This window comes from Schistocerca cancellata, chromosome 12, assembly GCF_023864275.1.
Source record: "Schistocerca cancellata isolate TAMUIC-IGC-003103 chromosome 12, iqSchCanc2.1, whole genome shotgun sequence".
NCBI lineage: Eukaryota > Metazoa > Arthropoda > Insecta > Orthoptera > Acrididae > Schistocerca > Schistocerca cancellata.
In genome coordinates, this window is record NC_064637.1 from 8,621,848 (window position 1) to 8,908,492 (window position 286,645).

At 43.5% G+C, this 286,645-nt stretch overlaps 2 protein-coding genes and 2 non-coding genes across 9 annotated transcripts in view; 1 reads left to right on the forward strand and 3 right to left on the reverse strand.

Annotated features, from left to right (window-relative positions):
• The window catches only part of LOC126109734 (ubiquitin thioesterase OTU1), a 49,612-nt gene extending 7,239 nt beyond the window's left edge, over positions 1-42,373 (reverse strand). Inside the window, exons 1-3 of one of the 3 annotated variants that reach the window (XM_049914786.1) lie at positions 41,525-42,368; positions 19,039-19,355; positions 3,427-3,715 (exon numbers count right to left, since the gene is read on the reverse strand). In XM_049914786.1, the coding sequence (XP_049770743.1) occupies positions 3,485-3,715; positions 19,039-19,355; positions 41,525-41,945 (969 nt within the window). In that variant the 5' untranslated portion in view covers positions 41,946-42,368 and the 3' untranslated portion in view covers positions 3,427-3,484. Of the gene's footprint in view, positions 1-3,426; positions 3,716-5,082; positions 5,214-19,038; positions 19,356-41,524 lie in introns of those variants that run through there. The other 2 variants (XM_049914788.1, XM_049914787.1) reach the window with 2 other exon arrangements.
• Positions 42,374-81,827: 39,454 nt separating this feature from the next.
• On the reverse strand, positions 81,828-228,998 carry LOC126109885 (uncharacterized). Of its 4 annotated transcripts, none has more exons than XM_049914971.1 (8): positions 228,515-228,994; positions 212,497-212,809; positions 190,849-191,050; positions 179,009-179,331; positions 137,304-137,489; positions 120,258-120,437; positions 106,348-106,572; positions 81,829-82,713 (listed from the first exon to the last, which is right to left on the reverse strand). In XM_049914971.1, the coding sequence occupies exons 2-8, from the start codon at positions 212,715-212,717 to the stop codon at positions 82,461-82,463; spliced, it is 1,590 nt and encodes a 529-aa protein (XP_049770928.1). In that variant the 5' UTR covers positions 212,718-212,809; positions 228,515-228,994; the 3' UTR covers positions 81,829-82,460. The 4 variants fall into 4 exon arrangements, with proteins under 4 accessions (XP_049770931.1, XP_049770928.1, XP_049770929.1 ...); XM_049914972.1 differs by lacking the exon at positions 228,515-228,994 and adding an exon at positions 228,192-228,497; XM_049914973.1 differs by lacking the exon at positions 228,515-228,994 and adding an exon at positions 226,560-226,679.
• Positions 218,526-218,600, forward strand: Trnas-aga (transfer RNA serine (anticodon AGA)). Its single transcript has one exon. It is a non-coding gene; the product is annotated as a tRNA-Ser (tRNA).
• On the reverse strand, positions 222,705-222,779 carry Trnal-caa (transfer RNA leucine (anticodon CAA)). The gene has a single exon. It is a non-coding gene; the product is annotated as a tRNA-Leu (tRNA).
• Positions 228,999-286,645: the final 57,647 nt, after the last annotated feature.

Here is a 286,645-nt window from a genome sequence, read left to right on the forward strand (position 1 = left end):
GATTTACAAAAGGTATAGGGTCGAAATATTAGATGAAGAAGAAGAAGAAGATGATGATGATGATGATGGAGAATATACAGCTGTACTCGAAAAAATTTATGGATCATTTACCCTACACCAATCTCCAGCTCAAACTACTTAGAGTGAGAGAAGGAATTAGTCTAGTGGTAACACCAACAGCCTGTGTGTACTGCATGTATACGGATGGAACAACAGAATAACTATTTGCAGTAAAATTTAAGAATGTGGATAGTTATCAGTTATGAGCATTTATGTTAGCAAGTTAAAAGTATATTATATGTACACTGACATCTAGATCTGTGCAAGCAGTGTTTTGAGATGAGTGTAGGCCTACCTGCAAGCCCTTCCACCAATTGTCATCCCATAAAAAAAGTGTGCGCGCACCCACCCACTTACTTCCCCCCTCCACACACACACACACACACACACACACAGACAGACAGACAGACAGACAGACAGAGAGAGAGAGAGCCCAAGTTGTTATCAAATGAGCAAATGCAGAGTGTAACTATGTAGAGTTTTTTTAGAATCTAAAAGTATGTTTCCAAGGAAACCTTTCACCAAATTGCTCTCTTCTGTGTAGCACACCTTATCTATAACCAGATTACTGAGTTATCTCTTAATTTATTAATTTAGGGTACGATTAATAAAAATGTGTTTGCCAAATGTTGCAGAATGGGGGTGTGGGGGGGGGGGGGGGGTGGAGTGAATCATGCAAGGTGAAAAGAAAGAAAAAAACAATCAGTGTCTTCATAATATTGTGAAACTAATTGCTGTTTTATGCACTTACTTATGCAAATACCATGAATGTGGTCTATGTGCTTCTGATGTACTTAAAGTGCCCAAAGGTGCCTTTTCAAGGGGGAGGGGAGTAAAAATCTAGTAATGGTGCCTCAGTGTAAAAGAAACAATGAGAGGTCCCCTGTCATTGGTTTTACACAACCAGGGCCAGTTTAAGGCCTAAGTGACACAAGTACTGCTTGGAGTGCAAGGGGGACTCATAGTCTAGATCTATTTTTGAAAGTTTTACCAAAAACCCAGGATGGGCAGGTGAAGTATGTGAGAGAGTGGGAAAAGGTGGGGAGGCGGAAGAATGGGTGAGTTTATGGTGCTGGTGCCAAACAATATGTTGTTTCTGTGGAAACATGTTCTCAAAGTGACTGTGTTCATAACACAAAGAGTCTGCCAATACATTTTCAGGATGAGTAGAAGTTACACCATATTATGAAAACACAGTTACTGTAAAAGTTAAGCTGCATCGTATAGATCCACCAATCACTCCTGAAAAATGCTTTTACCCGACTGTAGATGATTCAAACAAGAAATTGCAGTTGCCTTTGCACAGTTACCAAAAATGAAAAATGAAGGTTTTAAGAGAGAGTGGGGGGGGGGGGGGGGGGGGGCACAAAGGACTGAAAATCCCTCAAATTTTTGCTTGAACACCTGTCCATCTTGCACCTTCTGCTTGTTATTTTCCCCCTCTTCCTTTTGGTAAAGGAACTATTCAAGAGTTCTACACAGTAGGCGAGCAACAACTCCCTATTGAAAATTACTTGTGACTTCTATTAATCAGTTTATGCTTATGTAGAATTTCAGCAATGCACAACTATGCGATTGTAAGGAACAACGTGTTTTTGCTTAGTCTGTTCTACGAATCTTTCTAAAAGTCATGATTTGAGGAAGGTGCTCCAAATGAAATATATATTCAACAAAACTTATGCACCCAACTCTGATATTTTTTATATTTCGCTAAATGCAACGATAGACTTACGCTAAAGGAATAATGACAGCGTATTAGACACTCACTTTCATAATGGAATAGGAAACTGCAGCAGTCATAAATATCATGTTAGATTTGTGACTAGTAAGGCTAGGCTGCTCTCTCTCTCTCTCTCTCTCTCTCTCTCTCTCTCTTATATATATGTCTCATCCAGTCAGGTATCTCATATCAGCTCACACACTGCCACAGAGTGAAAATTCATTCTGGAAAAAAAGCCTGAAAATTTTGGATTTTGGTCCCAGTATGTCCTGTCAATTAACATACAACAATAGAGGCGATTCAAGAGCTCTGCCAGTCCTGTGATGAGTTTTAACATTCCACTGTCTATTAGGTCGCCCTTACCTACTGGATGTAGATTTGTATGCCACAAAGAGAATGTACTGCACGCACACATCTATTAGTGCAGACATTATGAATGTTATACCTCAGAAACAAAATAAAAGGACATGCAACAACTCACGGTGGTTAGCATGTCTTTATCTTGCCTCCTCCAGCACAAAATCTGAGAAAAGGGCACATTCAGACCACATTTTAGATTTTCCAAACAAGAATACTCACACCAGTGACTGCACAGAATAAATATATGGAGAAATCCTGCAAATCTATCAATGCGAAGGCTAATGACATGAATACTGAACATTATCTGGGAATGCACAACTTATATTACTTAACGGTGTATTCTAAACATTTAGTTTTTTGTAAAAATCACCTACGTCAAATCTTTTTACCCCAACATGCTGGCTATAAATGAAACTATTTTGACTCTTGAAATCTAGGTACATGTTTAATGTTAACAACATGCACACCAACAAATGAATGGAGTATTAATATTAATATGGAAACGAATGTCACAAATTTAAAAGTCACATTCGTTTCTTGATGCAGAGAACAACAAAAAGGATTTCACACGAGCAGATCACAAAAACTTATATAAATTAAATGTTATTATGGTGGGTAAAACATTCACTATTCTGAAAATGTACCTAGAAGTCAAAAGTAATAATGTGGAAAACAATTAATAATCCTATATGTTCAGCAAAGCCTGGTACATAAGGCACTATGTCTGTATCTGAGAACACCTTTCAGATAAAAAATTGATATCACATTACTGGCACCACAAATGCTTGCAAATATTGGATTCTTTTTATACAAATTATCAGATTAGTTTCAAAACACTGAATTTCTAGTTTCAGGTGTACTTTTTTTGAAATGTGCTTATTGATTCTGCAATGAAAGGAAAGTATTATATGGGGGGGAAAAAAAAGACAAAACCCTATCACGCGAAGATTGATATTTTCAACACACTGTTAATTTCCTTTCAGTAGTAGATGTTTAAATTGTTAAAACTCCACAATTATTTATGATTTCAAAGCTAATAAGTCCTATTTTTCTTTCTGTACAAAGTTTGGAAGCTCTGTGCCATTACATACACGATTGTGATTAAAATGTGAGGTACAGTTGTAAATTACAAAGAGCACAATTTCATCAAAGGCAAAGTTGCTTTTCTTCAGGGCTCAATAAGCAACCAGTTGTATCAGGCATACGGAAACATAAAATTCACATTAAAAAAATGGTGTTATGACGACTGCAGATCAAAAGGGATGAAAAACAGAGAAATGCCAGAATGACAATCCGTGTTGTAAATTTTGCTAGTATACTGACAAAGTACAAGAGCGTCTCCTCCTACTCCACATGGGCACCCGGGACCTCCCCGAAGCTGGTGTGACCGGTCTCCCGGGCGTGTGCCTGTGCCTCGGCTTGCCCGCGCAGCGACACCCGGCACTCGAGGCAGCACAGCGTGAAGCGCTCCACGTCTGTGAACTGCCGGCTACTCTTGGCCTCGCGTGCCAACTGTTCCGCTTCCAGCAGCACGCGGTCGTCCGATGTCGGGAAAATTGTCTGGATGCTGTCGCCCTGCACAGAGAAATCCTTTGCCTGTAACATGTTACCTATTCTATTAGATATTTTACTAATAAAATGAAACTGCATCATTTCCTTACTGTTCTATCTATGTTGTTCCCTGGGTACAGTAAGAATCTGGGTTGCTTTCTCGGGCTTGTTTTTGTGCTAAGTTCTTGGTAACGGTCTTTTTGGGCCACTGGTATGGAAACGAGACTGTGAATCGTGTTGTGTAGTGCTGCATGTTTGTAAGATTTTGGGTGTAAAGAGGAAGCTGAGAATCTTTCTTGTAAATTTTAATTTTACGGTTTGTATTTTGTATCAGTAACTTCGACCCAGGAAATTAATGGCAAAACCCCCTAATTTCATACTGATCTTTATTGTGATAAGTCACTAATTCATATTTTCCAAGAATATCTTGAGTTGCCTTGTGGAATTCTCCACACACAAAGAACATCATCAACATATCTGCATCGATACACTACACATTTTTACAATTTGCCAGTTGTAAGATGTACAACAGCTGTACATTTTTTTTGCAACCAATTTTGGTACATTTTGGGCCATCTTCAGGGTGCACAGAAACATGATCGGGCTATCGATTCACAATAATTTGCATTCTGTTTTCAATATGGTTATAGAGATCCTAAATTAGAAGTAAAATAATTGCGTATCACTCTGAAGTATGAGGGTGAGTCAAACGAAAACCTTAAATATTTTTTTTAATGTTATTTATTGTGCAGAAGTGGTACAAAGATGCATCACTTTTCAACATAATCTCCCCCAGACTCAATGCAAGTCCTCCAGCGCTTACAAAGTGCATAAATTCTTTTGGTAGTCTGCGCAATCACTCGTGCACCACGTGGAGTACCTCTTCATCAGAACGGAACTTCTTTCCTCCCATTGTGTCTTTGAGTGGTCCAAACATATGGAAATCACTTTGGGCAAGGTCTGGTGAATATGGTGGATGAGGAAGACACTCAAAATGCAGGTCTTTGATTGTTGCAACTGTTGTACGGGCAGTGTGAGGCCTTGCATTGTCACGTTGCAAAAGGACACCTGCTGACACCAATCCACGTCGCTTTGATTTGATTGCAGGCCGCAGATGATTTTTTAGGAGATCTGTGTATGATGCACTGGTGACAGTGGTCCCTCTAGGCATGTAATGCTCCAAAATGACGCCTTTTTCATCCCAAAAGAGAGTCAGCATAATCTTCCCTGCTGACGGTTCTGTTCGAAACTTCTCTGGTTTTCGTGATGAGGAATGGCGCCATTCCTTGCTCGTTCTCTTCGTTTCCGATTGGTGGAAGTGAACTCAGGTTTCGTCCCCAGTATCACCTTCTCGTTCAAGGAAGGTATCACCTTCTCATTCAAAGTGCCGAAGAAGTTATTCACAAGCATCAACATGTCATTCTCTCATTCCAGGAGTCAGCTGCCGTGGCACCCATCTTGCAGACACTTTGTGAAATTGGAGTACATCACGCAGAATGCGGTGTGCTGACCCACGACTAATCTGTAAACATGCTGCAATGTCATTCAGTGCCACTTGGCAGTTTTCCTTCACTATGGCTTTAACTGCTGCAATGTTCTGTGGAGTCACAACTCGTTGTGCCTGACCTGGACGAGGAGCATCTTCCACTGATGTCACACCATTTGCAAACTTCCTACTCCATTTGTAGACTTGCTGCTGTGACAGACATGCATCACCGTACTGAACCTTCATTTGTCGATGAATTTCAATAGGTTTCACACCTTCACTACGCAAAAACCAAATAACAGAACACTGTTCTTTCCTGGTGCAAGTCGCAAGTGGGGCGGCCATCTTTGTACTGATGCTGCGATGGTATGTGTGCAGCTGCACTATGCTGCCACCTACAGGCCATTCTGCACGCTGTTTGTAGCACGTGTACCAACTTACAGGATAACAGGCTGCTGTGCTGTATACTATTTTTAGGTCATTTCCCACATCCACTTAGATAAATACCAGGCAATCCCCAAACCCTTTCAAAAACAATGCCACATCTGACAAGGAAATTACATTAGATGCAGGCAAAAAAATGGTTCAAATGGCTCTGAGCACTATGGGACTTAACTTCTGAGATGATCAGTCCCCTAGGACTTAGAACTACTTAAACCTAACTAACCTAAGGACATCACACACATCCATGCCTGAGGCAGGATTCGAACCTGCGACCGCAGTTCCGGACTGCGCGTCTAGAACCACTAGACCACCGCGGCCGGCAGATGCAGGCAGAAGGGGTACATAAGGGAAGGAGGGAGGGCGGCACACTTGTTTTAAAATGTTCTTGGAGTGATGACTCCATCGGAATAATAGTCTATATATGAGTAAGCTGGGTCCTCTACAAAAATTGAAGAAGTACCATACTAACATTGGCTGAATAAAGAGCACCATAAAGGAAGGATGTTTCTAATACATTCACCAACCTGTCCAACCCCTACTTCTGCCTGTAAAAGTCCTCACCATTAACTGATAAGCTTTTAATTTTACCAGTGGTGTTTCTAATCAGAGGGTTAAACCTCTCACAGTAAATGAGTCCATCGAACATCCTTTCTTCATTTTATAGTACAGTTGGTAATGTTAAGAAAGCAGTACAGGCAGTAGTTAATTCCTAGCTGATCCTGTCTTGCTCAAATGTTTCAACTGTGGGGCTTCCATACATCCACCACTGCATTATCTTCATTTGAAGTAACATTCCTACAAGCCACTGGAACAAGTAATTATTTACTGTGACAAACAGCCCTTATAGCGGATGGAGCATTAGGATACTGCACAATTTTGGTTTTGTTTTTCATGTTATTCTGAATATTTTTGTGAGATAAAGTTAAAGATCTGTTGCATGGTCCATTGGTTCTGTCAGACTCGAGTAAAAAATAAAGAATGGGTTACATGATCCTCTTAACCAGGCCATCAGTGGTAAAACCAGTGGCAGCTCGTGCAAAATTTTACCGATGTGCTACAATCTTACAAAAATAAATGTGTTTCATTATTTCATCGTGATAGGCAATACTTAATATTATTGTGAATCACCTAAGATCAAGTATGTTGTTTATATGTTTGTTTTACTAATGCTTTAATGTGTCACAGATGTTTCACTCCCCATGTAACCCACACACCACTGTTCCTGAATAACGAACATCAGACTTACAGATTCAACACTTTTGACCTACTTCCAAACTAAATGTCCTATTAAACTCACTTTTTTCCACCATCACCTTACAAAGATAGTAATCGTAAATAAATTCAATATATTATTTTTATGTATATAAATTGAATTGTTTCAATATATTTAAAGTTTACAATCAACAGTTTAACACTGTGAGGGGGGAAATAATAATGAACCTCAGCTGACAAACTGCATCAGTGCGCTTGACCACTGTGCCACAGCACCTTGATGTTAATTATTGCTCAAAAATATTTAGAGTGTGTTTTATGTTTTCCTAGAGCCCACTCAGAAGAAATATTCTAGGAACTTTTAAAGGACCTCTACCTGCTTCTACTCACATAGATTGCGCTTAATTGGTGACATTTAACTCTCATTTTTTTCTCCTCCTTTTTGAAAAGGACCCCTTTTGCAAATCATCTACAGAATTCGCCATGTTGCTTTTACAATACTTTACACACACTTTCAAAGGAAAATACAGGCAGTGCTGACAGGGATGACGTCTACATCTACATATATACTCTGCAAGACACCATACAGTGCGTGGCGCAGGGCACCCTGGACCACTACTTGTCATTTCCCCGCCTCTCTACTCGCAAATAGAGCGAGGGAAAAATGACTGCCTGTACGACTCTGTACGAGCCATAATTACTCGTATCTTATTTTTGTTGTCCTTACGCGTGATGTATGTTGGCAGCAGTAGAATCTTTTGGCAGTCAGCTTCAAATGCCGCTTCTCTAAATATACTCAATAGTGTTTCTCAAAAGGAATATCGCTTTCCCTCCAGAGATTCCCATTCGAGCACTCGGTAACACTCGTGCACTGTTCGAACCTACCGGTAACAATTCTAGCCGCCCGCTTCTGAATTGCTTCGATGTCCTGCTTCAATCCGACCTGGTACTGATCCCAAACACACTAGCAGTACTCGAGAACAGGTTGCACCAGCTCGCTATATGCGCTCTCCTTTACAAGCGAACCACTCTTTCCTAAAATGCTCCCAATAAACTGAATTCGACCATTTGTCTTCTCTACCACAATTTTCGCACACTCGTTTCTCCTCGTATCGCTTCGCAACATTATGCCCGTATATTTAAATGACTTGACTGTGTCAGGCAGGACACTAGTAATACTGTATCCGAACATTACAAGTTTGTTCTTCCTACTCATCTGCATTAACGTACATTTTTCCACATTTAGGCTAAGCTGCCATTCATCACACCAACTAGAAATTCTGTCCAAGATGTCTCGTGTCTTCCTACAGTCACTCAACTTTGATACCCTACTGTGCACCACGCGTCATCATCATCAAACAACCACTGATTGCTGCCCACCGTGTCTGCCAAATCATTTATGTATATAGAGAACAACAGCCACCCTATCACACTTCCCCGGGGGCACTCCTGACGACACCCTCGTCTCTGACGAACACTTGCTGTCGAGGACAACGTACTGGCTTCTATCATTTAAGAAGTCTTTGAGCCACTCACATATCTTAACTTATTCCTGCAATGGGGCACTGTGTCAAATGCTTTCCGGAAATCTAGACATATGGAACCTGCCTGTTGCCCTTCGCCTATAATTCGCAGCATATCGTGTGAGAAAAGGGCAAGCTTCGCACGAGCAATATATTCTTAAACTGTGCTGATTCACGGACAAGCTTCTTAGTCTCGAGAAAGTTTATTACATTCGAACTGAGAATATTTATGAGGATTTTGCAGCAAACAGAAGTTAAAGATATTGGTCTGTAATTTTGCAGGTCTGTTCTTTTAGCTGTCTTATATACTGCAGTCGCCTGCACTTTTTTCCGGTCACTTGGGACTTTGTGCTGAGCAAGACATTCAGGATAAATGCAAGCTAGGTAATTGGCCAATGCCATAAAGTACTATTTGTGAAATTGAACTGGGATTCCATCCGGACCTGGTGATTTATTTGTTTTCCAATCTTTCAGTTGTTTCTATACACTCACACCAGGGCACGTGCATTCGAAAACCCTTCACTGATATGATCGTAGTGTGGCTGACCATCATTGCAGCATTTGACACTGGCTTCTAGTTGACATGGAGAGAGCACTACAAAACACGGTTTTGTCCATTTCATTTGTACACCAACATGCATTTGAAGAGAAATGGGATAATTTTAGTGGAATTTCTGGCTCACTTTGGAAGAGAAATGATCCCAATTTTAGTATGATATTTACTGTGTGCTGTAGCACATTAACACACGATCAACTGTCACCCCTGAGTGGAACACATGTGAAACTGTAAAGGCATAGTGGCTATTTCTTCTTCTGGTTGACAGCCTTTTATCCAAAATGAGATTCACAATACTTTTTTACAAGAGGATTAAGTTTTTGTTTAAGAGGTAACTCTCCACAGTTATAAAAAAAGAAGTTGAGCAGTTTGCAGAGGCGTGAGGTATATCGTCATGACTAATCAGGAATTTTGCTAAGCACCTATCATCTCTGGAGACAGATTTCTGAACTTATTAAACTGAGGGTTAAGTATAAGAATTACTAGAACGTAATGCAATTTTTTTCCAACAATTACATCTGCAAAATTACACAGGTGCTGTCATTTCAAGGATTTTGACAGTTAGAGGGTAATGTGTCATGTGGAAACTAGGCTCGATAAACGGGAACTGATTTCATTTTTGAATTCTGGGCCCACAACTGCACAAAAGTCATTCACAATATTTATGTCAATCACTGTAAAGGAAGGGTCTGACGATGTGCACAATTATGACTGACTTTAGGAGATATTTTCCAGTGGCATGCAAACTTCTAAGCTCTGTTGCCGCCAGCCAGATTTCACTGCTGTGTAAGGCAGATGATAAAACTGCACTGCTGTCACTGTGGTGCTTCCATGGCTAATTTTTCATGCCCAGAAACCACATCAGTTTGAGAAATATCTAAATCTCATCTTGCTATCGAGCAACCCATGTCTTAAAGTAAGCTTAAGGACTGCAAAGATTTATCTCCCATCTGTATGTAGCCCAATGACAGACTGCAAAAGGTCTTCCAATCGCATGTACTTCCACTCATAACGAAGATATCAGTTGTCAAATTCTGCCAGACTAACGGTCAGCCACACAGCTTAACATGACCAAATTTGCCCCACCCATTCTATCATACACTCAGCATGTCTCGGAGCAAAAGCACATTGTGCAACAGAGGCTGACATGTGGAACATGGCATTGGGATGCACCAATGAACAATAAGTAACTGTACACAAAGACCCTTCAGCATGTTAAAGGTATTAGAGAGCCATTTTTACTTATAGATGAATAGTCGCAACACGTTCATGAAAATGATCAATGTGTTTCCAGAACATTTTCAACCATTGAGATAAAAACATTAACTTGAACTTGGGAAATATCCTAGGTTGGTTTCTGGCTCTAGAATAGCCATCCCCAATGAGATAAATTTAGGTTACAGCTGTTTTGAAAGTTAGATTAAATGCTGGAAAGAGGGGGGGGGGGGGGGGGGGGGGGGAATGCATATTTAAAATTGATATTTCTGCTGTTCTTGTGGGATGTTGATTGGTACACTTTTACCTTAATGAAAGCTTACCTTTCCAAAATAAGGAATATTTCAACAACTGTGTGTTGCCTTGCAGAGGATCTAAATGATATACATGTGAACCACTGTTTCTGTTGATAAAATTTTAATTCGCAAAACAATCAATGTGCACCTAAAATTATTTATATAAATTTTAGCATGCAAAACAACAAGCCTGGTCTATATAAACAGTTAACTAATTTTAAATCTTCTGATGAGCAATATCAATCAAATGATATCATTTCCAAATAGGATCGACTTTCAGGTTAAGCATAATTTAACAACAAAAAAACATGCAGTTCCAATTTTAGATTAATTCTGCCCCACTCTGTCACACTTACAAAGGGATTTTTTCGTTTTTTGGAAAGAATTTTATTTATTCAGATGCATCAATGTTGTTGTTGTCGTCTTCAGTCCAGAGACTGGTTTGATGCAGCTCTCCATGCTACTCTATCCTGTGCAAGCTGCTTCATCTCCCAGTACCTACTGCAACCTACATCCTTCTGAATCTGTTTAGTGTATTCATCTCTTGGTCTCCCTCTACGATTTTTACCCTCCATGTTGCCCTCCAATACTAAATTGGTGATCCCTTGATGCCTCAGCATATGGCCTACCAACCGATCCCTTCTTCTAGTCAAGCTCTGCCACAAATTTCTCTTTTCTCCTATTCTATTCAATACCTCTTCATTAGATATGTGATCTACCCATCTAATCTTCAGCATTCTTCTGTAGCACTACATTTCGAAAGCTTCAATTCTCTTCTTGTCTAAACTATTTATCATCCACATTTCACTTCCATACATGGCTACACTCCATACAAATACTTTCAGAAGCGACTTCCTGACACTTAAATCTATACTCGATGTTAACAAATTTCCCTTCTTCAGAAACGCTTTCCTTGCCATTGCCAGTCAACATTTTATATCCTCTCTACTTCGACCATCATCAGCTATTTTGCTCCCCAAATAGCAAAACTCATTTACTACTCATTTCCTAATCTAATACCCTCAGCATCGCCGATTTAATTTGACTACATTCCATTATCCTCGTCTCGTTCATCTTATATCCTCCTTTCACGACACTGTCCATTCCGTTCAATTGCTCATCCATGTCCCTTGCTGTCTCTGACAGAATTACAAAGTCGTCCGCAAACATCAAGGTTTTTATTTCTTCTCCATGCATTTTAACTCTTACTCCAAATGTGTCTTTTGTTTCCTTTACTGCTTGCTCAATATACAGATTGAATAACATCGGGGATAGGCTACAACCATGTCTCACTCCCTTCCCAACCACTGCTTCCCTTTCATGCCCCTTGAGTTGTGTAACTGCCATCTGGTTTCTGTACAAATTGTAAATAGCCTTTCGCTCCCTGTATTTTACCCCTGCCACCTTCAGAATTTGAAACAGAGTATTCCAGTCAACATTGTCAAAAGCTTTCTCTAAGTCTACAAATGCTAGAAACATAGGTTTGCCTTTCCTTAATCTATCTTCTAAGATAAGTCGTAGGGTCAGTATTGCCTCATGTATTCCAACATTTCTATGGAATCCAACCTGATCTTCCCCAAGGTTGGCTTCTACCAGTTTTTCCATTTGGCTGTACAGAATTCGTGTTAGTATTTTGCAGCCATGGCTTGTTAAACTGATACTTCGGTAATTTTCACATTGTCAACACCTGCTTTCTTTGGGATTGGAATTCTTCTTAAACTCTGACGGTATTTCACCTGTCTCGTACATCTTGGTCACCAGATGGTAGAGTTCTGTTAGGCCTGGCTCTCCCAAGGCTGTCAGTAGTTCTGCTGGAATGTTGTCTACTTCCGGGGCCTTGTTTCGACCCAGGTCTTTCAGTGCTCTGTCAAACTCTTCACGCAGTATCATATCTCCTATTTCATCTTCATCTACATTCTCTTCCATTTCTATAATATTGTCCTCAAGAACGTCGGCCTTTTGTAGACCCTCTATATACGCCTTCCACCTTTCTGCTTTCCCTTCTTTGCTTAGAACTGGGTTTCCATCTGAGCTCTTGATATTCATGCAAGTGGTTCTCTTTTCTCTAAAACTCTCTTTAATTTTCCTGTAGGCAGTATCTATCTTACCCCTAGTGAGATAAGCCTCAACATCCTTACATTTGTCCTCTAGCCATCCCTGCTTAGCCATTTTGCACTTCCTGTCAGTCTCATTTTTGAGATGTTTGTATTCCTTTCTGCCTGCTTCATTTACTGCATTTTTATATTTTCACTTTTCTTCAATTAGATTCAGTATCTCTTCTGTTACCCAAGGATTTCTATTAGCCCTCTTCTTTTTACCTACTTGGTTCTCTGCTACCTTCACTATTTCATCTCTCAAAGCTATCCGTTCTTCTTCTACTGTATTTCTTTCCCCATTCTTGTCAATCGTTCCCTAATGCTCTCCCTGAAGCTCTCTACAACATCTGGTTCTTTCAGTTTATCCAGGTCCCATCTCCTTAAATTCCCACCTTTTTTCTGTTTTGATCTACAGTTCATAACCAACAGATTGTGGTCACAATCCACATCTGCCCCTGGAAATGTCTTACAATTTAAAACCTCGTTCCTGAATCTCTGTTTTGCCATTATATAATCTATCTGAGACCTTCCAGTATCTCCAGGCTTCTTCCATGTATACAACCTTCTTTTATGAGTCTTGAACCAAGTGTTAACTATGATTAAGTTATGCTCTGTGCGGGTCCCTAGCCACTCAGGGACCTGTGGTAATGAACAAGCCGATAGATTGGATAGGATGAGGGCAACAACTCCATTTATTGGATCGGAACCTGTCTTGACAATCACCAAGGCTATGATCAAATTAGAACTAGGAACTGGCTTAGGAAACAGCACGTAAGATATTGGACCGAGGTCCATAAACAAAAACATGGTAAGGTGATGATGCCTAAGCCATGTTTTAAAATAAGCTCTGTAATCCTGGGATTGAACAGAAAAGAGATCGAACTCATGACTGGACTGATGACTGGCCATGGGAACTTCAAAAAACACCTACCGTATTTACTTGAATCTAAGCCGCACTTTTTTTCCGGTTTTTGTAATCCAAAAAACCGCCTGCGACTTAGAATCGAGTGCAAAGTAAGCGGAAGTTCTGAAAAATGTTGGTAGGTGCCGCCACAACTAACTTCTGCCATTGAATATATGTAGCGCTACACATGCATGCTTTGCAGGCACAAAGATAAATACTGGCGCCAAAACCTCTGCGTCAGTAAATAAATTTAAAAAAAAAAAAAAGGTGGAAGACGAGCTTTTTTTCTCCGCCCCGAGTTTCAACCACTGCATTTTCATACGTTATCCAACAAAGTAAATACAAATTCCGTATTGTTCATCTTCGAATGTAGCAGCATTTCAATGTACTACGAAAATCCGACTGGCAAGACTGTTTGGGATGTTTGTCAATATGGCCAACTCTACGTTCTGAATTTTTTCCTATCTGTGAGAAGAGATGGTTGCTAATAGGAACTTTTATGAATTGTGAATCACATGCACTATTCTCTTCATCATAAGAATAATATGAATATAAACATTTTGCCATGTATTCTTTCGTGTTTGCCGATATCTCATTTAAATCCTGTCTGCCTAATAAACTACGAAACTAGAGTGAGACAACAGTAAACACGGAAGAATATACATATCATGTCATTTTTATATTTGTACTATTCTTATGCCTAATAGTGATACAGTCAGAAATGAAGCACGGCAATTGACTAGATTTTTAAATCTAATATGACTCTAATTTCTGTGCAGAATGTAATGTACTAAAGAGGCGTCTGCAATGATTTTCAAACGGAGAAAAATTTTCACTAAACTCTCGTTCAGAACATCATCTATCATACGCAGTGTATTATTTGGTTCTTGTAGATCATTAGCAAAGAAAGCAGCAGTGTAAGTAACAACTAATAGCAGTCTCTTGCCATTGTTTTGCTAATGAGTCGATTCCTCTCTTTTTTTTAATTGTTAGCTGCGGCTGTGTGCACAAAAGCAAGTCATGCCGCGAGCGGCAACAGGTCGTAAACACTCATTATCAGAATGCGACAAACCATGCATGACACAGTACAATAATGCACTTTCCGCTTACAGTGACGTAAACACCTATAACAAAGAGAACGGTACATATCAGATCAAAGAAAAATAAGCAATCAATTCAAACCAGACGAAGCACGTGAAAAAGCAAGGGTACCCATATAAATACAGACGGAGCGCCTGACGCATAGCAATGGCTACCTGGTAAAGCTTAACTACTTAGCTTACGACTCGAACCAGACTAATGTAGCTGTGTCGTCATTCATTCCACCTAAATTGTGTCTTATATTACAATGGACCAACTTTGTGTCGATTTGGAGGTGCGGCCTAAAACCTTTCTTTCCCTTGAATTTCGAGTCTCAAATTTCAGGTGCGGCTTAGATTCGAGAAAAATTTTTTTCCTTGATTTCGAATCTCATTTTTCAGGTGCGGCTTAGATTCAAGTAAATATGGTACACACAATGAGTATAATGGAAGAGGACCCTAAATACAGGATCTGTGATGAGGGTGAAGAAACTGCATCACACCTAATATTTGAATGCATGGCATTGGAGAGTAAAAGATACAGAATCTTCGGGACGACTAGACCTGAAGAAATTGTGTCTAACAAAAAACTGGTAGAAGGACTCCTTGCACTATTTAAGGGCACTGGTTGGCTTTACTAGATACACAGGGAGCGGTACCACGCAATAAACCTAGTTTCGGTGTGGGCAGTGGCTGGTTAGACCTAAGCTGTTTTAGCTCTCCTGTTAAAATCAATCAACCAAATGCTCTGTGCAAAATTCTACCAGGCAGCTTCCACTTTCATTCCTTACGCCCATTCCATATTCACCTACTAAGTTTCCTTCTCTTCCTTTTCCTACTATCGAGTTCCAATCACACCTGACTATTAGATTTTCGTCTCCCTTCACTATCTGAATAATTTCTTTTATCTCATCATACATTTCATCAATCTCCACAGTAGTACAAGTTTATATGCCAACTAGCTCCGAAATCAATGTTATCCTCTTCAAAATATGCCCCTTTACAAACTATATGCATATGCTAGTGTTTTTTCCAATCTCCAGAACACTTCTGTAACTTTTATATTTGAGAGATCTTCTAGCTCTCTGAGCAATGCATTTTTAATCTTATATATACTTCAGTTTTTTAAGATTTTATTTATCTGAGAAAACAAAAATGTCTAGTGTGGGTCATGTCTGGAGAATTTGGAGTTGTGTTGCCACAAATCCAGGAATTTTTTGCATATTGCTCCATGCAGAAGACACTGAAATAGTAGCTAGTACTCCTTGTAAGTGATTTGATCTTGTAGCAAGAACTCGAGGTGTACTAAAAAAATATATAAATAAAATAAAAAATAATGAGCATTTACTTCAGATTAGGCAGCACTTGTCCAGATTTTTTCAGCTCTAGAATGGTTCCACTGTAATGACGGAGCCTTAATTTAGACATCATATCCGCTGACTTGCTTGTTATAACATGTTTCAGTAGTGCTACATCATTACCGATTTCAGCTAGCTACGCGTAAGCAACCTGAATTTGCTATTGGTTTTATTCAAAAAACGACAATTTTGGAACATATTTTTCTGTTACACATTTCATAGCCAAGACATTTGAAAAAAATTCATGGAATGAGCCAACTTATACACTAACACCATCAGTAACTTCTCCGGTTGTGATTTAGTGAATTCTGAAAATTGTTTATTTCACTTTTTTCACGATTTCATTGGTCATTGGAATGCTGGAGTGTCCAGGGCATTTGTTATCTTCAAAGGCTTCTTCAAAATGTTAATATCACTTGTAAATACTCGTTTTACTCGAAGCAGACCCACCAACAGCAACATTTGTAAAATTTTGCTGCACTTTATTCTGTTCCATATCAAAATTTAATACAAATTCTTATATGAAATAAATAATCGCTGATACTACCAACACACATGTAACATTTTTGACGGCTGACAACAGACTAAATAAATGATCTTGCTAACACTGTACCGACACTTTTCAAACATGTTTTCCAACACAACAACAATAAAAATCATGCAAATTGTATTAATACAACAGGTAAAATTGCAAAATTGTACTTTTTGAACACACTTGATGTTATCTAATTTGTTTCATTGCTCACCATTTTAATGACATATTATTATCGAATTTCTTCATCAAAGAGTTGAAAACATCAGGCTGGGATATCAACAGTATGCTGCTACTTAACTGTAAATATGAAATATTACGTTTCAGACAAGCACAAGTAAGAGGCACTTACACATCAGCTTTCGGCCACAGCCTTTGTCAGCAAAGGAAACACGCACGGACACACACAGTTATTCACACAAGCAAGCACACCACACACACACACACACACACACACACACACACACACACACATATATACTGCCGCCATCTCCAGCACGTCGGACTGGGCCGAGCTGCTGGAGGTTGTTGTCATGTGCGAGCTGGCTTGTGTGAATGAACATTTGTGTGTGTTTCCTTTTTAATGAAGGCTGTGGCTGAAAGCTGATGCTGCTGAGTAAATTTCTTTGCCAGTGTGTTTGATCCTCCCCCCCCCCCCCCCCCTTTTCCTAAATTCTCCACACCACTACTCTTACTGTCTTCCACTTCTTTCAGTCTTCTTATTCATCCTCGACAAATTTGTGTGTGTGTGTGTGTGTGTGTGTGTGTGTGTGTGTGAAGGCATTGTAGTGTGACTTATCACTTTGGTGAAGTAATGTGCTGCACAAGCATCTACTGAACCAATAAACGATGATTGCCACTATAAAATGTTTATTTTTGTAATGAATTAATGTAACCTACTGTTTGGATGGATGCAGAGCATCTGCAAGCTGTGACAATGATAGACGTCTTACCACATTTGCAGTACCTGCCAGATGGACAGTTTTTTCTGTACCGTTGAGTTCTGCCTCTGAGATCCAGGGGAATAACAGCCGTGACAATGCCTACGACATCACGGACACAAAAGAAAAGCTGTTACCTCGATATGCAATTGAAATCTGCTATCTTACTGTTTCTGGACGCAGTCTGTATCGGTGTATTTGTGATGTTCGGAATAATGAACCAACTTTGTTATGCACGATACTTGTAAATGAGAGTGTAATATACGATTCTTTGTTTATGAGAAGCAATGTATTTATTTCAAGAAGTAGATGTTGGAATGTACTTGTTAACTTTCAGCAGTAACTGAAGCAGTTTGAGAAACAAGCGTGACCTGAAGATATTGACGAGTCAGAAGAAATAATAAAATGGGCAATATTGAATAACAGGAAGTCGTAGCTCCCGAGCAAATTTTACATCGGCGCACAATATCACAATACATAAGCAGCAGATCATCAGAGCGTGAAAATGAGATGTTCTTGCGAGGTCACCAGACCTACTCGTTGTTCTCAATTTTGTCAAAAATTATGGGATGTGTTGGGCTTTGCCAGAAATGAAAGTGACAAAAGTGGAAGCTCCAGATGGTCAGGCTTCCAGAAAAAAACAGAAGTTTAGGCCGATGTCGGGCGAGGCACGAGCCGATTATGTTAGCATAGTTCCGGGAGAGTTTTTGGGGCTACAGAAAGAATACAGAATGGTAATTTGAGGGCCACAATTTTGAGACCCTATACAGAAACTATTTTTTGTTCTTATTTTCAATTTTTATGCAAATAAACTGGAAAACATGTTCAATACATTGTATTTACCAAAATTTTCATAAACAAAACGAAAAGAAAAGGCAAAGGAATATTTGTGATTGCAAATAAATCTCCAGCATGGGATTGTAAAGCACGCACGAGAATGCCGTATACAAAATTACGTACTTTTACTATTTTACAGCTGACGATTTACGAGTGCCGGGTCGATATATGTCGTAGAAAACTGGAAGTAGCTGCTGACGGCTGCTCGAATGTCAAAATGAAAATAATTAAATACAAAGTCCTCTGTGCTTTAATTACAATACCTTCTCGGCTAGTCGTTTGCCGAGTCCTTGTAGATTCTGTAAGTACAAATCTTTCTTAGAAATTTATTTGCAATCACAAATTTTCCATTGCCTTTCTATTTCGTACCTTTTATGTAAAGTATTAATAAATACAACATATTGAGCATCATATCAGTTTATTTGCAGTGTAAGTCATCCAAATATTGACGATAAAAAAGAAAAAAGTTCCCGCATATGGACTCGACCTAATAACTATTGGTTTACTGTTCTGTACTTTTTATGCTGCACGAACTGCCACCAGTGAATTGTGCTAATATACATAGCTCGTGTCTCACCTGCTCTTTACAAAAAATGCTATTTTCTCTGAGATTCAGTCTCTCCGGTGGTCACGCTTCTGCCACTTTCATTTCTGGCCGAGCACCGCATACAACATAAATTTGGCCAAAATCAGTGGTGACAAGCAGGCACAGTCTCTCTGTCAGATACACACAATTGCACTCTCAGTGGTGGCAGCAGCGGCGGCGGTGGTATTACCACTCGTTAGCCTATCGAAGACTTCGTATATGTGACTAAAAAAAGGCACCACAAAATGAACACATAGGCTAATTGACCTAATATTTACTCACATCCCCCTGCTCCATGTAGAGTGGATCGTAGTGGATCCCATCAAAGACTAGGAAAACGCGTTGAGGATAGTGGCGATCTTCACCAAAACGGTTGACGATGGCATTCAGTGTGTCGACGACAGCGATCTCGATGCCGTAGAAGTGAGAGAGCACGGAGAGCTCGATGGCACCGCCCCAGGAGTCGGGCCGCAATATCCAGTCACAATAGGCTCGCGGAGGTTTCCCCAGGATGGCTTCGGAGTACGAATCCCCGTCATTAATGACCTCTTCTGCAATTATCTGCCGCATGTATGAAGCACAGGTGGGATCCACTTTGCCTGGAATACAGTAAATTTCAGTTTTTGTCGAGATATGGCAGTAGGGGATGCCGTCGAGGCATACTCTCCACAGACACCCGTCCCCAAATGTTAGCGTTTTAGCACTTCTAAAACTTATCCGTGATTAACAAATTAATTGAAAAGTCTTGTATTGAGGTCGGATACAAAACAGAGTGCCTGAAACCGACTGAGTGTACTTCTTTGCAAGAAAGATGGATGACAGGAGTGATGGCAATAATTGCCAAAGTATTTCACACATGACCTCATTTTCTAAAATTTTTGAGAAAATGGTGTACTATAGAAAAGTGCTCCATCTTTGTATTAATAACATAATAGCTCAACTGATAATATTGTCTATACATTCGCCTATCAGATTCTACAAGTATAAAATAACAAAGAGAAACACCAGTCAGTATTTTCCACGATCTATCTGAGGTGTTTGTTTGTGCAAATCACATTTTATTACAAAAACTGAGTTTTTTTGGAATCAACAGTACAGCTGTTGACATTCACTCGTGACATAATTAATAAAACTATTGCTGGAAGTTGGACTACATAATTAATGAGGAGTAGATAAGAATTTTTTTTTCTAACTAGTGGAAAATGAATGGTGTTACACAGTGTTAAATATTCAGTACTCTGTTCTTACTGTACGTTCAAAATCTACTATTTAATATAGACTGGCAGAATTTGTTCTACGTTGCTCGAGGCTTTCCCAATGGACTAGATGTAGATATGATTCTCGGACAGGATTTCAGATGTCACGAAATTTCCACAGTGACATCATACATTTTGCCCCAGGACGACATCTACAACCACTCTGCCAGGAAAACCTTAGGAGCAGATCATGAAACAAGTGAATAAGTTTGATAAACTTCAGAATGAGAAGATTGTTGGTTGGTCGGTTTAAAAGAGGGGGAAAGGGACTAAACTACAAGGTCATCAGTCGCTTGTTCCGAAGGAAACAATGCCACAAGGGTGAGAATAAGCCAATGAGATTTACAACACAAAACAGAATGAAAGGAAAAACCACAAACGACGACTCAAGGGCAACACACACTTAAACGGACAAAAGGGGGCAAGAAAACCACAAAGACGCAAAAAACAGGTAGAAGAGGTTAAAACAAGAAAGCAGGTTACCATGGCTGGCTGACCATGAGGATAAAAAGGAAAAGCCAGCCACTCTGCAACAAATTAAAACCTCCACTCTGAAACTAGGGTGGAGGACACACAGGGACAAAGGACATGTGCTAAAACTTAGAACAAATATAAAACTCACCCTCACAAATGAAACATAAAACTAAAGCTGCTGTTGAGGCACTGTCGCCCAACACCAAAGGTAGGGTGCTGGGGAAGTTACAAGTCCGCCGCAGAACGGCTAAAAGTGGGCAATCTAGCGAGAGATGGATGACCGTCATTCGTGAGCCACAGCAACACTGAGGTGGGTCCTCGTGGCAGAGGAAGTGATCACGTGTCAGCCACATACGGCCGACGCGGAGCCGACAGACAACCACAGTGTCCCTACAAGAGGTGCGCACAGAGGTCTTCCATACATTCGTAGTTTCCTTAATGGCACACAGGTTGTTGTGTGTACTGAAGTTATGCCATTCCGACTCCCAAAGCCAGAAAACCTTGCGGCGTAATACTGAACGCAGGTCAGTTCCAGAGAAGCCGAGCTCCATAAGCGGTTTCCGCGTGGCCCATTTGGCCAGCCTGTCGGCAAGTTCGTTGCCTGGGATTCCGACGTGACCTGCGATCCAGACTAACACCACCGAATGACTGGACTGTTCCAGGGCATACACAGACTCCTGGATGGACGCTACCAAAGGATTGTGAGGGCAGCACTGGTCAATAGCTTGTAGGCTGCTCAAGGAACGAGTACACAGGAGAAATGACTCGCCGGGGTACGAGTGGAAGTGGTCGAGAGCACGAGATATGGCCGCCAGCTCTGCAGTGAAAGCACTGCAGCCGTCTAGTAAGGAGTGCAGTCCTATATGTCCTCCACGAACATAGGCAAAGCCAACGTGACCGTGAGCCATCGCTGTAAACCACTTCGTAGCCCTGGTACGTGTCGAGAATCGAGAGGAAGTGACAGCGGAGAGTCCCAGGGTTAACAGAGTCCTCAGGGCCGTACGAAAGGTCCGGGCGAAGCCACAGCCTAGGTGTACACAATGGAGGTGTTCGTGAATGAACCTCGAGTATAGGTGGTAAAGGCAAGGACTCCAATTTGGAGAGAAGGGATAGCACACGAACTGACCTGGGCCGCCGATGAGGGAGATGAACTGCCGTGGGCATGAAAAGGAGACGGTAATTCGGATGCGCAGGAGACCTACAAATGTATGCAATGTAATTGGAAAGCAATTGCGCATGCCTAACCTGCAATGGAGGGACTCCGGCCTCCACCAGGACGCTGGTCGCCAGACTCACCCTAACATCTCCTGTCGCTAGGCGAATGCCACAGTGGTGCACTGTGTCAGGTAAACACAACGGTGAGGGTGCCGCTGAACCGTAAACCACACTACCGTAGTCAAGGCGGGATTGAACAAGGGCTCTGTAGAGCTGCACCAGCGTAGAGCAATCTGCACCCCAGTTGGTGTAACTCAGGCAGCGGAGGGCACTGAGGTGCTGAAAGCACTTCCACTTAAGCTGACGAAGGTGAGGAAGCCGAGTCAATCGGACGTCGAAAACGAGTCCTAAGAATTGATATGTCTCCACTATAGTGAGTGGATTGTCATTAAGGTAAAGTTATGGTTCCGGATGAACGGTATGACACTGACAGAAGTGCGTAACGTATGACTTTGCGGTCAAAAATTGGCAAACTGTGGGCTAGAGCCCACGACTGCACTTGTGGATTGCTCCCTGTAGGTGCCGCTCAGCAACACCAGTAACGGAGGAGCAGTACGAAATGCAAAAGTCGTCTGCGTACAGAGAAGGTGAGACAGCTGCTGCTAGACCGTTAATGGCCACTAAAAATAGAGATACACTCGATACGGAGCCCTGTGGGCTCCCATTCTCCTGGATATGGGAGGAACTATGGGAGGCACCAACTCTGACACGGAAAGTACGGAAAGACACGAAATTTTGAATAAAAATCAGGAGCAGGCCTCGGAGACCTGACTCGTGTAATGTGGCAAGGATATGATGCCACCAGGTCATTTCATACACTTTTCGTAAATCAAAAACGATGGCACCAACTGGTTGTCATCTGGAAAAGGCTGTTCAGATGGCAGACTCGAGACACACAAGGTTATCAGTGGTAAGGCGACCCTGGCAGAAGCCGCCCTGACATGGAGCCAGTAGGCCACGTGACTCCAGGATCCAATCCAAGCACCGACACACCATACGTTCCAGCAGCTTATAAAGAATGTTGGTGAGGCTGATGGGCCAATAGCTATCCACATCAAGCGGGTTTTTACCAGGTTTAAGCACCGGAATGCTGGTGCTCTCCCACCATTGCGATGGAAAGATGCCATCGCACCAGATCCGGTTGAAGATGACGAGATGATGCTTGTAGTCATATGAGAGATGATTAATCATCTGACGGTGGATCTGGCTCAGGAGCTGTGTCGGGTCAATGTGCACGGACACTGAGGAGCTCCCATTCTGTAAATGGGGCATTAAAGGGTTCACTGTGGCGTGTAACGAACGAGAGGACATTCCTTTCCATCCGCCATTTGAGGGTGCGAAAGGCTGGGGGGGTAGTTCGATGCAGAGACTCAAGCACAGCGCTCAGCAAAGTGTTTGCTTCAGTAGATAACACACCTTTATGTTAATGCCAGGGACACCTGTTGGGGTCTGGTACCCAAAAAGATGTCTGATCTTCATTCAGACTTGGGAAGGTGACATATGGCACCCAATGGTCGAGACGTACGGGATGTAATGAATGTCAATAATCTCAACATGTGATGCTGTGAAGTACAGCGGGAAGGCATACGGCCGAACTTCCAGCACTTAAAGCACCGCAGGGGAGGCATATACGGATTGACATCAAAGCGGTAGACCGTCACCTCGACCTTCCCGGGTAAGGTGTCACTCTCAAAGGCCAAAATGAAGGCACCGGTGGCAACCTGATTATCTCTCGGACCCCGACGGATACGCCGCACGAAATGAACACCTCGCCGCTCTAAATTGGTGAGCAGCTCGTCGTCAGACTGCAAAAGAAGATCCCTGTGGAAGATATGAGATGGAATCCAAAATTTTCGGGACTGGTGCTGCCATCTGGAAAGTAGGAGTAGCAGATCTTTGCACCACTAGGTGACGAGAGCTGCGTATCTGATAAGTCAGTGTACGGAGTGGCATTCAGCTGGGAGGACGTGTCGCGTGTCCGCAGTGATTTCCGTAATACTCTGTGTTTGGTGTGTGGCGATTTTACGACGGATCCGTGAACAGAACAGCACGTGTGTATCAAATTCTGTGCGAATCTCGAGAAAAGCGCTACGGAGAACTGGTTTTACGGTTATGACCCAGAGACATAGCAACAGTCATCCCAGTGGAAGAGCCCAGGCTCTCCAAGACCCAAAATGCGAGACAGGTGAAGACCAAAGTGAAGAGCATTATCATCGTTTTCGTCGATACCAAGAGAATTGTGCACCAAGACATTTTGTGACGTGTGGCGACGACAGCCCGAACTTTGGCGTAAAGAGAACTGGTTGTACCCCACCCACCGTAGTCGCCAAATCTGGCACTTTGCGACTACGCGCTATTCCCAAAACAAACTCGGATCGAAAGGCCGTCGGGTTTACACTCTAGAGAGGATTCGAGAAGCATCGCGGATGGGAACTACTTCGAGGGTGACGGTGACCATTAGTCCAAAGGTAAGGTTTTCAACAGATGGCAGCATGACTCGTGAAAATTTTGGATAGCACCTCGTAATACCCAGGACCAAATTTAAGCTCTTATGTGGCACGATGGTAACAGAAACATCCCTCAACTTGTTACAAGCGAGTAAAGTCCGAGACTGGACAGAGGATGCCGTTTTTATCAAGGCTGACCCAGATCGCATTTTGGACAAGCCCTCCACCTCCTCAAACTTGTCATCTAAATGCTCTACAAAAAACTGTCGCTTCATCAAAACAAAGCAGTCTCCGTCAGTTCTCGTACGTACGGGGTACTGGGGTGAATAAGGTTCACTGCCATCCTTAGCCTGGCGTTCCTCCCACGGTGCGGGCAGGGAGGGGAATGATTTTGGGTCGTACTTTCCTGCACTGTACTCAGACTCGGAATGCTCAGAGACTGCTGGTGTTTGATCACCAGCAAGTGATGACGTGGTACGCTTCGTCGCGCGTCATCCACCCTGATGCCACCCACTCCGACCAGGGGCCCTCCCCACGAGCGTGGTGCCACCCAGCTGCAGCAAAGTCTCGGTGCCCCAGGATGGCGGGCAATTACTCCACGGCATACGTGGGAAGTTAACGGCACAGGCACCGGCAGAGCGATCCCCGTGTTGTCAGGACGCTACAGCCGACAGGGTACGTGGCAGCCCCACCACAAAGGACTGGCTACCGTGCCAGATACGAGGTGCAAAGAAGACCACGGTCACCGTCGGTGCAAAAAGCGACACTGCACAGTGCACGGTGGAAAATGCACCCAGGAAGGCATCCTCGCCCGAGAGGTGGAGAATGAGCTGGACTGCAGTGCGACGACGAGAAAGTGGGCTAAAGATCTCTAGGCACGGTGGACAAAATGCACCGTGTAAGGCACCCTTCCCCAATGGGCTCGCTCTTTGGGAAAATTTTGGAAAATGGAGGTCAAACCCAACAGGGGACCACCACATAAAGTACGAAACGTGTGAGACTCCTTTTAGTCGCCTCTTACGATAGGCAGGAATACCTCGGGCCATTCTAATCCCCAGACCTGCAAGGGGGAGAATAAGAAGAGTGTACTGCCGTGTATACTTATCTTCGCAAAGGTTACACACTTTATAAAATCTGCAACCTCCGACAGTATTAAAATTGTGCTGACCGTGCACTGGTGAGAGAGATAATTCACCGCACTCGGTGGTAATAGGACTTTACATCCTGGGATCTACTGGTGCTTCGTCTGGAGATTTCATCACGACTATCAGGAGATTCCCGGCTGTGTGTTATAGCGCTACTTGGGCATTTTGAGACAAAGTGACAACATGGCACGAGAAATCACTATTGAGACTTTTTTCCACAAGAAGATAAATTAGAAGGCAAACCTCTGCCCGGTGTGGCAGTTTCGGTCTCGGAGAAGGGACTCAACTTCGCACCCGTCCTGAGGACACCACCCATTCTGGTTATTACTACCTCTCACGAACACGGAATCCTGTGATGCTGTCGAGGAAATCGGGCAGCAGACTCGCTACGCTCCGACACGGGGACCGGCGCCCACAAATAATACCTAGGCGACAGAGAGGTTTGCCCTTCAATCTCTATGTCGGGATCAAAATATTGTAATGTTACTGGCAGATAAAGGTATCACAATCTTCCTCTCCGGACCAATGTCCTTAAGCGAGATGAAGCAGTTATCGGACGACTCTGCATATTGCCTTAAATGAGCGCCCCACAACCAAAATTTAACGAAGAACTTCGGAGCTTCTCGAGAACAGCACAACTTCTAAAGCTGTGGCCAAGAGGCTACGTACAAAGGTACCAAACTATACAAATTGTCTAGGATTCATAAGGATATTGTGTCTCAACCAATAGTAATATTGGGGTGTCAACATACAACTCTGCTAAATGCCTAGAAGCATAACTGAGTCCTTTAGTAGGAAAATGCGAGTACCAAATTTGCAACTCAGAAGATTTCGTCAACCGGCTCAAGAACTTGCAATTTGCACAATCGTATATTCTCGTTAATTTTGACACAGTTATAATTTTCACTGGAGTGCCTTTTTGAGAATTACTGTCACTGGCAGAAGCTGGAAGTGGAGCTTGTCAATTTGTTTAAGGACCGGCTCATCTCAACTTACTTTTTATTCGACGAGAAATGCTTTAAACCGACTGATGGTGTCGCAATGGATAGTCCATTGTCACCCATTGCAGCCACTCTTTTTATGGAAGATTGTGAGGAGAGAGCACTCCAGTCGGTGGAGTTGAAACATTCACACTTTCGTAATCTGGCCCCGTGGCACTGCAACACTGGATTCATTTTTGCAACACCTGAATTCTGTTCAGTTGAAAATCAAGTTTATGATGGAGAGATTTAAAAAAAAAAATGTGAACTACCATTCCTGGTCACGATAGTGTGGAGAAAAAGAGGACGGTACTTTGGGTCATGATGTGTACCATACCTCCACATAAGGACTTATATTCACAGACCACCAGCTGGCACCATCCTGCACAATGAAGTGGCACACTTACCACGTTGGTCAACAGAGTACAAGCCATATCGTATTCAGACAACTTATCTAATGAGCTATGCCACAAATATTCCAAACAAGAGATTCACTGTGGCTTACAAATGGCATATGTTAGACAAAGAGGAGCTGGAAGAAAGCGAAGAATAAAAGAATGGTTGTCTCGCCATACATTGGTGCTGTTTCTCCTAAAATAGGAAGATTACAAAAGAAACAAATGTTAAACATCTCTCCCATCCACCAACAAAACTTAGGGCTCTTTTAGTTTCAGTGAAAGAATTTTAGGTTAAATCGTGTGACCACCTTCTCTACGGCGTGAAACCACACTGGTGCTACGCAACATCAAACGGTGCGCACGTGTCAGTCTCTCTACCAATAGATGCACCACCGCACCCGCAGTTATGTGGTGCCACTTTATGTGTAAGGCAAAGGTAGACACACTGACCAAATTTCACGTGAATGAGCCTCACAATACAATCCTTTAAGTGTTGCTCCCACTGGGATAAGGAGGACATGATTACATTAATAACAGCAAGAACAGAGCCGTTTGTTCATTTTAGCAGCACTCCATATTTATAAATGGAACAGGAAGAAGCCCTAATAACTGGAACAATGGAAAGTACTTTCCACCATGCACTTTACAGTGGTTTTCAGAGTGCGGATGTAGATATTTACTGGTATAACAACCAACCTACTGTCTATCAGAATGAACAGCCACTGCCAAACTGTGGCCGACAACAGGGTTGATCACTCAGTGGCACAACATGCAGCCGAGAACAATCGCAGCTGAGCACAATGCGCAAGAATTCAATGTCTGCTTCACAATCCCAGCCCTCTCGACCCATCCCTCCACCACCACCACCACCACCACCACCACCACCACCACCTTCTCTGAACTATCCAGATGGAAGTTAACCTTACAACACATCCTTTATACCCATAACCCTCCTAGCATCAATCTTCATGAACCGACTGTCCCCACACTCTCTACCCAACAGTTTCCCTTGCTCTGTCCTGTCACCTCCTCCCAATCCATGTCATATCCATTGTGCATCACACCACACTAGCTCATATATCCATACATCACATGTCCGGCCCAGACACATACCACCCATCCGTCCCGCTTCCCTAGCCAGCAAACCTGCTGCCTCCTTTGGAGCCACTACCACCCCACCTGACACAAACCAGTCTACCTGCTGAAATGCATACCTGGCATTTTGTTTCCAGCTAACACAATGTATGGGCACAGATTGTGTGTGTGTGTGTGTGTGTGTGTGTGTGTGTGTGTGTGTGTGGTTTTAGGGTGCACAACTTCAATGGTCATTAGCGCCCAGTCTACGTTAGGAATGGACCGTGAGGCAAAAGATTAAAACAGCAACTAAAAGGGAAAACACGATAAAAGACAGATTGACAGGCATAGGATTAAAAAACAGCATAATCAAATGTCCTTAGATAGGTTTGTCAAGTTGATAAAACAAAGAACGCGAGCAGCTGCTCCTGGGTCATCCGCTAAAATGGCATCTAGAGTACATGGCAGGCCAAGATCAAGACGCAGTGTATTAAAATCCGGACAGGACGTTAAAATGTGGCGGACCGTCAGCAATTTCCCACATGGGCAGAACGGTGCCGGCGCAGCCGCCAGCAGATGGCGATGGCTGAACCGGCAGTGTCCAATTCGTAACCGGGCCAAAACGATCTCCTCCCGCCGAGAAGGGCGTGAGGAGGACGTCCAAGCCGCGGGAAGAGGTTTCAAGGCCCAAAGCTTGTTGTCCGTAAGTGCAGCCCAATCGGCATGCCACAGTGATAAAATGCGCTGACAAATGACCCTGCTACAATCTGATGAAGGGACACAACAAGAAGCTGTCCGAGGCTGGAGGACCGCATCCTTGGCCACGGCATCTGCAGCTTCGTTCCCAGGGATACCGACATGGCCAGTAACCCACATAAAGGTAACTGGAGAACCGTCGTCCACCAGCTGCCGAAGAGAGCGTTGGATCCGGTGCACGAAAGGGTGAACTGGATACGGATCACTGAGGCTCTGGATGGTGCTCAGGAAAGCTGAGCAGATGACATAAGCAGAATGGCGGTGGCAGCAGCTGTAAAGAACAGCCTGGTAGAAGGCAAAGAGCTCAGCTGTGAAGACCGAACAATGGCCATGGAGCCGGTATTTGAAACTTTGTGCCCCGCCAATAAAAGAACACCCGACCCCGTCACTGGTCTTAGACCCATCTGTATAAATGAAGGTCATATTAATTAACTTCGAACGAAGTTTGACAAAATGGGAGTGGTATACCGAACCGGGGGTAACTGCATTTGGGAGCGAGCTGAGGTCAAGGTGAACCCGAATCTGAGCCTGTAGCCAAGGTGGCGTGTGGCTCTCGCCCTCTCGAAAGGCTACAGGGAGTGAAAAATCAAGGTGTTGAAGGAGGCGACGAAAGCAAACTCCAGGGGGTAGCAGGGCAGAGACACACAACCCGTATTGACTGTCGAGAGAGTCGTCAAAAAAGGAACGATAAGACGGGTGGTCGGGCTTTGACAGTAGATGACAGGCATACCAACAAAGCAGTATATCGCGCCAGTAGGTGAGTGGCAATTCACCGGCTTCAGCATGAAGACTCTAGATGGGACTAGTATAAAACGCTCCGATCGCAAGACATAAACCCCGATGTTGTATGGAGTTGAGGCAGCGGAAGATGGACGGCCGTGCAGAGGAGTAGACGAAGCTCCCATAATCCAGCTTGGAGCGGACGATCGACCGATATAGGCGAAGTAGGACGGTTCGATCCGCTCCCCACGACATACCACTGAGAACACGGAGGACACTTAGAGAACGGGTACAACGGGCGGCCAAATATGACATGTGGAGACCAACTAAGTTTCCTGTCAAATGTAAGACCTAAAAATTTTGTTGTCTCCACGAATGGGAGAGCAACGGGACCGAGTCTTAAGGACAGTGGGAGAAACTCTTTGTAGTGCCAGAAGTTAATACAGACCGTCTTCTCGGCAGAAAAACGGAAGCCAATGGCGACAATCCAGGAGTACAGACAGTCAAGAGAACGCTGAAGACAGCGCTCCAGGAAACATGTACGCTGCGCGCTGCAATAGATGGTAAAATCGTCCACGAAAAGGGAGCCTGATACATCAGCTGGGAGGCAATCCATTATTGGATTGGTCGCTATGGCGAAGAGAGCGACGCTCAAAACTGAGCTCTGTGGCACCCCATTCTCCTGGCGAAAGGTGTCTGACAGGACAGAACCCACACGTACCCTGAACTGTCGATCCATTAAAAAGGAACCAATAAAAAGAGGGAGGCGACTGCGAAGGCCCCATGTATGCATGGTGCGGAGAATGCCCGCCTTCCAACAGGTGTCGTAAGCCTTCTCCAAATCAAAGAACACAGCCGCAGTCGGGCGCTTCCGCAAGAAGTTATTCATAATGAAGGTAATCAGATGGTCAACAGCAGAGCAGCGCCTACGAAATCCACATTGTACATTGGTAAGTAGGCATCGAGATTCGAGCAGCCAAACCAAACGAGAGCTAACCATTCGCTCCATCACCCTACAGACACAGCTGGTAAGCGAGATGGGTCGATAACTGGAAGGCAAGTGCTTGTCCTTCCCCGGCTTAGGAATCGGTACAACAAAAGACTCGCGCCAGCATGCGGGAACATGCCACTCAATCCAGATGCGATTGTAAGTACGAAGAAGGAAACCTTTACCCGCAGGAGAAAGGTTCTTCAGCATCTGAATATGAATAGAATCAGGCCCTGGAGTGGAGAACCGTGACCGGGCAAGTGCATTTTCGAGTTCCCGCATGGTGAATGGGGCATTATAACTTTCACAATTCGAGGAGCGGAAGTTAGGTGGCCTAGCCTCCTCTGCCTGTTTTCGGGGGAGGAAGGCAGGGTGGTAATGAGCGGAGCTCGAAACCTCTGCGAAAAAGCGGCCGAAGGCACTGGAGACATCCTCAGGGGCCACAAGGACGTCATTCGCGACCGTCAAGCGAGAAACTGGTGAGTGGACCTTAGTGCCAGATAGCCGGCGCAGGCTACCCCAGACAACAGAAGAAGGAGTAAAACTGTTGCAGGTGCTTGTGAAAGCAGCCCAACTGGCTTTCTTGCTTTCTTTAATAATACAACGACACTGCGCACGTAATCGTTTATAATTGATACAATTCGCCACTGTAGGGTGGCGTTTAAAGGTGCGTAAAGCACGTCGGCGAGCACACAAAGCGCCTCTACATGCTGCGGTACACCAGGGGACCGGTACGCGACGTGGAGAAGAAGTAGAGTGAGGGATGGAATATTCAGCAGCAGTGAGAATGACTTCCGTGAGGTGTGCGACCTGACTGTCGCAGCTTGTGAAGGTTTGATCCTGAAAGGTCGCCCTGGAAGAGAAGAGCCCCCAGTCTGCTTTGGAGATGTTCCAACTAGTTGAGCACGAAGAGGGGGTATGATGCAGGAGATGGATAACACACGGGAAGTGTTCGCTCGAATATGTATCAGAAAGTGCATACCACTCAAACCAGCGTGCAAGTTGGGTAGTACATATAGAGAGGTCTAAATGGGAATAGGTGTGAGATGTGTCCGAAAGAAAAGTAGGGGCGCCAGTGTTGAGGCAGACAAGATTGAGCTGGTTGAAAAGGTCTGCTAACAGGGAGCCCCTCGGGCAGGATGCTGGAGAGCCCCAAAGGGGATGGTGGGCATTGAAGTCTCCAGTTAACAAAAATGGTGCAGGGAGCTGAGCAATAATTTGCACCATGTCTGCCCTGGTAACGGCAGATGACGATGGAGTGTAAACGGTACAAATGGAAAATGTAAAAGTGGGGAGAGTAATTCAAACGGCAACTGCCTGCAGGCCGGTGTGCAATGTGATGGGATCGTAGTAAATATCATACTGGACCAGCAACATAACCCCTCCATGAGCCGGAATACCTGCCACAGGGGCAAGGTCAAAACGCACAGAGGTGTAGTGTGCCAAGGCAATTTGATCGCATGGGCGTAGCTTCGTTTCCTGAAGGGCTACGACGAGCGGACAGTGCAAGCAGAGCAGCGACTTCAAGTCCTCTCGGTTGGGGCGAATGCTGCGAATATTCCAGCGAATAAGTGCCATCATGAGAAGAAAAAGAAAAAGAAGATGCAAGAAGGGGTCACCTCGAAGGCCGCTGAGGGCCTGGCTTCGAGCGAGCACTGCCGCCGCTATCAGTAGGCAGACAGTCATCGTCCATTGGTTCTATAGGTTCATCGGCCATCTTGTTAAGATGGCCGGGAGGGGGAGCTTCCTCCGCCAGTGAATGGCCAGATGTTCGGCTACCAGCGGTGCGGCCAGGCGAAACGGATGACGGCTTGGAGCGGCAACCGCTAGTTGGCGCAGGATAAGAAATGCACCGTGGCGGAGAAGGAGGACTGTGCTTCCTATGAGCCTTCTTGGAAGATCGTTTAGTAGAAGTACTGGTCGATGGCTGGGAGTTCGAGGTACGTAGAAAGTCTGCACGGGACGGTTCCTTCTTGAAGGCCTGTGCATCTGACTTCTGGGCCTTCATCTTGGCAGAAGCTGATGAAGGTGCTTGTGTCTGAGGGGTGACAAGAGGAAGAGGAGACGTCGACCGGGCGATCTTAGCACTGGCCAAACAGACGACCGTAGTGCTGAAGGTCAGATCACATGTCTGCGTCGCCACCTCCCTGGTAGTCCGAGGAGAGGCGAGGACAGTACTGTATTTCCCCGCTGGGAGCAGCGTGGGCTTCCTACTAGCAAATAGCTTGCAAGCAGCTGAGGTGGACACTTTCTCTTTGTCCCGAATTTTCTGTATACAGCGTTCTTCCTTGTAGATGGAGCAGTCGCGGGAGGACGCTGCATGGTGAGCCTCCACCCGGACAGGGAACGTGTACAGGAGGGTGGCCCGAAGCAGTTTTTGCACCTGAAAGGCGCTCTCAGTTTCTAGTAACAAGGTACCGTTACGCAACCTGGTACAGGACTTGACAGATCCGGCGATGGCATCTACGCCCTTCTGAATAACGAAAGGGTTGACAGAAGAAAAATCCTTTCCGTCCTCAGATCGAGAAACGACGAGGAACTGTGGGGCAGGCGGTAGTACTTTTGTCACTGGTGGCTGGTCACGTTTCCGTTTTTGGGCAGAAGTCGAGAGAGATGGAGTAGAATCCATTGCGGAGGAATCCCCCACGATTGCCAGCGTCTCCGATGGCGCACTACTTCCTTGTGGGGACCCTCTCAGAGGGCACTCCCGCCTTAGGTGAATGTTTACACCTCAGGTCACACCTCCCGAGAAACGGATGGAGGGACCAATCGGCATGGTCGGAAGGTATCAGCTCAGCCAATTACCCCTCCCTGGGCCTGGCCTTTACCAGGGGGTACGTGCGTGCCTTACTTGTCTACCCAGGGCGGGGAATTACGCGTTACCCCGTCACCGGCTACGCGTGCGAACGCGTGGGTCGGCCTTCAGGCACCCACAGGGAGGAAGGAAGAAGAGGAAAAAGAAGGGAGAGAGTGAGAGAAAGGACAGACTGTCTCAAACATCGAGGCGGAGACCAGAGAAGGCAAGGAGAAGGAGGCAAGGAGAAGAAGGCAAGGGAAAGAGTAAGTAAGACAGTGAGATGGAGAAGAACAAAGAAAGGAACCAACCAAAGGAAGGAAGAAACCAGAAGTGAAAAACCAAAATGACCGCAAATATAGGTCGTGGAACCGTCCGTCTCTGGACGCAGGTGCTAACTACCCCCTTGAGGGCGAGGGACTCCTTTTAGTCGCCTCTTACGACAGGCAGGAATACCTCAGGCCTATTCTAACCTCCGGACCCGCAGTGTGTGTGTGTGTGTGTGTGTGTGTGTGTGTGTGTGTGTGTGTATGTGTGTGTGTGTGTGGTTGGTTTGGGGAAGGAGACCAGACAGCGTGGTCATCGGTCTGTGTGTGTGTGTGTGTGTGTGTGTGTGTGTGTGTGTGTGTGTGAAGAGGAGAGGGACGCACTCTAGCTTGACAAAGGATTTATCCCAAAATCTAACAAGTTTTCGTTTTCTTTTGTGTTTGTATGTCGACAATACAATGCATCTGCTGTTCTGTGAGAGACTCCTAAATCATTTAAATCCTAAGGGAGTTTGACGACAGCAAATTGTATATGAAAGCTTTTATAAAATTTTAAAATCTTGGTGTGCTAGCCATTTGCATCTACAAATATATTGGCTTCCTGGTGTACCTTCAATATTGAATAGTAATGATATGGATATATATGGAAATAGCACTACAACAATTCAAACTTTTACGTAGTGCTTTGCATAAAAAACCAACTGAAAATGGCAAATGTACTTTAAAACAAGCAACTACAGCACTGATAGACTTATGACTCACTAGCAATAAATTAAATATAATTGGGATTAGTTGTCGTAGATTCATGGCATTGTGTTAACAATGTTCACCATGTTAATGGTGAAGATACAAGCCTTAAAACTCATGGTAACGTCACTAACAACACAAAAACATTGGCAAAATGAAATCCAATGAACTAGTGACACCTCCACAGGGATAGGTGCAATTTGGACTGGGAATTTTCTTTTTATTAAAATCTTCAAATACATTGAAAACCTGATTTAGGTCAGGGATGTAAATTTAACTACAGAACACACAATGTATACAACAAAAATATTGCTGTTATATGTTCTTTGGTATCACATTCCAACTAATACATTTAAATGAGAAATAAGAGATTTATTAACAATCCACAGTGTAACTTCCTGGCAGATTAAAACTGTGTGCTGGACCAAGACTCGAACTCGGGACCTTTGCCTTTCGCAGGCAAGTGCTCCACCAACTCAGCTACCCAAGCACGACTCACACCCTGTCAGGCTGTGAGAACGGGGCGTGAGTCGTGCTCGGGTAGCTCAGTTGGTAGAACACTTGACAGCGAAAGGCAAAGGTCCCGAGTTCGAGTCTCGGTCCGGGGCACACAGTTTTAATCTGCCAGGAAGTTTCATATCAGCGCACACTCTGCTGTAGAGTGAAAATTTCATTCTAGAATCCACAGTGTGTATGGAATTAATGAATATTTAGAATATTGCTCAAATCTGTAGGTTCTGCCTCAATCGTTCTTCTCAGCAATTTAGTTTTATCTAGGAATGCTTTGATGATTGTAGAGATCTTTTACTAATTTACTCATGTTAATTAATGAGTGTAGTTGCATAACTTGTGGCCATATAAGTAGACATGAAATTCTATTTTCTTACACACATGAAACTAGATTACTGCTCATTTTAGTAGAATCAATCAAGGTGTGTCTTTAGTGTCTATATTTGTGTACATAAAATTCTGTTTTCCTTGCACCTAATTTAAGTACAATATTGTTTATTACATTGTAATCTTCTGAACAATTTGCAGCAGGACCCTCAAACTACACGGTTGGCATGATGGGAATCAGTATCCGCATGCTTGGTTTGGTTTAGCAACAAGCCCACTTTCATTTGGATGGGTTTATCAGTAAGCAAAATTGGCACATTTGGGGGACTGAGAATCTGCATTTCACAGTCGAGAAGTCTCTTCACCCTCAGCGGCTGACTGGTGTGCAATGTCCAGTCACAGAATAATTGGTGCGATATTCCTTGATGGCACGGTGATTATCAAGCAGTATGTGAGGGTTTTGGAATATGATTTCATCCCCATTATCCAAAGTGACATTTATTTCACCAAGATGTGGTTCATGCAAGACACAGCTCGACCCCATCAGAGCAGGAGAGTATTTGATGTTCTGGAGGAGCACTTTGTGGACCGTATTCTGGCTCTCGGGTACCCACAGGCCACTGGCATCGGCATTGATTAGCCGCGATGTTCTCTGGATCTGAACACTTTCGACTCCTTTGTGTGGGGCTATATTAAAGACAAGGTATACAGCAATAACGCCAAACCATTCCTGAACTGAAAACAGCCATTCGGAAGGTTATCGGCAGCATCAATGTTCCGACACTTCAGCGGGTCGTGCAGAATTTCGGTATTCGTCTGCGCCACTCGTGGCCAATGAGTCATAACCTAAATCTGAATATTTGTAGTGACATTTACATGTTGAATAAAGTGTGTGTGCGCACTATAGCTTGTAACTAATTTATGTTTTATTCTTTTCTTTTCAAATAGTTCAATAACTGTCACCCTGTATCAATCTAGATGTTGTATGCAACTTATATTTACTATATCTTGACACATTTATATGTCAGGTTCTATACTGTCTTGCATTTTGACAAGTCCTTTATCAGGAACATGTTAAAAAGGGTGCTGCATAAATAAATAAAAATATATAAACATAACCTTGTCCTGGAAATACACTGCAGTTCAAAATCTTGTGGAAGATTAGGTTTTAGCATTCCATATATGTCAATGTCATTCCGCATAAGTCTGGATTGGGAAAAGATGGCACAGGAAATCAGGAATGTCTTCTCAAAGGAATCATCCTGGCTTTCACCTTTAGCAATCTAGCAAACTGACGGTAAACTTAAATTTTGATGAATGGTTGAGGATTTGAACTGCTGCCATTACTGAATACTAGTTGAGTGCCCCACCACTACACCATCTTGGGGTCATTTCCTACAGTTCATTCTATCACTAAGCTAAAAAAATGGATCGCCATTCCCACTATCTTTATGTAGGTTTAGTACCCAACGCTATCTAAGCCACCACTCACAAGAAATACATGACATATTATAAACGTACAACTGAAAAAACACAAACAAAAACACCCCAAGACACTTTCTACACAGTATATCACCACATTTCAAAGAATACACCATATTTTTTCCATTGTTTACTAGACCCATATAATCTTATCTGTACACTTGATAAACTATATTAATACTTCTCCTTTTTCTGAGCTCAACATTCCGTTAATGATTACCGAATGCACGCTCATTGCGGACTTGAAAAATGAAGCCACCGTTCAACACCTTCACTGAACATTGCAACGGACATATGATATCCTAATGGTGTCAATATGACTAGTAATTATATTGCGAATAAATTAGAATATATACTAAACAATAGACAAATATTATTTATTTGGCCAGTCTACAGATATGTTGCTGAATGTCTGTGTAGTTGTGTCAGTGCTAGTGTAGTTCTGTGTTTGACTAGCATCACTTTTGTAATTGTATTAGGGCGAAGGCTCTAGTTTTGGCCACTACCCCACTTATGGCCACGTTGATGTCACAGGTTAATTTTTAAGCTTCTCTGGAATACCAGCCAGTTCTACTATAGATTATTATAAACTTTGTGAAAGGCTCTATTCATTTGTCTACATAATCATTCTTTTGTCTGTTTTGGTTTGGAGACACCATTTTGTGAAATGATCAGTGTTGCAGAAGCTGGGTTTTGCAGAAGTTTTCTTTAAGCAACACATGATCTGTTTTTTTTTTAATAAAACATCAGAAGAAACTTAATCTGTTCAGAGATAAGATAAGACATTATATTTTCATTTCTTTTAAGTTTTATATCGCTCAGCCTAAAAACATGTTATCAAAAGTATGTGGCTATTAACAGTTCCATATTTAGCCCTGGTTCCGTGTGATGGCCATGCATGTGGCCGTAAGTGGAGACATATATGTATCCTGTTTTGGCCACTTCTAAAAACTGATACAAAAACATCAATATTAGTATTCTGTCCTACATTACACTAGGCTAATTTTATTTAAATAGGCTTATTAAAATATTTTTGGTATTTTTATGTCAATATATACCTCATTGTTGGTATTGTCTGGGCATATCGTACTAATTTACCTATGCTTGTAAGATACAAAATATGCAATAGGCACTATTCAAATATGCAACATTCTTTAACTCCGTCTTTGTGCATTATTTATAGGAAAAATGAGTCAACCAAAGAATAATAAGTTTCATTATTCTCCCAGCAAATTTAAAGATGCTCTAAAGGCTATTGATGAGGGAATGAAGGTTGCTACTTCAAGCAAGTTGTACAAAGTTCCAAGGACAACATTAAGAAACAAAATTTCTGGTGTATCTCCAAAAGAATCTAAGGGGCACTGTGGTCCACGTTCTGTCTTAGGAGAACAAATTGAAAAAAAATTGGTGGACTGGGTTTTGGACTGTTCTAGCATGGGATTTCCAGTTACTAAAGAAAATCTCTGTGCATCAGTGCAAAAACTTATTGAGAGTGCAGATATGGAAAGTTGTAAGGCTACATTTACTAACAATCGACCTGGAAAGAAGTGGTATTATGGATTTCTTAAGAGACACAAGGTTCTGTTACAAAAACATGCAGAATAATTCAATAGGGCTAGAGGTTCTGTTACAGAAGAGAAAATAAGAAACTGGTTTCACGAAGTATCCATCACTTTAAATGATATGGATGTGTTAAATGACACAAATATAATTTTTAATATGGATGAAACTTCTTTTTTTTCTGGCTCCTAAAGGGGAATTAATCATAGGTCCTCGTGGCCACCATGTTTATGATGAGTCATGTAACTCTGACAAAGATAACGTTACTACATTGTTTGCTGTTAATGCTGCTGGAAAATTTGCTCCTCCCTTAACACTGTTCAAATATGCAAGGATTCCAGCATCATTGGTGAAAGCAGCTCCGCCAAACTGGGGCATTGGAAAAACAGAAAATGGGTGGATGACAGGTGAAAGTTTTTTTGTGTATATAACAAATGTATTTGATCCGTTCTTGAAAGAAGCTGAAATTCCCCGGCCTGTAGTAATATTTTTAGATGGGCACTGCTCTCATTTGACACTTCATTTGAGCAGATATTGTAGGGAAAATCAGATCATTCTAGTTGCTCTCCATACCAATTCTACACACATCTTGCAACCATTAGATGTAGCTGTCTTTGGACCTATGAAAAAAATGTGGAAGAAGATTGTTCAGAAACGGCGTTTTGAAAATAATGGCACTGAAATTTCAAAATCTGATATACCTTCTGTTCTGTCACAAATTATTGCAGAACCTAAAATGGTGGCAAATATTCGTGCTGGTTTCAGGGCAACTGGTCTGTTTCCATTTAATGTGAACAATGTAGATTACAGCAAGATAGTTGTTCGTAGTGTACCAGCCTCAACCACAGTTCAGACAAATGAGGAACTTCAGAGAAATTTCTCATATATAGAAAAGCAAATTGATCCTGTCCTTCTAGATGAGTTCAGAGCAACCAAGAGAAGGAATCATGAGTGGGAAGGAAATCAAGAAGCATTATTACTTTTCAAGTTCTGGAGAAAAATAGCTGATGAGGTTGTAATGCATGGTGCTAGTGGTAACACTGATGACATTCTGACAGATAGCATAGCGCCTCCCTCTGAAGATAATCAAACAGAGGATCTTTCACAAAACACAGACAGACTTTATCCTTCATCCATTCAAAATGTTGATAATACTGACATATCTTCAACACGCAGCAGCATTTTACAGAATTCAGGTATTCCTTCAACACCCATCAACATTCTTATTCCTGTAGATATATCAACAACCCCCAATAGTATTTCACATAATTCAAGTACTCCAACATCCAACCATAGTGCATCTTCAGTGCGTATCCAAGTGATACCACCAAAATCATTAACAACAGTTTTTGAAAGTGTCATCACTTGGCCAGAATCCAAACAACGAGGCACAAAGAGAAAGAAAGAACATACACCCACTGTTGTGGCTAGTGACAAGTGGTTGGAATATCATGAACTGAAGGAGAAAGAGTAGAAGGAGAAGAAGCAGGAAAAAAGGAAGAGAAAAGCTATGAAGGAGTTAAAGTCCAAAGAGCAGCACTTGGCATTATCTCATGTAAAAAAGGGGAAAACAAGAAACAGACAAGAGTTAAGTGATAGGCCAACAAGTTCTTCCAAGGAAGAAGAATGGACGGACAGTGGAAGCAGTTTAGATGACTACGTAGAAGGAGATGAAGATGAAATACCAGAAAATGTCAAACTATCTTCGAGTGAGAATTTGAAAGTAGGGGACTTTATTTGGGTAAAATTTAGTTTAACAGGAAATAGAAGAACAAGACCTGCAATTTTTAAGTATGTATCAGTAATTTTGAAAGTGATTTCTGACTCTGAATATGAAATTCAGTGCTTAAAAAGTTCTAATGTTCAGAAAACTTGTTTCGAATACATTGAAAATGATGTTTCGACTATAATGGGTGAAGATATTATAGGGAAACTGCCAGATCCAGTCTTGATGCAAGAAGGACGTTCATTAAAAACAATGTTCCCTGGTTCTATTGATACCTGTGAGAAATAAACTTGTCTGGAAGTTGATTTAAGTAATTACTGGGACCATACTTTGCCTAATGATTTTTTTTCTGTTCATTCAGTTTCTGTACCTTTTACCTATTTGATGTATGTTGTCTGTTGTCTTATATAGTTGTATAAAGTACAAATTACTTTCTGGCACATGGATTGACAATTATTCTAGCCATAGTTTTATTATAATATGAAGTGGCCATAAGTAGGGAAACAACTGGCCATAGGTAGGGTTAACATGGCCAAAACTGGGGAAATGCGCCATTTATTTTTCAATATTATTTCTGCTTTTGTTATACAACTTAGAATATTTGTTTTTACATGGTTGTAATGTGTAGAATTTGAAGCAATAGACACGATTTTTTGAAGTAATTTGTATACTTTCTTCCTATACTAAAAATGTGATGTATCTCGAATTGCCCTTAATGTGGCCATAACTGGAGGCTTGACCCTATCTGTGTTCAATATATCTTCTATACTTTACACTTGTAAATATTACTGATTGCTCAGTGCAAGTGAATGTGCATGTGTGTGATCGCAATAACTTGATATACTCATTTGTTGAACTCTTAAAAATAACAGTGGCAGAAGATTTGTTAATTTAACTTCTTTAGTTGGTTGGTTGATTTGGGGGAGGGGACCAAAGCAAGGTCATCAGTCCCATTGGAATAGGGAAGCACGGGGAAGGAAGTTGGCCATGCCCTTTCAAAGGAACCATCCCAGCATTTTCCTGAAGCAATTTAGGGAAATCATGGAAGAACTAAATCAAGATTGTCAGATGTGGGTTTGAACAGTCATCGTCCTGAGCGCCACGTCGCTTGGTAATTTTTTTAAGTAGTTCATATTCAGTTACATATAGGTTCCTGATGAGGCACATAATGACTAGCTATAGCAAATCTTGTATGCTTTGTAAATTCTCTTGGTCACACAGATCTCAATGAATACAAAGCAATGGACCACATAGATATCCAATGCACTAAGTGAGTTTTCTGGAATACAGTATCCACTTTACAATTGTCAATAAATTCACATATTAAGCAAACAATTCAGGAACCTATGTTAACAGTTACAGTAGGTTTTAAAATAATAGCATGTACCACCTGCTAAAATTTGTTCACTCTGATATTTGTACAGCCTAGTGCGACATAAATTCAGAGAGTAATGAAACCGGCATATTAATAGCTCTTTCAGGTATCTGCATCACACAGAAATAGTCCTTAGAATTCATATATTAGTAGTTATTTTTTATCTGTAGCACAAATACTATATACTGCACATCTTGCAAATTATTGCATTGAGCATGTAGAATACACTAATAGCAAGAAAACAAAAAATTTCGGGTGGAAGCATGAATCTATAAAATACATGCCAAGGCCATGCTATTTAATAAAATTAATCTAATGAGTTTCTCCCTGAGAGGGAGAGGGGGGTGGGGGCTGGTGGACTCCACACACAGTAAGTAAAATGAAGTTCATATGACCACACCATTATACAGACAGAATCCTTGCACATGAAAGTTTACTAGGATTACTACAAGCACTGAAATGCTAATTGTGGGTTATAACAAATGACAAATATGAAACAAAAAGAGTCATCATTTACTTAATTCTCACCTCCAAGGACAAAGCCAATGCTCGTAAACAAGCAAGAGTTGTCGGCAGGAACTATTTTCCGCATAAGAACCCCTGGAAAGTCACTGATTGCATCCGTTACGTGAGGTCTCACTCTATCGTTATCCAGTCTAGTTGCAGGAATTACATCGTTTCTTGAAATCACTTTCGGTTTTGCACCAGGTTTATTTTCAACTATTAAAACATCACCAGACGATATTCCGACGTTTCTTAAGTTCGCTTCGTTGTCTGATAAGTCTAGTGCTTTCGGGGGATAGCCACTCAGCACATGAAGGTTCATTTCTCCTATATTCGTCAACGAACAGAGCTTTGTCTTCAGATCACGTACAGTACTTGCTGCTGTTAATCCTTCAACTACATTCTGACCCGACTTCGTTTTTAATTTCAAGACAAGTGAAGACATATTAAAGGCAGTTCTGGACTACAACTTAAAAATAGGCCTGGTATCTACACGTATGTGATTATAGTGCACCACATTCAAAGTTCTGCAATGAGAAGACTTGCACTTTAAAAATTTAACACATAATCAACAAAAGTATGTCAGCCAGGACATATATATTCATTTGTAAACAATCACAGCCGTATCATCTGCTAGTTATACTGCGCCATAAAAGACTTTCAAGAGTGCCAATAACAGATCTGAAATAAACAGAATATTTTGATACGAGTGTTTGTGTGCCTGCCTAGAAATACGAGATGAAGAAAACGATGTATCATAAACTTCTTCTTTTTCAATTATTCGTTGTAACAAATTGCTGACAGTAACTTTTAATTTTAAGATGTTGGCACCAAATACGAGTAAAAGTTCAATGACATTTAAAAAAAAATTAAATGGCAGTTTTGAAAGTTATCATTCTGGTATTTAAGAGCTTGATATTTTTAAAAGGTTAATTTATAGATATTGCCAGATGAACAAGTACCTAGTGCACTTTTTGAAGTTTTATGTTCACAAAAAATTAAATTTATCACTACTCACATAGAATCTCTTTGCCTCGGATATTCTCTCGCCTCACAGAAGCGCGATGTTTAAAAGAAACTTTCGAACGTTCAAAGCGAAACAGCGACGCAACAAATTCAGTGAATATCAGTTAGCTGTTCTGTTTTACAAACAGCTGTAAACAAATATCTTATTATGCTGTTCTGACTGATAGTCTCTCTTAACATCATCGCTGGCGGCAAAGTGACTGAATCGATGACGGGATGATTTAACAAAATTGACTTTCAATGCGAATATTTCAATTTAGGCTTTACGGCGACTGTTATTGATATCGATTGAAATTAGAAGTTTACGGTCACCCGTGAAAATTTATTTTATTTGCTCTTTGCGTTTCAAATGTTTCAACCGCTGTGATACGGTGACTTTTTATGAATTAATGACATGTATATATTGTGTGTACAGTTTCGAATACTCTGCACTAAATGTACAATATGTTACAACATGAGTCTAGGATTTGATTTTTAAACTGTTTACTGCACGATTGTGCTTTTCGCTGCATATGTAGCCTACTAAATGCAAGTGATTCATTTACGAAAACACAAAGAACATGCCAAACCATGATTCGTAACAAATTTAATATCCGCTTGTCCTCAGAATATTCAAATGTCAGGAGACATTTAATGTGTTCTGGTGTAGCTTCTTTTGCTTTCTGAGGTCATGATTCAGTTTGGTATAAATATGAAGGCCTAATATGAAGTCTTAAAGAGCTCAGGCAGCTTAAAGTGGCACCACAAGACCAATAACACACTTGAGAATTATGATAACAAAGATTTGTTTAACAATAGTAGCCTTTGTTATGCTAACATATTCATTGGTGGATTTTTTCATGCTTTTGTAAATATTTTTTAGACCAAATTTCCACAGTATGAATGTAAAATAAATCCCAAAACATGTGACACAGATAAGCATAGGCATAAGAATGCATGGTATACTTTTCAACAGGTTGTCAACGTTTTTAGTTTTGTAGCCAGTATGAAAAACAGATTGTTAATGTATTTAGTTTTTTATAGATTATGCAAAACATATATGGCTGAGCTAAGACAAGAGCTCGAGATGATTATTAATGTAAGTTCAATGAGACTAGTAAATAACATATCTTGTTTATTAAATAAAATAAATGCAAGAAAGCATGGAGTGTCATAAACTCAATGGCCAAAATCAAACAAAAAGAGGTTGCAGCTATATGACCAATTGAATATAATAACTTTTGTATAAAATTTGTGAAAGCACTGTTAGGCATCATGAAACTGTATCTGATATCATAAAATGGCATATTGTATTGTACTGTATATTTATTGGACCTGTGAATCATTTATTGTATGGGGCACATAGTGGTATAAGACAAGTCAAATAATTACAATACATTTTGAACGCAAACTGTTGTATGGTTTGCATTATATAGCAATATAAGCCTAACATATGGGAAAAGCATTTTGCATACAGACAGTTCTCACTTTTGGGAGAGAGAGACAGAGAGAGAGAGAGAAAGAGAGAGACATTTCTTATTTTGCCCATAATTGTACAAACTGTTTAAATTTTTTCACGTATTTACATAGCAGATGAAAATTCATCAACATTATAGTAGCAATTCTGCAGCAAGTAGTCACTCACTGCAGTTCTGAATTTATGAAATCCAGTTATTGCCAATTTTTTAGGTAGTTTGTTGTACAGTTTTTTTCTGCTTGCAGGGGTCCTTTTCGTTTTAGTGTTGTATGTGCAAATTGCTCATGTAAGTGGAGCAATCTTGCTGTTGTCAACTATGATTTTCCTTACAGGCTTTATTGTTTCTATGATATATAGGTATGGTAATGGAAAAATATTAAGCTTTTTAAATGAAGGTTTGCAAGAAGATCAATATGCTATGCCTTCTATGGCTCTTATAATTCTTTTTAGTGCAATGAAACAGTTTTTGCTGGGTGGTGAATTTCCCCAGCAAATTAACCTGTATCTTATTAGTGATTCCACTTGGACTTAGTACACATTTTTTATGACTTGCATTGATGTGCATCCAGCGAGAATTTCGATACTACAACAAATGATATTTAATTTACTACATAGGTGTTGTGTGTGGATCTGCCATCTTAAGTCATCTTGGATCCAACCTCCTAGAGATATGGTGCCATTTACAGTTTGAAACCTTTGGGCTAACATGTCTGTGGTTGCAGCTAGAGGCTGTTCATTTTGCACTATGTGTAGATGCATAGTGTTTGCAATGAACATATACATGGAAAACAAACTACTGTGATATATGTGAAGTGCTCTTTATTATTTCATTTTGGAGCTCTTCTGGGGGTCTTTCATTTGATAAAAGTATCTGTATCATCAGCTGATTTAATGCATTTATAATTAGGACTAGATGGTTCAAAGTAATTTACAAACAGCAAGAACAAGATTGGACCCAGTATGGAATCCTGCAGTACACCTTATTTTATAGTGGTTTTTTTTTTTGTGAATGATTGGAAATTAAATTTTGTACAAAGAAGGCAAAAATTTAAACTATTTGTTGTCTGTTTTTTAGGTATGACTTTCCCCACTCACAGGCTAGGCCTATGACACCAACATTTTATAGCTCCCTAAGGAATAGATCATGGTTAATGATGTTAAATGCATTTGAAAGGTCTAGGAATATTGCTGTTTGTGTTCTTGTTTGTCTGCTGTGTTCAAAGCTTCGTTTAGGAAATCGATAATAGCTGTTTTGGTGGATTTATATTTCAGATATCATGCTGTGTGGTCAAGAAAAATTTATTTTTTCAGTGAAATTTATTAGTCTTTTGTAAAAGATTTTTTCAATTAGTCTAGAAAAAACTGATAGTACAGACACTGGCCTCTAATTTGTTACATTGCTTTTTTTCAATTTTTTTTACAGTGGCTTCACTTCAGATATTTTTAGTTATTTTGGGAAGATTCCCCTCCGGAAATGAGCTGTTGCATATGTCAACCACGGGCCTAGCTACTAAGGATTCACATTTTTTAAAGACTGGGTCTGGTATGTTGCCAGTACCAAAGATGATTTTGATTTTAGCTCCTCTCTCTCTCTCTCTCATTTTTTTTAGCCCCCCCCCCCTGCTGTGTTGGGTATAGCAAGAGAGACTTGTTACTAGGGATAGTTTTTAGCTGAATTACAATTGCAGCATATTGAAAGTTATATTTCACTGAGGCAGTTGAGATTCTGGTGAAGTAAGAGTTAAAATTATTTGCTATCTGTTGGGGGATCAGATATTACATGAGTTTCTTTCAGTTTCATGTTATGGTATTTTCTGTTTTACTCCAGTTTCTTGTCTTACAATGGGCCGTGTGGCTTCATTTAATTTGGTGTGTTTGCTATGAAGGAAATATCTGCCATTCCTTTTGCTTCTTTTATGACTTTAGTTAAAACATTTTTGTAACTCTTAAATTAGGAATCAAATTCTGGAAATGTAGTGTGCTGTCTAGATATTTCATGAAGTAATCTCTCTTCCTTCACAGAAGTTTGGATCCCTGTTGCAATTCGTCTTATTTCCAAATCCCTTTTTGTGATTGTACTTTTATGGAGTGGAAAGCAAAGTTCAAAATAATAGCTAAAATTATTTAAAAAATTGTAGAACTTATCATTTGTATTTTTACATTCATAGATCTCTTTTCAAGTTTCTTTACTCAGACAGTGAAGGAAAGGTATGTTCTAGTCATTATACTTCCTAGATGTTGTTGTTAGAGATGGGGTTGAACCAAGCTGTTTTGCAAATATTATATTAATTTCTTGGGCTGTGTGGTTTCTAAAACCTATATTGAAGGTTTATGTTGAACATTTCAAGGGCACATTCATAAATAACAATATTAGAGAAGGAAAGTTGGTGCTCACAATACAGCGGAGATGCTGAGCCGCGATAGGCACAACAAAAAGATTCACACAATTATAGCCTTCGGCCATTAAGGCCTTTGTCAACAACAGACGCGCGCGCACACACACACACACACACACACACACACACACACACACACACACACACACACACACACACAGTGGTTTCAGTTGACTGAGACTGCAGTCGTGTGTACAAGTTGTGTGTGTGTGTGTGTGTGTGTATTGCTGACAAAGACCTTAATGGCCGATAGCTATTGTGTGAATCTTTTTGTTGTGCCTATCATGACTCCGCATCTCTGCTATATGGTGAGTAGCAACTTTCCTTCTCTAAGACTGTAGCACTCCATCCTGGATTTTCTATTGCATATTCATAAATATTTGATCAAGGATTGTGGCTGAGATTTCTGTGATGTGTGTTGGTGTTTCTACAGCAGCCTTTAAACTGGAAGCTGCTAAGAGGTTCAGTAAAACAGTTTTTTGCTTGGACTCACTTGCAGTAAAGTCAATATTGAAATCTCATCATAAAATAACTTTTCTGTTTTTATGTGTAGTCTTGTGTACAATATTTTCAAGGTACTGTAACACGATGTTAATATGGCCACTTGGAGCCCTGTATAGACAAATTATAGTTGCTTTTTCATCGGTGATTTCAATTCCATTTACCTCAATATCTCTCTCTGTGGATAGTTTCTCTAAGTAAAGTATACATTTAGAATTAATGCCATTTTAACATAAATGCAGCTACCTTGATGTTTATACAATTTCTTACAAAAATAACTGCCCAGTACAAAATTTGAGATGGATACCCATTGAAGTTTCTCTTTGTCAATCTAATATTCAGTAAAACATAATACATAAGTATTTTTCATGTTATTTTCTAACAAAATATGAAATCCATTTTGTTTGTTCAATAGTGATCATAAATTTTGATGAAATACCATCATGTTGGGAGTTAAATTTGAGCTCTGAAACCTACTGTCTTTAGTACTTATCAGAATTTCTGTCTGAGAGATATTTTTTTTTATTTTCAGTTGCCACTTTTTAAATTTCATCCCCTCCACATGGTAACAGTTTCTCTTGTTCTTAATGATTTTACAGATGTTTGTAGTCACTTTACTATAATTCATTGAGCCTAGTCAGTTTAAATGCGCGCCATCCTTTCCCAGGCATCTGTCACTTAAAAATTTGTAGAACGAAAAACCAGTCCAGTCCAAAGTTGCAAATTTTTACTTTTTATGTACTCAATGACTAGTTTCGGGCTGATACCCATTTTAAAATCATCATAACATAGTTGAAAATGGCATTTCTGAAGATGTCAAAAATGTTCAATGAATATGCATTGTAACTGTTCATTGCATATTTTTTACATCTTCAGAAATGCCATGGCACAATGATACGAAAATGAGTCTTAGCCTGAAGCTAGTCATCAAGCAAATAAAAAGTAAAAATTTGCAACTATGGACTGGACTGGTTTTTCGTTCTACTGAGTAACACAAGTTGCTGACCCAAGCTAATCCTGCATGCTGGAAATTCATAAATACTTAAAAATTTGTTAGGATCAATGAATACTGTGTAGAGTTTGCTGCACTATTCCCTGACACCACTGTTTATTTTGTTTTTGAAAGAACTGCTTACTGACATTCTGTGCAGAATTCACCCTATAGCCAATCTTGAGTTTGTGAACAATACTTTGACTTGGCGAATGATGTTTTTTGTCTCACAATTCCTTCCTCACTGCAGCTTCATGTTGAGTTCGTCCCAGAATCAATGAAAACATATTTGAAATTGATCTTCGGATCATATCCTTTTTTAGTTATGGAGTGGTTTGCACTTAGACTATTTTTAAAATGTTTTTAAGCTAATGAGGCCAGATACCAGAGAGAAACCTGACTTCACAGTTTGGTGAAACTACATTTATTAATGTAGAATTGCCAATAACAAAGAATTCATTTTCATTAACATGCTTTTGTGAAGCAATTTCACATTTCATCCTTTTATTAAAAAGTCCAGAAGCATGTGCATCATGTCTGAGATTAATACCTCTGGTAATAAAATCAAAACAATTTGGAATATTATTACAAGGGAGACAGGGCAACCAAGAGTACAGGATGATGGCATTACCATCAAAGCAAATGGAAACTTCACAAACAACAAGCCAGAAGTCGAAAACATTTTGAATAATTATTTTTTAAATGTTGTAGAGAAAATAGGACGTAAATTTTCATTAGAAGAAGCAAAGCAGTTAATGGAAGAGGCCTTACCCACACCATTTGGTACAACTGAAATGCCACCCACCTCTCCATCTGAAATTAGGAAGATAATAAACTCTCTGAAGAATAAAAGCTCACATGGAATTGATGGCATTCCCAGCAGGATAATAAAAGCTTGTTCCCAATAGATAAGTGGGATTCTTAGCCACATATGTAATAGCTCTCTGAAGCAGAGTATTTTCCCAGATAGACTGAAGTAATCCATTGTTAAACCACTGCATAAAAAAGGGGATACGTCTGATGTCAACAACTACCGTCCAATCTCTCTTCTGACTGCCTTATCCAAAATTCTTGAAAAAGTAATGTATTGTAGAGTAGCTTCACATCTTTGTAAAAATAAAGTTTTAACACAATGTCAGTTTGGTTTCCAGAAAAGTTTTTCAACAGAAAATGCTACATATACTTTCACTAATGAAATATTAAATGCTCTGAGTAACCGGAAGTCACCCGTTGGGATTTTTTGTGACCTCTCAAAGGCTTTTGATTGTGTAAAACATGGAATACTTCTAGATAAGCTCAAGTACTGTGGTATGAATGGGACAGCACTCAAATGGTTTAAATCATACCTAACTGGAAGAGTGCAGAAAGTTGAAATAAGCAGTTCGTATAATATACAAAAAACTGGTGATTTCTCAAACTGGGGAACAATCAAGAATGGGGTGCTGCAAGGTTCAGTCTTGGGTCCTCTGCTGTTCTTAATATATATTAATGACTTGCCATTCTATATGCACAATGATGCAAAGCTGGTACTTTTGGCCGATGATACAAGTATAGCTATCACACCCAACAGACAAGAATTACCTGGTGAAATTGTAAACGTTGTTTTTCAGAAATTCATCAAGTGGTTGTCTGCAAATGGGCTCTCATTATACTTTGACAAAACACAGTACATACAGTTCCACACAGTAAATGGAATGACAGCATTAATAAATATACACCTCGATAAGAAAATGGTAGCTAAGGTAGAATATTAAAAATTTCTAGGTGTATGCATTGATGAGGGGTTGAACTGGAAAAAACACACTGAAGATCTGCTGAAACGTTTGGGTTCAGCTACTTATGCTATTAGGGTCATTGCAAATTTTGGTGATATACATCTCAGTAAATTAGCTTACCATACCTATTTTCATTCTCTGCTTTCGTATGGCATCATATTCTGGGGTAACTCGTCATTGAGTAAAAGAGTGTTCATTGCACGAAAGCGTGTAATCAGAATAATTGCTGGAGCTCATCCAAGATCATCCTGCAGACACTTACTTAAAGAGCTAGAGATCTTCACTGTAGCCTCACGATATATAAATATTCACTTATGAAATATGTTATTAACAATCCAAATGAATTCAAAAGTAATAGCAGTGTACATGGCTACACCACTAGGAGAAAGGATGATCGTCACTACTCAAGGTTAAATCTAACTTTGGCTCAGAAAGGGATAAATTTATGCTGCCACAAAAGTCTTCGGTCACTTACCTAATAGCATCAAAAGTCTGACAGATAGCCATATAGCATTTAAAAGGAAATTATAAGAATTTGTTAATGGCAACTCCTTCTACTCATTAGATGAATTTTTGGATATAGTAAGTGGGTAATTTCCCCAACACCCCCCCCCCCCCCCCCAAAAAAAAAAAAAAAAAAAAAAAATCAAATGAGAAAGCGCTGGTAGATAGACACAATTAAAAAACACACACACAAATTTCAAGCTTTCGCAACCCACAGTTGCTTTATCAGGAAAGAGGGAAGGAGAGGGAAAGACGAAAGGATGTGGGTTTTAAGGGAGAGTGTAAGGAGTCATTCCAATCCCGGGAGCAGAAAGAGTATAGGTAACATATTTTTCCCATGTGGAATGTTTCTTTCTATTATACACTCCTGGAAATGGAAAAAAGAACACATTGACACCGGTGTGTCAGACCCACCATACTTGCTCCGGACACTGCGAGAGGGCTGTACAAGCAATGATCACACGCACGGCACAGCGGACACACCAGGAACCGCGGTGTTGGCCGTCGAATGGCGCTAGCTGCGCAGCATTTGTGCACCGCCGCCGTCAGTGTCAGCCACTTTGCCGTGGCATACGGAGCTCCATCGCAGTCTTTAACACTGGTAGCATGCTGCGACAGCGTGGACGTGAACCGTATGTGCAGTTGACGGACATTGAGCGAGGGCGTATAGTGGGCATGCGGGAGGCCGGGTGGACGTACCGCCGAATTGCTCAACACGTGGGGCGTGAGGTCTCCACAGTACATCGATGTTGTCGCCAGTGGTCGGCGGAAGGTGCACGTGCCCGTCGACCTGGGACCGGACCGCAGCGACGCACGGATGCACGCCAAGACCGTAGGATCCTACGCAGTGCCGTAGGGGACCGCACCGCCACTTCCCAGCAAATTAGGGACACTGTTGCTCCTGGGGTATCGGCGAGGACCATTCGCAACCATCTCCATGAAGCTGGGCTACGGTCCCGCACACCGTTAGGCCGTCTTCCGCTCACGCCCCAACATCGTGCAGCCCGCCTCCAGTGGTGTCGCGACAGGCGTGAATGGAGGGACGAATGGAGACGTGTCGTCTTCAGCGATGAGAGTCGCTTCTGCCTTGGTGCCAATGATGGTCGTATGCGTGTTTGGCACCGTGCAGGTGAGCGCCACAATCAGGACTGCATACGACCGAGGCACACAGGGCCAACACCCGGCATCATGGTGTGGGGAGCGATCTCCTACACTGGCCGTACACCACTGGTGATCGTCGAGGGGACACTGAATAGTACACGGTACATCCAAACCGTCATCGAACCCATCGTTCTACCATTCCTAGACCGGCAAGGGAACTTGCTGTTCCAACAGGACAATGCACGTCCGCATGTATCCCGTGCCACCCAACGTGCTCTAGAAGGTGTAAGTCAACTACCCTGGCCAGCAAGATCTCCGGATCTGTCCCCCATTGAGCATGTTTGGGACTGGATGAAGCGTCGTCTCACGCGGTCTGCACGTCCAGCACGAACGCTGGTCCAACTGAGGTGCCAGGTGGAAATGGCATGGCAAGCCGTTCCACAGGACTACATCCAGCGTCTCTACGATCGTCTCCATGGGAGAATAGCAGCCTGCATTGCTGCGAAAGGTGGATATACACTGTACTAGTGCCGACATTGTGCATGCTCTGTTGCCTGTGTCTATGTGCCTGTGGTTCTGTCAGTGTGATCATGTGATGTATCTGACCCCAGGAATGTGTCAATAAAGTTTCCCCTTCCTGGGACAATGAATTCACGGTGTTCTTATTTCAATTTCCAGGAGTGTATATACACTCCTGGAAATTGAAATAAGAACACCGTGAATTCATTGTCCCAGGAAGGGGAAACTTTATTGACACATTCCTGGGGTCAGATACATCACATGATCACACTGACAGAACCACAGGCACATAGACAGGCAACAGAGCATGCACAATGTCGGCACTAGTACAGTGTATATCCACCTTTCGCAGCAATGCAGGCTGCTATTCTCCCATGGAGACGATCGTAGAGATGCTGGATGTAGTCCTGTGGAATGGCTTGCCATGCCATTTCCACCTGGCGCCTCAGTTGGACCAGCGTTCGTGCTGGACGTGCAGACCGCGTGAGACGACGCTTCATCCAGTCCCAAACATGCTCAATGGGGGACAGATCCGGAGATCTTGCTGGCCAGGGTAGTTGACTTACACCTTCTAGAGCACGTTGGGTGGCACGAGATACATGCGGACGTGCATTGTCCTGTTGGAACAGCAAGTTCCCTTGCCGGTCTAGGAATGGTAGAACGATGGGTTCGATGACGGTTTGGATGTACCGTGCACTATTCAGTGTCCCCTCGACGATCACCAGTGGTGTACGGCCAGTGTAGGAGATCGCTCCCCACACCATGATGCCGGGTGTTGGCCCTGTGTGCCTCGGTCGTATGCAGTCCTGATTGTGGCGCTCACCTGCACGGCGCCAAACACGCATACGACCATCATTGGCACCAAGGCAGAAGCAACTCTCATCGCTGAAGACGACACGTCTCCATTCGTCCCTCCATTCACGCCTGTCGCGACACCACTGGAGGCGGGCTGCACGATGTTGGGGCGTGAGCGGAAGACGGCCTAACGGTGTGCGGGACCGTAGCCCAGCTTCATGGAGACGGTTGCGAATGGTCCTCGCCGATACCCCAGGAGCAACAGTGTCCCTAATATGCTGGGAAGTGGCGGTGCGGTCCCCTACGGCACTGCGTAGGATCCTACGGTCTTGGCGTGCATCCGTGCGTTGCTGCGGTCCGGTCCCAGGTCGACGGCCACGTGCACCTTCCGCCGACCACTGGCGACAACATCGCTGTACTGTGGAGACCTCACGCCCCACGTGTTGAGCAATTCGGCGGTACGTCCACCTGGCCTCCCGCATGCCCACTATACGCCCTCGCTCAAAGTCCGTCAACTGCACATACGGTTCACGTCCACGCTGTCGCGGCATGCTACCAGTGTTAAAGAGTGCGATGGAGCTCCGTATGCCACGGCAAACTGGCTGACACTGACGGCGGCGGTGCACAAATGCTGCGCAGCTAGCGCCATTTGATGGCCAACACTGCGGTTCCTGGTGTGTCCGCTGTGCCGTGCGTGTGATCATTGCTTGTACAGCCCTCTCGCAGTGTCCGGAGCAAGTATGGTGGGTCTGACACACCGGTGTCAATGTGTTCTTTTTTCCATTTCCAGGAGTGTATATATATTTCCACAATTTAAAGACTTCGGTTTTTTTTTTTTTTTTTTTTTTTTTTTTTTTTTTTTTTTTTTTTTTTTTTTCCCCATGAGAATTTTCACTGTTGTGTAATGTTTAAATGAAAGTGTATTTCAGTTGTGTTCAAGTTATCTAGAGTTATGCCCATTTATGAGAGGGTAGTGAGGGCACCTCTAGTTAACTGCCAGTATCTCTGGCACCAATTTTATGTAAAGTTTTAGAATGCAGCATCTGTTACCAGTTTTGTGATTATTTGGAACGTAATAGCATTCACTGTGCTGCACAATTTAGCTTTAGGAAGAGCAAATCTACTGTTCGTGCTATACTCTTTGATTAAAAAAGATGCTTAGTGCTTAGGAAGAGACAAATTTTACTCAGGCTACATTTTGCAACTTAGTAAGCCTTATGCTGTGTACAGCATGATTCACTCCTTAACATATTAGTTTATTATGGAATCATTAATGTCAAAGTAGCTAACATTTTTGAATCATTTCATAATAACTGTAAATAAATTGTGTGTATTGAGTTGGAGGGATTGCAGATAACTGAAATTAAGTTGATATGGTGGGACCTTCGTTATTTAGTCTAATGATACATGATTTACCATTTTATATAAATACTCACTCCATTCTCTATGCTGACGGTACAGTTTTTTCAGCCCCATTTCAGACTTTGATACCCTACAGACTATGAGTAAAGACACCCTATCGCAAGTGAGAGTAAAACTCAACAAACGTTATTTAATTTAAGAGATCTGCCAGTAGAAGACTGGTTTGGGGAGTGTTCAGTTCTTCAAATAACCATTGATAGTAAATTGTTTTGGGAACTACACAATAAATAACTAAGGGCAAGATTGTGTAGATGGTGCACGGCTATTGTTTGGTCCTTTTTCTTGGGCAGAGACTCTTCAAATCTAATAACTTGAGCATCTATATTCATTACAGTAATTTCTAATGTAATACCTTGAGCATTAAATTCTTCTACTAGGTTAGCTTTATTGCCGTCTGTAAGAGGCAGTTTCCATTTGAGGGCTTTGCTGCAGTGTAGCATGGCTATGAAGTGGGTATATAAACACTGACATGTAGCAAGTGACCAGTGTGGCATTTGTATCTTTCTGATGTGCGTGTGATACATGTGGAAATGTGAGTTATGGCAAATCACAAATGTGTTGCGGCAACTCGTGGGAGACACTCGAGTACCTAACCTTTAGTCCTCATCTCTCCCCACGTGGTTACCTGGGATGATTGCCTCAACGCTCACAGAAATTCTACTTGATTGGTGTACCGATTCTGTACAGCCTCCAAACAGAAACTTTTTGATAGCCTCTGATAATTTGGTTCTCAATTCATCACCCTGAGCTTTTACACACAAGTTATTAGATTTTAATTGCTGTAAAAATCAGTATTCCATTAAATCCTGGTGATTAATTCAGGTGTGGCTTTACACATCTCCATCTTAAAAGTCAGTACAGCCATGCTGTTTAAACAAGATGCAGTTTAACTCCAAACTACTCATAGTTCTAGAATGAGATTTTCACTCTGCAGTGGAGTTTGCGCTGATATGAAACTTCCTGGCAGATTAAAACTGTGTGCCCGACCGAGACTCGAACTCGGGACCTTTGCCTTTCGCGGGCAAGTGCTCTACCATCTGAGCTACCGAAGCACGACTCACGCCCGGTACTCACAGCTTTACTTCTGCCAGTATCTCGTCTCCTACCTTCCAAACTTTACAGAAGCTCTCCTGCGAACCTTGCAGAACTAGCACTCCTGAAAGAAAGGATATAGCGGAGACATGGCCAAGCCACAGCCTGGGGGATGTTTCCAGAATGAGATTTTCACTCTGCAGCGGAGTGCTTATACTTTTACTCATATTTCTGTTTGTCACACCATTAAGAATAAATCTGTTAATTTGTAAATACACTTTAACACTTTCGCTGCAGCTGACACTTATAAGGCCCCTTACACACTGGTGATTTGGTCGTGCGACTTGGCTGCTAGGTGGAGTCGCGTCCGTCCTATATACGCTGTTTTCATAAGACCTTTCACACTGGCAATTTGGCTGCGCGCCCGCCTGCTCCCGCGACTGGTCACGGCGATTCAGCCACGTTTGAGCCTTTCATACGCGGCAATCTCTCAGTGCAGCTGTGCACATTTGGAGGGGATAAACAGCTGACGCCTTGTCAGTGTGATTGTTGACTTGCGTGCTATTGTGCTACTTATGCTACTGAAATGACTTTCGGTGTGGAACTTTTCATCATTGAAGCAGAACATCGCTGTGTAATTTGGGATTCAAGAAACAAGGATTACAGTAATAAGTTCGAAAAACGTAACGCTTGGGAGGAGATGTGTAAGAAATTTGTTCCTGGCTTCGTAAATGAAACAGTATTGGAGAAACACGAAAGTGGTATGTATTATTCTGTTTATTACTCATTAGAATACATCTTATATTTTTGGGAATATTTTGGGTAAACAGTGCTCTTTTCCTCTTACAATTTTTATAAGGAACAGTCTAGAGCACAAACTTCGTTTCAATTTCCATAAGCAGTTAATAGCACCTGGACACATCTGCAGCACCTGCTCCGCTCCCCGCCAGCTGTGGTATTGTCTGAAGATGGTCCACCTATGAAAAGAAACTAGTTGCTAATAAATTCAAAAGTTTGCGCTCTAGACAGTTTTTTTTTATAAAAATTAGTATACGTCTTATATCTTGCTCATTTGCCAAGTAGGAGCACATTCACTGCTGACAAAATAATCAGCAAATTTGTCTTGTACACTTGTGGCATAGCAGCTTCTTACAGGCATGGTGCTCTGTACATCGTCCAACCCAATTATTTCCCCCCAGGGGGTCTACAACTGTTTTGTGGATATGTGCATAGCGAGTACGGGACCCCGAGCTAGTGTGGCCCTCTTTCCTTTCTGGGCTGCATACCTTCCTTTTCCACATCCCACATCTCCCCCCCCCCCCCCCCCCCCCAACCACGGCCTCTTTCCTTCCTTTTCTCACCTCTGGGAGTATGTTTAGTGCCTACTCCAGAGACGGACACTTGAAACTGTAAAACAGTCTCTCTTCTTCTCTTTCTCTGTCCTTCTATTTTCCTTACCTCTTCTCTTTACCCTCTTCTTTGCTGCGGTGTTTGAGTCCTCTCTTCTTTCATTTCCCTTTTTGTTCCTCCCTTTCTCTTTTTGCCTCCGTGTGCGTGTCTGAAGGCTGACCCACACATTCTGCGCGTAGCCGGTGATGGGGTAACGTGTAATTCCCCGCCCCGGGTAGACAGATAGGACACATACGTACCTCCTGGTAACGGCCAGGCCCAGGGAGGGGTGATTACCCGAGCTGGTATCTTCCGAAAGTGCCAATTCGTCCCTCCGTCCATTTCTTGGGAGGTGTGACCTGAGGTGTGAACAATCACCTAATGCGGGAGTGCCCTCAGAGAGGGCCCCCGCAAGGAAGAAGCGCAGCATCGGAGACGCCGATAATCATGGAGGATACTTTCGCAATGGTTTCCTCATCATCTACTATGTCTGCTCACAAGCGAAAGTTAAATGAGTCTCAGCCACGGACAATTCTTCCATCAGTGCCACAGTTCCTTGTTGTTTCTCGTTGGACGAAGGCCAAGACTTCACCACGGTCAACCCTTTCATTATTCAGAAAGGTGTCGACGCATTTGCAGGCCCTGTCAAGTCTTGTTCCCAATTACGAAATGGCACCTTGTCGTTACAAACAGTCAGTGCCCTCCAGCACAAAAATTGCTGCGTACTTCACTGCTACACACCTTCCCTGTCCGAATAGAAGTGCACCGCACTTTAAATTCATCACATGGGGTGGTTTATACACGCTCCCTAGATGGATTGTCCGATGAGGAAATTCAAAACTACCTGTCTGACCAGGGCATAACGGCTGTTCATCAAGTCATGAAAAGGGTTGACAAGGACTTGGTTCCAACCTGTACTGCCTCCTTACATTTGACAGAGTTCAACTTCCATCGAATATAAAAGCGGGCTATGAGATAATTTCCGTTCGCCCTTACATCCCAAACCCTACGCGTTGCTATCGGTGTCAGCGGTTCAATCATACCAGCCAGTCCTGTTCCAATCCAGCCAAATGCATTACGTGTGGCAGGGATGCCCATGAGGGTGCTTGTCCACCTCCATCGCCTCGTTGCATCAACTGCATGGGTGACCACGCTGCTTCCTCTAGAGATTGCCCCATTTTCAAAGACGAATGGCTCATTCAGGAAAACAGAGTGAAGGAAAAGGTGTCAAACTTTGCTGCTCGAAAGTTATTCACCAGTTGAAAGCCCACTGTGCCTCATGCAGGTAAATACAGTACTGTCCTTGCCTCTTTCGGCCTACAAAAGAGGCAGCCATGCAGATCGGCCAGTGCAAAGATCGCCCGTTCAACCTCCCCACTATCACCTGCTCACTCTATGGCTCACCCTTCATCGGGTTCTGCTAAATCACAAGCCTCAAAATCAGACACCTGGACTTCCAGAAAAGAGCCTACTCATGAAGATTTTTTACATACTCCACAACCATCGATTCCTACCTCATCTCAACGTCCTGTTTCCAAGAAGGCTAATAAGAAACCTAGTTCCTCACCTTCTCCGCCACGATGTGTCTCATCTACAGCACCACCTGACGGTAACCGCACTCAGCCATCTTCTGTGTCACCAAGGCACACTGCTGGCGGCCAATCAACCGGCCGATCGCTGGTGGCAGGAGCTGCTCCCAAACAACCTATGGATCAGGATCTTTTGCCTTCGGCTGAATGCCGTTCCACGCTGTCGCCTGTCGGCCGCCGGCTCTGAGCAGTCGTTGAGTCGAGGGCAACCTTGGTCACATTCTTCCCTTTTCTGTCCACCCTATGTCCATTATCCATTGGTATATCCATGGCATCGAGCCAATCGGGATGAACTGTCGATCCTCTTACGATCCTACTCGCCGGTCATCTTCTGTGTTCAGGAAACAATGCTATGTCCCACAATCGCTTTGTTTTCCCTCATTTTCAGTCAGTCCGATTTGATCTCCCCTCTGTTGATGGCACTCCAGCACATGGAGGACTCACTATTCTTCTCCATGATACTCTCCATTATCACCCAATTCCCTTAAACAGTTCCTTCCAAGCTGTCGCCGTCCGTCTTTCCCTTTCCGGATACACGTTCTCTCTTTGTACTGTATACATTCCATCGTCCACATCAATGGCAAGAGCTGATCTCCTTCATCTCCTTAGTCAGCTTCCCTGCCCCCCCCCTCCCCCCATTTGCTGGTTGGGGACTTCAATGCCAACCACCCGCTTTGGGAATCTCTGCGTCCTTGTCCGGGCGGCTCACTATTGCTAGACATCTTCCACCAAATGGATCTTGTTTGCCTCAACTCTGGGGACCCTACATTTTTGTCTGCCTCCACGACACATTTCTCTCATTTGGACCTTTCGGTCGGTACTGTTCCACTAGCTCGGCACTTTGAATGGTTCGTTCTTGCTGATACACACTCAAGTGACCACTTGCCATGTTCACTTAGACTGCATCCACAACTGCCATATATGCGCCCAGACACTTTTTTCATCTCTAGCGACATTCGATGATCGTCACTTTTCTAGCGTCGACGATGAGGTCACTCATATTACAGAAGTTATTCTTAATGCTGCGGAATGTTCAATACCTCGCACCTCTGATTTGCCCCGGCACCCCCCAGTTCCTTGGTGGAACGAGGCATGCCGTGACGCAATACGTGAGTGGCAACATGCTCTTCGTATTTTTCGCCACCATCCTACTTTGGCCAACCGTATCCGCTATAAGCAGTTCCGTGTGTGATGCCGTTGCGTCATCTGCGATGCCAAGAAGGCAAGCTGGGACTTCTTTACTAGCTCATTTAACACCTTCTCTCCCTCCTTGGAAGTTTGTAGTTGGATTCGACGGTTATCTGGTGCGCCTAGTTTCTCCCCGGTCTCTGGGCTCACTGTCGCGCATGATACCTTAGTGGACCCCATCGCAATTTCTAACTCCTTGGGTCAACACTTTGCTGAGATTTCGAGCTCTTCAAATTACCCGACAGCTTTTCTCCCAAAGAAACATGCGCGGAAGTGCGACCTCTTGCTTTCTCCTCTCAAAATCGCGAAAGCTATAATACTGTTTTCTCCATGCGGGAACTCCAACACGCACTTCCTCCTTCTTGCTCTTCCGCCCCAGGACCGGATGGTATCCACATCCAAATGATGCTGCATTTATCATACCATAGTCTACGCTACCTCCTTCGCCTTTATAATCGAATTTGGACCGACAGTACTTTTCCCAGAAGGTGGAGGGAAGCTATCGTCGTTTATCCTTTCCAGGTTTCGGAACAGGAACATCTCTCCTCCAGCTATCGCCCCATTTCTCTCGTGAGTAGTGTATGTAAGGTTTTGGAGCGTATGGTGAATTGCCATTTAGCCTGGTGGCTGGAGTCCCGAAGTCTTTTAACACCTACCCAATGCGGTTTCCGAAAGCATCGTTCTGCCATTGACCATCTTGTTGCTCTCTCCACTTATATCGTGAAAATTTTTTGATCTGGAGAGAGCGTATGATACCTGTTGGAGGACAGGCATCCTCTGCACACTGTTTTCTTGGGGCTGTCAAGGTCGGCTGCCCCTTTTTATTTGTAAATTTATGGCAGAGCGCACATTTAAAGTGCGGGTGAACACTACTCTGTCCCATACTTTCTCCCAAGAAAACGGGGTACCCCAGGGCTCCGTGCTAAGTGTTGTACTGTTTGCCATTGCCATAAATCCAATTATGGATGGTCTCCTTCCCGATGTCTCAGGCTCCCTCTTCGTGGACGATTTTGCGATCTACTACAGCTCTCAGCGGACCAGCCTTCTTGAATGGCATCTTCAAGGATGTCTCGATCGCCTCCACTCTTGGGAGCATCAAACTGGCTTCCGCTTTTCTTCCAGTTAAGACTGTTTGTGCCAATTTTTGGCGTCGTACGGAGTTTCTTCTGCCTTCCTTACATCTACGCCATGTCAACCTTCCGTTCGTGGACTTCGCTAAATTCTTGGGTCTTATGTTTGACAGAAAATTGTGCTGGTCCTCCCACATTTCGTATCTTTCGGCTCGCTGTCTGCGATCCCTCAGCACCCTCCGTGTCCTGAATGGTACCTCCTGCGGAGCAGACCGAGTGGTCCTTCTCCGCCTCTATCGCACCTTAGTGCGCTCGAAATTGGACTATGGAAGCATAGTTTACTCCTCTGCTCGGCCATCTATTCTTCTGTGTCTCGACTCTGTCCACCACCGTGGATTACGTTTAGCGTCTGGAGCTTTTTACACCAGCCCTGTGGAAAGCCTTTATGCTGAGACTGCTGAACCTCTGCTGTACAGTTGGCAAGCTGTCCTTCTAAGTCGTTATGCTTGCCATCTGTCTTCCATGCCTGCTAATCCGGCCCCATGACATTTTTTTCGATGCCTCCTTGGATTAAGGGATGGAGGTCGCCCTTCCTCTCTACTACCACCAGGAGTCCGCTTCCGTCAGCTGCTACGTTCTCTTTCCTCCCGCTTTCCTAAAACTTTCTTGACAACTTGGGGTACAGCACCGCATTGGCTCCGGTCCCGGACCTGCCTGCTCCGTGGCCTTTGTCAGTTTCCCAAGGGTAGTATCCCTTCTCTTGTTTATCGTCGGGCATTTGCCTTTGTCAGTTTCCCAAGGATAGTTCCCCTTCTCTTGTTTATCGTTGGGCATTTGCTGCTCTATGCGCACACTGATGGCTCAAAAACATCATTTGGTGTTGGGAGTGCATATATTGTTGGCGACACCCCTAATCAATTTCGGCTTCCCGACCAGTGTTCGGTTTTTACTGCGGAGCTTTACGTTGTTCTCCAGGCTGTCCATATATATCCGTCACCATCAGCGGCTACAGTATATTATATGCTCAGATTCCCTCAGCTCTCCCCTCAGTCTCCAAGCTCTGTACGCTGTCCACCCTCTGGTCCCACGGATTCAGGACTGCCTCCACTTGCTCGGTGTGTCTGTGGCATTCTTCTGGATCCCAGGACATTTTGGTATCTGTGGTAACGAGGCGGCCGATATGGCGGCCAAGGCTGCAGTCTCTCTTCTTCAGCCTGCTGTTTGCATGGTTCCCTTCACCGATCTACGGAGTGTTTTATGCCGTCGTGTTGCTCTTTTATGGCATACACATTGGTCGACACTTCCCAATAATAAATTGCAGGACGTGAAAGCCCTTCCCTGTGCTTGGACCTCTTCGTCCCTAACTTGTCATCGGGAGGAGGTAATTTTAACTAGAGTCCGCATGGGGCACTGTCTTTTTAGCCATCGACATCTTATAAGTGGCAATCCTCCCCCGCTTTGTCCCCACTGCTCTCAACTGTGGATGGTGACACACCTTTTACTTGAGTGCCCCTATTTTATTCTGTTACGCACCCGTCTACAGCTGTCGCCTGATATGTCTTCCATTTTAGCAGATGACACGCGCTCAGCCGATCGCGTTCTGGAGTTTATTAGTGTCAGTGAGATGATGTCAGTCATTTGAAGCTCTTTTTGGGGACAAACAACTCCCCATCTATAGTGGGTTTTTAAGCTTTCCTTCTGTTTTTAGTCTCCCCACTTTTTTTAGTTTTGCTCCCATTGCTGCTGGTTTCTAGTTTGGTTTTTTACCATTTCCTAAGTCACAGACTGGGCGCCAATGACTGTAGCAGTTTTGCACCCTAAAAAACTAAAAACAATTATTTCTAAAGTTTCATCCGGTTTGAACCCATCTCTTTTGTTAACGAAGTTGTGTAGAACAGAACATGCTTTAATTATTACTGCACAGAGATCCTCATTCACAGTTAAATGGTGATGAAAAATTCGCCATTTGTTGGATAGGATTTCAAAAGTTCACTCAATGTAACGTCACACCATCGATAAACTGTAATGATAAACCTTTCTTTTATCTGTCAAATTTTTTCCACTGTACGGACGTTGCCTGTTTTCTTCAAGTGCAAATGCTTCATATCCAACAAAGCAGAATGGAAGAGGCTCACCTGAGTCAGTCAAAGGTCAAGGCTCTGGCAAATTTAAATTATTGTCTTTCATTCTTTTGTAAAGCTCACTGTTTTTGTAAATTTGTGAGTCCCCACTTTTGCCATATGAACCTACGTCTATGAATGTAAAGTAATAATCAGCATCACAAACTGCTAATAACACTATTGAGAAAAAGAGTTTGGTGGTTTAGTGGCAGTTACAGGCGATACCATAACTACAGAGTTAGAAGAAGCTGATGTTCTGTAAAAAAAAAAAAGACAAAAGATGACAGATGAGGAGAAATTATTTCAGGTACTTGCAGCAAACATCAAGAGAGGGGCAAAAAAAAAAAAAAAAAAACACGTGTCAATGGCCAAAGTAGATGACCCTGACAAACTTTTCTATTATCATTATTAGATGATTTGAAATCTGTGCCACAACATTTGAAAATAGACGCTAAATTTGAAATGATGTCAGTTTTGAGGAAGTAGAGCAGGTCTTACAGTTCACTAGACAACTATAATTTTCATTTCACTTCTCAAATATCAATGCGTGTACACTCAAATTCACCAGAACTGTACCTGCATCTAACCCAAGCCCATGTACATCAAATCTTGATGCCACACTTTCACCTGTATCACCTGATTGATCAGTGGTCACTGATTTATTCTCTGGGTAGCAAAATATCACAGTTTTGGCTTACTGTATTTTAATATTACACATTGGAGCAAATAACTGTTACACCTAGTTTAAAAATAAAGGTATATGTAAAATAATGATTTTATTTACCTTAAAGTAATCTTTAGTCTTTCCCCTGGTGAAATACTGTTCCTCATTTGCGTATTTTGCTTTGTGAGATTTGGCCGCAGCTTAGCAGATAATTCATGAAATAGTTCATGAATTTTGCAGGGTTTTCTCTTCATTTGTAAGAAATTGTCAAAAAATGTCCGTGTTTCTCTCGAGCATTCAGTAGAGGATGAATCCAGTATTTTCTTTGACGTCGGCGGTGTCTGTATTTCCTTTTCAACAACAGAGCGAAAAGCACCACTTCCTCGTCAGAATCCATTTCGGAACTGGCTGGCACAAGCACACACACAGCTCCCGCCACAGAGCTGCTGCCGCGCGGTTGAGTCGTGTGGCTGAATCGCGGCAACGAAATCACCAGTGTGAAAACAGCTTAAGCGTCACAACAAGCCATGAGCCAGTGCGGCTGACACTCATAATTGTACGCACTCACCGTCGGATTACTCAGTCTAGTTGCAGCGTCTAAGCTAGCATCAAAGCGTATAAACTTTTGTTTTGTGTGGTCAGTTATCGAACGTTAATTTTTCGTAATGGTGGCCAATGAACTGACGTCTGGACCTTCCAGTGTGAAAAGGAGCAGGAAAAGTGTTAAATTGACAGATGAGCAGTTACTTAGTGTACTAGACGACAGTGATTTTCTGTGTAGTGAGGATGAGGTGGAGATTGTCATTTAGAGGCTGCAGAAGAACTGCAGTGTGATGATAGCGTGAAAGCACAGCTTTTGAATCTGTTTCATGACAGTTCTGAATCTGACGATACAGATCACGACGATTGTGTGGAAATCGACGACGAAAAAGAGCCCAATCTGTCACACGGAGATAATCCAGGTGAGTCCTGGCATAAAGAACCACATAATATGCAGTATCACCCATTTACGAAGGAAGAAGTTTGCAAATTCATCCTGCTTGCAATTCTCCTATGGGTTTCTTCAGATTATTGGTAACAGATGAATTGTTGCAACTTGTAGTTGACGAAATGAACGATAATGCAGTCAACATATTGCTGAGCGAAAATACAAAAGAGGGATCTAGGATCTATAAATGGAAACCTCTAAGTATAGGCAAATTACTAGTTGTCCTGGGTGTTCCATTACATGTGGGTAACGTTAAATATCTGCGATTACAAGACTACTGGAAGAAAGAACCGCTGTTTGAGAATAGAGGAATGGCGATGAGTATAAGCAGATACCGGTATTTGATCGTATTACGCTCTCTGCATTTTGCAAAAAATCCTCTTCCAGGAAACCCGAAAGCAGACTATCGTTTATATAAGATACGACATATATTGGATTATTTTAACACGAGAATGTCTCAAGTATATTACCTGGGAAGAGATTTATCAATAGACAAATCAACGATTGTTTGGAGGGGAAGACTGTCATTTAGACAATTCATAAAAAGCAAACTTAATAAATATGGCATTAAGATGTACATGCTCAACAATCCAGATGGTTTCATAAATAATTGCATTTGATGGCAGAAAAGCTGCATGTTGGTCATCACATTTATTGGGCAATTATTATAACAGTTTTCATTTAGCTACAACTCTGTTGAATCTAAAAACACTTTCCACAGGTACTCCGAAATTAATGTACAGGATGGCGGGTATGGGCAGGCGGTGGGCGTTGTGGAATAATAGGGTAATTTTTAGAGAAATGCCATTTATTGGCTAAAGCATGATGAAAGGGGGCTACATAGGCCTAGGGAGGTGAGGGTGAGCCAGAGCTTACAATTTAGAGAACATTGTTCGCGAAGCTACCGAAAGTGGTTGTCTGCCAAAACTAAGTCCACAGTGCCGCAGCACCGGGAGAAGCGAGAGATGTACAATGCTACAGGGCGCGCATCCGACTCGCGGGTGAGCAAGAATACAAGAGCGCGAGCCCGGCGACTGGCGGCCGGGTATATTCGACGCACCACGCGGCTTCCTCCACCCTGATTGGTCAGGACCGAGCAAACCGTGCGGGCGGCATGGAACTTTCCAGAGCGTTGCCTGCTAAGCGACGCCTGGGGCGGCGTTACCTCGTCAGCACACGAGAGAGGCGCGTGAACAAGGTGCCCTTCATCGGTGCTGACTTCCTGTTACTAAACCGTGAGACGAAAGAATTTACAGGCAGCTAACACTGCCGGCCGTGGCTTGGCCGTAATGGGAAAACGAAGTTACCGGTTTGAGGCTCATGTAATAAAGTAAAATCCCTTATTGTCTGGCTCATCCTTTACATTAAATAGGAAATATACCCCCCAAAGATGTTGTATCGGCAAAACTTGGGAGAGGAGAGACAATAGCGCGGTATTCTAATGGAGTTATGATTGGAAAATGGAAGGATCGACGAGAGGTTTCCTACATTTCCACAGAACATCTAAATGTTATGGAGCAAGTGACGAATGCATGCCAGCAAATAGTCATGAAGCCTTTGCCTATTATTAGGTACAATGCGAGTATGTCTGGGACTGATAAACAATATCAGATGTTATCGTATTATGTATGTGAACGAAAGACTATCCCCTAGCTTTTAGTATTCTCTCATGTAATTGACATGCTAGTTTTCAATTCTCTATATCTGTACAACAAATAATCAGGAAATAAAATGATGTACGATTACAGAATGAACATTATAAAGGGCTTCCTTCCACCAATGGACATTCCATGAAATGTGAGCAAGAAACATCACAAACAAACACACGTTGTGAAAAAGCAGGAAGCTACTGCAGGGAAGAAGCAGGTTATGAAACGGTGTAAGAAGTGCGCGGAACAATGCAAGCGCACTGATGCACCATACGAGTGTACAACCTGCCCAGACAAACCTGGATACTGCTTGAACTGCTGTATAATGTCCCATAAGTAACAAAAATGCGATAATATCGGGAAATTCTGATTATCAAAGACAACTTCTTTTATTTCTTTTGACATTGCACGGTTTCTTCTTATGACGTGAAAGGTTTCACGAGTACTCAGAAAATGAGGTTTTCTTTTGTGTTAAGCCGACTTATTTCTTATTGCGTTGTAAAGTGTTCACTTTAGTTTTTTGCAAAAGAATTTGTTGTGCTAAATTTGTTTTAATAGCACCGCAATTGAAGTGATTGGGGGACACGAGAGAAGCCTCCACGTATTACTAATTTCTACACATCCGGGCGTCCCCTGGGCGTCTATGATAAATGTAGACGGCTAATTCCCTCAGAGCAGGAGCAAACATGTTATTAAATTGATGTCCTCTATCAGAGTCAATCTTAAAAATGCGCATTTGAAGTAAATATAATTTCAAATGAATCCAGTTTCCTTTCTTCTTTTCTTCCTTCTTAAGAATTTGCATTTTGGAATCCAAATTTTTCCTGAATGCAGTGGATTTGTTGCTTGTTTGCATTGTATTTTTTGTTACATTATCTACAAATCACGAACATTTGAATGATGCCTGTGACCCCTATAGGTGTCAGACAGCAAACAGACTTTAAAACATGACCACAATATAGTCAAAGCTTATTTGAAGTAATGCATCTACGGTGTCATCATTAAGTCGGTATAGAACATGATCCTACAGATCTTACAAGGTCTCGACATCAGCCTGTAGCTTAGGAGCGTCGGCTCCGAGTGGCACCTGCCGTTTCAGAGTATTACCGGCTCGTACTCGCACGTTGCCGGACTGCACTGGAGAGTTGCGTGCCTACACCAATGCCGCAGCGAAAGTGTTAATTATCCATGACACACAGCAGCACCACCACCACAATTTAAAAAAAATTAGTCACCACAGCTTACAAATTTAGTTGAGCAGCTCAAAGTGTCGTGGTGATGCAAGACTGTGCTGCCACGGATCAATGAGCAGCTGCAGTGATTCAGCTGGTAAGCAGATGAAACAGTGGTAACTCTTAGAAGTTGATGATCTTCTGACGCATGGACTTATTACATTATTCTGTGATGTAACTGTTAATGACCTATTTTATTATTATTTATTGACTAATTATTACTTCTTTTTCTACACGGCTTCATTATAATGTTTTGCTAAGAACTCCTTTGTGAATGACAACAGTGATAAATGTCCGATAAACATCTGATTTAAAAATCACAAATCTCCTTTAATAACGTAATTTTCTGGTTATTGTTATTTTTATTCGTGAAGATCTATCATTCCAGCTATATTTGTCCTTGGTTCTTGTCCCGAGAGCGCCAGAATGCAATACTTGTAGATAACTAGCTTGTTAGTGAGCATTAGCTTCAATATATAAGTCAAGAGTGCAAGCAAAATATCCGATTTCCAAAATAAATACAACTTCTCTAATTAATGTGATATATATATTCATGCTCTCAAATATAATGACTGTTCATATTAACATGTCTTTGTAGGTTAAGCAAAATAATCTAAATGTGAAACATCAAATTGACAAATCAAGATATAACTACAGAATGAATATGTATTTAAATGATAGAGATTCTTCTCTTGTCTTTGCTGATATCATCAATATTGTCATACACTGCACGGCCAAAGAAACTGGTATAGGCATGCGTATTCAAATACACAGAGATATGTAATCAGGCAGAATATGGTGCTGCAGTTGGCAACGTGTATGTAAGACGACAAGTGTCTGGCACAGATGTTAGATCGGTTACTGCTGTTACAAGGGCAGGTTATCAAGATTTAAATGAGTTTGAACACGGTGTCGTAGTTGGCGCACAAGCGATGTGACACAGCATTTTCGAGGTAATGACGAAGTGGGAATTTTCCCATATGATCCTTTCGTGCATGTATCACGAATATCAGGAATCCAGTAAAACATCAAATCTCCGAGATGGCTGCAGCTGGACAAAGATCCTGTGAGAACGGGACCAATGACAATTAAAGAGAATCGTTCCAATGTGACAGAAGTTAAATCTTTCAGCTAATTGTTGCAGATTTCAATGCTGAGCCATCAACAAGTGTCAGCGTGCAAAGCATTCAACGAAACATAATCGATTTGGACTTTCAGAGCCGAACGCTCACTCGTGTCTGCTTGATGACTGCACGACACAGCTTTACGCCTCACCTAGACCTGTCAACACTGACATTGTAGTGTTGATGATGGGAAACATGTTGCCTGGTCAAACGAGTTGCGTTTCAAATTGTATCGAGCAGATGGGTGTGTACGGGCACAGACACAATCCGACGAGTCCGTGGACCCTGCATGTCAGCAGGGAACTGTTCAAGCTGGTGGAGGCTCTGTAATTGTGTGGGGCATGTGCATCTGGAGTGATAAGGGACACCTGGTATGTCTAGATACGACTCTGAGAGGTGACACATGTGTAAGCATCCTGTCTGACCACCTGCATCCATTCATGTCCTTTGTGCATTCTGACAGACTTGGGCAATTCCAGCAGGACAATGAGACACCCCACATGTCCAGAATTGGTACAGAGAGGCCGCAGGCACACTCTTCTGAGTTTAAACACTTCCGCTGACCACCTAACTCCCCACCCTGAACATTATGGAGCATATCTGGGATGTCTGGCAACATGCTATTCAGGAGAGATCCACCTCCTCGTACTCTTATGGATTTATGGACAGCCCTGCAGGATTTATGAGGTCCACTCCCTATTTCAGACATTATTATAGTAGAATCCAGGCCACGTCATTTTGCGGCACTTCTGCATGCTTGCAGGGGTCCTACACAATATTAGGCAGGTGTACCAGTTTCTTTGGTTCTTCAGTATAGAATGTTCTTTCCAATGGCACACCTCGCATCCCCAAGGTGGGACATCACAGCATAGCACGCTCAGTATGTATCGCAAGATGTGATAAAGCTGCAGCCACTGGTGACCACCCAGCCTGGCCTTGTAATGCTAGTGTAACTATTACTGCTGTGCTAATAGATGTCTCGCATTTCTGGACAGCCAGGCATTGCCTGCCATCACTGAGAATACGGCAGACTACACGTCGCCCGAGTGGCCGAGGAAGGAGTCTTCAGTTTGAACATCGGCAGATGTCGCGACATTTGGCTCCTGGCATCATCGACCTGTGAAGGTGGCAGAACGTAGGCCAAAGCATACGGATGGTCAGGCGAGAGTTGGAGATTTGAGGCTCGGTGACGGCGGCAGGGTGGTGGTGGCAGCACGATCGGTACAGCACTGTCAGGCACGAGCTGGATGTCATAATAGTGTCAAGCTGTTCGACAATGACAGGCTGGCCTTGAGGGGTTTAATTGCAGCTGTATGGGCTGACCATGTAGAAACTGTCACTTTTTATGTTGCGTGGAAACATCTTAACAGGTGCCAAGTTTCCTGTAACCAGGTATGTGGTGGATGGCTGCTAATGTAGTAGTTATGATACTGGGCTGTGGCCCACGGCTTTAAAGTAGTGATGCACATCCCGACATATCGTTACCGATGAATGATACTTACAACAAAAATTGTTTGTATGGCAAATAATAAACATAAAATAAAAGGTCTAGTATAAATGTTAAAATTTTGTGTTTGGTTTTACTTTTATTGTGAACTTCGTGAGCCATATTTAAGGAGGACTACATGGCTCTTCAGCATGGGTAAGCAGTCAGTAAGAGGAAATACCTTATCTGATGTGGAAAGAGGTATTCCGTGGATCACTATTCTTGCCCTGGAGGTGCACAGACTTCCTAGTACTCCTCTATCAACGATTTAAAAATGCGAGAGAGTGAGTGAGAGAGAAACACATTGTAATGGATGTGAGATGAACTTTTGGGTTAAATGTTGATTGTGTATGTGGAAGCATTAAGATATCAGATTCATATGAGTTATCAGTGTTCTAAAGTACATGACAATAAATCTCATATTAAGTTGCAAATAATATGGTGAGCTTACACCTAAAATACGAAATAAATGAGAATTTATTTATTTTTAAGTGAAGCAGTCAGGAATGCCAACATGGGAAATACACGATAAAACTATTAGTTGATCACAATGTTATTGCACCTGGGAGTGACGGAACTTCGTTGGGCTTACGTGAGTTTTTATCACGATATTCAAACATGCTGAAACACTTGTTATTACATGCACAGCTGTTCTGAAAGCATTTATGGTGTGATGCATTTTCCTTAGTCACCACTATATTTTTTTACTGTAATGTCACCACGTGTTTCCAATAATGACCACACGGGGCCAAGTGCAATATATTGTGGTCGGGAAACTGTTATATAAATTAAACCCACATTCAAAAACATCACACTTGTTGTGGGACTCCTGAAGCAACTGTTCCATTTTAGTGTCGGAGAGAAAGCCTTTAGTGCAACTTCAGACAATGTTTTTTGCCTACCACCAATTTCAAAAATGTATTTTTGCAACCACTTCGAGGGTAGGTTCAAGTTGCCACCTACTTCACTGGTATGTAAAAAATAAGGAAGAAAGCAACAGTTGCAGGATGTATTAATGCTACAGTACAGAAGATAAATGAAAAAATATGCAATGAGATGAACAAAAATGACATTTTTTTCAGAGACAATAATTACACTGAAGTCACCACAATTTTGCAGCGGTGCCCTGGACTTTATACAGAATGTGCAGAGCATGCACGGCTATCTGTTCTAATCAAAGTACTCCCATACACATGCTCTGCAACTTGCTCCCACTTTTATGGTAGAGCAGTCCATTCCTCCACCAGCACGGTTGACAACTGCTGAACGGTTGTTGATGCATGTTGATATCCTGCAATACATCTCGCCAGTGTTCTTTCCAAGAGCTGCTCCACCTGTGCAGTCTGATGCAGTCATGCATTGTCATCCATAAAAATGAATTTAGGGCTGAATGCATCCCTGAAAAGATGCACACGGGGAAGGAGTAGTCTCACGACGACGTCAACCAGTGAGCGTGCCACATTCAAAGATTTGGAGAGCAGTATGCCTGTGCAACATTGGTCCGTGCAACATTATACGATAACAGTTGAACCACAAAAACGATCGTATTCAGTAATATGCCCGGGTGCACTACATTTCTCTCCTTTCCCCATATAATGCGGAGACCATTATCGAACATGATTGGTGGTCCTGATATTATAGTGTGGGGAGGCATAATCTTGCGCGGGTGCACTGACATCCAAATCTTTGGATGCAATAATGCAGTACTCTCGCCGATCCATGTCACTGTGACTCTGTACTTCTTCCCCGTGTGCCTCTTTTTCTAGGGTGCATTTGGCCCCGACTCCCTTTTTATGGATAACAGTGTGTGACCGCATCAAACTGTACAGTTGATGCTCTCGGAAAGAGAGGATATCTGGCAACGGGTTCACCTACTCATTCTCCCAACTTGAACTCCATTGAGCATATGTGAGATGAAAGGTGTCAACACGTACCGGTGACCATCGAATCGTCGTCAACCACGTCGATGGAGGAATGGAATGCCCTACTACGAGAACTCCTTAGCGACCTTGTGGCCTGGATTGCAAAGCACGCATTGCTGTCTGCAGTGATCACACAGCCTATTAAGAACTGTGTCCTGCCTTTTGTAATGGTCACAGACCTTCACAAATTGCAATGACTTCAGTGTAATTATTAACTTTGAATAAAAGTATTAGTTCTACTTGGTTCATTGATATTTCTTTTAATTACCTTCTGCACTACAATGAAGCAGTTCTCTCTCTGTACGGTCCCAGTTTCGACGAGTTATGTTACTTGACAGTGACCTGACATCGTGGAGTTACTTTTGTCCACGTTTTGGACAACAGTGAATAATTGTATGTAAGAACCTATTTGAAATGAGACTCTAATTTTCATTCAGCCTCTCTGCAGCTATATAACTGCATTTGAGGAGAGGAACCAATTATCAATTTAGTTCAGTTGTCGAGTCTATCTATCCGACTCAACTGGGTGGTGATTCTTCTGGAACACCTGGAATTCTCAGAGTGTTACATTTTACGTGGAAAAATCTGTGAATTCTGCATTTTTAACCTAACGGTGAAATTGAATTTTATGTAGTTTTATAAGTCACAAATTTTAAAATACTTTATATCACTCCAAGTGTGTCGATTATATGACTTTTTGTCGTGCCTATCGCGACTCGGCATCTCCGCTATATGGTGAGTAGCAACTTTCCTTCTCTGGTATTGTTACATTCCAGCCTGGATTTTCCAATCGTTTGATTATATGACTATTATTCCTTGTAAATTATGATTGTTTAAAAACTGTGGTTAAACTATGGCTCACAGATGGATAAAAGTGATTACTGTGGTATGCTGACCAACACGAATCCTATCGAACATAATAGAGAGGTCACTTCATGCACAAAGTCCTGCACCAGCAATATTTCCGCAATTGTGGATAGCTACAGAGGCAGCGTCGGTCAATATTTCTGCAGGGGAGTTCCAACACAAATAGAGACTTTGGAAAGGTCACAGAGCAGTTATCTTTCTTATTTCCATCACGATTGAGGTTATGTGATCAATTATTGGTTTATTTGTACAGAAAACTGTACAGAAGCTGCACTAGTTGTTATGAAAAGGCTATTATCAAAAAGGTGGCATAATACTCTTACATAAGATCCTCCTCTATAATTTCATAGGACACAAGAAGGGAGAGATGGATTCGTAGTTGAAGATTACTTGTGTATCTCCACTTTTACAGGACAGTTAGTGCTAATGGATTAAGTACTTACTGGCTTCAGATGGGGGCTGAAAGCATATGTCAAAAGAGGGAGGAAGAGATTGAAGTGGGCTGCTATAGGCACCAGAGAGGGGGTTGGGGGAGGAGGAGCAGGATGAAGGGGGTGGGGGGGAGGAGAAGAATCGTAAAGAGGGCAGATAATAAATTCATCTTTTTAAGATAACATATTATGAAAAGTGTGTATACAACAATAATAAAATTGAGTAATATGAAAATATTCTTCAAAAACGAAATACATATTCAGTTTAGTAACATTACAGTGTTGTATATTGAATAAACAGATATGTTAAGTACGATTTAAATCTTAACTGTAGCATACGCAACTTGCAATGAAGGCACAACAAATGGTTCACAAGACTGAGCACTATGGGACTTAACATCTGAGGTCATCAGTTCCCTAAACTTAGAACTACTTCAACCTAACTAACCTCAGGACATCACACACCTCCATGCCCGAGCCAGGATTTGAACCTACGACCGCAGCAGCAGCGCCTAGAACCGCTCGGCCACAGTGGCCGGCAAGGCACGACAGTTTCACTCCCTAAACAAGTCTCCCTTCACCAATTCACTGCTGGAGTCCAGTAATATTACCTTATCTTTGTAATGTTGGTTCTTCAGATGAAGCTTTGTACTGCATATCAGTTACCAAATTTTTATGAGAGGGTTTTAATATCACCACAGCTTTGTGAAAATTAACATGTATTTATCTCTGGGAAGCACAATGCTAGTTCTGCCAACACGAATACACGAGAAACACCATTCAGTGGGAAGAATGTGTTCACTGTTGCGAGAAGAAAGAGGAGTCATTTAGGGGAGAGTGAAAAGTGTGACAGTCACTGAACTCTAGCCTAAATGGAACCCTATTTGTTATTTGGAGGAAGTGAGGTGAAGATGTCACAGGGAGCATGAGGTTGAATGTAACAAATCAGTATTACACCAGATACAATTAAAATGTGATAGTCAGGACATATTGAGAACTACAGGATTACAAGAAGGTAAGAAAACAGGAAGAGGAAGGAATAACACAGTTATAAAACACAAAGAACGGCAGGAAATGGGGGTTTGTTCATACTGCAAGTGTTCAGGGATGGGGGTATGGGGGAGATAAATTAGGATACAAAATAAAATTTCTAACACACCATTTATGGAAGAGGATCTAGATGTTAGGTTAACAGAAGGGGGCAGGACGAAAGGTTATATTGGGAGAAATGTTAAAGTCTCTAGAGTAAAGTGCTGGGTGGGAGGATCCGAATGTCCCTTGTTGTGTAGCAGACACTCAAGTATATAGTTATGTTGTTGAGCCTGGCCAGTGACTGGATACTTGATGACCCCGAACTAGTTGTTTCTCTATGGCTGTTTGAATATTTGGCTACATTTGTGGTGATCATCTGCTAAAAAGCAGCACAGTGAACATATCAGATAGTAAGCAACCCAAGTAGTTTCACACGTTGCTCTGTCTTTTAATATAGTGGAGTACAAGGCAAGGGGTGGTTTTACAGTGGTGTTGTACAGTGGCCTGCAATATTTTCCATTCTAAGTGGGATATTGCAGTGGTTACAATTGCAAAAATGTGTTGTGGAGAAGGCCGTGGGAAGTCTGTATCATTTTATGGCTGGACTTGAATTTGCATCCCTGGTAAGAGTAATCTGTTAAGGCAAGTAATCTGTTAAGGCAAGAAATGCTAATGTGATTGAGTGTGGTTCTTCTAATGTTTTAGATGCTATGACGTTTGGATGGATGGGACAGGAGACGGTCAAAGGCATTAGCTTGTGGATAAAGCCAGTGGATAACTGTTTTCAATATAATTGAGTTTAAGACGTGTATGTTTCATTACTGGGAAAATGCTTCCATTGATTGGGTCTACAAAAACACATTGTCGCTTTATAACAATAATCACAGCCAATATAGAGCTTCAGTCATAGCACTGAGATAAAAATTACACGGTACAATCAACAGAGTGCTACCATATTTTAAGGATTATAAGGAAACTTTTTTCTTCGAAAAATTGCCTCCAAAATTCAGGTGCATTATATTTGAAATTAATATAAAAATGTCTAGTGATTGATTTAAAATTCCCATCAGTCTTAAAACTGGCCACATATTTGATGCCACAGGAATCTATGCCTATGTGGCTACACTGGATTCAACTGGCAGCAGCAGTGCACCAGCATCACAAACTCGAGTTGTGGGGAATTTGCACGCTTGCTGACATTGTCTCCCTCCCATCCCACCACCGTAAATCCACCAGAACACTGTTGAGCCTATGATGCGTCAAATGGTTGGCTCTGAGCACTATGGGACTTAACATCTGTGGTCATCAGTCCCCTAGGACTTAGAACTACTTAAACCTAACTAACCTAAGGACATCACACACACCCATACCCGAGGCAGGATTCGAACCTGCGACCGTAGCAGTCGCGCGGTTCCGGACCGAGCGCCTTAACCGCGAGACCACCGCGGCCGGCCTATGATGCGTCATTGCAGTCAACAGTGATAGTGAACTTGAATTGAAAGTGATTTGTATTATCAATAACAGTGTACTATTTTTGTTAGTAGCTAGTTTTGTAATGGAAGAAAATAGAAGTTATTTGTATGACGCGGGCTATAAATTGAAAGTAATAGCATAAGCAGAACAACATGGAAACAGAGCAGCTAAGCGGCTTTTCAGCCCTCCGCCAACAGAGAAAACCATTTGTGGTTGATGGCCTAGTAAAAAAAAAGAGGGAGACTAAAATAGTGCAAATAGAGTACTGAATGCAAAATGGCCAAAACTAAAAGATGGAGATTTTCAGGGATTTTAAAGGTCAGTTTGGTTTTATAAACTAAGGATTTTTTTAGTATGGCTTTGCAATCTAATAATAAAAAAACTTATTTAAAAAATTGCTTAAAAATTAATGTGTGTCCAATAGTCTGTAGCATCTTATAGCCCGTAAAATACGGTATTACAAGAAACAGCATAATAATTTGTAACTTCCACAAACAGTTTAAAACTTATGCAGTAGGAACATATAACAAGTGATGGGAGCATAAATAAGTAAATAAATGAAATATAAATAATTGTCTAAACACTTGTGCATACTACAGATACTGTCAGCTGGATCTATTTAGTACAACTGTGTAACTAAAAACCTTTTTATTTAAGTTATTTTCTTGTTCTTAATAATCACATATTACTGTCAAGGAACTATGACACTGCAATCTAACGATTAAATTTAATTTTACTGACAGTTTCAGCTTTTGCTACTTGGACTTAGATGATCACAGAGAAAGTCGGATTTTCTCTGGCAAACTTCCACACAAAACATACACATTTCTTGTGTACTTCAACATAAACACAATGATACAACCAGGGAGACTGCACAACCTAACATTAGAGCTCAACAAACAGAAGATAATTATACTTGCCCTGCAGGAAGTAAGCACAATGAATTACGGAGACTACTGTATCTTCAACAGCAAGACAGACAAATGAGTCGCCAACAGTGCTCCAGTTCTTGGCATGGCCTTCATGGTATATAAGAAGATAATCAATTAGAGAAGCCAATCCAATGAACAACAGGTTAATGACAATGCGTTTACAGTGTGCAAACAAGAAATACACCACGATCAATGTACATGCTCACACAAATGGGGATAACAAAAAAAAAAACCAATATCAACAGAGAAATTTTGGGCAATACTAGAGACATTGATGGCCAAGATCCACAAAGACAATATAAAAATTTTGTTAAGCCATTTCAATGCACAAATAGGCAGAGAAAAACGTCATCAAAGAACTGTAGGAAAGTTTCCGGTGCACAAATATACAAAGAGAAATGGCATGAGACTCATCGAAGTATGCCAGCAAAACAACCTAAAGGTTATGTCAAGATCCCTTAGGAAATCTCCACGAAAACAGAAAACATGGATGTCACCAATACAAGAGATGGGGGAGTAGGCCATTAGCAATTTCCTACCCGGCCCTGAAGGAGATCCATGATGTTCAACTACGCAGAGGTGCCAATATTGATTCAGACCACTATCTGTCTCAAATTGAGATAAAATATTAGACTGAAGGAAATCCATCAGAAAACAATGTGCTTAGAAAAGTTTGACCCAAGAAATATCAGAATCCAGTGTAAAACAGGAATTGGAAAAACAACCTGGAAAGACATGGGAAGAATTCCATAGAAAGATCGCACAAGCAGCAAAAGAACTAATACCTCAGAAAATGAAAACTAAAGACCCTTAGTGGGACTCAGTGTGAAAAGACACTAGAAATACACAAACAGGACTACAATAGTAAAAAATCCCCAGAAAGATGTTGTTTCCAAGGATCAAGAAAACAGGCTGCAAAACTTATTAGGCAAACAAAGCGAAAGTACATGAAGGAGCAAGGAGTAAACTTCCACAATCACAACAAGAGAGAATTCTACAGGACCTTCTCAATGAAGATCTGCTGGTACACACCTCAAAATTTGTGCTTCAGGAGACCACATGGAGAACTAGCTCTAACTAACCAAGAGAACTGTCACGTTATTTCTCTGATCTCCTTAACTGCCTCGAACCCGTAACAAGATTTCCAGTACAGAACTGTACCTCCATCCAACCAGAATAACTCCCACCATGTGAAGAGATCACCAAAAACACATGCAAAAACTAAAATGCAACAGGACATCTGGTGAGGACAGTATCATTCCAGAATCACTAAAGAACCTTGGACCAAAGTTGGTACAGGAGCTTACGTAAATATTCTCTTGAGAAGTAATAATTACATTACACTGAAAAAAATAGCAACCAAAAACCACAAAAGTCATAAGCAATGGTTTTAAGAGTTTGGGTATCAAGGAATGTTCAGAGTAACTGTATAGCACCATCTTCAGTTTACAATCTTAGTGCGGTTCACCTCTTAACAGTAAACCAAATCAAGAAACAAATACTGATGACAAGAATGAAAGCAGGTCATGTGTGCTGCAGCGTGACATGCTCTACAGCAGAACAGAATGCACCACAATAAAAACATTTTCACGTATTCAGATACACCACCATCAGAACTGTGAATGAACTGTTGAGATGTGAGTGTGAGATGTATACTGAGGCGGCAAAAGTCACGGGATACTTCAGAATATCATGTCAGACCTCCCTGTGGCTGGTGTACTGCAGAAACTCTATACGGCACAGACTCAAATCGTTAAGTGTCTCTTGCAGAAATATTAAGCCATGCTGCCTCTACAACCATCCATAATTGTGAAAGTGTTGCTGGTGCAGGATCTTGTGCACAAACTGACATCTCAAGTACGTTCCACAAATGTTCGACGGGATTAATGTCGGGCGAGCTGGGTGGCAGCATCATTCACTCAAGTTGTCCACAATGTGTTCTTCAAACCAATCACGAACAGTGCCTTGGCACACTGTCATCCATAAAAATTCCATTGCTGTTTGGGAAGATGAAGATCACGAATGGCTGCAAATGGTCTGCAAGTAACCTAACATACTCATTTCCAGTTAATGATCAGTTCAGTTGGACCGGAGAACCCAGTCCATCTGTTATAAACACAGCCCACACCACTGTGGAGCCACCACCAACTTGCACATTACCTTGTTGACAAGCTGGGTCCGGCTCTGTCGGATCAGTGCCACAGACCGACCCTACCGTCAGCTCTTACCCACCTCAAATTGGAACTCAAATGACCAGGCCACAGTTTTTCACTCATCTAGGGTACAACCAATATGGTCAACAGCCCAGGAGAGGCGCTGCAGGCAATGCCGTGCTGTTAGCAAAGACACTAATGTCGGTCATCTGCTGCTAACATCCGTTAACATCAAATTTCACTGCACTGTCCTGTTGGATATGTTTCTCGTATTTCCCACAATGATTTCTGCTGTTATTTCATGCACTGATGCTTATCTGTTAGCCCCGACAATTTACATTGCTCTCGGTCATTAACTGAAGGCTGTCAGCTATCGCGTTGTCCACGGCGAGAAATAATGCCTGAACTTTGGTATTCTCAGCACACTTTTGAAATTGTCAATCTCTGAATACTGAATTACCAAATGATTTATGGAATGGAATGCCCCATATATTTAACACCAACTACAGTTCTACGTTCAAACTCTGTTGAGTCCCATAGTGTGGTCACAATTGTGTCAGAAATACTTTCAAGTGAATCACCCGAGTACAAGTGACAGCTCCAATGCACTGCCATTTTATATCTCGTGTACACGATACTGCAGCCATCTTTATATGAGCATATTGCTACGTATTTTGTGTTACAGGTTTTCTCTCTTGAACAGGAGTAGCTGTTAAGTAATTCCTTAAGAAAGCCTCATATTTATTTCAGTTTAAGCCCGAAGAAAATTAGAAAATTTGCTTTTCAATATTCCACCAAAAATGAAGTTAATGTACCACTTTCTTGGGAGTAAAAAAAAAAAATGGCAGGACCTGACCAGTACATGTATTTTATGAAGAGGCATAAGAGTTTATCCATCTGAACACCTGAAGCCACATGCCTAGCCAGGGCCACCAGTTTTAATGAAGTAAATGTGAACAATTTCTTCAGTTTGCTTAAAAAGATTTTGGATAGACTGAAGTTGCAAGCTCAAGTTATATGGAATGTAGATGAAATAGTGATCACAACTGTACAGAAACCAGACAGAGTGGTAATGCGGAGAGGTTTGAAACAAATTGGAAGGATAATCTCAGCTGAAGGTAATGCTGTCCCTCCATTCTTCATATTTCCTAGAGCAAAATACAAACTACATATTGTCCGAGACACTCCAGCTGACTCTGATGCCCATGCCAAAAGGTCAGGTTGGATGGTAGAAACAAATTTTATTAAGTTCTCGAAGCACTTCATTTGGTGTTCTACAAGTTCGAAGGATTGCCCAACACCACTGCTGCTTGGCAAACGTGACTGATTTGTCTATTGAAGCACTTGATTTATTGAAAAAAAGTGGGGTGGTTGTCCTATCATTTCGCCTACACTGCAGTCATAAATTGCAGCCTCTGGACCGAAGTCTGTTTGGACCACTTAAAAAATATGTCAGTACTGCCGGTGATGCTTGGATCAGTAATCATCCTAGCCAAATAATTTCAATTTACGACACACCTAGCATCATGAACACAGCTTTTCCACTTGCAACAACCCCATCCAATATCAAACAGGGTTTAGAGTAGGTGGGATTTGCCCTTTCAATCCCAACATCTTTCATGAATTCGACTTTCTGCCATCATCTGTCACTGATCGCCTCCCTCCTGATGGTGTCCAAACAGAATGCCAACATTGTAACTGATCCACATCCTCAATATAGTCTTCCATTTCGTTTTCCACTAATGCACCTATTCCAAGCACACCATCATTGTCCCAAATCGTAACACCAGAAGAAATTCGCTCTTTTCCAAAAGCAGGCCCACAAAAACTGTCTGTGGCAGGAAAAGGAGAGAAACTACTATCTTGAAAGACTCTTGTACCAAAAGTGTACTGGCAAAATTAAACAAGTGTCAATTACTAGGCCTATTTTAGAGGAGACAGGCAAAAGGGCTGCAACTCAAAAAATAAGGAAGGTAGCTGCGGAACGAGAGGTCTTGGGTTCAAGTCTTCCCTCGAGTGAAAATTTTTATTTTCAGACAATTATCAGAGTTCAGGGACTCACACATAATCAACTTCGCTCTCCAAAATTCCAGGACATGTTCAGATTTGCTTGGACATATACAGGATTTGACGGTCTACACACGGAAAATTTTGAAAACGTTAAAAACATATGTTTTGACAGAGCACAGAGGAAACTGTGCGACTGTGAAACTGTTGCATTCATTTGTTGCAGTTTATGTGACACACTCTTATGTTTTCATCCCTTTTTTGGGAGTCATTATCACATCCACAAGAAAAACTAAATCGGGCAAGGTAGAAGAATCTTTTTACCCATTCGCCAAGTGTGCAAGTTAGGTGGGTTGACAACATATTCCTATCATGTGACACACATGCCGTCACCAGTGTCGTATAGAATATATAAGACGTGTTTTACTGGATCAAATGTTTTCGGTTCCCATTGGAGAGGCACGTCCATTCGTCTACTAATCGCACGGTTTTGCGATGCGGTCGCAAAACACAGACACTAAACTTATTACAGTGAACAGCCTATGTTGCCGATGGACTACTCAGTTTGTATATTTTGCTTATTTTTTTCATAGTTCCACACAACTTCTTCCTGTTTTCTCGATTGATCTGTGTTCAGTTTTTCAAGGCCTATCCACCGTGCCAAATTGTAACTAAATCTGAGGGGGGTGCGATGGGGAGGTTCCCTTGTAAGTACAGACACTGAAGAGGAATATTAGCCCAAGTCTCCACCATCTTGAGAATGCCCACCTACACAGACTACTAAAGAGAACACCACAAATGTAGTTCAAGAAGACAATTTGGAGCAATATAATGTGAAAGACTTTGTGATGGTGAAGTATAGTGTATGTCTGTCTCCTGGAAAGATATTGGAAATTGATGGTGACAAAACATTTGTTTCCACAATGGTAAAGGAAAAGAAATTTTGGAGTTGACCTTGTTCATGACTCAATTTGGTATAACATAAGCAAAATTATGTGGAAACTAAAACCATGGGTTCAAGTGAGCAATCGAACTACTTTCTTAGTGGACTTGAAGTTGTGATTCTGTAATTTTATTGCTTTTTTTTATTTTATCATGTAACTTTACTATGTTCATTTACTGACTTAATAATATTATAATACTGTCACCATTTTGACATACACTAATACAAAATGTACCAGCAACTGAAAGATCTAAAAGTAAGAAAATGTCAACACCATTTGTCCTACATATTGTATTGAAATGAAAGTGTCTTAGTTCCCAACTTGTGTTTACTCCTCAGAACCTCTTAATCATGCCAATTTACCCCAGCACATACGGGGTAAATTGGCATGTAACGTCTTAGTAAAGATTTTTACAAATTCAGCACACATTAATTAAGAGCCATGGAATACCACTACCTGCAGCATCAATCATGTAAGTGGAAAGTATTATAGGCAAAAATAGAAAAATCGTAAAGCAAAAACTATGCCAACTGACACCAGTCTCCACTACTGAAAAAAGAACTTTTATTTTGACACAATTTGCATGTAATACAAATAAAAAGTGAAAAGATATGCCAGAATAAAACCTATGGGACAAACAGGTAAAACAAACATTTAATAATAATTTTAAATTAATTGTTTTTCACAATCAGACATGCTAATCCTGCCACTGCTATTTAAGAATTGCTACCTCACCAGTGCTGACATTATATCACTTAAAGATAAGTGTCGCTGCAAATCCATTGTTGTTACAACAAGAATTGAAACATTATTGCACATCATTACAGCAGGAATTCAAACAATGTTATTGTACACAATTTAAGTTTTTTCCACACATTTCCAAAATTATTTGTAATTATCTTCCTTCAAAACTGTTTTTGCTTGATATGACATTACAGCAAAACTAGTTTAGCTATATTATACCAAAAATAACTAATTATTTGTAGCCTGACAGCATTTAGCAGTCCACGACGACACACAATCTAGTAATGACAGAGTATTAAATTTTGGCCCATTTACAATGTTCCAGATGAGATATAACAAGTATTTACACTTATAATTCCCTATAGATACACCGTATCACTTTTATATGTCATCTAGAATGAAAACTGATATACTGCTTTCATCTTAAACACTACTACCTCACATCCTATCACTGCTATTGCTAATATCACCATCACTGCCTCTATCACTTTCCGAACGGTCATCCATTGTGTCATATGCATTTTCAGGCACTGCATTCTCCTCTGCAAATTCCACATCACTCTCGTCACTTGTAACGTACAAAGCCGATTCCACAGCCTGAACGACACCGTACACTTTGAGATTGGGAATCTGCTCAGTCAGGCCATCTACGGCTTTAGGGTCACCTCGACACCCTTCGACTCCCAGTTCCCTGTGATAAGAATGAAAACACTGCTTTTACTAGTGACAATTTGACCGTCCAATTGAGGTACATCTATATTGTGTATGTTTGTACAACAGAAACTTTAATTACATACGTGCAGACTCATATTTCCTCAGACAAAAAATTATGAGAAAAGAATCTAAAGGGAAGGGACAAAAGACAGCAAAATAAAATGAAAAGGGGAGGGGGGAGTTAACATGGGGAAAACGGGTAAATGGCTGCAGGAAATACAAGTTCATACTACATATAAATTTTGAGAGACTCCAGTACTGTGCAGTGTGCAATACAAATGTTACTCGTGGTACAGACTGAGGTCAGGATGACTTTAAAAATGCAATGTAAGGTCAGTTCTTAGGTGCACCACTCAGAATCTGATATTTGGGGAGATGATCCTTCTGGCATAGCGTGTATGTAATCATTTAAGTCCAGCATGTTGTGCTGCTCGGCAGTAAGGTGAGCCTATAGTCGGTCAACTTGGCTCTAGACAACAGTTGATGGTGGCCATTTAGTCAGGTAGAGAGCTTATTGTTGGTCACATCCCTGTAAAAGGCTATGAAGAAATTTACAGCAGACAGCCCAGAATTCAGGCAATGTTACACCCATGAACCTGATAACTTTTCACCCCTGCAGCAGCAAACTTAGGGAATTCTGAAAAAGATTTAGCTGCAAAATTGTGAACAGGTTATTTAAAACAGTTCTATATTAATGTAAGAAGAGCTCTTTGAAAAGAGAAAATAATGAGTTCAGAATAGAAAGATAGGTCACAGCGTGTCCAAATTTCAGGATGGAGATGCCAAATGCATACTACTACTGACTACACAAAGCGTAACTCAGCAGAAACAAAAAAATCTGTTAGTATATCGACAAAGAACGCTGATATGGCAACAAGAAAGCCCTTGAACTACTAAAAAACATTTATCACATTCCCAGTTACACAGTCACATCATTTTGTATTACACTGAAACCTTCCAAAATATCTTTAGATCTAAGCTACAGCAGTATCTCTGTTGCTTCTGATGTGATCACGACTTTCTCATTTTACAGCTTTATAGACCCCATTCCAATTAGCATTTATGCTTTTGCAGGCGTATTCCTGAGCTGACCATCTGATGCATCCTTCCCTACACAAACAAAAATATCACAGAGACAGTGCTGCCAGTTGAATGATGTGCACACTGCCATTTCTTTCTTTATTTCTCCTCCTCCTCTCTCTCTCTCTCTCTCTCTCTCTCTCTCTCTCTCTCTCTCTCAAAAATTTGCTGCCCATAAGAATTTTCCACCTAGGCCCAGGATTATGTGGCCCAGGTGTAAATATGGGGCTGACAGCAGGCCTAGTACATGATCCAAATGGTTTCACACATTACCTTTGCTGTGATAGGGTACGATATGTTTCACACAGAACTGGAATGAGACGGGTTGTTGGAACATAGCAAGGTGGAATACCTATGCTCACTATAAAGCCACTCCCAACATTTTATTTTCTTTTCTTTTCTGTGCTCTTTTCCATATGCTATCCATATATCAAAGGGTGTGCCCCTAGGGAGTTTTGTAGGGCCCTTACTTTTCTCAATATATATAAATAATCAAGTGGATGATGTCACAAGTTTCCCGAGACTTTTTGCAGATGATGCTGTTGTATACCGAGACATTACAGGGGTAGGAATCTGTAGTGAAATGCAGGAAGATCTGTAGAGATTCTACACTTGGTGCAGGAAGTAACAATTGACACCGAACATGAAGACAGAAAGACCTTTACTGTATAATTACACGATTACGGATCAATCAATGGAAGACGTTACTTCCATAAAATGTGTATGGAGTGGTTGGAAGTGGAATGGCTACATAAAATTAATTGAGGATAAGGCTGATGCCAGACATTCATTAGAAGAATCACCGGGAAACTTAGCTGATCGACAGAGGAATTAGCTTACAGAACACTAGTTGAACCAATATTTTAATACTGCTCGTCAGCCTGGGATCTGCACCAGATTGATAAGAGGGAATAGAGAAGATCCAAAGGGAAGCAGAACATTTTGTTAAAGGTTCATGTAGTAAGTGTGAAAGCCTCGTGTAGATGCCAAGTCAACGCCAGTGCTGCAAGAGAGATGTTCTATATCATGCACGGTACGGTCTACTGTTAAAATTTCGAGAGTGTCATCCAATATATTGCTTCCCTCTATGTATACCCAACAAAAAAACTGAAGATAAAATGAAAGAAATTCGAGCCCACATGGAGGCTTGCCAGCAACTGTTCTTCCTGCAGACCATAGTGACTGGAATCGGAAAGAGGAACTGACCGGGGTACAGAAATTGCCTTCCACCACTCACCGTAAGATGGCTTGTGCAGTGTAGATGTAGATGTAGGCAGTGTTACTAGAAGAGAGGTTACAGCTGGAGGAAAGGTGACTGCTTAGGCTTAAGGAGATAGGAAAACCATCCAGGAGAAGTTGACAGAGACTCTTTGGAAAGCATATACATCACATTAGTAGAGGACATATATCAATGAACTAGAATGAATTTTCACTTTGCTGCAGAGAACGTGCCAGTCTGAAACTCCTCGGCATATCAAAACTGTGTGCCGGGCTAGGACTCCGACCCAGAACCTATGCTTCCACAGGCAAATGCTCTACCGATTGAGCTATCCGGGCAACTCTCAACTAACCCTCACAGCTTCCCTTCTGCCAAATTTGGACAGTACGAGAGGGATATTAATGGAAGTAAAGCTGCTAGGGCAGAGCATCGTCTGTGCCTGGGTAACTCAGTTAGTACAGCATTTGCCTGTGGAAAGTAAGGCTCTGGACTGGATTCCCAGTCCAGCACACAGTTTTGATATGCCAGGCAGTTTTAAGCAATTAATCAACTACGTGATCAGACCGTGCTGGCCACACACCATCTCATTCAGTGGCAATGGCATGACATGGACGAATTATGACACTACATTAATAAATATGTACAGATCTCACATTTTCAGTGTATTGTTCAGCCTCTAAACACTCCTAAATAAACATAATGCACAAAACAAAATATTGCAGTGATGTGGAGATTTCAATATCAACTTTCTTAAAGGCAGGAAATGCGAGTATGAGCTGTCACGTCACTAATACAAACTACTTGGCTCCACCTTTAAAAGATCTAATTAAGAAATCTGCTTTCCGTCACATTTTTTTGAGTATAGAAAATCAATAATATTCAATCTAAGGCTTAGACACTACAAAGGTCAAGAAGCCCACTTAATAACAGAAAATCCTAACTCCAAATGGCAATGCCTAGTTAAAAAATAATTTAATAACGAAAATGACACTTTGAAATGTTTGACTCCTTTCACGAAACATTACTTCAATATTAAAATTCCATTGAAACCGAGGAAATTTGGAGGGGGAAAAAAAAAAATAAAAAATAAAAATAAAAATGCACAAGCTGCCGGATAATGAAAGGTAAGTTGCTCGAGGGATCTAGTAACACAATGAAATACATTTGGACAGTTGGAAAAATGAAGAAAAGAGCAGCATACTAAAAACGAAAGTAAATTACAGGGTGTACACGGATCCTCTCCTTAAAGCGACCTCCTCACGCACTTCGGAGGGATCCCCACCGTTCACCATACTTTTCATGTGAACTGATTACTATTATGTAGTAATAGGCACTGGTAGGTTCACAAACAGATTTATTATCCCAGTTACGAATCGGTTTAACTTTCGACCGTCAATAACTTCTTACAACCAATAACGAGAACAGACTCTCATTATGGTTCCGAGTCAAATTTAGTTCCATGTTACACACAGATCTCGGTTAGCGAGTCCCACCGTCACAGAACTTCGCCACGGATGGAGCTCCGTGGCACACCACACTGCTCTGCAGACTCTGAGCTCTCACCTGCTCTAATGTCATGAGCAGCCATCTTGTGTCCCCAGAATATCTCCGATATAAATCACTGCACCAATCCGAAAAGAACCTAACTTTCTTTTATCTATAACTATAATTACTTAAACCTAGCCTTTTGCAGCTCAATTCGCAGCCTTATACTTAATTCTATAAACACAAACACACACAATCGCAAATCGGCAGTAATCACCATCTCCCGTTGACTACCCTGCACATTTGCATCGTTACAGGTGACATCAAATCTTAAGAAAATAGCATAAACTACTGTTTCGGTGAAGTACCTGAAAACCTCGTAACAATGAACTGCCATAGAACCACTACATTTCGAGCTTCATATACAGCCATTGTGCACCAATATTTCTCCATACAACATCAGACACAGGGATGGAGACAGTGGTGAAAACACTGAAAAATAAACTCGTGTGGAACTGATAACGTATCAAATCTAAATGAAGTTCGAGCAGGCAAAATACATTACAGAACCCATCATAATTTGATCCTATCCATCACAGCTACTGAAGCTTCGAATCTGAATAAAATAGATGCTTGGTACTGATTCTGAGGCCTGTTGTTACATGCCTAAGTTAGTTACATGTTCCATAGCTCATGTGAATGATTCTTTTATCAAAATGATGTGGTACTAGTCACTTTCAGGATATGTATACATGATCAGTGTTAACATTAAGGAACAAATAATTTTATTCCTACTCGAGAAACTATATTTAATACCAAGGCTCTCTCTCTCTCTCTCTCTCTCTCTCTCTCTCTCTCTCTCTCTCTCTCTCTCTCTCTCTCTCCCCTCCCCTCCCCCCCCTCCATCCGTCTGTCGCCCCCCCCCCCCCTAAATCAGTTTTCATGTTGAAATTCTTCAATGGAATAAGGAGAGTTGTCCAGGAGACATAATTTTAGATTTAAAACTTGCTTTGCTACCAGTTAGGCATTTTATGTTATTGGGCAAATGATCAAAAATGTTTACTGCTGCATACTGAACTCCTCACTGAGCTGCTGAGAGCTTTCCCTCACGAATTGGGACAAGCACGTAATGGCATTTGTGGGGAAGGCGGATAGTCATCTTCGGTTCAGTGGTAGAATTTTGGGAAGATGTGGTTCATCTGTAAAGGAGACCACTTATAAAACACTAATACGACCTATTCTCGAGTACTGCTCAAGCGTTTGGGATCCCTATCAGGTCGGATTGAGGGAGGACATAGAAGCAATTCAGAGGCGGGTTGCTAGATTTGTTACTGGTAGGTTTGATCATCACACGAGTGTTACGGAAATGCTTCAGGAACTCGGGTGGGAGTCTCTAGAGGAAAGGAGGCGTTCTTTTCGTGAATCGCTACTGAGGAAATTTAGAGAACCAGCATTTGAGGCTGCTTGCAGTACAATTTTACTGCCGCCAACTTATATTTCGCGGAAAGACCACAAAGATAAGATGAGAGAGATTAGGGCTCGTACAGAGGCAGTCATTTTTTCCCTCATTCTGTTTGGGAGTGGAACAGGGAGAGAAGGTGCTAGGTGTGGTACAAGGTACCCTCTGCCACGCACCATACGGTGGATCACAGATTACATATGTAGATGTAGATGTAGATGTAGTGTTGTAGGTATGTACATCACTGTTTTTCTCGAACTGTGATGGATTATTTATGATGAATTTCATTAGCAAATAAATGTATTGTGACAATACCTAGCTCCTTGAAGAGGTGTCCTTATGATGTGTGCACTACACATTATTCTTGATGGTAGCTTTTATGTAATCAATAGTTTCTTTCTAAGTTACGAGTTATACTAGAAAATTGTGCTGTATGACATTATTGACTAGAAATATGCAAAATATGTCACGATTAGCAGATTCAGAAGGATTTAGGTTGCAGTAAGTACTGGGAGATGAAGAGGCTTGCACAGGATAGAGTAGCACGGAGAGCCGCATCAAACCAGTCTCAGGACTGAAGACAACATGTCACGAGGCTGACACATTTGTTTCCAAGATTAGCAGTTATACAAAGAGAAAAGCAGCTGAACTGGACTGGTTGAGAAGCTCAGTAGTATGCTCCTTCCAGTTCAAGTTTTCATCACTTTGGGGGGTTCTACCCTACTGACTGTCTTCTGCTCATTTGCTACATCAATTGTCAGTATGACCATTTGTAGTACATAACTGAATATAGTGTGTGTTTTTCTCCAAAATTTAGGGACAGTCCATTTTCAGAGAACCACTTAGTAATTCTTCAGAGAATCTCATTTACAGACTCTTCTGTCGCTTTCTCTCTAACGGAATTTATTACGACACTAATATCGTCTGCAAAAATACCAATTTTGCTTGTCGAATGTTAAGTGGAAGGTCATTCACATATACGAGGAATAGGAGTGGACTCAAAAACCTTGTGAGGCTCTCTCTGTAATTTTACCCCAATCACTAAAATTTGCTACCTTTCTGACATTGTCTGAATTATTCAGCACAACCTTTTGCATTCTGTTTATCAAACCAGATGCACATAAATTCACCAATTCCGTAAATCGTGAGTTTAAGAGAGTATCGTGACCTACACAATGTAAGGCCTTTGAGAGATCACAAAAATAACAACAGATGACATATTAATAAAAATTCCGGGAACACTTTCAATTTTTTATCACACAAGAACTAAACATTGTACAGATGTCATACACATTGCATGACTCTAACAAGTCACACGGAGTGAGATCTGGTGATCGAGGGGAGGCCATTTTGTAAACTCCCACACACAGAAAGCTCGGTCCGCACCTCAACTCACCACGTTTGCGTCTAGCACCGACTGTCGACAAATTACCAAACTGAGCTGTGGCAGTATACGTGAAAAAAAACTTCGAGGGTTTCTCTCCGAAATGACATATTTGTGATATCTGTACAATGTTTGGTTCTTGTGCAATACATAATTGAAATTGTTCCCGGATTTTATGTACACCCTGTATTTATGGCTCGTGCTATTTGACGAGTGAATGTATAAATATCTTTCTTTGTCCAGCAGTCTTTCTGGAATCCAAACTGTGATATGCTAAGTACCTTGTTTCCACTTAAGTATGCAACTACTTTTGAGTAAATTACTTTTTCAAATATTTTGGAAAAAGATGTCAGTAAGGAACTGGAAGACAATTGTTTAAGTCTGTCGTGTCACCTTTCTTACGAAGTGGTTTAATAATTGCATATTTTAACCTGTCTGGAAAAATTCATTGTGCCAGTGACGCACTGCGTATATCACCGAGGATATTACTTATTTAGCCGGAACAACTTTTCAGAATTCTGTTTGAAATACCGTCGACACCACGAGAGCTTTTGTTTTTCAGAATTTTCGTAACTTCGGTAAAGGATGTTGGTGCTACTTCTAGTTGCTTAAAGTTTTATGGAATGACATTTTCAATATATCCTCTCGCTTCTTCAACTGAACCTTTTAATCCTATATTTGATGCTACGTTTAGAAAGTCGTTGCTAATAGTACTTGCAACTTACGAATTATCAATCACGACATTTACACTGAGTTTAATTGTTACGGAATCTTGTACACACACTGGCTGCCCCGTCTCCTGTTTAACAACGCCTCATATAATTTCATTAGTTTCAGTATTTATTTTCGTCAGGACACAGACACTTCTGGACATTTTAATGACTTTCCAATCTATAGTATTTTTGTAGTATTCAAACTGAATCTTGGCATATTCTGGCCTTTACTTAAATTTTCCTCTTCTTTGTAGATGACATTTTAATCCCCTTAGCTATCCACTGCTTACTTGTTTTTTTGAAAAGTAACTTTCAAACACTGAGACAAATTACTGTGGAATAAACTCAATTTGACATTAGCATCTCTTTCTGAATTTACCTCATCCCATGCATCCTGTTTTCATTTATGCCTCACTGCTTTGTATGAATCTGCCTCCAGGTAGTAAGGTGCCTTACTGTTTATTTTCATTATGTCTTACTATTTTGCTGCACGAGTTGGAAAATTCACTACTGAAACACTCTACTAATAATTCTAGTTCATTTTTTCTGTACATATCTTTTAAGAAATTACTTCAAAATCTCCACAAACTACAAACTGTTCCTTCTTGTTTGACAGGTAGCTCAATAATGCATCTAGATTTCTTATAGATAGCAGAACGTTTCCTAGAAGGGAACTGTACTGTTACAATTATCAGAAGTATTTTGCAGCAACAACTCCCAAGCACATGCTTCTAGGTTCTGTTCAACACAAAAGCTATTTGTTTCAATATTTTCAACTGTGTCAGACTTTTACATATGTTGCAACTCCTCCTCCTCTTTCCGTGTTAACTCTACAAAAAAATGATGCAAGCCCATAATCCTGATATGTAAGTTCTCTATCCCTGTAGTTACGTGGTGTTCAGGGAGGCACATACTGTCTATTCCTTCTGAATTTTCCACATCATCTAGGCAGACAATAAGCTTATCTATTTTGTTTTTCAATCCTCTAATGTTCTGATGAAACAAATTTTATTTTTCTGGAATGTGTTAAACGTTTTATGGTCTTGTACTACTATAATTTCTTTCCATACTCTCTGTCTGTAACCAAAACTAAAAAATGTGCCCCTTTAATTACAGTAATCACAGGGATTTTGTTTTGTGCGGTTGTCGTCCCCCTTACACTTTCTGGAAGGTGCTCAGCGGCTGGTCACATCACTGCAAAATTTTGACAAAAATCATGTGTGTGTGCGCGCTGTTGCTGCTCGTATTTTCTCTAGGCCACCTTTAATGCTACATTCTAAATTGTTGGCCAGACTGTTTCCTGCTCCTCTTACAGTAAGTACCTCGTCCTCGCCGTAAAAATCTCTACACGAGACCGTTATGTTCTCTGTCACCTGGCTAAGCTCGGCACTCGGCTTCCTGACGCTTACGACTCGGTATTCTACGCCTAGAATTTCTTGTCGCAATTGGCCTACACTTCTCTCGTGACTGTTCCCTAGCAGCAAGACTCTCTCCTTTCTACAAGAATTTTTTACTGATCTAGCTACGAAGTCATTCCTACAAGTCTGCTGCACACTATTAATTCAAATAGCGGTTGAGGCTCTTCTCCTGTTTTAGGTAACACATCAAACTGATTGCTATCCAGAAGCTGAAATGCAATTTCTGAGGTTTTCTCCTTTTGCCTATTACTCGTCATCTTCTCCCAGCTCCCTCTGTCTCCTTCCCCCTTCAACCTGTCTAATTCAAAATATGCCATCTGTAATTCTGCCTGGAGGGCAAAAAATCTTTTTCCCCTGTTCCACAATTTTCTTGTCTTGACTACAAAATCTATAGCTCCATGGAAGAACCTTATCTTCCCCACTGTATTCTCCTCATTGGAACAACAACCCACAGTCCTGGCACATTTCTCCCACAACAAATATTCTTCCATTAGCTATCTTTTAAGTGACTGGAGAATTCCAGATGGGAAAATTAATATCATAATTTGGATACCTGGGGAATTAACAGATGATACTGCTGGTTACAGAGGAAAATCCCGCACAAATGGAAGAATGCCGTTGTTATATCTCTCTTCAGAAAGAGAGAGATCAAAATTAATGCAGCAATAGCATAAGTATATGTTTGGTAGAGAGTTCATGTAAGATATACACCAGAATGGTCTCCTTGAAGTCTTCAGTGTTGTGTTTGAACCTGTTAACAATTCAAAGCCTCTACTATTAGGTGAGTTATATGTAATTCTAAATTATTTACATTCCACTACAACTTTCCATTACCATTTTACATGATGGGCATATAGCATTACAGACCAACTTGGAGGATTGAGGATACCCCCGTAATCTCATTCTCGTGATGAAAGACACACAAAAATACAAAAATAATGATCAAAACTAATATAATGATCACAACTGGCTCCAAAATAGCCAAGTAAATCAGGGTGTTGGACAAGGTTGAGAAACTGAAAATTTTTAATTCGCCCTGGTTTACAGATAACATACAAAACACAAATAATCACTTGGTTATGCTGTGCAGGATCACACTGATTCCTGGCTAAGATTGTCAAAGATGCGGGGATCTTAAGGGAGTTGTGCGAGTGAGAGAGTTAACTGAAGTAAATTCGTACATTCTTTGGCGTGTTCAGGTCAATCTGTGAGGCCGTCAGCCAGACGAGGTGGTTGTCACAGTATGTTAGGTTTAGTGCTGGAACAAAGTCTGAGAAATATGGAGTGAGAGGATATGGTTCATATCACAGCTATCTGAAAGCTGGTACTAGTGAGAGTGTCCAGTCTGGATCCGACACTCTAGCAATGACCAATGTACAAGTTCTCTCTCGTGTTCCCTATTGGCTAATCACAGCAGTGCATAGTTGTTAGTCTGTCAGCACACTGCATAGGAACAACCAACCTTTGCTGAAGCAATGAACGATGCAGACGAAAATTTGGAACGAAAATAAAAATTTGTAATATCCATAGACTTGTCGAGGCAGCCTGCTCAATTCAGTGACAAGTTAATTGTACATCATCAGGACGAAAAATTGCAAACTGCTGTCTACAAGCTGAGCTTACCGAATCATAAATACGACTATCTCTATTGATACGGTAAAAGTAATGGCATTTAGAGGAGTCTACCATGTAAGATCAAAAAACTGTCATTTACAGATAATAGAACAAGCAAAAAGTTTTAATAAGTTTGAGAATTAAATAAATTATCTAGAAGATAGAGGTGTAAATAAAAATATTGTAAAATTCCAGTATATTTTTTTTTACTGTCAATAAAACTTTAAATTTCACAATCATATGGCAGTTCCTGCACTTTTCTATGGCAGTAAGACCTGGACACCTATCAAAGAGAGAAATTAGATTCAAGTGTCTGAAATGAGATACCTATGAGCTGTGAAAGGCTATACAAAATTAGACAAAAATAAAAATGTCCATTACAAAAAGAGTTAACAGTTGATTCTAATAACGGAAGGACTATGTGGAAAGAATGCCAGAGTGGTGAAGACCACTAAAAGCCATGAAGTATGAACCACATAGAAAAAAAAGTCTTGGAAAACAGGAGAAGAGATGACTCGAAGAAGGCCAACCCATGAGCATGGAAGAGAGATCGTGCCTAAACCTTTAAAGTGATGATGATGATGATGATGATGATGATGGTTATTATTATTACCTCTTTCCTTTCTCAGACGTTATGTCTGGTTAAAAATGGAAAGTGACGCGGACCTTGATCAAGTGTGACTTCCTTTTAACTGTACGGTATATGTTACATTGCATTTAGGAACTTTCGGGTAATTGAACATGTATCAATAATTACAGATTTCTGTAGTTCTATATATAAGTTTGGATGCAGCTGTATTGCGTTGATGTACTGGTGGATATTGTGAGGTATGACTCCTGTAGTTGATAGTATAATTGGTGTAATGTCAACTTTATCCTGATGCCACATGTCCTTGACTTCCTCAGCCAGTTGGATGTATTTTTCAATTTTTTTCTCCTGTTTTCTTTTGTATATTTGTTGTATTGGGTGTGGATATTTCGATTAGTTGTGTTAATTTCTTCTTTTTATTGGTGTGTATGATGTCAGGTTTGTTATGTGGTGTTGTTTTATCTGTTATAATGGTTCTGCTCCAGTATAATTTGTGTTCATCATTCTCCAGTACATTTTGTGGTGCATACTTTTATGTGGGAACGTGTTGTTTTATTAGTTTATGTTGTATGGCAAGTTGTTGATGTACTATTTTTGCTACATTGTCATGTCTTCTGGTGTATTCTGTATTTGCTAGTATTGTACATCCGCTTGTGATGTGATGTACTGTTTCTATTTGTTGTTTGCAAAGTCTGCATTTATCTGTTGTGGTATTGGGATCTTTAATAATATGCTTGCTGTAATATCTTGTGTTTATCGTTTGATCCTGTATTGCAATCATGAATCCTTCCGTCTCACTGTATATATTGCCTTTTCTTAGCCATGTGTTGGATGCGTTTTGATCTATGTGTGGCTGTGTTAGATGATATGGGTGCTTGCCATGTAGTGTTTTCTTTTTCCAATTTACTTTCTTCGTATGTGTTGACGTTATGCCATCTAAAGGGTTGTAGAGGTGGTTATGAAATTGCAAAGTTGTAGCCAACGTATTTATATGAGTGATTGCTTTGTGTATTTTGCTAGTTTCTGCTCGTTCTATAAAGAATTTTCTTAAATTGTCTACCTGTCCATAATGTAGGTTTTTTATGTCTATAAATCCCCTTCCTCCTTCCTTTCTGCTTAATGTGAATCTTTCTGTTGCTGAATGTATGTGATGTAGTCTATATTTGTGGCATTGTGATCGTATAAGTGTATTGAGTGCTTCTAGGTCTGCATTACTCCATTTCAATACTCCAAATGAGTAGGTCAATATTGGTATAGCATACGTATTTATAGCTTTTGTCTTGTTTCTTGCTGTCAATTCTGTTTTCAGTATTTTTGTTAGTCTTTGTCTATATTTTGCTTTTACTTCTTCTTTAATATTTGTATTATCTATTCCTATTTCTTGCCTGTATCCCAGATATTTATAGGCATCTGTTTTTTCCATCGCTTCTATGCAGTCGCTCTGGTTATCTAATATGTAATCTTCTTGTTTAGTGTGTTTTCCCTTGACTATGCTATTTTTCTTACGTTTGTCTGTTCCAAAACCCATATTTATATCATTGTTGAATACTTCTGTTATCTTTAGTAAATGGTTGAGGTGTTGATTTGTTGCTGCCAGTAGTTTTAAATCATCCATGTATAGCAAATGTGTGATTTTGTGTTGGTATGTTCCAGTAATATTATATCCATAATTTGTATTATTTAGCATGTTGGATAGTGGGTTCAGAGCACGGCAGAACCAGAAAGGACTTAATGAGTATCCTTGGTATATTCCACGCTTAATCTGTATTGGCTGTGATGTGATATTATTTGATTTTGTTTGGATATTAAGTGTGGTTTTCCAATTTTTTATTACTATGTTTAGGAACTGTATCAATTTAGGATCTACTTTGTATATTTCCATTATTTGTAGTAACCATGAGTGGGGTACACTATCAAAAGCTTTTTGGTAATCAATGTATGCGTAGTGTAGCGACCTTTGTTTAGTTTTAGCTTGATATGTCACCTCTGCATCTATTATCAGTTGCTCTTTACATCCTCGTGCTCCTTTGCAGCAGACTTTTTGTTCTTCATTTATAATTTTGTTCTGTGTTGTATGTGTCATTAATTTCTGTGTAATGACTGAAGTTAATATTTTGTATATTGTTGGTAGGCATGTTATGGGGCGATATTTTGCCGGGTTTGCTGTGTCTGCTTGATCTTTAGGTTTCAGTTAAGTTATTCTTTGTTTAAGTGTATCAGGGACTGTGTATGGGTCTGCAATGTAACTGTTAAATAATTTAGTTAGATGTGAATGTGTTGAGGTGAACTTCTTTAGACAGAAATTTGCTATTTTATCCTTTCCAGGGGCTTTCCAATTTTGCGTAGAATTAATTGCTCGGGTGACTTCATGTTGCAAAATTATCACTTCAAGCATTTGTGGTATCATCTTGTATGTGTCTGTTTCTGCTTGTATCCACCGTGCATGTCTGTTATATTGTACCGGGTTTGACCATATGTTGCTCCAGAAGTGTTCCATGTCTGTTATGTTCGATGGATTGTCTATTTTAATGTGTGTGTGTTATCTATTGTCTGGTAAAATTTCTTTTGGTTTGTGTTGAATGTTTGGTTTTGTTCCCTTCTATTTTCACTTTTTTTTTGTATCTTCTAAATCGTTTGGCCAATGCTTGTAATTTCTGCTTCTTTTCATCTATTTTCATCTATCGCTTCCTGTTGTGAGATTTTACATAACCTTTTTCGTTTTTTTTCTGACATTTCATTTCTTATAAATTGTGTTAGCTGTCCGATGTCTTTTCTCAGTTTTTCTATTCTGATCTGTAGCCTGTGTTGTCATGTTGGTTTTGTGGGTTTCTTCTGTGCGTTGGTTGGTTCTGATCTCTGCCTAGTGTGTATATTTAGTGTAGTGAGTGCTCCTATATAAACCAGTAGTTTTAACTCTTCCATAGTTTTGTTTTCATTTATTTTGTTGTGTATGATTGTGTTGATAGTTGTTATTGTTGTTTCGACTTGTGGGTTATTTGGTGGTCTATGCAAGAATGGTCTAATGTCTGTATTTGTGTCTTTGTATTCTATATATGTCAGCTTAAATTTTTCTTCCATGTCTAACATGTGTGTCACTTCGTGTTCTATTTGTGCTGTGCTTGTTCTGGTGGCTGTCTTAAGATTTCGCTTTCCTCTGATTGTTTAATTGATGCGTGTTGTTCTTTGTTTGTTTGCTGTGGGATGTTTGAGTCCATTACTGTATTTTCTTCTTCTTCTGATTGCACATTATTTGGTTCCAGTATTTGTTAAACTTGTTGTTTGATGTTTTCTAATTCTGACTGGGGTATCCTGTTATTTTTGATTATTACACGGATATGATCAGCTAGTCGTTGTTCCGTTAATTATTATTATTTCTTTCCTTTCTCAGACGTTATGTCTGGTTAAAAATGGAAAGTGACACGGACCTTGATCAAGCGTGACTTCCTTTTAACTGTATGGTATATGTTACATTGCATTTAGGAACTTTCGGGTAACTGAACATGTATCAATAGTTACAGATTTCTGTAGTTGTATATATACGTTTGGATGTAGCTGTATTGTGTTGATGTACTGGTGGATATTGTGTGGTGACTCCTGTAGTTGATGGTATAATTGGTATAATGTCAACTTTATCCTGATGCCACATGTCCTTGACTTCCTCAGCCAGTTGGATGTATTTTTCAATTTCTTCTCATGTTTTATTCTGTACATTTACTGTATTGGGTATGGATATTTCGATTAGTTGTGTTAATTTCTTCTTTTTATTGGTGAGTATGATGTCAGGTTTGTTATGTGCTGTTGTTTTATCTGTTATATTATTATATTATTATTGTAATATAATATATTATTATTATTATTATTATTATTATTATTATTACATTATAATATAATATTATATTATTATTATTATTATTATTGTTATTAAGTTGTGTTACTGAGTAACAGTCGGTAGTCGCAAAACTGCAGAGCTACGATTCTAGTTTTCGCCAGAAGACTGTCGAAGGGGTTTACGTGGTGGGCACCCTGCCTTACAAAGACAGACTGGACCTGTTACAAAATCAAAGGCACTGCTGAACACAATATATGACATCCATGTTCTTCTCCAGTGCCCTATAAAAGCATAGGTGGATGGCACAATTTGTATCTCGAGAGATACGACTAAGAAAGTGGAGAGCACTGAGCTTCTGCATGCAACTTGTTTTAAGCTGACAGGTTGCGTCAGAGCACAGAGGCAGTCTACTTTGTGGCGATAGTTTTCTAAATAGATCTTCCGGTCTGCATGGACCGTGCTGTGGCAACAAAAATGCACAATCTGGGGAAACATTAAAACTACGGTACAGCGCCCAAGAATGGGCCCTCTGCACAGCTCCTCAGTGTTGACTCTCAGCTGAGGCCCCGGACTCACTGCTGTACCACATGTGGCAGTCATCAGTATAAAGAGTGGGAGTAACCACTGGACATACAGATTCCCCAATTCGTAAGAAAAAATGTAATGTTGACACCGAGCCCAAAGTGATCCTGTTCTCCTGCTTCTGAATGGAACAAACCCTATAAATTCGAGAATATAGATCAGCTGTAGAGTGTGGTCCAGATACAGTGACACCGCATGTTGTTACAAATTTAATGCAAGTGGGGGGGGATTGATAAAATGCAGGTAGTAGTAGCTGAGAAGGGAGAGAAGCACGGTCATACGCTATTCCCGACATTATTCAATGTGTATAATGGGCAGGTTGTGATGGAAACCGAAGAAAAATTTGGAAAGGGATCAAGTTCAGGGAGAAGAAATAAAAAGTACCAGGTTTGCTGGTGACATTGTAATACTTACGGTAAAAACTTCAGCATATAACATGCCGAACAAGCATCGTACAAAACTATTATACGAATTTGTACTACACGCATTATCGCACTAAAGAAAAAGTTTAAACGTACCGTGTCTGTACGAGACTCAGGTTGAACAAAAACAAAAATGTACCAGTAATTACCATATCGTGAAACAACAGTACAACAAAAATGAGACTGGTGTTACACATGGAGGAATAAACAACCAAATACATAGTAAACAGTAAAACATAAAATCTAACGTTAGAACATACTGCAAGTAATAAAACCACAGCCAAACTTGAAAAGATCATCATTACATCGTGTTACTTGTTGACAGTAAAATAAAATATTTGTGAGTTCAGTAGGACGGACTGCACTACTACCCATCTGTAGCCACACTGCACGCACTCGCACAGACCGAAGCAAAGTTGACAGAAGACCTGGCAGATTGTGTGTGAGTGTGTTACAAAAATTGACAAATAAAGAAACAAAGGGTAACAGTTAAAATTGAGTTGAAAGAACAATGTCAATTAAAAATACTTAAAGAAGTCTAATTACATGAAAAAAGAGGTAAAATAATCTTGTCAGTGTTAGTTACAAGAAGAATGTGAAACAGAAATATGCCATGTTGGCACAATATAAAAAAATGATTTAAAAATCATTATATTGCTAACAGTCATACTAGAAAATTAAATTACCAGCTACAGCAAGAAGACATCCGATACAGACGAGGCACCACCTCACGTGAACCGAAGGCGATCCGGATTGCAGGTGTACGCGCAGATGCAGCCAGAATGGTGGAAGGCAGCAATTGAAGCACACAGTTCTCGAGACTAAATATTGTAGTCTGTCACAAATATAGCTTCCCCAGAAAGTTCTACAGTTCATCAAAAATATTATAAAAAAACACTGTTTAGTCACATTAAAGTGAGCACCTGTCAAAAGCCCGAATAACCACCTCTCGGAGCACGGACCACTGCGAGATGTTCAGGGAGAGAGAGTCGGTCAGGTTCTGGGAGGTACCGAGAGGGATACGGAGCCGTGCCGACTCGAGTGCTGAGGCCAGTTACATTAGGTTTCTCAGTCGGGGATCCACAGTACGAACAGCTCAATCGAGATGGTCCCACAGATTTCCAATTGGGTTTCAATCCAGAAGTTCGAGGCCAGGGTAGTACGATCGACACACCCCGATGCTCTTTAAACTACACACGTACACTGACAGCTGCGACATGCCACAGTGCCGAGGAAAAACGAATTGCGTGTACGGGTGGACACGGTCCCCCGAGGATAGATGCATACTCGTGATGATCCACTGTGCCTTCCAGATCACCCAGCAAATGCCACAAAAACATTTCACCAGGCCATAACACTCCCTCCTCTAGCCTGGACTCTTCCATTGTTCCGAAGGCCACCTGTCTGATGGAGCATAACATATGATTCACTTGAAAAGCCCACTTGCCACCACTCAGTGGACATCAAGTTGCAGTACTGGCACGTGAATTCCAGACTCCGTCACCGACGAACGACACGGCGCGGGTGCACGAACTAGACACCTCGGTTCATTTGGGTGGTCACCTGCTGAACAGTCGCATGTCTATTCGATCGTAAACATCTCCGCAGCTGTCTTACTCGAAATCTGTGGGACCACCTCGATCGAGCTGTTCGTACCGTGGATCCCCGACTGAGAAACCTAATGTAACTGGCCACAGCACTGGAGTCGGCACGGCCCCGTCATCTTTGACCGGTGGTGCACCACAGGTGCTTTTGGAAAGCATCAGTGCACCACAGTGGCATGCGAACAGCCTTACAAACTTAGCCATTCTGGAAATGCTTCTACTCTTAGCCTGAAAAACCACAATCGTGCTCCTTTGGACATCAGATAAAGTGCCACGTCAGACGAGTTTGCACTTGCGCAAAATGACTGCCGTCGGCTGCAGAACGGAATGACGACAGTGAAAATCTGTCCGGACTGTGACTCGAACGTGGATTTCCCACTTATCGCAAGTGGTCGCCCTAACGTGTGGCTACCTGTGCACAACTCACGGCCAGACCCAAATCTCCGTATGTGGTCTGCTCGATGAAAATGGAAAAAAAGCTAAATTTACTTGAAGAACTAGAGATCAGCTTTTGTACGAAGAGTATTAAATGAGCAGAAGGAGTTCAATCAGATTATTTCTTCAGTATTTTTGAGTAACTGTTATAGAATGTTTCTATAAGTTACACCGATGACAGGTCACAACATTTCAACCCAAGAATTGTACGCTTCTACTCCTGCCTTCTGCCATTTGGCTACGCCTGCGCATACAACTGCGAGCCAGATCCCCTTCACGATACTCGAGGTGGCGCCCTGTCTGCGTCAGCTGTCTTCTCGCCATACCTGTTAACCCTTTTGCTGCTTTGGACATATATACACATCCTGCCACACCATTCTTAAGGTACAGTCGACTTGTATATGTGTGCTCTTTGGGTATTCTTACAGTGCAATGGATATCTGTGAGCATCCTGAGCTGCTGACCTCTCATTGTTGCAGAGAAGTTACTTCCCTACCTCAGTGAATAAAAAAGATTTGAGTATATTTCATACAACATATGTGCCTTGTTGTGTGCTATCATTCGCACAAAAAACTCTTTTTAATATCTCGAATAGTTTATGAGATATGACAATTGTTATGACCAGACAATACATGATGTTTGAGGACACGAATGGGCACATCGAGCGTGTCTGTCCATTGGGTATAAAACCCAAGAACTCGAGAATGAAATGAGGTAATGTTCTGCTCCTAATTAATTTGCTGCAATACAATAACACATGGCATATAATGAAAAGAAATTCAGTCCTTTATCAAGTGAAGATATCAGACTGTAAGATGTGCAAAAATCAAATCTTTTCACCTAATAGTTTTCAAAAAATCTGATAAGTATTTTATATCGGCCAGAACGCCATCTGTCAGCACAGACACCAGCGTTTGACAAGCACTACAGCCACCTTCAGCACAGAATGCCGAGAGCATGTCTGTAGCAGCAGATGGGTTAATTTCATTCTGTTATGCAATATGTTGACCATATAATTTGTAAATCTTTTGTTACATTGTGGAACAGGCTACTGTGCCATTTCCCATTCTGCTTTTACCTTTCTTCTATTTAATAATGACTAGATTTACTAGTCTTTATTTTTTTTATGAAATTCAATTTCTCTGTCAAGTATTTTTTAATTATTACACTGTTCTTTCTACATACAACTATGTTACCTTTTATTCTTTCTCTATGTCTGTCTGTGTAACTTTATACACTCGTGCACCACTTACCAGCTCTCCTGTCAACTTTTACTTCTGCCTGTGCGAGTTCATGCAGCATTCAGTTATGTTATGGCTATGAACTGGTGGTGGTCATATTAATCCAACTGGACACACAAACATTTTACTTGCTATCAATGAACTTTTTGACTACAATTTTATTACTCCCACGAAGCGTGGACTGCACAGTTGGTGAATTCACTTGCAGGCATCAGCGGTACAAGCAGGCCTGCCACAGATGCAACCACAAGGGAAGGGTATTTGTCGAGAGGCCAGACAATCGTGGTTTTGAACATTTTTGGAAGGTGACTGCTAATAGCTGCCAAGTAATGTACGAAATGCATGTCTGACCATCAGCTGTGTTTTAATTAGTATGTTTGCCTTTAAAAGTCCTGTGCATTATACTGGAATTTATGGCATGCTCTACATATGAGATGTGGCCATTATTTAAGTAATGACAGATGTGATGATGTGGCTACAACTGTTCCAATCCTGATCTGTAAGACAGTCTGTGACTGAAACCAGTAGATATTTGGGTTTTAATTAAAAATCAGTTGTGTTCATACATGCATTTCATACAAACATGTGGTTCCTGAAGAGGGGAAACAGGAATGGCTAGAGGACAAATGTAAGGCTTTAGAAGCATATTTCCAGAGGGGAAAGACAGATACCACCTACAGGCAAGTAAAAGAGATCTTTGGAGAAAAGAGAAGCGGCTGTAGAAATATCAAGAGCTAAGATTCCAAAACCAGTACTAAGCAAAGAAGTGAAAGGAAAAATAAGTATACAGATTGTCTATATAAAGGAGACGAACTTGAAGGCAATATTACAGAAGTGGAAGAGGACACACATGAAGATGAGAGGGGAGATGTGATACTGCAAGAAGAATTTCATAGAGCAGTGAAAAAGCTAAGTCAAAACAAGGCTGCAGATGTAGATGACATTACATCAGAACTACTGATACTCTCGGAAAAACTCTTCCATCTGGTGCGATAGATGTATGAAACAGGTGAAATATCCTCAGACTTCAAGAAGAATATATTAGTTCCGGTCCCAAAGAAAACAGGTGCTGACAGATCTGAATATTACTGAACTATCAGTTTAATAAGTAACGGATGCAAAATGCTAACACGAATTGTTTACGGAAGAATGGATAAAGTGGTAGAAGCTAACCTTGGGGAAGAAGATCAGTTTGGATTCTGGAGAAATGTACAAACACACGAGCCAGTACTGACCCTATGAAATATTAGAAGATGAGTTTAGGAAAGGTAAGCGTACATTTAAAACATTTCTATACTTAGAGAAAGCTTTTGACAAGGTCCACTGGAATACTCTTTTTCAAATTCTGAAGGTGGCAGGGGTCAAATACAGGAAGCTAAAGGCTATTTACAATTTGTAAAGCAACCAGATGGCAATTAGAAGAGTCGAGAGGCGTGAAAGGGAAGCAGTGGTAGAGTAGGGAGTGAGACACGGTTGTAGCCTATACCTAATGTTATTCAATCTGTGCACCGAACATGCAATAAAGGAAACCAAAGAAAAATTTGGAGTAGGAATTAAAGTTCACGGAGAACAAATAAAAACTCTGACGTGACTCTCAAAATTTTCCCGTCGATTTCTTTAATTTCAACCAAAAGAAAACTTTTTACGGCTTCTGACATGTCGAGCGACAAGTAATTTTAATTCTAACTTTAACCTCGAAATTTTGCATTTTATTGTTTTGGACATGTCTGCGTGCACGTTTTACTTTTTTTCACGCATTCGTTTGCACTCCACAGATGCAGTAATATTGTAGAGAGCCTCGGAATCGACAGGTGGCGCGCATGCTACGGTAACTTGCGCATGCGCACCTGCGGCGCTTTTACGTATAAATAGAGCGACTTGCACTAGCGATCTCCAGTGTCAAACACTCGCCTGAAGATGGCTGTAAGGTTGTCAGCCGAAATATCGTGGAAAGAAGTCGATGAGATCCGGCTGCAATCCCGAAATCTTGTGGAAAAACTTTGACATTTGCTGATGACATTTTAATCTGAGAAAGAGCAATGAACTTGGAAGAGCAGTTGAACGGAATGGACAGTGTCTTGAAAGAGAAATATAAGAGGGAGATATAAGATCAACATCAATGAAAGCACAACAAGGATAACTGAATGTAATCAAATTAAATCAGGTGACCTTTAGGTGATCAGATTAGGAAATGGGACACTAAAAGTAGTAATTAATTTTGCTATTTGGGAAGCAAAATAATGACTGAATCAGAGAGGAAATAAAATGTAGACTGGCAATGGCAACAAAAATGTTTCTCCAGAAGAGAAATTTGTTAACACGGAATATAGATTTAAGTGTTAGGAAGTCTTTTTCTGAAGGTATTTGTCTGGAGTGTAGCCATGTATGGAAGTGAAACATGGACAATAAACAGTTTAGACAAGAAGAGAAAAGAAGGTTTTGAAATGTATGCTATAGAAGAATTCTGAATATTCAATGGGTAGATCACATAACTAATGAGGATACTGGGAAATGAAAAGAAAAGAAATTTGTGGCACAACCTGACTAAAAGAAGGGATCAGTTGATAGGACTCAGTCTGACACAGAAAGATCACCAATCTGTAATGGGGGGGGGGGGGGGGGGGAGACTTAAGACTTAGTTCGAGTGTACGTCTGTGGGGGGACACGGGGATAGAGGGGAATTAATATCTAAGAGGGGGCCCAACAGATGAATACAATAAGCAGATTCAGAAGGATGGAGGTTGCAGTAGTTATTCAGAGATGAAGAGGCTTCAACAAGATAGAGTAACGTGAACAGCTGCATCAGACCAGTCTTGGAACTGAAGACCACAACACCACCATCTTATATTCTTCCTTTTGAATATTCTCACAGTTTTTAATTTTTTCCCACTGTGTGCGACATACTGTTTGATACATTTATTCCCACAGGTGTAGAACCAGTCCAATTTTTGTTGTGCTGTTACACCCAAAATTTTTCACTGAATTTGTCTCTACTGAAAGTGCTAGTTATTGCGTGATATGGTTATGATCCGTACATCCACTTTTTGCTAAATCAGTGTCTCATATGAGTACACAGTATGTGCTGTGTCTCTCCTAAAACATAGTAACCTGCAAACCTACAACACAGTCATGTCCTGCAATTGGCCACACTCGTGATGCCCTCTGCATTCGCTCTGTTTCTACAGTATTTGGTCAGTATTGAAGATTAGTTATTATCTGAAATGGCTACTAGGTTATGGTTTTCTGTTACAATGCTGTAATTAAGCTGCAGTACAATATTTATGCACTTACACTCAGATCTTCATTTGGTAGAAGTGAACCGTAAGAAATACAAAAAGTATGTATTGGAATTCAAGAAAGTAGCCAATGTTTTATGCTATTTTGAAAAATAGTGATTATTTGATTAAAGTATATATTTCTTAATTAAAATGCAAGACATCGGCAGTAGCGGTACTAGTAGTAGTAATTGTAGTACAGAAATTCCACCAAGTCATAACAAGCAGTGTTGCAAAAAGAACTGATGGAAATATTACTAACGGTGTTCTTTTATGTCAGTGTCCTCATTTGATCTTGAACAAATGAATCAAAATTCAAACTTTCATTATATGACAAATGAATCAAAATTCAAACTTTCATTATATGACAGTGACAGTGAACTGCGGTAGAATTTCTGTTGAATAAGCATCTACTAATATTTCAACATGACCTTTACTATCCACAGTGAGGACAGGAAGTGATTAACAGTTTCTCATGAATCAGCACAGATATGTTGTGGATCACACACGTAATGCAGTTATGTACAGTTATTCCATACTATAACTGCTGAGCATTGATGAAACACAGACACTGAACGTTACTCACTACGTGATGCAAAGCATTACTAGGGTCTGCCACCAATATTTGAATCCCAAGGAGCAGCACGTAACTCCACAGACAACTGACTGCCGCAGAGCTGTGATACCATTTGGGATACCAAATTGGAGAACAGCAACTGCTGCAAATTCAGAGAAGCAGCAGTAATTCCCGCTGGAATTCCATTGAATGATCACTCTGTGGGTTTACAGGGACTGGGGCTACATTGTGAAACAGAATTGCCACTTGCCAAATTTGGGATGGTACCGTACCTATGAACCCTCTACAGCAATGTACTTGGTTGTATTGTCGGCTCATATGCAACTTCCTTTTCACATGCAATGCTCTTTCCCAGCAATCTTTCAACAAATCTTTTACTTGCATTTCCATTTCAGACCAGTTTTTAGTATTACCCCTAAGAACATATATGATGTGACACACTCAACATGTTCGCTATTAATCTTGTAGTTAGACACTATACTGTTCTCTATTTATGTCAGTCATTATCTTACATTTATCCAGATTTCACATGGGAATAGAACCATGAGAGGAGTTATTCATTTTCCGCACATGCTCTTTGAGAGGGAATGGTATGGAAAGTCAAAATGGTTCTGTATTTATGTACGATCTGCCAAACCCAAGTGTTAACTACAGAGTAATTGTGTAGAAGTAGATTCTTCCTTACCTGAGATTGACAAGCTTTCCAGGAAACTTATCAAACGGCACTCCAGTAACATGGCAATAATCAAATATCAGGCAGTGCAAACCCGATAATTCAAGGATACTGCTAAGACCTGGTTGCAACTTCACAAAACCCATGTTTTCGAATCGCAACTTGTTAAGTCGAGGTAGCCCAACTAGGGAGGGGAACAGGGCTTCGCCAAGCCCTCTGCAACACGATAAATCCAGTCTGGAATAAACCATAAGTGTGTTATTGTTTATCTGGTAACAAGTTGGCAGAGAAAATGTTAACGAATTTTTACTTTTGGTGGCCATCTGTGAAACAGAGCATTTTTCATGTAAATGAAAAATTATGAATGCCTTCGAGAAAAAAACTCCAGTATAATGCAGATGGGGAAAATGATGGACATACCTGAAGTGACATGGCATGGCAGTGACGAACAGGAAAATCTTAAAGAAAATTCTAAAGCAAGGAAGGTAACTGTCTCAATCTGAAGCATGAAAGCAATTAACAAACTCCTATAAAGTGCCTAAATATCAGGTTTCTTGATTCGGAAGCCCTTGTTGACAGTGATAAACACCAAACTGTAAATAAGCCGTTGCCTTACTATGAAAAAATTCAGCTGTACTCATTGACAGTTTTTATACAGCCATAATAGCAGAAAAAGATCAATTTTTGCAGGGTTTTTATTTTCTTCTGTTTTCTGCGGACATTATAGATAACTCGAGAACATTCAAAAAATTGTAGAAATGTTAGTATACTATGCTAAAATTTACTCTCAATTGCTCAAAAATACTCTCCAGCACTCTGAAATTCACTGAAGTACTTGATAGAGCTTTAACTTGAAATAAAGTACTTAGCTCATAACTTCTTTATAGAACACCGAGAACGTTCCAAAACATTCAATAACATTCAAGAACGTTAAAACAAATTCAGGTACTTTCTACAACATTCGAAAACATCCATTCACATTCGAAAATATTCATAAAAGTGTGACAACATAGATAAATTTTTTCCATTACAATATACTCTGGTACGAAAGAGATGGAAGAAGTTCTGGTGACCACCATAATGCAATAGTAACCACTTCAAGTACTCATATATCCAGGAACAACAACTTGCTTATGAACTATATTTGTCATCTTGTTATGTGGTGAGTAGATAAATAAAATTTTGGACGTCTCAGCCCCAGTAAAACCTACATGTAGCTGACTGTGATAAAAGCATGACTCTTCCAAATTAATACAACATCTAATGACACGCCCCCCCCCCCCCCCCCCCCCCGCCAAATCTGCACAGCTGTAACAAAGAAGAAATGTAAAGAGAAGCAAGAAGAAGATGATAAGGAGGTGGTCAGGTCCAGGGCTTTCCTTCCGTATGAGGGTAACCTCTCCTCTAAAATAGGAAGGATTTTAAAGAAGCATTGTGTTAAAGTTATCTTCCGACCACCTACAAAAATATCGGCTTTGCTTGGCTCTGTGAAGGACGATCTGGGCCTGAGGAAGGCGGGTATTTATAAGATCCCTTGCCAATGTGGCAAATCCTACATTGGCCAAACTACTCGCACAGTATGGGAAAGATGTGTGGAGCATGAGCGCCACACACGTCTACTACAGCCCAACAAATCAGCCGTAGCACAACACTGTATTTCGACAGGACACTCCGTGGATTATTGTGGAACAAAAATTTTAGCGACAACTAGATCTTTTTGGGAATCCATTATCAAGGAGTCCGTGGAGATACGATTGGCAGAAGTTCTTATCAATCGAGACGGCGGCTTTCAGATGGATAAAGCACGGGATCCTGTAATTTCTTTAATCGCTTCACAGAGACATTGGTCTGCATCTAGTGCGACGAAAATTGATTTTATACTTTCGACTACCGCGCCTCAGCTGCGCGAAGGCGCTTTACAACAGATAGCACAAATGTAGGTTCACCACTACGCATGCACAGCCCACTTGTCCTGCAGAGCGCGCCAAATTAGATAGGGGGCGCGGTATTAGCCTTCTCCACTGCGCAGGCGCCGCCGCGCCAATTTTCTGTATATATAGAACGACGCGCACCAGTAATCTTCAGTCTCGTACTCACCTGAAGATGGCTGCATGTTTGTTAGCCAAAATATTGTGCCAAGATGTCAACGTGATCCGGCTGCAAGCCCGAAATATGATGGACCAATCAATACGCCGGGAAAACTTCAAGATGTGTAGGTAATGCTCCTCCCACTTATTTCAAAATACCTCAGAGATCTAGAACATTCTCAAATCTCCTGAAGGACTCTGTTACCTTTGGGAACTACCTTGGAAATTTCTAGAAGAAACATTCTGGCCCAACTGCCAATTTGGCACTTGGTTGCTTCATCATCTTCCCATAATAAGTGCATTGGTGAGATGCCCTCTTTTGACACCCATATCTTTGAAATCAACCCCTGAATTTCGAAACCAAACCACGTCCATGGCTGTGGGATGGAGAACTACCATATGTCCCCACGGGGCTGTAGGGGTGTGGTGGGGATATAACAGCACCCACGGACAAATGACGCTTACATTTACCATGTTGTTGTGAACAAATGCCTGCTTTAGACACCCATATCTTCATAATGAACCCTTCAGTTACAAATCAAAATCTCCTTCATGGATTGGAGATGGAAGATCACCACATCATATGACTGTCACAGAGTAACGAATTTCGCTTGCAAAGTTTTTTCAACATTATATTGTATGCCGGAGGGAGGGGGGCACAGAGAGAGAGAGAGAGAGAGAGAGAGAGAGAGAGAGAGAATGTGTGTGTGTGTGTGTGTGTGTGTGTGTGGAGAGAGAGAGAGAGAGAGAGAGAATGTGTGTGTGTTTGTGTGTGTGTGTGTGTGTGTGTGTGTGTGTGTGTGTACATACTTCCTCTGCAGAGACAACCACTCTTCACTGATATACTTCCATTTTGTTTCAGTTTTTAACTGATGTAAAGATGAAGCAATACCTCAATTGCATCCCACATCGCCTGCCACTCCACTCTTCCACAAAGTAAATGATGCAGCTAAGACCAAATTAAATATTTAAATATCTGTTACTTAAGCAACATATTTTAAGAATGGATTTTTGTGCTGCAGAACAACATTTGAAACTTTTTGTCAGATTAAAACCATGCTGTTGTCCACGGAATATCTCTCTCCCAGAGTAGTCATTCCCGCTACGTTACAGTGCGAGGTTTTACAACTTCTCCACAGGGCCATTGCGGAGTTTCACGCGCTAAACTGTTAGCTAGGAGATGTGTTTTTTGGCCAGTGACTGACAGCAAAATTTTACATTTTGTCGTAGTTTCTGAGCAGTGTGCCTGACAGTGGGCATGTCCCAGGGTGTCCTGCCCCCTGGCCCACTCTATGCCAGTCATTGGACATATTCGTGTTGACTTTGCAGGGCTCTTCCCGAATTCCTACTGTCTCTCAGTTGTAGATGCATTTTCTCAGTTTCCTTACATTCTCCGATGAGCGTGGACATCTCTGGCGGGGGTCATAATTTGTATGCATTTTCTCTATTATCCATTCCTGATAATGGGCCACAGTTCATTTCTCACGCCTTTCAATTGGTTTTTCCCATCACGGCATTCGTCACATTACGGCTCCACTATTCCGCCACCAATCGAATGGCGAGGCAGAGCCACCAGTGGGTATGTTCGAGTCCTAAGTGCAAAAGTTTGCTGCGGATTCTTTCCGAGCATCTATCGCTCTGTGCCTATTAAGTCGCTTTACGGCCAGCAGGCCGTGCGCTTCTCCACCTTCCATGGCCTGCGCCACACCTGCCGCGGTCAGGTTCGTCCGGCCCCTTCACGTCGGGTTCACCGTGTCGGTGCGAGGGTTCGGCAACTTCCCCCTGCCACCGGTGACACTGTCTCTGTGACGTCCGTAAGGCTGATGGGCAGACCACTTCGATCAGTTGCACTTCGGCTCACTGCCGGAAGCTACCGTTCACGGGTGCGTACCCCGTTGCCGCAGCCAAAGCTGACACGTGCTGTGGAGGCACCCCCGTCCCGTGGGCTGCCTCCTCTACGTGCGGCACTCCGGGGTTACAGCTTCCCGGCACCGATGCCGTTCTGCTCCACCGGCCTCGTTCGCCACCGTCGCGTCGGCCACTGTCGCCAGTGGCACCGGCCTCATCTCCTCTGCACTGGGACCTGCCCGCTAGTGACGATGCAGAGAAGGCGACGGCACTCTCCCGTCCGGTGTCGTCGGGCACGACGGTGGTCCACTGCCCTCGGGCACGCCCGTGTGTCTGTACGTTCCAGCTCTACGGTCCGGTGCTCGTACGGCACATCGCGCACGTCGCCTCACCCTCACTGTCGGCACCGGTTGCTGCCACTCCAGATCCGACGGATGTGTCGCTCGTCGGGATGCCGGCATCTCCTCCGTCGCCTGGATGCCCTCTTTGCACGAGGAAGAGGTGTGCCGTATCCCGCTACTAGTGCGAGCGTGAGAGCACCGAGTGTAGTGTTGCCACTCGTGTGTATTTATATTGACCGCCAACTGTATCAGTACGCCGTATTTTACGAGCTGCAAACAAAAATCATTACGAACTGCCCGAGTCAAACAGGCAGAATTCAGCACTATTGATCATATCCAAGTAGTATGCACACTGACAGAGAAATGTACAGAGTATAATGTTCCTCGTTACATTGTCTTCGTAGACTACTAAAAGGCATTTGACACAATCTAAACGTAGACAATACTGAGGATGACGAAAACAGCCCACATTGACTACAGGTAAACCAAATTGACATACTGCATTAGCGAGACTACCACTCTACGTGTGAAAATAAAGGAAGACTGGATCACTGTCGAGGTTGCCAAAAGTGTTACATTAGGAGAGAGAATTGATCTCGGCTCTGGAGGATGTATTAAGGTGACTATCCCGAGGGCAGGAAGGTATAAACTCGGAAAACGCCTCAATCCCTGTCCGTTGAAGATGGTATCCTCTTTAGCAGTGTGACAAATTAACTGTAAACACTGATCTGAGTCTTCAAAAATGATTCCCAAGCTGTAGGGCTCAAAATCAACCTACAAAACACCAAAGACTTTTGAACCCTGTCAACACCGTCATCTCCATCGAAAACCCTGTACTGGAAATAATAAATGAACGGATTTATCTGGGACATAAAATCCGACTTGAAAATGATAACCAGACAGCAGAGATCATCTGGTGAATTGGCCTCACTCGGATAGTTATTATTTCCATCCATCAGCTGCTTTTCCCTACAACTTTAAAAAGGAGTGCTTATGTCACATGAATACTGCCAGTAGCAGCATACAGACTCTAAACTATTGCACTTATAAGATGCATAAATTGTTTCTATGTCTGTCAAAGAACAAAATGATTATTTTATTGAACACACATATAGGCATCATAACTCATCACCAATAATAATATTGCATAGAAAAACTCAATGAGCGATCTGATGACATTTGAGCCAAAATGGAGTAATAGTCACCCCCTCCAATTTTTGTTTTTGTTTTTGTGCTTTCCATTGGTGTCTGGAGTAATCTTACACCTCAGTTCTGAACCTTATCCCTTTTCCCAAATCATTAGTCTTCTGACTGGTTTTATGCAATCCACCACGAATTTCTCTTCTGTGCCAACTTCTCCATCTCAAAGTAGTCCTTGAAGCTCACATCCTCAGTTATTTGCTGGATGTATTCCGATCTCTGCCTTCCTCTATAGTTTTTACCCTCTATAGCTCCCTCTAGTACCATGCAAGTTATTCCCTGATGTCTTAATAGATGTCCTATCATCCTGTCCTTTCTTCTTGTCGGTGTCTTCCATATATTCCTTCTCTCTCCAGTTCTGCGCAAAATCACCTCATTACTTACCTTACCAGTCCACCTAATTTTCAACATTGTTCTGAAACACCACATCTCAAATACTCTGATTCTCTGGTTTTCCCACAGTCTATGTTTCACAACCATACATTGCTGTGCTCCAAATATGCATTCTCAGAAATTTCTTCCCCAAATTAAAGCCTATGTTTGATACTAGTAGACTTTTCTTGGCCAGAAATCCCCTTTTTGCTAGTGCTAGTCTGCTTTTGATGTCCTCCGTGCTCCCTCTGTCCTTGGTTTTCTGCTGCCTAGGTAGCAGAATTCCTAAACGTCATCCACTTCCTGATCATCAACCCTAATGATAAGTTTTTTGCTTTTCTTATTTCTGCTACTTCTCATTACTTTCATCTTTTTTCAATTTACCCTCAGTCCATATTCTGTACTCATTACAGTGTTCATGCCATTCAACAAATCCTGTAATTCTTCACTTTCACTGAAGACAGCAATGTCATCAGCAAATCTTATTACTGATGTCCTTTCACCTTGAATTTTAATTCCACTCTTGGACCTTTCTTTTATTCCCGCCACTGCTTCTTTGATGTATAGATTGAACAGTAAGGGGGAAAAACTACATCCCTGTCCCACTCCCTTTTTAATCCAAGCACTTGGTTCTTTGCTTTCCACTGCTATTATTCCCTCTTGGCTCTTGTACACGTTGTATATTACCCGTCTCTCTCTACAGCTTATCCCTATTTTCCACAGAATTTCAAACACCTTGCATCATTTTACATTGCCTAATGCTTTTTGCCGGTCAACAAATCCTATGACTGTGTCTTGATTTTTCTTTAGTCTTGCTTCCATTATCAAGTGCAATGTCAGAACTGCCTCCCTGGTGTATTTACCTTTCCTAAAGCCAAACTGATCACCATCTAACACATTCTCAACTTTTGTTTCCATTCTTCCGTATATTATTTTTGTGTGATACTTGGATGCATGAGCTGTTCAGCAGATTGTGTGATAATGTTTGCAATTTTTGGCTCTTGCAATCTACGGAATTGTGTGGATGATGATTTTCCGAAAGTCTGGTGGTATATTGCCAGACTTCTGCATACTACATACCAAGGTGAATAGCCTTTTTGTTGCCATGTCTCTCCATGACTTTAGAAATTCTGATGGAGTGTTGTCTATCCCATCTGCCTTATTCAATCTCAAGTCTTCCAAAGCTCTTTCAAAATCTCACTCTAATACTGGATCCCCTACCTCTTCTATATTGACTCCTGTTTCTTCTATCACATCAGACAAATCTTCCCGCTCACAGAGGCCTTCAATGTACTCTTTCCACCTGCCCATTCTCTCCTCTGCATGTAACAGTGGAATTCCCACTGCATTCTTAATATGAGTGTTGTTGCTTTTAATTTCACAAAAAAGTTGTTTTGACTTTTCTATATGCGGATTCAGTCCTTCCAATAATCATTTCATTTTCAATTTCTTCACGTTTCATGCAGCCATTTTGTCTTAGTTTCCCTACACTTCCTATTTATTCCCATTCCTCAGTGGCTTGTATTTCTGTATTCCTGAATTTCCTTGAACATTTTTGTTCTTCCTTTTTTCATCGATCAACTGAAGTATTTCTTCTATTACCCATAGTTTCTTCACACTTACCTTCTTTGTACCTATGCCTTTCTTTTCAACTCCTGTGATTGTCCTTTTTAGAGCTGTCCATTCCACTTCAAGTGTACTGCGTACTGTGTTATTCTGACCTGCTGCATCTACAGCCTTAGATAACTTCAAGCATATCTCATCATTCGTTAGCACTCCTGTATCCCACTTCTTTGCGTATTGATTCTTCCTGACTAATGTCTTTAAACTCCAGCCTACTCTTCATCACTACTACATTGTGATCTGAGTCATTATGTGCTCCTGGGTACGCCTTAGAGTCCGGTTTATGATTTTGGAATCTCTCTCTGCCAATCATGTAATCTAACTGAAATCTTCCTGTATCAACCGGTCTTTTCCAAGTATACCTCCTCTTCTTGTGATTCTTGAAGACAGTATTCGCTATTACGAACTGAAATTTATTACAGAATTCGATTAGTCTTTCTCCGCTCTCATTCCTTGTCCCAAGCCCAAATTGTCCTGTAACCTTTTCTTATACTCCTTCCCCTACTACTGCATCCCAGTCCCCCAAGACTCCCTTTACATACTGTATTATCATTTCAATATCTTCATATACTTTGTCTGTCTCTTCATCTTCTGCTTGCGATGTCGGCATATATACCTGAACTATCGTTGTCGGTGTTGGTTTGCTGTCAATTCTGACAAGAACAACCTGATCAGTGAACTGTTCACTGTACACACTCTTTGTCCTACCTTCCTATTCATAACGAATCTACACCTGTTATACCATTTTCTACTGCTGTTGATGTTATCCTATACTCATCTGACCAGAAATCCTCATCTTTTTTCCATTTAATTTCACTTTATTTATTATTTAGCGTATGGCTAATACAGATATATCATGGAATTAAATTACATATACATATGTACATATTGACACACAAGAAACTTAAGTTTGTCTTTACAACTGAATATCCAGTCCTTCAATCCAGCGCACTGCATCTGGAGTTGCTAGCAGGAAGTCCTCTTGGCGTCGCCGTGATAGGCTCGAATCCTGCATTCACTGACAATGTGGTGAACAGTCTGGTATGGAGCCCCGGAGTCACAGGCTGGATCAGGCAGCTTCTTCCACTTAAAGAGAGCATCCCAGCATCGGCCGTGGCCAGTACGGATTCTGTTGAGAGTAGTCCAGGTCTTGGGTGGTAGGTCGAGTCCACTCAGAAGTTTAGCACCTGAGAAGATGTTATGCAGGTGCACATCTGTCACTGCTTCCCACCGACATTTCCATTCTTCAAGAGGGTTAACAGTGGAAGCCAATAAACTGGAGTAGATCTGATTGCGCCAGATATTATGCACATTGTCGCATTCAGCTGGGTATCAACAAGCCTTGTATGATGACTGTTCGTCCAAACAGGTGCACAATACTCGGTACTTGAGTACACCGAGCCAAGAGCTGAAGATCGCAGGGTGGTTGCTGAAGATCCCCAGGTAGTTCCGCACAGCTCATGGTGGATGTTGTTTCGAGTCCTCAACTTTTGAGCTAAGTTAAGGTGTTGTTTGAAGCATAGTGTACGATCCAGGATGACACCAAGATATTTTGGGTTCCAATTATGATGAAGAATTCTGCCTCTGAAACTTACTTCCAGTTTTACGTTCACCAACCTGTTATTCAGATGGAAGCAACACACTTCTGTTTTACTCACACTGGGTTGGAGTCTCCAGATTTTGAAGTAATTATCTAATGCAGAATCTCTTCTGTTGTCTTCATTTCCTGACGTTTTACGGCTAGAGCCAGGTCATCGGCATAGCAGTATTTTCTGGAAGAAGTGTCAGGTAGATCAGATAGATATAGGTTGAACAGTAAGGGTGACAGAACTGATCCTTGAGGCAATCCATTGTTCAGCTTCCTCTCCCTACTTATGTTGCTTCCAGTGATTACCTGGAACTTCCGATCACTTAGCACGCTGTTAATCAGTCGAGCCATTGTTCTGCAGGGTATGATGCAGAGAAATGTGTAGATAAGGCCTTCCCTCAACACAGTGTCGAAGGCGGCAGTTAGATCAACAAATGCCACAGATGTTTTCTGCTTCATTTGGTATCCTGACTCTATGAAGGATGTGAGAACAATACTTGGTCACAGCAGCTACGCCCTGGTCTGAAGCCTGCCTGATCAACTGAAACGTTCTCTAGGATAGCGCAACTTATTCTGTTATACATTAGCCTTTCAAAAAGCTTGTAGCAGCAGCTAAGTAGGGCAATGGGGCAATAGCTTTCTACCTTGTTGCTGGGTTTGCCAGGTTTCAGAACAGATATTATCTTCGCCTTTTTAAACTCCAGTGGAAGTTGACCAGTCAGCAGGATGTCAGTGAAGAATTCTGCCAGCCATTTCTTGGCTTTTCCTCCCATATGGATCAGGAATTCTGGATGGATACCATCGAATCCAGGCGCCTTAAGAGGTTTGAGGTCCTTCAGACCAGAGTCAATGTCTTAAACTGTGAAGGGATGGGTATAGTCAGATGAGGGAGATGCCTTCTTTTTCAGGTCACGAATCTGTCGTCTGATATGTCTTGTATGTTTCTTGTCAGGAGGTACTCTTGAGGTAGTAATGATGTGGGAAGCAATTTGGTCTGGTGTTACTTCGGAATTTTTTCTGCATGCTGGCGCACTTCCTCCCAGTTTTCTCAGAAGACTCCATGCTTTCCTGCTCGAGTGGGTAAAGTTCATATTTTTGACTGTTCCTGCCCATTTCTGCCTCCGAGACATGTCCAAGGTGGACGTGACTCCTGCTATATGTAGATTGGCCCTTTGCATTTCCCATTGCAAATTTTCTAGCTTCCCTACCACATTGAAATTTCTAGCAATCAATGCCCCGAGTCGTAGGAGGTTATCCTTTCGTTGATTACTCAATCTTTTTCTCATGGTGACTTCCCCCTTGGCAGTCCCTTCCTGGAGATCCGAATGGAGGATTTTTCCAGAATCTTTTGCCAATGGAGAGATCATTGTGACACTTTATGAGTTACACACCACATGTCCTGCAGATACATGTTACATGTCTTTAATGCAGTGGTTTCCATTGTCTTCTGCATCCTCACACCTTTGATCATTGCGGATTTTTGTGTGTTTAGGGGCAGTTTCCCACCCCGAGGACAAGAGTGCCCTGAACCTCCATCTAAACCTCCACCTCTTTGACAAGGACGCTGGCAGAATGAGGGTGACTTCTTATGCCACAAGTCATAGCCTGCCATTGCTGATCATTTTTATTCAAAATCTAAGCGACAGCGGGGTTCAAACCTAATTCTCATTTCAGAATGTTCTTTCTTCAAACAAGAAAGTGTGTCTTTCGCAACAGCACTCATCCCACACACAATACAAATACTTTGAGCTTCCTCCATTGCCTTCAACTCTCCATTAAACCCAAAACAGACAATATGAAAAATGTTGGACCTATTTCCTCTTTCAACTATTTTACAACACTTAAACAATGTTCATAAGTTTCAAGTATGCAAACTCCAATATGTAACATCAAAATAAATACAAGAACTTCAAATAAGAAAGTGACAGTGGATCAGTACAGTCACAGCACCGGGCTGCTACCACACGGTCAGACGGCGCTAGATGACAGGTGGCCAGCAGCTGGTAGCCACTGTAAGGGCCAGCAAACTTGCAAGTGTGAACTGTTCTGATATTGACACAGTGACAAGCTGTTCTGCAGAATTGTTTCCTGAAGTTTTTGCTGATGTGTTAGAATGTGAAGTGAATTATCTTTGAAGTTCCATCAGATGGGTAACTTTAACAGAAAGCTGAAATACAGTGTAAAAACTAGAGAAAGTACTGGACACAACTTTGTGTCTACATTGTGTGTCTCCCACTGATACAGCACAACTCGAGAAGAAGTCCTCCAGACGCTTCCGTATCCTACATCGTGCATACGGATGGGGTTAGAATTCTGAGGGGTGGACAATTTCATTGCCCCCTAAAGTGAATGACTTAGACTATTTTTAAGTCTCTGCGGTGGCCAAGTTTTGCACCTAAGACTGTACACCATTCCAGCGTCAATCCTACAGCGGAATCCACCACTCGTAGTGGTGGCACGTCAGTCTTTCAGCAATCCGTGACCTGCAATTTAATTGGGTGAGAGGTACGGGGGACGTGCTGCCTAGGCGTACTGCCGACGATCCTCCATGTCGAGCTGGGTCAATTTGTACATCATCCTGTCAAGAGATGTCACAGAGGCCCCAAATGTCATGTCACAGCCTGTGGACTTGACACGTCACAAATGTAAGAAACTACCAGTAGTACCAATAAGCGGTAATCTCATTCTGTATTCGATGCCATCTCGTACATGTCACACGTCTGGCCTGTACAACAATGAAAGAGGCTATCTTGAAAACGTTTTTTCTCCTCTCAGCCTCCATACACTGACAAGTGCACCTTCAAGTAATCACAGAACCAGACGATGTGGTGCTGCTCCTGTGTGCAGTGTTGTTGTTGGGCACACTGCTGTCAGCACACCTCTCTTTGCTGCAGCACTGTGGGAAACTGCAACAAAGGTCGCCATGCTACAGTCAGTATCTTGCTGCAAAAGAACCCTTTTTCCCGTCTCAATGAACGAGATACGGCCGTGTGACCCTACGTGACCGAAAGAACGACGTATCTGTCGCCTCGGGCCTCAGTCGCTGAGGACCGTCGACATCCCGGATCGAACTGAGCACAGGTCTCCAAAACCTATCAATTCCACATTTGCATTATATTGGGTCGGTGCATAAGTTTGTAGAGTTTTTCCGTAAGTTTAATAAACACGACAGATGTACATTACAGAGCCTTTTGTCATCAATATTCTCCTTTAATATTTACAACAGTTTGCCAATGCTGGGGTAACTTTACCAATATGCGTCAATAGAAATCGGACGGTTTCGAGGTGAAGAACTCGTCGAGCCGTGTTCAGAGTGTATTTTCATCGGGAAACGAAGTTTCTTTAAGATTGTTTAACAGAGTGGAAAAGATGAAAATATGAGGTGCGGAATGACTTCCCCAACTCTGTACAGTGTTTACTGTCAGTCTATCAGAATGCAGGTGGGTGTTATCGTGTAGTAGCATCACTTCGTGCAGTCTTCCTGGCTGTCATTATCACATTGCATCTGCTGGACATCTCGGTTGTTGACAATAAAAGTCGGCAGTGACGGTTAAACCTCAGGGAAGCAGTTCGTAGTACAACAGACCGTCGGCTGTTCCACCACACGCGTAACATTATCTTTTGTGAAGGCACACAAGTTTTTATATGAGGAGATGTTGCTTTGTTTGGTCTCAGCCATTCCATTATTTTCCTTATCTTAGCATAAAGACACCATTTCTTCTCACCAGCAACGATACAGCATAGGAATGCTGGGTGATATTTGCAGCCGACTGACGATGAGCAAGCAGGTACGCACATATGGCCAGCCACTGATTTTTGTGATTTTGGCTTAGATGGTACGATATCTATATATCTGATTTTTCAACCTTCCTCACTGCATGTAAATGTCGCACAACGGTGGAATTGTCACCGTTCATTACATTTGCCAGTTCTGGACAACAATGACATGGACCATTGTGCATTATTGTGTTTAAACAATCAGAACCTGAAGATCTTGCCGAATGCCGAGAGTCACTAGTGTCACAACGACCTAACTTAAAACGAGAAAACCATATCCTCGCTGTACTCTGACCGACTGCATTATCCCTACATGTGGTGCAAATGTTTCTCGTTGCCTCCGCTGCTGTCACCCCTCTACTGGACTCGATCAGAAGAATAAGTCAAAAATGTTGAGATTTCTCCACTTGGCACTCCATTTTCTAGTGTCCATAGCTCCACTCTGTCTCAAAATGACAATATGTAAACTCAAATGGCAACAGTGAACTACAAATAAAAAATGACAATTGACAAATAAACCTGTAGAAACTAGAATACAAACATGTAAAACAAAAACTGTACGAGTTATGCACCAACTTAATAGCTGTGGGATCCCAAGCGATGCAAGCAGTGCTATTGTCAAATGATAAACTACCGTGACTGCAGGCCACAACCCTGCAGCTGGCGCTTTCTGATACTTGCTGGCAGACATTTCTCCATCTTAGATGAGGCAGTAACGTGACCTTTGGGCAAACAACATTCACATGTGATTTCTGAATGAGAAACTCGCTACGTAATCTTCCTTTACATACATAAGATACGTGGTGTTACTTCTACCCAGTCTGTGTGCCTGCACTGAAATGCTAATCGCCTGCATGTCCAAACGTTCAGTACACTACTTGCCAACTTGATATTTGCTGCCTACTGCCGCTACGTATTGCAGTTCTAATTGCCAATAGTTTATTTTCTTTTAGGGTCATGACTTAAAGATTCTTAATGCAATTTCAAACACCACATTTATGAGTCATTTCTGTAACTGTCAACTGCTTCAGCAATTATAGTTTCATTGCTCAGTTAAAGTACATTCCAGTGAGCAACACTACTTACATTTCAAGATGTTCCAGACGGTAGATCTGAGAGAAGGCAGTATCAGACAGTTTCTCAGCATATTTGATAGACAGTTCTCGCAAAGCAGAGCACCCGTGGCTGATGGCAATCACTGCGTCATCATCCAGTTTGCACCCATTATGTAGATGTAGCGCTCTCAGCTTTGGCAGCCCTCCGTTCCTTAAAATAAAATGGAGTACATAGTTTATGTTGAGCCACATAATTTTGTCTTGATAATGGTTGGTGGGGGAGGGGGAATAGAGAGAGAGAGAGAGAGAGAGAGAGAGAGAGAGAGAGAGAGAGAGTGCAATCTTGACACTATCTGTTTGCAAGAAGGTGACACAACCTGCTTGCCAATTTTGACAACCTTGCCATGCTAATTGAATCCAGCTGGAAAGAAACTCTCATGAAAAGATTTAAATCATAACACTACATTGTCCAGAAATGTCCAAGTCATATATCACAACATCCTACATGACTTGGTTAAGGTAGTATTGTTAGAACACTGAAAAGTAATGTATTTGTAGTTGTTAAGTGTTGTATTTTCCGAGAGAACAAATATTTGATTGTGACTGGTTCAAGGTATACTTGATCCATCAAAATTGTGATCATTCTGATATGGAGGTGGTTGTTATACGGGGGAGGGGGGGGGGGGGACCCCGACAATAAGGTAATATTAGTGTAGGCAATGTCAATTTCAGCAAAATTTTCCAAATAACCGGAGTCAGAAAAGCAATGTTCGGGAGCTATGGCTGAAAAATGGTAATAAACACACATAAGTTTCTGTGTGTGTGTGTGTGTGTGTGTGTGTGTGTGTGTGTGTGTGTGTGTGTGATTTTGTCAGAATAAGGTGTACTTGTCAGACACACTCTACATTAGCAATAATTAAAATATGTGGCCTTTAGATTTCATCATAGCACCTTACAGTACCACACGTCCATCATAGTGTAGTGCTGTTTCTCCAGTACAAATTATTATTTTAAAATGTTAATGACATTACGGTACAATTAGCATAGTTGATTTGTTAGTCAAGCATTAGCCAGTCAACATGAAAAAACTTCACATAAAATGTAACTGGCCACAGACAAGAAGGTAAAGTTGACCTGGATTTGATTGATCAGCAGACATCATCATCTGTTAATTTAAAAGCACACACATTTCCGTGTGCTTGCCACCTACTGGCTACCCCTCCACAATAGTGCAGTTACGACCTATGGTTATTCAGAAAATTCTGCTCAATTTGACATCCTCTACCATCATCCAAAGTGACCCAACATGCTTTTTTTCTCTCTCTTACATTACATTGTCTCATAAGTTTATTCGCTTTTCATTACAGTACAATCACAAAGAACATCTGGGAACACAACTCCGTGCAGCATGGCTACGACAAAGTGTCTGCTGACCTGTCTGCTTACACACTTCACACATGAGGTTGTGCACAATATAACTAAATAAGGTGGATTGGTTTTGTAAATAAACTATTTATTTCTTGCAGTATACATCATAATTGTTGACAATGTACTGCCATTCTCTAGGAGCTTATAAATGCCTTTCTTTCAAAATATGTGAGTTTTCAGGTTGACAAACTCTTCGAGATTCATTCTGTTGTCTTCCAAGGAGGTGATGCATTTGCCACTCAGAAAATTCTGCAGGAAATAAAACACATGTAAGTCGGAGGGGGCGAAGTCTAGTGAATACGGCAGTTGGGATAACACATCCCACTCAAAAGAACACACCTTTTGATGGGTCACCATAGAGGTATGTGGTCTGGCATTACGGTGAAAGATGAAATTGTGTCCCACATACAGTCATTTCTCATCGATTGCTGCCTCGAGACGAGCAAACTGTGAAGAGTATTTCTCGGAAGTGGTAGTGTCATTTGGAAGAAGTTCGTAATACGGGATGCCTTTACAATCCCACCAGGTGCATAGCAGAGTCCGTCTTATATGCAGCCCCAGTTTAGAAACTGACAGTGGTGGCTATTCTGTCTCGTGCCACAATTTACTCTTCCAGGCATTGCTGTACATGATCCACTTCTCACCTCCAGTCGATAGCCCTTCCAGAAAAGGATCATTCTGATTGTGTCTCAATAAGGAGTCACAGATGGACATGCACTGACTCAAATTCAGCTTCACTCAGTTGACAAGGAACCCATACATCACTAATATTTCTGTAACCCTTCTTCTTCAAGCTCCTGGCTACAGTAGCATAAATGACATTGAGCTCCAATGCCAACAACAGCGTTGTCATTCGTGGATTGTTGACTATCGTATCATTAAGCCTTTCCACTTCTGTAGCCATTGGCTGTCCGGATTAAGGTTTGTCTGTTAGGGCAAAATTCCCAGTTTCAAACTGACTAAACCACTTTTGACATGCTTGAGCCGTTACTGCATTGTCTCCATATACAGCACAACTCTTCTTCCATCACTGTGACGCAATTTTGCAGCTTACGATAGCGTAACAGAAAAAGATGTGGGAAATGTTCCTTCTTGCTTTCCATAGCTTGCAAACACACATTCACACTGTTCCATCCAATGCCAAGCACAAACACACACTGTCATATCGAACAACATGTCATGTTGACCTCTACGTCATAGGAGCAGTTAGGCAACTGTGCTACCCTGGGGGGCAAGGTGGGTGCAGAGGCACTATAGATGGAGCATGAGTAATACGATAAACAAATATTTGATCAACACTAGCCATCAATCTTTCTTTCTTTTTTTTTCTTTTTTTTTTTTCTTCGTACGATCGAGATTGTGAAAATAAGCATTTCTGGAAATGTATACAACAGTGGTACATGGTACGATGAAATTTCATCTGTCATCACAGATGCATAAAGGCTGATCCAGTTGTAAGGTTCCCCAACAGCTCCAGGTAGGCGAAATCCATCGACACCAGTGTGCGTGGCTGTTCCCCCACTGTCAATTCTGCCCAGCTGTACTTAACTGTGCCGCTCAGTACTGGCTCAGCAGCTGCACGCAATGGAGGTGCTCTCAGTTGAACCCGCCAAATGCAAGATTCGTTCCGTAATTCTGTTTCTGCACACGAGAGGGACTCCCCCAGTGGATATTTATAGTCAGTTAACACAAGTGTATGACAAGTGTATGTCCGTTCAACACGTCTGAAAATGATGCCGAGTGCCGGTCGGAAGGAGGTCCACGATGAAGTACAGAGTGGAAGACCTCCAGTTTTGGAGGCAATTATCGAGATGGTTCAAAACGAAGTGCTTCAAGAGAGAACAATCACTGTCCGAGAACTTGTTGCTCGGGTTCCTGGGAGTTCTTATCGTTCAATTGGCAGTTAAAAGAGCTTTGACAGAAAAATTGGGGTATCACAAGTGTTGCACTCAATGGGTACCACGTATGCCGACAGCAGAACACAAGGAGAAATGCCTTCATTGTGCTCGCCAGTTTTTTCCAAAGTGTCAAGAAGATAAGGAAAGGCTATCGGATTCCAGCGTTACGGGAGACGAAATGTGGGTGTTTCATTTCACTCCTGAAAGGAAAGAAAAATCCAAACAATGGCGTCACTCAGGATCACCAGTCACAAAGAAGTTCAAACAAACTCCTTCTACTGGCAAAGTCACGGCCACCGTGTTTTGGGATCATAAGCATATACTGGTGGCTGATTTCATGGAACCTGGGACAACAATCAGCTCAGACAGTTCCTGTGAAACACTATGGAAATTCAGGCGAACTATCCAGAACTGCCGGAGAGGACAAGTGACAGAAGGTGCAATGCTGCTTCAGGATAACGCCTGACCTCATGTCTCCTGCCAAACCCAGGGATATCTGACAAAGTTTGGTCGGACTGTCATGCCCCACTCACCATACAGTCTGGAATTTGCACCTAGTGATTATAATTTGTTCCCTAAGTTAAAGGAACACTCTAGAGTGACAATGAAGTCAAAGAAGAGGTGAAATGTTTCCTCAATGGCTTGGTGACAGTTCTATGACAAAGGGATACAGAAATTGGAGCAGCATCTACAAAAATGCATAGAAAAAGATGGCAATTATGTAGGAAAATAGAGCTAAGTTTCTTCTTTTCAACAATGACAATTTCTAAGAGGTTAATTATTGTCTTTTTGTAAAAAAACCTTACTTCCAGATCAGCCATCATACTTCACGACTTGTAAAACTCATGTTTGATCCTTGGTCCAAACACTATTTTTTTGTGCTCCTCCCCATGCACAAGTGTGTGCGTGTGGAGAGGGGGGAGGAATATTATAGTCTTTTAGGAGTTTTAGAGGGAATTTTGTAGCTTAAGTTTTGATAAGGAGCCTATGTGTGGAAATTTACTCTTTTGATGTAAATTAAGTTTGAAGAACAGACTACTTTCAAGCCTCCCACTTCATTGTATGCGTAGCAACCGAGTAGAGGTCAGCATTTTCAATCCATGTTGTAGCTATGGGACCATGTACACTTTCCTCAGACTATAACAGTGGCTGTGAGAAACTACTACTTTCACACCTAGGAGGCATCGACTGCTGTGCTCCACAGACCCGCTGATTTTTTCAACTTTGAAGAGGACATCCTTCATCGAGCAGGAGAGAACCCGATGACGTGCACCTGAACCACTGCCTTGTTGTGCCACGGGGTCCTGTAGAGCATGCAGGCCGGGTCATTGTCTCTGTTGTGTGTGTAGTGTGAAGCGAGTGATTTCAAAGTCATCCAGTATTCAAACTTATTTTACATCCAAACAGTAAATTTCAGAACACGAGTTCCTTTTCAGAACTTTACCTACCAAAACCCTTTACAACTTTCAGAAGCCTGTGCTCTGAATTGTGAAACACCTTGTATAAGCATTTTTTAAGGACATATGAATAAGAAAATATACAGGGCTATTACAAATGATTGAAGCGAATTCGTAAATTCACTGTAGCTCCATTCATTGATATATGATCACGACACACTACAGATACGTAGAAAAACTCATAAAGTTTTGCTCAGCTGAAGCCGCACTTCAGGTTTCTGCCGCCAGAGCGCTCAAGAGCGCAGTGAGACAAAATGGCGACAGGAGCCGAGAAAGCGTATGTAGTGCTTGAAATGCACTCACATCAGTCTGTCATAACAGTGCAACGACACTTCAGGACGAAGTTCAACAAAGATCCACCAACTGCTAACTCCATTCGGCAATGGTATGCGCAGTTTAAAGCTTCTGGATGCCACTGTAAGGGGAAATCAACGGGTCTGCCTGCAGTGAGTGAAGAAACGGTTGAACGCGTGCGGGCAAGTTACACGCGTAGCCCGCGGAAGTCGACGAATAAAGCAAGCAGGGAGCTAAACTTACCACAGCCGACGGTTTGGAAAATCTTACGGAAAAGGCTAAAGCAGAAGCCTTACCGTTTACAATTGCTACAAGCTCTGACACCCGATGACAAAGTCAAACGCTTTGAATTTTCGGCGCGGTTGCAACAGCTCATGGAAGAGGATGCGTTCAGTGCGAAACTTGTTTTCAGTGATGAAGCAACATTTTTTCTTAATGGCGAAGTGAACAGACACAATGTGCGAATCTGGGCGGTAGAGAATCCTCACGCTTTTGTGCAGCAAATTCGCAATTCACCAAAAGTTAACGTGTTTTGTGCAATCTTACGGTTTAAAGATTACAGCCCCTTTTTCTTCTGCGAAAAAAAATGTTACAGGACACGTGTATCTGGACATGCTGGAAAATTGGCTCATGCCAGAACTGGAGACCGACAGCGCCGACTTCATCTTTCAACAGGATGGTGCTCCACCGCACTTCCATCATGATGTTCGGCATTTCTTAAACAGGAGATTGGAAAACCGATGGATCGGTCGTGGTGGAGATCATGATCAGCAATTCGTGTCATGGCCTCCACGCTCTCCCGACTTAACCCCATGCAATTTCTTTCTGTGGGGTTATGTGAAAGATTCAGTGTTTAAACCTCCTCTACCAAGAAACGTGCCAGAACTGTGAGCTCGCATCAACGATGCTTTTGAACTCATTGATGGGGACATGCTGCGCCGAGTGTGGGAGGAACTTGATTATCGGCTTGATGTCTGCCGAATCACTAAAGGGGCACATATCGAACATTTGTGAATGCCTAAAAAAACTTTTTGAGTTTTTGTATGTGTGTGCAAAGCATTGTGAAAATATCTCAAATAATAAAGTTATTGTAGAGCTGTGAAATTGCTTCAATCATTTGTAATAACCCTGTATATATTTCAGTGACTCACTGATTTTCTTGCTGCCATGCAAATCTTCACTTTATGTTAGAAGGAATTGACGGCATGGGAGTAGAAAAAGCTGAGAAATTCACTGCATCGAGCACACTGCATGAATACTGCTAACTTGTCTTTTGTTTATGAAGATAGCACTCTCGGTGGTTAATCTTGCCATGTACCCTACATACAATAATATAGTGAGAAATACTGGTGCTGCAACTGATTATGTCAAAATACTACAAATCAGTCTGTAAAACCTACTGCAAGAAGTGTGAGTCGAACCCAAGTTAACTGATTGTGTTGTGTTACTCAATTCCTGTAAATAAAATGCACTAGTTTCTGATAAAAAACTTGAAGTTTTTGAAAGAAATCATTCAATGAGCTTGACACACACACACACACACACACACACACACACACAAAACTGTGCCAGCTGGATACACAATTTTTGCGTGTGCATGCATGGTTTTTTTATTTTATTTTATTAAGGACGACTTTCTGCCTGAAAGCTTTACATGTTTAGCAGTCTTATTTTGCCTGTTTGTGCCTCCTCCATGCGATGAGTAGGGATCTATCCTTTCCATAATATTGCTGTTATTCCAACCTGGACTTTCCTTTATTGAATATTACCTAGACATTGTGAAAGAAGTTAGCATCTACAATATGATTTAGCTGTAACTACTACTGTTTCAGAAACCTGTACATTGCCACTTATTTTCACAAATGTGCTATACTTGTTATATGACGTTGGAGTAATTACTTCACTTTCATGTATTACTACTACTACTACTACTATTCCCCACACCTTCCGTATCTATTACCTACACCTATATGTGATTCGTCATTATCTTACTTTTCATTACTTTTCACACGATTACACTAATGGTTCCTATATGTTACGATTTTTGATATTCTGTTGTACTCTGGCTTTCCCTTTTATAGTAATAAATTTTTTCTGTTTTTATGTCTGGATTCAAAGTTTTATCTGACATGTTGTAGCAACTTTCAACACTGAAAGCATGAAGCAGTATTAGCTGTATCTTTGCCTTGGTCTTTCTGTCTGTCTATGATCAGATACTCTGACCTGATTTGCTTACAATTAGTTATAGCTGGACACAACCTCTTTTGTGCAAAGATACTGGTTTGATTCTGTAGATGTTCAGTAGTTCAGACAGCACAATCTTTACACAGATTGCCATATAGATATGATATGTGAATAATATTGATTTTTGTATCTGTATTAGTTTATACCAGATCCTGTATAATTGAATGGACTTCATGTATTTTTGTTTGTTTCATGCTTTGTTTTGACATGTACAACGGTTTGAAACAAACCAGTACTAATAACTATAAAAGATGTCTAAACACCTGCACGTCCTGCACTTCACAAAATTTAAACTCACAGCAGCTCACATCCGTTGTCCAATGCCACAGTTTACAAGGGCCTTCTTCTCCAAGTACATCTACAACAGATCAAAATCAGTAATTCTTTACTCTCTTAGCAACCATCAGGTTCCATACCTGAAATGTGTGAATAAGAAAATGTTTCAAATGGCTCTGAGCACTATGGGACTTAACATCTGAGGTCACCAGTCCCCTAGAACTACTTAAACCTAACTAACCTAAGGACATCACAAACATCCACGCCCGTGGCAGGTCTGCAACCTGCGACCGTAGCGGTTCGAGACTGAAGCGCCTAGAACCACTCAGCCACAGCGGCCGGCAACGTGTGAATAAAACAGGTTCAAATGTTAACATTTTCACAATTCCACCCGCTTAAAAAAATGATCTCGCATCGCGACCTCACACCCAAATTACTTCTGAAAAATGAGGGACAGTGACTCTCGTCCTTTAACGGGCACTACTTCAGAGCGGCTGTAAACACTCTGACTGAAGTTTGTCAAAATTGGTAGATCAGTGTCTGTTCTCTGCTTACCAGAATTCTAAGAAGAAACAACAAATTACACGTGTCGAAGTGTGACATTTGATTCGGATACATTAAAGACAGTGGCAGACACGCTCCGAAGCTGCAACCGAATGAGTTTCATTCCTTTCGAGTGAAGATGCGACGACACCAAAATCGTTTACGTTAAAACTAAAATGTCTGTTTCCAAATTTAAAGAAAATGAACTGTAACTGACAGATGCAAGTGATAAGGTACAATCAGTATTCCTAGATTTCCAAGCGGTATTTGAGACTAAACCACACTGTTCATTGATAACCTGGAATGGACGGGGCAGGTGAGGCTCTACTAATTTACGGGAAGTTATATAAAATAGTACAGTACCCGTGTGAAAATGAACATTGAACTGCACTGAATAACCTCTTGTTAGAGGACTAAGCAGCTACTGCAATCCTGTACAATAGGAACTACACAATTGAACAGCAATACAAAACAGACAATGTGTGAGGTAGGTAGGGAGAGGGACAATAGAGGGGAAGATCCCTCGGTGTCGCCCGAGGGAGTGAGCGGGGATGTGGCGGGGACAGGAAGGTGGGCCGTCAAGTGCAGACCGCGAGACTGTCGGAAGGAGAGGAGGGGGGAAGGGGACGAGCGGAGAAGGGGAAAGAAGTGTGCTGGTGCACTAGTGGAATACAAAGTGAGGAGGGCTGGAGAGGCAGTGGAGAAGGAGAGAAAGGCAAGTGGAGGGCAGGGACTAGCAGAGACTCACAAGGCCAGGGGGTCGTGTTGCGAGATACTTCCCACCCGGACAGCCGAGAAAACCCGATTACGGCGAGAAGAATCCGTACGGCACAGACAGTGAAGTATTCACTGAAGTCTAGAGTACCACGTCAGACGGCACGCTCGGCATCTGGACAGTCTAGCCGTGTCGGTCACAGTCGAGCGGTGGGTATTCGTGTGGAGAGAGCGCTCTTCAGTGCCCACGTACTGTGCAGTACGGTGGTCGTAGCTAAGTGGGTAGACGACACGGCTCCTTTCACAGGTAATTCTACCTTTGACGGGGTGGAAGATGTCCGCAGTAAGTGGTAGTAGGGGGAAGTATGGGAGAGGTCTCGCAGCCTCGCATCTAGATCTATTACAGAGGTATACAGGGTGTCCGTAAAGTCCCTTTACAACTTCAAAATGTTATTACAATGGCAGTTGTTGAAACATTTTAACAAAATTTCTTTTATTGTAATCACTGTCTACTAAAGTTTATATATATACTAAAATTTTGGGTTTCAGATACCCTGTTGAGGGAAGGGTCTGAAGCTCTATACAATGGCAGCTGCTCAAGAGAAGGCACAATGTGTGTCCCAGTTTATCGAGACAAAATCGGACGTTCAGACTCGACGAAATTTTAGAACGGAGTACGGAAGAGATCCACCGTCGCGGCCTTCGATCCGTGCGTGGCACATAAAATTTACGGCGACAGAGACAGTGTCGGATAAAACGAGGAGCTGGTGACCGAGAACACCGATCGCGTTTTAAATGTATTCGCTTGTTCACCTACGAAGTCCATCCGCACTGCTGCCAGACAGTTGCAACTACCACATTCGACTGTGCATAAGGTCCTCCAAAAGAACTTACAGTTGTACACTTACAAAGTGCAATTGTTACAGACACTCGAGCCACAACGGACAGAGTCTGCACTCAACATGCTGGAATGCCTTTCGGAGGACGAAGCATTCCTCGAGCGAGTTTCTTTCGGTGACGAGGCAACTTTTCTTGTTTCTGGGACATTAAACAGACACGGTGTGAGAATCTGGGGATCTGAACACCCCCACGAGACTAGGGAGCTTCACCGGGATAGTCCAAAAGTGAATGTGTGGTGTGGAATCGTGTGCAACCGAATAATTGGTCCATTTTTCTTTAACGAGTCAACAATTACTGCAGATGTCGACCTCAACCTTCCGACTGAATATGCAGCACCACAACTGATCGACTTACAACCGACTATCATTTTCCAGCAAGACGGTGCACCACCACATCGGGGACTGCACGTTCGTCGGTTCCTCAATGAAACATTTCCAGGTAGACGGATTGGAAGGGACGGGCCACTTCCTCGGCCACAGTGTTTGCCAGATATCACTCCCTCGGAGTTTTTCTAATGGGGGTACGTAAAAGATATCGTGTATCAAACACAGATGCTAACTCGAAGCAAAGGATTCGTAATGCCGTTGCCTCCATTCGTGGTGCTACGCTACAGCAAACGTGGAAAGAAATCGAGTACTGTCTCGACAAGCTACGTGCGACTGAAGGCGCCCGTATAGAGATCTATTAAACACCGTCAAAAAAAACTTTTCTAAAGACTGATTACAATAAAAGAAATGTTAAAATATTTTAACAACTGCCATTGTAATAAAATTTTGAAGTTGTAAGGGGACTTTACGGACACCCTGTATATCAGACACGTGTCGAGGGGTCAGGAAGAGGTACGGAAGAGAGACGGACAAAGTTACTGCTCGGGTTGGGTCAGTGGGCAAGATTGTGGTGAGGATATTTCTCATTTACAGGTGCAACAAGAAATATTATAAATTCTGGTGGAGAACGTGATTCAGTTGTTCCACTGCTGGGTGGTACAGAGTCACCAGGGAGAGACAAGAGTGTAGTCAGGAGTGCCCCAGAGAAGTGCAATAGGAGCTCTGTTGTTCTTTATATACATAAATTATTTGGCAGACACGGTGGGCAGCAATCTGCAGTCGTTCACTGATGATGCTGTGATGTACGGTAAGGGTTCGAAGTTGAGTGACTGTAGGAAGATACGAGACAAGTTAGACAAAATTTCCAGTTGTGATGAATGGCAGCCAGCCTCGAATGTGGGAAAATGTCAGTTATTACAGATGATAGAAAGATCACACCTGTAATGTTCAGATACAGTATTGCTAGTGTCCTGCTCGACAGTCGTGTCGTTCAAATATCTGGGCACAACACTGCGAGGCAATACGAGGTGGAACGAGCGTGCGAGAACTGCGGTAGGGAAGGCGAACGGTCAACTTCTGTTTATTGGCAGAATTTTAGGAAACAGTGGTTGACCTGTAAAGGAGACTGCATATAGAATGCTGGTGTGACCTGTTCTTGAGTACTGCTCGAGTGTTTCGGATCCCTACCAGGTCAGATTGAAGAAAAACACTGAAGCAATTCAGGGGCAGGCAGCTACATTTGTTACTGGTAGATTTGAACAACACATAAGTGTTACGTAGATACTTTGGGAACTCGAATTGGAATGCCCGGAGGGAAGGCGGTGCTCTTTTTGAGGAACACTGATGAGAAAATTTAGAAAAAGGGCATTTAAAGCTCGCTGCCAAATAATTCTACTACCACTGACATAAATTGCGTGTAAGGATCACGAAGATAAGATATCAGAAACTACGACTCGTACGGAGCCATATAGACACACTTTTTTCCCCTTGCTACATTTGAAAGTGGATAGGAAGGGAAATGACAAGTAGTGGTACTCCGCCACACGCTGTACGGTGGTTTGTGGAGTATCGATGTAGATGGAGAACAACAACAGCTGCCTGCACATACCCTAGGTGCATGATATGTATCACATGTTTTTCCTGGACATTCAAACTGATCCACCACCTCATTTCACCCATACATTTTTCCCACTTTACACGGTCCTGCTTAACAACCGACCCCCCCCCCCCCCCCCCAATATCCAGGAATGCACCATACTGACTTGGCCCAATCCATTTACAGCGGCTGTTGCCACTCAGCTCTACCTGCCAACTTGCACCCCACATAATTCTTACTAGGGGAGTCCTACAGCTGTTGCTGTATCCCCAATATCTACTGCCAAAGCCCTTGATCTCGCTAGTCTGTCTCACCCTTTCTTCCGTGCAATTATTGTCTTTACTTACTTTTAATTTGTTTGTGGTATCACCCCGTTTTCAACTCTATCTTATTTCATTTTCTCCGTGGTTTTCTTCTACATTTTATCTGGTTCCTCTTTTTTTCCCTTCTTCGTGGTTTTAAGAGTCCCTTGTATTCTTATTTTTAAAAATCTTTCACTGTGGATCCTCACTCCTTCCATTTGCACCAATACAGAAAAGTTTCCTTTTCCTCTAGCCAGGACACATACTCACATACTGTTCCCATGGTGTTGCCTAGCTCCTGGAATCCCCCTGTAATGGAACTGACAAATAGACCTCATTTTGTTATATTACACACTATAGTTGTGTTAAAAAGCATTTATATAATACTAGGTTAGGTGTTGTGATCAATAATCAATGTTGACATTGTATGTTCTTTGTAGCTTATGACCGTGATCTTTGGTCTACGACGGGTTTTCAGCCACTCGAGTTTTGGCCGCAGTCGAGTGTAGTCGTTTTCAAGTTTTGGCAATAAATGTGTGTTTTTGTTACAAATCAATCATAGAATACTGCATCACGATTTCATTAGTCAAGTGATAATTAAAAAACCCGCACCTTTTCTTGGACCCAGACCAGCAAAGGAATCACCAACTAGACAACGAGAAGCCACACGGACAATGCAGACTCAGCAGCATCGACGAAGGAGATATCGTAGCCAACTCTACAAAAGTACTATACAGCCATTAGCCACACCATAACGGTGTCCTTATGTAGATAACTTTTCCAGCATGCTCTCACACACAACCCAAATCCCTGCATCCCATCTCCCAAACTGAAACACTCGTCCTCCAGGAACTAGAGCACATGTACAACACAATCTCAAAACACTGTCCAATCAGTTCACCTTATAATCCTACTTCTTACTACGACTATCCACGACTACTGCAAGAGCCTCCATCAAAGCTCCCCCCTAGCCATCAAACTCTGTTTTGCAGACCTGTTGTGTCTGTCACACCTTCAGAAATTTCCTCCTGCCACACTACAGAACCTGCAGCCTAAACACACACTTAACACAATTATGAATGTGTCCTCCAAAAGCCTCAGTCCCACAGAAGTATCAGTCTTTTAAATGGCCACATCATCCAGCCCACACCCAAATTTAATCATACTGGGCTTGTTAAAGACATTCACTCCTTCTCCCATCCCCTACAATATCATTTGATAACACACCAGAATTCCCCAGCCTCCAACATTGCCTCATCATCATTCGCCAAATCCCTCTACGTGCAAACCGACGTCACATCCACAAAAAGAAATGCAATTCGACACCTAATTAGTGACCCAACCATATGACAAAGGCTCCATCATTGAGGTTACAAACTGAAGGGATTACCTGACTATGGATTCTGCCAGTTCTCACAGAGATATAAGTACAGGCCCTGCCAGTCTGACCTTATTCCAGAAATAGGGTAGCATTTACAGTCCATCCTCAAATCACAAAATATACCACAGAATCTCCTCTCCCCTGAATCTATCCCCCTCCTCACCCCCACCCACTCTCTGCTCTCCTACCTCAAATACTTCCCCTTTTTCCCATTATTAATCTTCTGACAGGTTTGATACAGTCTGCCACGAATTCTTCTCATGCCAACCTCTGTTAAGATGCAGGGAGGCACACTAAAAAGACTGCTAAGCATTTGATCTTCCATCCGAAAGACCTCGGAGAAGCAATCTGGATGATGTGAGTAAGAGGCTGGGGCAGGGAGAGGGACAGATAGCAGGGCAAGGGTGGTATGGGGTGGGGGACAGTAAAGTGCTGCTTGTGCGAACATACAAGGGTATGGTAGCTAGGTGCCATTAGGAGGTTAGATGAGAGGGGTGGGGGGAGAGAGATCAGATAAGGAGAGAAGTAGAGGAGAGGAAAAGAGAAACAGAGGAGGGGTGAAAAGGTGGTACAGGCTGTGAAGCAGTTTTTAACCTTTACAGCAACCTCTCTAGTAGTCTGCTTTTCGTGTTCTCCTGGCTTTGTGACTCACTTGTTTTCGGTTCTGAGGTAGCAGAATTCCTTAATTTTGATGTTCAGTTTATCGTTAACCTCATTTGTGCTACTCCTCATTACTTTTGTCTTTCTTTGGTTCTCTCTTAATCCACATTCAATATTCACTGGACTGTTCATTACTTCAAGAGGTTCTGTAATTCTTCTTCACTTTTACTGAGGACAGTAGTGCCCACAGCAAATATCATCACCGATAGCCTTTCAGCCTAAATTTTAAAATACCACCACTAAACCTTCCTTTTATTTCTGTCACTATTTCTTCAACATAAGATTGAGCGGCAGACGTAAAGACTACATCCCTGTCCTTCATTCTTCTTAATCTGAGTACTTGGTCTTCCATTCTTATTTTTCTCTCTTGGTTCTTGTACATATTGTACATTATCCATTATGCAGGGCGGTCAGCAACAGTCTGAAAAGCTTGTAAAGGTGTTGCAGGGTATGTTGTGCAGAGAAAATAATGCAATATATTGTGCTGTTTCCAATTTATTTAGCATTGTAGATTATCAGTCAGGTCATTGAGTGGACTAATTCAAGCACTTGCACACACTGCAATGTGGTAATGCACAGGCATCTGTGGGTTCCTGAGTTACCACTTGTTCAAATGCTCATTACTAGTTAAAACATGCCTTTTGTAGAAGTGATATATTTAATCTAGGTGAGCAAAAACTACGTTTGTTCGGTTTGAGGAAACCGAACCGAGAACATGTTTGGTGCCACTATCTGAATTTGCACAAGTGACAACCCGACTGGCCAATTTCAATGCTAAATAACTGAAATGGCGCAACATATCTAATTTTTTTCTGAACATTCCTTTCTCAGCATATCCTCTTCTACAGCATCCTTACAAGCTTTTCAGACTGTTTCTGACCACCCTGTGTATTACCTTATTCCTACTGATCTCACAATTTGAACATCACCATTTTACATTGTCTAAAGCTTTTTCCAGGTCAACAAATCTTACGAAAGTGTTTTGATTTTTTCTTATTTTTGCTTCCATTACAGACTGTGATGTCAAAACTGCCTATCTAGTGCCTTTATGTACCCAAAAGCCAAACTGATCCTCATCAAATGCATCCTCAATTTTCCACTCATCGATCTATTATTCTTGCCAGCAACTTGGATGCACGAGCTGTTAATCTAATCGGGTGATAGTTCTCACACTTGTCTGGCCTTGCTGCGTTCGGGATTGTGTGGATAATACGTTTTTGATAGTCTTAATGTATGTCTTCAGAATTGTGCATTCCACACACCAAGTGGCTGCCATTTCCCCAATGATTTCTGGAATTCCGAGGGATGTTTTTTTTTCCCTTCTACCTTACTTGATTGCAAGTCTTCCAAAGTTCTTTTGAATTCCAACTAACACTGGATACCCAATGTATTCAATATCAACTGGCATTTCTTCTTCTATCACATCAGAGAAGTTTTTGCCCTTCCACGTAGCTACGCACTACACTGTATTTTACAGTGGAATTCCCAATGCTCTCTTAGTGTTGATGGCCTTGCTTTTACTTTCATCATAGTTGTTTTGACTTTTCTGTATGCCGAATGAATCGTTCCGAGGACCATTTCTTTTTCTATTCCTCCAAATATTTCCTGCAGCCATTTCATGTTTATTTCCCCGCACTCCCCATTTATTTTGCTCCTGAATGAGATACTGTTATATCCCTGTATTTTTCCTGAACATTTCTGAACCTCCTCTGTTTGTCAATCAAAGTATTTCTTTTGTTACACAAGGTTTCTTCACATGTACCTTCCTTGTACCTATGTTTGTCTGTGCAAGTCCTGTGACTTCCTTTTTTTGAGATGTTCATTCCTCTTCAACTTACACTGTCTACTGCAATACTGATTACTGCAGTATCTACACCGTTGGAGACCTTCAAGTGCTCATTATCATTCCTCAATACTTCAGGGTCTTACTTCTTTGCACATCGATTCTTCCATACGATCAAACGTCAGCTTATTCTTCAGCATTACTAAACTGAGTTTTGAGTCTGTATAGGGTCCTGGATATTACACTCCAATATCTAATTTTGGAATATCTGTCTGATGACGATATAGTCTTCCTCGGCTCAACAAGCTCCCTTCCTCGACGCCTACCATCACCTCGCATCGATACATACATCCACATCAATGAACAATATCTCTCATTCCACACTAATAAATCCTTCCGTACAGCCTGGCCAACTGTGGCTGTAGCACTTGCACCAACGGGCAGTCCTACGCCAAACGTGCCGAGAGTCTCGTCTGAGCCTTCACAGATCAAAATTAGCCTCACTACCTTATCCAGGGACAGATCTGCACTTTCTCTCCCTACTCACCTACCGGCGACAGATGAGCAGTTTGACTCGACTCAGTTCCACCCGGGACTGGAGCAGCTCAATCGCATTCTCCACCAGGATTTCAATTACCTCTCACTTTGCTCTGAAATGAGAAATGTCCTCCACACCTCACGTACAGTGGCATTCGCATGCTCGTACAACCTACACAGTATCATTGCCTATCCGTAATCAGTATCTGCTCCTCGCCACGAGGCTCACGGCTTTGTAATAGACCTAGATGCACGACCTTCCCACACTTACTTCCAATACCACCTACTCCACTACTGTCACAGACATTTCCTGCCCCATCAAAAGCAGCCACCTGGTCTACCAACCACTGTGTGGCTTTCTACACAGACACAAACAATAACAAGGTGTCTGTCCACACGAACAGCCACCGTCCAACTGCCAATTCAGCTGCCGAGTGTGCCACACGACACAGTGCGCTCGTCTTCGAGACTGCTTCAGAGCCCGTGCCATCTGGATTCTTACCCGAATAGCACAGGCGAGAACTAAGTCTGCAATATATCCTTCATTTCTGTAACTCCCCCGGCCTCAATTTTCCCTAGTCCCTGGCCTCCATCGGTCACTATCCCCTGAACTGCTCACACACTCTTTCTATCCCTCCAGAGCACCTAAATAGTCCTTTCCCCTTCTCTGCGTCTCTCCTCTCCTATTTTAATAAATTGCATCAGACTATAGAAATGTGTGTTCACACGTAACTTACTTAAATGCCAGAGCAGTCGATCCAGGCGGTAGCCGATCAGGGAGTGTTATCATAAGTTCCCGCAAGTTCTTCAAGCTTCCCAGGGCGGTAAACGCCTCCGTCACTGCAGTGCGGTCTAAGTGGGTCTCGTAAAGTTGCAAACGTTCTAAGCTGTTGGCGCAGACTGTCAGCAATGGTGAGATAGACCTGTGAACGACAGAAATGTGGCTCGTGAGAGTTATTTATCTCCTCCCCCGTTTCGTATGTCCGAAGAAACAATGTTACTTATCTAACTCTAAATTTATAGTTCTTATCCTGTATTTTTAACAGTACCATGTTCAGCTCTCACATTTACATTAGCCACCATAATATGACATCATTACTATTACTATAACATTAATTTCTATCAGAAGCATAACTACCATTGACTAGTTATATAATTATATGTGATAACACACCGATTACTACAGCTGTCACATACGGTGAATGTAAGTCAGGGCACTAGGGCTAACACAGACACACAAATGGCACACCCGGAATACTCGAGGCAGCCGCCACAGGCAGCCCAGTCACCAACCGCCGTCTCCCGGTCGCCGTCAGTGCACCACTACTCCCGCGACATCCGACACGGATACTGTCCTTTTAAAGACACACACGGGCCTCCTGAACCTCAGTTTTTAATGCATTTGAGACACGTAGATACCTTTTTGCTATTGTCACTCTGCAATCCGAGAAATTCTCTCTTACGGCCGTACGACTCGTGTTCCTAGTTATAATAAGTGGTGATGAGAGAGGCTCAGATTTTCACGTTTAATTTTTGTCATTTTCCTGCCATTCAGTTCTTCCACAGTGGCTTCATTCCAGTTACTTCTGCCGATGTGACCGTGCCAGAACGGTGACCGGCTACGACGACCCAGGCTCGGCTGCCGGTCGTTCACCCAACCCGTAACAAATCTGCAGAATACTGGGAAGCTTCAGTGACAGTTTGTGGCATTTCGGGCGGTCGACAAGGAGGTCTCTAAAGCTCTTTTCTTATCACGGATACACCTCGTACGTATCACGTGCTGTGTCAATTAGCTCCTCTGCAAGAACCGGAACCGCTTTCTTTTGACGATACATCGCTAGCTGTCCTCCTACCGCCACAAGAGTACGTGTGCGGTCAGTGCACACGTCGAATTCTACCGACGCGTCAGAGAGCTGCCGAAATTGCTTCGAGCTCGTCGAGCTTCGCGGCCTCAGTCGTGTCACTTTATCACGGCTCAGTCTCGGGAGTCTTATGTGGACACCACAGTCGGATGCAATCGTTCGTTCAGCTACAGATACGGAAGTGCACCGACGTGCCCTGAAGCTCGAGGACCGTACGTCGGAAGAGGTTTTGAATATTGCACAGTGGTCCGAGGTCTCCCACACTGTGGTGCACCAATTAGAGGCTCAGAGCGATGTCACCACTGTTGACGGCATGCAGGTCTGGTGCACGGAAGAGGGAGTAGCCACAGTACAAACAAGTCGACTGGGCCACTGTTGACAAATATGCTGTCAGCAGCTGGTACGGCAAATGTCGCTTCCTCCGTGCCACTCATATTTCGTACAGCACGAACGGGTGGCCTGCCCCAAATGGTTGGCGTTCGCCTATTGCAAAAAAACACTTTGCTCGAAGGGTGTGGTGTGCGTACTGTAAGACTTTCGGTACACACACCGTCAGATTATTTGACTCATCACTCTAACGAAGTAGGCGAGTGTCAGCAATATGTCGCGTGGTCTTATCGTGGCGTGTTTATCTTCTGCCGTTAGGTCAGACGATAGAAATGCCACTTGCACGCTTAGAGTAGCAGATTGACAGTGACCGACTTTAAACAGAACTTGATTAATTTTCACACACATTTATTAAAATAATAAAAATCATAGGTATTACGTAACTTGATTCTGGATGCTGTTTACAATTGACAATCTGAAGTTCCTTCGGTCTTGGTACGTTTATCTTATTCTCACATATCTCTGATACTTGACAAAGTTTCTATTCGTTTATCTTCATGGCTACTTACAGGAATATGATAATATTATTAGGCGCAGACTGAAACTTGACTACAGACAAAAGCAGACTGACTAATTGGAGGGCTGTACACTCGTTATAATACCTCACACGTTCAGGCATCACTGCGCGAGTGTGATCTGCGAGGAGAAAAGGTTCTACGTTATCAGCAATCTCATTGGTTGCATTACATATTAATATGCGGATCGGCGGAAGCAGAATTTGGTCCGTCTCTAAGACAGCGCTATCTCGTAGTGCGGAGACGGTTGAGCACTGCGCCTGCCCTGTTGTGCTTAGTGGGGCACGCTCAATTGGAAAGTTGTGTACACGCTGACTACGCAGGACTATGTACACAACAAAGGGCATGTGATGGATCAGCTGTTAATCTTACAAGTTCATGATACTGAGGCTATTGTGTCCCCACTCAACTCCCAGATGCGTCCCAGCCTTGGGCCCCACAGTTGGCGCATGTCAAGTATCAATGGTTACCTGTTTGGCCAGTAAAATTAGCTCCAAAAAGGAGGCTGCTTTTTAAAAATTAGCTGAATTCTGGGAACTGTTTTAGCCCCTCATCTAAGCCACTGAGTTCAACAGCCCCAGTTTACCCCAATTTCTGAGTGGAGGTTTAGCTGTGATGAAAAGAAAACCACAAAAGTTGTGGACTTACCAAAAATTTAGAGCATTAAATTCTGCATCAATTGAGTACCAAAACTTCACTACATAATTAAATTTTCCCACAGAATCGATATGTCAGAAAATGTTAATTTTGCACACTTCTCGAAAAACACTCATCTCATCCCTATAAAACGTGCAGCATCTGAGAATTTGCATCTGACACAAAATTTTCTAGGAAAAAAGTTGTAGAGCATTGACTGCAATTTCAAAAAGTCCAATAATGTGATAGAAAGCCAATCTGGTAAGTACGTATCACCATTCGATCATATGTACGAGGGTCACTCCAAAAGAAATGCATACTATTTTTTTTTTAATCCCTCTTTTGTTCTACATGTTTGAAAGTTTTACAGTGTGTAGATACATCCTTTAGGAACAATATTTTCATTTCTACACATAATTTCCATCCCTCTCAACTGCCTTATGCCATCTTGGAACCAGCACCTGTATACCCGCGTGGTCAAATTCTGGACCAACCTGTTGGAGCCACTGTTTAGCAGCATGCACAAGGGACTCATCATCTTCAAACCTTTTTCCACGAAGAGAGTCTTTCAGTTTCCCAAAGAGATGATAGTAACATGGAGCCAGCTCAGGACTATAAGGTGGGTGTTTCAGTGTAGTCCATCCAAGTTTTGTGATTGCTTCCACGGTTTTTTGACTGACATGTGTGGCTGTGCATTGTCGTGCAACAGCAAAACATCCTGCTTTTGCCTATGTGGTTCAACATGACTCAGTCGAGCTTGAAGTTTCTTCAGTGTCGTCACATATGCATCAGAATTTACGGTGGTTCCACTTGGCATGATGTCCACAAGCAAGAGTGCTTCAGAATCGAAAAACACCATAGCCATAACTTTTCCAGCAGAAGTTGTGGTTTTGAATTTTTTCCCTTGGGTGAATTTGCATGATGCCACTCCACTGATTGCCTCTTTGTATCTGGTGAAAAATGATGGAGCCACGTTTCATCACCTGTCGCAATTCTTCCAAGTAATTCATCTCCACCATTCTCGTACTGTTCCAAAAGTTCGCTGCATACCGTTTTTCTTGTTTCTTTGTGAGCCACTGTCAACATCCTGGGAACCCACCTGGCACAAACCTTTTTTAATGCCAACACTTTCAGTATTCTGCAAACACTTCCTTCCCCTATCCCAACGTAGCGTGACAATTCGTTCACTGTGATGCGTCTGTCAGCAGTCACCAGTTCGTTAACTCCCTGCACATTGTCTGGAGTGGTGCCTGCTGCTGCGAGGACAATCCTCAATATTGCCGTGCCCGCTTTCATCACGTAACCTGCTTGCCCACACGCAGAATCTCCATACACCTTTTTCGACCTCTTGTGGATGTTTCCCACTGTCTCATTTTCACAGCACAGGAATTCTATGAGAGCACATTGCTTCTGACGAACGTCAAGTGTAGCAGCCATCTTGAAGACATGCTGTGACGGCCCACTCACGGGAACAGGTTGAACTAAGTTTGAAAACGAGCAGGAAGGATGTATCTACACACTGTAAAACTTTCACACATGCAGGATGAAAACTGTATTTTTACAAAAGTAGTGTGCATTTCTTTTGGAGTGACCCTTGTAAATCACATGTTTAATAACTAACCCCAACTTTGTTTTCATTTGAGTGATGTCTTCAAATGTTCACTCTTGGTTCAAATGGCTCTGAGCACTATGGGACTTAACATCTATGGCCATCAGTCTCCTAGAACTTAGGACTACTTAAACCTATAACCTAAGGACATCACACAACGCCCAGTCATCACGAGGCAGAGAAAATCCCTGACCCCGCCGGGAATCGAACCCGGGAACCCGGACGCGGGAAGCGAGAACGCTACCGCACAACCACGAGCTGCGGACTGTTCACTCTTGTTCATTTACTTTTCAGTACACTCATTTTCTGCCTATGTAGATATACCAAAAACAAAAAAAATGGAAAATCCTAGATGGAATGTAACAATATTATGAAAAGGACACTTGTTACTCACCGAGTCGTGCATAGGCACAATAAGAAGAATGTCACACAATGAGCTATCGGCCAGCAAAGCCTTTGTCAAAAACAGACAAAACGCATGCGCGCGTGCGCATGGGCACGGGCACACACACACACACACACACACACACACACACACACACACACACACACACACACACACACACGAGACCACAGGCAGCTGGAGGCAGACTACAAACAGCAGTGCATGATGGGAGAGGCAGCCGGGTTGGGGTAGGAAAGAGGCTGGAGGGGGAGTGGGAGAGATAGCAGGGTATGGGTGGGGGACAGTGAAGTGAGCACGCAGAGACGAGGTGGAGAGAGGGTAGGACGGCTCAGTGCAGTTGGGAGGTTAGATGGAGAGCTGTGGAGAGGGGTTGGGAGGGGGGGTAGCGGAAAAGGAGAGAAGTGAAAAGACTGCGTGGGTTGTTGGAACAGAGGGCTGTGTAGTGCTGGTATGGGAACAGGGAAGCAGCTAGATGGGTAAGGACATCATCTAACGGAGGTTGAGGCCGGGAGGGTTACATGAACGAAGGATATATTGCAGGAAGAATTTCCACCTGTGCAATTCAGAAAAGCTGGTTCTGTTGGGAAGGCTCCAGATGACAAGGATTGAAGCAAACACTGAAATGAAGATCATCATGTTGGGCAGTGTGCTCAGCAACAGGTTGGTCCAGTTGGTTTTTGGCCACAGTATGTCAATGGCCATTCATGCAGAAAGACAGCTTGTTGGTTGTCGTCCCCACATAGAATGAAGTACAGTGGTTGCAGCTTAGCTTATCTGGTTTCACATGTTTGCAACTGGACTGGAGTAAGTGATGGTGGTGGTGGGAGGATGTATGGGGACAGGTCTTGCCTCTAGATCTGTTACAGGAGTATGAGCCTCGAGGCAAGGGGTTGGAAACAGGGTTGTGTAGGGATGTAGTGCGAGGATATTGTGTAGGTTCAGTGGGCGGCAGATTACCACAATGGGAAGGGGGATTGGGAAGGTTAGTGGGTAGGATATAGTTGAAACACTAGCGGAGAATGTATTTCAGTTGTTCCAGTCCTGGATGGTACTGAAGCACGAGGGGAACACTCCCTGAATCATGAGGGGAACACTCCTCTGTAGCTTGACTGTGGGACTTTGGGAGGTGGTGGGTGACTGGAAAGGGAGATCTGTTTTTGTATAAGATTGAGGAGGGGCGTCGGAAGTAGTTTTCAATAGCAGTAAGGTCATGGGCATTCAGGATGTTAGTGTGAAGGGAGGTGGCATCACTAGTGATAAGCGGGGTACCATGTGGTAAAGGAACACGAGATGTAGAGAATCGGTGGAGGAAATGGTTGGTATCTTTTATATAGAAGAGTAGACTGTTGGTAAGAGATGAAGGTGTTGGTCTGGGAGAGATGAGCTCTCTCAGTGGGGGCCACAATGGTGTGTCCTGTCTGGTTGGGTTTTAGGTAGGAGTGCGGGGAGTGATAGGGGTGAGAAGAGAGGTGGGCTCCAGGGAGAGGTTCTGGGAATTTAAGGAGGGACTGGAGATCCTGTTAAGTTTCTGGAACGAGGTCTCTGTGGCAGGGTTTGCAAATGGATGAATCTGACAGCTGGCGGATTCTTCCTGGCAGGTAACCCTTGCAGTTCAAGACAACAGAGGTGGAGTCTTTGTCAAAAGGTAGGATTATAAGGTGAGGATCGGTTTTTAGGTGGTGGATTGCAGTTCTTTCTGCAGATGTAAGATTAGTTTTCAGATTGAAGGGTTTGGGGAATGATGGTGAGGCAAGGTTCAAGGTTAAGAAATTCTGCAAAATTTGCAGGGAGTGATTTGGAGGCAGTGGAGGTGGATCACGGTCAAATGGAGGAGTGAAATGAGTCGAGCAGGCTTCAACATTGGTCTTTTCTCGAGTCTGACTGGCAGGGTTAGTGGCGAAAAAGTGTTTCGACTGTTGGGATGGGAGAAGGAAAGAAGACCTTTAACGAGCCCTGCACGATTGAATGTGGGAGTGGGGCAAGGTGAGGCCTTTAGAAGGGTCTGATATTTCTAGGGGACTACAGCTTTTGGAGGAAACATTCACGACCGAGTTTCGAGTCTGTTTAGGTTCTGGATTGTGTGTGGGTGTTTTGACTTGAACTGCAATGATTACGTGGCAGTAGGACTCCGCCAGCTGTCATATTAATCCACCTACAAACACTGCCACAGTGACACCGTTCCAGAAATCTGGGAGGATCGCCAGTCCCTCCTGAAATTCTTAGGCCCATTCCAGAAACTCTCCCCGGAGTCTATCTCTCTCTCTCTCTCCTCACCCATACCACTGCCTGCACTTCTACCTTCTACATGCTTCCTAATACCCAACCAACCAGGACGTCCTATGATGGTCGGTTTCTGTGCCCCCCACTGAGAGAAGCTCTGCTCTCGTACACCGACAACTTCAGCCTGTTACTCGCAACCTACCCACCTATATAAAAGATACTAACCATTTCCTCCATCAACTCTCGACAGTTCCTGTTCCTTTACCACACAGTGTCCTGCTCATCACTATCGATGCCACCTCCCTTTACACTAACATCGCTAATGTGCACGGGCCTTACCACTATTGAACACTACCTCTCCCAACGCCCAACCGATTCCGAGCTAACAAACTCCTTCCTAGTCATCGTGACCAACTAGATCCTCACCCACAATTACTTCTCCTTTGAATGCATTACCTATAAACCAATCCGGGGTATGGCTACGAGCATTCACACGGTGCCATCATAGGCCAACCTATTCGAGAGCCATCTAGAGAAATCGTTCCGTAACATCCAGAATCTTAAATCCCTCAACTGGTTCAGATTCATTGATGACATCTTCGTGATCTGGATTGAGGGTGGGGACACTATCCACATTCCTCTAGAACCTGAAGACCTTCTCGCCAATTTGCTTCACTTGGTCCTACTCAACTCAACAAGCCATCTTAATCAATACTGACTTCCACCTCAGAAATGGCTACACCAGTACCTCTGTCCATATCAAACCTAGCAGCCACCAGCAATATCTCCACTTCGACAGCAGGCACCCATTGCACACCAAGAAGTCCCTTCCATACAGCCTAGCCACTCATGGCTGTAGCATCTGCACTGATGAGCGGTCCCTCTCAGAATACCCAAAGGGTCTCACTGAGGCCTTTACAGACTGTAATTATCCCCCCCCCCCCTTCGACACACCTTGTACAAAAACAGATCTCCCGTGCCTTATCTTTCCAGTCACCCACCACCTACTGATGTCCATTCCCCTCGTGACTGAGTACCACTCACAACTGGAGCAACTGGATTAATTCTACACCAGGGTTTCAACTACCTCTCATCATGCCCTGAAACGAGAAATGTCCTACCCACTACTTTTCTCAACCCCCTCCCCACTGTGGTATGCCACCACCCAACGAACCTACACAATATCCTCATCCATCCCTACACAACCCCTGCTCCCAACCCCTTGCCTCAAGGTTCATATCCCTGTAATAGAGCCAGATGCAAGACCTGTTCCATACCACCCATACCACCAGCACCACCACCTACTCCAATCAGGCCACAAACATCACCTATGCCATCAAAGGCAGGGCCACCTGTGAAACCAGTCATGTGATCTACAAGTTACGCTGCAAGGACTGTGCTGCATTCTACGTGGGCAAGGCAACCAACACGCACTCTATCCGCACGAATGGCCACCGACAAACTGTGGTCAAAAACAACTGGACCACCCCATTGCTGAGCACACCGCCCCACGATGTTCTTTATTTGCATGTTCCTTCACAGTCTGTGACATCTAGATTTTTCCCACACACACCCCAGCTTTCCTGAATTGTGCAGGTGGGAACTCTTCCTGTAGTATATCCTATGTTCCCGTAACCCTCCTGGCCTGAACCTTCATTAGTCATTGTCCTTACCCATCTAGCTCCTTTCCTGTTCCCATTCCAGCACTAGACAGCCCTCAATTCCACTAACCGCCCAGCCTTTTTACTTCTCTCCTTTTCTGCGAGCCCCCACCCTCTCTCCACCACCCTCTGTCTACACCTGGCTGCCCTATTGTCTCTCCACCTCATCCTTGCATGCTCACACAACAGCAATTTACCATCCCTCCACCCTTACCCTGCATCCCCTTCCCCTTCCTGCTCCAGCAGCTTCTTGCTTAGCCCCCCCCCCCCCCCCCCCACTTGCCTCTCCTGTCAGGCACTGCAGTTCGTAATCTGGCTTCAGCTGCCAGAGACTGTGTGTGTGTGTGTGTGTGTGTGTGTGTGTGTGTGTGTGGTGGTGGGGGGGGGGGGGTGCGCACCTATTGTGGCTCAGCACCTCCAGTATATAATCAGTAAAAATATAAAAATTCTGTCTTTTACAAGTTGTTTGATGCCTTTTAAGACACAACTGACTTCAAAAAGGTATAGTTCACTGAAGATGGCAGATTTCTGCTGCAGACAGTGGCGCGGATAGCAAAATATCTATTTTCTTCCATAATTACAAAGTGTGCAGATTACATCAAGTATTTGTGTGGCAGATGGGTCACAATTGTGTTTGATGGATACCATGATGTAACAAGTGACAGGAGGACAATATCAGCTGAATGCCTGCACAGAGCCCTAAGAAAAACTACACAGACTGTCACGTTTAATGAAACAACATCATTAACCGTGACAACATATTTGTTTCTGTAGGACGAACAAGATAACAGTGTTTCATTTCTTTACTGACTGTACAATACTTCAACATTAAGGTAACTGCTGAGGATGCTGGTACAGTAATTGTAGCTACTTCTGTTGTTCCTCAGCTCTCTGGGCTGTCACCTCCTCGTGACTGATAATTGAGACAATTTGAAATTTAGAGGCCTGCAGAGTAAGTAATGTTTCTGCCTTTGCCTGGCTTCAGCAGAAAAATGCTGGGGGAGAACGAGGCCGAAGCAATCCCAAAAGACAAACTTCTGTTCCTACACGTCTTCAGTGTCTGCGATACGACTACGTCATTTTCTCGGCAAAGGGGGAGTGAGCCGCCTAAGGTCCTGGAGATGAAAACAACTTATAGACTGCAAGCAGAGGTATTCTGCAATTCCAGTATTACTGCTGACGAATCTGACGAGGCTGCAGAGAAGTTCACAGTAGTACTATACTGCTAAGATCGACAAAGCCATTAAAAGTGCTTTGCTATTAAATCTTTGAGAAAATGTACGTCAGAGACACCATTCGACCTAACTCCATTGTCTCCTACAGAAGCAACTGCCCATTAGCACTCTCTAATAACGTATTTGCAGATGTACGGGTGAAAAAATTACCCACCAGATCCATTCAAAATTCAGTTTCTTTCCAGTTCCCACTAATATTGAAGCAGCTCTTGCAGAACAGGGGAAAACCACTTACTGCACATTCCACCCATGGTGCCGCGAGGTTGTCCCTGCAGGAAAAATGGCACTGAGCGCACCACGGTTTGCAAACTGTGCGAACCCTGCACCAGCGGTGCAACCTACGTCCCCGTTATTGAGTTTGACAGTGACATTTTGGAAGAAGGAAGAAGAAGAATAGGATTTCGTGTTGCTTGTCCCCTCATCCTCCAAACATATAAAGAAGTAATACATTAAAATTAAGATAAATACATTGTACACAGCTGAACATTAATCTTTTACTCTGGAACACTGATTTATTGAATTACTTCAATGCAGTTCCACATAATCGTGTCAATATATTGTTCATCGAATTTAGTTTCTTTATACCTGGTTAAACAATTCTTTTCACAAATACTCTTGTAAACAAATTTTGCGATCGGTATATGATATGTTAGTATTAATCTGTTAATTTCATATTTTCAAAGCTGTTATCTCAATAATATGTATGTTAGAGAGTACCAGTTACAAAAAAACAGTGAATATTGGAAAAATCTATTTAATGGATTAACCACATGATTTACTTGTTACTGAGTACTAGTGATATTTAATCACCAACTATGTTTTTGTCACTGTTTTTGAGTTTTGAAAAGACTGTTGGACGCTTTCATGCTATACGACTTTTCTCCTATACAACTTTGTGTCAAACTGCCCAAGTCTCAGGGGCTGCATGTTTTATAGTGACAAAATGAGTGTTTTTTTCAAAGAGTGTGGAAAAATTGTTTTTTTCTGACATAGTATTTACACAGGAAAATGTGCATTATAAATGCAATATCTCTCTCTCTCTCTCTCTCTCTCTCTCTCTCTCTCTCTCTCTCTCTCTGTGTGTGTGTGTGTGTGTGTGTGTGTGTGTGCTTTTTTTTTAACACCAAAATGACTGGACAGGTCTGGATGACAACTGAAATGGCAATAGGTTATACCTTGAATTAACACACAGGGTACCTCATATATAATTATCTATCAAAATGGTGGGTGTTGGGACTGTGGTTGTGACAAAGCAAGCTGGGATCCTTTTACTTCCTCTTTTGGTTTGCCATCTGCCTCCTTAAATTCATTTTTTCATTTCTGACTAATTACCATTAACATATTTGCGTATAATCTGCATTTTCATAAAAGAAAGGTTGGCCCACAGTCTTAAAGATCTAATTCTGTACTTAGTTTTATGTATGTAATTGATTTCCTAATTTATTTTGACTATTCCTAGTTAATATCTTTTGTTATACGGTGAAATCAGTAATAGTTTTGTTGACTTAGATTCTATTGTTGTCTTAGAAACAAATATAAATTCTGTAATAATTATAAACTTTTGGAAAAATAATCACTTGGATTCTTAAAGTATTTATTTAGCTCTATTCAAAAACATATTAGCAAAGCCAGCCCTTAATTAATTCACAAATAATTATCAGGTTTGTCAAAAGTATTGTTTGCATAACTATATCTGTTAATTTCATTATTTGAACAAATTATTCGGCCTAACCTTTGTGGTAGAAGAAACTGAGTTATGTTTCAATTGTAATTTCTGTAAATTAAACATCAAACAATGTATAGTTTCAGTACCTATTATTGTGATGATATTATAAAGGCCCATTTTTGTTCCCGAGACAGTGAGTCCACAGCCGATTTTCAGACGAGGAATCTGTGTTGGTTAGAACAACAACAACAATGCATCCACTTAACCGTGAAATAAGTGTAACAAAAATAGGCCGTGTGTTAAAACAATAACAGTGTCTGTTCAATATGTACCATATTATTCTGCAAGAACCGTGTGGTTAGGCTTTTACTGCTCATAAACATTCAACAGTAAACTGTTGTAGCAGTATGCTGATGTTTGCCTGCAAACTATTAATGAGGATTATCAAAAAGTTAACCAATAGCAAACTGGCCATATAACTGTAATATTGTGGGGGTTGTGAACAGTGAAAGTAAAGAACTGTGCTGTGCGATTGTACACCTGTCTGCTACATATCATTTACAGTAGTATGTGTTGAACTTGCACCCCCTCCCCCCATTCCCCATTTTTCAGCCAGTATAAGAACACCATTGATACCAAGGATTATCAATAAATATGGTAAAGCAGGCGAATATCACAGGGTGAAAATGAAGTGTAAACTATGACGCATAAAAACCCATGTTCATTCATTCATTCATTATTTGAGGATGAGAGCACTCTGTGACTTGCAGCAAACTTTACAATAGTATCGAACCTCTACAAAGCTTTTTTCTTGTTGACAACCTCCAGAAAATCATGTAAAGAAAAAAGTTGATAATTTGTTACATTTTTGGTGTTCGTGCAGTAAAACTGTCACACGAATCACGAATTTTAATTATTGCATTTACGACAAGCCTTATTCACAATACATTATTAGCAGACAATACCCACATGTCGCTAAACATATCCAGATAAAAATGTCATTGTGTGACACGCGCTTCACGAGATATGAAATCATAAACTTGAGCTGTGTGAAAATGAAAATGCACAGAAAAATTCATATAATATGTGTATAATATGTGTGACACGTGAAATAAATTCAACACGTGCACACAAGGGAAAAGCCACAAGTAAGAAACTCATTCTAAACCTTTGGAATGATTTCAACCAAATTTGATAGACATTAACTATGATCTGGAAAGAAAGACTGTCGGTTTAAGAACCACCAGCCTCCGATTGGGGTACGGGTGATAACGTGGGGAGAGAAGGGGGGAGGAGGAAATGAACAGAGAAAGGGAAGTGGAGGAGATGGATATGGACAGAGAGGGGCAGCAGGAGGGGACCGACAGAGTGAGAGTGGACGAGGTGGACAGAGAGTGGGGAAATGGAAGAGGTGGACAGAGAGTGGGGAAATGGAAGAGGTGGACAGAGAGTGGGGAAATGGAAGAGGTGGACAGAGAGTGGGGAAATGGAAGAGGTGGACTAATAGAAGACTGGAATAAATGCAGTCCTGGAAACGCCGGGTATTCAGCAATCTCGACATATATGTAGAGAACGACAGGTCTCGGAATGTTGCTTGCAGAGACACGTAGCAGTAGATTTCTGGCTCTCCAGACATATCGAGACAATTATGATCTTTCTGTCGTAAGCACGTGTCAAACAGTCTAGAAATTATTTACTCCCTTTTCTGGCACATATTCTAATTCCCTATTCAGATGTATAAAAACGTTTTCCGTGAAATAAACAAGTGAGATGCAAGTGATACGAGTTTTGTCAACTTCTCCTATCGTTTGATAATTCAGTGGAACAACATGTAGCTGCCATTACGCCTTTTCCGAGTCTATCCGCTCAACAACAACTTCGGGCATTTTGCAGCAAACTGACGTACTGTCACAAGTTTATTCCCAGAGTGGCTACAACTGAACCGCCTCCATCTGTCGCTTCAGAAACTTACTACTTTCGTGCAGTCTCCAGTTTGTGAGTGTGCTTTTGTGCAGCTTAAGGATAGTCTTTGATCCGTCCCATGTCTCGTAACATTTCAACTCGGCAAGCATCTGGTCCTATGTACAGATGTACCCAGTTACAGAGATGGAGAGGGGGGGGGGGGGGGGCTGTCCTTACCCACTGCCATTCACACAGCTCCAAACAACCTATTGCCTTTGTGTCAAAAACACTAAACTCAGCTTAGCAACATTAAGATCAGGTGAAGAAAGAAGCTCTTGCTATTGTCTATGCTTTAAAGAAATGGTATGTGCTCTTGTAAAGTACAAAATTTTGTTTAATTACCAAACACCATTGTTTCTCTGTTTAGCCCATCAGCACCAATACTGGACAAAACTGCTCACCGCTTGCAGAGCTGCACTCCGTTCTTGTCCCAGTACAATTATGAGATCCATTTTCATCCCCCATCACAACACGCAAACATGAATGCTCTGTCCCATCTTCCCGTGGGCACGATCCCTTATATGGCCGGGAGGAATCGGTCTGTTTCCAATGGATACAGAGGTGAGGCACAAGGCGGATGGCTTCTCCACCACCAGGTACCACATTGCCTCCTCTGATGCTCTATAGGTCATATGCGTGACAACGGGGGCAGCCAGACCACCTGCCAAGTTGGGCAGTGGACCTGTTTGAGAATTTTTATGCACTGTGCCATAACTTTTCCCTCCCAGATAGTGATTTTCTCCTGTCAATGGAACGGTTCACTTCCTGTGTCGCAGTTTCAGCGGTGGAGCGTCCACCACTTATTAAGTCGGGGTCACTGTGGGTCCTGTCCTTACACATTGCCGTTCACACGGCTCTGAACAACCTATTGCCTTTCTGTCAAAAACAATAAACTCAGCTCAACAACATTATTTATCCGGTTAAAAAAAAAAAAGGAAGCTCTTGCTATTGTATATGCTTTAAAGAAATTTTGTGTGTTGTTGTAAGGTGCATAATTTTGTTTAATTACCAAACACCTGTTTTCCAGTACCACATTTTTCGGGTAGGCATTTACCCAATGGCAAAATAACCTTGTCGTGGCCTGCCGCAAGTGTTCGGGTCGGCAGGCGGCGCCACACGTTTTCTGCCACGGCCACTGGAGAAAATGTGCACATTGATTTTGCTAGTCTTTAAGACACTTTCTGATTATTGGCAATTGATGCTGCTTCTCATTTTTCATTTACTTTGTGTCGTTCGTCATCCACGTGCACTGTCGAGGCCTCGCACCCCGCAATCTTTTGAGGACTTTGGTAAGTACAATGGCATTTAGCACATCACAGCGCTTCCCTTCCTTCCAAAGTCGAAAGGCGAGGTGGCTCACCTCATCCAAACATTTGGGGGGGGGGGGGGGGGGAGGGGGGGGAGGACAACAAACTTCTTGGAGCAGGAGAGGCACCACATGACTTTTTAATTTCCACTGTCCATACTTTTACAAACAAATTCGTAAAACTTTGTCAGTATGACCAGGGCGGTTCAGGATTCACACTCATTGCAGTGGAAGATCAGAAACATAGCAAAATAAGATTTTTTTACATGTGAAATTTCATCGTTTTTTCACTTACTATTGGCTGCATTTGTGACCATAGGTACACCTTTTTTCGAAAGTAAGAGAGATTCTTCGCTGAATTTTGTACAGCTTATTAAACACAAACTACTTAATGCAAAACTCTAGAATTTTCCATATCTATTAGAAACTGTGGTAAAAATTGAAATAGTTAACTACAAAAAAGTTTAAATTGTAACAGCTCATTCATTTTTTCATAAATTAAATAAATTACAGAGTTTCATACACCTGTAAGTATGGTTATACAAACCATACTATGGTCTCACAGGAATCAGCTGGTTGCTATTCACCGCTCCAACAATTTGAGGTCATATCTTCAAGAGTAGCAGGCACATATGGGGCAAAAAATCTGTCTTGTTTACACCCACAGATAAAAACTGCAGGAGGGGGGAGGGGTAAGGTGAGGCGATATGGGAGGCCGCTGATTACGAATTTCATCTTCTGCTCCTGCTCCTCCTCCAACCAGCCTCCTAGTGGCGTTACTCAGCGATTTTGGAAATGTCAGTAAGAAGAGCGGTGCGTCACCTCGCACAAGTAAACAGAGAGTTTTGTATCGTGTCTAGGTAAGAGATTCCTCTGATGATGTTCTCAATAAAGAATAATGGTCCATAAACTTTGTTTACAGTTTCTTGTTGAATAACTTTTTAGATATCCTTTAGATATAATATTAGAGATAATAATAATAATAATATTAATAATAATAATAATAATAATGCTATTATTATTATTATTATTATTATTATTATGAATAAATAAATGGATAAAAAATAGTAATAAAAATAAAATAAATAATTTTTATTTTATTAAAAAAAATAAAAAATCTCTCCCTCTATAAAACACACACACACACACACACACACACACACACACACACACACATCCACAAAACAGTTGAATGCAGAAAACTGAGAATGTTGGTAACACTTAGAAAACAAATTAAACTCTGTATTAAAAAGATGGCAGTTACAGTGATTTGTAACGTAAACAGTGAACTGTAAGATGTCTACCTGGTTGCCAGATGAGAAAAAGCAGTTTGCTTGGACGCAATTAATTAGAAGTTAGCCTATAAGTATCTTTCCATTTCATAAAAAAACGTTAAGGAACTATACTGTAGATGTGAAACCATAACCTATGTGTAAAAATGGACAAATCATGTAATATTTCAGGTCACCCACTGAAGATGCCTTGTAAAAAAGGTGAAATGCGTCTGGGTGCATAAATAAAAATAAAAATTTTGATGTGCAGCACGCAAAAAAAGCATTTTCTTTGAAACAACTGCAATTTACATACAGCTGCTGCAAAAATGGCCACTACAAGAAAAGTGTTAACCAAAGTAGGATTTTCACTCTCCCAAAAATCTGACATTATGCCAATTAACTGTGCCAGGAAGACGAAAAGTGGATCCATAAAAATTAGTCATTCAGAAAAATTCTCCTCTTCCATGTTTTCTGGAAATGCAGTGCAAAATTTGTACCTTTCGGTAGGGTCGTCAGAATGCAATGCTTACAAAAACTGTTGTGTGTACAAATTATGATGCAGACAGTGTTTCATAACTTACCATACATTTGGTTGAGGGGTTTTAAGTGTACAGTTTGCCCATGTCATACATTTTCTAACCTTCCATTAGTTGCCCACAATTTCACTGTTATGTGCAAGGATGACCCATGCTTTTATGTTTACAGAGCTGTCATTTATTGTGATTTTTTTACAGCACTCAAGTTTATAACAAGGAATCTCTTTCAAATTGTCAGCAAAATACATGTTTCACATTAACAATGGACTAATTTCAATAACTGCAGAGCACGGTTGTTCCTGTGATGTAGAAATTTCCTACAAACAAGGAATTATGCCACTGCAGATTTGATTTAAAGTCTACGTAAACTGTTCAAAACCTTAACCTTTCTCTGTCTAGGAACACAGATCCACTTTTTGCCTTCCTGGCATAGTTAATTGGCATAATGTCAGATTTTTGGGAGAGTGAAAATCCTACTTTAGTTAACACATTTGATTTAAAGTCTATGTGAACTGTTCAAAACCTTAACCTTTCTCTGTCTAGGAACACTGGCATTGCATCTGCATCTTTTGCAGTTTGAGAGAAGTTAATCCTAGAAATACGAGGGTTGTTTTTTAAGTAAGGGCCGTTCACGCGTATAGTCCCGTAGTTTGCGCGGACGCCGGAACAAACCACCGCGCCACTTGCCAGCATCCTTCCCGTTCACACTGATGCAAGTTGCAGCTCTGTAGCTGACATGTACGCATCGCTGTGCTACTTTATAATGTTTACGATTATTGAATCGCCCGCCGCGTGTGAGATACGGTCAGTGATACGTTTTTTGACCGCGAGAAGCCTATCAGCTGCAGAAATCCATCGTCAGTTAACAGAAGTCTACGGCTTGAATGCAATGAGTGAAGGTAAAGTGCGTCAATGGGTTAGAGAGTTTAAAAATGGCCGTCAAAACGTCCGTGACGAAGAACGCTCAGGCCGGCCCTCTGTGATCACTGATGATTTGGTGGCTGCAGTCGAAACAAAGATTCGTGAGGACAGAAGATTCACAATTTCCACTCTTTCTTTGGAATTTTCACAAGTTTCAAGATCGGTTTTGTACAAAATTGTGTCTGAAAACCTAAACTTTAAGAAACTGTGTTCCTGGTGGGTACCCAGGCTCCTCACAGAGGACCACAAAGGGAAGAGATTTGCCACTTCATTGGACTTATTGATTCGTTACGAGGAAGAAGGGGATGACATGTCGAGTCAAATTGTCACTGGAGATGAAACATGGGTATCCCATATCACTCCCGAAAGCAAGCGACAATCGATGGAATGGCGACACATAACCTCACCCGTCAAGGTCAAAGCCAAACAGACGCTGTCAAAGCGCAAGATTATGGCAACTGTGTTCTGGTTTTGCTAGTGAACTTTATGCCACGAGGAACGACAATCAGCTCAGATGCCTACTGTGCAACTCTAAAGAAGCTCCGCAGAGCAATTCAAAGCAAAAGGCGCGGCATGCTGACAAAAGGAGTTTTGCTCCTGCACGATAACGCTAGGCCTCACACCTCTCAGAAGACTCGGGATTTGATTGATTCTTTTGGCTGGGAAGTTTTGGACCATGCACGATACAGCCCCGACCTTGCTCCTAGCGATTTTCACCTTTTCCGGTACCTGAAACACCATCTTGGTGGGCAGCGCTTCAATGACGACGATGAAGTGAAAGCGGCCGTGAACTCTCGGCTGTCGGAGCAGGCGGCTGAATTCTTTGAAGAGGGAATTAAAAACTTAGTTGTACGGTATGACAAGTGCTTAAATAAACAAGGCAACTATGTAGAAAAATAGGTAAAAGTGTGTAGAATCAGAAAATAAAAGTTTTTTTTTACAAAAGTATTTGTATCTTTTTTTTAAAAATAAAAACGGCCCTTACTTAAAAAACAAACCTCGTAATCTGCTCCTTTTTGTATCTGTATTTCAGCTTTTAGTCAATAGAGAGAGCATTGTCATTCTTTGGAATGACTGCTGTGTGTCAGACAAGAACTGGTATGCCACAGTAAAAGATGTTCCATCGTTCCGTAGCAGCTTCGAATACAGATGGGTACGGGTGTGTTATCGAGTGCTGGCCACTCGTTACTTGTTGATACCGAGAGGATAATCTGTGCATGGAAAATGCCTACACTAGTACTGGAGGATTTCTGAGACTATACTGGAGGTGCTAGCATTTCCTAAAATACAGAACTATGGTAACATGCCAACTGTGTCCACTGTCAAAATACACAAGTATTTATCTAAAAATTTAATTAAATTCTGTGTGTTCAATTTACAATTGTGACAATACGAATGACGTGCATTTGTGCTGGGGTGATGGCACGAACAAATGTGTGCGCGACTATATTTTTCTCATTTTTTGTCTAAGTGTGCATTTATTTTACGGAGATATTGCTGTATCGTGTGTCAACCAGCATTATTAACCAGTTCTGCAAATACACATTGTCACTGAACATTGTTTATGAAAAGTGCTTTACTGAATTTGTTTTCGTTATGCAGGGTTATTCGAAAAGATAGACCCAATACAGTTCATTTGCATTTCACAACATATAAGTGGGACACGAACAGTCTACACGCTAAAGGCAAGAGGAAGGTCCAGGGTTATCTTCTGTTAACCACTAGTTGCTACGGTGGCGACAGTTGTGTAAACGGACACTAGGGTACTCGTGCCAATAGTCTACCATGATTAAGATGGCTACTATGACTGACTGACACACACACACACACACACACACACACACACACACACACACACACACACACACAGAAGTGTCTGGCTTCAGCAGCCAGGGACTGTGATCGCAACGCACATGGACGTGTGTGTGTGTGTGTGTGTGTGTGTGTGTGTGTGTGTGTGTGTGTGTGTGTGTGTGTGTGCGCACGCGCTCTATTTTTGACAAAGGCCTTGTTGGCCAAAATCTCACTTTCTGATAAGCTTTTTGTTGTGCCTATCTGCAACTCTGCATCTCCACTTTATGGTAAGCAGTAACCATCTTTTTCATAATACTATTGTGGAAAAAAGTTTAAGGACCATTCTTTTTTGCAGAAAGCACTGAATGAAATAATGAAGCTGGACATATTAAAACAATGGCTTTTTCCTCGAACAGGAAGGAGCTCTGGCCAACTGGCACAGTCATGTAAATCAATCCCTTCCTCAGCAATGGCTACGTTAACGGGAAATCTAGGCGCGGTTCTACACTTGTGGCCACCGAGGTATCTCCATCTCGTGCCCTATAACTTTCTTGTGGGGCTATGTTAAGCTGGCCGTTTATGCCCCACTTCTACCAACAACAATGATTGGTCAGCAGAGCTGTGTCACTGCGTTGTGAACTCCGAAACACAAAACGTGCTGCTTCGCATGTGGGACGAGTCTGGCTTCCACTCAGATGCTTGCAGTGCAGCAAAGGGAGGAAACACTGAACATTTATAACCTGCATTTAAAAAACAACTTCGAAACTTCCTCCTTTCATTAGTATGTATGCAGTTCGTGTACAATTTATGATTCGTGAATACAAATCAAATTGGTCCATCTTTTTTAATAACCCAGTATTCACATTTTGTGTGCATTTTTCATAGGCAACATCAGCAATGTACGGAAAGGACGGATTGCTACATTAACTTGCAGACAGGCGCAATTAAAAAGCTCTTACACATTAGCCTTCATCCACAGCCTTAATCAGAAAAAGGCAGAGAAAATACACACCATTCATTTGCACAAGCAAGCACACGTCAGGTACACGTCACCGCCAACTCCAACAGTTCGGATTTGAATGCAAGTGTCACATGGGAATAATGCAGATATCTGGAAGGGGCAGGGATGGAGAAGGGATAGCAGTGAACGGGTGTGGGAGAGGGAAGCACTGTCTTGGGGAATACACACAGACTAGACTGCCGACAGGCGCAGCGTCAGGAAGTTGTGGGGCAGCGAGGAGGGGAAAATGGAGTGAAAAAGGACAGAAGCGGGGGAAGACGGGTGGGTGTGTCGGCAGACGGTGGCACGCGAAGAGGACGGGAGATGAGAACAGGGGGGAGGTCGTAGGACAGAGGAGGCAGAAACTGCTGGGAAGAGGCGGTGGGAACAGTATGTTACCACAGGTTGAGTCCGGGATAATTTCAGGAGCAGAGAATGTGTTGTAAGGGTAATTCACACATGTGCAGTTCAGGAAAGCTGGTGGTGGAGGGAAGGATCCAGACGGCTAGAGAACTGAAACAGCCACTGAAATCAAATTGTTATATTCAGTTGCACGTTGTGTGACAGGACTGTCAACTTAGCTCTGTCAGTTTGGCAGTGGTTGCTCATCTTGACAAACAGCTGGTGGGTAGTCATATCAATTAAAAAAAAAAAAAAAAAAACTGTGCAATGATTGCAGCAGAGGTGGTAAATGACGTAGCTGCTCTCACAGGTGACACACTCCCCGACGTGGTAGGATAAACCTGTGGCTGGACTGGAATAGGTAGCGCTGGTTGGGTGGACGGGGCAGGTCTCGCACTTGAGTCTTTCAGAGGGATATAATCCTTGTGGCAAAGGGTTGGCTTTGGAAGTGGCATAGGGCCAGATTAGGATGATGTGGAAATTGGGTGAATAGGCAATTGTAGCCCTGGCAAAGGATTTGCTTGAGTTGTTCCAGGCTGGGTTGGTACTGGGTGATGAAGGGGCCACTCCTGTGTGCCTGATTCTTGGGGGCGGTGGGAGGATTGGAGGTGTGAGGGAAATGGCACAGGAGATCTGTTTGTGGACTAGATCTCGGGGATAGTGCCCGTGTACGAAGGCCGGTAAGCCCCTCGGCATACTGGGCGAGGGAGTTCTTGTCACTGCAAATACACCATCCCCAGGTGGACGGGCTGTACGGGATGGTTTATTCTGTTCGAAAGGATGGCAGCTGTCGAAATGCTAGTACTGTCGGTGGTTGGTGGGTTTAATGTGAACGGAGGTGCAGAGGAGCCGTCAGAGAGGAGGAGGTCAATGTCCAGGAGGACGGCAGTCGGAGCTGAAGATGACCGTGTGAAGTGGACGGGAGAGAATGTGTTCAGGTCGTGAAGGAATGATGACAGGGTGTCTCGGCCCCTAGTCCAGATCACGAACCTGAACCGTACGAGGGGTTTGGCATTATGGAAGGCTAGGAAGGTCTTTCCTCTAGACGGTCCGTAAACAGGTCGGCATAGGGGAGTGCATTGCGGGTGCCAATTCTCCGCTCCCGAAATTACCTCTGCCTCGACATACGGTAACACACAACCTCCACCCAACAGTTTCCGCTCTCTCTGTGCATCATCTCCTCACTATTCTCATCTCCCACCCTCTTTGAGTACTGCCGTCTGCCGACACATCTGCCCATCTTTCCCCACTCTTCTTCTCCTGCACCTCCCCACCCCACAACCACCTGTCGACATTCTACTCCCTGCACACTCTATTGCCGGCCGAAGTGGCCGTGCGGTTAAAGGCGCTGCAGTCTGGAACCGCAAGACCGCTACGGTCGCAGGTTCGAAACCTGCCTCGGGCATGGATGTTTGTGATGTCCTTAGGTTAGTTAGGTTTAACTAGTTCTAAGTTCTAGGGGACTAATGACCTCAGCAGTTGAGTCCCATAGTGCTCAGAGCCATTTGAACCATTTTGCACACTCTATTGGACAGCATCCCTCTCTTCCCCCACATGTACATTGCTGTCCGTTCTCCTTCCCCGCCCCCTCCCGAATGCTGCTTCTTTGTGACAGTTTTACTTCTTTGTGACAGCTGTATTCGGGTCTGAGCTGCTGGAGCTGGCAGTCAAGTGTGCGTGAGGTGTGCTCGCTTGTGCGAATGAATGGTGTGTGTTCTTTCTTTTTCTGACAAAAGCTGTGGCTAAAAGCTCACATGTAAGTGTCTTTTAATTGCGCCTTTCTGCAATTTAACATGTCATCTTTACGGTAAGTAGAAATCTATTCTTTCCTTACAGTCCTGATATTCCAACCTGGAGTTTCCATTATTTCATAGGGAACAATTTTACGTAATATTTTGTCTTTTATGTAATGCGTAACAAAGAAACAATGATGTCCAGGCCAAAACACATTCCTCATAATGGCTAATTGTGAACTGCATAAAAGCCGAACTTCAGTTTACTGACTTTTGACACACAAATGGTGGGCACAACATTCACACGGTTGCTCCTTCATTTGCGAGCTACAGGAGAAAGCCATTTTTGGCAACTGTCTTGCAACAAAGTTACGTAGTACCTTTAAGTTACTAAAGTATTTGCCCCACAACAAGCTCGCACAGCAGCATGTACAGGTTCTTCACACACGAGTTGCGTAGTTTCTCGTAGTGTTACTACTGTCTCTTTGGGTGACAATGAGGAGCAAAAAATGGAAGGGGAGAGACCCGATGGTAGAATATTACTGATGTAAACAGAAGAAAGGCCCAGAAAAGTGCCCTGTGAGATGTTTGTGTGAGAAATGTCCTGCTCTATCGACACTCTCTATGTAATCAATCATTCAATCAATCAGTGAATAGCAGCATTTGTTAAATTATAAGTTCCCATTTTGAAATGACTTGAGTGGGGTCAAATTGGACACATTCTGCCTGTTAACTTCACTATGAAACATCATCTACAGACTAATGTTCAACAATAACTGAGGAATCCAAAATCTGGAGGCAAAACAGATCTGCTGGGTACTGCTGTATCTCACGGAACTGAACTGAGTCAACCATTAAACACAATTGCCCAACCAATAGCACGATCAGTTAAGAGCAGTGGTAACTACAGTATTTTCCCAACATTTTTAACCACTTCTGTCAAATTTCCTATGTTCATGCTGTTAATTCACATTATATTTGGCATTAACATATTTATAATTTTCCTGCCATTTACACTTTTTGAAAAATGTTCGTGTACAAAAAAACTGAAATAATTGCCGTAAAATGACACTGGGTGTCAAGGAGTGTTTATAAACTTTACGTGGTTTAAGTTTCTTGATGCTGGGGCACTCTACACAACACATCTGTAGCAGTAAACTGGTAACAATTTGTGCCGTATCTCCAGCCCTGCCAAGCTCTGCTCAGCGTGTTGCCCAATGGCAGCAATGAGCTATGCTCAAGTGAAGATACTGTGAGCAATTACAACCATTTCCAATCTTTCTACTGCGCACGAGCAGCTTTGTTAATGTTGTTATCGTCGTGAGCCCTCTGTCGAGTCATATTTAGCACGTTTCGTCATTTGGCCACTTGTAGTGCTAGTTGACAGCTTTCCTCACTCACAGCTTCAAATGTTTTTGGTTTAAACACAGCTGCTTAGCAAGATGTGTTTCAAGAATTTATTCTTGTTGTCAACTGCAATATTTATATAAATATTTTTTTGGATGTTTCACAAACAAACAAACAATGAAATTGATAGTTTGCGTGTGTGTGTTTTCCATATAACTGAGGAGTCACAGTACCTGTTGTTGTTGTTGTGGTCTTCAGTCCTGAGACTGGTTTGATGCAGCTCTCCATGCTACTCTATCCTGTGCAAGCTTCTTCATTTCCCAGTACCTGCTGCAACCTACATCTTTCTGAATCTGCTTAGTGTATTCATCTCTTGGTCTCCCCCTACGATTTTTACCTTCCACGCTGCCCTCCAATACTAAATTGGTGGTCCCTTGATGCCTCAGAACATGTCCTACCAACCGATCCCTTCTTCTGGTCAAGTTGTGCCACAAACTTCTCTTCTCCCCAATCCTATTCAATACTTCCTCATTAGTTATGTGATCTACCCATCTAATCTTCAGCATTCTTCTGTAGCACCACATTTCAAAAGCTTCTATTCTCTTCTTGTTCAAACTATTTACCGTCCATGTTTCACTTCCATACATGGCTACACTCCATACAAATACTTTCAGAAATGACTTCCTGACACTTAAATCTATACTCGATGTTAACAAATTTCTCTTCTTGAGAAACGCTTTCCTTGCCATTGCCAGTCTACATTTTATATCCTCTCTACTTTGACCACCATCAGTTATTTTGCTCCCCAAATAGCAAAACTCCTTTACTACTTTAAGTGTCTCATTTCCTAATCTAATACCCTCAACATCACCCGACTTAATTCGACTACATTCCATTATTCTCGTTTTGTTTTTGTTGATGTTCATCTTATATCCTCCCTTCAAGACACCATCCATTCCGTTCAACTGCTCTTCCAAGTCCTTTGCTGTCTCTGGCAGAATTACAATGTCATCGGCGAACCTCAAAGTTTTTATTTCTTCTCCATGGATTTTAATACCTACTCCGAATTTTTCTTTTGTTTCCTTTACTGCTTGCTCAATATACAGATTGAATAACATCGGGGAGAGGCTACAACCCTGTCTTACTCCCTTCCCAACCACTGCTTCCCTTTCATGCCCCTCGACTCTTATAACTGCCATCTGGTTTCTGTACAAATTGTAAATAGCCTTTCGCTCCCTGTATTTTACCCCTGCGATCTTTAGAATTTGAAAGAGAGTATTCCAGTCAACATTGTCAAAAGCTTTCTCTAAGTGTACAAATGCTAGAAACGTAGGTTTGCCTTTCCTTAATCTTTCTTCTAAGATAAGTCGTAAGGTCAGTATTGCCTCAAGTGTTCCAGTATTTCTACGGAATCCAAACTGATCTTCCCCGAGGTCGGCTTCTACTAGTTTTTCCATTCGTCTGTAAAGAATTCGTGTTAGTATTTTGCAGCTGTGGCTTATTAAACTGATAGTTCGTTAATTTTCACATCTGTCAACACCTGCTTTCTTTGGGATTGGAATTATTATATTCTTCTTGAAGTCTGAGGGTATTTCGCCTGTTTCATACATTTTGCTCACCAGATGGTAGAGTTTTGTCAGGACTGGCTCTCCCAAGGCCGTCAGTAGTTCCAATGGAATGTTGTCTACTCCGGGGGACTTGTTTCGACTCAGGTCTTTCAGTGCTCTGTCAAACTCTTCACGCAGTATCGTGTCTTCCATTTCATCTTCATCTACATCCTCTTCCATTTCCATAATATTGTCCTCAAGTGCATTGCCCTTGTATAGACCCTCTATATACTCCTTACACCTTTCTGCTTTCCCTTCTTTGCTTAGAATTGGGTTTCCATCTGAGCTCTTGATGTTCATACAAGTGGTTCTCTTATCTCCAAAAGTCTCTTTAATTTTCATGTAGGCAGTATCTATCTTACCCCTAGTGAGATACGCCTCTACATCCTTACATTTGTCCTCTAGCCATCCCTGCTTAGCCATTTTGCACTTCCTGTCAATCTCATTTTTGAGACGTTTGTATTCCTTTTTACCTGCTTCATTTACTGCATTTTTATATTTTCTCCTTTCATCAATTAAATTCAATATTTCTTCTGTTACCCAAGGATTTCTACTAGCCCTCGTCTTTTTACCTACTTGATCCTCTGCTGCCCTCACTACTTCATCCCTCTGAGCTACCCATTCTTCTTCTACTGTATTTCTTTCCCCCATTCCTGTCAATTGTTCCCTTATGCTCTCCCTGAAACTCTGTACAACCTCTGGTTCTTTCAGTTTATCCAGGTCCCATCTCTTTAAATTCCCACCTTTTTCCAGTTTCTTCAGTTTTAATCTTACAATTTAAAACCTGGTTCCTAAATCTCTGTCTTACCATTATATAATCTATCTGATACCTTTTAGTGTCACAGTACCTAATAACATCAAAAAGATGACTTAGTCCAAGAGACGCAGAAGAATACATATCCAAACGTACTCTGTACAATAACAACAAATTCTTGAAACGTGTTGTGCTAAGCATGAAAATATACATAACTGGTGCAGTGTTACAAATTTTTAATTCAACTTCCCAGACAGTTACAGTTACATCAGCAATTTTCATCAGATATACTTTTATTAGATAAATAAACAAATCTCTGACATATTTTGATGCCTACTGTGTACATATATCATACGTACAGGGTGTTTCACAAGTGATGGTCAATAATTCACACATGTAAAGTACTTGCCAAAAGTAGCTAAAAAGCTCCAATAAACACAGATCCACATATCAACTGTTGCTGAGGTACAGTATTAATTCGAGTTGGGAATCAACTATAAATACCGCAAATATTGCGACATTTACGTCGGTATTCGAGGTTTGGGATCGACTATCTGTATGTTTACGCGTGTGCAGCTACTTCCCTTTCCCCGCTTACATTTAGTCGGTTACATCAGCATGTTAGAGAAACCGGGAGTTTCTCACACCGTGTACAAAAAGGTCGACCAGATCCCTGACACCTGATGTTGAGGAAAGGGTGTTACACATTGTTCACAGACATCAGAGTACTTCAACACAGAGGATTGCTACGAAAAAGCGAGTCCCGAGTCACAGCAGTGTGTGGCGGATTTTACATCGGCAAGTACTCTATCTGTATCAGCTCCGATGAATGCGAGCACTCAATAATACAGACTTCCCTCCTAGAGAGAATTTCTGCCAAAATGGATGCAACACTAGTGAACCCTGAATCTCCTGTTGGTAAACAGTATTCTGCTCACAGATGAGGCTGGATTTACCTGTGATGGTATTTTTTAACTACCATAACAGTCACATTTGGACCGATGTAATTCCTAATGCGACACACGTGTCACGATATCAGCAGTGTTATTCGTCGAATGTCTGGGCAGGAATGCTCGCAGACTGCATAATTGGACCACACTTCCTACCACAGAGACTAACCGGATAGTAGCACGTGCGATTTTTGCCCACTGTACTTCCGGATGTACGTGATAATTTTGCACTGAACCAATACTTGAACATGTGATTCATGCATGACACTACTCCAGCACATTTGTATTTATGAGTGCGCCAGCTTCTAACTCAGATTACTGTCAACACTGGTGCCATGGCCTCCAAGATCTCCAGATTTAAATCCTACAGATTTCTGTGTGGGGGGTGTTATAACCTTTAATTCACTAATAAATTGCGTGGATATACAAACGTAGAAACAATAGTGGGTTTCATGCTACCAACTCCGTATCTGTCACTCAACTGCCATGCCGCGACATGCGGCCGGCGCCGTTCATAGCTAGGTGGCGCTCCCGCGCTCAGCCGAGCTGTGGAGCGCCTCTATCGCCGTATTTGCGTACTGACGTAGTGGCACTTTTAAATCTCGTGGCACTGTCACAACACTTTTCCCCCCTTGAAAAAAAAGGACACTCACTTCCTTGGAGACACGGACAGTGCGGAGACATCCACGGCCTCTTGGGAGACCCCGAGAAGATCCCGCAGAGAAACACGAGAATATGGTCGAAAATGTCCAGGATGGAAGCTTGTGCGTGGAACGTGCCTCCTGGACGAGATGATGGGTGAAAACTCTGGAGCAGCATCCATAGGTGTCGTGGACCTGGGGGTGTGCTCCAGCGAGACGGGTCCCGGAGAAGGCGGCGTCGCGACTAGGGCCGGTTCCGGCGTACTCGGAAGCGGCAGCGACGTTGGCTGCAGCGACATGCACAGGAGAGCGGCAGCAGCAACAGGACTGGCTTCTCGGGCTGGTGGAGGCGTGTCCACCACTCGTGGGCGCATCTGGTCGTAATGGCGAACAACCGTGCCGTCGTCCGTACCTATTTCACAAAGCCGGCGGCCGCGAAGAGCCTTGACCACCCCTGGAATCCATTTAGGGTGAGATCCATACCCTCGTGCCCACACGTCGGCGCCCACCAAGTATTTTCCCGCACTAGGGGACACAGTACTAGGCCTGACAGGGTGAAGCAGGTGCAGTAGAGTGCGCGGTTGGCGGTCATGCAAGAGTTCAGCAGGGCTGCGATCACCCAGAGGCGTGAAACGATAAGAACTCAGAAATTGCAACAGAGCGTCATCGGTAGAAAAATCAGTAAGGAATTTTTTCATCTGGCTTTTGAAAGTGCGGACAAGGCGCTCGACCTCCCCATTCGATTGGGGATGGAAGGGCGGTGCTGTAACATGATGAATCCCTTGTCCAGTACAAAAATCACGGAAGGCCTGTGAAGAGAACTGAGGGCCGTTGTCTGTGACAATCGTGGATGGAAGACCTTCTAGCGCAAAGATCTTGGACAAAGCCAGCGTCGTCGCCGCAGTGGTGGGCGACGGACATCGAACCACAAACGGAAACTTCGAGAAGGCGTCAATCAACAGTAGCCAATAAGTGCCGAGGAAGGGGCCGGCAAAGTCAGCGTGCACCAGTTCCCGTGGCTGCGCTGGATCAGGCCACGGAGAGGGGATTGTACGGGGCGCAGCCAGTTGTTGAGCACACTGACCACACGCAGCAACCATGTGGGAGATGTCCGAATCGATACCGGGCCAATAAACATGCCTGCGGGCCAGGGACTTAGTCCGAGATATCCCCCAATGGCCTTCATGCAATAGTTTGAGAACATCTTTGCGAAGAGAAGCTGGCATCACGACCCGTGGAGATGCGCCATCCGTGGCCAGAAGAACAACACCCTCACGAACAGACAGACGAAGGCGCAAGGCACGGTAGTTGAGAAGGGGATCCGATGCCCGGCCCTTGGTCCTGTCCGGCCAACCCCGTTGAACAAAACCGATCACCTGACGCAGGACCGGGTCCCGCGCAGTAGCCGACGTGACCTGCAAACCTGTAAGCGGAAAACCCTCGACCGCATGACATTCTTCCTCATCAATGTGGAAACAGAGTAGTTCATCTCGATCGAAAACCGGGTCGGGGCCCATCGGCAAACGCGACAATGCGTCAGCGTTGGCGTGCTGGGCCGTGGGGAGATAGTGAATCGCATAGTGAAAACGAGACAAGTATAAGGCCCAACGTTGCAGGCGGTGAGCTGCCTTATCCGGAAGCGACGCCGAGGGGCTGAACAGAGAGACCAGCGGCTTGTGGTCGGTGATGAGGAGAAACTTAGAACCATACAAAAAACGCTGAACTTTTTTAGAGCATAAATGATAGCGAGCGCCTCCTTTTCGATTTGAGAGTAACGCCGTTGGGCATCGTTGAGGGTCTTGGAAGCATAGGCGATGGGTCGTTCCGACCCATTCTCATACCGATGGGCGAGAACAGCCCCTAGGCCATACTGTGACGCGTCAGTCGCCAGAACCAAGTGCTGACCCGGACGGAATGTGGCAAGACAAGGCGCCGACTGCAAATGAGCCTTCAGGCGGACAAAAGCCTGCTCACACTCGTCGGACCAACAGAAAGGAATGTTTTTGCGTAACAGCTGATGCAGAGGATGAGCCACCGCCGCCGCGGATGGAATGAATTTGTGATAATAAGCAATCTTGCCTAGAAACGCCTGAATTTCCTTGACCGTAGACGGCCAAATACAGAACCCGAAATAAGGAACGCAAATTGCGAAGGTGCTCCTCAGTGGAGGCCCCCGTGACAACAATGTCATCCAGGTAGTTGATGCAGCCAGGAACAGAAGCCGTGAGCTGTTCCAAAAACCGCTGAAAAATGGCCGGCGCGCTAGCGACACCAAAAGGTAACCGCTGGTACTGATACAACCCACAAGGAGTGTTGATGACGAGAAATTCCTTGGAAGACTCATCCAACGGCAACTGATGGTACGCCTCCGATAAGTCAAGTTTGGAAAAGAACTGGCCCCCAGCGAGCTTGGTAAATAACTCCTCAGGACGGGGAAGAGGATAAGTGTCAATGAGGCTCTGAGCGTTGACAGTGGCTTTAAAATCACCACACAATCGCAGACTCCCTTTTGGTTTAGAAACCACCACGATTGGCGATGCCCATTCGTTGGAGGTAACAGGAATGAGAATCCCTGAAGCTGTTAACCTGTCTATCTCAGCCTTGACAGGGGCACGCAGCGCCATTGGAATAGGGCACGCCTGGAAAAACTTAGGGTGAGCTGTAGGTTTAAGAGTAATGTGGGCTTCAAAATCCTTGGCTCGACCCAGACCAGCAGAGAACACGGACGAGAATTCAGAACACAATCCATCCAGCTGTTGATACGGAATATCCTCAGATATGAGGTGCACATCATCATCAATGGAGAACCCAAACAACTGGAAAGCATCATAACCGAACAGATTTTCAGTGCCCGCATGATCCACCACATAAAACGTGAGGGGCCTAACAACAGACTTGTAGGCAGTGGACGCATCAAACTGGCCAACGATAGGGATTTTCTGCTTATTATAAGTTCGCAAATTTCGCGTAACTGGAGATAAGGGAGGGGAGCCCAACTCCAAATACGTGCGAGAATTAATGAGAGTTACTGCAGAGCCAGTGTCCACTTGCATGCGAATGTCTTTATCCAGAACACGAACAGTAACAAACAACTTATTTGTTTGAGAAAGCACACAGTTAACATCCATGTCCGATGCCTCGTCCTCGTCGACAGGAACTTTAGGGGACTGACACACAGAAGCAATGTGGCCTTTTTTCCTACATGAATTACACGTGGCCCAACGTTTTGGACACGCGGCCCTGTCATGCTGTACGAAACAACGTGGACAAGAAGGAAGGGCGGAACGAACCTGTTTCTGTGGTTGCTGTTTTCACTGCGAGCGTTGCGGCCCAACGCGACGTTGTTTACGCGAGTGAACCGCCGCCACATCTTCATTCTCCTGGGAAACAGGCAAATTGTCCGTGTCGAAAGTTGACTGTACAGCGCCTACATCACACCACGCGTCTAGTTGCGCACCAGCAGCGTGAGACACTTCAAAGGATTGAGCGATGCTTAGAACTTCCGACAACGACGGGTTTGGCAGTTGTAGGGCATGTTGCCGAACTTCTTTATCAGGAGCAAGCCGTAGAATAGCATCCCTAACCATTGAATCAGCATAAGACTCATGATGAGTATCCGTGACAAACTGACATTTCCTACTCAGACCGTGTAGTTCCGCCGCCCAAGCCCGGTAAGATTTATGGGGCTGTTTACGACACCGGTAGAACGCCACGCGGGCGGCAACGATGAGGGTGTTTTTTCGGTAATAGTTAGACAATAAGTCACACATTTCTTGGAAAGACAGAGAGGCAGGTTCCCGCAGAGGGGCTAACTGAGATAGCAGCTGATAGATCCGTGGGGAAATCCAAGATAGAAATAACGACTTATACATCGGAGCGTCGACAACGCCGAAAGCCAAGAAGTGTTGCTGCAAACGCTTCTCATAATCCTCCCAGTCTTCAGCGGCCTCGTCGTAAGGAGGGAACGGAGGCGGAGAAGAGGACGACAGACGATGAGTAAGCAACGTCAACAACGCCTGAATAGCAGCCGTCAGCTGCGTTTGTTGTTCAATGAGCGCTTGCAGAAGCTGTTCCATGTCTGCCCAGACACGAACACACAATACTCCAACACTGGAAAAAAAATATCCGACCTCGTCGCCAAAAAGTGTTATAACCTTTAATTCACTAATAAATTGCGTGGATATACAAACGTAGAAACAATAGTGGGTTTCATGCTACCAACTCCGTATCTGTCACTCAACTGCCGTGCCGTGACATGCGGCCGGCGCCGTTCATAGCTAGGTGGCGCTCCCGCGCTCAGCCGAGCTGCGGAGCGCCTCTATCGCCGTGTTTGCGTACTGACGTAGCGGCACTTTCAAATCTCGTGGCACTGTCACAACAGGGGGTAAACTCCCTTCGGAATTACACTTGAAGATTGAAGCAGCCTTCCAGCATTTAAGGAATTCCCCCGGTCTGCCTGAGAAGATTTGCAACTCATTTCAGAGACAAGTTCAATGTTGTATTCAGACACATGGGCAACATTTCAAACACCTATTTTAACATTTAGTGATGGCACGTGTTCCTAGACACTGACTAACCACAACAGAAAATGTGTTGTGTCTCACCAACGGTTGATTTGTGAACCCATGTTTAATGGAACTTTTTAGTTACTTGTAGTGGTTCCACCGGCTTTACTTATTTTGTCGGTTGTCGTCGTCGGTGTCGACATACTGCGTTGCTACATTGGCTGAAAAATGGGGTTTGTAATTTGGACACTGACTACGGCAGATAATGTGGCCAACAGATGCACAGTTGCGTTTCACTGTGTTTTACTTTCACTTTTTCAATGCCTCATTAATAGTTAGCAGGTGAACCATCCACATACTGCTACAATAGATTCCTGTTGGAACATCTACTAGCAGTAAAAACCTAACCACATAATTCACAGCTCTTGAAGAATAAACAGGTACGTATGGAACAGACACTGCCATTGTTTTTACACGTGGCCTAACTGTTTAACACTTATTACATGGTTAAGTTGAAGCATTGTTGTTGTCCTAACCAGCACAGATTACTCGTCTGAAACTCAGCCATGGACTGACTGTCTCGTGACCAAAAATCGGGCCCTTATATATCATCACAACAATAGGTGCTGAACTACACATTGTTCAAAGTTTAATTTACAGAAATTACAATTAAAACTTACTTCATTCAATTAACTGAATACATTGAAAAATTGCGTCTTTATAACAGTTTCTTCTACTGAGGGTTAAGCCGAATTATTTGTTTAAATTATGAAATTAACAAATATAGTTCCGCACACAATACTTTTGACAAAACTGTTAATTAATTTGGAATTAATTAAGAGCTGGCTTTGCTAACATGTTTTCGAAGAGAGCCAAATAGGTATTTTAATTTTCCAAACATTTATAATTAGTGCAGAATTTATATTTGATTACATGTCAGCAGTATAATTTAAGTTACAAAGTAATTACTGATTTTGCCCTACAACAAAAGATACTAACTAGGCATAGCCAAAATAAATTAGAAAATCTATTACATACATAAATCTAAGCACAAAATTAGATCTGGTGTTATATTCTGTAAAACTGAGGCCCAACCTTTCTCTTTTATGAAAATGCAGATAATATTCATGAATGCTAAAGGTAAAGAGTAAAAAGTAACAAAACAAATTTAAGGAGGCAGGTGGTAAAACAAGAGGGGAATTAAAAATATTCCAGCTTGCTTTTGGCCTTCCCATGTGTGAATTATTGACCATCACTTCTGCAACACACTGTATAGTGTGAAAATGGAAGGGGCGATCCTATACATAATTTTTACTGCCTCAAACATTTTTTCCCACATTGTACATTTTTCTGAACTTTACACCATTTTCTTAAAGTCCCTTGAAAAAAATGTAAAAGCAGCGTTTCACTGCATGGTGCCAAACATGACAGAAGATGTTTGAAGAGGTGCAAAAGTTTAATGACCCAGAGTTTTCTTAAAAATATTGTGGCAGTAATTAAATGTCTTCTTAACATTTTGTATCTAGTTGGTCACTCACTATGCATATATGAAAATATAATGTGCGGGTCAGTCCATGTCAAATCAACACAATTTTGAACAAAAATTTACCTTGACCTCATAGATTTTGATGATACTTGATATACCCAGTTTCCCTAGATAATTATGAATGAAAATCATAATTTTTTTGTGATTTAATAAAAATATATTAAGCCTAGAATTTTCAAATTTTCATTAAAAATTGATACACCCTGGAATAGTAAATTGTCATTTTCTCAGGAACCAGATGAGGCACAGACCTGGAAAACGTGTCATTTTAAAGCTCTTTAGACAGGCTTTCATTTGGCATGCAACAGGATGGTGTTGAAAATTTAAATTAAAAAAAAATATATTTTAATTTTCTAAAAAAGCCATATTTTTAAAATTTTGAAAAATAACAAAATTTCCGTGCACCTCAGGAAGCTTCATTTTGAATCATCTTGGGATCAGATCATACAAGGAGTAATCTACTACATTAACACATGCATGGATCAAATCAGGTGAGACATGACACTATACTGCAAATTGTGCAAAACTTAGTGGCATCCTATGTGAACAGTAGCTCATAGTGTTACTGCAGAACCTCAGAGTTGTTCATTTGCCTTTCGGATACACATTTCTTTTAAATCTCTGTCTGGAATTTAAAAGTATATGAGGTGACTTCAGACATAAATTGACTTTTTTTTTTTTTTTAATTCTATTTTCTTCCTATTTGATTTTAGCAATTTTCAACACACATTACGGAAGTCCATCATTAGCAAAAAGTGGTAAGGATTCAGATAATGCTGCTACGGACGCGCTCTCTTCATTCTGTGCTGAGTGCTTCTTCTGTTACACAGCTCACCTGTGCTGAGAGAAGGCGTCCCGGCCACTGTGAAATGTTTGTTGTCTGATTTCGCAGGAACTACCGGGAGAATAAATTCGATTTTTGCACATCTTACAATTTGACATCTTTGCCCAATAAAGGACTAAATTTGTTTCTTTTATTCCTCATTGTTACTGTGCAGTATGAAACTAAGTAACGCATTGAACAAAATTTTTTAAGAATTTGCTAAGATAAAATCACATTGCGTCGATTTTGCATATAGTCGATTTTAGCTAATACAATGCAGGAAATAAATTCTAGACAAGACATCTAAATTTTATTTAAAATTGGGAGCAGAACGATACCTCACTTTGCTCTCGAGATTTTGGTTTTTATATCAGACAGAGAGTCATGCATGGTGTGCCTATCAGGAATCATATGATCATAAAAACTGTCATACTTCATAAATGGTTCAAGATACTGAAATATTTTTTTTTTTTTTTTTTTTTGTGCAAATGATAGCGCAAAGAGACACGTATGTTGGTATGTTGTACGATAAACACCCAAAAATTTTTATATAGCAATATATGAAAATAGGTTACCCGCAGCAGAGAGAGGGTCAGCAGAATGGCACACATAAACACAATGGGAACACAGAAGCATCAATCTAGTTATACCATAGAAATCGCTCACTTTCCTAAATACGATAATTTGTGTCAACTAATGTCAAGAGCGGCTCTATCTAAAAGTACTGTGTCATAAATACACACTTTAGTACCTTTCTTGCTTTTATATGTTCTCGACACTGTCCGAAATCACCCCACACTATTCACATTTTAGTAAAAACCATCTTCATTTTATAACTTTACACAAAAAAACTCAACATACTTGTATAGCAATTGTCTTCATGCCGTAAGCTACGATCACTTTGACAACTGCAGTTTTAATACTTTTTCACTGGTTGAAACTACAGAAAGTTCCCACTTGATGATGCTGCGCGAACTTTCAACAGAGAGACTGCTCCTCAGACATTTACCTAGGTAAACATTCAACACAAAATAAAAGTCACAGAATGCAGCAAATACAACCTCATGCTTAACTACAGGAAAGAGCAAATAAACCATACTGTCTGAGATCACTGCAGTGTCGAAATCACCCCGTTTGATGAAGTAGAATTAAGGAACGACTGGGCCCCTATTTCGGTTATGTCATGTATTGACTCTGTCCAGAATACTTCGTGTCCACTGTCCTGTTTTTCCATTGCTGCCAAAGCCAGCAATCTACCAACTGTTGTATCGTAATTGCTCGGTGAGGATAAATGTTGCAAGTTGTGATGGCTATGCCGATCACGGATTACGTATTTCCTCTCTCACGTCTCGGCTCTCTGCAACAGCCTAAGTGAAATGCACCACCAACCACAGTGCAAGCAGTCTCAAGAATGTAGAATCAAGGTCCACCTTACTAGGAATAAACGTAAATTTAGGGAGTTTTTGACATTGATCTTATGGATTTTTTACAGGGGCTATGAATTTATGCCATAAAATAAAGAATAAAACATAAAATTGAGGAACATAAAATTCAACTTCCACTGTAGTTATTTAATTCTTTTCCCCCAAATTCCAGATATTGCTGGTTTAAGACATTAAGATAACAAGATGAGGAAAACTGACAGATGTGTAACTTTACATTGCTTCAATCCTTTGAGAACAGTGAACCAAATCTGCCAAACAAAAGACATGAGAACTGTTTCTGAATGGATGTATACACTTTTTCCTGAAATGCCAAAAATTGCAAAAATTTGTGACAGCTATAGAAAAAAACTTGGTATACTGTAGATCCTATAGATATCCTGACAATAATATGGGGTCAGACTCCAACCAAAATGAAATTTTTACTTCTCAGGCACAGGTTTTGCAGTCCCTTAACATTTGTCTTTGAGAGTTAGGAGTGTCTCCTGTAAATACAGAAAAGATAGGATCTAAGAGATATTCTGCAGGAAAGAGAAAAAACTCAATTCCCCTACGATAAGAAATCTTTTTGTCAACAGAGTCTTCTGAAAGTGACACTGACGTGTCAGAAAATGCAGTTTTAAATATCTGAAAACCAACTTCACAAATTTAAGCAGCAGAAAAAAGAAAATCACGATTTTAACATGCCTGCTTAAATCATGGATTTTGGTGCCCCAAACTACATGGTTCGGTAAGCAAAGCAGTTATTGAAGGCATTTTGAAAATCCAGATCAAAAACGAAGGAAAAGTCTGTAAGTAGAAACTGTCCACACCATTCAGTCATTTTGCGAAAGTTATGATATAAGCAGAGCCATGCCTGAACAGTGGTGGTCAAAAAATTAAAGTTTCAAAGATACTTGTTCTTTGTGATTTAAAAAAGGCATACACAGTGTTTAAAGAAAATATTCCTAATATGCCTGTTATTTTATCCAAATTTGCAGAGTAGAGGCCATTTACCACGATTTAACAATGGAAAATCCAGGACGGAATATAACAATATTGTGAAAAGTAAAGTTTCTATTCACCATATAGCGGAGACGCTGAGATGCAGATAGGCACAACAAAAAGACTGGCACAAATATAGTTTTCGGTCAGAAGGCCTCCGTCAGAATTGTATGTCGAACATACACATGTGACTGCAGTCTCAGGCAACTGAGGCCGTACTGCGAGCAGGAGCAGTGGTGCACGATGGGAGTGGCAACCGAGTGGGGGGTACGGAGGAGGCTGGGGCGGGGAGGCGGAGGCTTAGTGGAGTAGGCGTGGTGGCCAGTGACACGCTGTCGGAAAGCGCAGAGGCACGAGGTGGAACGAGGGTAGGGCACCTGCGTGCGGTTAGGAGGTCAGACAGAGGGAGCGGAGAGGTGGCGGGCAGGGGGGATAACGGAAAAGGAGAGAAGTAAACACGCTGCACGTGACGGAGGAACGATGGCTGCAAAGTGCTGGAATGGGAACAGACAAGGGGCCGGGTGCAAGAGGACAATGACTAATGGAGATTTCGGCCAGGAGGGTTACGAAAATGTCGGATATATTGCTGGAAAAGTTCCCTCCTGTGTAATTCAGAAAAGCTGGTGTCGGTGGGAAGAATCCAAATGACACAGGCTCTGAATCAGTCAATGAAATGGAGGATACCATGTTTGGCAGCGTGTTCAGCAACAGGGTGGTTCACTTGGTCCTCGGTCAGTTTTTCAGTGGCCATTCGTGGGGACAGACAGCTTGTCAATTGTCACGGCCACATAGAATACGGCACAGTGGCTGCAGCTTAGCTTGCAGATCATATGACTGGTTTCACAGGTAGCACTACCTTTGATGGGATAGGTGGTGTTTGTCACCAGACTGGAGTAGATGGTGGTAGGAAGATGTCTAGGACAGGTCTCGCATATAGTTCTATTACAGGGGTACGAGCCTCGAGGTAAGGGGTCGGGAGCGGGGATCGTTTAGTGACGGACAAGTATATTGTGTAGACTCGGTGGATGGCGGCATACCACTGAGGGAGGGGTGGGAAGGATAGTGGGCAGCACATTTCTCATTTCAGGGCACGATGAGAGGTAGTCAAAACCCTGGCAGAGAATGTCCTCCGGAACCTCAACCCGGTCCTACTGAATCCGACAAGCCACGTTCCTAGATGTTGACCTCCGCCTCAGAGATGGCTACGTCAGTACCTCTGTCCATATCAAACCTACTAACCACCAACAATACCTCCACTTTGACAGCTGCCACCCATTGCAAGCCAAGAAGTCCCTTCCATACAGCCCAGCCACCCGTGGTCGTCACATCTGCAGTGACAAGCGGTCCATCTCGAAATATACTGAGGGTCACACTGAAGCCTTCACTGACCTAATTATCCTCCCATTGTTGTACAAAAACAAATCTCCTGTGCCTCATCTTTCCAGTCTCCCACCACCTCCTGGCCACGGAGCATTCCACTTGTAACTCAGTACCACCCAGGACTGGAGCAACTGAAATACATTCTCTGTCAGGGTTTTGGCTACCTCTCGTCATGCCCTGAAGTGAGAAATGTCCTACCCAGTATCCTTCCCACCCCTCCCACAGTGGCATGCCACCGTCCGTCCACCGAACCTACACAATATACTTGTCCGTCCCTACACAATGTCTGCTCCCAACCCCTTACCTCGAGGCTCGTACCCATGTAATAAACCTAGATGCAAGACCTGTCCTATACATCCTCCCACCACCACCCACTCCAGTCCGGTCACTAACATCACCTATCCCATCAAAGGAAGGGCTATCTGTGAAACCAGTCATGTGATCTACAAGCTAAGCTGCAACCACTGTGCTGTATTCTACGTGGCCACGACAATGAACAAGCTGTCTGCACGAATGGCCACCGACAAACTGTCGCCATGAAACAAATGGACCACCCTGTTGCAGAACAGGCTACCAAACGTGACATCCTCCATTTAAATGGATGCTTCAGAGCCTGTGCTGTTTGTATCCTTCCCACCAGCTTCTCTGAAGTGCGCAGGTGGGAACTTTTCCTGCAATATATCCTACATTCCCGTAACTCTCCTGGCCTCAACCTTCGTCAGTCATTGTCCTCTCCCATACAGCCCCTTCTTGTTCCCATTCCAGCTTCACACAGCCCTCATTCCTCCATTGCACACAGTCTTTTTACTTCTCTCCTTTTCTGCTACCCCCCCCCCCCCCCTTTCACTGCTCCCTCTGTCTAACCTCCCAACTGCACACAGCTGCCCTACCCTCTTTCCACCTCGTCCCTCTGTGCTCCACAATAGCACGTCACTGTCTGCCACGCCTACCTTACTATCCCTTCCCCTTCCCCACCCCAGCCTCCGCCTTACCCCCACCCACTTGCCACACCCATCACGCACCGGTGCTGCTGCTCGCAATGTGGCCTCAGTTGCCCGAGACTGCAGTCACGTGTGTGCGAGTTGCGCTGGGGCGAGTGTGTACACGTGTGTTTGCCGTGTAAGTCTGATGAAGGCGTTCTGGCTGAAAGCTATATTTGTGACAGTCATTTTGTTGTGCCTATCTGCAACTCAGCATCTCCGCTATTTGGTGAGTAGCTGCTTTTCTTTTCACAGTATTGTTACATTCACCAAAATTTGGAACTCATGACTGAAAATTCACGTTTGAACTCACAAACAAGTGGAGAAATGCAGACATATTAACATTTTCTTGCAAAGATTCTGTGCAATCTACCATCAATAGTTTGTCAGTTGTAATTCATGCTCTGGGAGTAAAGAAATCGAGACCATACTTCAGAAAGCGTTTGAACAAAAGCTGATACACAATGTCGCCTTCCGACAGTGGATTCTGTGAACGAGTGTAAATTGGAAACATTACGAAAATCAACAACAGTGTTCATCAAATTATTTTGCAATAAGCCATCTATGTTAGTTTTTTTGCAATAAAGTCATGACGAACCAAGTTCATTTATGAAACACATTAGAGAAAGTCTACAAGATTCACAGTTTGCTGTGTATGTGATTTTTTCAGAGAACTACTCATTTATGATACAGGATGTGGTCCGGAGCATCACTGGACAAGTCAGCAAGTCACTGTTCACAAATTTGTTGTGTACTACAAAGGAGAAACAGAGCATCTCAGTTAGGTTGTTATTTCAAACTATCTCGAACACAACACTGTGGCTGTCTACTGCTTCCAGAAAAAGCTCACTGTATTCTTGAGATATCACTTTGAACCTAAAAAAAATTACCTCTTCTCTAATGGTGCTGCAGCTCAGTACAAAATCAAGAGAAACTTTTTAAAACTATTTTCCCATCAAGCTGATTTTGGGATAGAGGCTGAATGGCATTTTTCAGCAACATCTCGTGGAAAAGTGCCTTGTGATGGAGTTGGTGGCAGAGTGAAGAGGTTGGCAGCACGAAAAAGTTTGAAACATCTATACGACAATCAAATTCTTCCACCTCCGCAGCTTTTCAATTGGGCAGTGGAAAACATTTCTGGAGTAAATTTTACATTTGTATCTCAGGACGAATACACAGAGACAGCCAAATTTCTAAACAATTCCTTCAGCAAAGCATCAATTCCAGGGACTCAAATGTCTCATACATTCACTCCTATGGCAAAAATCTTTGTCAAGATATTCTCACATGCTCAAAGTTCATTACAACAGTTGACCACCAAACCCAAAGAGACACTGTCGCTGACAGGTGTAAATCAATACATAATACAGTGTGTAACAAGGACAAGTAGTGGCTTGCATACATTTTGGGGGAAAGATGAAGAAGAAGATGACCTAAAGGTGACGTATCTTCATCCATGTGGTCCATCTCCTCCTCCTGCATACCTGGAGAAGCCATATGTTATGTCGATTCGTGTGGTGGATTTTCTATGTAAAGTGAACCCAATGACTCCAACACACTGAATATACACATTGTCTGAACATGACACGGTCAAAACCAACAGAGGCTTCACCGTTAATTCCAACTTGTTACACATTGTGACTGACACAGCTGTTCGTACATTTCATCTTGTAAGTAAACTTTTTAAAATTAATTTGGTGATTTGTTAATGTAGAATTTCTATGGAAGTCTTTTTCCACACAACACATGGAACTTGAAAATTCTGCAACATGTGATCCCATGATGACCTCAAAATGAAACTTTCAGAGCTGTAAGAATAGAGTGCAAGGAAATTTTGTGATTTTTTTCAAAATTTTAAAACTGTGTCTTTTTTAGAAAATTATAGTTTATTTAAATTAAAAAAATAATAATTTTTAAACTCCATCATGTCGCATACCAAACAAAAGCCTATATAAAGAGTTTTACAGTGATAAATTTTGCAGGTCTGAATCTAACCCAGTTCTGGACAAAATGGCAATTTACTACTCTAGGGTGTAGCAATTTTTAACAAAAATTTTAAAATTTGAGGCTTAGTATTTTTTAATTAAATTATGAAAAAAAGTCTTATCGGTTTCATTCATTAAGATGTGGGGACACTAGGTATGCCCAGTTTCATCAAAATCTAAGAACATCAAATTTAATCAGTTTATTGATTGGATATGGAATGACCCATAACCACTATCCCCTTGTTGCAACAAGAAAGCCACAGCTTGTATTATGTAAGAGTTAAAATACTGAACACTCGAGAAGCACTCATCAACCGAGAGTTCACATCTTCATACGTGAGACCACCAAATGAGGAGAGGTAATAACACTCACCTTGTCCCACCCATCGTCCACTTTATGCGTATCGACTTGAGGGTATTACTCTTGGCATTCAGAAAATACCTCAATTCGTCAATATTCGCAAACGACCGTCCAAAGTCAATCTCAGCCAGTTGCGGGCATCCGTCAGCCAAAGGTCGCAGCAGTACACAAGGTTGCGAGGCAGAAGTACCCTCTGTGCAGTCGTGGTCCAGACGCAGCACACGGAGGTTCCGTAGCCGTGACACTGCCTCCGAAAATTCCTCAGATCTCAGCAGATTGTCTGATATCCGCATCATCTGTAGACTGGAGCACTTCTCGACCAAGTTCTTCAGCATCTGCAAACCAAAAACTTCCTGTAGTATAGAAACACGTTCAAACAAACAAATGGGAAATCTCGAGAGGGGAGAAGCCCCATTACCGGTTGCCCGAATAGACGCTTTGTCTATTCCGAAACTTACAAGCAATTTCCAGCAATAGAAGTTGTGCAGAAAAACTCTCACGTATCAAACAGCTTCAAACATGCGATTACTTTACAAACGAGTTACGACGTTAAATATTTGACGCTAAGCACGTAAGTGAGAAAATGTTTAGTTGAACTTTGTTGGAAGTCACTAAGTACTCTCATTATCAAACAGTATGAATACAGTCTGAGTAAATGGTATTCTATTTTAAGGAAGGCTAGCTTTTCACGCATCTCAATGCCGACGATTTTGTATCCCCTGAACTGTGTCGTACAATGAAATAATTTTGCAGGTACATTCATTCAGTGGGATATGTGGATACTGGCAGTTAAATGTGTTACGAATAGTGTTAGTAAAGGAGTAATAAATTAAAATTTCATGCTCGACGATGAAGTTTTACTGCACCACCAGTGAAAATGTGATGTGCTGTAAACTTTTTCCTTTGACTGTTTCGTGGTGGGTGTCAGTGAGAAGTAGATCCGAAAAGGTTTGAAATTATGTGTGAAGTTTGTTGGAAGTTGCAGAGCGCTCTCATTCCCAAATGGTGGACGAATACAGTCTGAGTAATCTGCACGCCACGAGTTACACTGACTCGAGAGAGGCAGTTTCTGACTATAATACTTGTAATACTGTGTTAAACCTTTAACACGAGATGCTGCCTCTCAATGAGCAGATTCTGACAGCTTTTTAAATATGGTAAACAATATATGAAATTATGTAAATCAAATTTTTGCTGTATCTGAAACTGCTAGACAGGCAATCTGCAAATGGTATTGTGCCAATAGTGATGCAGATTATGACAGCAAAGGTGCCCCTTTGGTATGCAGTACTACAGACTCCATGGCAAGATCCACAAATCACTCAGTATTTAATCCATACACGATACTAACATTTTCAAAATTACAGCAGACAAAAAACAATTCCATAGGTACCTATTGTTGTTGGGGTCTTCAGTCCTGAGACTAGTTTGATGCAGCTCTCCATGCTACTCTATCCTGTGCAAGCTGCTTCATCTCCCAGTACCTACTTCAACCTACATCCTTCTGAATCTGCTTGGTGTATTCATCTCTTGGTCTCCCTCTACGATTTTTACCCTCCACGCTGCCCTCCAATGCTAAATTGGTGATCCCTTGATACCTCAGAACATGTCCTACCAATCGATCCCTTCTTTGAGTCAAGTTGTGCCACAAACTTCTCCTCTCCCCAATCCTATTCAATACTTCCTCATTAGTTACGTGATCTACCCATCTAAGCTTCAGCATTCTTCTGTAGCACCACATTTCAAAAGCTTCTATTCTCTTCCTTTCCAAACTATTTATCATCCATGTTTCACTTCCATACATGGCTACACTCCACACAAATACTTTCAGAAATGACTTCCTTACACTTAAATCTACACTCGATGTTAACAAATTTCTCTTCTTCAGAAACGCTTTCCTTGCCATTGCCAGTCTACATTTTATATCCTCTCTACTTCGACCATCATCAGTTATTTTGCTCCCCAAATAGCAAAACTCCTTTACTACTTTAAGTGTCTCATTTCCTAAACTAATTCCCTCAGCATCACCCGACTTAAGTCAACTACATTCCATTATCCTCGTTTTGTTTTTGTTGATGTTCATCTTATATCCTCTTTTCAAGACGCTATCCATTCCATTCAACTGCTCTTCCAAGTCCTTTGCTGCCTCTGACAGAATTACAATGTCATCGGCGAACCTCAAGGTTTTAATTTCTTCTCCATGGATTTAATACCTACTCCGAATTTTTCTTTTGTTTCCTTCACTGCTGCTCAATATACAGATTGAATAACATCGGGGAGAGGCTACAACCCTGTCTTACTCCCTTCCCAACCACTGCTTCCCTTTCATGCCCCTCGACTCTTATAACTGCCATCTGGTTTCTGTACAAGTTGCAAATAGCCCTTCGTTCCCTGTATTTTACCCCTGCCACCTTCAGAATCTGAAAGAGAGTATTCCAATCAACATTGTCAAAAGCTTTCTCTAAGTCTACAAATGCTAGAAATGTAGGTTTGCCATAGATACCTGTAATAGCAACCTGTAAGCTGTGTTTCATTCAAAACACCTGGCAAGACAGCAACCTATTTCTGGTCATTTTGGCTACTAACATCCACCAGGGTTATTTTTAAGCAGAGGAAAAATGGCAGAAAGAAAAAGACAATACTGAGAGTGACTACAAACAAGATTCAGTTGCAGCCAGTACCATGACACCCCACCCCCTAAAAATTACACACACGCGCGCACACACACACACACACACACACACACACACACACACACACACTAGATTCATGATGTGATCCAACGATATTAAAGTCTTAACTTTATATATTTATTGTATTTAGGATAACACAGCTTAGTCTTATATTTTTCATAAAAAGGAATTATACATGAAAGTTAACAAGCTTTATTTTTTAGAAAGCATAATTATTTTTCGTACTTCTAATTTAACTCAAATTATAATCATATCTGACACAATCAATGTCATTTTATAATGTATTACGAGTAACAACTTGACACCATTTGTAAAAGAAATACTTAATCGGGTATGAAATCCTTCGGATGGTCAAGGTCAATGTATCATAAGATCGTGAACTGCGACTTCTTGTACCTTTGCTCTTGGTGATTTGTGTAACAAGCAATTGTTGGTCAGTTACGGCACAAGCAGTTGAACTGAAAAGTCACAATATGTATGGGACGAGAAGTAGTTGGTGTCAACGGTTGTTGTAGGTTTGACTTGTACTGTAATGTGGAACTATTATAAATTACTGTATGAGAGATGGAAACAGACAGCCTGAGAAATAGAATCTCACAGCAGTGATATTTTACAATGAAGCCCAGTCATACTGCCGAGATACGATAATACTAATTTCAGCAAGCCACAATTTTCGGCAAGCAAAAAAGTCATCGAGGAGCGAGGCGAGCACATAAGGAATGACTTTTATTCTCATCTATTTCCTAGTTGCACGTACATAGTGACGTAAACTAGGAATGTGCACTTTCTTTGAACTATTTTTGAACAATAGCAGAGGAGAGAGTCAGCTCTATAGCTATCCACCGTTTAAACTGGAATCTGTTTTCTATTACTTTCCAGCACGATAATACGCAGCCTCAACGAAACAGTAATGACTTTTAGTAGAGAGAAATTCCTGCAAACCCCTAATTGGTGACCCATAATTTCTTCACACATCCCAGATTGTGCTTTTCTGGACTTGAGGCACCATTCCTGTTTTGTCACAGTGTAACACACACAATCACAATACTCACTACTGTGAATATTTTTGCTATCAGACAGTCTGAACGAACCTACTGCCCCTAGCTGCGAGCGATCCAGCTGTAAGATTGTGACTATTTTTCTACTTACTTAATGAAATAGATTCTGTATTTTTGCATTTCAAACATTTGTACATTGTCAGTACACATGAATGACAGTAAAATAATGTCACTGATTCAGTGACATAAGCTACAACCTATTCACAAAGAAAGACTTTCGAATGTGTGTGAAAGTGCAGCTTACTCTGCTGGAAGCAAGTCAATGTAAATAAATTATTCATGCGGGGAGAAGCTTAATTTCTGTTACCTGTTCTTATTACAATAGACACTTTCCTCAACACTCAACAGTTTTGCACGAGGTCCAACTACTCACATTTTCTTACATTTCACTCCGCTTTCGAATGCACGAATATTTTTGTAACTTTAATTACTTTTGGTTCGAAAGCAAACGTATTTAACATTCTTTATGTTCACAATTTAAGTGTAGCAACACTTACAGGATTGGTTTCTTCTGTATTGGCAAACTGTTTTATTGTTTTTGATGTTTTATTATGATGTTTGTGTGGTTCTCTCTTCAGCTCGGTGGCTTATTTGGTATGTTAAATTGGGGTAGATGTTGCATCCCATACAAGTTTCCTACATTTCACATTCATTCACGTGACAGGAGTTGCAATAAAAACTTCACAGATATACGATGTCTTTCAGCAAAAGTTAAGGTCTTCTGCTGTTTACTAATAATTCTGTTCTTAAAAACTCATTAGTCAGTAGATATTGTAGGTTACAAGAAAACTGAAAATAAACTATCCTCTATTGCAGCATTTCACACCTCTGCGGGCTCTTAAGAAACTAAAGAAATACAAATCAGGTGTCATTTCTTTAGCAATTGCTAATTTTACAGGCACTACATAAACTCCCTATTGTAAAACCTATATTACAAATGAGTATAAATGATTTTATTCACACTCATCTGATATTGTATTTAGAAATCCAGTGTCAGAAGGTGCAGAAGTTGAAATCGCGCCAGAGGGTACGGGATACCCACTACCAATCGCATTTCCCAGTCACGTATTTAGGCGGCCACACGGCACTGTCCCGGCAGTCCGGTACTCGTCGTAGTTCACGTGTAGATCTCAGCCATACTGCTTTCCAGTTTCTCGTACATACAGTCATTGTTCGGAGTGTTCCTGCACTGTTGTCGTCTCGCCACGTTTATCCCCAGTTCTCGCTCGCTTCCCTCGCCTCGTGTCCCGGTCGGTCGCGGTGTCTGTCGTCCGCTACTTGTTCGTCTGTCCCGTCTGTTCACTGTTAGGGATACCTCTAGTGGCTCCCCCGCCTGACAGTTTCGCGTCTCCGTTCTCCACCGTGCACCACTCACCGGTCGCACATCTACGACATTGGCGACGAGGTAAAAGATTCGATAGCACGGAGGCTAAGTTCATCTGTCTCCAGGACCGACAGCAGCAGCTCGTGCAGCAGCAGCATCAGTTAAGACATTTTACGGCAATCCTCGCAGTTGCTGACGGTCAGTCACAGCAGGGGGGCACCGTACTGCACCAGCTCCCGGGTGTCCCGGTTTCTGACGCTTCCCCATTTCCGTCACCGTTTCCACCCTTTAACGACACTAAGGATGACTGACAAACTTACTTGCATCTTCTGAAACATTTCACAGCATTTCAGGTCAAGGATGACTCCCTACAGCGAACCCCGTGGCTCTTTCCTTTGACGAGATGTGCGTGTCGCCGATTAACTACTATTTCCGGCGATACAGTGTCGCGGCATCTCGGCTCGAGTTCCTCCGGTACCGTAAACGCCCCGCAGATGTACCGTTCTCGAGTCACGGACCGCCGGGGTCTCATCTGCAAATTCTACTTCACTTGCACGAATCGGCATCACGAGGCACCGTACGCAGACTCCCTAATTCGCGATGTTGTCGCTCGACTGGCACCCGATCCCTAGGTCCGGACAGCTGCGTCGAAACTCTACGACCCCTCACCGGAAGACATTTTGCACACAGCCCACTGCTTTGAAATTGCACAAATGGCGAACGAGCGTCTCGTGGTGAAGCCACAGGTAGAATCCTCCCCGTGGGCACGTCCCTCGTGCTGTCGACGCGGTACGTCCCAGAGAGAGACGACTCCTCGACCGACGTCTCTACGGCTTCGGAAGTGCCAATTGCTCCTCGTCGACAGTCACGTGGATCACTTCCGTCTCACCTGCACTCCTTTTCCACCGTCTCTCGTGCAGACTGACCCCGTTGCCGGAAGACGTGCACGCTCTATCAGGAATACGGCCATCTCCGACCTGTCTGTCGCAGCCGCTCGACCCGCTCCCGCCCCTCACCCGTGGGGCATCAGAATACCGCGCGCACGCTGCAGTCAGTCGTCCCGCTGGAAACACCACCGATGTGAAAGTCGGTCCTCACGCTCCGCATTTTTAACACCGACGTGTGTTTCCAGGCCGATACGGGGTCGACCATCTCCTCGATCAGTCTGGCAACGTACACGTGCCCGTGTTCCCTGGAGCTGTCTCCCACCTCTCAGCAATTGGTCGCATACGGTGACGCTTCTATTCCCTCTCTGTGGGCAGTTTTCGGTCCCGGCCACCTATAAACACGTTCCCCGGCTCCCGACCCTTCCGGTGGTCGACCGTCCCTCGGCTCCAAACATTTTTGGACTCGACGCTTTCTCACTGTTAGGCTTTTCGAATTCTGACGAAGGTAACGTCGTTTCCACTGCCGTCCCATTCCGGGACCTCGACAAGTTGTGCTCGGCCTACACCTCTCCATTTCGGCCCTACTTAGGGCGCGCTTCGAACTTACAGGCACACGTCGCTCTCCGGACAGACGCTCGGCCACAGTTCTTTCGAGCTCGACCCGTTCGGTGGTCTCGTGTTCGGCTGTCAAGCGAGAGCTGGATTGCCTGCAGGCTGCTGGCACCGTCGAGCCTGTGAAAAGTGTGTGCTCGGGTGACCCCGTTAGCGGTGATCGGGAAACTTGACAGCTCCCTTACCCTTAGATGAGGAATCGCAGAACTTTTGTCATCGACACGCCTTTCAGATTATATAAATACGAGCGCCTTCCATTTGGTATTTCCTCAGTGCCGACCATTTTCCAGAGGTACCTGGAGCAGCTCACACAGTTCATCTCGGACTGTGTCAATTATCTCGATGACACCTCAGGTCACTGGCCTTCCACACCACAAGCATTTGCAAAACCTCGGAACACTGTTTCGTGCCCCGGAGGCCGGGCTTACGCTGTCGGCTGGAAAAGTGTAGTTTCTTTCCAGTCACTGAATGAAAACAAGTTGCTGATAAAGCGTGCTTCATCATCTACTAAATTCGTTCGAGTCCTTCTCGGAATTCTAAACGTGGCCTCTAACACAATTAAAGAGGAAACATTTGTCGCAGCTATCTACGATAACCAGTGGTGGCTTGGAAAAATTCTAGAGATAAGTGAAGAACACAGAGATGCAAAAGTCAAGTTCATGAGTCCCAGTGGCCCTTCCTCAAGTTATTCATGTCCACTTCACACTGATGTTTGCTGGATACCTAATGAAAACATTTTAATGACTTTCCACGTTCCTAGTACAACAACGAGTACTCGTCGTTTATATACTTTTGAATGAGACATAATATTGTCCATTGAAAACTTATGAAAGAATGAATGCCTTTTAGAATTTTATGAATTTGTTTTCTGAGAACTGATCATCATTTGTGACCACTTGGTAAGAGTCACAAAACGAAATGTGTATATTATTATTTATGTTCTTTCTGTTTTAAATCATTAAACAGAACAAACACCCTTCTGATTCTTTTTATTTTGAAATGTATGACAACAGGAATTCTTTGAGACAAAATTTAAAATGGTGAAACTTGTGATTTTGACGAAAAAATTCATGAAGTTCGTAAAAAAAATTTGAAAAATGACATTAATTACAGACTTATATGCACAGTTGCAGCATTTTTATAGTTTAGTGATATAGTTGGTCCTTTTGTCTTTCTAATGACACCAAATTGAATAAAATTGATTTATAAATAAGGTCCTGGAGCAGTGTGTCTGGTCGTAGACAAAGCTGATTGCAGTTCCCACATGGAGAATGGAAGGTTGCAAGCTTCCTCATTACACGAGAACAAATTGAGATTCCTCATCTCTGCAGTCCTACGGAACACCTGACGAGCAGGAGTTTGTACGGATGATGTAGTAACAGTAAAGAAGTGTTCTGCTAAAACCTGAGCAATGTCTTCTGCAAGTCCACCAAGATCCCACGACTTGACAAGGCTGTAAGGGGATGTGTACCACCCTCGGCTGACATCTGTCTTATCGATTCCCAAACTTGCGGAGTGGAAATGGACCGCTTAATGGAAGTTGTGAATTCCCTCCAGGAAGCCCTCTTCCGCTCTTATCACTCGCCTCGCACGTGCTTCCGCAGATCTGAAAGGAGTGAAGATTGTCTATAGTTGGACAGTGTTTGAAGTTCTGCAGAGCTCTTTTCTGGCCCCAATTGCCAGTCGACAGTCGTCATTCCACCAAGGTACAGGTCACCGTCTAAGGTTACTAGACCCGAAGATGGATTCTGCGGCATCCTGCTGGATCTCAAAAGTGATACGGGCCACTGCCTCCAGTGCAAAATCCTGGAGTTCAAAAATAGCCTGCCGACTGCACTGTAACTAATTTGCCCTTCGAATCGTTCGTCTTTGTGGTCTCCTGTGGGCCACTGTCCTAGTCAGCAGATGGGTCCACACTGGAAAGTGGTCACCAGAATGTAAATACGGAGCCACTTGCCACTAAACTGAGTCTGCAATTGCTGGGGAACACAAACAAAGGTCAATGGCCGAAAAAGACCCTGACGCTGTGGAAAAATGTGTTATCCGAGCTGCGTTCAGAAGGCAGATATTCTCAGAACGGACAAGTTGCTCGATCGTCTGAACCCCGTGAGCGAGTGGTCACCGAGCCCCACAGCACACTGTGTGCACCGAAGTACCCCACGAGGAGGAATGGGCGTAGGAGTGCCCGGAAGAGTTCTGCCAGTGTATCTGCATCCAAAGCCTCATTATGGGGAAGGTACACGGAACACACTGTGATATTAAAGGGTGCAAGGACTTTCACAGCAATTGCTCGCACAGTCGCTGTAAGGAGGACAGGAGAGGAGTGGCATCTGTCATCGATGAGAACAGCCGTTCCACCTTTAGCCCCGTCTCGAGTAGTATCGTCCTTCCTGTATGCGTGATAGCCCAGTAATGCTGGTGTGTCACTGACTTTAAGATGCATTTCTTGTAAGCAGATGCAGAGCGGTTTCTCCTGGACCAGTAGCTGCAATGCTTCCAAATGTGAGCAACATCCATTCAAATTCCACTGCAACACAGAAGTCCCTGTGGAAGCCATCGGTTAGTGACGGTTGTTCTCGGCTTTCTCCCTCGGAGGCAGTGGTTTACCGGGGAGGTCGGGGGGAACGTTAGCCGGTTCCTTGCAGTCTGGTTCCTCCGATTGGAAGTCCGTATCCTCGAGAGCACAGTCCCCATCAAATAAGGAGAGAACTCGTCGATCTTAAGGTTTAACTAAACAGTCTTTACTGACAGGAGGAGGTGGTTGCCCAGGTTGCACGGATGGCTCAGTCGGCTTCTGACGTCGGGTAGTGGAATGTGGCTTAGAGGGTAAGCCTATTACCGATAACTTCCATACTACGTCAGTTTGAAGTGGTGCGTTTCCCCCACAGGTACATCCAGAAGTGCATGTGCTCATATTTGAATCTGTGGTCCGAGTTTGTGTGGACGCATCACACTTAGCGATCGGCATCTTAAGGGCCGATGCAAAAGAAGTGGAAAAAACTGGTGGTCGCATAGCTTCGAAAGCTCTTTTAGCTTCACCGTACGGCACGCGTCTCGTTACTTTCAACCCCCAAATTTTCCTTTCCTTGTTATAAACCCCACACTTTCTGTTCCACACTGGGCGATCCCCGGAGCAGTTTACACACTTTGCAGGAAGTGTACAAGAATTGCCCGATTCATGAGCCGAGCCTCCACAATCGTCACACGTAGCCTTCCCATTACATCCCATTACGGTACGACCAAAACTTTGACATTCGTAGCATCGCATTGGGGTAGGAACAAACGAGCAAACCTTAAGACAGATATAGACTGCGAGGATATATTCAGGTAATTCTGAAGTACTAAACGTTACAATAAATGTTCCCGATTTTTCTAATTTCCCATCAACTCTCTTCATACAGTTCTGCACTTCCGTGACACCCATATTTTTCCATTCTTCACATAACTCTGCAGGGTCCATCTCCACTATATCGGAGCAGGTAACCACGCCCTTACTGAAGTTAAGGGTGCTACGCATCACAGCTTTGAGTGGGTAGTCACCTCAGTCTTTATATCCCAGAAGCTCTGACATTTGGTTTGAAGTAGCAGTTTCAACTAGACGTGTTCCATTATGAAGTCATTTGACACTTTTTGGAGACCCCCACAATACCTTCCAATGCAATCTAAATACAGAAAGGTGAAATCTTCTCAAAGGTTCCACCTATTCGCTCGAATACAATGAAAATGTTGTGGCACACTAACGCCCCATTACTACGACTCTACGACTCTGAGGCTTCTTTTCGGGAGGACTGACCAGCCTAGCTGTCTTCGAGGAGTCGGTGTGAGTACTACCTGATGGTACACCCGTCCCGTCCCATCAGTAGTAGTAGTAGTAGTAGTAGTAGTAGTAGTAGTTGGGTGAGCCCATTCTATAGGGATCCCACGAGATGCCAGGGAAATAACTGTCGACCCGGGCAGAACCCTGCACGTCTGAGCAAGCCTTATATAGCTGGTGGGTGGCAGGTGCCCCAGAGGTTGGGCACTAGAGACTGTTTCACTTTAACAGCCATTCACCTCATCACCAGGTAGCACACCTCGAGGCCGAGGTTTTTTTTATACAAGTGTGTACCTCCGTCGGAGTCCGGGCAGTGAAGCCGAAACCCCCGTTCTCCGAAACACACGACATTCCACCGCCGTGCAGTACGGTGGTCGCTAAAGCGCGCCCGGAGCTTACAGTGACAGAGGGCCGGCGACACTTACCGGTCTCCGGCTCGGGAACCCCGGGGTCGCCAGGCTCGTACTCGGCAAACTAGTGCCGAGCCCCCGAGGGGGTGGACGCGGAAGTCGAACGCGTGCCGGAGGGTATGGACCGGGACACCGACAGGGGGTCTCTGCGATCTGGCTCGCCCTCGCCGTGCGAGTGCGACGCTCTCTGTAGCAGGCGCAGTCTGTGGCCGATAGCGTTTCCCGCGGTTACGTATTTAGGTGGCCACACGGTGCAACACCGGCAGTCTGTCGCTCGCCGTAGTTCGCTCGTGCATCTCGGCCGTACCGTGTTCCGTTTCCGCATACGTAACGTCGTCGTTCGGAGTGTTCCTGCACCGTCGTCGTCTCACCGCGTTTATCCCCAGTTCTCGCTCGCTCGCCTCGTGTAGTGTCGCGTCCCGGTCGTCCGTGGTGTCTGTCGTCCGCTACCGTTCGTCAGTCCCGTCCGTTTGTCGTCGGCGATACCTCTGGCGACTTACCCGCCCGGCGGCTCCGTATCTCCGTTCTCCGCCACGTACCACTCGGCGGTCGCTCGGCTGTAACGAGAAATTTGGCTTTCTGTCCGATTAGAACACTTACCGCAGTGTACAGTAGAAATGAGCGGGAGTGTAGTGACAGTAACGTGTTAGGCTGCAGCCTCGCCTCCAGCTGAGGGGTTGACAGTGGTTACGGACACTAACACCCAAATTCTCTGAAATACCAATTTTAAAAATAAATACATTAAAAACTTTGCCAGTAGAAATTGTAAAGTGACCCATTTTTAAACCACAAACATTTCAGAACTTTGACACAGTATTTGCCCACTATCTCCTACGATGCCTCCCTCTCTGCAGGAGGCCAAAATTTAGGCAGAAAATTACATCTGTAATGAAGGCCTGCAAAATAAGTTTTACATCTCCCGAGGTGTGAACGGTGGCATTGTGTAACCGTTGGCAGGTTTCTTGTCCACAGATACTTAAAAGAAAAAAGGGTAACAAAAGAGGTAACCTACAGTATAAATATCAACACTTCATCTAAAGAATAAAATACTTACCGAGTAGCTACGCTTCTGAGTACTACGCAAGCGCAGCTCTTTGAGTCTTCGGCATTTTTCGGAGAGCGTACGGAAGAGACGGGGGCTGACATCGTGCCATATGCATACTTTACACAGGTTTGGGGCATTTTGGATGATCTGTATTGCCTCCAGCTCTGTCACACTACCCTTACAGTTCTTCCAGTTGCAGTGGCTCGGGATCCTGTCACACAGTAATATGCTCACAGTTCATTCCCGAATAGTATCTCCGACATGTAGTAGAGACAGTATGTCAACACTGTAGCAGCCTATTTTAACTTCTATAATCTAAGTTATGTTCCACATGAAGCCAGAAGTTAACAGACAGAAAAACAAAACATTACAAGCACGATCATAAAAACGGCGGATCAACACCGACATTTAATTTCAAAACCACTGTTTTCTTCACATGGCAACAGAAAGGAAGGATACGTTACGGTACTTTTCTTTTTCTGCTTTCATTTCACCCTCTTACATCAGTGTTACGAATCCCTCGTTTAAACTGTCACGGTACATACCACTCTAGAGGACTTGTCTAACCCTACGTCTTCCTACAAACAGGTGGTACTCACAACTGAAAAATAAGATGTCACAGACAAGACTGCAGAATATTGTGCGGGGCTGTTATTTTTATTTACACAAAGTGAGCTCTATCGAAGAAAGGTAAGCATCTTCCGAGGTGGGATGGCAACTGCAGCAACCTCGTGAGGCGAAATATCTGCTCAGACACGACACTAAAAGTTCCACATACTGCCATTCCTAGAGATGCACCAAATTTCAAAGCATGTGTACAAACATTTTAAGGTCATTAAGTAAAAAAGACATTATAGTAATTTCCATAATTATTTCCACTTTTACCTATAATTCTACAGTTTGGCCATCCACAACCTAGATATAAGATAAAATATTTTTAAAACTATTAAAAATCATCTAACAAACTTTTTGGGAGCCAGACAAGCTTTCAGAAGTTCTCTTATCCCGGGCTCGTACACACCGGTTTTGCTACGATTTAATTGCATCCTCAGGTGTACAAGTGTAACTAATTTAACGGTGGGTCATTAAAATACACGGTCTCCAAACATTTGGATTCAAATTACCAGAACCGCCTAAACTGGACGATTACCAACCCGACAGAATATCATAAATTTCAACGGGTAGCAAGCACAGGCAATGTACGAGAGCACTGCGAGCCGTGGGTGTGGACCAGTGATAACAAATCGACGGGCGGCCATGAAAGTCACGTGGCAGAGGCGTGCCTGTGCCTAAAGTAGGGAGGGCAAATCACCTAACAAATGTTATTACAATAATATTGTGTCAAATGGGCTGTTATGTGGCCTGTCCTTCCTACTTCAGGTACCGTCACGTCTCCGCCATGCGGCTTCTGCTTTACACTGATCTCAGTCACACTGCACACAAATTAATAACGCCTCTATTAGGTCATTATGTGGTACTGTAGGAACTATCATGTGATTATAGGACACAGCAATAATATTTTTTACTTTTATTGTTGTGGTAAAAAGTACCTGGGTACTTTTGCAAAGTGCTCGTATGTGGTTCTGATTCGGACGAATGTTGTTGTTGTTGTTGTTGTGGTTGTTGTTGTTGTTGTTGTTTTTTGTGTTCCTCCTGCACGGGTGTCACTTGAAGTGCAACTAATTCACATTAATGCAGAATGACACAGGGAGCTAATTCTCCCAAACAGAAAGAGTCACTCGCACAAATATTCCGACGTGTGCTCTAGAATTCACCTGCTGAATTACCGCAATTAATGCTGCACCCTTTCACTGTACACTATATAAAGTGGTACCAAAATTTACAACTTATAGCACTGTATGTTTCTTCTTGTACGTTAGGTTTTGTATCTAATATCCGGGCAACTGTCAGCTAGTTTTCTAATCTCTGTCACTCGGATTCGCACAGTTGACGAGGTGGAGGAGGACATATTACACGAGTGGTACCCCGCACAGCGGCAGGCTTGTAGGCAATGGCTGAGGGACTAAACTCTGAGATCGTCAGACCGTCAGTCGAGAGATGTGTCTTCTGTAGTTAGTGCCGTCAGCCACAAATCTAACTTAAACTGTGGAAGTCTGTACGAGTTGTACAACTGACGCACTGAAAGCAATGCCGATGCCAGAGAACCGAAATAATTTAACCTCTTCAGATCCGTAGCAAAACACAGATTGGCACAAAAACAAAACACAGCATTTTATTGCATTTGAGACACGAAAAGTGAGACACACGTTCAAAAAAAATTTATATTGTGGCCACAAGGACTGTGTAATTACGACATTTTGGCTTGTAAGTTATAAAACTGCCACACATATGCAAAGCAATAAAACAAAAGATCATTTTACACGACATACATCTTACAAATGTCAATGAGTTGCAGCCTGCTAGTCGGCACTTTGATCTGTTTCTAGTTTTTTAAAATACTTTCAGGCAAATGCTTCACACAGTCATTTCTTGCAGCTGTTTATGTAATACTGCCACTTTCGTCTGTTTTCGCCTTTCTGCAGGAATCACTCTCAACTTGGGAATCAGTTTTTGTGTGTAGATGTTCCACAACCACTCCGAAATAATAACAGTTGTGCATATTTCTTCTCGAGCCTACTGCTGAGATGGGATCGGTGCAAATATCTGTAGGTGATAGGGGTCTTTGAACAAGAGTCTCTAACAATATTTAGCACAGGCCTCACTTTCCAGAAGCCAGAGCCCAAAACATTTTCAAATTTGGATAACCATTTTCCCGAACATTCTACACCCCTTAAATCATCAAACTTCGCTACAAAAAAGTCACTTAGACGGTCTTAAAAGTACAAATGTCTTCCGAAGATATCATTGAATACTGGCTGTCTTACAACAATCAGGGTTGGTGAAAATCTGTGAGACAGAAAAGAAAAAACTATCTGTTATTCCTACAATCCACTATCTCAATGTAGTTTCCCATTCTTAGAAAAAAAATTGTTACAAGAGTTCTAAACTACACATTGATATATCTGTAAGAATCTAATTCATTTCTTCTCCCTACTGGTTTAAAATCTTGCTGCAACTAAGAGGTTCCTCATCTGAAGTTTCCCAAGAAGAGTTACTATTTTCATGAATCAATCTAACATTTATTTCAAATTTTTTTCAGTATCCCCAAACCCAAAGTCAGAAAGTTCTGGGTGAATGCAAGACTCCAGCCTCTGTTGTGAATATTATTTACATTGGCTTGTTAAAGAACCAAAGTATGAAATCTGATTCTTTCAAACAATAGAAAATCCAGGATGGAATGTAACAATATTATGAGAAGGAAAGTTGCTACTCACCATATAGCGGAGATGCTGAGTCGCAGATAGGCACAACAAAAAACAAAAAGATTTTCACATTTAAAGCTTTGGTCCAATGGCCTTTTTCAACACACACACACACACACACACACACACACACACACACACACACACAAATGCAACTCACACACACAAACTGCAGTCTCAGGCAACTGAAATCACACTGCGAGCAGCAGCACCAGTGCACGATGGGAGTGGCGACTGCACTGGGGAAAGGAGGAGGTTGGGGTGGGGAGGGGGAAGGATAGTATGGTGGAAGTGGAGCCAGTGAAGTGCTGCAGGTTGGGCGGAAAGCAGTGGGGGGAGGGGGGAAGTGGCAGAAAAGGAGAGACAGAGAGAAATAGAGAAAAAAATAAATAATAAAAAAAGGAGTGGGTATGCCGGTGGAATGACGGCTGTGTAGTGCTGGAATGGGAGCAGGGAAGGGGCCAGATGGGTGAGGAGAGCGACTAACGAAGGTCGAGGCCAGGAGGGTTACTGGAACGTAGGATATATTGCAGGGAAAGTTCCCACCTGCGCAATTCAGAAAAGCTGGCATCGGTGGGAAGGATCCGTACGGCACAAGCTGTGAAGCAGTCATCGAAATGAAGGATGTCGTGTTTGGCAACGTGTCGAGCAACAGGGTCATCCATTCGTTTCTCGGCCACAGTTTGTCGGTGGCCATTCGTGTGGACAGACAGCTTGTCGACTGTCGTGCCTACATATAACGCAGCACAGAGGTTGCAGCTCAGCTTGTAGACCATACGACTGGCCTCAACCGTCCAGCCCATTCCCTGCTCGCACTCCAGCACTACGAGCCATCATTCCACTACTGCACCCAGTCTTTCTTTTATTTAATTTTTTTCCTCCCTATTTCTCGCTATGTCTCTCCTCTTCTGCCACTTCCCGTCTCCATCTCCCCAACTCTCCCCTGCCCACCGCCTAACCTGCAGCACTTCACCGTCCGCCATCCCCACCATACTATCCCTCCTCTCCCCCTACGCCTCCCCAGCCTCTTCCTCCTTTCCCCCACCCAGTCGCCACTCCCAATGTGCACTGGTTCTGCTGCTCGCAGTGTGGTTTCAGTTGCCAGAGGCTGCAGTCTGTCTTTGTGTGTGTGTGTGTGTGTGTGTGTGTGTGTGTGTGTGTTTGTTCCGCAAAACTGCTATGGTCATTAGCGCCCGGTCCGTGACTTAGGAAACAGTAAAAAACCGAAAATGGAAATCAGCAGCAATGGAAACGAAAGTCATAAAATTGGAGAAACTAAAAGCAGAACGAAGGCTTAAAAATCCTCTACAGAAAGGGGTTGGTTGTCCCCAAAAAAAGCTTCAAATGACTGACGTCATTTCACTGGCACTAATAAATTCGAGAACGCGATCGGCTGAGCATGTGTCATCTGCTAAAATCGACGATATATCAGGCGACAGTTGTAGACGGGAGCGTAACGGATTAAAATAGGGGCACTCAATTAAAAGGTGTCTTACCGTCCACAGCTGAGAGCAGTGGGGACAGAGTGGGGGAGGATCGCCGCTTAAAAGATGTCGATGGCTAAAAAGACAGTGCCCTATCCGGAGTCTAGTTAAAATTAACTCCTCCCGACGACGCGGTCGGGAGGAAGAGGTCCAAGCACAAGGAAGAGCTTTCACGTCCCGCAATTTATTATTGGGAAGTGTCGACCAATGTGCGTGCCATAAAAGAGTAACACGATGACATAAAACGCTCCGTAGATCGGCGACGGGAATCGATTGAATAGCTGGCCGGAGAAGAGAGACTGCAGCCTTGGCCGCAATATCGGCCGCCTCATTTCCACAGATACCAACGTGTCCCGGGAGCCAGAGGAACGCCACCGAGACGCCCCCCAGGTGGAGCAAGCGCAGACAGTCCTGAATCCGGTGGACCAGAGGGTGCGCAGGGTAAAGAGCTTGGAGACTGAGGAGAGAGCTGAGAGAATCTGAGCAGATAACGTACTGTATCCGCTGATGGCGGCGGATGTAGTGGACAGCCCGGAGAACAGCGTAAAGCTCCGCAGTATAGACCGAACACTGGTCGGGAAGCCGAAAGTGATTTGGGGTGTCGCCAACAACATAGGCACTCCCTACACCTAACGATGTTTTCGAGCCATCAGTGTAAATAAATGTGGCTTCCTTGATTTGTACACTTAGATAAACAAGTGAACGGGTACTATCCTTGGGAAATCGATAAAGGTCACGGACCAGGCAGATCCGGGGACGGAGCCAAGGCGGTGCTGTACCCCAAGTTGTCAAGAAGGTTTTAGGAAAGCGGAAGGAAAGAGAATGGAGCAGTTGACGGAAGCGGACTCCCGGGAATAGTAGGGAGGTGGAGCGGCCTGCATACCCTACATCAAAGGAGGCATCGAAAAAAAGGTCATGGGCTGGATTAGCAGGCATGGAAGACAGATGGCTAGCATAACGACTCAGGAGGACTGCTCGCCGATTGGACAGCGGAGGTTCAGCAGTCTCAGCATAAAGGCTTTCCACAGGGCTAGTGTAAAAAGCTCCAGACACTAAACGTAATCCAGGGTGGTGGATAGAGTCGAGACGCCGAAGAATAGATGGCCGAGCAGAGGAGTAGACTATGCTTCCATAGTCCAATTTCGAGCGCACTAAGGCGCGATAGAGGCGGAGAAGGACCACTCGGTCCGCTCCCCAGGAGGTACCATTCAGGACACGGAGGCTGTTGAGGGATCGCAGACAGCGAGCCGAAAGATACAAAATGTGGGAGGACCAGCACAGTTTTCTGTCAAACATAAGACCCAAGAATTTAGCGACGTCTGAAAACGGAAGGTTGACAGGTCCTAGATGTAAGGAGGGTGGAAGAAACTCCTTACGTCGCCAAAAATTAACACAAACGGTCTTACTGGGAGAAAAACGGAAGCCAGTTTCGATGCTCCAAGAGTGGAGGCGATCGAGACATCCTTCAAGTTGTCGTTCAAGAAGGCTGGTCCGTTGAGAGCTGTAGTAGATCGCAAAATCGTCCACAAAGAGGGAGCCCGAGACATCAGGAAGGAGACAATCCATAAATGGATTTATGGCAATGGCAAACAGTACAACACTCAGCACGGAGCCCTGGGGTACCCTGTTTTCTTGGGAGAAAGTACGGGAGAGAGTAGTGTTCACCCGCACCCTAAATGTGCACTCTGCCATAAATTTGCGAAGAAAAAGGGGCAGCCGACCTCGAAAGCCCCAAGAGAACAGTGTGCGGAGGATGCCTGTCCTCCAACAGGTATCGTATGCTCTCTCCATATCAAAAAATATTGCTACTGTTTGGCGTTTCCGGAGAAAATTGTTCATGATATAAGTGGAGAGAGCAACAAGATGGTCAACTGCAGAACGATGCTTTCGGAACCGCATTGGGCAGGTGTTAAAAGACTGCGGGATTCCAGCCACCAAGCTAAACGGTAATTCACCACACGCTCCAAAACCTTACAGACACTACTCGTGAGAGAAATGGGGCGATAGCTAGAGGGGAGATGTTTGTCCTTTCCAGGTTTCAGAATAGGAACGACGACAGCTTCCCGCCATTGTCTGGGAAAAGTACTGTCGGTCCAAATTCGATTATAAAGGCGAAGGAGGTAACGCAGACTATGGGTTGATAAATGCAGCAACATTTGGACGTGGATACCATCCGGTCCTGGGGCGGAGGAGCGAGAAGAAGAGAGTGCATGTTGGAGTTCCCGCATGGAGAAAACAGTATTGTAGCTTTCGCGATTTGGAGAGGAGAAAGCAAGAGGTCGCACTTCCGCTGCACGTTTCTTCGGGAGAAACGCTGGCGGGTAATTTGAAGAGCTCGAAATCTCAGCAAAGTGCTGACCCAATGAGTTAGAAATTGCGATGGGGTCCACTAATGTATCATGCACAACAGTGAGCCCAGAGACCGGGGAGAAACTAGGCGCGCCTGATAACCGTCGAAGCCGACTCCAAACTTCCGAGGAGGGAGTGAAGGTGTTAAATGAGCTAATAAAGAATTTCCAGCTTGCCTTCTTGCTATCGCGGATGACACGACGGCATCGCGCACGGAACTGCTTACAGCGGATACAGTTGGCCAAAGTAGGATGGTGGCGGAAAACGCGAAGAGCACGTCGCCGCTCATGTATTGCGTCACGGCATGCCTCGTTCCACCAAAGAACCGGGGGGCGCCGGGGCAATTCGGAGGTTAGTGGTATTGAACGTTCCGCAGCTATAAGAATAACGTCGGTAATGTGAGTGACCTCATCGTCAATGCTGGGAAAGTGACGGTCATCGAATGTCACTAGAGACGAAAAAAGTGTCTAATCGGCTTGGGCAAACTTCCAGCGTCGCGGGCGCATACATGTCAGTTGAGCCTGCAGTCTAAGGACACATGGAAAGTGGTCACTCGAGTGTGTATCATCAAGGGCGAACCATTCGAAGCGCCGAGCTAGCGGAACAGTACCGACCGCAAGGTCCAAATGAGATAAATTTGTCGTGGAGGCAAAAAAAATGTAGTGACCCCAGTGTTGAGGCAAACTAGATCCACTTGGTGGAAGACGTCTAGCAATAGTGAGCCACGTGGACAAGGATGTGGAGATCCCCAAAGCGGGTGGTGGGCATTGAAGTCCCAAACCAGCAAATAGGGGGGTGGAAGCTGACCAAGAAGATGAAGGAGATCAGCTCTTGCCATTGGTGTGGATGATGGAATGTATACAGTACAAAGAGAGAACGTGTATCCAGAAAGGGAAAGACGGACGGCGACAGCTTGGAAGGAAGTGTTTAAGGGGATTGGGTGATAATGGAGAGTATCACGGAGAAGAATCATGAGTCCTCCATGGGCTGGAGTGCCTTCAACAGAGGGGAGATCATATCGGACGGACTGAAAATGAGGGAGAACAAAGCGGTCATGGGGACGCAGCTTTGTTTCCTGACGACAGAAGATGACCGGCGAGTAGGATCGTAAGAGGATCGTCAATTCATCCCTATTGGCTCGAATGCCGCGGATATTCCAGTGGATAATGGACATGGGGTGAACAGAAAATGGAGGAATGTGACTAAAGTTGCTGTCAACTCAAAGACTGCTCGGAGCTAGCGACCGACAGCATGGAATGGCATTCAGCCGAAGGCAGAAGATCCTGATCCATAGGTTGTTCAGGAGCAGCTCCTGCCATCAGCGATCGGCCGGTTGATCGGCCACCAGCAGTGCGCCTCGGCGACACAGAAGACGGCCGAGGGCGATTTCTGTCAGGTGGTGCTGTAGATGGGACACGCTTTGGCAGAGAAGGAGATGAGCCTTCTTGGAAACATGATGTTTAGATGAAGAAGGAACCGATGGTTGTGAAGTTGGGGTATGTAAAAAATCTTCACGAGTATGCTCTTTTTTCGAAGTCTTGGTGTCTGACTTTTGGGCTCGAGATGTAGCAGAACTCGATGAAGGGTGAGCCATAGAGTGGGCAGGCGAAAGTGGTGAGGTTGAACGGGCGATCTTTGCGCTGGCCGATCTGACGACAGTGGCACTGAAGGTGAGGTCGCAAGTCTGCGTGGCCGCCTCCTTTGTTGGCCAAGGAGAAGCAAGGACAGTGCTGTATTTTCCTGTCTGAGGCACGGTGGGCTGTCGACTGGCGAATAATTTTCGAGCAGCAAAGGTCGACACCTTTTCCTTCACTCTGATTTCCTGGATGAGCTTTTCGTCCTTAAAAACGGGGCAATCTCGAGAGGAAGCAGTGTGGTCACCCATAAAGTTGATGCAGCGAGGGGATGGAGGTGGACAAGCACCCTCATGGGCATCCTTGCCACACGTAACACATTTAGCCAGATTGGAACACGAATGGCTGGTGTGATTGAACCGCTGACACCGATAGCAACGTGTAGGGTTTGGGACATAAGGGCGAACGGAAATTATCTCATAGCCTGCTTTGATTTTCGATGGAAGTTGAACTTTGTCAAATGTCAAGAAGACAGTGCGGGTTGGAATGATGTTCGTGTCAACCCTTTTCATAACTCTATGAACAGCCGTTACGCCCTGGTCAGACAGGTAGTGCTGAATTTCTTCGTCAGACAATCCATCGAGGGAGCGTGTATAAACGACTCCACGCAAGGAATTTAAGGTACGGTGCGGTTCCACCCGGACAGGGAAGGTGTGGAGCAGAGAAGTATACAGCAATTTTTGTGCCTGGAGGGCACTGACTGTTTCTAACAACAAGGTGCCATTCCGTAATCTGGAACAAGACTTTACAGGACCTGCAATTGCGTCGACACCTTTCTGAATAATGAAAGGGTTGACCGTGGAGAAGTCGTGACCGTCGTCAGACCGAGAAACAACAAGGAACTGTGGCAACGATGGAAGAACCGTCTGTGGCTGAGACTCAGTGAACTTATGCTTGTGAGCAGACATAGTGGAAGGTGAGGAAACCATTGCGGAAGAACCCCCCACAATTACCGGCGTCTCCGATGGCGCGCTCCTCCCTTGTGGGGGCCCTCTCTGAGGGCACTCCCGCCTTAGGTGATTGTTCACACCTCAGGTCACACCTCCCGACAAACGGACGGAGGGACCAATCGGCACTTTCGGAAGGTATCAGCTCGGGTAATCACCCCTCCCTGGGCCTGGCCGTTACCAGGGGGTACGTACGTGTCCTACCTGTCTACCCGGGGCGGGGAATTACGCGTTACCCGTCACCAGCTATGCACAAAAATGCGTGGGTCAGCCTTCAGACACGCACAGGGAGGAAGAAAGAGAAAGGGAAAGGAAAGAAGAGAGGTCTCAAACGCCGCAGCGGAGAAAAGGGTAAAGAGAAGAGGTAAGGAAAAGAGAAGGACAAAGGAAGGAAGAAGACATACAAGCAAAAAAGGCGAAAAATGCGTTACATTTTCGAGCGTCCGTCTCCGGACGTAGACACAAACCATACTCCCAGATGGGGAGAAAGGGAAGGAAAGAGCCAGAGGTGAGGGGAGGAGGGGCGAAGATGGGGGATGGGGAAGGATGCGGAAAGGGAAGGTATGCAGCCCGGAAAGGAAGGAAGGCCACATTATTAGCTCGGGGTCCCGTGCTCGCTACGCACGTATCCACAAAAGAGTTGTGGACCTCCTGGGTGTGTGTGTGTGTGTGTGTGTGTGTGTGTGTGTGTGTGTGCGTGTGTTGTTGACAAAGGCCACTGGCTGAAAGCTTTAAGTGTGAAAATCTTTTTGTTTTTTGTTGTGCCTATCTGCGACTCAACATCTCCGCTATATGGTCAGTAACAAATCTGATACTTCAAAGGTTCTGACCAAGACGAGTGTATTTGAAAGAAACATAGTAAATCAGTTTCAGAACTGAAGAAATGCTATTTTATTTACCTTCGTTTCTCCTAGTAGTGTGGCAAAGGCTCGCGTGCTGACCTGACATCTCTTGCCAAAGTGATAATGTTTTCAACAATTACGTCACATTATGCATGAAGTACTGGTTGTGACATTGTTGGCTCCAGAGATGAATATGCACTCTCGGGTGTACAAAAAAAATTTAAAATGGGGTGTCATGTATGATACATGGGAACACAACATGGTAAAGAGGTAAATGGGCTAGTATGCAGGTCAGAGTGCAGAAAACGTTTCCCCACTGATTGTGTGGTGAGAGGAACCCCACTCACACCTGACCCACTGCCAACCCAAGTAAGGACTAAAAGTTACGAAGGAAAGAAGGCCTTCTATCATGAAAATTGATGACGGTAAAAGTTAGAAGGCTGAAAACGTAATCAACATCAGTTTCACTGACAATAACAAAGTACGAAGAGAGAAATAGTCAAATCAGTAGCTGGGTGGGGGGGCGGGGGGGGGGGGGGGGGGGGGGAGAGGGGGGGCATCAGGTGAAAGTCGGCAAGAGCCCTATGTGTGACTTTCAACAGCTGTCCCACTCCAGATCCATTACAGTCAAAGTGTTACAGGGGAAGAAGCACCCATTATCCTGGCGGAAGCATGAAATCCTATTCAACAGTACTTTTGTCAGCAGATAGTGTCAAGGATAAGGAATACTTTCGGTCCTGACTCCATCGGAGTGCTACTCCTAAAATGTAAAACAGGATGTGGGAGAAAAAAAGGGCTAACTGCATCTGAAAGTGATTAAAGCTGAGTAGGAGAGAGATGAACAAAGCAGCTGGCAGAGGAGGTCGCACTGACCTTTGGACCTTCGAATGTAACATGCCTACTGTCGTCCAGGTGACTTATGGAGGTGGACTACGTAGGTTATACGTTTTTGTAAAAGAAAGAAAACTGAGCAGGCAGTAATATCAAGGTCAGGTAGTTGTGTTGTTGTGGTCTTCAGTCCTGAGACTGGTTTGATGCAGCTCTCCATGCTACTCTATCCTGTGCAAGCTTCTTCATCTCCCAGTATCTAGTTCAACCTACATCCTTCCGAATCTGCTTAGTGTATTCATCTCTTGGTCTCCCTCTACGATTTTTACCCTCCATGCTGCCCTCCAATACTAAATTGGTGATCCCTTGATGCCTCAGAACATGTCCTACCAACCGATCCCTTCTTCTAGTCATGTTGTGCCACAAACTCCTCTTCTCCCCAATCTTATTCAATACCTCTTCATTAGTTATATGATCTACCAATCTAATCTTCAGCATTCTTCTGTAGCACCACATTTCGAAAGCTTCTATTCTCTTCTTGTCCAAACTAGTTATTGTCCATGTTTCACTTCCATACATGGCTACACTCCATACAAATACTTTCAGAAATGACTTCCTGACACTTAAATCTATACTCGATGTTAACAAATTTCTCTTCTTCAGAAATACTTTCCTTGCAATTGCCAGTCTACATTTTATATCCTCTCTACTTCGACCATCATCAGTTATTTTGCTCCCCAAATAGCAAAACTCCTTTACTACTTTAAGTGTCTCATTTCCTAATCTAATTCCCTCAGCATCACCCGACTTAATTCGACTACATTCCATTATCCTCGTTTTGCTTTTGTTGATGTTCATCTTACACCCTCCTTTCAAGACACTGTCCATTCCGTTCAACTGCTCTTCCAAGTCCGTTGCTGTCTCTGACAGAATTACAATGTCATCGGCGAACCTCAAAGTTTGCTGTAAGTCTACAAATGCTAGAAACGTAGGTTTGCCTTTCCTTAATCTTTCTTCTAAGATAAGTCGTAGGGTCAGTATTGCCTCACGTGTTCCAACATTTCTACGGAATCCAAGCTGATCTTCCCCGAGGTCGGCTTCTACCAGTTTTTCCATTCGTCTGTAAAGAATTCGTGTTAGTATTTTGCAGCTGTGGCTTATTAAACTGATTGTTCGGTAATTTTCACATCTGTCAACACCTGCTTTCTTTGGGATTGGAATTATTATATTCTTCTTGAAGTCTGAGGGTATTTCGCCTGTCTCATACATCTTGCTCACCAGATGGTAGAGTTTTGTGAGGCCTGGCTCTTCCAAGGCTGTCATTAGTTCTAATGGAATGTTGTCTACTCCAGGGGCCTTGTTTTGACTCAGGTCTTTCAGTGCTCTGTCAAACTCTTCACGCAGTATCATATCTCCCATTTCATCTTCATCTACATCCTCTTCCAATTCCATAATATTGTCCTCAAGTACATCGCCCTTGTATAGACCCTCTATACACTCCTTCCACCTTTCTGTTTTCCCTTCTTTGCTTAGAACTGGGTTTCCATCTGAGCTCTTGATATTCATGCAAGTGGTTCTCCTTTCTCTGAAGGTCTCTTTAATTTTCCTATACGCAGTATCTATCTTACCCCTAGTGAGATAAGCCTCTACATCCTTACATTTGTCCTCTAGCAAACCCTGCTTAGCCATTTTGCACTTCCTGTCGATATCATTTTTGAGAAGTTTGTATTCCTTTTTGCCTGCTTCATTTACTGCATTTTTATATTTTCTCCTTTCATCAATTAAATTCAATATTTCTTCTGTTACCCAAGGGTTTCTACTAACCCTCGTCTTTTTACCTACTTGATCCTCTGCTGCCTTCACTATTTCATCCCTCAAAGTTACCCATTCTTCTTCTACTGTATTTCATTCCCCCTTTCCTGTCAATTGTTCCCTTATGCTCTCCCTGAAACTCTGTACAACCTCTGGTTCTTTCAGTTTATCCAGGTCCCATCTCCTTAAATTCGCACCAGGTAGAATATCGTAAGTAACATGTACCACAGGGTGACACGAGTAACACTGATCAATAGCCAGAGACTGCTCCCTGAATCACTACACATTCAAATCCAGCCAAGGAAAGCCTGTTTCACAAAACTTAGGGCTCTGCTGATCATTATCAGCATTATGTATTTACTCGAATCTAAGCCACCCTTTTTTTCCAGTTTTTGTGATCCAAAAAACCACCTGCGGCTTAGAATCGAGTGAAAAGTAAGCGAAAGTTCTGAAAAATGGTGGTATGTGCTGCCACAACTAACTTCTGCCATCGAATATATGTAGCGCTATGCAGGAATGCTTTGCAGGCACAAAGATAAATACTGGCACCAAAACCTCTGCGTCAGTAAAAAAAAAAAAAGGTAGAAGACGAGCTTTTTTTCTCTGCCCCGAGTTTCGACCACTGTAATTTTAATACATTATCCAACGAAGTAAATACAAATTCCGTATTGTTCATCTTTGAATGTAGCAGCATTTCAATGTACTACGAAAATCCAACTGGCAAGACTGTTTGGGATGTTTGTCAATATAGCCAACTCTACATTCTGAATTCTTTCCTACCTGTGAGAAGAGATGGTTGCCAATAGGAACTTTTATGAATTGTGAATCACATGCAGTCCCCCCACCAACCTTTCAGTGTCTGTTTCTTTCAGTTCATCTAGATTATTATTTTCACTGACAACTTTAAAATCGTGTTTAGGCTGGGATATGGTTGTACATCATTTGCTGCCAGTGTTTTTTTTTATTATTTTTTTTTTTATGGGGGACTACACCAGATTAGGGAAGGATGGGGAAGAATGTTGAATGTGCCCTTGCAAAGCAACCATCCCAACATTCACTTGAACCGATTTAGTGAAATCACGGAAGACCTAACTCAGGATGGGTGTACGCGGGCTTGAACCGATGTCTTCCTGAATGCGAGTCCAGTGCACTGACAGGTAATGGAGGCAACAAACTTTAGGGCCTCGAAGTAGATCAGTCCTAACTTGCAGACTGTGTACTAACCGAGAGGATGAAACACTGTGCATACATTCTAAGGAGCTTGTGCAGAGGTCCCAACAGTAGGACTGGTTATCCCAGATGAGGGTTGGTGTCAGAGAGTCAATGCTCTTTGTATGCAAAAAGAATCTGATAATTTTACAATTAGGAAACTGTCGGATGGTTGTTGTGTAAGTGAGCTGGTGTCGGTACAGTCAGAATCGGTGATGTGATATTCCCACCTCAGTGAGGAGATTTTCTAAGAAACTTACCTGGAGGACACCAACGGCCTAACTTACTCCACGAAGATGGGCTGGGGCAATAATTTCAAATCCAAAAGTGCCACTGAGCCATAAAATTGGCAACAATAGCCCAGTTAGGATGAGACCAGTGCTCAGTAAGTACGGAGTGTAGTAGCACAATCTGCACCCCAAGTAGTGTGGGTGGGAAAGTGGAGAGTGTTAAGCATATTCGTGCAGCTAGTCTTTAGTTAACAAATATGGGGCAGCCGTGTCAATTTATCAAAGAGGAGACCCAAAACTCAGGACTGTGCAAGAATGTCCAAGCACTGAGCAAACAAGTCATGACAAATTGTGGAACAAAAATTGTTAGGGAGCCCTGGAAGTCCCAGTCACGGAGGGTAAGTTAAATATGATGGTGCCAAGCAGTGTCATATACTCTGTGGAAGTCAAAGAAGACTGTAATGAGGTGGTAGCATGTAGAAAAAGCCTGTCAGATTGCCATTTCCAATCCAACCAAATGGTTAATTGTGTGTCATCCCTCCTCGTAACTGCAATGACTGGGGGAAAACAACACAGCGTAACTGTCGGACTACCATCCTTTCACGTACTGACGCTAATCAGTTGGCAGCAAACGATAAACGTAGGGTCTCGTCTGGCTCAAGAATTGGAGCTACGATGTTCTCTCGACACTGTGAAGGGAAAATACTTTCTAGCCAAACGTGGTTGAAGCCGACGAGTAGACGCCTTCTACGAGCAACGTGCAGATGTCTGATCATCTGGCGATTACTTGAATCGGGACCTGGGACCGTACCATACCACGAGTCAAGAGCCTGAAGGAGTTCCCAGTCGGTGACAGGTCCACCGTATAATCCACCTCGATGGAGGAGGAGAAGTGCGTGGTTACAAGGTGTCGAGCAAGAACCGACGGATCGGTAGAAACACGGACGACCCGGAACAGTTGTCGATCACTGTAGACTACTGAGCTCAGCTCACATTTGGCACGAATGGGCATACATTCCCCAAGGCGGAGATGTAGCATTCCTAATAATCCTTACCTTATTTAATTAGATTACGGAACTGAGGACGGAGCCACTCAAATGTAATGGGGTGTTCTGTGAAGAATGTCACTCGATACATTGCAGGGCCTTTCAAAATTCCCGGTAGCTGTTGCAATGTCTCAGGTCCATTTCCGTCCACCAGGGCACCAGTAAGTGACGGTGGGGCCTGTAGAAAGGGGAAAAGCAGACCAGCTGTACGGGCGATTGCATCGGAGACGTCACACACAATCTCGTCGGTGCAATCCGACAGAGAGAATGAAGCTGACAGCAAAGGTAGACAACTGCCAATTGGCTCTTTGAAGAGCCCGCTACAGTAACTGATCCTTAGGTCCGTGAACAGGAAGTGACAGGATCACCAAATAATGGTCACCGGTGCAAAATTACCGTGTACTGACCACTGTAACGAAGCCACCAGATATGGGAAAGAGATCACGAGGTCGATAGCCGAGAAGGTACCACGAGCTACACTGAGCTGGATAAAAGTATTGTCACTGAGGAGAGACGGATGAAGACTGGAAAGAAGTAGTCGATCAAAGGCACTACCAGACGACACACTATTTCCCCGCAAGGAGTGGTGTACACTGAAATCCCCGAGAAGGGTGAAAAGCGGTGGGGTGGGGGTGGGGTTCTTTGATTAAGGCAGTCAGCTCAAGTATTTAAGTGCTCTGCCCAAGGATAAATATCCACTACTATTCCTCCCTAGTGGAACTCACACACTTACGACCTCCGTGTGAGCCAATGTACACACCTCGTCTGATACTCTATCAGGACTATCGCCATCCTGACAGACTGCACAGTAACCCCCAGAGTTGGAGAATGGTAACGAGTGAAATGTGTTTCTAAGAGAGCAACACACATTGCAGCACAAGAGGGAATTAGTTGTAGTTCTAGCAGGTGATAGCACTACACACACCATTTTCACGAATTTTCGCATTTAGGGCATCCTCGTTAGGCGTAAAGGGGACAGGCCACAGTCCGGGATCACTGACACTGGTGGGGATCGAAAAACATCAGCCGACACCAGTTCAGAGTCTGACAGTGTGAAGGAACTCTGGTGCCTCTAGTGTCAATGGAGCAGCATTTCCACAGAGTTGTTCTTTTTTCCTTTCGGCACTTTTTTGAGGTCGACAAAAATCTTTTAAGATCCTATCTGCCGTGGATGTAGGAACGGACGAGAAGTCGGCAGCCCCGGAACCTGCAGTCGTCGGTGGTTTTTCAGCCCCCGGTCGGCATCAGATCGCCGGTCTGTAAATTTCCGGGCAGAGGATTCCCGAAACAGCTCCGTCAATGGTAAGTGCCGGAGGAACGAGAAGGATGCCGCTTCTCCGGCCGAGTGTGGGGAGGTGCGGTTCCTGAAGATGCGAACGGGATCTGAATGGGGAAGAAAATCGGCCGTGCCCATTCGAAGGAACCGTCACAATATTTGCATTAATAGATTTAAGGAAATAATGGCAGCCCTAAATTTAGATGGGTGGAAAGGGTTCTGAACTACTGTCATCCTAAACATGAATCCAGTGTCTTGTCACTGCGTCACTTCATTCATTGGTAGAAGTGGTGGTTATTAATGTCACTATTAACTATATTAAAAATAGCAATATATGAAACAACAGTATTATGAATACGTATCAACAGCAAAGGACAATAATACTGAAGCAGAGGGATCAGATTCTAAATAGTACACCAAAAAATTGTGTTCATTGGCAACTCTCTGCTTTGTATTCTTTAATTCACCTGTCAGTCCCCTTTCGCACAGATCATTCGAGTAAAATGCCAGCAATTCGATTTGTAAACTGATTACATTTTTCTGGTGTTTTACACCTGCTTTATCTGAAACTGCTCATTGTCACTTCATTTCATATCATAACAGTTATACAAAAGTGTCTGCAGAAGATTCTAGTTACAACTCACTGATATTGTATTCTTATGATACCACATTTGTGTGTTTCATTAAGCACATTATTTTAAATTTCTGTACATTTGAAGCAAGTTGCACCACTATCAAGTCTTATTAAGATTTTACTAAACATTTATGATTTTTTCAAACAGTACTTCATCATAGATAAACATCATCTGTGAAAAGTGCAAGGTAACTATTCATATTGTCTCCCAGGCCATTAATATAGAACCTTTACTTCTGTTAATAACTCTCCACTCATGATGACGTGTCGAATCCTACCGATCGGGAAATTAACAGCTTTCAAGATGCCACTGAGAAAAGTGTGAATAGGGTTTCACACGATCGACGTTTTGAGAATCTGTGCCGAGTGGCAGGCATAGAGATAATCGTTCTGTTTGAGATACCTTATTACATTTTAGCTCAGAATATGTTCTAAGATTCTGAACCAGTACTACGTCAATGACATTGGACAGTAGCTTTGGGGATCATTGCTGCTAAACTTCCTGTAGACGGATGCAACCTGCGCTTCCTTTCAATTAAAGGATACGGTATTTTGGTCAGGTGATCTCAAGTACATTACGGTCACAAGCACGGATAACCCAACTCCTGCTGATAGGGATTCCATCTGGCACTGGCACCTCTGTCAATTTTAATGTGTACCAGTTGTTTCTTAATGTGACTGATCCTAATATACAGGATGTTCCATTTATCTGAGGACTGCCTGCTCGGGGTATTGCCGGCTGGTCACAGAAGATGCACCTGCCCGCCAAATTTGTCCCACGGGCCAGCAGTACGGCCCCTCTTTTTCTGTGGGTTTTAACCTGAAGGCCGTACGGACGTACCCGCCTTGCAGGCTAGTGTCATTCGAGCTGTGAAACAGCCATCACGAGTGTAACAGTAAAGATTGTAAAAGCAAAAATGGCAAGAGCAAATTATTTAATTCCACAACGAGTGTCTGTTTACGATTCGTACGTGTGAACCGAGTCCACACCTACTGTTCGGAGATTGTTCGAGCAGAAGTTTCCGGGTGTTCGAGTTCACAAATTAGTGAATAAATTTCCTAAAACGGGAAGTGTCAAGAGAAGAAGCGTAAATGACGGCGTAGTGTTCACAGGAGCTCATCTCGATGGCATCGCATACTGCCTGCAAAATTCCCCTAAAAAGTCTCTTAGACGTCTTTCACGGCAAACACAAATATTGTGCACCTCTGTACAGAGAGGTGCTAAGCCGCTTCGGCTAAGGCCTATAAGTATCAGTAGTACAAGAAATTCGACCCGACGTTCCTGCGCACAGGGTTAAGTTTTGCGAAAGGGTTTTAAAATGAGTGTTTCGCGGTGAAATAGGTCCCTACCTCGTTCTGTTTTCAGATGAGACTCGGTTCCATTTACACAGGTATGTTAATTCCCAAAGTTGTGGACACTGGAGCACAGACAGACAGACCTGTTGTGCTTCGTGAGAAACCCCTTCGTGATCAGAAAATAGGGGTGTGATGCACAGTTAGTGGTGACAGAATAACAGGCCCAGTTTTTTTAATGGCACTGTTACAAGTGAAAGATATGTGTAAAACATTTTGTAACATGTAAACTTTCATAGCTGGGAAGTGTCACAAGTAATAAAATATCCCGAGCTATTATGCTGCGGTCGAAGAGATTTCGCTAGTAACAGCGGATGACGACTGTCGACAACGGCCAATTGCGCTCGAGTATTTGAAACGTGATGTCACGCCACTGCGTGGAAGCTGAATTTTGCTGTAGTCGGTAGCAAGCCGGGGTGCGAATCACACATTCGACAAAGCTACGATCCCCCTCGAAAATGTGCTCCGCAGATGCGGTTTTAAAGTGATATCCCTTCAACCACAGAATAATAGCCCAGATTATTTTATTAATTGCTGCAAAACATTTTGTGACCATTTAATGATCTGAGTGAAAGAACAAAGCTTCACATTTTTTCAACAGGATTCGGCAAGGGCTTATATGGCCAATGTTGCTTTGCACGCAATTCACGATGTGTTCTATAAAAGACTGATTAGTAACAGTGAAGTACTGATTTAACCCCAGGTGATTATTATTTGTGGGGTGCACTTAAGGACAAAGTGTACACAACAAATCCTCACACGATAGAGGGACTCGAGGATAACATCTGTGAATAAATTAATTCACCATCTCAGAGAGAATTACATCATGTGATTAATAATTTCTTGAGTAGATGTCAGAAATGTGTGGAAAATAATGGCAGGTTGTTCCACCACCTCCTTGCACGATATGAGTGACTACAAATTTTATCTGCTTATATTTTAAATGTAATCGTGTCGTACCACAGCCACAGACCGGCGACACAGCACCTAACTGCCAGGCAACGGAATGCTCGCTGCCCGGCATCTACTGCAACACACAGGTGGTCATTGGATAAATAATGGCACACACTGTATATTATTCATCTCTGCAGTGCTGAGAAAAACTAGGGTAATAATCATGGATCTTTGTTTGCAAAAGGAAAAAAGAATAGTTTGGTACCAAATTTAAGCATTTCTGCTTTAGTTTCCTCGTCTCAGAACTAGTTACTGTCAATCCACAAGTGTCTAGCAACTAACTTTCTCTCTTCCTTTTTTGCCTTCAAGAAAGAGAGAACAAAGATTTTCTGCTTTGTTTCCACTCAGCAGTGTTCATTGTTTTAATTTATTTTTTATTGGTTTCAAAGCCAACATGGCTTCATTTTCAGGCTCTTTAGCAATGTGATATACCACTGCAAGTATGTACTGTTAATTTACCCCAGATGCTCTACTGTGGTAACTACACTGAGGTAATAATTTGGTCACAACATTTATGCACTGAACATACCACAGTTTAATTTACTAACCCAATGACAGCCCTGTTGTTCACAGTAGTTCAAATATTTTCAAGTTTTTAATATGTTTGGAGGCATTAATAATGACATCCCAGCCCATAATTCCAAAATCATCTAGGGATCTCTATACTGTGTGTATTACAAAGTGAGTGACCAAATTTCACAGCCTCCAAACTATTTGATACACTGAGCAAAATCAATGGGTTTAAATCATATTCTTCATTACCCCCCATTTTTGTTTAACAGAAATCACATCGGCAGCTATAAAAGACAGCTGTGATTGTAAAATTCACAATTTTTGAGATGGAGCTGCACATTTTGTTCCAGTCTAGTGAAAAGTAGTAACTGGAAGTGGGCAGGAACATATTTGAGCTGCACAGTCCGCCCCTGACCAACCAGAATTTTCCAAAACATCAGAACAAAAATGAGGGCAAGAAAAAAATGAATGAGTACGTGCTCATGTACAGAAGTAAAAGAGTAAGAAAGAAAAGTAAAAAGATCAGCAGTATGAGGTAAAGATAGATCGCTACTTACTGGTGGGGAGGGGGGGGGGGAGGGGACAGAAGAAGAAGGAGGAGGAGGAGGAGGAGGAGGAAAAAAAACACACACACACACACACACACACACACACACACACACACACACGACTGCCGTTTCCGGCAGCTCGGACCAGAAAGTCAAAAGCTGTTGTGCAAGTGTCTTAATTGTGCCTGTCTGTAACTTAATGTCAGCTTTACAGTATGTAGAAATCTATCTTTCCCTTAAACTGTTAATATTCCAACCTGGAGTTTCCACTTTTGAAGGTAAAAAGGTCACTATACGCACAAGTGGCACAGAGTACAAGTCTAATGCTGAAGTAATTTTCATTAATAGAGTGTATGCGCACGCACGCACGCGCGCGCACGCGCGCGCACGCACGCACGCACACAATCACACACAAGAAAAATCACATTTACACAAAACACTCAATCTAATAAATATATCAAACACAAAATAGATCTTAGCTCCTTTACAGGACACTAAAATGAAGTCCATTTTAAGTACAGAATCAGAATACTCCAATGATCTAAGCTGAACTAACAGTGTGTTCAAATCTAAAGTTTCCCATGTCACTGTACAATATAAGAAATAAAGGTATTACCTAACAGTATTTTTTGAAAGCAGGACAATTCACATTCTATGTATTAGTAGGTTTCTTACCCTATATGGTAATCCTTGTCAGCCCACAATTCCATCTCTTGTGACAGCCTTCTCCAACGGTGGCACACTTTCTGTACCACATCCACTAGGTCACTGAAAGATACGTATGAGAAAATCGTTACCAGTATCTCGTCAGGCAAGTCGTCAATGCCTGCACGACACAGTTTGACATCTTCACCGGCCACGTGGCATCTGCCACTGTACTCAGACTTCGAAGCCATTGTGCTGTCGAGTGTGCCTTCAAACCACAGAGAGTTGGATGTGCTGGGGGAGGAGTTGTCAAGTGGACATCTGTCAGATATGATGGCAAGCACTGGAAAAAAAAGCCACAGAAACCTATACTTATACGACTATGAAGGTTTCACCTAATGCCATTATGTTAATGCAATGAATAACAGCAACAGCACGCCAACATCACCTGGCAGCTGTCCTCATAATCACTTCTTACATTTAAGGACACATTAACAGTGTGATACCGTGCTGACAGACCACTGACATTATTAATGTGGCAGACATATATGCCCTAAAAAAAAAAACATTTGACATTACAAACAACACTAATACATTAGCAAAGTAAAATCTTGTGGAATTAATGGAATTTCCATTGGCACAGAGGACCTGGAATACTGTTCTTATTATTGACTTCAAATGTACTGAAAACTTGAAAATATCAGATTACAATGACAAAATAGTGCTCTCGATCAGGAACGTAAATTTAACTATGTAATGAACAAATTAAAAAAGTACAAATCCAGGATGGAATAATGACAATTGTGAAAAGGGTAGATTACTACCCACCGTGCAGTGGAGACGTCCAGTTGCACGAAAAGGGACTGCTCACACACAAACACGACCACTGACTAGCTGCCGTGGCCAGATTATGAGCGACAGCAGACGATGGGAGAAGCAATCTGCTTGGTGGGGGTCAGGAAGAGGCTGGAGCAAGTAACTGGAAGGATAGCAGGATAGGAATGGGTGACGGTTACGTGCTGCTCGTGTGTGCATACAGGAATGAGATGGGGGTAGGGTAGGGCAGCTAGGTGCAGTCAGGAGGTTAGACAGAAGGGATGGGGAGCGGAAAAGGAGAAAAGTAAAAAGACCGTCTGTGTTTGTGGAATAGAGGGCTCTGTAATGCTGGAGCAAGAACAGGCACAGGGGGCGGGGGTTGGGGGGGTGGGGCGGGGGGGTTGAAGGACAGTGAATAACTAAGGTCAAGGCCGGGACAGTTCTGCGAATGTAAGATGTACTGCAGGGAGAGTTCCCACCTGCACAATTCAGAAAAGCTGATGGTCCGTACGGAACGTACACTGTGAAGCAGTCACTGAAATGAAGAATGTTGTTTTGTGCAGCATATTCCCAGCCACAGTTTGCAAATGCCCATTCATGCGGACAGGCAGTTTGTAGGGGTCGGATAGGGGAGTTCGACATCGCTCTTTGGTCGAGTCCCACCGGTAGGGTTGGTGGCGAAGAACTGTTTCCACTGTAATGACAATGTGAAGGAGATAAAGTCAAAAAGTCCAGCATGACTGAATTTGAGAATGGGGCAATAGGTAAGTCCTTTGGAAGTTCTGTGGAACTAAGGCTTTTGGAGGAAAGGTACCTGATGGTGTTTTATGTCTGTTTAGGTTCTGGATTCCGTATGGTGGTGAGAGTGAGTTTTTGAGGGAGGGATAAATGTAGTAGGCCTGCAAGGCAGAGTTTGTCAGTTAAAGGGGATGTGGGAGACATTTGGAGACGAGCTAAAATTACGTCGGCAGAAAGAGTCGCAATCCACCACCTGAGAAATGATCCCGACCTCACAGTACCTTTGTCCATATCAAACCTACTAACCACCTGCAATACCTGGGCAGCAACTACCCATTCCATACATACCGAGAGGTTCCTACTATAAACCCTAGCCTCCACGATCATCGCATCTGTAGTGATGAACCGCCCCTCTCCAAATATACGATGGGCCTCACTGAGGCATCCAAAGACCATAATTACCCTCCCAACCTTGTACAGAAAGAGATCCCCTGTGCCTTCTCTCTCCAATCACCCACCACCTCCTAAACTCCCACTGACCACCCACAGAGGAGCATTCCTCTTGTGAATCAGCATTACCCAGGATTGAAGCACATTCTACGCCACGGTTCTGACTACCTCTCGTCGTGCCCTGAATTGAGAAATATCGTCCCCACTGTCATTCCCACCCTTCCCACAGCAGTATCCTGAACCTATACGATATCCTTGTCCATCCCTACTCAACACCTGCTTCCAACCTCATGGCTCGTATCTCAGTGTCAAATCTTATTCACCGTGTCAGATTTTGATGAAACTTGGCACAAAGATAGCAAACATGTTGTTGTTGTTGCTGTTGTGGTTTTCACTCCAGAGACTGGTTTGATGCAGCTCTCCATGCAACTCTATCCTGTGCAAGCTTCTTCATCTTCCACTACCTAATGAAACCTACATCCTTCTGAATCTGCTTAGTGTATTCATCTCTTGGTCTCCCCCTCTACGATTTTTATCCTCCACGCTGCCCTCCAATACTAAATTGGTGATCCCTTGATGCCTCAGAACATGTCCTACCAACCAATTTCTTCTTCTAGTCAAGTTGTGCCACAAATTTCTCTTCTCCCCAATTTTATTCAGTACTTTTTCTTCTGGTAAACCTTCCGGGATGTAAGGTCGTGGTCCATGAAACTCTTCAGCTCCTAACGTTTCGTCCAGAGCTGCGCTGGACATCTTCAGAGGGGTGTTTCTCCTCCGGTGAGTCTTGCCGACTGACGGGTCGGACGTCTGAGAGCGTCTTATATATCGTAGAAAGTGGGCGTGACCAGAGTTACACGTGATACGCAGAGATAATCTTTGTCAAAGATAAAACTTAACTATCGATCGTAATCGCGTCATGGATAAAACTGTCTAGCAATTCTGTAGTGCTACTGTCCAAATATCACTAAGCTTCATGGTCTCTTCTTTCCGATTAAAATTATCCCTATGTTTATATATTTCAATTGCTTCTCTACAAAGCCGTGGGTAATAGTTCGTCGTCGTAGATAAAATTTTTGTTTTGGAAAACCTCACTTGATGATTTCCTGACTGAAAAGCGTGTTCTGCTACAGCCGATTTATGTTTTTCCTAATCGGAAAAGGCTTCTGTGTTCTTTTAACCGTGTATTTACGCTTCTTTTTGTTGTTCCAATATAAACTTTTCCACACGTACACGGAATTTTATATACGCCACTGGCTGATAGAGGAGCGCGTTTATCTTTTACAGACCGGAGAACATGACAAATTTTCTTCGTTGGTCTAAAAACAGGTCTAATATCATGTTTACTTAAAATCTTTCCAATCTGATCCGTTACTTTCTTTATGAAAGGGAGAGAGACTGTATTCTTCCATCGTTTTTCGGGCTTGTCCTTATGCTTTTTGTTGTTCGGATGCAGAATTCTGCTTACTTCTTTCTTTGAGTAGCCATTTTTCTCAAAAGCGTGCTTCAGATGTCTTAATTCGACGTCTAGATACTCCGGCGTGCAGATCCGTCTAGCTCTGTCAACGAGACTTTTAATCACACCTCTCTTTTGTTGTGGATGGTGGTTAGAGTTTTTATGTAAGTATCTGTCTGTGTGCGTTATTTTTCTAAAAATCTGTTGTTTCAATCTTCCATCTGTCTGTCTCATAACTAAAACATCCAAAAACGGTATTTTGTTATCATTTTCTCTCTCCATGGTGAACTGGATTCTTGGATTTATATTATTAAGGTAATCAAAAAATTTGTCTAAGGCTTCTCTACCATGTGGCCAGACCACAAATGTATCGTCTACATACCGATACCAGCGAGATGGTTTCTTATCTGCTTTTTCCAAGGCTGACTGTTCGAATTTCTCCATGTAGAAATTAGCTACTGCAGGACTCAATGGGTTACCCATTGCTACGCCATCAAGTTGCTCATAAAATTCATTATTCCACTGGAACTGACTGGAAGTAAGACAATGTCTGAAAAGAGCAGTCAGATCTTCTGGAAAAATATCTGTTATAAAAACCATAACTTCGTTAACTGGAATCATAGTAAATAAAGACACTACATCAAAACTTACTAAATATCTTCAGGAGTCAGAATTAAACCTTCAATTTTCTCTATGAAATGACGTGAGTCCTTTATATATGAGTCAGTTTTTCCAATATATGGATGTAAACGAGTTGCTAGATATCTTGCTATTTCATACGTAGGAGAATTGATAGCACTAACAATCGGTCTAAGAGGAAGGTCCCTCTTATGTACCTTGGGTAGGCCATAGAGTCTAGGACACATAGCTTCAGTCTTCAATAAAGCTCTTTTTTCTTCTTTTTGAATAGAAGTGGCCGATTTTATCAGATTATTTGTTTTCCGTAGTACGCTGGCTGTAGGATCTTTCTTAAGTTTTTTGTGTTGTCCTGACGTTAAAAGATTCAAAATTTTGCTTTGATAATCTTTTGTATTTAAAACGACAGTAGCATTCCCTTTATCAGCAGGAACAATCACTATGTCTTCATCTGCATTTAAATCTCTCAGAGCCTTTCTTTCGCCATTAGTTAAATTACTTTCCAGAGGTTTACTGCGGCATAATACTCTGGTGGTTTCGATCCGGATTGCATTTGCAGTTTCTTTGGGGAGAGTACGTATACCTGCTTCTACATTTGCAATAATATCCTCAACAGGAACTTTCAGAGGTGTTATAGCGTAGTTTCCTCCTTTTGCAAGAACTGAAATTTTGTCTTGAGATAAAACTCTGTCTGACTTATTAATAACAGTTTCGGACATCACTGTATTATTTGTAGATTCTGTATAAGTTTGTAACTTTCCGAACTTCTTCTTATGCCTACTAGTAGTCGTTTCCATCATGGTTTCCATAGATCGAAATGTAAGGCAATCTATTTTATTCCATAGGTCTATCTGTATCTTACTAGCAAGGAATAGATGTAGCTGCAGAGTGAAAATCTCATTCTGGAAACATCCCCCAGGCTGTGGCTAAGCCATGTCTCCACAATATCCTTTCTTTCAGGAGTGCTAGCTCTGCAAGTTTCGCAGGAGAGCTTCTGTAAAGTTTGGAAGGTAGGAGACGAGGTACTGGCAGAAGTAAAGCTGTGAGTACCGGGCGTGAGTCATGCTTCGGTAGCTCAGTTGGTAGAGCACTTGCCCGCGAAAGGCAAAGGTCCCGAGTTCGAGTCTCGGTCGGGCACACAGTTTTAATCTGCCAGGAAGTTTCATATCAGCGCACACTCCGCTGCAGAGTGAAAATCTCATTCTGGAAACATCCCCCAGGCTGTGGCTAAGCCATGTCTCCGCAATATCCTTTCTTTCAGGAGTGCTAGTTCTGCAAGTTTCGCAGGAGAGCTTCTGTAAAGTTTGGAAGGTAGGAGACGAGGTACTGGCAGAAGTAAAGCTGTGAGTACCGGGCGTGAGTCGTGCTTCGGTAGCTCAGTTGGTAGAGCACTTGCCCGCGAAAGGCAAAGGTCCCGAGTTCGAGTCTCGGTCGGGCACACAGTTTTAATCTGCCAGGAAGTTTCATATCAGCACACACTCCGCTGCAGAGTGAAAATCTCATTCTGGAAACATCCCCCAAGCTGTGGCTAAGCCATGTCTCCGCAATATCCTTGCTTTCAGGAGTGCTAGTTCTGCAAGTTTCGCAGCAGACCTTCTGTAAAGTTTGGAAGGTAGGAGACGAGGTACTGGCAGAAGTAAAGCTGTGAGTACCGGGCGTGAGTCGTGCTTCGGTAGCTCAGTTGGTAGAGCACTTGCCCGTGAAAGGCAAAGGTCCCGAGTTCAAGTCTCGGTCGGGCACACAGTTTTAATCTGCCAGGAAGTTTCATATCAGCGCACACTCCGCTGCAGAGTGAAAATCTCATTCTGGAAACATCCCCCAGGCTGTGGCTAAGCCATGTCTCCGCAATATCCTTGCTTTCAGGAGTGCTAGTTCTGCAAGTTTCGCAGCAGACCTTCTGTAAAGTTTGGAAGGTAGGAGACGAGGTACTGGCAGAAGTAAAGCTGTGAGTACCGGGTGTGAGTCGTGCTTCGGTAGCTCAGTTGGTAGAGCAATTGCCCGAGAAAGGCAAAGGTCCCGAGTTCGAGTCTCGGTCGGGCACACAGTTTTAATCTGCCAGGAAGTTTCATATCAGCGCACACTCCGCTGCAGAGTGAAAATCTCATTCTGGAAACATCCCCCAGGCTGTGGCTAAGCCATGTCTCCGCAATATCCTTTCTTTCAGGAGTGCTAGTTCTGCAAGTTTCACAGGAGACCTTCTGTAAAGTTTGGAAGGTAGGAGACGAGGTACTGGCAGAAGTAAAGCTGTGAGTACCGGGCGTGAGTCGTGCTTCGGTAGCTCAGTTGGTAGAGCACTTGCCCGCGAAAGGCAAAGGTCCCGAGTTCGAGTCTCGGTCGGGCACACAGTTTTAATCTGCCAGGAAGTTTCATATCAGCGCACACTCCGCTGCAGAGTGAAAATCTCATTCTGGAAACATCCCCCAGGCTGTGGCTAAGCCATGTCTCCGCAATATCCTTTCTTTCAGGAGTGCTAGTTCTGCAAGTTTCGCAGGAGAGCTTCTGTAAAGTTTGGAAGGTAGGAGACGAGGTACTGGCAGAAGTAAAGCTGTGAGTACCGGGCGTGAGTTGTGCTTCGGTAGCTCAGTTGGTAGAGCACTTGCCCGCGAAAGGCAAAGGTCCCGAGTTCGAGTCTCGGTCGGGCACACAGTTTTAATCTGCCAGGAAGTTTCATATCAGCGCACACTCCGCTGCAGAGTGAAAATCTCATTCTGGATTAATTGAATATTTTTACGTTGACTGTTTAGGTTTGTCAAAAATGTGTTGAGTTGTCTTGTTGTACAACTCCACATACACATGTAGATGATGTCATGTGTTTATATACATTATTTCATTCTTAATGTATCATATTTAATGTTCACACACACATTCCAAATGTCACTAGCAAAACCTGATTTAAACAGTCTGTGTTCCAAGACTGAACTTTTTGTTAAATGCTTCTTTTGTTTTTACAGTTTCATCCCCAGGAATCTGAAATAATCTTCCTGTTGGTGTTACTGGGTTTACCTTACAAAGAATATCATTTATAGATAACCACAGATTATCTGGTTTTATAGGACATGCATAAGACAGTGATAGGCCAGCTGGGTGAAGGAAAGTAACTTTAAGTTCATCAAGATCTTCATCTTTTGTTAAAATATAAGTTAACCACCATTTCTTGTCATAGACAACAGTAACATATCCATTAATGTCTTTAAAAGTTAGTTTTTCCGGTGATTTTGTAACAGTTGCAATAGTAGACTCTGTTGTTTCTGAAAATCTCTTTACCCAATATTTTTTATGTACTTGACGCAATCAGTACAAAAGCACGTAACTTCTGTGTCCTTTTATGGAAACAGATTGACTAAAGTGTTCTTCCAGAAATCACTCAGTTTTAACGCACTCTTCGTGTGTTGAAATTTCAAAGTGTACAGATGTAATACTTTTTTACTGCCCAATCAAAAAGTAGTTGCAAAGTAAGAATTTGGTTGTCATACAGCCACTGCAGACATGCTTTTGTTACTAATCTCTTAACAGTACCAATGACACCATCACAAGGTCCTTTCCCACAAGCAGTGGTAAAAAAATGCCATTCTGTTTCAATTTCAATATCTTATTTGTGGAAGCATAAGTTTACAAATCTTTTTATTCTTGTTCTGGGCTGCACTGCCATCTGAAAAGTAGTTTATCTTCCATATATCAGTCTGAAATTTTGTTTTTAAAAACTGAATCAGCATTTTTTAAAAACAGTAGACTGCTATGGTATTATAGTCTAGACAGTTTGAAATTATGACATAACTCATGTACTGTTTTGTTCCCTCCTTTGTAATACACTACAAAGGGGTGCACTTTTGAATAATCGCTTGACCAATGATAACCCTGGGCTTCATATTGGATCACAAAAGTGTAATTCCCAGAGAAGTCACATACAACAACACAATTGTCCTCATTCGAGTTTTCTCGATTTCACTAAGAAAAGAGCTTTGTTGCTTCAATAGAAAATTGTGGAGTATCAATGTAGCCAGTTTTTCAGAAAGTAATTCAATGAACCCTGATGAGATCTTTCGCATTATTTGTAAGTTGCATCCCTCTACTGCAACCCCCTGTCGAAAAGTGATATATTCAACCACATTAACAAGTGCACTTTTCAGGTTTGTTTGTTTATTTATTTATTATATAACTTCCTGGGCAAGACCAACCGTTTCCTATAATGCAGTGGAATGATGCTGCGTTGCACAGTACTTTTGCCAAACAGTGTTTATAAGAGGCCAATTCTCCATTGGTTAAGATACTGAGCTTAGCATTTGCTATCTTTAGTTTCATGTTTTGATGTGTAGTGCAAACACATACTAAGTGTGTTCCACTATAGCCAGCTATAATGCAGTGTTTTGGGCACAGTTCTGCAAATTTAGAAAGCCGATCTTCACTGCTGGAAATTTAGCTTTGAAACTTTTCCATATGCTTTTTTTAAACTGCACAAAGTAAGTCTTTCAGATATTACTGTTCTACCTCTATCTTCTCCCTTCACAGTTGCCGTCTCCTTTCCTGGTATTGCTCTGCTTATCTCGCCATTTTCATTAAAATAATTGCACAACTTCTTATGACAAGTTCTTTCCCAGTTTCTGATCAGAACTTTCTAATATACCGCTTTCCTGCAAAAGCCTTTTTGCCTGGCATACCACGTATCTGGGAGCATCAAATTCACACATTATCTTCTTAATGCCCAAAGGTTTAGGCAAACAAGATAGTAGCATTACTTTCTTTTTCCTGCCACTTGAACAAAAATCAGGTATCAGCTTCCCTAATACAGACAGTTTCAATGGCTCTCATTCATTTTCTAAGGAATTCTCTGCATTAACAAATAACTTCTTTTTAAGTGCTAACTCATTGGTTTTTAAGTTTTTGTTCGAATACTGCTCTGTCTGAAGTTTTGTACTATGTACAGGGGACTCTCCTAACTTCTTAAGAGACTTATTTAGTGTCTCCACAACAGCTAAAGGTGGAGGAACATAGCTCGTTTCATCATCATCCGAAGCTTTTCTACAATCATTATTTTCTTGAATATTTTTCACTGAACCAATCTACTTCTTACACCTACCACAAACTTTTGATATCATTGGGATATCAGGGAGCATCCCACACATCCATTCAGGCACATTTCTTATTCCCTTTATGTTTTCACTGAATTTTACATTGTTCTGCCGCTAAATATGCCTTCCCTGTTCAGTACAGTTCTGTTCTTGGCAGGCACGGGGATGTCGCTAACAACATGTAGAACAACATCAGGGTGCTCGAGAGCAACGCCTGACTACAAACTGTACATCCTGGCTGGGGTAGGGCCACCACACATCAACGGAAAGTTTCCGTGAACACAGAGAGAAACAAAGTGGAACTAAACGCTGTTTACCTGCTGTACGGACATCGACCTCCCCAAGTATGCTGAAATCTATGAAGAGCTTTCCAAAAATTTCCGTCAAAGACAGTACGTAGCCTTCAACTGCACAAGAAAAACCTATGGACAACCAGAAACACGGATACTGTGTCACGGATCCCACCTTTGGAGCCACCCCACCCCCCTCCCGGCAAAAACGCCCAATGGTAGTCCCTCAACAGAATAAGAAATGGTGTTGGTAGAACAAAGGATTATATGACCAAATGGAATTATCTCGGAGGCCCACATCGACGTTCTGCTAATGTGAAGCAGAAACAAACTACCGAGCACCTGTACAACTGTCCTCAGTGCCAGGTTTCCTGCATGCTGGAGGCCTTGACGTGGGCCGGGGACAATGCCATTGAGGTGGCTAGTTTTTGATTTGATTATATTTAGTGTTTGTAATCTATTCATATATAACTATTATTACTTCACCCTATGTGCCTCACATTCTTTCTGTATTTCCTTTGTATAAATCAAATTTAAGTATTTGGCCTGCTTGTGCATTCCGTCTATTTTTTAAAGAACGATTTTGACTCAAATAAATAAAAACAGAATAATTCTGTTTTTCAAAGGATTGCAACATTTTAGTGTCTAATATCTTCCCTCCTGAGCCATTGTGTGATTAAAATTTATAAATGTTTCTGCACAGAACACTAAAAAATATACTGAAATAATGATTAACGACTTAGATAATTTTTGTTCACTAACCAACCCCTTTCTGGCAGAATAAACTGTGTGCCGGACCGAGATTCGAACTCGGGACCTTTGCCTTTTGCGGGCAAGTGCTCTACCGACTGAGCTACCCGAGCACGACTCGTGGCCCATCCTCACAGCTTTACTTCTACCAGTACCTCGGCTCCTACCTTCCAAACTTACAGAAGTTTCATATCGACACACACTCCGCTGCAGAGTGAAAATCTCATTCTGGAAACATCCCCCAGGCTGTGGCTAAGCCACGTCTCTGCAGTATCCATTCTTTCAGGAGTGCTAGTTCTGCAATTTTCGCAGGAGAGCTTTTGTAACGTTTGAAAGGTAGGAGCGAAGTTCTGGCAGAAGTAAAGCTGTGATGGGGGTGAGAGTCATTCTCGGGTAGCTCAGTCGGTAGAGCACTTGCCCGCGAAAGGCAAAGGTCCCGAGTTCGAGTCTCGGTCCGGCACATAGTTGTAATCTACCAGGAAGTTTTACATTGGCGCACACTCCGCTGCAGAGTGAAAATCTCATTCTATTAACACACTAATCACCAACACATCACATCCAACTGCCTCTAAATCAGCACGAAGACTTGTAGGTTTCAAGCAACTGAATCGTGAGAGCTACAGACACAGTTACAGATGGCTTGACCCTGAACTGGTACAACAGGGCCTGGACAGCTACAATAATAGTGGTTAGCTATTTATGATTGTTGGAATCAACAACTGGAATTTCTGCCCCAGTTTGTTCTTTTTTACATATAATAATCAAATCTTAAATGTTACAGATACAGATTACAACTGCATTAAAGACGTAGTATTAATACTTCTAATAAAATAAAATAAAATAAATACTTCTAATAAAATAATCACTCATCACAGTCACTAGTGACTTTTAAACATATTATGAATAAATTTATGAAAAAGCGGAAATTTAGTAAATTTATTTACTGGTTAATTATGTATTCATTAAATCTACAAATTTTATAAAAATGTCATTTTGTAGTGAAATGTGAATTTTTGAAACTTTATAAAGGTGTGAACCCATGACAGTCCCACTTTCATACTTAGGGAATTAGTTAACAATTGTGTGAAGCATTCTACATAATTTTTTGAAAATTTTTGGAGATACACTTTTTGAGAAATTTAAGATTTAAATTATTATTCAAAATAAAAGAAAAAATTACCTCTAACCTATATTGCGTTGCATATCAAAGGTAAACTCATGCAAAATGCTGAAGAATGACACCTCTCCCAACATTTTAGCTTAATAAGAACTATTGCTACAGTGATTTGAAATTATGGCTGTACAGTGTTTTTTGGTGATTTTTGAAAACTTTAAATTGTCATATTTCCGAAATGAGTCAACAGATGTTAATAAAATTGATCATTTCTCTCCATCTATATGTAAGCTTGCTTTACAGCAACTTTCATCAAAATATGAGATGGTTAGTTAAAATTCGTGTTAAAAATGTGTCGATTTCACATGGAATGACCCCAGCAATAGACCCAGATGCAAAAGCTGTCCCGTATATCCTCCCACCACCATCTGCTTCAGTCCAGTCACAAGCCTCACCTACTCCTTCAAAGGCAGGGCTACCTGTAAAAAACCAACCACTGTGCTGCATTCTATGTCAACGTAACAAATGACAAGCTGTCTTTCCGTACAGATGGCTACCGACCAAATTGTGGCCGACAAACGGTAGGACCGCTCAGTTGCCGAGTATGCTGCCCGACGTAACACTCTGCGTTTCAGTGACTGCTTCACAGCGTGTGCAATCTGTATCCTTTCTACAGACACCAGCTTTTCTGAATTGCACAGGTGAGAACTCTCCCTACAATGTATCCTACATCCCTGTAACCCTCCTGGCCTCAAACTTTCCTTAGTCACTGTCCTTCACCCACCTATCCCCTTTCCCATTCCCACTCCAGCACTACACAGCCCTGCATTCCACCAATGCATCCCCTCACCCTCTGTATAACCTCTAAACTGCAACTAACTGCCCTACCCTCTCCCCAACTCATCCCTGTATGCTCCCACAAGCAATATTTGACCATCCCCCACTCCTGCCCTGCTAACCATCCACCTCCCCATCCCAACCTCCTCCTTACTCTCACCACCCAGACTGCTTCTCCCATTACGCACTGTCACTCGCAGTCTAGCCTCGGTAGCCGGAGACAGTGGTCGAGTGTGTGCGTGTTCTGCTTCAGGTGAAAGCCTTTGGCTGAAAGCCTAGTCGTCTAGCAGTCGTTTCTCGTGCGTTCTTGTGACTCGACATCTCCCCTATATGGTGAATAGTAATCTATTGTTTTGATAATATTGACATTGTTCTATCTTGGATTTTCCAAGTTTGATCAGGAATTTTGTTGAAAAAGCTGAGAGAGAAACTGGTCTGAAAATTAAGGGCTCTACGGAGTTTACGAATACTGATTTCGACACATTTTTTGAGAGTAAATTGGTAACCCATCAAAGAAGCACCGTGTACACACCACAGCAAAATAGAAGAGGTGGAATGGAAATGTGCACCTCAGTTGAAACTGCGGATTCAACGATTTCAGAACTGTCCTAACATTTCCAGACTGAAGCAGTTAACATGGCTTTATGTACTAAACAGAACTTGTCCGAGTCCTAAAGGGGCAAAACTCCTTTTGAAGTCTTTTATGGCAGATAATTACCCTTAACTGAAAATATTTGTGGTTCGTGTGTGTATCCTTATACCCAAAGAACAGAGATTGAAACCAGATCACAAAAACATTAATACGTTATTTCTGGTTCACGATGACACGAAGGGGTACAGAATTTTTACAAAAAGGAAACTGAGATGCATCGAGTTTCAGTTTTCTTGCCACCAGCAGTATCTGAAAGAGAGAAGAAAACTGATGTCCTAGTAATAGAACCAGATAGAGTTGGTTGCAATGAAGGAGAATATAGAGAAAATTTCATAATTAGGGGGACAGAGAGGAGAAATGAGAATTGAGGTAGTGGAAGAAAACAGAGGTCAGCTTAGAAAAGAACAATAAATCAAAAAAGACAGAGAAATCAGAAATTTCTTTTGAGGATGAGAGGACATACAATCTGAGACCCAGGAGGAATATTAAATGCCCGAATTACATAGAGGATTATGAGTTAGGCCCACTGACTGCAGTGAATGATGATCACCACAGCACCTACGCTAAAATGACGTTTCGTAGTAATGCTGAAAATCGGAAAGATGCCACAGCAAGTGTGCTGCGAGCCCTGGAAGAAAATAACCAAAGGGATTATATATATGTAAGCTAAATTATTGTAATGCTATTGACACGAAGCGAGTTTTTACGTGAAAAAGAAAGAAGAAACAATGATGTTTCTTATAAAGCTTGTCTTGTAGCGAAAGGTTTCTAACAAAGACGAACTTATTCGGAAATATACAGTCACTCTGCAAGATTAACATCAGTGAGCCTTTTTCTGAGTTTCTGTAATGAGAATAACTTTACCATCTATCAACTGGATGTTTGCAGTGCTTTTCTCTATTGAGAGACAGTTGGTGACTTATGTTAAATTATCTACTGAATGTTAGAATACAACAAATGGTAAAGTTTGTGATCTTAAAAAGGCTCTGTACGGTTTAAAGGACCCACTCAAAAACTGGTATGTTAAATTCCACACAGTAATAACGGGCTTAAATTTGTAAGAAATGATAAGTATTTCTTGTACATAAAAACACAAAACAGCCATAAGACACTTGTTTACATTGATGGTCTGCAGATAACTTCAACTTCCCGGGGTGAAATTGATCATTTAAAGAATTTATTAAGTGATAATTTTAAAATCAGGGATTTAGGTCTGGTAAGAAACTATTTGGAAATTAATATTGTTCAAAATTTAATAGACAGGACTACTACTACTTGCCAAATTACTTACCTTTAAAAATTATTGAAAGTTTCCGCTGGGCCTGTATTTGAATGTAATTCTGTTTCAACTACCATGGAGGAAAATTTTGATCAATCTACATCTTTGTCTATAACACATTTATACTCCACAAACCACCAACAGGTGCATGGCAAAGGGTACATCCCACTGTATCAGTTATTAGGATTTCTTCCCATTCCATTCAAATATGGAGCACAGGAAGAATGACTGATGAATGGCTCTGTGTGTGCAATAATCAAACAATGGAAAATCCAAGATTGAAAGTAACAATATTAGGAGAAGGAAAGTTGCGTAGGGGATTGTAGGGTATTCCTAGAGTCATCATTCAAAGACTTTCTTTTTTACTCTGTTAGCAGACTTTCCTGGGATAGTTTATGCCTATCTTCAGGAGTCTGTCAGTTCAGTTTCTTCATTATCTCTGCAAGGCTCTCCCACAGATCAAACAAACCAGTGACCATTCGTACTGCTCTTCTCTGTATACATTCAATATCCCCTGTTATCCCTCTCTGGTATGGGCCCCACACACTTGAGCAATGTTCTAGAACTCATTGCACAAGTGATTCGTAAGCTACCTCCTCTCTCGACTGATCACACTTCCCCAGTTTTCTACGAATGAACTGATGTCTGCCACCTGTTTTATCCATAATAGAGCCTTTGTGATCATTCCATTTCAGATCTCTACAAAGGGTTTCACTTAGGTATTTGTAGGAGTTGGCTGATACGAATAGTGACTCATTGATATTATAGTCATAAGATACTACATTTTTTCGTTTTCTGAAGTGCACAGTTTTACACTTCTGAACATTTAAAGCAAGTTACCAATCTCTGTACCACTTCAAAAACTTATCAAGATCTAACTGAATATTTATACATTTTTTTTCATATAGTACTTTGAGAAAAGCTGCAGAAAATTATTAGATTTGTGTAGCGATAAGTATTCTAAGCAGGTACCAATCATATGCAAGTGATGATTTGGAATGTTCTAAAATGTGTGTTGCATTATATTGCGGGAATCCTAAAATAGTCTGTTACATGCCAGGAAAAAACCTGTTATTGGGTTGTGTTGACTAATTGGACTGGTGACAGTGTATATAGAAAGTCAACAAGTGATTATCTTTTAAAGCTTTGGGCATTTAAGAAGCTACACACAGATTCTGTCATTAACGGATCAGAATCTATAGCCTTAAGCATGCCAACTAGTGAAACCTGTTGGCTCAATAATTTGTATTGTAGTCTTTCTGCCAGTCAAAGAGCTGTTGTAGTTTATGAAAACAATATGCCAGTGATAAGGCATTGCAAGTACCCACAGTTCCATCATAAAATAAAGCGCATAGATATCAAAATTTTATTTATGAGGGAGAAAGTCTCTGCTAAGAAAGTTCTGTTAAACCACATTAGCACAAATGAGCAACAAGCTGTTTTTCCAACAAAGCCAGTAGGTAAAACAAAATATGAAAAATGTAGTCTTGTTAGGACTTATTTAAAGCTTGTAATTTAGTTTTTGTAGCACCGATAAGTAACTTTGTGGGAGGATGTTAGTGGTACAATGTTAACGTTGTTTAAAGGCGGCAGCACTGTTTTTCTTTTGGATTATGTTAATTTCCGTTTATCATTTTTTTTTACCCTCTGTGTGATTTATTGTCGTCCGCCGTTGAGTGTAAGTTATTACATATTTATCTAAACTCTTTCCAAACAGAAATATAAAGCTTCATTTACTGCAACTAATTATATCATCCCACTGCTAAGCGTACTCAGCAGCACTCTTCACACTTTGGCAGTCCTTGCTCGAAGATTAAATTGTGCACCAAACGGCCAAAACTAAACTGCCTTTCCTCCTCCTCCTTTCAATAACTTCTACCAACAAAGTTTCTGTCTTAGGCACAAAGCCGTGTCTTCGAAGACGAAACTGAATTAAAACATGTAATCGTAATAAGCAATGCACTTACACACTACGCTGCACGCACGTGACGACTGCAAAAATACTGCACAGTTCACACAACCGCCTTGCAGTCCATAAATCCCCCAACATCACTCCGTGACCTGACTGCCAGAGCCCTTGGAAACGAAATTAAACATCGAGAGCAAACAGGCACGATGGCATCAAACTAAATACACAGCGTCGACATTGAAGTTTGTTACTTGTTTCAAGCAGCATTTCTATTTTTTTAAAAAAGTTGCCTTGTTTTCCGGCAACTACTGATGATCGACGTTTGTAACATGATTCGAAACACGGAGGCAGGCATCCGTGGCAGTGCCGGTCCATTTCAAACATCCGGCCACCTGTTTATATCACCACTGATAGGCGCTAGCGTTTGTTTATGTTTGGTTGTGTGTAGTTCATTAGTTTTTACGCTTGCCGCTTGGCTATACTGTTCAGTGATGACGATATTGACATGGAGCAGACGAGACCACATGGAACACTGCTATAATTTTATGAGGCAAGTAGTTACTATGAAATGTCGCACTATTCTCACATGACATATAGTAGACTGAAAACTGTATCAAGGCAGTAAGGTAGAGGCAGTATTTATTGATTTTCGAAATGCATTGATATAGTACGACATCGTTTCTTATAATCACAGGAACAATCATATGGAGTATCAAGAGAAACTGATGGACGCAGCAAGTTATCTTGGATGAAGGGTCATCGACAGACGTGGAAGTAATTTCAGGTATTTTCCTGCGAACGGTGTTGGGACCAACTAGTTGGTAGGAACCTTTGCTGTTCTCACGAATGAAATGTATTCGCAGTTGCGAATATGAATAATCTTCAGCTGCGTAACAGTTGGTAGGTGTGGGGTATAAAAGGATCAAAGTACAGAGTCATTAGCCGCTGCTACGTAATGGAATGGCGACGATAGAAATTTGTGCGGGACCGGCACTCGAACTCGGATTGCCGCTCACTGTTTTTTTTTTTTTTTTTTTTTTTTTTTTTTTTTTTTTTTTTTTTTTTTTTCCGCCCTCCAGATGACGCAGTTATCCATAACGAATGGGGCCCAGTTACCTACAATGAATAGGGCCTTGATTTTAGTGACCTAAAATACAGCGAAATATGCAAGTATTTATGATCTAGAATTTACAAAGATATGACCTTAAAAATAAAAGTAAAATATGACTAAAATTGCGAGTACAGTACTTGCCTTTTCCAATATTTGACTCTAATTAGCACTTATTTTTGAAATCCCTGTATTTGCCTGAAAAAAAAGTTCAGTGAAAATAACACCACTTATCCAAACAATAAAATCATGTTTTTTACTATTGCACACCACTTGTTTATAAAGTATTACAAATTAGTTAATAAACCCTTTCAATCATTAGTTCCTGCATAGTTGCACTGGATACGCAAGTGCATTATCACGTTTTCAAAGTACTGCAATTGTCATTGAGGACAGGTTTTCACATGGAAAAGCTCCACATCACAGGACATAAAAGGAGGTGAGGTGACTGCAGGCTAGCTTTGGTTCATTGCCTTCAAATTTTGTGGCATTGCCAGAAAGACTGTCACTAAATTTGCACATTGTAAAATATCCAGGATTCTACTCGAGAACATTTTGCAATTTAGTGCTCACCTTGTCAGCTAGTAAGATCTTGATAAGATTTCAAACTGGTCAAATATTGACGACTTGAAACTTCCTGGTAGATTAAAACTGTGTGCCGGACAGAGACTCAAACTCGAGTTTGAGTTTTGGTCCGGCACACAGTTTTAATCTGCTGGGAAGTTTCACATCAGCACACACTCTGTTGCAGAGCGAAAGTTTCATTCTATCGACAACATGCTTTAAATGTTCAGAAACATCCTTTTAAGTAAACTAGAATATTATAGTGTAACAGGAAATGCTGCAAAATGGTTCAAATCTTATATCTCTGGCAGGAAACAAAGGGTGTTATTAGGAAAGAGACATGTATCAAGCTATCAGGCATCATCCAACTGGGAACTAATTACATGTGGGGTCCCACAAGGTTCCATTTTGGGGCCCTTACTTTTTCTTGTGTATATCAATGACCTTTCATCAGTAACATTACCAGATGCCAAGTTTGTTTTGTTTGCCGATGATACAAACATTGCAATAAATAGCAAATCAAGTGTAGTCTTAGAAAGATCAGCCAATAAAATATTTGTGGACATTAATCACTGGTTCCTAGCCAATTCTTTGTCACTAAACTTTGAAAAAACACACTACATGCAGTTCAGAACTTGTAAGGGGTGTCCCAAGAGTATATGTCTAACATACGATGACAAGAAGATAGAAGAAGTGGACAGTGTTAAATTCTTGGGATTACAGCTTGATAATAAATTCAATTGGGAGGAGCACACCACAGAACTGCTGAAGCATCTTAACAAATCTCTGTTTGCAATGCGAATTTTGTCAGACGTAGGGGATATAAAAATGAAAAAGCTGGCATACTATGCTTACTTTCATTCCATAATGTCATATGGGATTATTTTTTGGGGTAATTCATCAAGCCAAGCTAAAGTTTTCCGGGCACAAAAACGTGCAGTAAGAATTATATGTGGTGTGAACTCAAGAACATCCTGCAGAAGCCTGTTTAGGGAACTAGGGATACTAACTACAGCTTCCCAATATATTTATTCCTTAATGAAATTTGTCATTAAAAATATATCATTTTTTCAAACCAACAGCTCAATTCATGGAATCAATACTAGAAATAAGAATAATCTTCACAAGGATTTAAAGTCACTTAGTCTTGTACAAAAAGGTGTGCATTATTCAGGAACACACATTTTCAATAACTTGCCAGCAGCCATAAAAAGCTTAACAACCAATGAAATTCAGTTTAAGAGAAGCCTAAAGGATTTATTGGTGGCCAACTCCTTCTACTCCATTGATGAATTTCTTAGTAAAACCAACTGATTTGTATATAAGTACAACATAACTTCTGCACAATTTCAGTGCAGTAATGTGTTCACTGAAAATTTGTGTGTGTGTGTGTGTGTGTGTGTGTGTGTGTGTGTGTGTGTGAGAGTATAATCTAACTTCTGCACCATTTCAGTGCAGTAATGTGTTCATTGTAAATAAGTATTACAGTAGTTGTATTACATGTTTATTAGTTTATAAATAAATAAAAAACTTTTTTATTTTAAATTCATTGCATTAGTATTTGTAAAATGACTCTTAGTGTTCATTAAAAAATGACGATCATTCCACTTGGGACCTGTGGAATGGTACATTAGCTTATTTGTTTTAGTTGTAAATATTTGTCATGTATTGTTGTTTTTCTGACATGTTCCACATCCAGGAGGACCTCCTCACTACGGATCAATTGGAATGAAAGTAAATCTAATCTAATCTAATCTAAACATAAAATTGTGAACTTCAAAACACAAAACAAGATAGTAGCTTGTAGGTTTAGAAAATGGAATTATCACGTTAGCTCAATCATTGGGAAAGCATGTGGCACACTTCAGTACATTGATAAAATAATGGGGAAGTGCTGTTGGCCTACAAAGGAGATTGCTACAAATCACTTATGCGGCCCACCCTAGAATACTGTCAGAGTGTTTGGGACCTGTACCAAATAGGACTAATGAGAGATACTGAATGTGTTCAGTGGAAGAGCAGCATGAATAGTCACAGGATTGTTTCATGTGGGAGAGAGTCACACAGATGATGAAGAAACTTAACTGGCAGACTCTTGTAGATAGTTTATATCTATCTTGAGAAAGCCTATTTATATGTGGCTTTAAGTGACGACACTGACAGTAAACTAACCTCCTATGTATCAGTACCATAGGCATCGCGAGGACAAGATTAGATTAATTAAAGCATGGTTAGAGTCATTTAAACAATTATTCCTCGCACACTACATGTGTGAATGAAATGGGGGAAAAAACCTATTAACTGGTACAGTGGGACGTATCCTCTGCCATGCCCTTCACAGTGGTTTGCAGAGTATACAAGTACATGTGGAAGAAAAATGCATGCAATAACGTAAACTAAAAATGAGATTCTGGAATGAATTGTTACTGCATTTAACACGAGCAGCAGCTGCAATGGGAAGTAGATTAGATAGCAAATCATTTAGTACTATTTAGAGTTTCAATCGGTGCTCCACGTACTGAAGATATTATATCAGATATTGCTTGCTGCTATTTCTTTTAAACAAACACCGAGATGACAAAAGTCACAGGATATCTCCCAATACTGTGTCGGGCCACTTTTCGGCCAGCGTGGTGTAGAAACTCGGTGTGGTGTGGACTCTAGTCTGCTGCAGAAATTCTGAAAGTGTTGCACGTGCAAGATTTTGTGCACAAACTGACTTTTCTGTTACGTGCTGTAAATGTTTGATGGGATTCGTATCGAGTGAAACGTCCAAAATTTTCTTCGAGCTAATCGCAAACAGTTGTGGGCCAGTGACGTGACACATTGTCATCTGTAAAAATTCCCTCCTTATTTAGGAACGTGAAATTGATGAATAGCTGCAAATGGTCTCGAAGTAGCCAAAGCTAACCATTTCCAATCAATAATATGTTGAGCCGGTCCAGAGGAGCCAGTCCATTCCGCGTAGACACAGCCGATGCCACCACGAGATTGCACACTACTCTGTTGACAAATTGGGTCCACGGTTGTGTGGAGTCCGCACCACACTCGAACACTGCCGTCAGCTCTTACCAACTGAAATTGGGACTCATCTGATCGGACCACAGTTTTCTAGCCATCTAGTGTCCAGCCGATACGATTACGAGCCAGGAGAGATGTTGCAGGTGAGGTCGTGCTGTTAGCAGAGGCACTCGGGCCTGTCCTCTGCTGCCACAGCCTACTGAAGCTAAATGTTGTGGCACTGTCTTAGCAGGTACATTTGTCACACATTGATTTCTGCAGTTATTTCGTGCAGTGTTGCTTGTCTGTCAGCACTGACAACTCAACAACTGAGTGCAGTGGCATTAATGTAAAGTGAAGGCCGTCAGCAACTGCTTTGTCTGTGTTGAACAAATTTCGAGATTAGTACAAAAGGTAAGTACTGAAAATTTTGTAAGTTGTGGTTTATGAATCTATAAACAATGGCCTATCTTTTTATTGTGTTACATTTCATCTAAATAAAATATATTCAGTAAAATTTGGTTTCGTATCCAAAAGTGGTCCCTCGAGACAAGTGTGGACAGTGTCCGCAGTTACACCTGTCCTCGTTTGGAACAGAGGCCAACTTTCGGTTTCGTAATTTTACTTTTATAAATGATTTTAAGTAAATTATCTATTTTGTAGATGGTGAGAACATATATCCTCAAAACTAACAGGGCTAATATTGATGAAGAAAAAGTTCAAAGAGCAGTAAGAGAAGTTTTTTTTAAAAAAAATGTGTTGTTCAAAAGATAATCACTTACTAATACTTTTGGACAGCTGTGCAAGTCACAGCACTGTAGACATTATCAGTGTGGCAAGGGATACTAGAATCACACTTCTGACATTCTCAGTACATCGTTCCCACAGGCTGTAGCCACTAAATATCGTGGTATTTGGGTTGTTTTAGGGATACCTAAGAATAGCAGTGGGTAACTGGATCAGTGCGCAAGGACTGCACCGACCCCGTATTGAGAGGCGTCTGTGGCAAGAACGAGATGTTGGCCAGGTCGATAAGTAGCCAGGCACAGGGCCTGTTTCGGCATAGTCTTCAATTTCTGGAAAGCCGCATCGCGTGATGTGGACCAGTGAAAAGGTATGTTTTTATGCAACAGGCAATGCAACGGCTGAGCCACTGAAGCAGCAGATGGTAAAAATTTGTGATAGTATGCTATTTTCCCCAAGAAGGCCTGCAGTTACTTAACAGATGTAGGGCGAGGAAGGGCATCGATCGCAGCGACAGTTTGCTGAAGCGGATGAATACCATCCCGAGAGAGTTGAAACCCCAGGTACGTGATAGATGCCTGAAAAAATTTTGATTTCTGAAGATTACACTTAAGACCGGCAATCTGTAAGACATGAAAAAATGTGCGGAGATTTTGAAGATGTTTGTCAGTGGTGGAGCCAGTGACAACATGTTGTCCTGGTAATAGGGACAGTGAGCAATAATTGTTCCAAGAATCGCTGAAAGAGAGCAGGGGCGCTGGCAAGCCCGAATGGCAATCGTTGGTATTGATAGAGGCCGAAAGGCGTGTTAAGGACCGGAAACTGCTGGGAAGCAGTGTCGAGAGCAAGTTGATGATAAGCTTCTGACAGGTCAAGTTTAGAAAAATACTGGCCTCTAGCAAGTTTAGTGAACAACTCCTCAGGTCAAGGCATAGGGTAAGTGTCAATAAGGCATTGAGCATTTACAGTGGCTTCGAAATCGCCACAGAGACAAATATCACCATTTGGCTTAGCAACGACAACAACAGGAGAGGACCACTCACTGGAAGTGACAGGAAGCAAGACCCCTGAAGCTCCCGTTTGACCTGATCACGAAGGGCCACAGGAATGGGCCGAGCCCGAAAAAACTTAGGCTGAGCAGTGGGTTTGAGCGTGATATGATCTTCAAAGTTGTTTGCACAGCCTAACCCAGGAGAAAGAGGGGACAAAAATGTCGTCGACAAGGAATCCAATTGAGCATAAGGAATAGCATCAGAGACGATATTGACAGAGTCATATATGGAGAACCCAAAAACGCGAAAGGCATCGAAACCAAAAAGATTCTCCGCAATACTATGGTCGACCACAAATATGGGAACAGTGCGAACGACAGATTTGTAAGATACCTCAGCATCAAATTGTCCCAAGAGAGAAATCTTCTATTTATTGTAAGTCCGTAATAGCCTAGTGACAGGTGACAGGATTGGAGAACCCAACTGAAGATACATCTGAGAATTGATGATAGTTGCAGCAAAACCAGTATCCACCTGCATGCGAACATCTTGACCAAGTATTTGAACAGTGAGGAATAACTTCACTGAAAGGGAAGAAGTACAATTGACAGACAACACAATCAGAATCAATATCATGTTCACGAACATCATGTATGCGGTCGGATTTGCAAACGGATGACACATGGCCCTTTTTTCTTGCATTTGTGACACATGGCCCAGCGTTGTAGACAATCTTCTCGTGAATGTTTCGTAAAACACCGCGGACATGAAGGAAGTTGCCTTGGGTTTTGCTGGAGTTTCTTAGAGATTTGTTTACGGTTAGGCCGAGGCTGTGCCTGGGAGTGTACTGTGGCCACGTCGGCCAGCGGGGACACACCACACACTTTGTCAACAGCGCACAGAGGTTGTATTTCCCCACATCACCCAACGCCTCTATTTGCGCTCCAGCGGTGCAAGAAATTTCAAAAGTCTGAGTGATGGATAGGACTTCATCTAGAGTCGGATTTGCCAACTGCATCCCGTGCAATGGAATCGGCATAGGATTCTTTGTGAACTTCAGTAACAAATTGACTCTTTCTACTGAGGCCATGAAGTTCAGCAACCCAAGCGCAATAGGATTGATTCGGTTGTTTTTGACAACGATAAAAGGCAACACGAGAGGCTACCACATGCATTTGCCTTTGAAAATAGACGGACACAAGTGAGCACATTTCAGCAAAGGACAAAGACGCAGGATCTTTCAAAGGAGCCAATTGTGACAACAACCAATACATTTGAGGAGAAATCCATGAAAGGAACAGAGACTTACATGTTTGTTCATTCGTGACATGAAATGCCAAGAAGTGCTGTCCAAGACGTTTTTCATAATCAGACCAGCCTTCCGACAACGACAAGAAACACCCCGCATTTGATGCCGCGACGAAATCACGAATTGAATTGGTGAGAAGCGTTTGCTGTTCTATGAGACCTCGCAATAGTTGCTCTGAAGTAGCCATGGAAACATGTGGGTCAACGATGGAAAAGAAAAGTCCCATCCTCATCGTCAATTGTTATAACTTCAAGTTGAACAAATATATTTCAAGGAAGACGCTATACATGAAAGTCACAAATCAAGTAAACAGAGTAAGGCGTGTGTACACTTTAACAGTCAAATCATAACTGAGTCCGAGTCTAGCGGCCGCTGGCTGGCTGGCCGCTTAGGTGGCGCTGCTGCTGCACGGCTGGCAGACAGCGCCGCATGTAGAGGACGTGCGTAACTGTGTGGTGGCATTTTTAAAGATCGGCGAGTCACAACAAAAGCGTTCTGGTCACCAGTAACTATTTCACTGGTCACTATGTTTTATGGGATGTGTTTTCACTTTCCTTTACCTGAAAAAGTATCAGATCTGGCTTTGAGGTGCCCAGATTGTGGCGATTTAGTAGGTTGGCATTGAGTGAAGAAGTAACTGAGCAGCCAGCAGCATCTTCAAGTTGTGATACACCTCCTCCTGCAGCATTTGCAACGTAGTGTGACGGTTCACCTTCTGCTTCAGGTGAAAACCTAACTGAAATGCCAACTCTTGAAGACTATAGACCTTTCCTAAAAACTGTGAGGAAAATAGCAAAATTTAGGCAAAAAAATATGCAGTTTACACAAGTACTCTAGTCAAAGATGAATTGGAAGCAGCAGTGGTGGGTAAAATGGGACGTTAAAGAAGACCTTGTTCCAGAGCAACAAGAATTCAGGATATCTGCAAAAAATAAAATTGGCAGTGATACAAACACAGAATTACAAACCATTTCATCCAATGAGTTGGAATCTGATGATGAAGGATGCTGTGAAAGGCAAGATGATGAAGCCCAAATCTAACAAAAGTTGACAGATGATGAAGGAAGTGAGGTTTGTTGGTTTTGTTTTGGTTCATTTCACTACCAGAAAGACTTCTAAATATTATGTTTGCCAAGTTAATAATATAGTTGGAAAAGCAGAAGTGTACCTGCAGAAAAAAAGGCTCTGGATTAGTGTTACTTTTGTCCCAGATGAATCAGTAGTGGAGGGTCTGATATTATTTGTTTCCTCCCTTCTGCAAAAACATCTGGGACACGAAGGCAAGGGACGATGCTTGATTTTTAAATGTGCAATATTTCTTAAAAAACAAAATCAAATTTTCTATATTTTAATTTTGATATATATGACATTTTTAAGTAATAAATAAAACTTTTTGGGGGAAATTTGGACTTGTTTATATGAAAAATATACCGTCCACTTTTACTTGATGCAATTTCACCCAGCGACAGTGCTTACCGCACTGTGAGATAAATGTGGTCAGACTGCAGGTTGTGTTCCCCCTCCCCCAGCTGCTGCTCAAAATGCTGGAGATACAAAGAATTGCATTAATGCTTTTAGCGAGTTAATTGGTTAATGTGAAGATATTAAACTCCAAAAATCTGACTCAAATAGTTTTATGATAAAACACGAAACGTAAGGTGTCTACACTAGACTCGCTATCCCCTTCGGTAGTACACATTGCACGAGGTACTGCTGGCAGAATTTGAGTGAACTTGGCAGTTGTTAACAGAACAATAGGCTGAATCAGGGAGCGAAGTAATATAACACACACATTGTTGAGCCACTAATATCACTAAGTTCAGATGCATGTCGGATGCAATGCTGTTCTGTATTATAGTGCCTGTAAACATTCAGGCAAATTGTACAGATTGTGACGTGTCATTACATTGTATTTAGAAAGAAGACGCGCCTGAGAAAATCATTCAAAACATTCTGTTGCCGAGCAAAAAATCTATACCCAGATGTATCCGAATAACTGTTCCTAACTTTCTCATGTTATCGAGGACATAAGCATAAACATTACGTATGAGTAATAGTGTCTGTAAATGCTTTGTTTTCAATGGAAGAGCCAGCACTGATCACTCAGGTTGTAAATGGTTTTGTTTCAGATTTTTTTCCCCCAAGCACATTTACTGCATTTGCATTTCTGATTTCCACACACATTTTCACTCAGAATTGGAACAGACTGCAGTAGTTGCAAATTTAAATAACATTTATAAATATACTGGCAATTTTCATTGTATTTAATTATAATAATTTTGTATAAATAAAACAATTTGTAGCATACAGTACTTGTATAATTGGTCATGCTCTAAATTTCACACTGCAATGAAGTTGTCCTCTCTTTTTATTACAATATACAGTTTTATTCATACCAGTATAAGTTCAAAATTACACATTTCTGGATAGTGCTTTCATAATGTTTGCCCTCTGTTACATCAGGGAACTAGGAATACTTTTTGTGATACACCTTGTATAGAATTCTGTTGTAGTACTTAAAAAAAAAAAAGTCTTAATTTTCCTCTGTGGCTTTGAGAGAAGTAACACACCAATCGGATGAATTACAAATGAGTGTGCAAAGGGTAAATACATCGAAAAAGAATACTGGTGCCATTATGCTTTCATGGAGTAGGAGACTGAAATAGTAGCAATAAATATTAGTTTGGAAAATAGTGATGAAGACAATTATCAGAAATACAAGGCCATCAGAGCTAGGGAATCAGATAATAGCTCAGCTGGGCTTACGTGGCTAGAGAGAAAACTGACAGACGTGACATATGAACTGAATCATTGTAATACATATGTGCTTAACTTCACTTCAAAAGAAAAGGTTATACACTGTACTAGTTTGTACACTGACAGCACTGCTGTCTGCTGTGATACGGAGGTTTCTGTCCTGTCGCTCAGTAGTGTGCTCGTACAGACATCAGTGTACTCACGTGTAAACTGCAATGAAAGATAGTGTATCATAACCTATTTTCCTACAACACTCAGTAAATATATGAATGACATTATCATTGTCAGTTGCCTTCCAAATCAGATTCAATCTGTGAGACGACATTGATACATAGTTTATCTGAAACCACTTGTAACCTGCGCCAGAGTTCTGCATGACCTTTCTGCTTCAGCTACAGTTATAGTGTGTAAGAGATGTGCAATGCTACACACAGAATTGGAAATAAGGTTGAAACTTTGAGATAGTGCATCTTATTATTATTACTATTATTGTGAAATAGATGAGTTAGACACAAAAATGACATCTCACAACCTTTAATACCTATATGTGCACAAGAAAAACATACGAGACTGCTCACACCAAGTATCAAAGTTAGCAAAGAACCGACTTACTAGGTCAGAGCCGGGATAAAATTTGTGACAGAGAGGTTGTGTATACGTGTGGGTAGTTTCACAACACCAAAATACATCACTGCCACAAAACCTAACCCCTCCCCCTCACCTCCTGCCCGCTGTACTGTGGAGCATCTGGGGTGTCTCGATATTTGAACTTTATTTGTCGAGTGTCTCTCGTGTGAGCCGGGTGCCGTGGCAGCAGCAGAGCTGTCGGCTGTGGCACCTGGGTATCTGCAGGTTGTGAGGTGGGAGTGGTCGGTGTTGGGGAAGTGAGGTCTGCTGGCTGTGATGTGATGTGTCTGGGACAGTTGATGTTAAAACCCACACTTGTTTGACCTGTTCAGTTGACACCTGTAGGGCCGTGCCATTGTCAAGGATGTCTATTGTGTGACCCCTCTGTGCAACACCGAGGAAGAACTGGTGTGTGCTGGCTGGGGTAGATGTATGACTAAGTTTGTATGCAACATTATGTGGGAACAGCTGTGCAAATCCTTTTGCAAGGTTACTATAATGAGGAGTGGATGTCGGCGCAGTGGGAATGAATGCACAGAGGCTCTCCACGTACCATTTTAGCTACGGAAGCACCAATATTGGATCTGAACACCTTTCAGATGCCCAAGAGAACTAAGTGGCTTTAGTAGAATCAAAGGTGTGGACCATAGGAGTACCAAGATAGAAATTTCTATTCAAGTCAGGATTATGAAGTACTGGGCTTCACACAGTTGTCTTTTTAATTAGTGCAAACACCCTCCGATGTTGTTTATCCCGTTTCCATAATGCACCCTTCTTTAAAAGTTTCACACGCACAGGAGAAGATAGTATCCTAAAATAAATAAAAGACAGAAACAGCAAAATCTGAGAAAAGATTTGAGTTGATCATGGCACTTTGGAGTGGGAAAGTTCCTTACTGCTTCCACTGTCATTGAATTGGGTTCAATTCCGTGTGGAGAAATTATATGAGTGAGGAATTTAATCTGTGATTTGGCAAAGACTGATTCATTTAGGTTGATCATTATGCCAGCTCTCCTAAAGTCTTCAAGTAATTGGTGCAGAATTTCTTAATGTTCTCCCCATAAAGTGGTATAGTTAGAAAAAAAGAGGGTTACACGCTTCAATAATTCTTGAAGCAGAACTCTCTCCGCTGCTCTCATACGGGCTGCTGTCGAGATTGAAAGACCGAAAGTTATTCTCTTAAACTGGTAGCATCTTCCATAATGTAAAGTGGCTGTGTACTTCTTGCAGCCTTCATCTAAAAATAGTTGCGAGTAACTTCTTGTTAGATTGAGGCCGATGAACTATTTTACTCTTTTAAATTTTTTGTAATGCCACCACTACGTTTTGGGCTTTATCTCCAAAACTGGCAGTTCAGCCACAGCAGCGGAAGGCACTTCGATCACAGCATTGAGGGCCTTTTAGGTGGCACGTGGCAGACTAGGCTAGGTACTGCAATATTGCAACCGCAGTAGTAAACGAGCTTCTCGCAGGGTGAGCCAGTTCGCACCGCACTCTCGAGCCACAGGTTTGTGAACACGTCCGGAAACAGTGCGTCAGTACCACGAATGAGCCTCGCACGAGGATAAAATCACTAATTTGAGCACAGGGATAAGCAGTCCGTAGTGCCCCGGGAGACGAGAGGGCCCCGCAGGACGACTGAGTGTCGGGACAAAATGCGTGACCGTACGAGTCTGGGGTTCCACCACTATACCTTCTCAGTGCCGAGCACTCCTCCTCGTGCTCAGTGCTTTTATACTGGTGGGTTGACCCACGCCAGACTGCTGCCCTGGGGGTAGTGGGCTGAGACCCGGCCAATACAACCGCCTACCCTTCTGTGCCGGTGCCGAGTGTCATCACTAGCTGGATGGGTACCACCAGCAGAGACGGATATCCCCTACGAGAAACTCGGCAGTCTTTGGCACCGCTGGCTCCAATATGGAGTGGGCGAGTCCCACTTACGGCGCTACACGCTGCCTCGTAAGTAACTGCAGTCGATATTTCTGGAAACTAATGTGACCACACAGTATCCGTCAGCTCACTGCCACCTCTTGCCACCGACAGGAACAGCTATACAAACTAAAAGGCATATTACTATAAACAAAACTAGGTCTAGATTGATTCTTCGGGGCGATCCCACAATGCCGTGACTTGTAAGCGATAACATCTCGATCGGCGAAGGATTCGTGTCCAGGTAGCGATGCATTCTCACAGCGAACAATAGCTCGGCACCAGCAGACACATGCTGCGAGTTCTACTACAGCTCGCGTACGGGATAACGCTTTCTTGCTGGTGCCAGTAGAGTCTAAGGCCGTTATCAGGGCTTTACGTAACCGAGGTCGCTCACTGTCCATATAAGCGGGCAGTGCACGTCAGCGGAACCCTTCCTCTGGGAGCTTGATCTGCAACAGCATTGAAACACTATGCCTCGTCGACGTGTGTATCGTCAACGCTGCCACCGCATACCAGTTTACAAACACGTAATTAGTCTGGAAAACAAACTTGGCACTAATGGCACCGCACGATCTGTTATTCTCAATGGACCTATGTTTTTTCGTGTCTGTCGAGTTAATTTCGCCCTTGATATTGCAAGTGGAGTAGCTGGCAGTGGGTGGTTTACACTCGCTATTGTTCGCTGTGAGAATGCATCGCTACCTGGACTCGAATCCTTTGCCGATCGAGATATTATCGCTTACAAGACACGGCATTGTGGGATCGACCCAAAGAATCAATCTAGACCTAGTTTTGTTTATAGTAATATGCCTTTTAGTTTGTATACCCGCTCCTGTCGTAAAGCCAGATCCTGGCAGTAGACGCTCACATCAGCCACTGCTCCACCTCGTTGTGCCTGCTGCCAACCTGGCCGCGAGTCCTGGCAATAGACACTCACATCAGCACCCGTGCCACCTCCACACATCTGCTGCCACCCTGCCGAGGTCCACGCAATAGACGCTCACATTGGCCACTGCTCCACCTGCTAGTGAAAGCTGCCACCCTGGCCCACGTCATGGCAATAGAAACATACATCGGTCTCCATGCCACCTCCTCGCTCCTGCTGCCACCGTGGCCCAGGTCGTGGCAACAGAAACTCACATCGGCCTCCATGCCACCTCCCCACACCTGCTGCCACACTGGCACTGGCCCTGGCAATTGCCACCACGCCACCTCCCCACACCTGCTTCCACCCAGTCCCAGGTGTTGGCAATAAACACTAACATTGGCAACCCTCCCACCTACTCCTGCCTGCTTCCACCCTGGCCAAAGACCCGGCGATACACACCGACATCGGCAACCACGCAACCTCCTTGCACCAGCTGCCACCTTGGCCCATTTCCTGGCAATAAATGCTTACTATAGCCACCATGTCACCTCTTCACACCTGCAGCCACCCTGGCACAGGCCCTGGCAATGGTCGCTCACATCTGACATAACGCACCCTCCATACACCTGCTGCCACCCTGGCCCAGGTCGTGGCAATAAACACTCGTATCGGCCAACGATCCACCGTGTCGCCCCAGCTACCACATTGGTCCAGGCCCTGGCAATAGATGCTCACATTGGCCTCCACTCTACCTCCTCACTCCTGCTGCCGCCCTGGCCCAGATCCTGGCAGTAGACACTCACATCAGCTGCCGTTATCCCTCTATCTACATCTATATCTACATCTACATCCGTACTCCGCAAGCCACCTGACGGTGTGTGGCGGAGGGTACCTTGAGTACCTCTATCGGTTCTCCCTTCTATTCCAGTCTCGTATTGTTCGTGGAAAGAAGGATTGTCGGTATGCCTCTGTGTGGGCTCTAATCTCTGTGATTTTATCCTCATGGTCTCTTCGCGAGATATACGTAGGAGGGAGCAATATACTGCTTGACTCTTCGGTGAAGTTATGTTCTCGAAACTTTGACAAAAGCCCGTACCGAGCTACTGAGCGTCTCTCCTGCAGAGTCTTCCACTGGAGTTTATCTATCATTTCCGTAACGCTTTCGCGATTACTAAATGATCCTGTAACGAAGCGCGCTGCTCTCCGTTGGATCTTCTCTATATCTTCTATCAACCCTATCTGGTACGGGTCCCACACTGCTGAGCAGTATTCAAGCAGTGGGCGAACAAGCGTACTGTAACCTACTTCCTTTGTTTTCGGATTGCATTTCCTTAGGATTCTTCCAATGAATCTCAGTCTGGCATCTGCTTTACTGACGATCAACATTATATGATCATTCCATTTTAAATCACTCCTAATGCGTACTCCCAGATAATTTATGGTATTAACCACTTCCAGTTGCTGACCTGCTATTTTGTAGCTGAATGATAAAGGATCTATCTTTCTGTGTATTTGCAGCACATTACACTTGTATATATTGAGATTCAATTGCCATTCCCTGCACCATGTGTCAATTTGCTGCAGATCCTCCTGCATTTCAGTACAATTTTCCATTGTTACAGCCTCTCGATACACCACAGCATCATCTGCAAAAAGCCTCAGTGAACTTCCGATGTCATCCACCAGGTCATTTATGTATATTGTGAATAGCAACGGTCCTATGACACTCCCCTGCGGCACACCTGAAATCACTCTTACTTCGGAAGACTTCTCTCAATTGAGAATGACATGCTGTGTCCTGTTATCTAGGAACTCCTCAATCCAGTCACACAATTGGTCTGATAGTCCATATGCTCTTACTTTGTTCATTAAACGACTGTGGGGAACTGTATCGAACGCCTTGCGGAAGTCAAGAAACACGGCATCTACCTGTGAACCCGTGTCTATGGCCCTCTGAGTCTTGTGGACGAATAGCGCAAGCTGGGTTTCACATGACCGTCTTTTTCAAAACCCATGCTGATTCCTACAGAGTAGATTTCTAGTCTCCAGAAAAGTCATTATACTCGAACACAATACTGTTCCAAAATTCTGCAACTGATCGACGTTAGAGATATAGGTCTATAGTTCTGCACATCTGTTCGACGTCCCTTCTTAAAAACGGGGATGACCTGTGCCCTTTTCCAATCCTTTGGAACGCTACGCTCTTCTAGAGACCTACAGTACACCGCTGCAAGAAGGGGGGCAAGTTCCTTCGAGTACTCTGTGTAAAATCGAACTGGTATCCCATCAGGTCCAGAGGCCTTTCCTCTTTTGAGCGATTTTAATTGTTTCTCTATTCCTCTGTCGTCTATTTCGATATCTACCATTTTGTCATCTGTGCGACAGTCTAGAGAAGGAACTACAGTGCAGTCTTCCTCTGTGAAACAACTTTGGAAAAAGACATTTAGTATTTCGGCCTTTAATCTGTCATACTCTGTTTCAGTACCATTTTGGTCACAGAGTGTCTGGATATTTTGTTTTGATCCACCTACCGCTTTGACTTAAGACCAAAATTTCTTAGGATTTTCTGCCAAGTCAGTACATAGAACTTTACTTTCGAATACATTGAACGCCTCTCGCATAGCCCTCCTCACAGTACATTTCGCTTCGCATAATTTTTGTTTGTCTGCAAGGCTTTGGCTATGTTTATGTTTGCTGTGAAGTTCCCTTTGCTTCCGCAGCAGTTTTCTAACTCGGTTTTGTACCACGGTGGCTCTTTTCCATCTCTTACGATCTTGCTTGGCACATACTCATCTAACGCATAATGTACGATGGTTTTGAACTTCGTCCACTGATCCTCAACACTATCTGTACTTGAGACAAAACTTTTGTGTTGAGCCAACAGGTACTCTGAAATCTGCTTTTTGTCACTTTTTCTAAACAGAAAAATCTTCCTACCCTTTTTAATATTTCTATTTACGTCTGAAATCATTGATGCCGTAACCCCTTTATGATCGCTGATTCCCTGTTCTGCGTTAACTTTTTCAAATAGTTCGGGTCTGTTTGTCACCAGAAGGTCTAATATGTTATCGCCACGAGTCGGTTCTCTGTTTAACTGCTCAAGGTAGTTTTCAGATAAAGCACTTAAAAAAATTTCACTGGATTCTTTGTCCCTGCCACCCGTTATGAACGTTTGAGTCTCCCAGTCTATATCCGGCAAATTAAAATCTCCACCCAGAACTATAACATGGTGGGGAAATCTACTCGAAATATTTTCCAAATTATCCTTCAGGTGCTCAGCCACTACAGCTGCTGAGCCAGGGGGCCTATAGAGACATCCAGTTACCATGTCTGAGCCTGCTTTAACCGTGACCTTCACCCAAATCATTTCACATTTCGGATCTCCGCCAATTTCCTTCGATACTATTGCACTTCTTGTCGCTATAAACACGCCTCCCCCTTCACTGTCCAGCCTGTCTCTGCGGTATACATTCCAATCTGAGTTTAGGATTTCATTACTGTTTACGTCTGGTTTCAGCCAACTTTCTGTCCCTAGTACTATATGGGCGTTGTGACCGTTTATTAATGAGAGCAGTTCTGGGACCTTTCTATAGACGCTTCTGCAGTTTACTATCAATACATTAATACTGTCATTCCCCGTTGCATTTTGCCTACTCCTACCTTGCCGCGTCTCAGGAGGCGTCTTGTCGGGCCTAGGGAGGGAATTCTCTAACCTAAAAAACCCCCATGTGCACTCCACATGTACTCCGCTACCATTGTAGCCGCTTCCGGCGTGTAGTGCACGCCTGACCTATTCAGGGGGACCCTACATTTCTCCACCCGATAGCGGAGGTCGAGAAATTTGCACCCCAGATCTCCGCAGAATCGTCTGAGCCTCTGGTTTAAGCCTTCCACTCGGCTCCAAACCAGAGGACCGCGATCGGTTCTGGGAACAATACTACAAATAGTTAGCTCTGATTCCACCCCGCGAGCGAGGCTTTCTGCCTTCACCAATTCCGCCAACCGCCTGTACGAACTGAGGATGACCTCTGAACCCAGACGGCAGGAGTCATTGGTGCCGACATGAGCAACAATTTGCAGTCTGGTGCACCCAGTGCTCTCTATCGCCGCCGGTAGAGCCTCCTCCACATCTCGGATGAGACCCCCCGGCAAGCAGACAGAGTGAACACTGGCCTTCTTCCCCGACCTTCCCGCTATTTCCCTAAGGGGCTCCATCACCCGCCTAACGTTGGAGCTCCCAATAACTAATAAACCCCTCCCCCCGTGTGCCTGCTCGGACCTTGCTGAAGGAGCAGCCACATGTCCACTCACAGGCAGAGCGGGCGATACCACACGGCCAGCCTCCACATTGACCCTCCGCCTCGTGCGCCGCGAACGCCGCTGAACCCGCCACTCCCCTTGGGGAGAGGGTGGCCCAACCGCGCCCGGTACCCGCGAAGATGTCTCGACAGCAGGGACAGTGGGTGAAGCATGTAACACCTGGGGTGTACCGTGCGACGCACCAGACTCCCCACTGCCGCTACACTCCGAGGCAGCAGCCTGAAGACGGCTGACCGCGGCCATCAACACGCTCAGCTGTTCGCGAACAGTGGCCAGCTCCTCCTGCGTCCGTACACAGCAGTCACACATCCTATCCATCCTAAGGAATCAATTTACTGAAGAGAGTTAATCAACCTTTAACTAGACTGCTAATTCACTAAAGGCGGCTGTTTAGTCAATAAACTGTGGTTGCTAGCTACTTCTTGTAGAAAACAATGAAAATAGCACTACCTGTCTCTGGACTGTATTGAAAATAAACACTAGCACTCCTGGCACTATGGTTGACTAAAGGGACTCTGACTGTATTCAAAACAAACACAAAATCTATGGAACTATTAATAGCACTCGACAATTAAAGCTTCCTAAAAGCAAAAACACACGGAAGAGGAAGTGACAAGTAAGAAAAATACAGTTAATACTTAAATTAAGGTAGCTCGCTGCACAGCAGACGTGAAGCAGACGGCAGTTATGACGACACTGACACTACTGGCACTATGGCTGACTAACGGGACTCTCTCTGACTGTATTCAAAACAAACACGAAATCTATGGAACACTATTAATAGCACCCGACAATTAAAGCTTCCTAAAAGCAAAAACACACGGAAGAAGAAGTGACAAGTAAGAAAAATACAGTTAGTACTTAAATTAAGGTAGCTCGCTGCACAGCAGACGTGAAGCAGACGGCAGTTACGACGACACTCCCTCGTTGTGCCTGCTGCAACCCGGGCCGCGAGTTCTGGCAATAGACGCCCAAATCAGCCACCGTGCCTCCTCCACACAACTTGAAACATGCCCTTTGAAAAATTAATGAATTACTGTGCTGATAAACCTCTACGTTATTTGATTTTCAAACGGCTGAGCGAAACTGAACGTATTCAGTCACTACTCTCTTTACTTATTCTGATCAACACTAAACTGACACACAATATTTTTAGCGCAACGCAATATGACTTCCAAAAATCCACACAAAAGAATGTCCCGGACTAACAATAACGTATACCTTTCATGAATCACTTACCTCACAAAAATCTTCGTTGCTCGAACTACTGCAATACAGCGAGTTACACTACTGTCAGCTAAATAAAAAGGTTGTAGCTACTGAAGGCACTAACTACTGACAGGCATAGTCAGCATATGAAAGATTTTGATAGAAAACAATCAATGAATTTACCTTAACAATGTTAAAAAGTCATAATATATATGTCAGTTCATGTTATCCAGTATTATAAATTTACTCTTTCTGGCAGACACACGTCGAGATCATCCACACTTAAAATTCTGCCATCTCTCCCCCCACGTCCACCACTGCTGGTGGCTCACCTCCAACTGCACAACACTACGCACTGTTCACATTCCGCTACCCAACACTACAATAGCAAACATTCCAACAATACAAACCAGCCACAGGCTGCACACAGCACAGTCAGTGATTTTCATACAGAGTGCTATGTGGCGTTACCAACATAAAAACCTAAACAACGTACTTACATAGCCCCCCTGCTCCCCAAATAAAATTTTACAAATTGTTTTGGGCAGTGGCCAATAATGATTTGATAAAATTTTTCATGATTACAATAACAAAGATGTCAAATGCACACATTTATTAATGCAATGTTGGTCAAAAGCAATAATTGTTCTCACAAAGACAGTCCTGATACTGATCAAATAACAATTTATTAATGCAATTTATATTTGAGGATAACAGTATTCCTCATCATAGTGAATGTACCTTAGTATTAGAAAAATTCTACAACATAAATCTTGTTAGCTAAACACATAAAGACAGAAAAACCACAAATACACAAGGGTATATAAACACACAGCGAAAAACTCAAAAGGAAAGGACGGTTTGTTTTCAGTGTAACATTTGGTACTGCAGTCCAAAGCAAAACATCATTCCATAGATTTTTCTTCTTATTTCAACATTTGTTCACACACAAAAAATACTATTAAAACATGCTTTCTGTATTTATATGTTGACATATTTCTTACCTCATAATTCATTTTCCATTACCTTGCCTCATCATTTATTTCCCAGAATGTCCTACCTTAGCCTGGCAATAGAGACTTACATCAGCCATTGATAAACCTCCTCGCGCATTCTGCTAGCCTGGCACAGGCCCAGGCTATAGACGCTCACATTGGCTGCCGCTCCACCTCCCCACACCTGCTGCCACCCTGGCCCGGACCCTGGCAACGGTCGCTCGCATCCGCCGTCACGCAACCTCCCCACACCTGCTGTCACACTGGGGCGGGCCCTAGCAACTGACACTCACATCTGACACCACACCACCTCCCCAGACCTGCTTCCATCCAGGCCTAGGTCCTGGCAATAAACACTAACATCATCCACTGCGCCACCTCCTCCCGTCTGCTGCCACCCTGGCTAAGGACCTGGCGATAGACGCAAACATTGGCAACGCACACTCTTCGCGCCTGCTGCCTTCCTGGCCGAGGTCATGGCTGTACTCACATCAGCCACCGCTACATCTCTTCACGCCTGCTGCCTCGCTGCCCGAGATCCTGGCAGTAGACGCTCACATCGTCCACTCTGTCATCTCCCCAAGCCTTCTGCTACCCCGGCCCATGTCCTGGCAATAGACGCTGACACTGTCCACTGCTCCACCTCCCCACCACCCCACACCTCCTGCCACACTCGCCCATGCCCTGCCAAATTATGTTCACATCGGCCACCGTGGTACCTTCACACAACTGCTGCAACCCTGCCCAGGTCCTAGCAAAAGACGCTCACATCGGCCACCGCACCAGCTCTTCGAGCTTGCTATCGACCTGGCCCAGGTCCTGGCAATAGACATTTATATCAGCCACCACTCCACCTCCTCCCACCTTCTGTCACCCTGGCCGAGGACCTGGCGATAGACACACACGTCGGCATCCACACAACCTCCTCATTCCTGTTGCCAACCTAGCCCAGGCCCTGGCAATAGACACTCACACCACCAACCGCTACACCTCTTCTCGCCTACTGCTACCCTGGCCCAGATCGTGCCACTAGACGCTCACATCAGCCACTGCTCCATCTCGTTGTGCCTGCTGCCATCCTGGCATCGAGTCCTGGCAATAGACGCTCACATTGGCCATCGTGCCACCTCTACACAACTTGAAACATACCCTTTGAAAAATTAATGAATTATTGTGCTGATAAACCTCTACGTTATTTGATTTTCAAATAGCTGAGCAAACCTGAACTTACTCAGGCATTACTCTCTCTACTTACACTGATCGACACTAAACTGACACACAATATTTTTAACGCAAGGCAATCTGAAAAATTGCTACAAAAGAATGGCCCTGACTAACAATAACCTATACCTTTCATGAATCACTTACCTCACAAAAATCTTCGTTACTTGAGCTGCAGCAATAGAGTGAGCGCCACTACTGCCAGCTAAATAAAAGGTTCTAGGTACTGAAGGCACTAACTGCTGATAGGCATAGTCAGCAAATGAAAGATTTTGATAGAGGACAATCAATGTATTTACCTTAATAATGTACAAAAGTCATAATATATATATATCACTTCATGATATAAAGTATTACAAATTTACTCTTTCTGCCGTACAAATGTCCAGTTCATCCGCTCTTAAAATTCTGCCGTCTCTCTCCCCATATCCACCACTGCTCACCTCCAATTGCGCAACGCTATGCACAGCACTACAATAGCAAATATTCCAACAATACAAACCAGCCACAGGCTGCACACAGCACAGTCAGTGATTTTCATACAGAGTGCTATGTGGCGTTACCAACATAAAAACCTAAACAGCCTATTTATATAGCCCTCATGCTCCCCACAAAAAATTTTACAAATTGTGTGGGTAATGGCCAATAATGATTTGTTAAAATTTTTCATAATTACAATAACAAATATATCAAATGCACACACTTATTGATGCAATGTTGGCAAAAGCAAAAATTGCTCTCATAAAGACAGTCCAGATCATTCATCGCAATAGTAATTACAGTTTTCTTTTTTTTTCTCAATGTCTGAGTAGTGAAAGAAAATGCACACGGAAGTAGTTGATTTCCATGCAGTCTTGAAGAAGTAGTGTTGTCCTTCCAAACAAAGACAGTGCTGATTCTTGTTATGCTGGCAGGTAATGGGCCACAACATAGCAAACCCACAATAGTGTCATTCGAATTTTTGAAGAATATTGGTAGGTAGGTCACCATAGAGCAGACCCACTGTAGTCCTGGTAGAGAGTATGGTATTGGTGGGCCATCAAAGGTGCCACCTCCTCGGGCATTCTGCCATCTTGGCCCAGGTCCTGGCAATAGACACTTACATCAGCCACCGCACCACCTCCTTGCACCTTCTGTTACCCTGGCCCATGTCCTGCCAATAGACGTTCACATTGGCCAAAGCTCCACCTCCACACACTTGGTGGCGCCCTGGCTTAGGTCCTCAGAATTGGCCCTCACTTCGGCTACCGTGCCACCTCCCCATACCGGCTGCCACCCTAGCCCAGGTCAAGGCAATAGAAACTCACGTTGGCCCCTGTGCCACCTCCTTGCTCCTGCTGCCACACTGGACAAGGACCTGGTGATAGACACACACGTCAGCAACCACACAACCTTTTTGCACCTGCTGCCACCCTGGCCCAGGTCCTGGCAATAAATGCTCACTGTGTCCACCATGCCACCTCTTCACACCTGCTACCTCCCTGTCCCAGGACCTGCCGATAGACGCTCACAACTGCAAACACGCAACCTGTGGTGTCACCGCCAGACACCACACTTGCTAGGTGGTAGCCTTTAAATCGGCCGCGGTCCGCTAGTATACGACGGACCCACGTGTTGCCACTATCAGTGATTGCAGACCGAGCGCCGCCACAAGGCAGGTCTAGAGAGACTTCCTAGCACTCGCCCCAGTTGTACAGCCGACTTTGCTAGAGATGGTTCACTGACAAATTACGCTCTCATTTGCCGAGACGATAGTTAGCATAGCCTTCAGCTACATCATTTGCTACCCATCATAGTGGCTTGGCTGTCTTGCCAAGTCACAACAGTTTGGCGATGAGGATGGAATTGAAAGTAAACGCGCAACCGAAATTTTTCAGAGCGCGCAATGTTCCCCATGCATTGCATGATGAGGTCGCAAAAACATTACACGATTTGGAATCACAAGGTGTAATTGAACGTGTGCAGGCTTCTCTCTGGGCATCAACCTTAGTAATTTTGCACAAATCTTCCAGAAAATTGAGACTTTGTGTGGACTTCAAGGCAACAGTGAATCCACAACTAGTGACTGCAACTTTTCCTTTACCCTGCCCGGAAGATCTTTTTGACAAACTGTGCCCGGGTAAATATTTTTCGAAGTTGGACCTCGCAGATGCGTACTTGCAAATACTGGTGGACGAAGAATCCCAGCGCGTTTTGGTGGTTAACACGCATCTTGGTTTGTACCGATTCAAACGACTGCCATTCAGGTGTGCATCCGCCCCTGCATTGTTTCAGAAATATCTACAAACTGTTTGTGCGTCGGTCCCTACTGCGGCAAACTATCTGGACGATATTGTGATCTCCGGAAAGACGGAAGAAGAACATTTAGCCAATCTCAGAACATTATTTCAGGTCTTGCGACAAAATGGTCTTCGCTTGCGGAAGGACAAATGTGTGTTTTTTGCTCGTGACTTACCCTATCTGGGACACGTACTCAATGCCCAAGGCATACATCCCAGTCCAGAGCACCTCCGTGCCATACAAGACTTGCCTCCAGCGCAGAATTTGAAGCAGCTACAGAGTCTGCTGGGAAAAATAAATTACTATCATCGCTATGTGCGCCACGCATCTTCCATTTCAGCTCCGCTTCATCGCTTACGCCGTAAAGGTGTTCCGTTCGTCTGGACGATGGAATGCGAATGCGCCTTTCGCCAGTTGAAATCGGCGTTGCTTTCCAATACTTGCCTTACGCCATTCGATCCCCAGACACCCCTTTTGCTGATGGTGGATGCATCGGATTTCGGGATCGGTGCAGTGCTTGCGCACAAAGATGGTTCGCATGATCGCCCTGTTGCCTTTGCGTCCAAATTGCTCTCGTCTGCGCAAAGAAATTATTCACAGATCGAGAAAGAAGCATTGGCTCTCGTATTTGGTGTTACTAAGTTTCATGATTTCTTGTATGGTCGTCACTTTACCATCATCACAGACCACAAACCTTTGACATCGCTTTTTCATCCGACGAAGCCTGTACCTCCACATATAGCGCAGAAATTCATTCGCTGGTCTATTTTCCTCTCGCAGTACCGCTACGATATCTTGTATCGGTCCACTGCTAAGCGTTCTGATAATGATCAGTCCAGGGTCATGGTCCCACGTTCGTTACAGTCCTCTGTCTTAAAGCTTCTTCACCAAGGACATTGGGGTATAGTGAGAACGAAACGACTTGGTCGTCAGCACTGTACTTGGTTCGGAATCGATGCCGCGATTACGAATATGTGCTCTTCTTGCATGGCGTGTGCCGAACAACAATCCACACCACCGCAGAAATTCGTTGCTTGGCCAAAAGCCACTTCCCCTTGGAAACGCTTACACATCGATTTTGCTGGTCCATTCTGGAATGCTCGATGGTTGGTTCTGGTCGATTCATTCAATATTTTCGTTTTATTGTCCGGATGTCTTCCACGACGTCATCTGCCACCATCCAAGCATTATCCGCTATCTTTTGCATTGAAGGTCTACCATAGACTATTGTTTCTGACAATGGCCCACAATTCATGTCCGCAGAATTTCAGTCATTCTGCAAGGCCAATGGTATTCAACATCTGACGTCCGTGCCGTTTTCGCCACTGTCAAACGGTGCCGCTGAACATTTGGTCCGGACTTTCAAGTCACAGATGTTGAAGTTGGAAGAGTCACATTCTCGGGAGGACGCGTTATTGCTCTTTTTGTCCTCGTATCGCTCTCAGCCCCGAGATGGTCGCTCGCCGGCTGAGGTGCTTCACGGTCGCCCTCATCGCACCTTGATGTCTTTGCTACATCCGCCGCATCAGGTTCCTGTGCAGCGGCAGCCACCTGCGTTTGCTCCAGGCGACTTTGTCTATTATCCCAACTATCGCAGTTCACGGCGTTGGCTCGCAGGGCGCCTTCTTCGCTGCCTCGGCCGCGCGATGTATCTGGTTTTGGGGGCCTCTGGTGAGGTGCGTCGGCATCTCAATCAGCTGCGCCTCTGTCATTGCACTGGTTCTGCCGCTCCCTGTCTGCTTTCAGCGATGGTGCCGTCCGGTCAGCACCCTGGGGACCCATTTTCTGGCTCGCCTCATCCCCAGGTGTTACCGACGCTGCCTTCCATTTTGCCCCATGGCGACTCGCTGCCACCTCTGCCGCCGCCGCCTGTTCTCCCGCCGGCGAAGCCCACAGTGGACGCGTCGCTGCAACCGCCGGGTGCCTCCCTGGGTCACACGCCGCCGATCGCTTCCCATGACCAGTTGTCCTCCACCATGGAACTCTTGCCCGCTCCGGACCATTTGTCATTTTCGCCCGTCGGGTGCTCCGGCTCGATGGAGGTCGACCTTTCGCGGCCCCTCCTGTCTCTCTACGGGCGCATACACCGCATGTTGGCATGCACCCTGGAGCAGGTTATCAGGCATTTCCTAGCTCCCCGCGGACCGAATGGCAGGGTGCAGGTGGCACAGCCTCGCCTGTTGTTAGGCTCCCCACCTAGTCGCATACGTCAAAATGGGGTCCTCCCCACGGCGGGCGGAAGCCTTATAATACAACCGTATGCCGATTTGCGGGGGAGGAATGTGATGTCACTGCGAGACACCACACTTGCTAGGTGGTAGCCTTTAAATCGGCCGCGCTCCACTAGTATACGTCGGACCCGCGTGTCGCCACTATCAGTGATAGCAGACCGAGCGCCGCCACACGGCAGGTCTAGAGAGACGTCCTAGCACTCGCCGCAGTTGTACAGCCGACTTTACTAGCGATGGTTCACTGACAAAATATGCTCTCATTTGCCGAGACGATAGTTAGCATAGCCTTCAGCTACGTCATTTGCTACGACCTAGCAAGGTGCCATTATCATTTGCTATTTATCTTGTGATGCATGTACCGTCAGACCGATGTTCACCAATTATGGATTAAAGTTAAGTATTCCCAAAGCTACGTACTTATCTTCCTACTATAAACTCCTATAACTGTTCCAGACCTCACGCCAGCCTGCGTGAGCTTTAACGCGTGCTTTTCAACTACCCATCATAGTGGCTTGGCTGTCTTGCCAAGTCACAACACAACCTCCCCGAACCTGCTGCCACCGTGGCCCATATCCTAACAATAGATGCTGACATTGGCCAACGTGAAACCTCCACACAACTGCTGCTATCCTGCCCAGGTCCTCACAACAGATGCTCATATCGGCTACTGCGCCATCTCATCACACCTGCTGCCATCCTGGTCCGGAACCTTGATAGAGACGGTCAGATCGGCATTCACGCAACCTACTCGAGCTTGCTGCTGCCCTGGCTGAGGTAATGGCAATAGACGCCTACATCAGCCACGACTCCGGCTCGTCTTGCCTGCTGCCAACTTGGCGCACAGTCCTGGAAGTAGATGCTTACATCAGCCACACAACTGCCACATCAGCCACACAACTGCTGCCATCCTGCATAGGTCCTCACAATACATGCTCACATTGGCCACTGCTCCATCTGCTTGTGCCGGCTGCCACACTAACCCAGGTCCTGGCAGTAGATGCTCACATCAGCCACCACGCCACCTCCACACAGCTGCTGCCATCCTATTCAAAGATCTCGATAGAGATGCTTACTTCGGCAATCACGCAACCTCCTCACGTCTGCTACCACACTGGCCCAGGTCCTGGCAATAGACACTCACATCAGCAACAGCTACAGCCACAGGTTGCACACAGCACAGTCAGTGATTTTCATACGGAGCACTACATGGTGTTGCCTCCATCCTCCCCACAAAAAACATTACAAAGTGTTTTGAGCAGTGGCCAATAATGGTTTGATAATTTTTTTCATAATTACAATACCAAAGATGTGGAATGCACACACTTATTGATGCAATGTTGGTCAAAAGCAAAAATTGTTCTCATCAAGACAGTCCAGATCATTCATCACAATAGTAATTATAGTTTCCTTTTTTTTCTCAGATTCCGAGCAGTAAAAGAAAATGCACAGAGAAGTAGTTGATTTGCATGGAGTCTTGAAGAAGTAGTATTGTCCTTCCAACGGAAAACAGTGTTGACCTTTGACATGCAGACAGGTAATGGGCCACAACAGTGTAAACCCAGAACAGAGTCATTTGAATTTTTGAAGAATATTAATAGGTAAGTCATCACAGAGTAGACCCATGGTAGTCCTGGTGGAGAGTATGGTATTGGTGGGCCATCAAAGGTGCAGACCCACTGCAGTCCTTGTAGAGACAGCCAGCAGAGCTGTCTTTTGTGGCTGTCCAGGTGCACAATCACCATCAAAGAATCTTGTGGACAATATAGCAAGTCCATAAACACCTACTTATGCACTCACAAAGTTTTTGGAATTATCCTTAGAACCAGCAAAGTTGTTAACCACTCCCTTGCTCAATTACACACCGGCAAACACTAACAGTCCCAACTTCTCACGTATTGTGCATGTACTATGACCAACAGAAATATGTGACAAGAAATGAATGCTTACATGTTACTTAATTTGATGAACTGGTGTCAATTACAATTTTATAACATGAGAAAACAATTACAAAGGTACAGAAAATATCATTAAAAACATAATAATACAGATAACTTTTGTAGTAATACAGGCTGTTCAAAAGAATAGAAAAATAACATACACATCATTGTTTCAGGAATTATGACATAAGTAAACACATAAAAGATCAAAATAGCTTTCGAAAACAGTGCCTAACAATGTATACAAAATAAATAATATATTATTAATGCAAATTATATTTGAGGATAACAGTATTCATCATCATTGTCAATGGAACTTAGCATAGGACAATTCTACAACATAAATCTTGTTAGCTAAACACATAAAGACAGGAAATTCACAAATACACTAGGGTACACAAACACATAGCGAAATAACAGCAAAGGCATGGACAGGGTTTGTTTTCAGTGTAACATTTGGTACTGCAGTCGAAACCAAAACTTCATTCCATAAATCTTTCCTCTTATTTCATTTGTTCACACACCAAAAAAAAAAAAAAAATCCTATTCAAGCATGCACTCTGTATTTAAATGTTGACATATGTCTTATCTCATAATTTATTTTGCATTATCTTACCTCATCATTTATTTCCAAGGAAATCCTACCTAAGGCTACCAATAGACGCTCACATCAGCCACCGCTCTACCTCGTCGTACCTATTGGCAACCTGCCCCGATTCCTGGCAATAGACACTCACACTGGCACCCGTGCCACCTCCATACAACTGCTGCCACCTTGCCGAAGTCCTCACAACAAACGTTCACATTTTCCATTCCTCCACCTGCTAGTGAAGGCTGCCACCCTAACCCAGGTCCTGGCAATAGATGCTCACATCAGCCACTGCGCCACCTCATCATGCCTCCTGCCACCCTGGCCCAGGACTAGGCTATAGACGCTAACATTGGCAGGCACGCAACCTCCTCGCGCACTCTGCCACCCTGGCGCAGGTCATGGCAACAGACACTCACGTCAGCCACTGCTCCACCTCCTTGCGCCTTCTGCTACACTGACATAGGTCCTGACAATAGATGCTGACATTGGCCTCTGCTCCAACTCAACACACCTGCTGCCACCCTGGCCCAGGCCCTGGCAATTGATGCTCACATGTGCCAACACGCCACCTCCCCACACCTGCTTCCATCCAGGCCTAGGTCCTGGCAATAAACACTAATATCAGGCTCCGCGACACCTACTCCTGCCTGCTGCCCCCCTGACCAAGGACCTGGCGATAGACGCTAACATCTTCAACCACAAACCTCCTTGCACCTACTTCCTTCCTGGCCCAGGTCCTGGCAATAAACAGTCACATCAGCCACTGCTCCACCTCATTGCCCCTGCTACTATACTGGGCAAGGTCCTATGGTTTTAAATTTTTTCAGACTGTTGCATCATTTAGCCCCCGGTTCGAGATGTACGTCTAGCGATTACACAGGTCGAGGATCACACTTTATTAATAATTGTAGTACAAAGTAATATGTCCAGTTACAGTTACATTCTCAGCAAGTACACCAAGTCCTTTCATCCATACATGTACTTTTTCATCATTACTACCTTTCCTACAAGAACGTTTATACATTGTAAATGGCATATTACTATAAACATACTAGGTCTAGTTTGGGTCTTCGGGTCAATTCCACAATGCCAGGTCTTGTTGGTGATGACATCTCGATCGGCGAACGATTCCAGTATAGGAACGGAGCTGTTTTTACAACAAAAGATAGCCATTGTAAACCAACCACTACCAGAATTTCCAGTAGCGACGTCCAGTGTAAAATTCACCCTACACCCACAAAAGAAAATAGGTCCATTCAGTATAACAGATTGAGCTGTTCCATTTCCTGCAAGTTTATTCTCCAGGCTAATATTATGCCTGTAGACAGGTATGCGGTGCCGGCATTGACGATAACACATGTCGACAAGGCATAGTGCTTCAATGCTGTTGCAGATGGAGCTCACAGCGAAATGATTCCGCTGGCAAGCACTGCCCACTTATATACAACACGGGCGACGTTGATTACGTAACGCGCTGATAAGGGACTTAGACTTTGTAGTAATACAGGCTTTACAAAAGAATAGAAATAAACATACACATCGGTGTTACCAGAATTATGACATAAGTAAATACATAAAAGATCAGAATAGCTTACGAAAATAATGTCTAACCATCTTTACAAAGTAAATAACATATTATTAATGCAAATTATATTTGAGGATAACAGTATTCCTCATTATAGTGAATGTATTTTAGTATTAGAAAAATTCTATGACATAAATCTTGTTAGCTAAACACATAAAGACAGAAAAAACACAAATACACAAGGGTACACAAACACGTAGCGGAATAACACAAAAGGAAAGGACAGGATTTGTTTTCAGTGTAACATTTGGTACTGCAGTCCAAACTAAAACTTCATTCCATAGATCTTTCCTCTTATTTCAACATTTGTTCACACACACACAAAAAAAAAATCCTATTAAAGCATGTTTTCTGTATTTATATGTTCACATATTTCTTACCTAATGATTTATTTTGCATTATCTTACCTCATCATTTATTTCCAAAAAATCCTACCTAACCCTAGCAATAGACACTCACATCAGCAATTGCTCCACCTCCTCGCACATTCTGCTACCCTGGCCCAGGTCCTGGCAATTGACGCTCACATCGGCCACTGTGCCACCTCCACAAACCTGTTGCCATCTTGCCCATGTCCCCACAACAGTCACCCACATCGCCCTCTGTGACACTTCCTGGAACTTGTTATCGCCCTGGCCCACGTGATGGCAATTGACGCTCACATTGGCCACAGTCCCACCTTCACAAACCTGCTGCCACCCTGCCCAGGTACTCGCAACCAACACACATCAGCCACCGCTCCACCACATCACGCCTGTTGCTACCCTTGACCAGGTCCTGGCAATAGATGCTCACATCTGCCACCTCGCCTCCTCCCCACACTTGCTGCCTCCCTATCCCCGTTCTGGGATATAGATGCTCACATCGGCCAATGTACGACCATCTTTGCCTGCTGCAACCCTTTCACAGATCTTTGGATTAGACGCTCACATCAGCCACCACTCCACCTAATCATGACTGCTGTGACCCTGGCTCAGGTAATGCCAAAAGACAGAGCGCCACCTCCTCACAGATGCAGTCGCCCTAGCCCAGGTCTTGGCAGTAGACAAATCAGCCACTGCTCCCCCTTCCCTCACCTGCTGCCGCCCTGGCCCATGTCCTCGCAATAGACGCTCAAATTGGCCTCCACTCCAACGCTTCATGCCTGCTACAGGTCCTGACATAGATCCTCACATCAGCCACCACTCCACCTCCTCGAGCCTGATGCCACCCACGCCCAGGTACTAGTAATCGACGATCATACTAACCACTGTGCTTCCTCCTCGCGCGTGCTACCACCTTGGCCTGGGCTGCAACCCTGTCCCTGGTCCTGGCAATAGACCAGGTTGGCAGCAGGATTGAGGAGGTGTAGCGTAGCTAAAGTGAGTGTCTATTGCCAGGCCCTGGCCACAGTGGCAGCAGGAACAAGTCGGTGGCACGGAGACCGATGATAGTTATAGAAATGGCAATAGATGCCTTGCTAGCACCTATTCTGAGGACCTGGGCCAGGGTGGCAGCAGGTGTGGGGAGATGGAGCCATGGCCAATGTGAGTGTCTTTTGCCATGACCTGTGCAAGGGTGGCAGTAGGTGTGGGGAGGTGGAGCGGTGGCCAACGTTAAAGTCTGTTGCCAGGATCTGGGCCAGGGTAGCAGAATACGTGAGAAGGTGGAGGAATGGCTGATGTGAGGCTATTGCCAGGCTTTGGTAGGATATTCTTGGAAACAAATGATGAGGTAAGATAATGGAATATAAATTATGAGGTAAGAAATAAGTGAAATATAAATACAGAACGCATGCTTTTTAGGATTTTGTTTGTGTGTGAACAATTGTTGAAATAAGAGGAAAGATCTATGGAATGAAGTTTTGGTTACACTGAAAACAAACCCTGTTCTTACCTTTTGTGTTATTCCGCTAGAATTCTTCTAATAATAATCTACATTCACAATTATGAGGAATACTGTTATCTTCAAATATAATTTTGCATTAATAATATGTTATTTACTTTGTAAAGGGAGTTAGACATTATTTTCGAAAGCTGTTTTGATCTTTTATGTATTTACTTATGTCATAATTCCTGTAACGGTGATGTGTATGTTTATTTCTATTCTTTTGTAAAACCTGTATTACTACAAATGTTATCTGTATTATTATGCTTTTAATGATATTCTCTGTATCTTTGTAATTGTATTCTCGTGTTATCAAATTGTAATTGACACCAGTTCATCAAATTAAGTAACTTGTAAACATTCATTTCAGTGCACACATTTCTGTTGGTCCTAGTATATGCACAATATGTGAGAAGTTTGGACTGTTAGTGTTTGCACGTGTGTGGTTTTGCCAACATTGCATCAATAAGTGTGGGCATTTGATATCTTTGTTATTGTAATTATGACAAATTTTATCAAATCATTATTGGCCACTGCACAAAACAATTTGTAAAATTTTTTTCTGTGGAGCATGGTGTCTATATAAGTAGGCTATTTACGTTTTTATGTTGGTAACACCATGTAGCGCTCTGTATGAAAATCACTGACTGTGTTATGTGCAGCCTGTGGCTGATTTGTACTGTTGGAATATTTGCTATTCTAGTGTTGGGTAGCAGAATGTGAACAGTACGTAGCTTTGCGCAGTTGGAGGTGAGCCACCAGCAGTGGTAGATGGGAGCAGAGAGATGGCAGATTTTTAGGAGCACACATATGGGCATGTGTCTGCCAGAAAGAGCAAATTTGTAATACTGGATGTCAAGAATTAATCATGTCTTTTTAACATTATTAAGGTAAATACATTGATTGTTGTAGCCAGAACCTTTTATTTAGCTGGCAGTAGTTGCACTCACTGTATTGCAGTAGTTCGAGTAATGAAGATTTTTGTGAGGTAAGTGATTCATGAAAGGTATAGGTTATTGTTAATCAGGGCCAGAATTAGTAAAGAAAGTAATGACTGAGTACGTTCAGTTATGCTCAGCTGTTTGAAAATCAAAAAATGTGGAGGTATATCAGCACAGTAATTCATTAATTTTGCAAAAGGTGTTTTTCAAGTTGTGTGGAGGTGGCACGGTGGCCAATGTGAGCGTCTATTGCCAGGACTCGGGGCCAGGGTGGCTGTAGGCTCGTGCAGGTAGAGTGGAGGCTCAATGACTGTCTATTGCCAGGACCTGGGCCAGTGTGGCAACAGGGGTGACAAGGTGGAGCGGTGGCTGATGTGAGTGTTTATTGCCAGGACCTGGGCCACAATGGCAGTAGGTATGTGTAGGTGGCGTGATGGCAGATGTGAGCGACAATTGCCAGGGGCTGGGCCAGGGTGGCAGCAGGTGTGTGGAAGTGGAGTTGTGGCCAATGTGAGCGTCTATTGCCAGGACCTGTTCCAGGGTAGAAGAAGGCACATGGAGGAGGAGCAATGCCTGATGTGAATGTCTATTGCTAGTACCTCAGCCAGGGTGACAGCAGGCGAGATAAGGTTGTATGTTTGCCGATGTAAGCATCTATATTGAGGTCCTTGAGCAGGATGGCAGCAGGTGTGCTGAGGTGGCACTGTGGCCGATGTGAGCATCTATTGCCAGGATCTGGCCCAGGGTAGCATCAGGCGTGAGGAGATGTAGTGGTGGCTGATGTGAGTGTGTATAACTAGGACCTGGGCCACGGTGGCAGGCGGCGTGAGGAGGTTTCGTGGTTGCCAATTTCTATGTGTTTATTGCCAGGTACTTGACAAGGGTGGAAGCAGGCAGGAGTACGTGATGCAGTGGCCAATGTTAGTGTTTATTGCCAGGACCCGTGTTTGGTTGGAAGCAGGTGTGGGGAGGTGGCGAGGTGGCAGATGTGAGCGTCTATTGCAAGGGCCTGGGCCAGGGTGGCAGCAGGTGTGGGGAGGTGCAGTGGTGACCAATGTCAGCGTCTATTGCCAGGAACTTGGCCAGGATAGCAGAAGGTGCAAGGAGGTGGAGTCGTGGCTGATATGTGTGTCTATTGCCAGGGCCGTATCCAGGGTGGCAGCAAGAGCAAGGAGGTGGCACAGAGGCTGATGTGAGTTTCGATTGGGATGACCTGGACCAGGGTGGCAGCAGGTGTGGGAAGGTGGGGTTGTGTCCAATGTGAGTGTCTATTGCCATGACCTGGGCCAAGGTTGAAGCATTTCCGAGGAGGATGTGTGGTTGCCGATGTGAGCGTCAATCTTCAGGTCCTTGGCCATGGAGGCAGCAGGCGTGTAGAGGTGGCGTTGTGACTGATGTGAGCATCTACTGCCAGGACCTGGGCTAGGGTGGCAGCCGGCACTGGCAGGTGGAGCAGTGGGCAAAGTGAGTGTCTATTGTAAGGACCTGGACAGATAGCAGAAGTAGTGTGGAGGTGGCACAGTCGCCGATATGAGTGTCTATTACCAGGACTCATGGCCAGGTTGGCCGCAGTCACGAAGAGCTTGAGCGGTTCCTGATGTGAGCGTCTACTGCCAGGATCTGGGCCAGGGTGGCAACAGCCTCAAGGAGGTAGAGTGGAGGCCGATCTGAGTGTCTGTTGCCAGAACCTGGGAAAGTGTGTCAGTAGGCGCGAGGAGTTTGCCGTAGTGACCGTGTATCGCCTGGTCCTGGGCCAGGGTGGCAGCAGGTCTGAAGAGGGGGCATGGTGGCGGTAATGAGCATTTATTGCCAGGACCTGGGCCAGGGTGGAAGCAGGCGCGAGGAGGTTTCCTGATTGCCGACGTGTGTGTCTATCGCCAGGTCCTTGACCAGTGTGGCAGAAGGAGCAAGGAGGTGGCACGAGGCCGATGTGAGTTTCTATTGCCGTGACCAGGGTCTGGGTGGCAGCCGGTGTGGGGATTTGGCGCTTTAGCAGATGTGACTGCCTATCTGAGGAATTGGGCCAGGGCGGCTGAAGGCAACATGAGGTGGAGTAGTGGCTATTGTGAGTGAATATTGCCATTACCCGGACCAGGGTGTCAGCAGGATGGAGGAGGTGGTGAGGTGGCCAAGATTAGCGTCTATTGACAGTATTTAGGCCAGTATGGCAGCAGGTACAAGGAGGTGAAGTGGAGGCCGGTGTGAGCCTCTATTGCCAGGACCTGCTCCAAGATGGTTGCAGGTGCGATGAGGTGACGTGGTGGCCAAGTTAAGAGTCTATTGCTGAGCCTGGGCAATGCAGATAGCAGTTGTGATGAGGTGGCACAGTGGCTGATCTTAGCGGTTATTGCTAGGATCTGGGCCAAGGTGGAAGAATGTGCGAGGAGGTGGTACAGTGGTTGATATGATTGTCTATTGCCAGGACCTTAGCCACGGCAGCAGCAGGCTCAATGAGGTGGAGCAGTGGCTGATGTGTGCATCTATTGTGAGGACCTGTGCCATGGTCGAAGCAGGCACGATGAGTTGGGGGCCAATTTGAGCATGTATTGCCAGGACATGGGCCAGGGCAGCAACAGGTGAGAAGAGGTTTCGTGGTTGCCGATGTGTATGTGTTTATTGCCAGGTGCTTGTCCAGGGTGGAAGCAGGCATAAGTGGGTGGCGCAGTGGCCGATGTTAGCGTTTATTGCCAGGACCTGCGTTTGGTTGGAAGCAGGTGTGGGGAGGTGGCGAGGTTGCAGATGTGAGTGTCTATTGCAAGGGCCTGGGTCAGGGTAGCAGAGGGCGCGTGGAGGTGGAGTGGTGGCTAATGTGAATGTCTATTGCCAAGACTCAGGGTCAGGTTGGCAGCAGGCACGATGAGTTGGAATGGTGGCTGAGATAAGTGTCTACAGCCAGGATGGGGGGAGGGTGGCAGCATGCGCGTGGAGGTTGCGTGGTTGCCGATGTGTACGTCTGTCACCAGTTCCTAGGCCAGGGGGGCAGCAGGCGTGAAGAGGTGGCGCAGTGGCTGACGTGAGCATTTATTGCCAGGACCTGGGCCAGGGTGGCAGCAGTTGTGAGGGGGTTGTGTGATGGAAGATGTGAGCGACCATTGCCAGGGCCTGGGCCAGGGTTTCAGCAGGTATGGGTACATCTAGCGGTGGCCAATGTGGGTGTCTATTGCCAGGACCTGGGCCAGGTTAGCAGCAGGCGTGAGGGGGTGTAGCTGTGGCTGATATGAGTTTCTATAGCCAGGACCTTGGCCAGGGTGGCAGCAGGCGCGAGGAAGTTGTGTGGATGCTTATGTGTGTGTGTATTGCAAGGTCCGTGGCCAGGTTTGCAGCAGGCAGGAGGAGGTGGAGCGGTGGTCAATGTCAGTGTCTATTGCCAGGACCTGCACCAGCTGAGCAGAAGGTGCAAGGAGGTGGATCGGTAGCAGATGTGTCTATTGTCAGGATCTCCGAAAGGGCAGCAGAGGGCGCGAGAAGGTTGCGTATTTGCCGATGTGAGCATCTATCGACAGGTCATGGGGCTGGTTGGCAGCTCCGGTAAAGAGGTGGCACGGTGGCCAATGTGAGCATCTATTGCTGGGACCTAGGTTAAGGTGGCAGCCGGCACAAGCAGGTGGAGCAGTGGCCAATGTCAGCATCTATTGTGAGGACCTTGTCAGGGTGGCAGCAGTTGGGTGGAGGTGGCACGATGCCCGATGAGAGTGTCGATTCCCAGGACTCGGTGCCAGGTTGGCAGCAACCACAATGAGGTGGAGTGTGGCTGATGTGAGCATCTACAGCCAGGATCTGGGCGAAGGTGGTACCAGGCTTGAGGAGGTAGAATGGAGGCTGATCTGAGAGCCTATTTCCCGGACCTGGGCCAGTATAGCAGCAGGGGTGACGAGGTGGAGCAATGGTTGATGTGAGTGTTTATTTTCAGGATCTGGGCGAGGGTGGCAGCAGATGCGAGGAGGTTGCCTGGTTACTAATGTGTATGTCTATCACGTGGTCCTGGGCTAGGGTGGCAGCAGACGGGAGGACGTGTGACGGTGGCCGATATGAGCCTATATTGCCAGTACCTGGTCAGGGTGGCAGCAGGAGTGAGGAGGTGTTACAGTTGATATGATCGTCTCTTGCCAGGACCTGGGCCAGGGTGGAAGCAGGTACCACAAGTTGGAGTGGAAACCAATTTGAGCGTGTGGAGTAGTGGCTGATGAGCGTCTATTGCCAGAACCTGAGCCAGGGAGGCAGCAGGCATATGGAGGTCGTACGTTAGCCGATATCAGTATCTATATCTCGGACCTGGGTGAGGGAGGGAGCAGGTGTGGGGAGGTGGAGAGGTGGCAGATGTGAGCATCTATTGCTAGGGCCGATCCAGGGTAGCAACAGGCACGAGGTGGTCAATTGGTGGCTGATGTGAGTGTCTAATGCCAGGACCTGGGCCATGGTGACAGCAGGCGTGAGGAGCTTGCGCTTTTGTCAATGTGGGCATCTATCGCCAGGTGCTGGGCCTGGGTGGTAGCAGGGGTGAATAGGTGGTGCGGTGGCCGATGTGAGTGCCTATTCCGAGAACCTGGGCCAGAGTGGCTGCAGGCAAGATGAAGTGGAGTGGTGACTGATGTGAATATTGCCAGGACCTGGGCCACTGTAGCAGCAGTCACGAGGAGGTTGTGTGGTTGCCGATGTAAGCATGTATCGTGAGGTCCTGGGCGAGGGTGGCCACAGGGGTGGCTGATGTGAGCGTGTATTGCCTGGACCTTGTCCAGGGTGGCAGCAGGAATGAGGAATTGTAGTGTGGCTGATGTGTGTGTCTATTGCCAGAAATGAGCCTGCGTGGAAGCAGGTGTGGGGATGTAGTGTGATGGTAGATGTGTCTATTGGCAGGACCTGGACCAGGGTGGCAGGAGGTGCAAGGAGGTGGCCCTGGGGTCGATGTGAGTTTCTTTGGCCATTACCTGGGCCAGGGTGGCAGCCGGTGTTGGGAGATGGCGCGGTTGCCGATCTGAGCGGCTATTCCGGGAACTGCGGCCAAAGCAGCAGCAGGAAAGGTGCGGTGATGTGAGTGAATATTGCCATGATCTGGAACAGGGTGGCAACAGGATGGAGGAGGTTGTGCAGTGGCCAATATTAGCGTCTATTTACAGTATTTTGGCTATAGTGGCAGCAGGTACGAGGAGGTGAACTGGAGGCATGTGTAAGCGTCTATTGCTAGGGCCTGGGCCCGGGAGACAGCAGTTGCTGGGAGTTGGCGCAGTGGCTGATATGAGCGTGTATTGCGAGAACCTGGGCCAAGATGGTAGCATGCGTGAGGACGAAGCACAGGTATGATCGTCTATTACTAGCACCAGGCTCGAGGAGGTGGAGTGGTGGCTGATGTGAGGATGTATGTCAGTACCTGGGCCAAGGTAATGGCAAGAGACGTTCACATCAGACACAGTGCCACCTCCTCACACATGCTGTTGCACTAGCCAAGGCCTTGGCTGTAGACACTTAAATCAACCACCGCTCTACCTCCTCTCACCTGCTGCACCCTGACAATAAATGCTCACATCAGCCATCGCGACACCTCTTCACGCCTACTGCCAACCTGGCCAAGGACCTGGCGATAGATGCTAACATTGGCAACCACGAAACCTCCTCTTGCCTGCTGCCACCCTGTCCTAGGTCCTGGCAATAGACGCTTACATCAGCCTCCAATCTACATCCTCGAGCCTGCTGCCACCCATGCCCAGATCCTGTCTGTAGAAGCTCACATCAGCCACCACTCCACGTCGTTGTGCCTGGCCCTGAGTCTTGGCAATGGACACTCACATTGGCCACCGTGCCCCCTCTACACAACTGCTGCCACCCTGCCAGGTCTTCACAATAGATGCTCACATTAACCACTGCGCCACCCCTTCACTCTGCTGCCACTCTGGCCCAGGACCTGCCAATAGATGCTCATATCGGCAACCGTGCATACTCCTCGCACCTGCTGCTACCCTGCCCGAAGTCCTGGCAATAGACACTCTCATCAGCTACCGCTACACCTCCTCCCGCCTACTGACACCCTGGCCAAGGAACTGGTGATAGACACACACATCGGCAACCACGCGACCTTCTCGGGCCTGCTGCCAAACTGGCCCGGGTCCTGGCAATAAATGCTCACATCTGCCAACGGGCCACCTCTTCACGCCTGCTGCTACCCTGGTCTAGGACCTGGTGATAGACGCTAACATTGGCAACCACGCAACCACTTCACGCCTGCTGCCACCCTGGCCCAGGTCCTGGCAATAAACACTCACATCAGCCACTGCTCAAACTCGTTGCCCCTGCTGCCACACTGGCCCAGGTCCTAAGTCTTTAAATTTTTTCAAACTGTTGCATCCTTGAACCCCCAGTTCTCGATGTACGTCTAGCGGTTACAGAGGTCAAGGATCACACTTTATTAATAATTGTAGTACAAAGTAAGATCACCAGTTACAGTTACATTCTCAGCAAGTGCACCGAGCCCTTTCATCCGTACGTGTATTTTTTCATAATTACTAACTTTTCTACAAGAACGTGTGGAAAATGTAAATGGGATATTACTATAAACACAACTAGGTCTACTTTGGCCTTCAGATCAATTCGACAATGCCAGGTCTTGTTGGCGAATACATCTCGATCGGCGAACGATTCCAGTCCAGGAACGGAGGAGTTTTCACAACAACTGATAGCCAGTGTAAACCAACCACTACCAGAATTTCCAGTAGCGACGCCCAGCACTCCAATACCTTGCGCCTGCTGCTACCCAGGACCAGGTCCTGGAAATAGACGCACAAATTGGCCACTGCTCCACTTCCCTACACCAGCTGCCACCATGGATCAGGCCCTGGCAATAGATGCTCACATCTGCCACAATGCCACGTCACCTCACCTGCTGCCTCCCTTGCCCAGGTCCGGGCGACAGATGCACACATTGGCCAACATACGATTCCTTGCATCTGCTGCCACCCTGGCACAGGTCCTGGCAATAGACGCTCATGTCAGCCAAAACTCCACCTAATCATGACTGCTGCCACCCTTGTCCAGGTAATGGCAAGAGATGGTCACATAGGACACAGCACCACCACCTCACACATGCTGTCCCCCTAGCCCAGGACTTGACAGTAGACATTTATATCAGCCACCGCTCCGCCTCCTCTCACCTGTAGCCGCACTGCCCCAGGACCTGGCAATAGATGTTCAAATTGGCCTCCACTCCAACTCTTCGTGCATGCTTCCCCCGTGGTCCAGGTATTGACAATAGATGCTAACATCAGTTAGCGCTCCATCTCATCACCCCTGCTGCCACACTTTCCCAGGTCCTGGCAACAGACGCTCACATTGGCCTACACTCTACCTCCTCGAACCTGCTGCCACCCTGGCCCAGATCCTAACAACAGATGCTCACGTCAGTGTTCGCTCCACCTCGTCGTGGCTGCTGCCAACCTGGCCACGATTCCTGGCAATAGACCCTCTTATCGGCCACAGTGCCACCACCACCCAACTGCTGCCACCCTACCAGGTCCTTGCAATAGACGCTCACATTGCCCACTGCTCCACCAGCTTGTGCCGGTTGCCACCCTCACCTAGGTCCTGGCAGTAGATGCTCACATCGGCCACTGCGCCACCTCTACACGCCTGCTGCCACCGTGGCTCAGGTCCTGGCAATAGATGCTCACATAGGATACCACTCCACTTCACCACACCTTCTTCCAAACAGACCCAGGTCCTGGCAATAAACACTAACATTGGCCACCACTCCACCTACTCCTGCATGCTTCCACACTGGCCAAGGACCTGGCTATAGACACTTTCATCAGCCTCCACTCATCCTTCTTACGCCTGATAGCCGACGCTGGCCCAGGTGCTGGCAATAGATACTCACATCGGCCCCCACTCTACCTCCTCACTCCTGCTGCCACCCTAGCCCAGATCCTGACACTAGACGCTCACAGCAGCCACCGTTCCATCTCGTGATGCCTGCTGCCATCCTGGCCCCGAGTCCTGGCAATAGACACTCACATCAACCACCGTGACCCCTCCACACAGCTTGACACATACTCTTTGAAAAATTAATGAATTACTGTGCTGATAGACCTCTACACTATTTGATTTTCAAACAGCTGAGCAAAACTGAACGTACTCAGATATTTCCCTCTTTACTTGTTCTGATCAACACTAAACTGACACACAATATTTTTAGTGCAACGCAATCAAACTTTCAAAAATCCCTACAAAAGAATGGCCCTGACTAACACTAACATATACCTTTCATGAATCACTTTCCTCACAAAAATCTTCATTACTCGAACTACTGCAATACAGTGAGCGACACTACTGTCAGCTAAATAAAAGGTAGTAGTTACTGAAGGCACTAAACTACTGACAGGCATAGTCAGCATATGAAAGATTTTGATAGAGAACAATCAATGTAATTGCCTTAATAATGTTCAACACAAACACACACACAAAATTCAAGCTTTCGCAACCCACAGTTGCTTCATCAGGAAAGAGGGAAAGACGAAAGGATGTGGGTTTAAAGGGAGAGGGTAAGGAGTCATTCCAATCCTGGGAGTGGAAAGACTTACCTTAGGGGGAAAAAAGGACAGGTATACACTCGCACATGGGAGACTTCATGTAATGGGTTGAAGGTGTTGATCTATGTAGGCAGAGATACGTTCTGTGGGGGCTTGGTAACCAGCTACAATGGGGCAGCCGGGATGATTGGGTTTGTGAATTTTAGGAAGAAGGTAGAAGGTAGGGGTGCGGGGTGTCGGGGGGGTCAGGAGTTTGATGGAGTCAGGTGAAAGGTTTTGTAGGGGGCCTAAGGTTCTGAGGATTCCTTGAAGCTCCACCTGGACATCAGGAATGGGATTACCTTGGCAAACTTTGTATGTAGTGTTGTCTGAAAGCTGACGCAGTCCCTTAGCCACATACTCCCGACGATCAAGTACCACGGTCGTGGAACCCTTGTCCGCCGGAAGAATGACGATGGACTGGTGAGCCTTCAGATCACAGATAGCCTGGGCTTCAGCAGTGGTGATGTTGGGAGTAGGATTAAAGTTTTTTGAGAAGGATTGAGAGACAAGGCTGGAAGTGAGAAATTGCTGGAAGGTTTGGAGAGGGTGATTTTGAGGAACAGGAGGTGGGTCCCGCTGTGACGGAGGACAGAACTGTTCCAGACAGGGTTCAATTTGGATAGTGTCTTGGGGAGCTGGATCATAGCAAATATTACAATGATACAAACCAGCCACAGGCTGCACACAGCAGTCAGTGATTTTCATACAGAGCACTACTTGGCGGTACCAACATATAAACCTAAATAGCTTTCTTACATAGCCCAGATGCTCCCCACAAGAAATTTTACAAATTGTTTTGTGAAGTGGCCAACAATAATTTGATGAATTTTTTTATAATTACAATAACAAAGATATCAAATGCACAAACTTATTGATGCAATGTTGGTCAAAAGCAAAAATTGTTATCATAAAGACAGTCCTGATCATTCAACACAATAGTAATTACAGTTTTTTGTTTTTCTCAAAGTCTGAGCAGTAAAAGATAATGCATACGGAAGTAGTGGATTTCCATGCAGCCTTGAAGAAGCAGTGTTGTCCTTCCAACGGAAAGACAGTGCTGACTCTTGACATGTAGACAGGTAATGGGCCACAACAGAGCAAACCCACAACAGAGTCACTCGAATTTTTAAAGAATATTGGTAGGTAGGTCATCACAGAGCGAAGCCACTGTAGTCGTGGTAGAGAATATGGTATTGGTGGATCATCAAAGCTGCAGACCCATTGCAGTCCTTGTAGAGATGGCCAGCAGCCATCTGTTATTGCTGTGGAGGTGCACAATAACCATCGAAGAGTCTTGAGGACAATATAGCAAGTCCATAAACCAATACTTATGCACTAACAAAGTTTTTGGAATTGTCCTTAGAACCAGCAATGCTCGTAATGAGTCCCTTGAGAATTATTAACACATGTGCAAACACTAACAGTCCCAACTTCTCACATATTGTGCATATACTATGACCAACAGAAATGTGTGCACTGAAATGAATGCTACAAAGTTACTTAATTTGATGAACTGGTGTCAATTACAATTTTATAACATCAGATTGCAATTACAAAGGTACATAGTATATCATTAAAAACATAATAAAACAGATAACATTTGTAGTAATACAGGCTCTACAAAAGAATAGAAATATACATACACATCAGTGTTACAGGAATTATGACATAAGTAAATACATAAAAGATCAGAATAGCTTAAAACAATGTCTAACCATCTTCACAAAACAAAATAAAATATTATTAATGCAAATTATATTTGAGGATAACAGTATTGCTCATGATTGTGAATGTAGCTTAGTATTAGAAAAAAATCTGCAACATAAATCTTGTTAGCTAAACACATAAAGACAGGAAAAACACAAATACACCAGGGTAGACAAAGACATAGCGAAATAACACAAAAGGAAAGGACAGGGTTTGTTTCATTGTAACACTTGGTACTGCAGTACAAACCAAAACTTCATTCCATAGATCTTTCCTCTTATTTCAACATTTGTTCACACACAAAAAATCCTATTAATGCATGCTTTCTGCATTTATATGTTTACATATTTCTTACTGCATAATTTATTTTCCATTATCTTATCTCATCGATTTATTTCCAAGAAAATCCTACCTAAGCCTGGCAATAGACACTCACATCAGCCATTGCTCCACCTCGTCGCACATTCTGCTACCCTTGCCCAGGTCCTGGCAATAGATTCTCACATTGACCACCTCTACACTACCCACACCTGCTGCCACCCTGGCCCAGGTCCCCGTAATTGGCGCTCTCATCTTCTACCGTGCCACATCCACACACTGGCTGCCACCCTGGCCCAGTGGTCATAGTTATAGAATCTCACATTGGCATCCGTTCCACCTCCTTGCTCCTGCTGCCACCCAGGCCCAGATCCTAGCAATAGACATTCACATCAGCTACCATATTTCCTCGAATCTAAGCCGCACTTTTTTCCGGTTTTTGTAATCCAAAAAACCGCCTGCGCTTAGAATCGAGCGCAAAGCAACCGGAAGTTCTGAAAAATATTGGTACGTGCCGCCACAACTGACTTCTGCCGTCGAACATATGTAGCGCTACACAGGCATGCTTTGTAGGCACAAAGATAAATACTGGCGCCAAAACCTCTGCGTCAGTAAATAAATTTTTTAAAAAAAGGTGGAAAACTAGCTTTTTTTCACCGCCCCGAGTTTTGACCACTGCATTTTCATACATTATCCAACGAAGTAAATACAAATTCTGTATTGTTCATCTTCGAATGTAGCAGAATTTCAATGTACTACGAAAATCTGACTGGCAAGATTGTTTGGGATGTTTGTCAATATGGCCACCTCTACGTTCTGAATTTTTTTCCTACCTGTGAGAAGAGATGGTTGCTAATAGGAACCTGATGAAATGTGTCTCACATGCAGTATTCTCTTCACCATAAGAATAATACGAATATAAATATTTTGCCATGTATTCTTTCGTGTTTGCTGCTATCTCATTTAAATCCTGTCTGCCTAATAAACTACGAAACTAGAGTGAGACAACAGCAAACACGGAAGAATATACGTATCGTGTCATGTTTATATTCGTATTATTCTTATGCCTAATAGTGATACAGTCAGAAATGAAGCATGGCAACTGACTAGATTTTTAAATCTAAGATGACTCTAATTTCTGTACAGAATTTGATGTACTAAAGAAGCGGCCGCAAAGATTTTCAAACGGAGAACAATTTACACCTAACTCTCGTTCAGAACATGTTCTATCATATGCAGTCTATTATTTGGTTCTTGTTGATTATTATGAAAGAAAGCAGCAGTGTAAGTAACAACAAATAGCAGTCTCTTGCCATTGTTTCGCTAATGAGACGATTCCTCTCTTTTTCTTTTTTTTTTTTAATTGTAGGTGGCGGTAGCGTGTACAAAAGCAAGCCATGCCGTGAGCGGCGACAGGCCGTAAACATGCACTATCAGAATGTGACGAACAATGCATGACACAGTACAGTAATGCATTTTCAGCTTAGAATGACGTAAACACCTATAACAAAGAAAACGGCACTTATCAGATCAAAGCAAAATAAGCAATCGATTCAAACCAGATGAAGCACGTGAAAAAGCAAGGGTACCCGTATAAACAAGGACGGAGCGCCTGACGCATAGCAATGGCTACCTCGTAAAGCTTAACTGCTAAGATTACGACTCGAACCAAACTACTGTAGCTGTATCGTCGTTCATTCGACCTAAATTGTGTCTCATATTACAATGGACGAACTTTGTTTCAATTTGGAGGTGCAGCCTAAAACATTTCTCTCCCCTTGAATTTCGAGTCTCAAATTTCAGATGCGGCTTAGATTCGGGAAATTTTTTTTTTCCCTTATTTCGAGTGTCATTTTTCAGCTGCGGCTTAGATTCGAGTGCGGTTAGATTTGAGTAAATACGGTATGCTACACCTCCTCGCTCCTGCTGGACCAGGTCCTGGCACTCACTTTGGCCAGTGGTCCACTTCACCACACCTGCTGCCACCTGTGCCCTGGCCCTGACAAATGATGCACACATCTTCCACCACGCCACCTCCCCACACCTGCTTCCACCCAGGCCCAGTGACTGGCAATTAATGTTAACATCGGCCACCTCACCAACTCGTCATGCCTGCTGCCACCCTGGCCCAGCACCTGGCGATAAACTCTCACATCAGCCACCACTCCATCTAATAATGACAGCTGCCACCCCCTCCCAGCAATGGCAAGAGACGTTCACATTGGACACTGTGCCATCTCCTCACACATGCTGTCGCTGTAGCCCAGGTCTTGGCAATAGACACTTAAATCAGGCACCGCACCACCCCTATCACCTGCTGCCACCCTGGCCCATGTCTTGACAATAGACATTCAAATTGGCCTCCATTCCAACTCTTTGTGCCTGCTACCACATTGGCCCAGGTCCTCCCAATAGATGCCCACACCATCCACCTCTCTACCTTCTCGAGCCTGCTGCCAGGCAGGCTCAGGTCCTGCCAATAGACTATCATATCAATCACTGTGCCACCTCTTTGCTCATTCTGCCACATTGGCCCAGGTTCTGGCAACAACCGTTAAGATCAGCCACTGGGCCACCTCCCCACAACTGCTGTCTCCTTGGCACGGGCCCTGACGATAGATGCTAACATCGTCCAGTGCGCCACCTCCTCGCGCCTGCAACCACCCTGGCAGAGGTCCAGGCAGTAGAGGCTCACATCGGCCTCCATTTCCCCTCCTTGTATCTGCTGCCACATTGGCTCAGATACCGTCAATAGACGGTAATCTTGGCCACCGCACCACCACCACCATCATGCTGACACCCTGCCCCAGGGCCTCAGAACAGGCGCTCAAATCAGCTAACGCACCACCTCCCCACACCGGCTGCCACCCAGGCAAATGTCATGGCAATAGAAACTCGCATTGGCCCCCGTGCCACCTCCTAGCTCCTGCTGCCACATTGGTCAAGGACCTGACGATAGACACACACGTCGGCAACCACGCAACATCCTCGAGCCTGCTGCCACCCTGGCCCAGATCCTGGCAAGAGATGCTCACATCAGGAACAGCTCCAACTCGCCCTGCCTGCTGCCAACCTGGCCATAAGTCCTGGCAATAGACGCTAATATCAGCCTCCGTGCCACTTCCACACAACTGCTGCCACCCTGCCCAGGTCCTGGCAGTAGATACACACATCGGCCACCGCACCACCTCTTTACACCTGCTGCCACCCTCGCCCAGGACCAGGCTATAGACCCTCACATCGGCAACCACGCAACCTCCTCGCGCCTGCTGCCGCTCTGGCTGAAGTCCTGGCAATAGACACTATCATCAGCCACTGCAGCACCTCCTCACGCATACTGCTACCCTGACCCAGGTCCTGGCAATAGACCCTAACATTGACCATTGCTCCACCTCCTCGAGCCTGATGCCATCCTGTCCCGGGACCTGGCAATTGGAACTCCCATCTGCCATCACAATACCTCCCCACGCCTGCTGCCATCCTGGCCCAGATCCTGGCACTAGAGGCTCACATCAGCCACCGTGCCATATCGTTGTGCCTGCTGCCATCCTGGCCCCAAGTCCTGGCAATATACACTCACATCGCCCACTGTGCCACCCCCACACTACTTGAAACATACCCATTGAATAATTAATGAATTACTGTGCTGATAAACCTCTACGTTATTTGATTTTCAAACAGCTGAGGAAAACTGAACTACACAGTCATTACTCTCTTTACTTATTCTGATCAATACTAAACTGACACACAATATTTTGAACGCAACACAATCTGACCTTCAAAAATCCCTACAAAAGAATTGCCCTGAGTAACAGTAACCTATACCTTTAATGAATCACTTACCTCACAAAAATCTTCGTTACTCAAACTACTGCAATACAGCGAGCGACACTATTGTCAGCTAAATAAAAGATTCTAGCTACTGAAGGCACCAACTACTGGCAGGCATAGTCAGCATATGACAGATTGTGATAGAGAACAATCAATGTAATTGCCTTAATAATGTTCAAAAGTCATTAGGGAAACATTCCACGTGGGAAAAATATATCCAAAAACAAAGATGATGAGACTTTCCAAACAAAAGCGCTGGCAGGTCGATAGACACACAAACAGATACAAACATACACACAAAATTCCAGCTTTCACAACAAACGGTTGCTTTGTCAGGAAAGAGGGAAGGAGAGGGAAAGACGAAAGGATGTGGGTTTTAAGGGAGAGGGTAAAGAGTCATTCCAATCCGGGGAGTGGAAAGACTTACCTTAGGGGGAAAAAAGGACAGGTATACACTCGCACACACACACATATACATCTGCACATACACAGACACAAGTAGACATTTGTAAAGGCAAAGAGTTTGGGCAGAGATGTCAGTCGAGGCGGAAGTAAAGAGGCAAAGATGTTGTTGAAGGACAGGTGAGGTATGAGTGGCAGCAACTTGAAATTAGCGGAGGTTGAGGCCTGGCGGATAACAAGAAGAGAGGATATACTGAAGGGCAAGTTCCCATCTCCGGAGTTCTGACAGGTTGGTGTTAGTGAGAAGAATCCAGATAACCCGGACGGTGTAACACTGTGCCAAGATGTGCTGGCCGTGCACCGAGGCATGTTTAGCCACAGGGTGATCCTCATTACCAACAAACACTGTCTGCCTGTGTCCATTCATGCGAATGGACAGTTTGTTGCCGGTCATTCCCACATAGAAAGCTTCACAGTGTAGGCAGGTCAGTTGGTAAATCACGTGGGTGCTTTAACACGTGGCTCTGCCTTTGATCGTGTACACCTTCCAGGTTACAGGACTGGAGTAGGTGGTGATGGGAGGGTGCATGGGACAGGTTTTACACCGGGGACGGTTACAAGGGTAGGAACCAGAGGGTAAGGAAGGTGGTTTGGGGATTTCATAAGGATAAACTAAGAGGTTATGAAGGTTAGGTGGACAGCGGAAAGACACTCTAGGTGGAGTGGGGAGGCTTTCATGAAGGATGGATCTCATTTCAGGGCAGGATTTGAGGAAGTCGTATCCCTGCTGGAGAGCCACATTCACAGTCTGATCCAGTCCCGGAAAGTATCCTGTCACAAGTGGGGCACTTTTGGGGTTCTTCTGTGGGAGGTTCTGGGTTTGAAGGGATGAGGAAGTGGCTCTGGTTATTTGCTTCTGTACCAGGTCGGGAGGGTAGTTGCGGGATGCGAAAGCTGTTTTCAGGTTGTTGGTGTAATGGTTCAGGAATTCCGGACTGGAGCAGATTCGTTTGCCACGAAGACCTAGGCTGTAGGGAAGGGACCGTTTGATGTGGAATGGGTGGCAGCTGTCATAATGGAGGTACTGTTGCTTGTTGGTGGGTTTGATGTGGACGGACGTGTGAAGCTGGCCATTGGACAGGTGAAGGTCAACGTCAAGGAAAGTGACATGATTTAGAGTAGGACCAGGTGAATCTGATGGAACCAAAGGAGTTGAGGTTGGAGAGGAAATTCTGGAGTTCTTCTTCACTGTGAGTCCAGATCATGAAGATGTCATCAATAAATCTATACCAAACTTTGGGTTTGCAGGCCTGGGTAACCAAGAAGGCTTCCTCTAAGCGACCCATGAATAGGTTGGCATACGAGGCGGCCATCCTGGTACCCATGGCTGTTCCCTTTAATTGTTGGTATGTCTGGCCTTCAAAAGTGAAGAAGTTGTGGGTCAGGATGAAGCTGGCTAAGGTAATGAGGAAAGAGGTTTCAGGTAGGGTCGCAGGTGATCTGTATGAAAGGAAGTGCTCTATCGCAGCGAGGCCCTGGACGTGCGGAATATTTGTGTATAAGGAAGTGGCATCAATGGTTACGAGGATGGTTTCTGGGGGTAACAGACTGGGTAAGGATTCCAGGCGTTCGAGAAAGTGGTTGGTGTCTTTGATGAAGGACTGAAGACTGCATGTAATGGGTTAAAGGTGTTGATCTACGTAGGCAGAGATACGTTCTGTGGGGGCTTGGTAACCAACTACAATGGGGCAGCCGGGATGATTGGGTTTGTGAATTTTAGGAAGAAGGTAGGGGTGTGGGGTGTCGGTGGGATCAGGAGGTTGATGGAGTCAGGTGAAAGGTTTTGTAGGGGGCCTAAGGTTCTGAGGATTCCTTGAAGCTCCACCTGGACATCAGTAATGGGATTACCTTGGCAAACTTTGTATGTAGTGTTGTCTGAAAGCTGACGCAGTCCCTCAGCCACATACTCCCAACAATCAAGTACCACGGTCGTGGAACCCTTGTCCGCCGGAAGAATGACGATGGATCGGTCAGCCTTCAGATCACAGATAGCTTTGGCTTCAGCAGTGGTGATGTTGGGAGTAGGATTAAGGTTTTTTATGAAGGATTGAGAGGCAAGGCTGGAAGTGAGAAATTCCTGGAAGGTTTGGAGGGGGTGATTTTGAGGAAGAGGAGGTGGGTCCCACTGTGACGGAGGATGGAACTGTTCCAGGCATGATTCAATTTGGATAGTGTCTTGGGGTGTTGGATCATTAGGAGTAGGATTAGGATCATTTTTCTTCGTGGCAAAGTGATATTTCCAGCAGAGAGTACGAGTGTAGGACAGTAAATCGTTGACGAGGGCTGTTTGGTTGAATCTGGGAGTGGGGCTGAAGGTGAGGCCTTTGGATAGGACAGAGGTTTCGGATCGGGAGAGAGGTTTGGAGGAAAGGTTAACTACTGAATTGGGATGTTGTATTTCCAGCTTGTGTTGATTGGAATTTTGAGGTTTTGGAGGGAGTGAAGCTGGAAGTGGGAGATTGAGTAGATGGGAGAGACTGAGTTTGTGTGCAATGAGAGGAGGTTGAGATTTGTTGGAAAGGTGGTGAAGGGTGAGTGAGTTGCCTTTCTGGAGGTGGGAAACCAGGAGATTGGATAGTTTTTTAAGGTGGAGGGTGGCATGCTGTTCCAATTTGTGGTTGGCATGTAGGAGGATACTCTGAACAGCCGGTGTGGATGTGGGAGAGGAAAGATTGAGGGCTTTTATTAAGGATAGGAGTTGACGGGTGCGTTCATTGGCTGAGTTGATGTGTAGGTGAAGGATTAGGTGGGTGGGGCAATGGATTTTTCAGTTTGGAACTGGTATAGGGACTGATGGAAAGAAGGGTTGCAGCCAGAGATGGGAACTTTAAGTGTGTGGCCTTTAGGGGTAATGCCAAATGTCAGACAAGCCTGAGAAAATAAAATATGGGATTGTAATCTGGCTAGGGCGAAGGCATGTTTGCGGAGGGAATGTAAATAAAACTTAATGGGGTCGTTGTGGGGGTGTTGTGAGGGTGACATGGTATTAGAAGGTGGAAAGTGTAACATGAGGCTGAAATGAAAATGAAAATAAAAATATATGGGGAGAGGTAAAGGTGAACTAGAAAGCAAGTGGAGATCTGGTGTGAAAAAAGGCGAAAAAGTGTTGGTTAGAGCTGGGCTATGTTGATCCTGTGGTGAACTTGTGTAGGTAGACAACGATGTGCATAAAGGTTAGGTGGTTGTGTTGCCGCCAAAACACGTTAAAGGGTGGAGAAATTCGGGAAAAGTTCGAAAAAACTACGTGTAAATGTATTAAAAGGAGTGGTTTTGTGGTGGCAGATTATGAAAATGAGCCTAACAATTGTCTTACGAAGAAATAATGACGTTAAAGCCTGTGGGAAGCGGCTAAAAATGATCAGTGATGTGAGAAAAACGGAAATGGAAATAAAGCAAAAGTTATTAGAACTAGCCAAAATGGTTGGTTGGTTAGTAGGTTGGTTTAAAGATGAAAGGGACCAAACTGCAAAGGTCATCGGTCCCTTGCTTCATAAAAACGCAGAGCACAGTGAAACCATCCACCAGTCAGACGAAGCACTAAAATAAAAATTCCGGGGGGAGAAAAGCCCCATTGTCAATGGTAAGACAACACGAAAAACGGAGCACAGCAACAAAAATTACATAGAGAACAAAGGCAGAAGGAATTAAAACTGCACAGCAGAGGACTGTGGCTGGCTGATCACGAAAATAATAGGATGAGCCAGCCACTCTGCAACACATTAAAACCTCCAGCCTAAAAGATTAGGGTGGAGTCGAATTACAACACAAAACAAAGTAAAAGATACAGCACAAAAGAGGGTGACGCAATAAAATTAGAGGGACCTATAAAAGCCACTTGCTCGAAGAAAACCTAAAACACGATCTGCCATAGAGACATCGTCAGCTAAAAGACATGATAAATCACCCAGGAGATTAAAAGTTCACCTGAGGGCGGTTAAAAGAGGACATTCCAACAATATATGGACCACCGTCATGGTTTCACCACAGCGACAATGAGGGGGGTCCTCTCGACGCAGCAGATGACCATGCGTCAGCCAAGAGTGACCAATGCGGAGCCTACAGAGAACAGAATCCCTGTGAGAGGCCCGCATGGAGGAACCCCACACGGTCGTGGTCTCCTTTACACGCTGCAGCTTGTTGGGTACAGACAGAGTGCGCCATTCATCTGCCCACATCCCAAAGACCCGACGGCGTAACACCGATCGGAGATCAGTTGCCGGGAGGCCGATCTCCAACGGCAGTTTGCGGGTGGCTTCTTTAGCTAACTTGTCGGCGTGTTCATTTCCCACTATCTCAACGTGTCCCGGGGTCCATATGAACACCACTGAACGTCCACGCTGTTCAAGAATATGAACGGTGGCAACAACAATGGGATGGCGTGGGTAGCACTGGTCAAGAGCCTGTAGACTACTGAGAGAGTCACTGCAAATGACAAAAGACTCGCCAGTGCTGGTACAAATATGCTCAAGGGCACGAAAAATGGCTGTTAGCTCTGCAGTGTAAACACTGCAGCCGTCCGGCAAGGAGCGCTGTTCTACATAGTCCGCATGAGCGTAAGCATGCCCCACATGGCCATCAACCATCGAGCCATCTGTACAGATAACCTCCGAGTCACGGGATGTGTCGAGGAGAGCAAGAAATTGGCGGCGCAAGACTGCAGGAGGAACTGAATCCTTTTGCCATTGTGAGAGGTCCAGCCGTAGCTGCGGCCGACGAATACACCAAGGTGGTGTATGTGGGTGGACCTGAAAAGCAGATGGAAGAGGCAAAGACTCGAGGTCACTAAGGAGTGACCGAACATGGATCCCAATTGCGTGGCCTGATTGCAGCCGCCGGTGTGGGATATGGACTGCCGCATCGGCGAAAAGGAGACGGTAGTTAGGGTGACGGGGAGAACAACGGACGTGGGCAGCATATTTGGCTAAGAGTCGTTGATGCCGAATGTGGAGCGGAGGAACCCCAGCCTCAGCAAGTAAGCTATTAACAGGACTGGTGCAGAATGCTCCTGTCGCCTGTCGAACCCCACAGTGGTGAACGGGATCCAGCAGTTGCAATGCTGAGGGCGACGCTGAGCCATACGCCACACTCCCATAATCCAGGCGGGACAGCACAAGGGCTTTGTAGAGCTGCAGCAGTGTGTTACGATCTGCACCCCAAGTTGTGTTGCTGAGGAGTGGAGGGCATTCAGATGCTGCCAGCACTGACGCTTGAGCTGACGAATATGTGGAAGCCAAGTAAGCTGGGCATCGAACAGCAATCCCAGAAAACGGTAAGTGTCAACAACCCTGAGCATAGCATCCTGAACATAGAGCTCAGGGTGGGGATGGACAGTTCGACGCCGACAAAAGTGCATAACACAAGTCTTCGCAGGAGAAAACTGAAACCCATGGGCTAGGGCCCACGCCTGCGCCTTGCGTATGGCTCCCTGTAACCGACGTTCTGCAACACCAATGGTGGAGGAGCTGAAAAAGATGCAGAAATCGTCAGCATATAACGTGGGCGAGACAGACGACCCTACTGCTGCTGCAAGGCCATTAATGGCCACAAGGAAAAGGGACATGCTCAATACAGAGCCCTGTGGAACGCCGTTCTCCTGGATATGAAGTAAACTATGGGATGTGCCAATTAAAACGCGGAATGTCCGAACAGATAAAAAATTCTGAATAAAAATGGGGAGAGAGCCCCGGAGACCCCACCCGTGCAATGTGGCGAGAATATGGTGCCGCCACGTCGTGTCATATGCTCTGGAGAGGTCGAAAAAGACGGAGACGAGGTGTTGGCGCCTGGAAAAAGCAGTGCGGATTGCAGACTCAAGGAAGACCAAAGTATCGGCGGTGGAACGGCCCTGACGGAAGCTGCTCTGGCACTGAGCCAGAAGACCCCGAGACTCGAGCAGCCAACACAGCCGTCGACTCACCATGCGTTCCAGTAGCTTGCACAGAGTATTTGTCAAGCTGATGGGCCGATAGCTATCCATAGTAAGCGGGTCCTTACCAGGCTTCAGCACCGGAATGATGGTACTTTCTCGCCACTGTGACGGAAAAACACCATCGCCCCATATGCTGTTGAAGATGGCAAGAACACATCGCTGACAGTCCGGGGACAGGTGTTTGAGCATCTGATTGTGGACGCCATCTGGCCCAGAGGCTGTATCGGGGCACTGTGCCAGGGCGCTCTGGAGTTCCCACAAACTAAATGGGGCGTTTTATGCCTCAGGGTGGCGAGAAGCAAAAGAAAGCCTTCCTCCAGGCGTTTGAGCGCGCGAAACGCAGGCAGGTAATTCCCAGCACTCCTGTTTCCGCCGTTTGATAAGCCTCCGTACCTGAGCACGGAGACGTTTGAATAAAATGAGATTCTCCAGAGACGGGTGCCGCTTATGTCGCTGAAGAGCCCGCCGATGTTCTTTAATGGCGTCAGCGACCTCTGGAGACCACCAAGGCACTGACTTTCGCCGGGGGCACCCTAATGAACGAGGAATGGTACGTTCCGCAGCGGAAACAATCGCTGCAGTCACTGTCTCAACCGCCACATCGATGGTACCATGGGGGAGAGATTCAACAGTGGCAGCAGAGGAGAATGTGTCCCAGTTTGCCTTGCTAAATGCCCATCTAGGCGAGCGTTCAAGGGAGCAACGCTGTGGTAGTGAAAGGAAGATCGGAAAATGGTCACTACCACACAAGTCCTCGTGGACTCTCCAGTGGACCGATGGTACGAGCCCTGGGCTGCACAACGACAGATCTATGGCCCAGAACATGCCATGCGCCACACTGAAATGTGTGGCAGCGCCAGTGTTTAAGAGGCAGAAGTCGAGTTGGGAGATGAGATTCTCGACCTCTCTGCCTTGGCCAGTAACCTTCGTTCCACCCCACAGGGGATTGTGGGCGTTAAAATCCCCCAGGAGAAGAAAAGGCGTGGGGAGTTGGGCGACAAGTGCAGCCAATTTGGTCAGGGAGACTGTACCACCTGGAGGGAGATAAACACTGCAGACGGTTATGTCCTGGGTAGTCCTTACGCGGACAGCCACAGCTTCAAATGATGTTTGAAGGGGCACAGGAGCACTATATACAGAGGTAAGGACATACACGCAGGCTCCACCTGACACACTATTGTAAGTGCTACGGTTGCAGTAATAACCCCTGTATCCATGAAGGACAGGGGTCCGCATTGCCGGGAACCAGATTTCCTGGAGGGCAATGCAGAAAGCAGGTGTCATGCTTAGAAGCTGTCGTAGCTCAGGGAGATGGCTAAAATAACCGCCACAATTCCACTGGAGGATTGTACAAAGCATGTCCTGGAACGACATTAAGGTACTGAAAAAGCAAATTACTTCACAGAGTCACATGCTGCCACCGACTGAGTGACTGACGTCGCAACTGCCATCGTTTCTGAGACGGCGAGATCGAGGTCATCAGGGGACGCAAAGAGCTCGACATCATCCTCAGAGGCTGAGCTGACAGGAAGCGTTGGCGCGGGAACCACTGGGTCCTTAGGCTTCTTAGAGAGCTTCCTCTTCTCTCTCTTGTCTTTGGGAGGAGGGTTCGCATGCTGGTAGGGCTTTCCTGATGCATTGTCAGGAACAGAGGAAGAGCGGGAAGCCCTTCGACCAGCAGCTGGTGGCTTCCTCAGCCACTGGCTAGCGTCTAGCGAGACACTGGTAAAATCCTTGGAAGGGACTCCCCCAAGGGACCCCTTCCGGATGAGTGAGGCCTGAGGAGGCTGTTGCCTCTCCAGCTGAGCAGCCGGAGGAGGCTGTTGCTTCTCCAGCTGAGGAGCCAGAAGAGGCTCTTGCCTCTCCGGCTGAGCAGTCGGAGGAGGCTAGTGCCTCTCCGGCTGAGAGGTGGGGATGGATGTCCCCAGTTGTTCGGGGTCCACTGCTCCCAAACCGGGTGTTTTGGGAGCAGTGGAAGAGAGTGTGGCCCCTACCAGCGGTGGGACAGGCGTAACTTTACTGTTCTGTGGGCCAACTGAGAAGGGAGTCTTTGCAGGAACTGGTGGCGGCAGAGTTGCAGCAGCATAACTCCTCAACATAGATGTGGGGTTGAGCCGTTCTAGCTTCTTCCTTGCCTCTTGGTAAGTTAAACGGTCCACGGTCTTAATTTCTTGTATCTTCCGCTCTCTTTGGTAGACTGCACAGTCTGGCGAGCAGGGAGAATGATGCTCCTCACAGTTAACGCAGGTGGGAGGCGGAGCACATGGAGCATTAGGATGTGAAGATCGTCCACAATCACGACATGTGGGGCTGGCAGTGCATCTGCAGGACATATGTCCGAACTTCCAGCACTGGAAGCATCGCATAGGGGGCGGGACATAGGGCTTGACATTGCACCGGTAGATCATGACCTTGACCTTCTCAGGCAAGCAGTCACCCTCAAAGGCCAGGATGAAGGCACCGGTAGCGACCCTATTATCCTTGGGCCCCCTAAAGACACGACGGACAAAGTGCACACCTCGTCATGCCAGGTTCTCCCGTAGCTCGTCATCAGACTGTAGCAGAAGATCTTTATGAAAAATAATCCCCTGGACCAAATTTAAGTACTTATGGGGAGTGACACGAACGGGGATGTCACCGAGCTTCTCACAGGTGAGTAACGCTCGTGACTGTGCAGATGAAACTGCTTGTATCAAAATAGCCCCGCTCCTCATTTTGGAAACAGATGCCACTTCCCCAAACTTATCTTCAAGATGGTGAACAAAGAAGAGAGGCTTAGTCCCCAAAAACGAATCCCCATCGGTTCTGCTGCACACAAGGTATCGCGGTGAATACGGCTCCTGTCTGTCTGCAGCCCTACGTTCCTCCCATGGCGTGGCTAGGGAAGGGAACGATTTGGGGTTATATGTCACAGCATTAAATTCTGTCTTACCGCACTTAGAGACGTTGGCGGTCGTGCGACCACTGGATTGAGACTTCACCCGCTTCATTGCAGGGCATCCGCCCCGATGCAACCCACTCCGACCAGGGGCTCTCCCCGTGGGCGCCACCCAGCCACAGCAAAGGCCACCTGGCAGGATGGCCATTGCCGGGAGTCCTGATGCCCCAGAGAGACGAGCATCGACTCCTTGGCTTACGTGGGGAGGTGTCAGCTCAGGCATCGGCAGTACAATCCCTGTGTTGTCAGGGGGCTACAACCTAGAGGGTACATGACGACCCCACCACAACGGGCTGGCTACCGTGCTGGATTTTGGGTGCCATGGGTAGTCCATAGTGATCGTGGGTGCAGATGGTGATGCACTAAGGGCGTTACGTACACAATCCATCAGGTGTGTATGCCCAAAATGACGGATGGATGGTGCAGTTACGACGCCAAGACGATCAAGAGTGCCAAGGCCTTAGGGCACAGAGGACTGATGGTGCACCACGTAAGGTGTCCTTCCCCAAAAGGCTCGCACTTCTGTGGAATTTGGAAAAATGGAGGTCAAACCCTAATGGGGACCATCACATTAAGGCCGAAACGTTTGAGACTCCTTTTAGTCGCCTCTTACGACAGGCAGGAATACCGCGGGCCTATTCTAACCCCCGAACCCGCAGGGGGAGCCAAAATTGTTGTTTAATAGGTGAAAGGAACTGTTTGTGAACTAGAAATGGTGGATGCTTTTGTTTTGCTTTTGTTTGGTAAGTCTCATCATCTTTGTTTTGTTTATATATATATTCTGCCATCTCTCCCCCACATCCACCACTGCTTTGGGCTCACCCACAACTGCACAATGCTACGCACAGTTCACATTCCGCTACCCAACACACCAATAGCAAATATTCCATCAATACAAACCAGCCGCAGGCTGCACACAGCACAGTCAGTGATTTTCATACAGAGCGCTATGTGGCATTACCAACATGAAAACCTAAGCAGCCTACTTATGTAGCCCCCATGCTCCCCACAAAAATTATTACAAATTGTTTTGGGTTTGGCCAGTGGCCAATAATGATTTGATAAAATTTTTCATAATTACAATAACAAAGATATAAAATGCACACACTTATTGATGCAATGTTGGTCAAAAGTAAAAATTGCTCTCTTAAAGACAGTCCTGATCGTTCATCACAATAGTAATTACAGTTTTTATTTTTTCTCAGATTCCGTGCAGTAAAAGAAAATGCACACAGAAGTAGTGGATTTCCATGTAGTCTTGAAGAAGTAGTGTTGTCCTTCCAGTGGAAAGACAGTGATGACTCTTGACATGCAGAGCAAACCCACAACAGACTCATTCGAATTTTTGAAGAATATTGGTAGGTAGGTCAT

What these genes read in the sequence shown, in the direction of transcription:
- LOC126109885 (XM_049914971.1), bottom strand. Translation starts at nt 212,717, where the DNA reads ATGGCTTCGAAGTCTGAGTACAGTGGCAGATGCCACGTGGCCGGTGAA. An exon ending in TGGACGATGGGTGGGACAAG is followed by an intron (nt 137,490 to 179,008) that starts GTGAGTGTTATT and finishes TGTCGTTCACAG; the next exon opens with GTCTATCTCACCATTGCTGA. An exon ending in GGAAAGCTTGTCAATCTCAG is followed by an intron (nt 82,714 to 106,347) that starts GTAAGGAAGAAT and finishes TTCTTATCACAG; the next exon opens with GGAACTGGGAGTCGAAGGGT.